Genomic DNA, 288,358 nt, shown 5'->3' on the forward strand with positions numbered 1-288,358 from the left:
AATGCAGCCTCAACAGTGCCCATCAAATGCAGCCTCTCCAGTGCCCATCAAATGCATCCTCTCCAGCGCCCATCAAATGCAACCTCACCAGCACTCAACAAATGTAGCCTCTCCAGCGCCCATCAAATGCAGCCTCACCAACGTCCATCAAATGCAGCCTCACCAGTGCCCATCAAATGCAGCCTCTCCAGCGCCCATCAAATGCAGCATCTCCAGCGCCCATCAAATGCAGCATCTCCAGCGCCCATCAAATGCAGCCTCACCAGTGCCCATCAAATGCAGCCTCACCAGTGCCCATCAAATGCAGCCTCTCCAGCGCCCATCAAATGCAGCCTCTCCAGCACCCATCAAATGCAGCCTCTCCAGCGCCCATCAAATGCAGCCTCACCAGCGCCCATCAAATGCAACCTACCAGTGCCCATTAATGCAGCCTACCAGCGCCCATCAATTAATGTTTGCTTGCTTCCATTTATTCGGGAGTCAGGACACAGACACAGTCCTCCATTGCGCTGCGCCTCTGACACCATGTGTGAACGGAGCGGTGGCTGCCTGCTGATGCTGAGACTTAGTTGTTTAATGCAGAGAGAAGAGAGTATGAAGACGAGTGGCCGGGCGCCCTAGGCAGCAGTGCACCCTAGGTGGCTGCCTAGTTTGCCTAGTGGTAGCACCAGCCCTGGCTCTCAGCACAGAAGCATTGCCCCCCCTCCCCAGTCATGTATATGTGTGTTGTGCAGGTGTTAAAGCTCACATTGGTGTTAGGCTCGCAGCAACCGGTTAATGAATATTTGCTTACCAGATCCTCCACTCCTCTAAGCTGCTAGACTTCTGCAGCATCTTCTCCCCTATGCTCCAGCAGTCTAAGGTCCTGACATGATCGAGACCAATGCAGGGTCTATAGCCAGGACACTGGTAATTCCAGAAGGAGATCCCAGCAATGGCAGCCTCCATATTTCTCTCTGTACAGTCTTCACTTATTACTGAATATGGATGTCACAGAATCTGTACAAATGGCGGTAGTAGATGTGTATGGGGAAGATCATGATAACGCAATGAATGTTATGATTACCTACAATACATTGTTATCAGCTGTGCCATTGTAGTGGGGACAGGGTCACTTTAGTAGACTCTATATATACTCTGATTATACTATATTTCTGTACCGCCCCAGAAAGTATATGTTTATAACTTTATTAGTCTACTTACACCGACAGTTTATGTTAATTCTACCTTTTATAAAAAAATATTGAACACACCCACACAGATGAAAAAAATGTGCATTTATTTATTTTTGCATTTGAGCCTGAAAAGCATTACAACCACGATCAGTGGATGGCGGGTGCAATGCTCAGGCTCCTGCAGACTATTCTTCCAGCTGCAGGTCTATACAGAGGTACGGACATTCAGTTATAGGGCAGGAGGAAGTGATCAGTGGACTATGGGTGCAGTGATGTACCAACTTCAAAATGCCTTGAAGCACCCCCATCCATTGGGCATCTGCCTGGGTTTTCAACAGCAGTACATTCACAGTGCAGTGCAGGCTATACCTGTGTTCAAGCACAGAGGAGGTGCAATTACAGCTGCTCCGCCTCCTTCCTCAGCCAATACCGTACTGTGGGTCGCTTTGGAAATGCCCCCTCTTCCCAAACTGTCACATTGGATAACAAGTTAGCCTAGGAGAAAACCCAAGGGACCCAGTTGTCTGCCACAGCTCCATATCCATATCCTGTAGGAGGAGGTGAGCCTGACACCAGCAAAGGAATGCGTCTATGACTAGTGCACAGGGATTTTGTCTTTGACCAGTTGGATCAGAAGGCCCCACCCCAGAAGTCATGGCATTAGAGGTTATGTGTGGGCTCAACTTTCCATTCCTACCCCAGTCATAGTTTGTCTTCTTCTGGGTGCCTCCTCCCCCCCCCCAATCTGTTCCTTTCTCTCCCCCCTCGGTTTATCACAGGGGTAGGCAACCTAGGGCCCTCCAGCGGTTGTGGAACTGCATTTTCCATGAGTCATTGCAAGGCTGGCAGTTACAGTTACTACCAGAGGCATGAGGGCAACGACCTAGTGCATTACTGATAAAAAAATTCTTTAATAAAAATATAAAAGCAATGGTTCTACTCACAAACATGCGTGAATACAGGCTTTTCATAGCAATCAAAACTGCATCCCTTGGCACCTGCAGACAGGACCTGATGATGGGAGGTACAAAATAGCACCCCAAATGGCTGAACGGCTGACGCGTTTCCGGGGCGTGTCCCCTTCTTCAGAGCCTAAGCAGTCTGTAGCTCCTCTGTCTTGTGCGCCCCAAGATATGCATCCACATGTCCATGCCCCAGGTGACCACTACCCTAATAGGCCACGCCCATCAACATGAGCTGGCTCCAACCAGAGGTACAGAACTTTTCCTTTTTGCAACAAACTGCACTAATGTCACCAAGTGCAAGGTGAATGGCAGACCAATCCATTAGCCATACAGAAATTACATCATTCTGACAAATTAGACAAAGTATAACCACATTAATTGCCTAGTATATATTACGCTGGCTGCAATCTGGCCAATATAGGTGATCCACAACATATATATGGCAGTGCATAGCCCAATCCCCTCAGAAAGGAAATATCAGACCAAAACCTACCCTCACCAGAATCTCTTCATGGCTACACCACTCGTATCTAGCAAAACACTGGAGCGCAGGAGACTATTGTTTTCTTGACTTGTAGTTCTGCAACAGCTGGAGGGCCCCAGGATGCCTACCCCTGGTTTATCACTTTCCACTCTTGTTCCCACCTCTGCTCTCTCTCCAATGATGGGACTTGTTTTATTCCCAGTGACACAACAATGGGACTTATCCCACTAATACCAATGATGGGACTTTTATTATTTTGCCTTTGACACCAATGATGGAGTTTACTTTATCCCACTGACATCAATTATTGAACTTATTTTATTCTCTTTGACACCAACGATGGGACGGTTTTCTTCTCACTGACACCAATGATGGGCTTTGTTTTGTGCTCATTGTCACCAATGTTAGGACTTATTTTCTTCTACTGACACCAGTGATAGGACTTATTTTCTTCTACTGACACCAGTGATAGGACTTATTTTCTTCTACTGACACCAGTGATAGGACTTATTTTATCCCACTGACATAAATGATGGGATTTATTTTATTTTCACTGACACCAATGATGTACCCCCCATGCCCTCTTGGCAGCACGCTTCGCACACCTCATTTTTCTTCTCAAAGGCTTTGAGGTGTCCTTCTTAATTATTTTCAATTGTTTGAAACTGTACTAAAGGATATATCTTTAATTAGAGCCTCACATTAAATCTGAATGAAATGGCATTGCTCCTAGTTAACAATGTAGCCAATATAAATAAAGATCACCTTCTCCCCTCTTCTGCCAAAAGCTTGATTCATCTTGTTCCAGAATTTTTCCAAAATCTGCACAACAGAATGTGCAGTGCACCAAAACAAGCGACTTTGCGTTGTGGTGCGCTGTGTTGGAAGAAAAGAATCTATTAATTAATGGTCTGCACATTGCTATACACCCTTTCCATTTCAAACAAACTGCATAAAAAAGAGGGATTTTTGGTTCACATATATCACATATATCGCAATACATGTTTATGCTGGCCAACTGCGTCAAAGTAATCCCTCTCTGGCCAGTTTTTTTTTTTGCTTCCTATACATACAGAGCAAAGCTTAGGGGTTCCAGTATAAAAACACCGCACCTACAGGGAAGAAATTATTGGTGGTGTCATCTTGTCTTTTGACATAGGGCACAAAGCTTGATGGTTTCTATCAAAAGGGAGACGCTGTAGGTGCAGGACAAAAGTTCTTGGTGGTTTCTTCTGTATGTATAGGAATTGATGATGGCATGTTTTGCAGGTGAATTCCATAACTCCCAGTTGATCCAGAGGAAGGCAAAAAAAATCTTGTGCAGCATGGTGTAATTTGTTCCAGTGGGGCACAAAATTCCTTTCTGACCCCCGAAGGTGATCGGATTATTCTCTGGATCAACCATCTGTGGTTATCTGTCAGTGGGCACATGGCCTGTGTAGTAGCTTTGAAATCCCCACTCTTCTACTCTCTATGGCACTTGCAGGATAAATCATTGACATTCTGACTGGTCATCGCCAGCACAGAACATTGAGTGCTGCAGATAGAAGACGGAGAAGAGCAAGGATTTCAAATCCCCGGACCACCACACAGGCTCTGTGGACACTAACAGTTCATCACCCTGGGAGGTAAGTACAGCTAATGGTACAATATGGAACTCACCTGTTGATCCAGAGGAAGGCGAAAAACCCTTATGAAGCATGGTATAATTTGCTCCAACAGGGAAAAAAATTCCTTCCTGACCCCCGAAGGTGATCGGATTATGCCTGGATCAACCATCTGTGGTGAGCTGTCAGTGGCTACATGGCCTGTGTAGTAGCTTTGAAATCCCCGCTCTTCTACTCTCTATGGCACTTGCAGGATAGATCAGTGACATTCTGATTGGTCATCGCCAACACAGAACATTAAGTGCTGCAGATAGAAGATGGAGAAGAGCAAGGATTTCAAATCCCCGGACCACCACACAGGCTCCGTGGGCACTAACAGTTCATCACCCTGGGAGGTAAGTACAGCTGATGGTACAATATGGAACTCACCTGTTGATCCAGAGGAAGGCAAAAAACCCTTATGAAGCATGGTATAATTTGCCCCAACAGGGAAAAAAATTCCTTCCTGACCCCCAAAGGCGATCGGATTACTCCCTGGATCAACCATCTGTGGTGTAAACAATGGTGGTACAAATGCTATGATCTTAAGATATTGTCAAAAATGCGTAGAATTGTTTTTTCTGAATCTTCGCAGGACGATGTCATTGTCTAATGCAGATTCACATGCGTGCCCACATGCTGTTGATGTATGTGAACCTGGGTAAATATATCTCCTCTCCTGGATTCTTTGATGGATTTGGCATTATAGCCGATGGAGATAGTTGGTCGTCCGTTTCCATGTCCATGGGCTGTAAAAAGAAAACACAATGCGTCATATTCAATGTTTATAGATCTCTGGACTTATTGTTTAATACTGACCAGCTCTCCCAATACAACTAAGAGCAGATCTCTTCTTCCTCAGTTCCATGTAGTGAGAGAACAGATAGAACATAAATCTAGAAGCAGACTATGTGTCTATGGCCACAACTTCCACCACATGGCGATGGGTGACGTCACATCGCATAGATCTCATAGAGATTGTATCATCTCACTTCCACTCACTCCCAACTGTGCACCATTGTGTCTGGTTCCTAGAAAGTTATCTACTTATCTTCTCCTCTCATGGAAAAGGGAACAATTGACTAGTTAGTCTGTAAGGTTTTCCTGCAGGCTGGATTACGTTTGTGTTCCCTACATTATCTGTAAGGACACAGCATTGCTCCAATCTGTCAGATATATAGTAATATCATCCCATTAGGATTTGGGTACTTACCATGTCCACTTGGAAAGGGGGCGATGCTTTCCCTTCCTCTAGTTCTTCCCAGTCAATGGATTCCATGAAGATGTGGGATCGGATGTCTTCACTGATCCCTAGTCTCTCCTCCGGATATTTGCAAAGCAGCTATAAAATAATGAACAGTTATCTATGAGGACTTGTATACATGAGTAATAAAAGTTATATCACTTGGCTCTGTATAGATTAGGAAAGAACTCTGACTACTGCGCGTCTCCTACTGGGCAGTCCTTTTCAACCAAATAGAGCATCTTAGCGTGTGAAGACACACATATAGACGAGTACAGGTGCTGGATGCAAACATAAATGAGTTGTTTGAGTTCTGCTTTGATAGAATTATGAAATGTGCATATCAGTGATTTACCCCATGTGGCATCTTCTGCCCCCTCAGTCCCATGATAAAGTGTTACCATGGTTGTTTAACTGAACCTTTACCGGGGGGGGGGGGACGACAAAGAAGCCAAACTACACAACAGTCAAGCCAATGACAAGATTTGTCAGCAAATTTACATTAAACCCCTAGAGCAGCATCAGTAGTAGGCCCAGAAATCTTTCCTATTGCTATTTAGAGTTTAAAAAGGTCTTCTCCTACTTACTCCTTTTATGAAGTCCGCCAGGTCCGGGTCCATGTCAGGGGGGTAATTGGGATGGCTGAAGTTCACCTCTCTCCTGTATTCATCAAAGGTCATGCTCCTAAATGGCATATGCTTTGTGGCCAAGATGTAGGTAATGACTCCTAGTGAAAACCAGTCCGGTTCAAACTGGTAAAAGTCATTGTTGACAACCTGCCAAACCAAAGAAAAGACATCAATAAGTACACTGGTCAGTACAGAAAACCAGAATACCTCAAAGAAGCCCACGAAGATTAGTTTATTTTAAAACGGGCTGCATAGGCTGACCCCATTATCTTATAGGAAGCACAAGCCCCCCCCCCCGTGCTGTGTCCTTTAAATGGCCATACTGCTGCTTTACAAAAATAAATCTATAAAGCAGAGTGGAGTGTGTTACAAAGGTATATGGCACTCCGCTGACTTCTCAAGGATTTCGAACATTAATAAAAGGAATGGGTTTAAAGAAAAATCAGAGTGGTATTTGATGAATTCTGATATACTGAATAGATAAGTTATGAGTATGGAGAAATATACAAACCTCTGGAGCCATGAATCCTCTGGTTCCAGCCACACCAGTGGTCCTTTTATCGTCCCATAAACCTCCTACTGCCAGTCCATAATCGGCAATGCGGACATGTCCTTCTTCATCCATTAGAATGTTATCAGGCTTGAGATCCCTGCAAAGAGAAAGACTGTAAGTGTCATTTTTTGGCACGGGTCATCTAAAACAGATTTTGAGGATCACTTTACCGCCAACTGATATTTCATTTATAAGTGGCTGCTAGTGACAGAGGTTTTCCATTCGTTTCTTATATCAGTTGGATGGAAAAGTGGGAAGACATTAGGTACCCATGTATATATGTGCCTCTCCTCAATCTCACCTATGCACACATTTTACACAGGCATCATATGGTCTACAATTGAATAGAATAGAATTAGTTACCTATAGGGGATGCCATTACTGTGAAGGAACTCCAGTCCACACAATATTTCCACCACAATGAATCTGTAAAAGAGCTGGTCCAGTGTGATTTACAGTGCCACCTGAGACAGGTGCAATTCCTGGTGCAGTTTTTACCAAGATCCCAAAAAAGTCTACTGGGTGATCCCACCTATAGGATACAATCTGCCCCATTTTAAAGAATAGGCACCTCCAACACTGCCCCTATGCTTGTGTCTCAATGCACATGTACACCGTGACTCATTACTATGTACTGTCTCCATCTCCTTTCACATGTGCAATCATTGACCACTATGGGAAAAGCTGTGTGTGAGAGCAGTGGTCAGGCTTTCCAGGGTGCTGCCAGCATGGGGTATTTAAACCACTGCTACAGCACTGAGTATGTAAAAAAAAAATAGAAAGAAGAGCATATATACATTACTCTATATACAACCTGACTGCATTACAGTAATAAATACAAAGGATTTAATAGGACTTAAATATCTCATAAGGCTTGCTTTCTTTTCTATTTTAAACTTAGTAATGAAGCTTACTTGATGTGTCACTGTCGACTGGAGAATAGTTCCAGATGAAGTCACTTAAATTTCCTCCGCAGACATATTCCATCACAAAACAGGCGGTGAAGGGGGTTTGGAAGGTGGCATATAGCTGAATTAGAAAGGGGCATCCTTCTGACTTCTCCATGGCGTAGCGTTCTATATCAAGGTCATAGGTATTTCTAGTCTTAATGACTGACTTGGCGTCATATGAAGTCCGCAGGATATTGAGCCACTGCGTGCCCCTGGGGGCGCACATCCCGGCGATCATTGTTGCGGGGTGTCAGTCTGACACTCTGCAACACCGATCTATTTAAAGAGTCTCTGACGGAGACTCTTTACCACGTGATCAGCCGTGTAGAATCACAGCTGATCACGATGTAAATAGGAAGAGCCGGTGATCGGCTTTTCCTCACTCGCGTCTGACAGATCAATCAATGCCCATTAGTGCTGCATATCAGTGCCACCCATCAGTGCCGCCTACCAGTGCCCATCAGTGCCGCCTTATCAGTGCCCATCAGTGAAAGAGAAAACTTACTTATTTACAACATTTTTTAACAGAAACAAAAGCAAAACTTTTATTTTTTCGAAATTTTCAGTCTTTTTTTATTTGTTTAGCAAAAAATAAAAACCACAGAGGTGATCAAATACCACCAAAAGAAAGCTCTATCTGTGGGAACAAAATGATAAAAATTTAGTTTGGGTACAGTGTTGGATGACCGCGCAATTGTCATTCAAACTGTGACTGCGCTGAAAGCTGAAAATTGGTCTGGGCAGGAAGGTGTATAAGTGCCCTGTATTGAAGTGGTTAAAAAAAAAACAAAAACAAAAAACCTTATGATTTGAGACTTGTAACCTTGCAATCTCATTACAAAAATGTCAGTATTTTTTAGCCCCTATATGACTGGGAGATCTTTTTTTTTATATTCAGCACTGTGCTACTTTTTTAAGTTGACTTATTTAATATGAAAAAAATAAATAAAAATAAAAAACTTTTGTGATTTGAGCATTCTAAAGGCCCGTACACACGATCGGACTTTTTGATAACAAACATGCAAATGAGCTGTTTTGGAGCAACATCCGACCGTGTGTACGCTCCATCGGACAAACTTTTTCTGTTTCCATCGGACTTTTGTTGGCTGTGCGAACGGACAAACTTTACAGCAACAAAAGTCCGATGGAGCAAAGTCCGATCATGTGTACACAAAAGCATCGGACTTTAGTACAAACTACAGTACGCGGCCGCGAGAATGTTTCCAGCGCGAACCCATTGCGCTGGTTCTCGGCGACAGGGTACTGTACATCTTGCGCTGGCTGCAATAGGAAAAGCACATTTTCCTAGTGCGGCGAGTGCGAGAGGGAATTCCCCTCTGGGGGCATACCAGGCCCTTAGGTCTGGTATGGATTTTAAGGGGAACCCTTAAAAACGGCGTAGGGGTCCCCCCCAAGTCCATACCAGACCCCTATCCAAGCACGCAGCCCGGCCGGTCAGGAAAGGGGGTGGGGACGAGCAAGCGCCCCTGCGGCCCCCCACCCCGAAGCACCTTGTCCCCATGTTGATGAGGACAAGGGCCTCTTCCCGACAACCCTGGCCGTTGGTTGTCGGGGTCTGCGGGCGGGGGGCTTATCGGAATCCGGGAGCCCCCTTTAATAAGGGGGCCCCCAGATCCCGGACCCTCACCCTATGTGAATGAGTATGGGGTACAGCGAACCCCTACCCATTCACCTAGGAAAAAAGTGTCAATTAAAAAAACACACTACACAGGTTTTAAAATTAATTTATTAGGCAGCTCCGGGGTCTTCTCCGTCTTCGGGGGTCTTCTTCCGACTTCGGGGGTCTCTCCGGCGTCTTCTCCCTCTCTACGGTGTCGTCTCTGCGCTCTCTGGTTCTTCTCCGGTGCCTTCTTCTTTCTGCCGGGCTCCTCTGCTATCTTCTGCTCTTTTGCTAGCAGAGGAGCCCGGACATCTGGATCGTCTTCTTCCCTCTTCTCTTCCAGAGATGTTGACACGACGCTCTCTCCGGCTGTAATGCTGTCTGTGCGCTCTGCTATGACTTTTATAGGCGGTGACTCCGCCCCCTATGACATCACATTCCCGGGGCATTCTGGGACTGTGAGGTCTTAAGGGGGTGTGGTCATGTCATCCTATGACCACGCCCCCTTATGACCTAGGTGAATGGGTAGGGGTACGCTGTACCCCATACTCATTCACATAAGGTGGGGGCCAGGATCTGGGGGCCCCCTTATTAAAGGGGGCTCCCGGATTCCGATAAGCCCCCCGCCCGCAGACCCTGACAACCAATGGCCAGGGTTGTCGGGAAGAGGCCCTTGTCCTCATCAACATGGGGACAGGGTGCTTTAGGGTGGGGGGCCGCATGTTGAGGGCATGCGGCCTGGTACGGCATGCGGCCCTTTCCTAACAGGCCAGGCTGCGTGCTCAGATAGGGGTCTGGTATGGATTTGGGGGGGACCCCCACGCCGTATTTTTTGGCATAGGGGGTTCCCCTTAAAATCCAAAAAACCTAAGGGCCTGGTATGCCCCTGGAGGGGAACCCATGATGTTTTTTTATTTAAAATTTGGGGTGGAGTTCCCCCTCAAGATTCATATCAAACACAGTGCCTGGCATTGGCGGGGATCCAAGTCGGATTCCCGCACCAGTGTGAACCCGGCTCACAAGGTGTCAATCTCGCCAGTAAAATTGGTGAGATTGACACAATATCAGATGACAATACAGAAGTTGACCAAAGGGTGGTGGTAAAGAGCTGAAAAACCATGTGATTTGGTGAAAGTCGGCTGGAAAAGTCCTGTCGTCTGTATGCAAGACAAACTTCTAGCCAACGCCCTTTGTACAAAAACCCAAGGGAAAGTTTGTACAAAGTCCTATCGTGTGTATGGGGCTTAACATGTAATCATTCTGTAATCACGGCACAGGCTGGAAGAGTTGGCTCTGTTAACTTGCACAGAACTTTCCTCTTAACACTAAATATTCTTACAGGAGGGGAAAACACAGGAATGACCAATCAGCAGGCTGGACGTGTGCCCTCCCCCGGCTGTGTCCTGTAACTGCCATGGACATCCGGGAGCTGATCGTGCCATCTATGGTGGTGTCTGGATAGAGAAAACTGGCTGAACCGAATTCCCCATCTTTTGGCATGCAAGATATTTCTGACAAATATATTTCAATGGGCTCTTTATTTCTTTGGAGTTCTGCTTTATATATTTGGTGCTGGTGGGGGAGGGGCAGTATGGTGTCTGGGGAACTGCTCGTCTTGATGGTTACATGAAATTACTTCAACCTCTTCCCTCAATAAAGCTCTGTTCTGCTCTATAATTAATCTGATGTCACTTAAATCTCATCTACTTGATGGGCTTGTCACCTAATTTGTGTTAATGGCACAATTTTGTGTTGCCCATAGCAACCACTGAACCTCCAGCTGTCTATTTTAAAGCCAGGATTTAAAAGATATAAGGAAGCTGATTGGTTTCCATAGTCAATAGGGCTCTTGTATCATCATCAGACATTTCATATTATCAGACCCTATGTTTTCTTCCAAGTGTAAAGGACAATTGTACAAACATGTCGCCAATAGCAACCAATCAGAGTGTCATTTTACTAAAATACAGCGTGAAAAAAATGGCGATGTTTGAATTATTCGACTTTATAGGCCTTTAATTGCCTGTTGCCCATAGTGACCATAGCCCTATAGATGAGATATCTGATAAAAGGGTAAACAACCTGGTTGCCATAGCAACCAGGTTGTTTACTTGTTTACAATCCTGAGCTGTAATATAGACAGTGGGAGGCTCTTTTTTGACAGCTCAGGTTTGTAAACAAGTAAACAAAATGGTTGCTATGGTTGATTACCTTTTTAGCTGACAATGTATAGGGCCATATGTTCTCTAGAACAAGTATACATATATGTTGCCAATAGCAACCAATCAGAGGTTCCGTTTTTTTTTCATGTGGAGTGTGAAAAAATGACAGTGTTTGTTTTCTATGAGGGTAGTGAGGGCATCTTGTAAAGTCCCTAGATTGTTTATTATGGGGAACCTGTACTGGGAGAATACAGAGACTGTGACTGCTGACGTCTCCTTCTGAATATACTAGTTGGCTGGCTTATATCCTGATCCATTGGTTTCTGTTCATTCTCCATCACTGATTGGGATCAAGAACAGACTTTCTGAATAAACATGCAGTGATGAAGAAAGCATGGAAGCCAGAGCCAGCCAGGAGTCTAGAATTTTCAGAGGACAGTCAGCAATGGACACCTTCATACAGTATTTCTCTCAGGATGGGTTCCCTTCTAACCATTTGGGGGAATCTTAGTAGTTCCATAAAGCATTCATCCCTGGAAAGAGACTCTGCAATTCACATTGGCCACCGTGTGTACAGTATATGTTCCTTATTCCCTTATTTATTGCTGTCTGGGTACCTATGGGAGAAATTATGCTCACTTCCTGTCCTTCTGACCCCAGAGGAAGTGAGGGGTAAATCTCCACTATGGGGACCCAGACAGTGATAAAGACTTGTCAGAGGGATCTAATCCGCTCCCACTCTACTATTGTGACCAATCAGATTATGGGATTACATGATGGAAACAGAAATGCATTTGATTGCATTTATTAACATTTACAATTGTATACATTTGATTGAAATCCACTTTCCCAAATGTGTTATATTATTTGAATGGGTTGTCCTCTATAGATCAGTTATTCCTATTAAAGGAAATCAATCAGAAAATAAATTGATCATTTATCAAAGCGTGTATGTCCACCATTAGGGTTTAAAGTGTATTTTTCCAATGCTATTGTGTTCGTAAGAAGAGATTTTTTGGATTTTTTTCAATGGCTGTGTTACACAATATATTCCACTAGATGGCATCCTTGTATAAATATGAAACCTCATATGCCCTGTACACACGGTCGGATTTTCCGACGGAAAATGTGTGATAGGACCCTGTTGTCGGAAATTCCGACCGTGTGTAGACTCCATCACACATTTTCCATCGGATTTTCCGACACACAAAGTTTGAGAGCAGGCTATAAAATTTTCCGACAACAAAATCCGTTGTTGGAATTTCTGATCGTGTGTACACAAATCCGACGCACAAAGTGCCACGCATGCTCAGAATAAATAAAGAGATGAAAGCTATTGGCTACTGCCCCGTTTATAGTCCCGACGTACGTGTTTTACGTCACCGCGTTGAATGATCGGATTTTCCGACAACTTTGTGTGACCGTGTGTATGCAAGACAAGTTTGAGCCAACATCCGTCAGAAAAAATCCTAGGATTTTGTTGTCGGAATGTCCGATAAATGTCCGACCGTAATATGAAAGGTTTGCTGTGACGGAGGGGGGGTGGGGCAGGGAGGGGTGGAGGGGAGGGTTGGAATAAAATGAAGGGAAAAGGAGGAACGAACTAGCAATAGAGATATGATTTTGTATGGAGGAAGGGCGGGAACACGAGAATAGGACTACATAAACTACACACTCTATACTATGTTTTGCTTTACAATATAATGTGAATGATTGAAATTATGCTTTTCCTTTTTTGCCAGACATAGCCCTTGTGTGGGTCGACCTGGCTTTTGCCTTATATTGTTATAATTTATTGGCATATGTGCAATAAAAATGATTGAGATAAAAAAAAAAAAATGTCCGACCGTGTGTACGGGGCATTAGAAGTCTGTTTTATGAATTGTATGGGAACCAAGAGTACTGGTGTCCTTATGAAAAATACTAGTTGCCTGGCTGTGTCTCGCTATAACACTTTTGGGTTACAGAACACTCATGCTATGAATGTGCATCAAAATTATTTTATAATTCGTTATCACAGCTCTGAAACTTTAGCATCAACTTGACAGTCAGAGAAGTGAGATTCCCAGAAGGAGAGGTCAGCAATGGCAGTCTCCATGAATCTCTAATGGTGTACAGTAAAGTAAAACATAAAAGAAGAGCGCACACCATACTAGTGCAACACAAGAACTTTAATTTGAAGCTGAATACATGTGATGCTGAAACCTCCATAACTGAAAGAACTAAAATGTAATTGCTTAATGGGGCAGGCCAGGGATAGTAAATCTCAGGGAAGAGCTAAAGGATGCTGGATGTCCTCCAGCCAGGAAATGAGGCAAGCTCTATCTGACTTGCTGCAGTTTCTAATGCACACCGTGAGCAGCTCACATTATACAGTGAAATCAGAGAAAGCTATTTCAGGACAGGAGAGGAGCCTGTACAACTATGCAAGACTTAAAGGGAGGCCCGGAGTTCCGCTTTAAGTCATAGGGGTTCACTAGAGGCTCATTTAGTTGTGTGGAAGCCAACACTCATATAATGCGAATGAAAATCCTGAAGTACTAAACATTCAGTTATATTATTCAAGATGCACTTTTGTAACATGCCATGATCATACACATAATTACTCTAATAGGAGTGTTAGGAAACAAGAAGAGAATACTAAATATATTATTATTCTATTCATAGAGGAGTATTATTACAACAGATCCACTTCTCATAGTGCCGGCCCTAATACAGGCTGCATTATAGATGCCCCATCTATCAATAGTGGTATCAAAGCAGAACTCTAGCTCAGTGTTTGTTAACCGGGGTGTCATCTGGGTTCCCCTGGGGTGTCCCTAGAATGGGACTCACTTTGCCTTGAATCTGCATCAGGAGTTGGCGCAGTGCAGGCGGGCCGGCTTCCAGCACCATAACACCAGTAACGGTCTAATTCTAGGACACATGGCATCATTCGTTTCTATGGTGATGGCGACCGGCTCACCTGCACCATGACAACGCATGATTCTGATATAGGGCAGGCGACATACACAGCTGCTCCTAGCATTCAGGGGATGATGGATGTCTGCCTCGTCCAGACCTCCTCCTCTCGCCCCCCGAAATGCTACTGCAGGCAAAAGATAGGGCTATGATGTGAAGAGGGGACTGTGTGAATGGGATGCTCTATGATGGGTGGAGGCTGTGGGATGGGGGCTCTTTGATTGGGGAGCTCTGTGATGGGAGGACTCATATATTGCCAGCCCATATTAAGGGTGACTGTGATGTAATGGGGGGCCTCTGATGTGATAAGTAACCTCTAATGTGATGGGGGAACTTCTGATGTGATGGGGGAATTTCTGATGTGATGGGGGGACCTCTGATTGTTAGGATGTAGGGACCTCTGATTGATGGGATGGAGAACCTCTGATTGATGGGATGGAGGACCTCTGATTGATGGGATGGAGGACCTTTGATTGATGGGATGATGGAACCTCTGATGTGATTGGAAGACTTATGTTTAGCCATGTATAAGGGTGACTGTGATGGTATGGGGACCTTTGATGTGATGACAAGACCTCTGTAGCGATGGGGGGGGGAACTCTGATGTGGTGGGAAGACCTCTGATGTGGTGGGGGACCTCTGATGTGGTGGGAGAACCTCTAATGTGAAGTGGAGTTTCTGATGTAATGGGAGGACCGCTGATGGGGTGGGGGAACCTGTCATGTGATGGGGAACCTCTGATGTAATAAGGGAACCTCTGATTTGAAGGGAGGACCACTGATTTTAATAGGAGGACCTCTGATTGTGAAGGGAGGGACCTCTGATGTGAAGGGAGGGACCTCTGATGTGAAGAGAGGGACCTCTGATGTGAAGGGTGGACCTCTGATGTGAAGGGTAGACCTCTGATGTGAAGGGGGGGACCTTTGATGTGAAGGGGGGACCTCTGATGTGAAGGGGGGCCTCTGATAAGAAGGGGGGACCTCTGATGTGAAGGGGGGGACCTCTAATGTGAGGTTAATTTCACAAAGGAGGTTGTGTGCATCATCCCAGGCTCGGGTTTCCCATAGATAAGTAACATTTACATATTTTACATTTTGGACTGGGGTGCCTCAAGGTTTTGCAAATTTTTAAAGGGCCCCAGGACTGATAAAAGGTTGAAAAACACTGCCCTAGGTAAATATTTTTTCAGTTCTTGATAGAGGGAGGGGTTTGATTCTCAGTTTTTTTGTTGCCTGTTTTTTAGATTCGGGAGATTGCCCCAACCTTTGTTCTGTGGCCACGAAAGTTCTATACAATTCCAAACTGTATGGTTGTCTATGGCATAGATGTAAAGGAGGTATCTTCTGACCAGGAAACCAAATTTGTATTTGTTCTTGATAGTTTATACAATTTCTTATTTAATATAACTCATATTTCACATCTAGTGGTATGTAAATAGAGTTCTTGATCAATAGTCCATATTACCAATAACCACTCTGCAGGAAGTAGTCACAGCTGCCATCTGCCTGCCAGTATCTACAGCAGTCTTTCTCAACCTTTGTTTTAACACACACTGTAGCTGCTGACTTTTAATAAGGACACTTATTAGGACAGCAAGGACAGCGCGCCCGCGATGTTGCCCCCCCCCGAGTCCGATCCGTCCATCCCATCAGCTGCTGGCACTGCCATCCTAACTAAGGGAAACAGGCAGTGGAGCCTTGCGGCTTCACTGCCAGTTTCCCACTGCACATGCGTGAGTCGCGCGGCGTTTTCTGAATGGCCCCATTGCTTTCTGGGACACACACATGTCCCAATGGGGCCGCTCGCCGAAGAGGAGGAAGCGCCGCGGAATAGGAAGAGGCAGATTAGGAAGACTGCCTAGCAACAGGGGTTTCAGGTAAGTTAAAAAAAAAATGTTTTCAATTTGTTTTTTTTTTTAATTTTATTAAGAATATTGATGCACTTTTTTATTTTAGGGTGGCCCTCCACTTTAAGAATAAGGTTCACAGTACATTTTTGTCACTCATGTACAGAATACTCTATACATTTGTGGTAGCTAAAAAGATCATTGTTCATAGTGGTTACTCATCTGAGAGGCAGAGGTGGCCCCTCGCAATGCTGCTGGAGGCAAAAGGTAGGGCTCTGATGTGAAGAGGGGACTGTGTGAATGGGTTGCTTTATGATGGGGGAGGCTGTGGGATGGGGGCTCTTTGAATGGGGAGCTCTGTGATGGGAGGACACTGATATGATTGGAGGAATGATATATAGCCAGCCCATGTAAAGGGTGACTGTGATGTAATGGGGGGCCTCTGATATGATGGGTAACCTCTGATTTGATGGGTGAACCTTTGCCGTGATGGGAGGACCTCTGATGTGATGGGGGAACTTCTGATGTGGTGGGGGACCTCTGATTGATGGGATGGGGGGACCTCGGATTGATGGAATAGAGGAACTACTGATGTGAATGGGAGCTTCCAATGTGATTGGTGATTCTCTAATGTGATTGGAGGACTCGTGTATAGCCATGTATAAGGGTGAATGTTATGTAATGGGGGCCTCTGATGTGATGGGTGAACCTTTGACGTGTAGCGAGATCCCTGTAGTGATGGGGAGACCTCTGATGTCTTGGGGAGACCTCTGATGTGATGGTGGACCTCTGGTGTGGTGGGAGGACTTCTGATGTGAATTGGAGCTTCTGATGTAATGGGAGGACTGCTGATGTGGTGGGGGAACCTGTCATGTGATGGGGAACCTCTGATGTAATAAGGGAACCTCTGATTTGAAGGGAGGACCACTGATTTTAATAGGAGGACCTCTGATTGTAAAGGGAGGGACCTCTGATGTGAAGGGAGGGACTTGTGATTTGAAGGGAGGACCACTGATTTTAATAGGAGGACCTCTGATGTGAAGGGGGGACGTCTGATGTGAAGGGAGGGTACCTCTGATGTGAAGGGGGGACCTCTAATGTGAGGTTAATTTCACAAAGGAGATTGTATGCATCATCCCAGGCTCATGTTTCCCATAGATAAGTAACATTTACATATTTTACATTTCAGACTGGGGTGCCTCAAGGTTTTGCAAACTTTTAAAGGGCCCCAAGACTCGAAAAAGGTTGAAAAACACTGCCCTAGGTAAATATTTTTTCAGTTCTTGATAGAGGGAGGGGTTTGATTCTCGTTTTTTTCGTTGCCTGTGTTCTGATTGGGGAGATTTCCCCAACCTTTGTTCCGGTGGCCACGAAAGTGATATACAATTCCAAACTGTATGGTTGTCTATAGGGATGCACCGAATGGGTTTTTTGGTGCCAAAACCGATACCGAAAATAAATCTTCCTTGATCCCGAAAACAGAAACCGATACCGAAACAACACCGATACCGAAAGTGACTGTTTTTAAAAATATTTTTATACAGGAGATGGTCAGCGACTGGGGACATGGTACAGGAGATGGTCAGAGACTGCAGAGATGGTACAGGAGATTGTCAGAGACTGAGGACATGGTACAGGAGATGGTCAGAGACTGAGGACATGGTACAGGAGATAGTCAGAGACTGGGGGCATGGTACAGGAGATGGTCAGAGACTGAGGACATGGTACAGGAGATGGTCAGAGACTGAGGACATGGTACAGGAGATGGTCAGAGACTGCAGACATGGTACAGGAGATGGTCAGAGACTGGGGACATGGTACAGGAGATGGTCAGAGACTGGGAACATGGTCAGAGAGTCAGAGACTGCGGACATGATACAAGAGATCAATGCAGCCTCAACAGTGCCCGTCAGATGCAGCCAGCCAGTGTCCCCAGTAGTGCAGCAAGTGTCCCCAGTAGGGCAGCCAGTGTCCGCAGTAGTGCAGCCAGTGTCATCAGTAGTGCAGCCAGTGTCAGCAGTAGGGCAGCCAGTGCCAGCAGTAGGGCAGCCAGTGTCCCCATTGTAGTGTAGCCAGTGTCCCCACTGCAGCCAGTGACGGGAGAGGAGAGCCGCCGCCTGTTTGATTACAGCGCGAAGAACATCACAGCTTTCATTTCAATAGCTTTGTGTTCCCCGCTGCGTGCCGTCACATACAGCCCCTCCCCCCTGTCCGGGGAACTTTGATAGACAGATCACCCGTCTGACCAGGAAACCTGTTATGCCCTGTACACACGATCGGACATTGATCAGACATTCCGACAACAAAATCCATGGATTTTTTCCAACGGATGTTGGCTAAAACTTGTCTTGCATACACACGGTCACACAAAGTTGTTGGAAAATCCAATCGTTCTGAACGCGAAGGGATGTATCACAATAACGGCAAAAGATAGAAATCATAGAAACTCCATAGCATAAAGCTGCATATACCATTTATTTATTATAGAGAAAAGGTACTCCCATTATGCAAAGTAATACAGAGCAGTATACAAACGGACCACCGGGGGGTCCGACGGCGTGATGAAGTCAGCACTAGCCCCGCCCTGACGTGTTTCATCATAGAAGACGTTCTCAATGGAATCAGCTGCAACCTGTCAGACAGAGTGCACCTCATTGTCTTTCTGGAGAATGTCCATCATCATTTAGCACTTTCCTCCCCAGTCCACCCATTTCACTCATTGGATTTTAGTTAGTGTTACCTGTGGTGGCCTGCATGCAAATGCACGCTCCCTAGGTAATCCTCCTCCTCCAGACTGACACTCGCCCATGTGGCATTTTAATATTTGCATAACTCGTCCCAAAAGCCAGCCCACTGCTTGCATCAGGGCTGAGGGCTCTTGAGAGGAGTACTGAGGCAGGGTGCTGTGATGTCTCAAGGAAGCTATGTATAGTACCCAGCTGGCCCCTCCCACCAGCCATGATCTGCCTGCATTCAATAGAGAAGCACAGAGATCCACTGATGATATCACTTGATCTGAAATGAGTATGCTGAGTATGGATGGATGAGTATGCTATGGATGATGGCTGAGCATGGATGGATAGATGAGTATGCTGAGTATAGATGGATGAGTATGCTGAGTATGGATGGCTGAGCATGGATGGATGAATGAGTATGCTGAGTATGGATGGATGGATGAGTATGCTGAGTATGGATGGCTGAGCATTGATGGATGCATGAGTGCTGGAATGGGCACATATCAGCACTGTTGGCACTACACATTCAGCCCACAGCGCTGCTGCCACCGATCCCTCCCCTCGCACTGTACAGATCGGTACAGAGAGGGGAGAGAGGAACCGGACGTGACGCCAGTTTGTTTACAAGTGATCGCTCCCTCGTTTGACGGAGCGATCACATGGTAAACGCCCGCTATCAGCTGCCATTTACCGTGATCCATCGCGGATATTCCCGGGTGCGTGCCCCAGGGGGCGCGCGTAGCGGGATTCTGGGAGGAAGTCAATGTACGCCCTCCCAGAGTTATCGAGCCGAGCTGTAGCCGTCATTCGGCTAGGTTGCGGTTGGCAAGCGGTTAATCATCACTTAAGGTCTGCCCTATAGGAGTTTTCGTGCTAAAGGGAAGCACCTCTGAACTAAAAAAACAGCTTTATTCAGAAAAAACAGAAAAGACAATGACAGACTTTGTCTTCATGGGCAGCTCAACACAACACAAGGTGCTCTGCTCATCAGTAGGGATGGGCCGAACGGACCCCTGTTCGGTTCGGACCAGAACTTCCGAACACCGCGAACGTTTGGACCTGAACAATGAACCACATTAAGGTCAATGGGACCCGAACGTCAAATATCAAAAGTGCCCATTTTGAAGGCTTAAATGCAAGTAATTAGGCATACAATGGTTATAGGGGTCCGGGTCCTGCCCTGGGGGACAAGGATCAATAAAAAAAAGTTTGTGAAAAACGTCATTTTTAAATGAGCAGTGATTTTTTGATTTTTAAAGTGAAAGCCTAAAAATGAAAAATTCCTTCCAATATAGTGCCAGGGGGGTCCCCTTAGTCTAACTGTAAAGTGGCAGATCTGTACCATGTGTAGAATCTGCTGCAGCAATAATTGAATTTATAAAGCCAAAAAAAAATTACATTTTTCCTGCAAGGTGCCTTTATTTTGCTCAGCAACAGCTGGGGAGCCAGTGTGTATGATGAGGCCACAATGTAGTGCACTGGGAACAAGATTAGAGATTTTTTGGATACATTCTGGTGTCACTTTGACTTTGGATAGAAGTAACAGGTGTGTTAAAATTGGTCTTTGGGTGTCGGTGGCGCCTTCCCACCGTAACCCTATAGAGGTACTCTTGATGTAAGCAAGAATTTGCCTTTCTGTAAAAAATTGCAATGATATACACCTGTCAAACAGGTGCAGAAAAATTGGTCTACAGTCTACAGCTGGTGGTGTGCTGCTTATGGATGAGCTGCTAGGACCTTGGACACCCTGTGCTATACCATCATCCCTGTCAGTGGAGGCTGCTGAAAGGTAATGACTCGGTATCGCAGGGGCAGACTGAAGTGGGTAAGGAGGAGGAGGAGAAGGGACAGATTTGTGTCCCTTTTGTGTGGCTTTTAGGTGTTCTTGCCAACGGGCTGAGTGGTTGGACGTTAAATGCCATGTTAGGCATGTGGTACCCAAATGGTTGGTGTTTTTGCCATGTTTGATGTGCCTGTGACACAGCTTGCAGATAGCAACAGTGCGATCTGCTGCAGATGTGCTGAAAAAGGCCCAGACAGCTGAGCTGTGGGGAGTGGGCCGGGAGATAACAGCTGCAGAATGTGATGGAATAGGGTGGCTGCTCTCTACTCTTTCTTGATGCCGACCTCCTTGGGGTTGTGCCGCCTCACATTCAGTTTCCTCCCCTGCTCTATCTGGCACCCAAGTCGCATCCGTGACCTCATCATCATCATCATCTCTATCTCCTCCATCTTCATCATTACCACTGGAGACAACTTGGCAATACGCTGTTGTTCCTATCATCCTCAACCTCAGAACCAGCATCTGAATCCAGTAATGGCTGGGCATCATCAAGGAGCAAGTGGCTGACGCTGTGGCCAAATAACTCAGCTGACTCCTCAATGGCTGATGTTAGGGCTATGGGCAGGAATAGATGTGGACAAGGAGGCAGGTTTATCCACTCTGGCAACTGCAGGGGACTGCACACTTGTCTCTGCTTGTGTGACAGATGAGGAGGATGAGGAATGTTTAGTAAGCCAGTCCACCACCTCCTCTGCATGCTGTGGCTGTATAGCACTGGCAAACTCACTAAACAGAGGAAATGATGCCCTGCCTGAGGACTGACCACCACGTCCACCTTTGCCTGTGGACACATTTGTTGCTGGCACCCTTACAGTGCCAAGGGAATGTCTGTCTCTCCTTGTTGTTCTCCCAGACATTATTGGGAGGGAGGGGGCGGTGCTTTTAAGCAAATGTAAAGGAGAAGTTGCAATCTGTACGTAGATGCACTTTAATCAATGTAAAGAGGTGTTTGGTGCCCTTTAATTTGAGTACTCACACTACACAGACACACTCCACGGATACAGTATAATATACTGCAATATAATGCGCCAAACGTACAGTGATGCACAGAACTATATGGCGTTAAACTGGCAGTAACGCACACAGACGTAAATGGCGTTAAACTGGCAGTAACGCACAAAACTATATGGCGTTAAACTTGTAGTAACGCACACAGAACTATATGGCGTTAAACTGGCAGTAACGTACGCAAAACGATATGGTGTTAAACTGGCAGTAACGCATGCAAAACTATATGGTGTTAAACTGGCAGTAACACACGCAATACGATATGGCGTTAAACTGGCAGTAACGCAATCAAATAGACGGTGTTCAACCGTCACTACACTGAAGCTATCTGAACTGTCCCTACTCTAGCTATACACTAATGTCAAGATTACTGACACTGTCTCACTAGCTGCACACTATGAAAAGCTGAATGATGGTCCTCCTCACTACACTCACACTATCCCTAAACTAATATTCTACACTGACAATTGAAGCAAAATAGCACAGTATAGCACATATAACTAATAGCACTGAACAGAGCCCTGTTCTATCTCTCTCCACACCAAATCACACTGAAAATGGCTGCCATTGAAAGAATACTTTTATACTGTAGGGCTGAAATGAGCCATGATTGGATAAAGTCATGATGACAGTGTCCAATCATGACTCTGACAGTGCTCTGGGCCCTGATTGGCTGAAGCTTTTCATTGCTTCAGCCAATCAGGGCTTGCAATGTACTGTTCAACACCACAATGCATTGTGGTCGGTTCGGGCGTCGAATGACCCGTTTGTTCGGCTGTTCTCCCAACAACAAAAGTTTGGCCCAAACTTATGCACGGGCCGAACCGTTCGCCCATCCCTACTCATCAGTATAACTTTTATAGTCTTTTATATCATGTTAGAATCCCAGCCAAACATTGTAAAGTCCCAGTTACAGGCCAGCTTTCCCAGCAGGTTCAAGACTTCCATCCAACATTCAAGTCTTCTCAGAACTGATAGCAAAACAGCCATCTCCCCCCCCAGCCTCTCTGACCAGCTGCCTAATAAGCAGGCCTGAAAGGGAAGTACTTGCCCTCTTCCATTAACCCTCTCTTAACCTAACCCAGGCTGACGCTTTAAATATACGTGATTCGGCTTTTCCGAGTAGCGGGCCTGAATGCGCAGCGCCAGCGGCTCTCTCCTGATGTGACTCGATGTTCGCCGGCACCCGACGATCATTCGGTACAGAGGCAGAACGGTGATCTGTCTATGTAAACAAGGCAGATCGCCATTCTGTCAGTAGGGAAGGCATGGATCCTGTGTTCCTGCAAAGCAGTGACATGGATCCCATGCCTTCACCTAGTAAAAGCACCTCTCCCACAGTACACAAAGTGGGTATGAGGGGGGTTTTGGGACTTTAAAGCGGGATTCCGGACAGCTAAAAAAAAAATTTAAAGTCAGCAGCTATAAACACTGTAGCTGCTGACTTTAAATAAGTAAACTTACCTGTCCTGGGTGACCACGATGTCGGCCGCCCGAGGCCGAACCGTCTCTCGGGTCCCGGCACCGCCATCCTAGGTACGGGAAACAGGCAGTGGAGCCTTGCGGCCTCACTGCCAGTTTCCTACTGCGCACGCGCGAGGGGCGCGACGATCTGTGAATGGCCCAGTGGTGTTCTGGGAACACACACAGTTCCCAGAAGACAACGGGGCCGCTCACTGAGGAGAAGAACACGCCGCGGAATAGGAAGAGGCAGATTAGGAAGACTGCCTAGCAACAAGGGTTTAGGTAAGTATAAAATTTTTTTTTTTTCCAAATGTTTTTTTTTTTTTATTTTTTTAGGAATTTTAGTGGCATTTTTTTTTCCAGGGTGGCCCTCCGCTTTAAATGAGGCCCATGACATTCTACATTCTATAGCCATACGTCTCCATCCCTGAATCTGAAATTTAAAAGGAAAAGTTTTGAGACTTTAATTGAAGCACGTGACACATAACTGGTAAAATGGTCAAATGCAAGATAGCACATTTATTTTTTCATATACATACAGAAATCATGATGGCATATTATCATTAGAATTCATATATATACAGTCAGGTCCATAAATATTGGGACATCAACACAATTCTATTCTTTTTGGGTCTTTACACCACCACAATGGATTTGAAATGAAACAAACAAGATGTGCTTTAACTGCAGACTTTCAGCTTTAATTTGAGGTTATTTACATCCAAATCAGGTGAACGGTGTAGGAATTACAACAGTTTGTATATGTGACTGCCACTTTTTAAGGGACCAAAAGTAATGTGACAATTGGCTGCTCAGCTGTTCCATGGCCAGGTGTGTGTTATTCCCTCATTATCCCATTTACAAGGAGCAGATAAAAGGTCCCGAGTTCATTTCAAGTGTGCTATTTGCATTTGGAATCTGTTGCTGTCAACTCTCAATATGAGATCCAGAGAGCTGTCACTATCAGTCAAGCAAGCCATCATTAGGCTGAAAAAACAAAACAAACCCATCAGAGAGATAGCAAAAACATTAACTGTGGCTAAATCAAGCTCAGCAGCACCAAAATACCCGGAAGACCATGGAAAACAACTGTGGTGGATGACCGAAGAATTCTTTCCCTGGTGAAGAAAACACCCTTCACAACAGTTGGCCAGATCAAGAACACTCTCCAGGAGGTAGGTGTATGTGTGTCAAAGTCAACAATCAAGAGAAGACTTCACCAGAGTGAATACAGAGGGTTCACCACAAGATGTAAACTATTGGTGTGTTTCAAAAACAGGAAGGCCAGATTAGAGTTTGCCAAACAACATCTAAAAAAGCCTTCACAGTTCTGGAACAACATCCTATGGACAGATGAGACCAAGATCAACTTGTTCCAGAGTGATGGGAAGAGAAGAGTATGGAGAAGGAAAGGAACTGCTCATGATCCAAAGCATACCACCTCATCAGTGAAGCATGGTGGTGGTAGTGTCATAGCTTGGGCATGTATGGCTGCCAATGGAACTGGTTCTCTTGTATTTATTGATGATGTGACTGCTGACAAAAGCAGCAGGATGAATTCTGAAGTGTTTTGTGCAATATTATCTTCTCATATTCAGCAAAATGCTTCAGAACTCATTGGACGGCGCTTCACAGTGCAGATGGACAATGACCTGAAGCATACTGCGAAAGCAACCAAAGAGTTTTTTAAGGGAAAGAAGTGGAATGTTATGCAATGGCCAAGTCAATCGTCTGACCTGAATACTGAGCATGCATTTCACTTGCTGAAGACAATACTGAAGGGAAAATGCCCCATGAACAAGCAGGAACTGCAAAGGATTTGCAACCAAGTATTAAAAAGTGAAAGTTTGATGGATGATTGTTAATCTGTCCCATTACTTTTGGTCCCTTAAAAAGTGTGAGGCACATATACAAACTGTTGTAATTCCTACACCTGATTTGGATGTAAATACCCTCAAATTAAAGCTGAAAGTCTGCAGTTAAAGCACATCTTGTTCATTTCATTTCAAATCCATTGTGGTGGTGTATAGAGCTAAAAAGAATAGAATTGTGTCAATGTCCCAATGTTTATGGACCTGACTGTACACAGATGTCATGTATAACACATTGCAGTATAAAGTATAATTGTTGTGGACTGGCTTGTAATCCATATCATAAAATAATATTAAAATCATTATTGATTGCAAAAAGTTCATAATAATCTAAGCTGTAAATGCATGATTATAAAGTACATGACCTGGAGCTGAGTGAAACTAGGCGGAGGGCCAGCATGACTGGGGACTGCAGAAGAAGCGGAGTATTAGTGGGTGATTTTGATGTGCTGCAGTCTGCTTAGCAAATTGAAGAGTTCAAGGCAGAGAGTGTGTCCTGTAGTGGGTAGAGAGGAGAGGGGTGTTGGAAAAGTACAACAGAAAAGTTGTTTATAAACTGACTATATACTGCATATGCATTATGCCTGTCTAAGCAGCAGGTGGCGCTGTAATATTATAGTGTATAGTTATGTTATCTATGATATAACAGAATGTGTGTCTATCCTCTCTCTATGTACTTGAATGCTCCTTGTTCCTGTGTTTATGTTTCTCCATTCTGTAAAGACATTGATATGAAGCTGAAGTTATCTTCTTATTCAGCCAGCTTCTTATTCGAATGCAGAAGCTGGCTCCTTAAAGCTGGCCGAATAAGAAGATAACTTCAGCTTCATTCTTCACTCTACCCGTCCTGACTGATCTGTAGTACTCCACTGACAACTCCTTACCCCTGGGGCACTTCATGGCTGTCTTATTGAGCGGGCACTCCTGGGCACTGTCAGAGCCAGTTCTCCTGCAATATATGATCTTGTGGGATGCGGCAGTGTGAAGATTAGCTGGAAGGAAGGAATGTGTCTGCAGTCTGGTCTCTGCACACTGGCACTGCTGATCTATATACTATCTGTGGTGCTGGCTGCTATATACTATCTGTGGTGCTGATCTATATACTATCGGTGGTGCTGATCTGTATACTATCGGTGGTGCTGATCTGTATACTATCTGTGGTGCTGATCTATATACTATCTGTGGTGCTGATCTGTATACTATCGGTGGTGCTGATCTGTATACTATCTGTGGTGCTGATCTGTATACTATCTGTGGTGCTGATCTGTATACTATCTGTGGTGCTGATCTGTATACTATCTGTGGTGCTGATCTGTATACTATTGGTGGTGCTGGCTGCTATATACTATCGGTGGTGCTTGCTGCTATATACTATCTGTGGTGCTGATCTATATACTATCTGTGGTGCTGATCTATATACTATCTGTGGTGCTGATCTGTATACTATCTGTGGTGCTGATCTATATACTACCCTGTTTCCCCGAAAATAAGACCTAGCGTGATTGTCGGTGATGGCTGTAATATAAGCCCTACCCCCCAAATAAGCCCTAGTTAAAGTCCTTGTAGGTCTTATTTTCAGGGTAGGGCTTATTTTTGGGGAAACAGAGTAGGGCTTATTTGGGGGGGGGTAGGGCTTATATTGCAGCCATCACTGACAATCACGCTAGGTCTTATTTTTGGGGAAACAGGGTATCTGTGGTGCTGATCTATATACTATCTGTGGTGCTGATCTGTATGCTATCTGTGGTGCTGATCTATATACTATCTGTGGTGCTTATCTGTATACTATCTGTGGTGCTGATCTATATACTATCTGTGGTGCTGATCTATATACTATCTGTGGTGCTGATCTGTATACTATCTGTGGTGCTGATCTATATACTATCTGTGGTGCTAATCTGTATACTATCTGCGGTGCTGATCTATAAACTATCTGTGGTGCTGATCTGTATACTATCTGTGGTCAGGATCTATATACTATCTGTGGTGCTAATCTGTATACTATCTGTGGTGCTGATCTGTATACTATCTGCGGTGCTGATCTGTATACTATCTGTGGTCAGGATCTATATACTATCTGTGGTGCTAATCTGTATACTATCTGCGGTGCTGATCTATATACTATATGTGGTGCTGATCTACATACCGTACAGTATCTGTGATGCTGAGCTGTATAATCTGTCCTGTAATTCTGAGCTGTATACTCCTGACAATATGCGTGGAAGCAAGTTCAATACAGAGGACGGAATGGGTGGATTATATAAGGGGTGGGGCTTATTAGAAGTGGGAGGAGTCAAAAAGGAAGGGCAGGGCCTGGCGCCCCCCCATCCTAACACGTCACCAGCAACCACTGGTTACAGCCTTATTCCAAAATGGATAAAATTCATTATTTTCCTCAAAATTCTACAAACAATACCCATAATGACAACATGAAAGAAATTTGTTTGAAATCTCTGCAAATTTATTAAAAATAAAAAATGAAAAAAATCCCATGTACATAAGTATTCACAGCCTTTGCTCAATACTTTGTTAAAGCACCTTTGGCACCAATTACAGCCTCAAGTCTTTTTGAGTATGATGCTACAAGCTTGGCACACCTATTTTTGGGCAGTTTCTCCTATTCTTCTTTGCAGGACCTCTCAAGCTCCACTAGGTTGGATAGGGAGTGTTGGTGCACAGCCATTTTCAGATCTCTCTAGAGATTTTTAATCAGGTTTAAGTCTGGGTTCTGGCTGGGCCGCTCAAGGACAGTCATATAATTGTCCCATAGCCACTCCTTTGTTATCTTGGCTGTGTGCTTCGGATCATTGTTCTGTTGGAAGATGAACCTTCACCCCAGTCTGAGGTCCAGAGCACTCTGGAGCAGGTTTTCATCAAGGATGTCTCTGTACATTGCTGCATTCACCTTTCCCTCGATCCCGACTAATCTCCCAGTTCCTGCCATTGAAAAACATCCCCTGCCACCACCATGCTTCACTGTAGGGATGGTATTGGCCTGGTGATGAGGGGTGCCTGGTTTCCTCCAGACATGACGCTTGCCATTCAAAGTTCAATCTTTGTTTTATCAGACCAGAGAATTTTGTTTCTCATGGTCTGAAAGTCCTCCAGGTGCCTTTTGGCAAACTCCAGGTGGGCTGTCATGTGCCTTTTACTGAGGAGTGGCTTCTGTCTGGCCACTCTACCATACAGACCTGATTGGTGGAATGCTGCAGAAATGGTTTTTCTTCTTAGGGGTTCTCCTCTTTCCACAGAGAAATGCTGGAGCTCTATCAAAGTGACCATTGGGTTCGTGGTCACCTCCCTGACTAAGGCTCTTCTTCCCCAATCGCTCAGTTTGGCCAGAAAGAGTCACGATGTTTCCAAACTTCTTTCATTTACAGATGATGGAGGCCACTGTGCTCTATTCTGTACCCTTTCCCCAGATCTGTGCCTCAATACAATCCTCTCTCGGAAGTCTACAGACAATTCCTTGGACTTCATGGCTTGGTTTGTGCTCTGACATGCACTGTTAACTGTGGGACCTTATATAGACAGGTGTGTGCCTTTCCAAATCATGTCCAATCAACTGAATTTACCACAGGTGGATTCTAATCAAGTTGTAGAAGCATGTCAAGGATGATTAGTGGAAACAGGATACACCTGAGCTCAATTTTGAGTGTCATGGCAAAGGCTGTGAATACTTATGTACATGTGATTTTTTTCATTTTTTATTTTTAATAAATTTGCAAAGATTTCAAACACATTTCTGTCATGTTGTCATTATGGGGTATTAGTCGGAGAATAGACTTTCGAATAGTATTGGAATTCGTAAAGTTTTTAAATTCAAATAGTTTTTTAATTTGAAAAGTTTTTAAATTCAAATAGTTTTCTAATTTCCAAAGAGAATAAAATAGAAAATAAAAGGAATGGAATACAAAAAAAATAGAATAGAATACAATTGAAAATAATATTACAGAAAATAAAAGAATAGAATATAATAGAGTAAAACAAAACAAAATAGAATAGTAAATAAAAGAACAGAAAAGAATGGAATAGAATAGAATAGAAACAAATAGAATATAACCATCTTCTGAAATTCGAATAGAAAAGAATAGAGTAGAAAAGAATGTGGTTTAAAAAAACAATAGAATAGAAATTTGAATTGAAATAGAATAGACATGAATAGATTAGAATAGAAAATAACAAAATAGTATAGAAAAAAAAAACAACAGAATAGAATATAACCATCTTCCTATTCTAATCTATTCTTTTCTATTCTATTCAAAATGAATTGATTCTATTTGAATTTTGGGAAATGGTTATACTCTTTCTATACTATTCTATTGTTTTTTTTTAATTCTATTGTTTTTCTATGTGTTTATTCTATTCTATTCTATTCTGTTTTATTTTCTATTCTATTCTATCCTTTTCTATTCTCTTCTTTTCTATTCAGTTTTCAAATTTATTCTATTTGAAATTCAAATTTCGGAAGATGGTTATATTCTTTGTATTCTATTTTATTCTGTTGTTTTTTTCTATACTTTTCTGTTATTTTCTATTCTATTCAAATTCAAATTGATTTTATTTGAATTTTGGGAAATGGTTATATTCTTTCTATGCTATTCTATTCTATTTTTCTAATTCTATTCTTTTCTATTCTATTATTTTCTATTCTAGTCTTTTTTTTCTATTCTATTCTTTTTTTTTTTTTTAATATGTATTAGACTTGGAATTTATTCTGTTTAAAATACGAATTTCAGAAGATGGTTATATTCTTTTTATTTAATTCAATCCTTTTTTATTCTATTCATTTCTATTCTATTCTATTCTGTTCTTTTATTTTCTATCTTGCCCTGTTTTACTCTATTATATTCTATTATTTTATTTTATGTTATATTCTTTTATAACTATTATATATTTTTCTATTCTTTTCCTTTATTTTCTATTCTATTGTATTCTCTTTGGAAATTCGAAAACTATTTGAATTTGAAAACAATTTGAATTTGAAAGCTATTCGAATTCGAAAACTATTCGAATACGATTCGAATTCCATTTGAATTTTTTCTCATTGTTTTGGATTAGTTGAAATTCGGTACTATTGTAATTTGGAAATTCAAATACATCTGAATTTCCGAAAAGTCGTCCGAATTTCGATTCGGGAACGAAACTAATTGCACATGTCTAGAAGCTTTTCACCCTTTTACCCAGACAGTAATATGAATAATTTAACGTAGCGCGCTGCCCTAGTTAGGCTAAATACATTTTTTGGATCTGCTGTACTCAGTGGAACAGCAATCTATTTTTTGGTCTGGTCAGGCGCCCCAATGCTTGGTGATTGATTACTCTGTCTCCTGTCTGTCTCTGAATGAAGCTTCAAGAAATAGAGTAGGAGGGTCAGCCGCTGAAGTTATAAATATTTATTTGATTTCAGCCAATTGCTGGGATGGAGTATCCAGAAGGTGGCTGGGGTGAAGATAAATGTAGGGCAGGCTTGCTCAGGGTGTCATTCTTCTGAGGCTGCTGCCCCTGGGAGGCAGCCTGTGTAATGAGAAGCAGTTGCTAGGCCTCAACATGTGCTTGGCTAAGACTGGAGGACATTTGCTGGAGCACACTACCTCAGATAGCTGGCCTGTGACAAGTGTCACATGGAAGCTAGGTGGTTGACGGCTGTCCTTGGACATTGTAAGTGGGGCCTTTGTCTAGGGCTCCAAGTGTGCATGTGCATCAGGGAATAATGTCAGAAGTTGCAAAGACTGGGACTGCTCATTAGTCTCAGATTAGCTGGCTATTCCTTCTCCCTCCAGCAACGTTGGCTGTTATAGGATTAGTGCATGAGAATCTATCCTCCTGTACCTGTTGTGCATTTTGAAGTATTCTGCACCCTCATCTCTTTCTCCAGTTTTAAATCCACATAAAGACATCCCCTAGACCAGTGGTCTCCAAACTGCAGCTCACAAGCCGCATGTGGCCCTTTGCTTACCTTTATCCGGCCCTCGGGGCACTGTTCCCCCCCGCTGATATCAGGCACTAATCCTTCCACTATCACCAATGATGAGGCACCATTTCTCCCTCTGACGCCCACATTGGGGCATTATTTCTTACTTGGACACCAATGATAGGGCAATATTTCTTCCACTGACACCAATGATGAGGCATAATTCCTCTCAATAATACCAATGATGGGACAATATTCCTCCTCCTAATGACTACAGGTGCTAGGTAATTTTTACTCCCACTGACCATCAAGCCTGAGACATGCTCTACTCCCACTGATGCTGAGGAATTTTCTACTCTCACTGGCTACAATCTGGCCTTTACTACAGTTTGAATGACAGTAAACTGGTCCTTTGTTTAGAAAGTTTGGAGACCCCTGCCCTAGACTAAACCTGCATTTGTCAGTGTGCTCTTAAACTGGTATCTGGGCCTGGCAACCTCTGAATAGGTAAGGGAGACCTGGGTCATTTCCAGAGGCCCCTTCAGGGGTGAGTGCTACAGTAGTGTTTATAAAGCTAAGATATGCTTTTGGGGTTCTAGACATATCTAACTACTGTAACACACGCAATTGGGAATGATCACTAAATGCTGGAAACATTCATTCTACTAGGGGGGAACTTGAATGTCGCCTTAGGGATGAACTTAGCAAAGACAGGTAACATACTGTTAAGTATAAGTTGACTGGGGAAACAGAGCACATAGGGTGAAAAATTGCATCCCAAAGCAAGCCATTCCAATACTTTGAGAGTTCCTACAAGGAGCAAAGTAACTGACCAAAGACTGGTGAGGACAAGTTACATATCCCATGGCAGAAATATATTTTTTCTAGATGGCTGGAATTCCATTATTACTTTTAGAAACTGTCACCAGAGGTTTGGTATCCCAGCAATCATCAGTAAGCATGTAAATAGATAGATATGGGATTCAAAAGCTTATATAAACATCACTGAACCTGCCTGGAGTTTGCATGTTCTCCCTGGTTCTACGTGGGTTTCCTTCAGGTACTCTGGTTTCCTCCCACACTGCAAAAGACATGCTGGTAGGTTAATTGGATTCTGTCTAAATTGGCCCTAGTATGTGTATGTATGAATGTGAGTTAGGGACCTCAGATTGTAAGCTCCTTGAGGGCAGGAACTGATGTAAATGTACAAAATAAATGTAAAGCGCTGCGAAAATTGATTGCGCTATATAATTACCTATAATAAATAAAATATGTACCTTGCCATGTTGACCCCAAGAAACACATTTTTGCACAATTTAGTTAAATCAGAGAGTTTCATTTATTAGGAAGGAGGGAAAATGCCACTCCTACAAGATTGAAAAGGTAAATAATATAGACATAGCCTTTCACATGCTCTGCAATACCAACCAAATCTAAAGTTTTAAAGCAGGTTTGAACCTAATTGGTCGATGTGCAACTTGTCAGCAGAGCCGGTGCTAGACGACTTTGTGCCCTAGGCAAGACAAGCTACTTGTAACCCCCCCCCCCCCCCAAAAAAAAAAAATTACAACTTCTACATTTTTAAAAACTAGAAAAGACTAAAACATCTAAACATAAACATGCTAAATTTATTTTAATTTGCAGAGATAAGTGCCATAAGATGCCAAAAAGACAGCCCAATCCAGAAAAAAAAAACAAAAAACAGCCCAATCTAGCAAAGAGACATCCCAATCCAAAGAGACAGCCCAATCCAAAGAGACAGCAAAGGTATATCTCCATATGGCAAAGGGACTGCCAAATCCAGTAAAGAGACATCCCTATCCAGCAAAGAGACAGCCCAGTCCAGAAAAAGAGACATCCCCAGATAGCAAAGAGACAGCCAAATCCAGCAAAGAGACATCCCAATCCAGCAAAGAAACAGCCCAGTCCAGAAAAAGAGACATCCCCATATAGCAAAAAGACATCACAATCCAGCAAAGAGATAGCCCAATTCAGCAAAGAGACAGCCGATTCAGCAAAGAGACATCCCCATCTAGCAAAGAGACAGCCCAATCCAGCAAGGAGACATCCTAATCCAGCAAAGAAACAGCCCAGTCCAGCAAAGAGACATCCCAATCTAGCAAAGACAGCCAAATCCAGCAGAGAGACATCCCAATCCAGTAAAGAGACATTCTAATACAGCAAAGAGACATCCAAATACAGTAAAGAGACAGCAAAATCCAGCAAAGAGACAGCCCAATGCAGCAAAGAGACAGCAAAATCCAGCAAAGAGACATCCCAATACAGCAAAGAGACATTCTAATACAGCAAAGAGACAGCTCAATCCAGCAAAGAGAAATCCTAATACAGCAAAGAGACATCCCCATCCAGCAGCCTTGTGCCACCGTTACAAAGCGAGACTGTTTGGCTGTGACACTTGATCAGTGTAGGGTTCAGTGCACTCACCTTCCTCCCAGTGTGCGACGGATGACCCCATTACAGCTGTCATGGTGTGTCGGTCGGTGTTATGAAGGAGAGAGTCCATCGTGTTCCTTCAGTGCAGCTGTGTCTCCAGTGGCCGGCCCAAGAGGTTTGTGTGTCTCCCTGCAGGCAGAGCTTCCTGTGTGTCACTGAAGCCGTCTCCTGCACCTCCTACTATGCTGACACCAGCCCTGCTTTAAGGCAAGTCTGTGGCGGCTGGCCCAGTCAGCCCCTGCCTGGTGGCCATGGCTGTGCCCTAGGCGGCTGCCTAGTTTGCCTAGTGGTAGCGCCGGCCTTGCTTGTCAGTACTGATATTTTGTTACACCATGATTTCTATATGTGAAAAGCAGCAAACAGATAAACAATAGGGGTTCCCAGATCACCAACAAAGAGGAATGGAGTGGACCAGTGCAGAACAACTTAATGACAAATTGAAGCTCTATGCAAAAAGGCTCTCTATGCACCTTAAAGCAATCCTTCAGCTGTTCAGCTAATAACAATGTCCATGGGAGAGAGGGTTAGATTTGCAGATGTTCAGGATTAAAGAAGAACTCCGGTACTTCATACATCATTGCACAGGAAAAGGACCTTTAGGTTGAGACTGACACTCCTGTGTTAGAATTCTTTAGCAGACATCACAGGTAGCTACAATATCCTTCATCTCCAGGAGAGTCAACCAGCCTCCATAGGACTCCATCCTGTGCCCAGAAAAGGACAGCTCCAAATCCATTGGCTTTATGGCTGAGACTCCAGGCTTGGTCACCTTCAAGTCCCTTTAAGCAGACAGGCCTAAAAAAAGCAGCTCCAGGACATGCACACTCCCCAGGCCAGAGCCTGGGGGGAAGAGAGCTTGCTTCAGCCAGCCCCAAATATTTACACCTTTTCCAATAATGCACCACTGGCACAGAAAATCCTAGTGGTGGGCTCGGAAAAGATTTGGGTTGTCCCAATACTGATACTAGTATTGGTATCGGGACCGATATGGAGCATTTGCGCGAGTACTTGTACTCGCACAAATGCTCCTGATGCTAGATCCGATACCTGGGAGAGATTAGGTGACCCGGCGAAACCGGAAGTCAGCAGGCGGAACAACGGAAGTGATGCTCCGTGTCGACGTCAGCGGTTGGACATCCCGACGCCCATCTTAGTACACCCTCACTCGGCCAGCAGTAAGCCAGCAGCAGACATCTTGTTACACCCAGCCCATATAGTTCGGGCTGGGTGTAACAAGATGGCCGCTGCTGCTTTTGGTGGGCGTCGCAGGCAGCCTTTCCTCATGACATTTCAGTGCCTGCCCATCAGTGCCCATAAATGCCCATAAGTGCCGCCTATTAGTGCCAGCCACCTGTCAGTGCCATCTATCAGTGCCAGCCACCTGTCAGTGCTACCTATCAATGCCATCTATCAGTGCCAGCCACCTGTCAGTGCCAGCCATCAGTGCCAGCCATCTGTCAGTGCCAGCCATCTGTCAGTGCCAGCCATCTGTCGGTGCCAGCCATCAGTCAGTGCTCATCCTTTAAGTGTGGCCTATTAGTGCCAGCCACCTGTCAGTGCCATCTATCAGTGCCAGCCACCTGTCAGTGTTACCTATCAATGCCATCTATCAGTGCCAGCCACCTGTCAGTGCCAGCCACCTGTCAGTGCCAGCCATCTGTCAGTGCCAGCCATCAGTGCCAGCCATCTGTCAGTGCCAGCCATCAGTCAGTGCTCATCAGTGCCACGTAATCCTATCAGTGCTCATCAGTGCTGCTTAATCGGTGCCACCTATCAGTGCCCATCAATGCTGCATATCAGTGTCACTTAATTTGTGTTGTGCTTTAAAAACTGTCACATGACATTAAAAAAAAGTATCAGTAATTGGTATTGGCGAGTTCTTGAAAATAAGTATTGGTACTTGTACTCGGTCTTAAAAAAGTGGTATCGGGACAACCCTGGAAAATATATGAATATTTATAATCCAGGCTTACTCTGTGATTTCACACTATTACCAGAGGTGACAATTCCACCTACTAACAGATGGAAAAATTGACAGCCCGGCTGGACTTAGGGGAAGTTGAACAAGGCACAAACTGCAAATTGGCATTGGCTGACTACAGCCATGCACAACAAAATTTAAAGACACTCCTGCTTAAAGGAGAAGTGTGGCCAAAGCTTTTTTGGCCATACTTCTCCTATGGATCACAGGAGTGCAGTTTGTTTTGCACTACTGTGACCCGCTGTCAGTTGACGTCACTCAACCGGTCCACGTTCAGGAAAGATCCCAACCATATAGTCGGTATCAGCCTAGTCTGGACGGGCACCTGACTCAGCGAGCCAATGAGAGCCTGAGCCAGCCACTCCCACCCCCTCCAGTGCCCAGCACTGAAGAGTGAACGCTGGGGTGGAGAGCAGAGAGCTGCTGACGGTAATGTACAAATATTTCAAACACCTCAGGACTGGCTTGACGGTCAGGTTAGAAGTTAGACCTTGGGATGATGGGCCCATTTTATTTTTCAGGAAATATATATAATGTGAACTGTTGGGTCATTGGCCCATTTTTTCACTGTCAGCCGGGCTGTCAGGGGCCTAATCAGCAACAGCCACTGAATGTTTTTTTTTTCCTCTTAAATCAGTGGCTTTTTCCCGTGAGGAACTGTTTTTTTTTTTTTTTTTGTCTTCTTGGAGTATTTATTATTATGTTTTATATTTGCATGTTATATTCTGTTTTGTATTTGATGCAGGTTGGTTTACTAGTAGTGATATTTTGCCATTGCACTTATGGTAAATCAATCAATTAGATTATTATCTTGGAATGTTAGGGATATGAACAATGCTTTAAAAAGACAATCTGTATTTGATTATAGTGCTTCTTTTCATCCTGCCCTCATCTGTCTGCAGGAGACCCATGGTACGCCTAATGTGACCAGATTTTTAAAGCACTGTTCGGTCAGAGCAGCATATTATTCGCTCTTTAGTTCCAATTCAAGGGGAGTCTCCATTCTGGTCTACACTGGTGTGGTAGTCTCCTGCAGTAGGACTATGGTAGACGAAATGGCAGATATATTTTTTTACATTGTAAGTTGGATGATCTCGACCTGATTCTGGCCGCTATATAAATACACCCTACCCCATATAATCCTGAAATACTTTGTCAGCTCATTTCCTTAGCAAGTGCTTCACCCCTGGTGCCAATATTGGTACTTGGAGATTTAAATAGCGTAGTTTATACAACGCGGGACAGATGCCCAGCACCAAGGTCAATGACCAATTGGCTTCTCTCCCCCTTAGGACAACTATGCAGGGAACTGGGACTGTACAATATGTGGAGGAAGCTACACTCTGAAGAATGCGCCTACACATGTTATTCTAAAATGCATAATACATTATCTAGAATTGATTTAGCTTTGTGTTCAGCAGATCTTATACCATATATTGTTGATGTAAATATTGAACCTCGAGGAATCTCAGATCACTCCCCTTTGTTAGTTACCCTAACAACCGAGCATCGGGCGTCTAATATGCCATGGTGGCTGAACCCTTTTTGGTTGGAATTATTTCCCAAAGAGGATGTCATTTCTACTCGTATTGTGGATTCCTGGTCCCTTAATTTGGGCTCTGCTTCCAAACGGGTTGTATTGGATACTCTTAAAGCGGATGTAAACCCCAATTTTTTTTTTTATATATATCATACTGTAGAGTATAAGATTTTCTATCATTTGAGCCCAGTCTTGCCACACAGAGTTTATCCATCTCTGAGCAATCCTCTTTTATTATTCAGTGAGAGAAATCTTGACAAACTGAGAAAAACTTTGTCAAATCCTCCCCCTTGCTGTGAGTGACAGGTGATTTACATATCTCGTGCACTAGCCTAAGACATGCATTATTTTTTAATTCCCTCCCCCACTCCTTTCTTCAGCAGCTCTGCAAGTATTGGCTGTTCCCCACCTCACCATGATTTGGCATGCTGAAGTCATGTGGTTACTTTCCTGTCTTTTCACTGGATGTTAGAGATCATAGCAGAAGTTCAGTGAAAGAAATACACAGGAGGAATGCATATTGACAAGGGGAGTGTAGAGGTGGGCGGGGAGTCTACTGACATCACGACTCCGCCCACCGAGCTCCAGACAACAGACCCACCCACAGAATCTGCAGTTTTTCGGGTCTAATAACAGACAGAGGGGAGACATTTGACAGGTAAAAATATATGCAGGAGGCATGTATATCCTTATAGATAACCACTATGGCAGTAGTTTAGAAAGGATGACATTGGGTTTACATCCACTTTAAGGCCTATATTTGGGGACTGTTCTAATCCAGAATATAAGTGTTATCAAAAGTGCTTCCCGTAGAGAGCTCGAACTTGCCAAGGCCGATACCTCCGTGGCGGAAGCCATGTACATTCAGAATTCCTCTCCTGATGCCCAACAAAAATGGCTCTCATCTCAAAATAAGCTGTATGAACTGTTGAAATCTAGGTATAGGAATAACTCTTCTTTCAGAAGAGACTTAGTTGGGCTGAGGGAGAGGCCAGTGGTAAATTATTGGCTCAGATAGTGAGGTCTCAATCTAACCCTATATACGTCTCAGCTCTAATGAATGAAAAGGGGGAGGTGCTTAACCAGACTTGCCCTATTATATCCATATTCAAATCTTATTATCAGGATCTATATACTTCTAGGGCTGACTATAATTCAGCAAGGCTATCTAGTTATTTGGCTAATATTAATCTTCCGGTTATACTAATAGAGGAGAGAGAGATTCTCAATGCTCCACTCACTCTATTGGAAGTGGAAAGCGCGGTGGCTAGCTTCCCTCTAGTTTCCCTATAAAAAAAAAAAATACAATAAAGAGATGCTTCCCGCCCTTCTTAGTACATTAAACAAGGCCTTTCATGTGGGTCGACTTCCTGATACTATGGGTCAATCTGTAATATTTAAAAAGGATAAAAACCTGTTATATCCTGCATCTTACAGACCAATTTCTCTACTCTCTACTCTCTACAGATGTTAAAATTCTCACTAAAATACTTGCTACTAGATTAAATAAGGTTATTAACCGCTTGACGACCAGCCGTCATCATTACACAATGGCAGGTCGGCACGATCCCACGAGCCATTGTAGCTATACGACGGTTCCTTTAAGCGGAATAGCAGGCACGCACGCGCCGCTGGAGGCACGCACACACGCCCGCTGCACTGCGGGGGTGCCGATGCTCGTGGCCGACAGTCGCGATGACTGCTGGCCACAAGCGATCGCGGGCTCGAGAGGCAGAACAGGGACGTGTGTGTGTAAACACACAAATCCCTGTTCTGTTCTGAGAGGAGAGACATATTGTGAGTTCCTAATAGCTAGGAACCACGATCTGTCATCACCTCTAGTCAGTCCCCTCCCCCTACAGTTAGAACACACAGTCAGGGAACACAGTTAACCCCTTGATCCCCCCTAGTGTTAATCCCTTCCCTGACAGTGATATTTATACAGTAATCAGTGCATTTTTATAGCACTGATCGCTGTATGTATTGTCAATCGTCCCAAAAATGTGTCAAAAGTGTCCAATGTGTCCGCCATAATGATATATACTCCAAGAGTAGGGGGGAGTTGTTGTGGTGGTGTGGCTTGGGTTTTTCTTTTTTTTTTTGGGGGGTTGTGTTTTGTTTAATGTGATTTTGTTTGAATAATCTGTTTTAACGTTGTTTGCTTGAAAAAAAAAATAAAAAAAGAATAAAAAAGGATCTGATTTAAAGAAAGAGAGCTGCTGAATGACAGTCATGGCTCTCTGCTCAGAGCAGAGGGGGGAGAACTGAGAGATTAGCGGTGTTTGATTACTCAGTTTTCACTGAAGAGACAGCAGGGGGCACAGATTGTTGCTGCATCCACCCAGGTGAGTATATAGATATATATATATTTTTTTTTTTTTTTTTAATCCCGAATATTTCTTTTAAGGCAGGATGGCTACACCTAAAATGCATGTTTTTGGAAAAGAAGGAATGTGTTTGAAATGGATGATAGAGCAAACTATAGAGGTTCTACTCTGCTTGGAGAAATGGAAATGTTCAATTTAAGCCTTGATTTTCAAGTTTGACTGGTGTGTTCCTTTAAATGCATAAAGGTTCTTAGATTTCTTTTCTGTAATGTTCTGAAGGCATTTGGGGAGTGCTACGGTTGTCCTGTAAATGATTGTGGAGATGAGTGAAAATCAACAAATTGTGTTGGATCATGCACCCCCTTCATTTCTATACTGCTATACTGTGGTTGTCTGCACTCATTGGAACCTCAAATGTAATCACATTGTTATTCTCTCAAAAATGGCCACTTTCAGTTGATTTGCTAAATTAACTCCTTTAAGTGAATCTGTGGCCAGAATATGAGCATTCCAAAATCTGTGCGTTATAAACAATTGGCATCTTTATTGCTTTTTCATCCCTTTTCCATCTCAGTGCTGCTGATTCCTTTTGCAGCTAATTGATGTCCATATGCAAGCAAACCACTGACTGCTGCATATCAGGGCAGGTATCCTGATAGTGTCAAAAATGGAACATACCTGTGCAATCTGCATTGCTTACATGGGAGCCCTACAAATTACTTAAAGATGGGAAACTACTTTTTCAACAAGTATTGGGTAACATTATCCCCCCTTCCACCTCCTCAAAGCTGAAGTCTGTAATACTCTCCTCCCCTTCAACGGTCCAAGGTCCCTCACCGGCGCTAGCATCTTCTTCCCAACTTTTTCTGGGTGCCAGTATGCAGGCTGACATAGGATGATGACACCCCACCACACAGTGACAAAGAGGGAGATTTACTAAAACTGGAGAGTGCAAAATCTGCTCTGCTCTGCATAGAAACCAATCAGCTTCCAGGTTTTATTGTCAAAGCTTAATTGAACAAGCTAGTTAGAAGCTGATTGGCTGCCATGTACAGCTGCTCCAGATTCTGAGTGCACCAGTTTTAGTAAATCTCCCTCAAAGTGTTGTAACCCTGAAATAATAAGTATCTTTCAAGGACTTTCATGGCAGGATCACTAGGTACTATTTTCAGAAAAGTTGGAGATTTAAAATATTGAAAATGACTTTTGAACTTGGAATAATGTATTAAACTTATCAGACAGTTTAGTGATTAGGATTACTTTTACCAGTGCAACTTTCCTGTTTTCAAATTTCTATATTTCCCACTCAGTGTTACTTGGGAAACATGGAATTGAAATAATTTGTAGTAAAAAGTTGCACTGTTTCTGGAATCCTGCAGATGGCACTCAGAGATGAGGAAATTCACACAGTATGCTGGAATGATAGAACACAATATAACAATTATAGACTTATAGATTGCACTGTTCCTGTTCAGAGTTTTCATGCAGTGATGATATAAAGAAAAGCAAGAAAGAAGTATTGTACCTTGAACACAATTTATGTGTTTGCTAAAAAAAAAAAAAAAAAGAAAAAAAAGAAAAGCAATGAAGTTAAGGTTTTGAATCTGGTTAAAAGCATTTAACTCCCATATCTTTTTGTGTCTTCTTTCTTATTTCGCTCCATCTTGCCGTGTCCTTGTACATCCTTAGAAACATTGTGTTCAGTGTTTTGTATTTCTGAGATTTCTGTAGGAACACTTCTAAGACGTTATAAAAGAAATGTGAACTCAAAAGCTTTTAAAGAAAAAAATCTATATCATCTTTTTTGTTGTTTGTATAAGTTCATGACAAAATTGGAACAAGGTCTTCTGGCACCCAAGGCTAAGATGTCATAGAACACCTTGTCAGATCACTATTTTTCTCCTTCATAAGTCCTAATGTTGGTAATGCCCCCCTCCCTCCACCTCCATCAATTGCTTAAAGGGTAACTCCACTTTCATGAGGGAAAAAAAAAAAACAGAAAAAAAACAATTGCAACACAAGTCATATTGTAATTGAATGTTATTAAAAATTACATTTCTTTTTCAATCTGCAGCAGCTGTCAATTTTTGTAAAGTGCAATGTGATATGGCTACTAGGGATGAGCCGAACACCCCCCGGTTTGGTTCGCACCAGAACCTGCGAACGGACCGAAAGTTCGCACGAACGTTAGAACCCCATTGACGTCTATGGGACTCGAACGTTCGAAATCAAAAGTGCTCATTTTAAAGGCTAATTTGCATGGTATTGTCCTAAAAAGGTTTTGGGGACCCGGGTCCTACCCCAGGGGACATGTATCAATGCAAAAAAAACTTTTAAAAACGGCCGTTTTTTCGGGAGCAGTGATTTTAATGATGCTTAAAGTAAAAAAAAAAAAGTGAAATATTCCTTTAAATATCGTACCTGGGGTGTGTCTATAGTAGGCCTGTAAAGTGGCTCGTGTTTCCCGTGTTTAGAACAGTCCCTGCACCAAATGTCATTTTTAAAGGAAAAAATCTCATTTAAAACTGCTTGCGGGTTTAATGTCATGTCGGGTCATGGCAATATGGATGAAAATCAGTGAGACAAACGGCATGGGTACCCCCCAGTCCATTACCAGGCCCTTTGGGTCTTGTATGGATATTAAGGGGAACCCCGCACCCAAATTAAAATAAGGAAAGGCCCTATATACTCTGAACAGCAGTATACAGGCGGTGCAAACAAGACAGGGACTGTAGGTTTGTTGTTAAGTAGAATCTCTTTGTAATTTTGAACAGGTAAATTTTTAAAGCGTTTAGCTCCAGCCAAAAAATCTTTTTTAAGCTTTTTGGAAAACATAGGGAAGGGTTATCACCCCTGTGACATTTGTTTTGCTGTCTTTCCTCCTCTTCAGAAGATTTCACCTCACTTTTTGTCCCAATGAAAAATGTTTTTTGAAAATTTGGGTTTTTTGTGGAACAAGGATTGGAAAGCATCAGTGGAAAGGAGAAATTGTTTTCCCATATTAACTCTTACAGGAGAGAATTTCCCTTCCTAGGGGTAGATTTCATCTCACTTCCTGTTGTCTCCTTCCGTTTGCAAGTAGGAGTCGTTTGTAAGTTAGATGTTTGAAAGTAGGGTCCTGCCCTATATACTCAGCAGAAATTTGGGCCTTAGGTGTTGCTGTGGCCACAACACTGTAAGCCCTCACAGGGCCCTGCTGTGAAATATTAGATCAAGAATTGTAATTACATGCCCCTGTTGAACAGGAGCTGAAAAATTAGGCCTTAGGCACTGGTGCTGGTGCCACAACACTGCAACCCCTTACAGACACTCTAGTTGGAACGCAGGAACGAGCCCTGCTGCAAAGTATTGCATCAAAAATTGTAATTACACGCCCCTGTTAGACAGGGGCAGAAAAATTGGGCCTTAGGCACTGGTGCTGGTGCCACAACACTGCAACCCCTCACAGACACTCTAGTTGGAACGCAGGAACGAGCCCTGCTGCAAAGTATTGCATCAAAAATTGTAATTACACGCCCCTGTTAGACAGGGGCAGAAAAATTGGGCCTTAGGCACTGGTGCTGGTGCCACAACACTGCAACCCCTCACAGACACTCTAGTTGGAACGCAGGAACGAGCCCTGCTGCAAAGTATTGCATCAAAAATTGTAATTACACGCCCCTGTTAGACAGGGGCAGAAAAATTGGGCCTTAGGCACTGGTGCTGGTGCCACAACACTGCAACCCCTCACAGACACTCTAGTTGGAATGCAGGAACGAGCCCTGCTGCAAAGTATTACATCAAAAATTGTAATTAACAGGCCCCTGTTAAACAGGGGCTGAAAAATTGTGCCTTAGGCACTGGTGGTGGCGCCCAGAACCAAAAATGTTCTTACAAGCTATCAGCGTGATGATTGAGGAGGAAGAGGATAATTACTCAGGGATAGTCACTCAGCATCAGCATAGGCAGTCTTTGAAGGGATCTGAGATTTCAAAAAAAATTATTCGGTTACATCAGCATCAGGTGCTTGGTAGCTGGTGGTGATCCAAGACTCATTCATTTTTATGAAGGTCAGCCGATCGACCGAGTCGGTGGACAGACGCACCCTGTGATCGGTTACCACGCCTCCAGCAGCACTGAATGTGCGTTCCGAAAGAACGCTGGATGCAGGACAGGCCAGTAGCTCAATTGCATACTGTGCAAGCTCTGGCCAGTGATCCATCCTCAAGACCCAGTAACCCAGAGGATTTTCGGTGGGAAAGGTGTCCAAGTCTGATCTTGCCCCTAGGTATTCCTGCACCATGTAAAACAGACGCTGGCGATGGTTGCTGGAACCGATCATACCTTGGGGCTGCGGACCAAAAAATTGTCTGAACGCATCGGTCAGACGGCCACCTTCTCCACCGCTCCTTCTTTGACTGACCGAAGCCTCAGCAACACGTTGTCCAGAAACAGGAGTTTGTAACCTCCCAGTCTCTGGGAACGCATTGCACAGACCTTTCTGCAAGGCCTCCCGAAGATGTTTCATCCTCTGCTCCCTCTGCGATGGCAAGATAAGGTCCGCAACCTTACCCTTGTAACGTGGATCAAGGAGGGTTGCCAGCCAGTATTGGTCCTTCTCCTTGATACCACGAATACGAGGATCCTTACGCAGGCTTTGCAGGATCAGGGAGGCCATGCAGCGTAGGTTTGCTGAGGCATTCGGTCCGGAGTCCTCTGGGTCACTAAGGACGACAACGTCCGCAGCCACCTCCTCCCAGCCACGTACAAGTCCATGTGTTTCTTGGGACTGATCCCTTAAAGACTGCTGCTGATGCTGAGTGCCAGGCTCCACCTCCATACTGACACAATCTTCCTCCTCCTCCTCCTCCTCCTCGTCCGGCGGGCACGCAGGAACACTGTCTGGATAAAGGGGGCCTTTAGAGCTAAGGAAGTCCTCCTCTTCCTGCCTCTGTTCTGCCTCAAGTGCCCTGTCCATTATTCCACGCAGCGTGTGCTCCAACAGGTGGACAAGGGGGACAGTGTCACTGATGCATGCACTGTCACTGCTCACCATCCTCGTGGCCTCCTCGAATGGTGACAGGACAGTGCATGCATCCCTGATCATGGCCCACTGGCGTGGGGAAAAAAAACCAAGCTCCCCTGACCCTGTCCTGGTGCCATAGTCACACAGGTACTCATTGATGGCCCTCTGCTGCGTGTGCAGCCGCTGCAGCATGGCCAACGTTGAGTTCCACCTGGTGGGCATGTCACAGATTAGGCGGTTCTTGGGCAGGTTAAACTCCTTTTGGAGGTCCGTCAGCCGAGCACTGGCATTATATGACCGGCGGAAATGCACACAGACTTTCCTGGCCTGCCTCAGGACATCCTGTAAGCCCGGGTACCTGCCCAAGAACCGCTGCACCACCAAGTTAAGGACGTGAGCCAAACAGGGCACATGGGTCATTTGTCCCTGTCGGAGGGCAGAGAGGAGGTTGGTGCCATTGTCGCAAACCACCATTCCTGCCTTAAGTTGGCGTGGCGTCAACCACCTCTGAACCTGCCCCTGCAGAGCTGACAGAACCTCTGCCCCAGTGTGGCTCCTGTCCCCCAAGCACACCAGCTCAAGCACCGCATGGCATCTTTTGGCCTGCGTACTTGCGTAGCCCCTTGAACGACTACGGAGCACCGCTGGTTCCGAGGAAGAGGCCATGGAGGAAGAAGAAGAGGAGGGGGTGGAGGAGAGAGGTGTGTCACAATCAGCATTTTGGAGGCGTGGTGGCGGAACAACCTCCAACACTACTGCACCTTGTCCTGCATCCTTCCCAGCTGCCAGCAGAGTCACCCAATGTGCCGTGAAACTTAGGTAACGTCCCTGTCCATGCCTGCTGGACCATGAGTCAGCGGTAATATGCACCTTACCGCTGACCGCCCTGTCCAGCGAGGCATGGACATTGCCTTCCACATGCCGGTAGAGAGCCGGAATCGCCTTCCGTGAGAAAAAGTGGCGTTTGGGTACCTGCCACTGAGGAACCGCACATTCCACAAACTCACGGAAGGGGGCAGAGTCTACCAACTGAAAAGGCAGCAGTTGAAGTGCTAGCAATTTTGCCAAGCTAGCATTCAACCGCTGGGCATGTGGATGGCTGGGAGCAAACTTCTTTTGGCGGTGCAGCAGCTGGGGCAGGGAAATTTGCCTGGTACAATCTGATGTCGGTGTACCAAAAGCAGATTGCCCACAAGTACTTGGCTGTGACACACCTAATTCTACACCTTCATTCCTCTCACTGCAGGTCTCAGAGAGGACTGGAGGTCTAGTGGGGTTGGAAATCTCAGCTGATGAGGAGCAAGGAGAGATCCTCTTTGTTCTTTGGTGTGGGTCTTTTAGATACGCTTGCCAACGAACTGCATGGCAGGTCAACATATGTCTGGTCAAGCATGTGGTACCCAAGCGGGAGATGTTTTGGCCACGTGAGATACGCTTGAGGCATATGTTGCAAATAGCAGCGGTGCGATCTGATGCACTCGTCTCAAAAAAGGCCCACACCAAAGAACTTTTTGAATAACGCGCAGAGACTGCAGCGCCCTGCACATGTGGAGCTTTGGGGTGTGATGCAGTCAATGTGCTGCCCTTAGGCTGGCCCCTGGAGGGCATCCTGCCTCGTTGGTGATGTGCCGCCTCCTCCTCCTCCTCCTCCTCCTCTCTCCTATCAGGCACCCACGTTGAGTCAGTGACCTCATCATCCCCTCCCTCCTCATCACTGGAGCAAACCTGGCAGTATGCTGCAGCAGGGGGAGCATGACTGCCAGATTGCTGTCCTTCTTGGGCACCCCCTCAGTCCGTGCTCATGTTACTGCCTTCATCGAGCTCAGTATCATCATCAGAGCCTTCCAAACGCTGGGCATCCTCCTGGAGCATGTACCCAACACTGTGGTCAAACAGTTCGAGGGAATCCTCATGAGGACATGGTGGAGCTAGGGAAGGAGTCACTGATGACATTGAGCTGAGGGAAGAGGCCGCTGCTTTGCCAGACAAACCACCCTGGGCATGGGTGAGAGAGGATGAGGAGGATGAGGACGGCTTGGTCATCCACTCGACCAAGTCTTCCGCATGTTGCGGCTCAACACGGCCAGCTGCCGAAAAAAAGGCCCAGCGTGTCCCATGGCCACGTGCTGATGAGGATGCACCGTCTCCACGACCAGCACTAGACACAGAGCCTGCTTGCCCTCTCTTATTGGCTTGTGACTGTCTGCCTCTCCTTCTTGGCCTTCCAGACATACTAATGGCCTGTAGCTGCACTAAGCTGGGATAGAACACCAGTAATTTTCTTCAGGTAGCTTTATATACTGTAACCAGACAAGCCTGCCTGTCAGTAGGAAGATAACAGGAACGGATCTAGCTGAACACTGTGAGCAGGACGCACTGTACTAAATGTAAATAGTCTAGCTGCCTGACCGTGGTACTAATAGGATCAAATAGAACACCAGTAATTTTCTTCAGGTAGCTTTATATACTGTAACCAGACAAGCCTGCCTGTTAGTAGGAAGATAACAGGAACGGATCTAGCTGAACACTGTGAGCAGGACGCACTGTACTAAATGTAAATAGTCTAGCTGCCTGACCGTGGTACTAATAGGATCAAATAGAACACCAGTAATTTTCTTCAGGTAGCTTTATATACTGTAACCAGACAAGCCTGCCTGTCAGCAGGAAGATAACAGGAACGGATCTAGCTGAACACTGTGAGCAGGACGCACTGTACTAAATGTAAATAGTCTAGCTGCCTGACCGTGGTACTAATAGGATCAAATAGAACACCAGTAATTTTCTTCAGGTAGCTTTATATACTGTAACCAGACAAGCCTGCCTGTCAGTAGGAAGATAACAGGAACGGATCTAGCTGAACACTGTGAGCAGGACGCACTGTACTAAATGTAAATAGTCTAGCTGCCTGACCGTGGTACTAATAGGATCAAATAGAACACCAGTAATTTTCTTCAGGTAGCTTTATATACTGTAACCAGACAAGCCTGCCTGTCAGTAGGAAGATAACAGGAACGGATCTAGCTGAACACTGTGAGCAGGACGCACTGTACTAAATGTAAATAGTCTAGCTGCCTGACCGTGGTACTAATATATCAAATAGAACACCAGTAATTTTCTTCAGGTAGCTTTATATACTGTAACCAGACAAGCCTGCCTGTCAGTAGGAAGATAACAGGAACGGATCTAGCTGAACACTGTGAGCAGGACGCACTGTACTAAATGTAAATAGTCTAGCTGCCTGACCGTGGTACTAATAGGATCAAATAGAACACCAGTAATTTTCTTCAGGTAGCTTTATATGCTGTAACCAGACAAGCCTGCCTGTCAGTAGGAAGATAACAGGAACGGATCTAGCTGAACACTGTGAGCAGGACGCACTGCACTAAATGTAAATAGTCTAGAAGATAACAGGAACGGATCTAGCTAAACTGAATACAGTGTATATATATATATGCAACACCTGGGATGCATATATATACACAATACACTGTAAGTGCAGCTAACTGACTGACTGTTCTGCCTAATCTATCTAACTCAAATCAAATGACACTGTCTGTCTCTCTCTCTCCCTCTCAATGAACGCCGGAACACACACTACACAGGGCCGCCGTGCAGGCGGCCTTATATAGTGTGGGGCGTGTACTAAATCCCCTGAGCCATAATTGGCCAAAGCCTCCTTGGCTTTGGCCAATTATGGCTCTTTGTTCAGGCGGCGCTGTGATTGGCCAAGCATGCGGGTCATAGTGCATGCTTGGCCAATCATCAGCAAGCAATGCACTGCCATGCCGCAGTGAATTATGGGCCGTGACGCGCCACACGAATTTGGCGCGAACGGCCCATATCGTTCGCAATTCGGCGAACGGGCGAACAGCCGATGTTCGAGTCGAACATGGGTTCGACTCGAACACGAAGCTCATCCCTAATGGCTACCTGGAGGTGTTCTGTACACAGAATGTATACAGAACGTCCCCCAGAAATATAATTTCCTGCTTGTGTGATTGGCTAACTGATTTTCCCAGAAGTCTGCCCTAAGATACAAGTAGATTTTTGGCATCCCCTCCAACAAAAATGTCATTTTTGTTGAGATACTTCCAATAGGAAATCACATCTAAAGGAATGCAGACCCTGCAATTTTCCTCATTAGAGCCCTACAGGTGCAGCAGCTGGTTGATAATTATGAAACCACTCTCATTAGACATAGTACAGAGATCACCCAGAGGTTTTCTCTCAACAAAAGTGAAGTTATGCTTTAAAGTTTTCCACATTTGCAGTATGAGAAACCCCACTATATGTTTGTTATTTGTTCCCGGTCACACACTATACTTAAAATATCTTTAAATGATTATTCTTACCTTTCTAGGTGTTTGTTTGGAGCAGGCTTTTTGGCAGACTGTACGCTATTCTAATAATTTGAAATGATAGGCAACTCCATCTGTCTCCATTAACAAAGAGGGGCACACTGAGTTTTCCCTCATTAATAAAGTATGCAGAATCCAAACACTGAGCTCTGTGACCTTTTGTTAGGCCAGAGAATGGTCAAATCTAGTTTACAACGGTTAATGATATCTGCAAGCCAAGTACAGACAGGATTATTTATGATAAACGTTAAGTCCCCAGCCCCCCCCCCCCCCCGTATAGCAGAGGAAAACTTTTGTTTTGAAGTTTGTAGGCTGGGTTCACACATATGCGATCGCGGTTTCAGTGCGGCAGTCCGGTGCGGTTCTGTTCACTGGTTCAGCTGAGATTCAGGGGCAAATTTTTACCTGAAATCGCAGCTGAACCTAGTGGATATTGGGGCTTAACCTCCCTGGCGGGGAGGTGACTCGGGGTTAAATTTCAGTACCATTAGCGGTAACCCCGAGCCACACTCGGGATTGCATTGCAGGATCCTGGTGCAGTGTACTTACCTTGTCCCCAGGATCCTGCAATGTCCCCCCCTCTGTGTCCGCAGGCTCTGTCCTCCTCCCGATGCCTCTGTGTGCCGGGCTCCGTTCCTTGCGAGCGTCGCGACGCACGGGGGGTGGAGCCCGGCGGCAAATTAAAAAAATTGAAAAATCATAACACATACAGTACACTGTAATCTTAAAGATTACATTACTGTATGAAATCATTTTACATCCCTTTTGTTCCCAATGCTTTGTCCAGTGCCCTGCATGCAGTTTTATATTATATATACTGTTCCTTCTGCCTGGAAACTGGAGATTGTCCATAACAACCAAAAAGTGTCCCTTTACGTCAAAAGTAGTTTTAGACCAGCTAGAAAACAGCGATAGTAAATTAGAACACTTGCAGAATTGAGCGATAGTGAATCGTGGGGAAATTCATTTTATCGTTATTATATTATTCTTTTTTTATAATTATTTATATTTATTTATTATATTATAATTTATGATTTTGTGTTTCAAACTGTATCATACCCGGGATATCTACTAGACTCTTGTTTGGACAGATTTAAGTGAGTTATTGCTAAGAATTACAGGCCAATATAAAACGCAAAATTTGTATGCAAAATAATTGTACCGCTTTGAGACGCAAAAATCTAAAATAATCATACCGCCAGGGAGGTTAATATGTGCTTTTTAACAATAACATTGTGAGTTGCCTATTTTTTAGTACATTAAGCTGCTGGTCTTCTTATGCTACACTTAGATGGCGTTGTGTTTCTTTCTCCCTTTTGTCATTGAGAAAATGCTAAATTTTCTCTGGCGCAATTGCTGAGTGGCTGACCTCCTGTATTCAGAATGCAGAAGGACAGCATCTTAGCATGGGACCCGGAAGCAAGTGTAGATCACTAGAGCAGCAGAGTCGAAGGTGCAAGTAGAGAGCACCGGAGTGGTGATGTCTACTAGAGTGATTTCCAGGTTCGAGGAGCATTGGCCTGGGTACAGAAATAACAAACATTAGCTAGTTAACACAGAGTTATCCCTTTTAGAATCCATGGAAAACAAACAAGGTTGGGGTAGCTTGTAGGAAGTGCTTAAGATATTCCCTAGCTATGGGCCCCTTCTTTACAGGATGTGACCTGTTGTTCCTGTCCTTCTGGCAGAACCCCAGGTATAGGGTGGTGAAGTCTAGGAGAATGGATAGAATTGTGTATCTAACCCCAGAGAGATGTAGCAAAGAATCAAGTGGAACCTTGTTCTGTTCCCCCCATATGGGCTTCCCTAGTTATGGGCGTTGAGATACCAGATATCCAGCACCAATTTAAAGGGAACATAGACTTAACACCGTACCAGAAGATATGGGTTTACTGGATTGAAATTAGAAGCGCCTTTGTTGCCTTGGCAATAATTGGAAGTTGTACTCTTTTATTGTTAAGTAAATACATTTTCTGCTGGCTGAAGTTGTGTTATTTAAAGAGGATGCTTGACTATCTGAGTGGAAGCATGTAGAGCAGTACACAATTAGGGCACAGGCGGCTAGACAGGTGTGACTCATAATGTGCTACATGGGTACTTGTGGACAGGATCTAGGATATAAGGTACACAGTGAAAACCTATTCAGGTTTGAATTGATGGTAGTTAAAGAAAGAATTCACAAAGTGGACTCCTCTATGGAACACGCATCAGGTGACCTGGGCCCCCCATGTTTCATGGGCCCCAGGTGTTCACCTGGACTGTCACAGTCCTAACCTGGAACCACGGATGAAATTCAAGTGGATCTTCTGAACTGTTAATGGGTCAATGTTGCTTAAGGAGCAGGAGGATGGTGTAGCGCTTCATTCATACCCTTGTTAGTTGGCAGCTTGGGTCTGTGTGGGCTATGGGGCATTTACAGAATGAAACAGAGGCCCCTGGACACCGCTGTAAATCTCTAGGTCCCTAGCAGAGTGAAGACTAGGTGAGACAGCTAGGGTTCTGCCTACAGGCTTTGTCAACGTTTATTCTGCCGTATCCAGAAAACAATACAGTATGTTAAAAAAAAATTGTAGAACTAGTCAGTGCTTTTTATTCTAAAATTACACATACAGAGATTTTGTATTCCACAAAATAACACACTGAATAATGTATAAAAAGTATTCAAAATTAGTATTGCCACATACAAACAATAAAAAATATTTACAAAATGCCAAATATGAAGCGGTATTTACAGCTCCAGCCCAACCCATCTTCCCAAATGAACACCACCATGAACTGGCAGAAGAGGATCCAAAACATTGTACCAAAATGTAGATGAAATAAAGTAATAAAAAATAAATAAAAAATTAGGAATGCTGAATTCATTTTCCTGTAGACATTAAAAAAAGGAAAAAATTGCACTTGCTTTAAGGCCTTTGATATTTTCAAATGCTGTTCCATGTTTGGAGATAAAAGACTTGTTCTTTACTATTTTGGGTTTACCTATGAAGTTATATATATATATATATATATATATATATATATATATATATATATACACACACACAGTAACTCACAAGAGTGAGTACACCCCTCACGTTTTTGTAAATATTTTATTATATCTTTTCATGTGACTCAAGAAATGACACTTTGCTACAATGTGAAGTACAGTAATACCTCAGATTGCGTGTAACACGGTTAATAAGCGTTTCGTAATACGAGTGTTTCCGAGCCTTTCTGAGGGTTTCCGAGTGCATCCGAGTCATCTCTGAGTATTTCCGTGTCTCTCCGGCACCCCCCAACCTCTGGCCACATGCGGTACTGCATACAATAGAAGTCAATGTGGAACGAATTATCTTCATTTCAATTGACTTCTATGGGGAAACTCGCTTTGATATGCAAGTGCTTTGGATTACAAGCCTTCTCCTGGAACGGATTATGCTCGTAATCTAAGGTCCCACTGTAGTGAGTGTACAGCTTGTATAACAGTGTAAATTTGCTGCCCCCTCAAAATAACTCAACACACAGCCATTAATGTCTAAACCGCTGGCAACAAAAATGAGTACACCCCTAAGTGAAAATTTCCAAATTGGGCCCAATTAGCCATTTTCCCTCTCTGGTGTCATGTGACTCATTAGTGTTACAAGGTCTCAGGTGTGAATGGGAAGCAGGTGTGTTAAATTTGGTGTTATCACTCTCACTCTCTCATACTGGTCACTGGAAGTTCAACATGGCACCTCATGACAAAGAAATCTCTGAGGAACTGAAAAAAAGAATTGTTGCTCTACATAAAGATGGCCTAAGCTATAAGAAGATTGCCACGACCCTGAAACTGAGCTTCAGCACATTAGCCAAGACCATACAGCGCTTTAACGGGACAGGTTCCACTCAGAACAGGCCTCGCCATGGTCGACCAAAGAAGTTGAGTGCACGTGCTCAGCGTCATATCCAGAGGTTGTCTTTGGGAAATAGGTGTATGAGTGCTGCCAGCCTTGCTGCAGAGGTTGAAGGGGTGGGGGTCAGCCTGTCAGTGCTCAGACCATACGCCCCACACTGCATCAAATTGCTCTGCATGGCTGTCATCCCAGAAGGAAGCCTCTCCTAAAGATGATGCACAAGAAAGCCTGCAAACAGTTTGCTGAAGACATGCAGGCTAAGGACATGGATTACTGGAACCATGTCCTGTGGTCTGATGAGACCAAGATAATTTTTTTTGGTTCAGATGGTGTCATGCTTGTGTGGCGGCAACCAGGTGAGGAGTACAAAGACAAGTGTGTCTTGCCTACAGTCAAACATGGTGGTGCGTGTCATGGTCTGGTTCTGCATGAGTGCTGCTGGCACTGGGGAGCTACAGTTCATTGAGGGAACCATGAATGCCAACATGTACTGTGACTTACTGAAGCAGATCCCCTCCCTTCGGAGACGGGGTCGCAGGGCAATATTCCTACATGATAACAACCCCAAACACACCTCCAAGACGACCAGTGCCTTGCTAAAGAAGCTGAGGGTGATGGACTGACCAAGCATGTCTACAGACCTAAACCCTATTGAGCATCTGTGGGGCTTTCTCAAACGGAAGATGGAAGAGCGCAAGGTCTCTAACATCCACCAGCTCAGTGATGTCGTCATGGAGGAGTGGAAGAGGACTCCAGTGGCAACCTTTGAAGCTCTGGTGAACTCCATGCCCAAGAGGGTTAAGGCAGTGCTGGAAAATAATGGTGGGCACACAAAATATTGACACTTTGGGCCCAATTTGGACATTTTCACTTAGGGGTGTACTCACTTTTGTTGCCAGCGGTTTAGACATTAATGGCTGTATGTTGAGTTATTTTGAGGGGACAGCAAATTTACACAGATATACAAGCTGTACACTCACTACTTTACATTGTAGCAAAGTGTCATTTCTTCAGTGTTGTCACATGAAAAGATATAATAAAATATTTACATAAATGTGAGGGGGTGTACTCACTTTTGTGAGATACTGTATATCTAATACAGCCATATGTTGACTTGCCTATATATAAGCCTGACAAATAGAGATCTATACTACCTATTGCTAGTACAAAATCCGACAGCCAGAATAAAGCCAATTCTCAGCTTTCTCTATTGACTCATTTTCATTGAGTCAGTTGAATCACTTTCAAGGTTGGGCTACTTTACAGCAGTAAACAACATAAGGTATAGCTACTTGAAAGTTCCGGTACAGCTTCACACTTTCTCACATTTATTATTGGCACAAAATTGCTGTCCACTTTTAAACCATGGGACCAGAGCTTTCTGTCATACAGCTTAAAAACCTTGTTTCTGTGTATATTCTGTATTTCTGTACATGGAGGCAGCCATATCTGCTCATTACACTTGCAAACTCTGCCTTTTGCTTAGGTTTGCTGCATGAAGATTGGACTTTTCGCTGCCTGTCTTCCAATGTAAGGAATACTTGAAATTGGCCCTTTGCAATCTTTATACACCTACCTGCTTAGTCACTAACCAGGAACAAGCATTTGTACATCAGATGTCAGGACGGAGACAACCGAAAAGTTTTGTCTATAGTTCTACTTTAAAACAACACGTAGCAAGGTCCTCACCTCATAGTCACTTAGCACTTTTGTGTACTATGATAACAATGAAACACTACTACAGGAAGGGAAACGTACAAGGATACAAAATTAGTATTCCAACCCCTATTCCTTAGTTGTTCTTAAAATGTAAAGTGCAAGGTCCTAACCCCCCCCCCCCCTTCCATTGTTCCCCAGGAATCACCCTGTAAGGATTGTGACATCCCTCCCAGAGATGCTTAAGTACGCTAAGTATATAATCAAATTTTTTATATTTACAGGTAGATTTTGCAGTGCTATGAACCAGCGACTTTTACAAGGGAAGGGAGCATCAGAGAATGTGTCCTAGCAGGGGTGAGTCTTGGAACTGTGCTTACAAAGTGACATTTAAATGAGGTACGGTGCTTTTGTATCCTGCAGTGATCAGGACAGACCTAATTCATGGGGTCATTTACAATGATTGCACAGGACAACATAAGGTGACAAACTCGACAAGCTCACACTGTGAATTGTTTCTGTTGGCATAAAAAGTAGCGCAATATAAAAAAATAAAAATACTTTCTTCAAATTGAACTAAAAATGTGGACTGCCAGTGTCAAAGCCTCTTCGTTGTTACATCATTAAGTTTGAATAAAGATACCGGTCCATCAAGTTCAACCAGACCAATTGTCTCAATCTTCTACTGAAATACCAAAGGTAAAGTTGTCTAAATTGTGGAATGTCCATGGATATTTCTACATTGTTAATAAATACTGTAATACACGAAGATCTTTTCCAAGTGATGTACACTTTGAAGGTTTGTGACACACTGAATGTTTCCTGTAGCAAGTTTGGGTGGTCTCCCTCTCAACTTGAGTTAGGGGCATTCTGTAATGGTGATTTTCTGTACATCTTCGCATAATTTCTCTGAGTCAATATCCTCTTTGTTGTTTTCTGAATTCTCCAACGTGATGTAGCATCCTGAATCTCGAGGACAATCGAGTTCACTTTTGTTTTTGGAAATGTCAGGGCTGAGTGTCAAGGGTGCTGCTTCTTTATCCGGTTCTTGTCCACCTGTCAAAACAGACAAATCAATGATCTGCTGATACATCTAGGAACATCTACTCTAGGAAGACTAGGGACAAACAGTACTCATCATGCCTGATATGTCAAAGCAAAAGCATAGTTTTACCAAATAAACTCCAAAAACCTATAAAGGAAAAGTAGTCTTTGATTGTCCAGACCAGGGTTTCTGAACCAGGGTTCCTCCAGAGCTTGCTAGGGGTTCCTTGATAAATAAAGTGTTTCTAACTCCCATTAATATCAATTACCTTTGTAGCAACCTCTGTGTTACAGTGTAGGAAAATGTATTTGGTCTCCTTTGTGGCCAGAGGAGCAGGGGATTAATTTGTTTAGTTAGCTGGCAGAGCCCTAAGTCTCTGTTACCTCCCCCTGGCTTTTGGGAACTGCTAGAGGGTTCTAGAATTTAGAGGGCAGAGGGGCATAGACTAGACCTGAATGTTTAAGGAGTCTCCTCCAGTCCCTGGGTGAGGATGGTCCAGAAGTTGGAGAGATGGACAATAAATATCCTGGAGCCTGGCCATGTGGCAGCAAAGTCCAGGATCCAGTTGCCTAGAGGGGACCCCTGGACTGGGGGGCTCTGCCCCTGGAAAGAAGGAAGGAGTCAGAGAGAGAGAGAAAGAGAGAGAGAGAGAGGAGCAGGAGCCTCACACCATTTCAGCCTTAGCTAGGCTTAGCTGAAGCCATCTTGGAAGCCAATGTCAGGACCTGTTCAGCAGGAGATCTGTGCAGCAGTTGCTTGAGCTTCAGGAATCACCTAATAGACTGAGTGAGTAGCTTCAATGACTACACCCGAGAGCCTGATAGAGGAGAGGCAGCAAGGTGCAATACCAAGCTTGCTTACTATCAAGAGACAGCTTATAGCCACTCAAAGCCAGTACAGCTACCCTACAGCTCATGCGTGGGGATCTAAGGAACAGACAGGTGCATCAGCATTTTCTACAGAAAGAGAGCATCTGCATTCAGTGTTTGGAACATTTTTGCTATTTGTTGAGCTGATCCATTTTTCCTACAGGAGGACAGCATGGTGAGCTTTAGTAGCCAAAAGATAGCTTTAAGTCCTCAGTTTGCATTCAAGTTACAGTTCTGGGCATCCCATACCTTCCCTTCCCTATCCAAGTTCATCCCCTAATAAACTAAAAATACCTTGGACTGGTTTTTGAAGTCTGAGAAAGTACTGAACCCGTGGCTTGGCTGTAAATGTGAGGGGAGGCCCAAAATCCAGCGTCTCCTAAGGGGGTAGTGCTATACCTTTTTAGCTGTCTCTAAGGGGACAATTTTGTAAGACAATGACCATTAACATAAGGAGTCCTTCTTCCATTGGCCACCAATGTTTCGGACTAATAAACCGACTACCAATATAAATGGGCACTGTTCCACTCACCTCCAGTGTAAGGAACACTACAATTTTCACTGTTGATGTTTCTTTTCTGGCCTTTATCATTTGTTCCATTTCATGATTGTTACTGAAAGAAGCAGCAGGGAGTCTGAGTGGTGTTATGTCACCTACTGGATGCCTGCTTTGGCCCTTGAAAGCCTGCAGTATTGCATGCAGTTTTAGGGCATTTGCAGCGTGGCTCTATTCACTTAAATGGGTCACATTTGGTGGCAGTACTGCCTCCTGAATGGGACATGGGGTATATTTTTTGCTGCAGCATGTGTACCATCCCATGCGATCGGCATGTAAGGTTAAGGTGGTCAGTCGAGAAGCAGTAAAATCACGGCTCAACCACCTTAGCCACAATTGTAAATGAGACCTTACAGACATTCTATAAATGAAGTTTTGGTTGGCAAAACCTCCACAGAGCCTGTATGAAGAACTCTTGTACTGAACTTTCCCCACTCTTTCCTTACCCTGACTGGTTTTAGAGATCTGCAGGACCCTCTAGATTTAAAGGTTAATCTTTCAACACAGCCACAGGCAAAGGCAGCACAAACAGTAAGGGAATAGATCAATAGGAGACTTTCAGTGTCAGGTCTTCACATTGTGCTTATGGAGGGAAGAAAATAGTGACTTTTGAGTTTTAAAAAAATCTCTTAAAGCTGGACTCCAAGCGGATTTAAAGAAACACCAATTAAAGCAGTTATGCATTCATTAAACAATAACGATATGCATTTTTAGAGGCAGCTAGTGTAAGTACCTGGTTTTAATTTTGTATCAGCTTCTTGTAATCCCCCATACCAGAGGTCCTCAAACTTTCTAAACAAAGGACCAGTTCACTGTCCTTCAGAATTTAGGGGGGGTGGGACTGTGGCCAGTGGGAGTAGAAAATGTCCTGGTGTCAGTGGGAGTAAACAATGTCTCATTATTGGGGTCAGTGGGAGGAATAGTGCCTTATCATTGATGTCATTAGTAGGAATAGTGCCCCATCATTGGTGTCAGTGAGAGTAATAGTGCCCCATCGTTGGTGTCAGTTGAGGGAAGTGTGCCTCATCCTTGGTATCATTGGTAACATTGGGTGAAATGTGAAGTGCCCCCAAAAGTGTTGGTGTCATTGGGAGGAATAGTGTCATCATTGGTGTCATTGGGAGGAATATTGCCCCATCCTTGGTGTCATTGGGAGGAATGGTGTCCCATTTTTAGTGTCATTGGGAAGAATAGTGTCCCATCGTTGGTGTCAATGGAAGGAATTGTATCCCATTGTTGGTGTCAATAGAATGAATTGTAACCCATTGTTGGTGTTATTGGGAGAAATAGTGTCCCATTGTTGGTGTCATTGAGAGGAACAGTGCCCCTTCTTTTATGTCAGTGGAAGGAATTGTGACCCATCATTGGTGTCACTGGAGGGAATAGTGCCCCATCAGTGTCAGTGGGGGGAATTATGCCCCTTTGTTGGTGTCAGAAGGAGGAAATGTGCCCCATTTTTGGTGTCAGAGGATGTAATAGTGCGCCAAGAGTCAGATAAAGGCAAGCAAGGAGCCGCATCCAGCCCCTTAGCCGCAGTTTGAAGACCACTGCCCTATACAGCAGAACTCGGTGTCCTGCATGCATGCATGGCTGACATGAAACTTGCTGATGGGAAAAAGCAGAATGAGTAGGGGGCTGAACTGCCTCTGCTCCTTCGCTCTCCAATCACAGACTGAGGTGACCTATCTTTTTTGCTTAACTGCTGGAGATAAAAATCAGGTCACCAGACAGGCTGTGCAATCTGGCAGGTATATATTTCAAGACTGCATAGACAAAAATATAAACCCTTTACAAGGTAAAACATCTCCTGTATATGTATTTCAACTGTGTATTTTATAATTTGCTTGGAGTTTGGCTTTAAAACAAAAACAGCATTACTCAGTGGCAGTCCTCTTCTACTTCTGTTACTGTGACACATCCGAGAAAACACACTTGGAAATCAGTTAAAAAGCTATTTATTTACTTTCTGTCTATGAGAGTGAGCAACCTATTTAAACACTAAAGCAATAAATGACTACTGTAAGAGGATATGGAAACGTAAAATTGTAGCTGCCTGTCCTTACATCCACTTCTACAGGATTACCAGTCAACCAGGCAGCACTGACCTATAAATTACTAATCCCAGTTTATATTTTCAATGTCAAGTGCCAGTTTGTTTTCCATATATTGCTGTAAAAGACTAAGGAGAGTTGCATACAGTATGTATATTTATAACATTCTTCCTTAAATGCATAACTAAACATTGTATGTCTGAACTCTGACTGCTCAGACTACTTACTTTATTACAGTAAGGTGGACGAGACTCAGAAAGGGAGCATTACAAGACCTCTACAGATTTGCCTCCTTTGAATGAAAGTTAAAAAAAAAAAAAATAGGCATTTACTATACTGGCAACGCTTTTTAATTTGCGCTGAAATTGTTACCTAAAGGGCTTGTTCACATTAGATTAAGGCCACGTACACACGATCGGAATTTCGGTCCGCAAAAGACCGATGAAAGTTTTTCGTCGGAAAATGCGACCTTGTGTATGCTCCATCGGACTTTTGCTGGCCGAATTCCAGCCAGCAAAAGATTGAGAGCATGTTCTTAATTTTTGGGTCGGAAAAAGTTCCTATCCGAAAATGCAATCGTCTGTGGCAATTCTGACACGCAAAATTCCTATGCATGCTCGGAAACAATTCGACGCATGCTCGGAAGCATTGAACATTTTCTCGGCTTGTCGTAGTGTTGTACGTCACCGCGTTCTTGACGGTCGTAAGTTCAGCGAACTTTTGCGTGACCGTGTGTATGCAAGGCAAACTTGAGCGGAATCCAGTCGGAAAAGCCTTCATATCTTTTTCTGACGAGAAGTCCGATTGTGTGTACGCGGCATTACACTCATGAGATTGCTTTAGAAGATGAGGAAGCACAGTAGCATGTGCCGAAAGCGACGGGATATAATTCCTGCTGCAGCCACAAACCCCCCCAACCACTAGTGTGAATGAGCCCAAAGGGTCCAACCAAAACAATCAGTGGGTGCGGGCGGACATCAGGTCTGCGAGACCTGCTGATCAGCTCCCATTGTGTAGATTCACACGCACACACTCGCACCCGATACCCGAAAGTGCAGGATCACTCATAGTATATATATATATATATATATATATATATATATATATATATATATATATATATATAATGTGATCCAGCACAGCGTGGCCTCCCTGTAGCAGTAAAAGTGCTATGGCAGGGGTAGGCATTGCATTCCAATCTCTCAATTCCCCATGCCGCACCTGCACTGGGGGGGAGGCACTGTGCCCCCACACATTGTAGACGATGGTAAACATTGATTGGTTATCTAACTTTGTTGTAGCTGCGATCGTCAGCTTTTATGATGGGGAAGAGATTGGGTGCAGTTCTGGTAGAGGGGCAGTCCCTGTTTCCAGGAGGAACAGTCCTGCTAGTCCCGCCCACTATCTGGAGGAAGACGACTCGCTTGGTTGCCAATCTCAAAGAAGGGATTTTACTGTGATTGAGAAAACCACAATCAGGTGACAGTTTGTGGAATTACTGTTGAGCTTCTGGGAACTATATATAAAACATTTTTATGTGTTTGTGTCACTTACTACTGACCCCCGGCACTCTGTGTCCCTTTTAACCTTTTAAGCCACAGCCAGTATTCTGCACAATGGAAATCACACCCAATTTTGCTGCGGCGCCACACTTTTTCTCAACTGCGGGGGCCCGATCTTGCACACAGGCACACTGCTTTCAGAAAATGCCCCTGACCTGAGCTCATCATTGCATATCCATCCCAGATGCTTGTATGTGACATCACATACATCATATACATCACATACATCATATACATCACATATAAGCACGTGGGCTGGATGTGAGAGGTGGATCAGCAGGATGAGTGTGCCAGGACAGGTAGATGTGTCTCATCTCTGTTTCCTTTTACCACTCTGCATATCACACATATCATAGATGAGAAGAGGGTACAGCAGTTGAGCAGATGAGGAGGGTACAGCAGTGGGGCAGATGACCAGGGGGGGGGGTTTAGCGGTGGGACAGAAGAGCATGAGGATTCGATGGTGGGGAAGATGTGCAGGGGGTACAGTAGTGGAAGAGATGAGAAGGGTAGTTACAGTGATAGCAGTGATAGGATGACATGACCACGCCCCCTTATGACCTCACAGTCCCAGCATGCCCCGGGATTGTGATGTCATAGGGGGGCGGGGTCACCGACTATATAAGTCCGTTGCGGAGCGCTCAGAGAGCATTCCAGCTGGAGAGAGCGTCGTGTCAACATCTCTGGAAGAGAAGAGGGAAGAAGACGATCCAGAAGTCTGGGCCACCGCTGGCAAAAGAGCGGCAGAAGATAGCGGTGGAGCCGGCAGAAGATGCGGACACCTGGAGAAGACGCCGGAGAGACCCCCAAAATTCACATAGGGTGGGGGGCCGGGATCTGGGGGCCCCCTTATTAAAGGGTGCTCCCGGATTCCGATAAGCCCCCCGCCCGCAGACCCCGACAACCAACGGCCAGGGTTGTCGGGAAGAGGCCCTTGTCCGCATCAACATGGGGCAAGGTGCTCCCCCAAAGCACCCACCCCCCAATGTTGAAGGCATGCGGCCTGGTACAGCTCAGGAGGGGGGGCGCTCGCTCGTCCCCACCCCCTTTCCTGACCGGCCAGGCTGCGTGCTCGTATAAGGGTCTGGTATGGATTTTGGGGGGACCCCCACGCCGTTTTTTCGGCGTAGGGAGTTACCCTTAAAATCCATACCAGACCGAAGGGCTTGGTATTCTCCAGAGGGGAATTCCCTCTCGCGCCCGCCGCAGTAGGAAAATGTGTTTTTCCTATTGCAGCTAGCACGAGATGTACAGTACCCTGCTGCCGAGAACCAGCGCGATCCGATCGCACTGGAAACATTCTCGCGGCTGCATACTGTAGTGTGTACAAAAGTCTGATGGCTTTGTGTACACACGATAGGACTTTGCTCCATCGGACTTTTGTTGCCGGAAAGTTTGTCCGTTCGCACAGCCAACAAAAGTCCGATGGAAACTGAAAAAGTTTGTCCGATGGAGCGTACACACGGTCGGATGTTGCTCCAAAACAGCTAATTTGAATGTTTGTTGTCAAAAAGTCCGATCGTGTATACGGCCACTGTACCCAAACACATTTTTTATAATTTTCTTCAAAACAATAGAGCTTTCTTTTGGTGGTATTTACTGGATTTTTTATTTTTTTACAAAAAAAAAAAAGAAGACCAAAAATTTTGAAAAAAAAAAAGTTTTTTAATTTTTTCTGTCAGTAAATTTTCTAACTAAGTAATTTTTCACCTTCACTGATGTGCACTGATGAGGCAGCACTGATGGGCACTGATAGGCTGAACTGGTGGGCATTGATGAGGTGGCACTCATGGGCACTGATGAGGTGGCACTGATGAGGGGGCACTAATATGCCGCACTTATGGGCACTGATATGTGGCACTGATGGGCACTAATAGGCGGCACTGGTGGGCACTGATAGTCGGCACCGATAGGCGGCACAGGTAGGTGGTACTGATGGGCACTGATGGGCATTGATGGGTGGCACTGATGGGCGACACTGATGGGCATTGATCGACAGCAGTTATGGTCATTGATGGGCAGCACTGATAGGTGGCACTGATTGCCAGCACAGACTGGCATCGCTAATGGGCACTGATTGGTTGCCCTTGTGGGCACTGATTACTGGCATTGGTGGGCAATGATTGGTGAAACTGTATTGCTATATTGTAATCAGGGCACTGATGATCAGTGCCCTGATTACATTCCTAGATGTCCCCCTGCGTGGAGATAGCGCTGATCAGTTCTCCTCGCCACATACTCTGTCAGTGTGAAGCAAGGAGAACCGATTAATGGCATCTCCGTGTTTACATGTGACCGGCTTTGATTGGACACAGCCGATCACATGGTTTAAGAGCCGCAGGCGCGGCTCTTTACAGAGATCGGGGTAACGCCGTGTCCTAGGAACATGGCGTGGCCGCGATCACAGCGTTGCGCGCCCCCGCGGGCGCGCGCGAGCGGCTGTTCTGGGACACCGTCATATGACATTGTCATTTGACGGTGGGTGGGCGGCATGCTGTTAAAAAGATAGGGTATACATGGACAGGGAAAAGAGGGTGGGGTCAGGGGTGGAGCCAGGATGGGTGGCAAAATGAGGTTTCGCCTAGGGTGGTAAAAATCTTTGCACCAGCCCTGGATAGATTTATAGGAGAAAGTAAAAAATATTGTTTTTTTTTTCAAAATTGGCGGTCTTTTTTTGTTTATAGCGTAAAAAAAAACAAAAAAAACGCACAGGTGATCAAATACCACCAAAAGAAATCTCTATTTGTGGGAAAAAAAGGACGTCAATTTTATTTAGGTATAGTGTCATATGACTGTGCAATTGTCAGTTAAAGTAACGCAGTGTCGTATTGCAAAAAATGGCCTGGTCAGGAAGGGAGGTAAATCTTCCAGAGGTCAAGTGGTTAAAGTGTACACCCAAATGCTACCCGTTCAACCTGTAATCATTATAGCTGTTTGATGTTGCAGTTCTTCTCTATGATTAAAAAAATAGTAATTTACCCTTTACCTTGGTACTTCCTTTTTCAGGATGACAACACACACCAACTACCTTCAAATGCAATGGTAGAGTTGTCACTTTTTCCATATGTGGTTATGTTATTGGCGCATGGCATGCATGCAAGCATGTTTAATACAAAGAAGTTCTGGGATTAATGATGTCAGTGGAAGTGAAACACTAGTAAAAGAAATCTTCCACTTCTCGCCCCAGCCAGGGCACATACAGACACTCATCAAGTGAGCACATGGCTGCTAAAAAAAATGCAAGCAAAAAAGAGTATTTTAATGGTTTAATGTAATAAAGACAAACATTTTAATATCATATTAAAATGTTTGTATATAATGCTTTATATTAATTTATTTAATGTTTTAAAAATTAGATTTATGTCTTGGCTTTAAGTTCCTAAAGATCATTTATATCTAAATCCTAACTGATGATGATGTTTAATTTGCTATTTTAAAAGCAGAAGTAAACCCACCAAACCCAGTAAACCCAGTTTCAAAAAACAGTTACATTCCCGACACGTGCCAGAAATCTAACTCTCTCATTGGTTGTACTCTCAACCAAACTGTCAAACCATCCAATGGCTGGTGTCATAACTGATCACATGTGCAGCATCATGGCAGTTGAAGATTAAACAAAGGCCAAGATGGCAGCTACCATGGCTGAAAATGATAGGAAGGTTTACTTCCACTTTAAACAATTACTATTTTTTTTCTTTTAATACCATTTTTTTTTTATTCCTTATTGCATTTCAGTGCTTCTGGTCTTTTCCTGCCTGTTTCAGTCACTTCCTGTCTGCATCCACTCTCTCCAGAATTGGCTGTACACCATTTCTCTGTGTTGGTTTCCTAAAGAGGAGTTCCGGGCCCCCACAAAAAAATTAAAAGTCAGCAGCTACAAATACTGTAGCTGCTGACTTTTAATATTAGGACACTTACCTGTCCAGTGTTCCCGCGATGTCGGCACCCCAGCCAATCTTCGGATCAGCAGTCGGGTGCTGCCGCCACCATCCGTAGTATGGGAACCCGGCCATTAAGCCTTTCGGCTTCATGCCCGGTTCTCTACTGCGCCCGGTTCTCTACTGCGCGCTGCGCTTTTTAATTGGCCTGGCGGCGGAAGAAGGAGGAGGGGGGCCAAACTTCCGAGGGACAGCGCTGTGGCGCTGTCTCCCAGAAATGGTGAGAGGTACCTGTCTAAAACAGGTACCTGTTCCCCCCTCCCCCTGAAAGGTGCCAAATGTGGCACGGGAGGGGGGAGGAGTCAGTTAAGTGGAGGTTCCACTTTTGGGTGGAACTATGCCTAATAATGACAGCAGCGGACCATGCCTGCACAATGCATGTTGGCATGCTTGTTGTCTCTACCAAAGGAACGTGTCACCAAGGTAAAGTACAGCTGGGAGACTGTTGTTCCCCCAAAATAGGAAGTGCCTGAACAAGGACCATGATAGTTGAATCACCAAATATTCTTTGGCAAAGAAGAATTTAGTTATGTTAGAAAATACACACTGGGACCACATGTATGTAAGTTGCAACTGTGAATACACACTATATGCCAGGCATCCAATAATGCAATTATGACCGGTTTGAATGATAAAGCTTTATGAAGTACAAAAAAATTAAAGCAGATGGCAATTCAAGATATTGAAAACCACTTTTGAAATTACAATAATATGGTAAAGATAGGATATTTTAGTGATTCGGTTCAGATTTGCTCTAAGTAGACACACACACACACACACACACACACACACACACACACACACACTAGCAAAAGAAGGAAAAATGTTCCCAGTGAAAGACTTAGGAGAGTATAATAAGCTCCATGCATGTGATGATATTGTCATTGTGTCCTTTACAAGCTCATATGATCATCTATTTATAAAGAGGGTTAGCAAAAGCTTTCATGTAGGTGTAGTTGTCTGATTCGGCTTTACTACAATGTGGTAATCCTAGGCCAAACCTAGCCTGATTGTGTGTCTGAATATAGCTGGTTTCATAATTTATACTGCCGTATTCAACAACTAAAATGTTTTAAGCAAAAATATGTTCTGCAATGACAGGGTAGGAAGTAACCCTCACCGTCAGGATCTTGTAGGTTATCTATGGCCATCAGAAACCTCATCCTTTCTTCAGGGTTTGTGATGTTCAGCTCACAGAGGTGGCTCTCATTTATGTCCTTCAGATCTTCTAGTGACTCATATCCATTTAGCAGCAGGCTGGACATGTATTCCTGCAAAACAGGGCAACAAGACAAACATCCATAAGTTCAAGACAATTATTTGCAGAGAGCTTTCATATTCTAAAGTGTTACTAAATCCACAACAGTAAAATCAGTCTGTATATGCAGTAAAGCATGCTTTTTATACTCTCTGTGGAACCTAAGGGGTTAATCTTCTGCATTGTGTAAAAAGGCTGTTTGATCCAGTCTTATCTGATCCTCCCCTTCTCCCACTGTCCCCAATCCAGCTGCTGATAGTAGCCTTGGGGCCAAGCTGCACATGCTCAGTTTGGTGTGTATTGCTAGAGATTTTTTTTTTATTGGGAGGGTGCATGAGATCATCACAGGGCCAATCAACACTGTCTAGACAGAGGGCCAGGAGTCATGCAGCCTCATAGGACAGTCAGAGGAGAATGAAAACTCCTCCTACAAACTTTAACCAGACACTGCTAGAAGTCATAAGACTGCTTTATACTGCTGATGAGAAAAGGTATTTAGCAGTTTATATTTATTAAAATAATTGCACTTCCCTGTTCTGTGTACTGTGAGAGACCAGATATAGTGAATGCAGAGTCCTGGGTTTAGTAGCACTTTAATGCCAATAATATAGAAAATGAGTCTGGCTGGTTGATGATTTGGATAGCTCAGTTATGTTCCACTTTAATTAAAGAAGGTTGTTTGTTCTGCCTTAATTTCATATTGAATTTAGAGGCTACCTTTTGCAAAAAAAAAAAAAAAAAAAGCACCCATATTATACAAAGCAAAAATGTGCATTTATATACTAATAGACATAAAGGTGAAATTGCGCTGAAAAACATAAAAGCAGCTGGCACAACAATTAATATAAATTGTGTACAGATAAAATATAAACGGAAAGTGCTGCGCTATAGAAAAAGAAAAAAATGCAATAAATACTATAAATGGCAATGCATAAAAATAAATCCATTGTAAATGCACGCTAAATGAAAATTGATTAGTCCCAAGGAAAAATAAGCAGTCCCAAAGAGAAATAGCTGTGATATACAGTAAACAGAGAATATATTCCTATTGTATGCAATCAGTTGATATTGTGGACACCACAACTTCTTAGTGTGGTATTGAGTGCACCATCACCTTTGTGTGCAATAGAAACTTTTACCAGAGTTGGTGGACTCTTTAACCACAGAAAGAGTCAAAAAAGCATGTAAGTTTTAATGGTCCCTGCTAAGATAAATAGATGTCCTCCATCACCACCATGTCCTCATGTGTACCCAGTGGCGGCCCATCCATAGGGGTGCACAGGCGCCGCCCCCCCACTATCCATGCGTCTGGCCCTCTAGTCTACATACAGGGCACTGGACGCATAGATTCCAATGGGGGAATTTTTCTTTTCTAAGCAGATGATTAGAGCCAGAGGCTCTAATAGGCTTCAACAAAAAGGTGGGCTCAGGGTGCAGAGCACTGCGCCCAAAGCCCACCCAGCTGTGTGACAATAGCGAATGAATATTCACTATTGTCACACTGCTTCTACCTCCCGGCCAATCAGGAAGCAGGTCCTAAAACCAGTTTCCCGATTGGCTGAAAGCAGAAGCTACCCTCGAGGGAGGCGGAGGGGGGAGACGCACGACGAGGACACCGCCATGATGCCAAGGAGGAAACGCATTAAGAGGACACCGCCGTGATGCTGAAGAGGAAAGCACTGCCCGGAGTAAGTGTTGCGGGTGACCAACCAACCGGGGGGGGGGGAGGGTGGCTGTGCGGGTGACCTGACCGGGGGGGGGTGTACTGTTTGCTGCCCCCCACAAAAATATACCACTGGCTGCCACTGTGTGCACCCTGTCAGCAAATGAAGATAATGAGTATGAACATAAAAAAGGAAGCTGGGAGACCCACCGAGTGTAAAACCATATGCAAGCGGTTATTTAAAAAAGTGCAAACTACTTACAGAGTAACAGATAATAAGCAGTTTTGTAAAATCAACCAGTCTTGTGAGTCGAACAGATCACTACCTACCACACTGCAACCCGCATTCCGAAACCAGGAAGTGGTTTGTTCGACTCCCAGGACTGGTTCAGAGGTTCAGTTACAGAGCTGGAGGAAGTATCAACTGAACTACAAGTGTGGTGATACCACCATACTTGTGCTCCATTGAGAACTATGAAATCCCTGCTCTTCTCCATCTTCTCTGTGCAGTGCTTCCTGGGTCAGATCAGAGCAATTCAGCACCAGCACAGAGCATTGGTTTAATCCATCCCCAGAAGCACTGCACAGAGAAGGAGCAGAAGAGCTGGGATTTCAAATCCCCGGACTGCTGCACTGGCTGTGAGGGCACTGACAGGACAGGAACCATGGCGGTAACTAAAGTAGGGCCCGTGGGGGGGGGGGGTTACAGTGTTCAGTTTTTGCATGCACAGCTCAGCTTACAGTGTCGGACTGGTCTCAAAGTACCAGGGTGATGGCCTCCCAGCCTGCCAATGAAGAGGCACTCAGAAGAAGAAGTAGATGCAGGACCGTTGAACAGGTAAGTATGGAGACTTTAGTTCTGCTTTACCTGATTTCAGTCTCTCACTATACAGCAGTGCTAGGACTGGGAAAAGGAGAAGTAGCACAAAGCTGATCAGTCTTGTGGCATTGCAACGCACATGCTGAAAGGAGGAGAGAGCCCAGTGACAGAGAGATGAGCACATTAATCTGCTATTTCACCTTTCACTGTCCAGTTACTGCTGGGGGGGAGGGCAAGTCCTGTGTTACTTGCCTGTAGCAGAGAAGGCTCAGGTCTGCCACCCCTTCATACAGCTTCCTAAATGTAATTTATGTGTGTATTTAGCTGTTTGCCTTAAATTCATGTTTAAACCCAAATTTGAAAAAAAGCCACAGAGGATATAAATAATCTTTGTGTGCAACAAATGCTTTTGTAATTTCATTTATTACAATGTAAAAGTAGTGGTGACATCATCAATGTGCTGTACATAGCCTGTGCAGAGAACAGAGCTGTGGGAGGGACCAAACAGGCACTACAGGCCACCTGCAGAAAACTACAGGAGAGGGCGTAGACAAGACCAGTCACCCTGCACAAGGAGAGCAGCAGTGACCGTTCTTTATTACAGGAAGCTCCTGCAAAGATATAAAGTGTCACACTGGATTACTACACAAACCTAAAAGAAATACACAAAGTACACCAAGATTCAAGTAAGAATACACATGCCTCCTGTATTTAGATAATACTTGCTTATCGCTAAGTTCAGCTTTAAGGCGTGGTTTAGGCTAGGCATGAAATGTAAGATGAGTAATGGATTTTAAAATAATCTCAAAAGGGAACTTTTCTTTCAATATGGTATTATAGTTGTAGCCCCCTGCAGGTAGTAGTGTCTGTATATAGTTATTTTTTTTACTTTTTGGTAGACAGGGCAGACCCAGGTGGACTGGCTATGCTGGGTCCCCCTCAGCAGCCTGGGTAGAAATCTACAGGGTATCCCCAGGGAGTGACTGACAGGGAAGAGAGCCACTGCTTGGCAGTATTGTTGGAGCTCTGGCCAATCCCAAGCTGAGAGCTTGATGGGGTGGGCACCACATAAATACTGATGGGGCCTGCCATGTGGGAGATGCAGAAGAAGTGATGGAGTGCTGAGCCAGGAGGGGGACCCAGAGTGGGGGGGGGGTTGCCTCTGGCTGAATGTGTGGTTGAGTTGACCACCGCTGTTCCTGCGCCACAGTCAGGAATAGCTGCTGGTATTCCTAAGGCTGGTGAAAAACAGGCACCTCAGCTAGCTGTACTGTGACTAACCATCCCCCTAAAGCCTCGTACACACGATCGTATTTTCCGATGGGAATTGTGTGATGACAGGCTGTTGGCGGAAAATCCGACCGTTTGTACGCTCCATCAGACAATTGTTGGCCAACTTTCCGTGGACAAATGTTGGATAGCAGGTTTATATATTTTCCGCGGACAAATGTCTGTTGTCGGATTTTCCGAGCGTGTGTACACAAGTCCGTCGGACAAAAGTCCGAAGTACAAGCACGCATGCTCGGAAGCAAGGATGAGCCAGAAGCGGTCGGTCTTGTAAACTAGCGTTCGTAATGGAGAATTAATATTATGAAATCTAGAAATGCAGCGCACAATTCTCTTCTTCTTTAATGTGATAATAATGAAGCTGCTTTGCTGGTGATACTGATGGAGTTTTGCCAGACGTATTTTCAAAGGCTTTTTTTTTCTAATGATATCAAGAATATTATTATGCTTGTTTTTTTTTTTTCTGGCAAGTTACCACAACACCATTATCCCGTAGTTTTTAAGATCAAAGATACAGCTATGTTGGTGTCCCTTGTTAATTTTTATATTGTATTTTTTAAAATGTAACTGTCTACTTCCAAACTGTCATTTGAAGTAAAACACATAGCCAAGTATTATTCTCCACAATTTTTTTTTGTGCATTAAAAAAAAGAAAACAAATAAAATTAGACATGCTATCTGCCAATAGAACTTAACCAAAAAGAGCATTCTATGCATCCAAAAATATAGAAAACATACCAAATCAAATCATTATTGAACCAAAAAATGAAATAAAAGCCTCATGCATGTGTCCTGCTTCTTAATATAGGGGGTCAACAATGCCAAGAGTAAAGAACAGAGAGAAGTACACCGCTCCAGGCAAACTCAGGTGCAGGATGGATCACAGGTGCAGACCTCGGCTCACCACCGTGGAAGACGAACAAGACAAGGAATTGGTCGCACACTGGAACTCCAAATTATCTTGATGTCATCTTTATTGTCAAAAAAGGGTCAAATAGATACAGGCAATGGTAGACGTTTCACAAGCGATAGCTTGCTTGTGAAACATCTACCATTGCCTGTATCTGTCTGATCCTTTTTTGACAATAAAGATGACATCGAGATAATTTGGAGTTCCAGTGTGCGACAAATTCCTTGTCTTGAATACCAAGAGTTGGCAGGGGTCCATCATCCGGAGATAATTCCGAAAATCATCCGGATTATTATCCTGGAGCTCCCGCAGCAAAGGCATATGACATAGTTAGTCACGATTAATAAAGCAACAAATTTTTGGTCCAAGAAATCCTCCTCCTGTTCCTGGACTGGACTTGGGTCAAATCAATAACTCCAAGGCCAATAATAAATAACACGTTATCTCCTCTGATTCCGCAACATGATTGACGAACAGCTGTTCAGAAACTAACTGAAAAGCGCAAAAAGAAAAGCACATAATGAAAAGCGCGAATCAACACTCAAACTTCTACTAACACGAAATTAGCAGAAGGAGCCCAAAGAGTGGCGCCTGACAATTGAACTTCCTCTTTGTAGCCTTGTAATGCGTCTAATATGTCACTACGTTCATGTTTGTTGGCCGACAATTCCTTGCCATTTGTATGCAATACAAGTTCCTGGCCAACGCACTTCGGACAAAAGTTTGATGTTTTGTCTGTGGAAAATCCGATCGTGTGTACAAGGCTTTAGAAACAAGGGTCAGGGGAAGTGGGGCATCTGTTCATTTGAACCTCTATAGCCAGAAGAGGGGATAGAAGCAGCCAGGTACAGAGCCCAGCTAGTTTCCAGAGATCCCAGGAGGGATCAAACCCGTTGCTATAGGCTAGCACAGCTCAGTCACGTGGAGAGAGCGGATCAGTCTATGATGGACAACGACGTGATGATCACTGACAGCGAGGCTGGGATTCACTCTCTGAATCAAGACAATAAAGCTTCCCTTTTGGAGTAGATGGAAAAGTGTAATATTAATCTTGTACAGGTTAATGGTCAGAGGAATTATGGCGGCCCTCCTGCAGGCTGGGTTGGAGAAGCTCCTCCACTTGGCACAGAAATTTTTATTAACAATCTCCCTCAAGAAATCTATGAAGATAAAATAATTCCACTTTTTCAGACTGCTGGAACATTGTATGAGTTTCGTCTTATGATGACATTTAGTGGACTTAATCAAGGGTTTGGATTTGCCCGCTATACCACCATGTACCATGCAGGGCTAGCGGTCTCCATGTTTCATGGTTATGAAATTCTACCTGGCTTCAAGATTGGAGTCTGCAAAAGCATTGAAAAATGTCATTTGGAGCTGGATGCCCTGCCATGTGCCCTGGACAAAGTCTTCCTTACCAGTTTCCTAAATGAAGTGACCGTTGACCTGGAGAAAGTGTCTCTCTTCGCTAGCCCTAACATGGAGATGAAAAATCTTGCAATCTTGAAATACAGTTCCCACCGAGTTGCCACCATGGCAAAAAGAATCCTATGTAAAGGTTCCCATTTACTCTTTGGTTGCTATATGCAGGTAAACTGGATGAAGAGCTCAATAAAGAAAAAACTGTATTTCAGGACCCTTTTAAAGCCCCATTCTAGTGTTTCTCAAATGAGCTTGAATGTGGAGCCTGCACCCAGTGGTGTGGAGTGCCTTTGCCTCATCTGTGACCAACTCTGCCAAGGTCAGCCAGTTTACCAAATCAAGTTCCTCAGTCTTGGCTCATGTGGATGGTTGCGATTTTGGTATTGGGTAGTCATACCAAACTATTGTGAGCCATTTACTGGATATGCCTGGTTGATTGGTGACAAACTCATTCCAACTGATAAGTATGAGCAAGCAAAAGAAATTGTGGCATTAAGGATACTGTCAAAACTAGGGTACATCGATGACTAGTGATATCACCCTTTCAGGTTCTGGATATTATGGTTTTTATAATGTTGCGTAAATATCTATTGAATCACAGAAAAGGTACTTGTATCTAAAATTGGACCTGTTGCACTTGAAGCACAAATGGCACATAACTACTAAAAAAAAAACTGGACTAATGTTTCAATTTATGACTTTACCCTTGGTAGGAGGTCATTGAGAATACTTTTTGAAAGCCATTTTTCTGTCTGCACTTTTTTCACTTTTGTTAAAACAGTGTTTTTATACCACTTTTTTGTTTTTGCACCTGACACGTGTTATTTTTCAGTTTAAGGTTTATCAGTTTGTTTTTGTGATCACTTTTTTTGCATCTTAATGTTTTAAGACGTTTGATATGTACATTTTGGAAAATCTGTAATACAAGATTAAACATGAAAAACAAAAACAAAAAAACGTTGCTATAGGAGGACTGTGTTGTGCTGCATGTGGAGACTGGGGTGAGAAGAGGAGCGGAGATTTAGCTGCAGCATATGTGAAGTTTGCTGTGGAAGAGACTGCACCACATAAGAGAGGTTTCTCTTGGACAGTCTGAAGATTACTTAAAGTGACAGAGCCCTCAATGTACAACGTTTATGGATTAATGGCATCCTGGACCATTCCCAAACCCTATCCAAGTTTAAAAAAAAAAAACAATTCCAGTGGCTCTTCTCTGACTGCGAGCGATTGAAAATACTGCTGGTTGCTTGGTTGTCGGGGAGCCAGAATGACTCCGGCCTGGCTGCACACACAGGGTGAACCTTGTTAATTCCAGTGGTACTCAAGGGGGTAGCGCTACATAGTGATTCTATGATATTACTCACCTGTAGATTGAACCTTTCCAGAAGTTCTTGTAATGTTTTGGGCCTTGGCCGCTTACTTTTCCTTCTCACTATCTTCCTTGGGGCAGGCGTTTCCTCTTCAGAAATGATGTCAACATATATGAATTTGAAATTCCCAATTTTGTTATTCAGCATGCCAGTCCAAATGCCCATGGGGGTTTTGTATATAATGTCTATAATGTCTCCTTTCTGGAAAACACATGTGAAAAATGGCCATTATGATATAATGAATGAACTGAGTGTATGTGTGCATAAAAACCAGCAAAGTACCTTACCTTGATTTTTAGGGAATCGGTGTCATATGGGCTAGGAGTAGAGTCAGTATGAACTCTTGCTCGACCACAAAATGGTCCGGTATAAGGAACATCATCATCAAGTCTGAAACTATCTCTGTTGCTAGTCCCATCAGAGCAACTTGTTACCCCACCTATAAATAAGCATTGATGTTTTAAGAAATGTATTATTTTACATTATATTAACGTTGAATGAGAGTTATCTTTTCTTTTTAAACATAAATGAGTTTAGCTTTATTACATCTACTTCATATTTCACTTATGGAGGGTTGCTGGGGATGCAGAAATTCATTGTAGTAGCTTGTGCTATGTAAAATCAGCGCTGGTCTCTTCCGGGTGCTGCTGGAAAGACTTGCCTTCTGTATACTGAACACCTACCAATCAGAGAACGCAGATGATGTCACAATCTCTGCCTCATCCAATCACAGAATCCCTTGTATTCATTGAACAAAATACAGGTTGGGATGCAGGTTGGGATGACTTGGTACAGAGGCAGGTTGGGATGGCATGGCACAGAGGCGGGTTGGGGTGACCTGGTACAGAGGTGGTTGGGGTGACCTGGTACAGAGGCAGGTTTGGGTGGCCTGGTACAGAGGCAGGTTGGGGTGGCCTGGTACAGGGGCAGGTTGGGGTGGCCTGGTACAGAGGCAGGTTGGGATGGCCTGGTACAGGGCAGGTTGGGATGGCCTGGTACAGAGGCAGATTGGGTGGCCTGGTACAGAGGCAGGTTGGGGTGGCCTGGTACAGAGGTAGGTTGGGGTGGCCTGGTACAGAGGTAGGTTGGGGTGGCCTGGTACAGGGGTAGGTTGGGGTGGCCTGGTACAGAAGCAGGTTGGGGTGGCCTGGTAAAGGGACAGGTTGGGGTGGCCTGGTACAGAGGCAGGTTGGGATGGCCTAGTACAGAAAGTCAGATTTCTGCATACTATGGATATAATATATTGGCTATTCTGTATTTGTTTTTAAATATTTGATGGTATTGAACCGTATGTTTTGATGCTGTTATTTATTTTTGGTGCACTTGTTGCCTTGTGAGGTAATTTGTTCTTTGTTTTTTCTGTTTTTCTTTCTGTATTTATTACAAAAAAAATGTTTTTCTATAAATAAAATCTGATAAAAAAAACAACATGGCACACCTAAATAGCCAGGAAGGGTTCTTCAGAATTATATTTATCTAGTGCTAGTTACCTAGTTCCCACTGAGAATACATGCAATAAACTCAAAAGCTTTTTTGTGTTAAAGGCTCACTCCACTCAAAAAGTTAAACTCTACTTAAACAAAATGTCAGCTCGGGGTGGGCATCAACATTGTGGTGTCATTTACCAGCAGTCCAAAGAGCAGGGAGGAGGGGCAGTGACACTGAGGTGTTGATTTATTGAAGGCACAGTGCAAAGAGCAGTTGCACACTGCAAGAGCAGTTGCTCTAGAGCTTAGTAAATGAGCAGAAACTCTGACTTCCATAATCCAACCATATACAAGAAAAAATGCTGTTTAAGTTTACTTCCATGTGATTTGGTATTCTTTACAAAGGGAAGCTTGACCTCACTTACTAAGCTCCGGAGCAACTGCACTTGGAAGAGTGCAACTGCACTTTGCAATGTGCACTGTCTATTTGACTTCAGTAAATCATCCCCTGAGACTGCAGAACTGCAGGAGGTGCCACTCTGTGCAGCCAAAGACCTGAGTGGGGGGATCACAAGACACATCTTTTTGGCAGGTAAAACTTTTATTATATTTTTTCAGTTGTATGTTTGGCTGGCGTTGTATGAGAAATTAGATATCAAAACAGTTTCTGCCAATTTTCAACTGAATTATGTTATTTGGACAGATATCAAGATATGCAATCTGTCATTGCTGGTATCTCACAAGACATTAGTAAGATGACACTGGTGGGACTGTACCTAAAGGTCATTTACTAGATGGCTCCCCATCTGAGGGTGTTTTTATGAATACTTACTCGATGAACTCTGACCGCTATTCAGACTGTAAAGACTTTCTACGGATTCACTGGCTTGCAGAGTGCACTTCTCAGCAGCGTGCCCACCTGTAGGGTCACTGTCTCGCACAGCAAAAGCCCCATCTCCATCTTCACTCTGAAGAGGAAAAAAAAAAAAACACCTCTGCTTAATTGAGGGTAATAAAATAACAGTTTATCAAGTGATTTATTTTGTAAGTCATTACAGAATTTAACCTTGATGAGAGCTATAAAGTTTATACATAGAGAGTGTTAAAAGTATTAATTGGTCAGATACTATAACACACCAGAGGAATATCTAAGCTGGGCTCTGACAGAGCAGGAAGATCAAACACTTTATAAATCATTGGATTACAGACCAATCACACTATGAACTCAATTTAAACAATTATAGAACAAGCTGCCATGGTGTAAAAGATTTTCTGCAAAAATAAATAAACAGAAAACAACCATTTTTATTATTTTACCTGACGTTGCTGATACTTTCATTCATAGTTCGTGTGATTAGCCTTTTAAAGTGATTGTAAACAGTCACCTTGTAAAACAACCCATTCAGTTTGAAATAGAAATGAAAGGCAAAACATTTGTGTATAGAGATAAAAAACCATTATAAATACCTTTTTTCTCATTTTTCTCAAGTGATCACATTCCTTCTGTTCTCAGCTGCATAAGAGTTGGGGGAGGAGAAGCAACAGCACACTGATCTTGCCACTGTTCGGGAGGGGCTGTCAGGACAAGTTTAATCATTGGAAGAGAACAGGCTGTGTTCTCAGCATAGCTAGAGAACTGACCACTGTGTGTTCTCCTGCTTAGTGTGGTCAGGTTTTTTTTTAGGAAATCAGAGGGACTAGCAGGAACACCCGAGATTTCACACAAAGGAAGCCAATCAAAGAGAACAGGATCTTTCATACAAGTACATGGTACAGGAGGCACCTACCAAGAATACGGAATGTTGGCGTAAACACATTAAGGCATTTAAATGCCACTTAAAGAATATGTTACCCCCAACCTCTCTTATTCCTGGTAGGTGCCTGCTGTATCATGTACTTGTATGAAAAAGTATCCTGCGCTCTTTGTATTGCTTCCTTTGTGTAAAATCCTTGGTGTTCCTGACAGTCCCTCTGCTTTCCTATTAAAAACTGACTACACTAGGCATGAGAGCACAGCATGATCAGTTGTCTGGTTATGCTGGGAACTCAGCCTGCTCTCCTTCAATGATTAGTGCTGACACGCCCCCCCCCCTCCCACAGCCATTTACTGGGAATATCAGTGAGCCGCTGTTTCTCCTCCCCTAGCTCTCTGAGCTCCTTATGCAGGAGAACAGAGTTTATGTGATTACTTGTAAAAAGGAAAAAAAAGTGCCAGCTGTAGTGTATTTAATTGCGAGGAAGTCTCTCTGCTATCAGCATGCAATAGCTCAGTGGGGAGGATTCCCCAATCCACCTCGAATACGTGGATGAAGAAATCGAGTCAGTTTCTTTCACTCAACCTGCTGGTTGAATGAAAAAAAACAAAAACAAACAGATTCATGTATGCGCTGCATTTGTGGTTTAGGTCCAGAGATTAGGCAGAGGTCAAGCATGTCAGAAACCATGAATCAGACTGAGACAGAAGTGCAGTAAAAATCAAACTATTTAATCAAATGGTAAAATGGTATAAACAGAGCAAACATAGTCAAAACATAGCCAGAGTTCGGTAACCAGGACGGGTAGTCAGAACAAGCCAGAGAAACACGAGTCCAGAGATCAGCGAAGTCAGGTGCAGCAAACAGGATCAGGAACCAGAAGGGAAGGCAGCCAAGCAAAAGTCTTTCACAGGAAAACACAGCAGAATATGTTGACCAAGGCAAAGGTACAGAAGATCGGATCCAAGGAGTTTATATAACCAGTAGCTCTAGCTGACGAGCAGGAAATAACGACCAGGTGAGTCACTTTGGAAGGAAGAGTCTTTGGCAATTAACGGACAGCTGAGCACAGAGCTCTGAGAAGGAAGGGCTGAAAGGCACGGAGGAGGATAGGAGCATGTACGTCCGAGGATGAGACACAAGAGCGTTCCTCCGGACCATACCTCTTCCAATGAACCAGGTACTGTATGCGCCCACGGAAGCTACGGGAATCAATGATAGATTGTATCTCATACTTCTCATGGTTCTCAACCCTTACCTGGGTAAGGACGTGGTACTGAAGTGGTGAAACGGTTGCATACCAAAGGTTTTAATAAGTAGACATGAAATACATTTGAAATACGCATATTAGAAGGAAGATCTAAAGCTTAAGCCACTGGGTTGATCCTACGGAGAATATGGAAAGGACCAATAAACCGTGGTGCCAGTTTTAATGAGGGAACATAGAGTCAGAGGTTACGAGATGACAGCCAGACCCTGTCTCCAACTTGGTAGGAAGGTGCAGGTAGGAGTCTGCGGTCCGAATGGAGTCTGTACCTATCATTGGCACGTTGCAATGACTCTTGGGCCTGTACCCAATTGGAACAAAGACCACTGAGATTCTCCTCCAAAGCAGGAATGCTCTAAGCTCAAATGAGTCAGGCAGCATGGATGGTTGGAAACCATAATTCGCCATGAATGGAGACAATTGGGAAGCCATATTGACAGCACTATTGGGAGAAAACTCCACCCAAGGTAAGAGGTCTGACCAGATATGGTGGTCAGAAATGTAGCAACGTAAAAACTGTTTCAAGGACTGGTTGGCTCGTTCTTTGGACTGCAGGTGATACGCAGGGGAAAAAAAATGAATTCCCAACTGTGCACAAAAGGCTCGCCAGAACCTGGACACAAACTGGCTACCCCTGTCTGAGACGATCACCTTGGGTAGCCCATGTAAGCAAAATATCTCCCAAGCAAAAATGGAAGCCAGTTCTTTCGATGTGGATAACTTCTTTTTTTTTTATATATTCTTTTATACAACCATATCAACAATACGTTATATACGTTTTCAACTTAAATGTTCAACAATAACATAGGTATCTATATCCTCGGTTTCATAACTACATAGTATTGTATATTAAATCCCTACGTCCTGGTCCACTCAACCAATTATTTCTTTCCCCCTTTTCACCCTTCCCCCAAAAAAAGAAAAAGAAAAAAGGAAACCCTCTCTCTCCCCTCTTTCCCTTTCCCACCCTCTATTCCTTCCTCCCGCGCGCCCCCCCCCCTTCCAGCCGGACGGACATGACACACTCTGGGGTATCAAATACTTTATCCTCCCTCTTAACTTCCCATGAGTGACTTCCCCTCCTCTGAATATATAAATCTTACCCAATGTGACCATGTATTCCTATATTTTTCTCTTTTTTCCTGAGCCACGAGCACAAAGTCTTCCATTGCTTCGATGTTCCTCACCTTGTTAAGCCACATTGCAATTGTGGGAGGGTTAGGGTTTTTCCAACATAGGGTAACACATGCTTTAGCAGCAATAACCAAGTGACACAAAACGGATTCCCTATATTCCTGATTTGGCAATTGTGAGAAGTGTAGTTGGAAAAGTGCGGGGTCTTTTCGTATTGGGCCTTCCGTAAATTTTTGTGCTATCCTCTGTACCTCCGACCAATATTTTTCAATCTTAGGACATGACCAAAAGATGTGGAATAGAGTACCTCGTTCTTCATGGCATCTCCAACAACTATCTGCTTCCTTTGGGAAGATCTTATTTAGAGCCGACGGTGTACAATACCACCGCATCAGTAGTTTATAATTCATCTCTTGGATACGTGTGCAAATTGATGTATTTAATGAGAGATAAATGATGTTATGATACTGATCAGGGGTAAATGTCCTGTTTAAGTCTTTTTCCCATCTACTGAGACTCGGCACCCGGAAGTCTTCTGGAGGGGCTACCAGCATGGAATATATCATAGAAAGAGTATTTCCCAGAGGTTCTCCTTTCTCACAGTATGTTTCATATTGTGTTTGCTGTCGTCTATAGTTTCCTGGCGGTCCTAATGTCCTAAAAAAGTGGTCCAACTGCAAAGCTTGCCATATTCTTAACCTCTATCGACCCTCCGGGTGCGTCAGCGTGGCAATCGTCGGCCAACTTTCTGTTTCTAAGAAGTGGGAGGCTTGGTCCCGTCTCTACACCTGGTGGGAACCCCGGGTTTCCCAGTATAGGATATAGTGGTGATTGTATGGACGTGAGTTTAGCAGTCTTGCAAACCATATATCCTATTCTAAGTGTAGGGACTATCGTAGGGTGTTTCTTAAGAGAAGTTGGTAATCCTACATAACACCACATTGCCCTCGATAGGGGGATTGGACTAAACTGTTGCTCCATGACTGTCCATAATTTAAAATCTCTACGTCTGCACCAGTCCACTATTCTACTAAGGTGTGCCGCATGGTAATATTTAAGCGCTTCCGGTACCGCTATCCCGCCTGAGTTTTTGGGCATTGTCAAAAGGCGTCTACAAAGCCTCAATTGTTTCATAGCCCATATTAATTTAGTGAAAAGCGTATTGATTTGCCAGAAGAAGTTTGCTGGGATTACTATAGGAAGTATCTGAAACAAATATAAAAATTTCGGTAATATGCTAATCTTTATGATATTACAACGGCCAAACCAGGAATTAAGTCCCCTGTGCCAATTATCTAACAGAACCCTAATCGAACTTAACAGGGGTACAAAATTCAACATAAAGATATTAGTCAGGTTTGGTGGGATATTTGTGCCAAGATATTTCAATGCAGATGTTGTCCATTTAAATTTAAAATTAGTTTGTAAAGTATGGCGCAAGGGTGGGGGTAAAGCAATCCCCATACCCTCTGACTTAACATAATTTATCTTGAAATTTGCTAAACTCCCATATTTCTCTATTTCCTTCATAAGGTTAGGTAAGGAGACCTGTGGCTTAGTCAGTGAAAAAAGTAGATCGTCTGCATATGCAGAAATTTTATATTCTGAATCTCCTATTTGTAACCCTGTGATATCCGGGTTTAACCGGATTTTATTTAGAACCGGCTCTAGCGAAAGAGCAAATAATAGGGGTGATAAAGGGCACCCTTGACGGGTACCATTAGAAATAGGAAAAGTATGTGAGAACACTCCGTTAACCTTTACCATTGCTTGTGGGGCTAAGTATACACTAGTGATCCATCGGAGCATCTGATCCCCAATATCCATTTGCGTCAACACCCCAAACATAAATTCCCAGTTCACCCTATCAAATGCTTTTTCAACATCAGTGTTTAGAAATGCACAGGGGATACCTAAACGGTTGGCATGGTGTATCAAATTAAGCGCTTTTATGGTACTGTCTCTTGCTTCTCGGGAGGCAATAAACCCCACCTGGTCCAAATGTACTAGCTGGGGGAGCACTGATTGTAGACGGGAGGCCAGTAGTTTAGTCAAAATTTTCAGGTCTACATTTAGTAGAGAAATTGGCCGATAACTGCCACATTCGGTTGGATCCCTTCCTTCTTTTGGAATGACAGATATGTGTGCCATTAATGTAGCTGGCGGGAATCTAGCAGATTGTCCTAGCTCATTGAACACTTTAATCAACTGTGGTCCTAATAATGATAAGAAAGTCTTGTAGTATTGAATGCTAAATCCATCCGGTCCCGGTGCTTTCCCCGATTTAACGCTGCTTACTATTTTTTGTAATTCTTCAATTGATATTGGTACTTCCAGCTCCTCCCTAGTCTGAACTGGGAGGTGCAGCAGCTGTGCCAAAATAAGGTACTCCTCTAAAGGGGGGGGAGTTATAGCGGCTATTGGTAAATTATATAAGGAGGTATGAAAGTCCCCAAATACCTGTGCAATATCCTTTGGCATCGTTATGAACTGTCCCTTATTCCCTTTTATTTGAGGTATATATGCTACTGTGTGTTGTTCCTTAAGGGATTTAGCCAGTAGTTTACCGCATTTCCCTCCTGATTCATATGAGATTTTCCTCCCAGCTTGTATTGATGCCTTAGCTTTAAAATGGAGGAGGTCTGATACTGTCTCTGAAGAGATGCTAAGTCCTTCCCCGTTTGTGTGTCCAATGTTCCTTTGTGTTGTGATTCTAAGGCTTGGATGTCGGCAAGGAGTTTTGTTAATTGCGCCTCCCGTGCTTTCTTAATACGAGATCCATGTTTGATTAGGACTCCTTTTATGACCGCTTTATGTGCCTCCCACACTATACCTGGATCCATTCCTGGTATATCATTTGTCTCAAAATAGGCCCTAAGTTCCTCTGATACATCAGCTAATACTTCGGAAGTTTGTAACAAGCTCTCGTTCAGGCGCCATCGCCGTTCCAAAACATAGGGTGAATTAGATAACGAGAATCTCATCCTGACCGGAGCATGGTCAGACCATGTTATATTCCCTATGGAGATGTCCAAGACCGAGGTTAACAGGTAGTGAGGTACCAAAAAAAAATCGATACACGAATATGACTGATGCGGGTTAGAGAAAAAAGTATAATCTCTTTCTCCCGCATGCATCACACGCCACGTGTCAATCAACTGCTGCTCATGGAATATTTGTACCACCCGTTTCCTCACTCACGTACTGCTGATGTACCTGATGAGGTATCTATTTTGGCCTCTAGGGGGAGATTGAAATCCCCCCCAAAGATCAATTTCCCTTCTATAAAATCTGTCAGCTTCCGAAAAACTTTAGTCAAAAAAGAGTCTTGGTGAGTATTGGGTGAGTAAATATTAGCTAGTGTCACTTTTTCCCCCCAATATAGCCTTTAATAAAGAGGTACTGGCCTTCTGTATCAGAATGGCTATCAGTGAGGGACCAAGGCACTCGGCCGGAGATCAAAATCAAAACCCCTTTCGACTTTGCTTCTTGATTAGAAGAGTGATATACCCAGGGGAAAAAACTATTTTAAAGAAAATGAGGTCCCCCCTTCCTGAAATGGGTCTCTTGTACAAACGCTATCTCTGTCTGAGTTTGTTTCAGGTCATTTAGGAGCATCTTGCGTTTCTCAGGGACGTTAAGTCTCTTAACATTTAAAGAAGTTACGTGTATCGCGTCCATCCTCACTGTGGGGGGGGGGGGGGCAAGTCCCCCCCTAAGCCCAGTGGGAACCCACATTAAAAAAAAAAAAACACCTCAAAAAAACAAAAAAAACAAAAAAACAAAAACAAAAGGGGGGTGTGGGAGATAGGGAAAAACCCCCTCTCCTCAGCTAATTACCCCAAAGGGAAAGCACTTACTACTGGACCTTCCGATCCACGTGAGCGCAGGCCTACGTGGGGGGGTGGTCAGAGGTAGTCGGGTAGTGGGGCCCCCCACTATTTACCCTCCAGCAGAGAGAAAATAAAAACAGAATGAAGAAAAAAAAAAAAAGGTATTTTATGCCTATATTATACAGAGGAAGTGGAAGAAAAATGGAAGAAAAGGTTAGGACAGGGTGGGGAAAAAGAAAATAGGAAAAGAAAAAAAAAAAAAAAGATATTTAATACACTTCAATACATAAAAATAAAATTAAAATTAGGGTGGGGAGGTGGAGGTCCCATGCAAGGACTCCAGACTTCCCATTTTACATTCCATAATACATTCCATAATACATTCCATAGTACCCTATAACCGGGAGGCTTCCCGTGTATCCCCATTTCTGCTTACCAGCCGTCTAATCCTATTTGTAAGTATCTTCCTTTACATATGTGCAACAGTCTAGAGGGGGAAAAAAAAAAAATTATAGACGTCCTATTGTTAACCCCTTGTATGTGACAATAATTGTGCTCTCTCTCATCCCTTCATCCCTCTCCCAAATTATTTCTGTTGTTATATAGTATATGTTACTTACAATACTTGGTTTGCCTAACGCGTCAGACAAAAAAAAAAACCCACGAAAAAACCACAATAAACCACACAGAACCAGTAACCAGTGGACAACTTCTTAAGTGGAATACAATGAGACATTTTCGAGAACCGGTCAACCACCATAAGGATCACTGTGTTGCCCTGAGGGTTGGGTAACTCCACAGTGAAATCCATTGACAGCTGGGTCCAAGGCCTCTCTCCATTGGGTATGGGTTGTAGGAGGCCCACTGGAGGGTGTCATGGGGTCTTACTCTGAGCACACATGGAACAAGCAGCTACGAAGGCGGTTACATTAGCACATAGACTAGGCCACCAGAATTGGTGGGAAATGGCCCAAAAGAGTTGATTCTTCCCTGGGTGGCCAGCAGCCTTGGGAGAATGGTAAGTCTGCAGCACGGGAGTACGGAGACTCTCAGTGACAAACCAGCGGTCACAAGGTTTCTCAGGAGGAGAATGGATCTGAGCGGCAAGAATTTTGTCACCCAAAGGAGAAGTGAGACTGGTGAGAACTGTAACCAGAATACGATTGGGAGGAATCACAGGAACTGACTCTTGGAAGTGGAGGAAAACTGTTGTGACAAAAATTAGCCCTTACATTCTTAATACCGGGTAAGAATGAGACGATGCAATTGAAATTTGACAAGAAAGGAGCTGATCGCATCCTTCTGGGAGAGAGGCGTTTAGACTCAGACAAGAATGTGAGATTCTTATGGTCAGTCAGAATAAGAACCGCCACAGTGGTACCTTCGAGGAGATGCCTCCATTCTTTAAGGGCTAAAATGATCGCTAACAACTCTCTGTCCCCAATGTCATAATTGCATTTCAGAGAAGATAATTTCTTGGAAAAGTAGCCACGAGGATGCATAGCTCTCTCAGAGGTAGGATCAGGATGTACCAACAAAAGAGCAGAAGCAAAGGCATCCTTGAGACTCTCAAAGGCATTAATGGATTCTGGAGACCAATTCTGTGGGTTACCGTCCTTTCTGGTCATATCAGTCAGGGGTTTGACCAGAGACGAGAAGTTACTAATAAACTTCCGATAATAATTGGTAAAGTCAACAAAACGCTGCAATGGTTGTATACCCACGGGTCGGGGCCATTTAAGTACTGCCGAAAGTTTCTCTGGGTCCATCAAAAAATCAGCAGTGGAAATGACATAAAGCAGAAATTTAACCTGTTCACAATGAAACTCGCACTTCTTCAATTTGCAATACAGGTTAATATCTCTCAACCTCTGCAGCACACAGCAGACTGTGTCAGGCCTCCCCTGACACAGTCCAGACGCCATATTTCTGGATGTCACATCTTGTCTCCACATCTTTCCCAGGACCCAAGGACGCCTTCTCCGGGTTATTACACACATTTACTCCTAGTATTGTCTGTCCGCCTGGATCAATTGCTTGTTGGTGGATAGACAATATGATATTATGATACCATCTTTATTATTTTTCTAGATTCTTCTTGGCTGCCCTCACTGTCCCACCATCTGGTCCCACCAAGAAGTTCAGTACCTTATGTCCTGTGTCTCTATTAACAGACCTTTTTTTTGGGGGGGGGCTTTGTATGTACACCCTGTTGGCGTGTGGCCCTAGGCCACCTCAGCTCCCATGATGGGCAAGTTATAGCTTTGGTTCCACACTCACCACATCTCATCGCAGCATTTCCATGTAAGTACGCAGGGTGGGCCTTTTTTGTCCCACCTCCAATATATTACATTACAATCAGACCCATTGATCATACTTCCTTATATTCTGTAGATATCCCAGAAGCACCTTCCCCTGATGAGTGTTCCCAATACACGAAACGCGTTGGTCAACAGGGATGCAGATATATGCACATTTCCGCCTCCTAACATCAATTTCATTCATCATGGTTCTAATGGTTTTATATATTGTCTCTATTTTGTCTCTGCTATGCTGTTCAGTTGATTCATGTACACGTATTTATTCATTTTATGTCATAACCTCTTTATTCAGACCACTATGTGGCGCTTGGTTGGTATGCACTGTTGTACCCTTGATACCTGTATTGAATGTGCGCATATTAATGTGCATGTCAATATTTATAGAATTACATTCACTACAATGTTTTTCTTGTATGTGGTTTCTGTCTTTTAGATGTATTATGAAATCATGATTAATAAACTTGTACCTTTATTCACAACCTTCACAATGTTTACTGCCTCAATCAAAGTCCCAAACTCCCTGTTTCTTACTTTTGCATTAGGGATGGAGGCACACCGCATATGTGCCTCATTTTAAAGTCCCAAATTCCCCCCTTTCTCTCTGCAGCACACAGCAGACATCTGTGTGATGGCTCTCTAGGGACTTGGAAAATATGAGGATATCGTCGAGATAAACCACCACACATAGCTGCAACATATCTCGGAGGACATTGTTGATGAATTCCTGGAAAACTGCCGAAGCGTTGCAAAGACCAAACTACATAACTAGGTATTCATAATGGCCATCTTTAGAAGGGGCTTCCTTCTGGGATGACAGCCATGCAGACCAATTTGATGCAGTGTGCGGCATATGGTCTGAGCACTGACAGGCTGACACCCCACCCCTTCCACCTCTGCAGCAATGCTGGTAGCACTCATACGTCTATTTCCCAAAAACAAAAACATATTTGGGGGGCACACCCTAAAATGCATTTAGATTCAAGATGGTGCTGCTATAAGACCAACAAACAGTACAAAACATATTACAGCACACACATTCAAGAATGACATTTCCTGCAAGGCTAGTTAAAAACACCTGAACATATTCAAAAAAATTCAGGGTACTTTGTCGCAGTAAGTGGGCTTAGCACTTCCAGTGACCAGTATGAGAGAGTGAGAGCGATAACACCAAATTTAACACACCTGGTCCCCATTCACACCTGAGACCTTGTAACACTAACGAGTCACATGGCCTTTGGCCAATTATGGTTCTCTTAGCAGAGGGCACTGGGATTGGCCAAAGCATGCAGGTCAGGTGCATGTTTTGGCCAATCATCATACAGCAATGCACTGCAATCTCGCAGTGCATTATGGGGCGTTCCGCGGTGCTCAAATTTGCCGTGAACGTATGTTCGACTCGAACATCAAACTCATCCCTAATAATGGTAAACAGGTCAAATAGAGAAGAAGAAACTTCCTAATGGGGGCATGTACAGCAATAAAAAAGGTGTCCTAATCCATCTCCAAAAAAGTTTTGCCTTTAGTTATACTATAAAAACCTTTTAAGTTTTGGGGTTAAGCTAAGATTCACAGTTACAGATTAGGCTGAGGTTAAGGCGTTTGTTACCCCAGCATTTCATATTTCTGATATGTGTCTGCTGTACCATGTATTTGTAAGAGAAAGTATCCTGTTCTCTTTGTATTGCTTCCTTTGTTTGAAATCCCTGGTTTTCCTGTTAGTCCCCTTGCTTTCCTATTTAAAACAACGCTAAGCAGGAGAATACGCAGTGGTCAATTCTCTAGTTATGCTATGAACTCCATGTCCTCTCCTCCAATGATCACACTTGTCCTGCCACGCCCCCACTGCACAGCCATTCACTGGGTAGCTCAGTGTGTGCTTTCCTCCCCCCAGATCTTATGCAGCTGAGAACAGAGGGAATGGCATCACTTATAAATAAAAGGTATTTCTCATGTTTTTTTATATCTATACAAAAATGTGTTCCCTTTCATTTCTATTTTAAATGGAATGGGTTTTATTACAAGGTGATAGTTTACAATCACTTTAAGGATAAATAATTTCAGAGTTAATAAATACGTACTCAAATATCATATGTGGTATAAGTGTCAGTAACAAAAATGTATAGCCGACACTGCAGATGTACAGTTGTTCAGAATATTCATGTAGCACAATTTTTCTTTTAATAAATACTTCTGTACTATGAAATAAAAATGCTAGATTTCAGGAGCCATACAACTATTTCAGTAAGCTATGCCAACTAACAGACAAGGGTTGTTGGGCTCTGTTCATGTTCTCTGCCCATTTAACCGCATAGCGGCCGCCCCAAGCACATATACTGTGGCAGGGAGACCGTTTTGTGCCAGATCACATACCTAGTACGTGATCTGACACTTCCAGGTCTGAGGCGCGCACGCGTGCACACCGCCAGCAACCCGCTCATGCTGTGATTGAACACAGCAGGAGCAAATTAACGAGTCTGGTGGACCCAATGTCCACCAGGACCCATCAATCATTCTCGAGAGAAACAGAACGGTGAACTGCTGATATAAACAAGGGAGATTGTCGTTCTGTTAGTAGGGAAAATAGAGATCCTGTGTTTCTGCTAAGCAGGAACACAGATCTCTGCCTTCCCACAGTAAAAGCACCTCCCACACACTTAGCAAGCACTCCCTAGGAACACATTTAACCCTATATTGCCCTGATGTTAACTCCTTCCCTGCCAGTACAGTGACAGTGCATTTTTTTTAGCACTGATCACTGTATTGGGGTCACTGGTCCCCAAAAAGTGTCAAAAGTGTCAGTTAGGTATCCGATTTTTCCGCCGCAATATCGCAGTCCCTCTATAAGTCACTGATCGCAGCTATTACTAGTGAAAAAAAAATAAATAAAAATATCCCATAGTTTGTAGACACTATAACTTTTTGCACAAACCAATCAATATATACGCCTATTGGGATTTTTTTTTTTACCAAAAACCTGTAGCAGAATACATATTGGCCTAAATTGATGAAGAAATTTGATTTTTTTTTTTTTTTTTATTTTTATTTTTTCAGAATTGTCTGTCTTTTTTTGTTTCTAGTGCAAAAAATAAAAACCGCAGAGGTGATTACGTACCACCAATAGAAAGCTCAATTTGTGGGAAAAAGAGGACAAACATTTTATTTGGGTACAGCGTCCCACGACTGCACAATTGTCAGTTAAAGTAACGCAGTATAATATCACGAAAAATGGCCTGGTCATGAAGGGGGGGGTAAACCTTCCGGAGCTGAAGTGGTTAATTGCCTTATGGGAAAAAAAAAAACAGGTGGGGGGGGGGTGTATTAATCTGAACTTGGCCCCTGCAAAATACAATATAGTTTATGCAAAATGTGTAGGACTCCCATGGAAAAATCAGCTTTGTCCAGAAGCCATTTCTCCTCTTGGAGAGGACAATTTACACAGTTGTAACTTCGAAATAGAATTTTTCTTAATATATATACTGTATATATACATATTTTTATTTCATAGTGTTGTGTATAAAGAACTGCTTAAGATTTTATTGTAATATTTAATCATGTTCACCTCAGACAGAGCCTTGATGTACTTTTTGCCCATCTTTTTCCTCATGGTCAGAGATATGGCTTTCATCTTTTTAGTCAGACTTCCCCCATGATTGGAGGCCTTGTCACCATCTGGAGGTCCTCCTCCTTCAAATATACTGTCGGAATCACCCACCTATTTATAGAACAAATGCACATTAGCCGGGAAAGTTTAGGGCATAATAAAATCACCACACATTTTCACTTATAGGAACTTTACGAGGCATGTCAAAAAATTCAAGGCAATCAATTAAATCAGCCAATGACCTACTAATGCTATCCGTTGCAACTATACTATACTAACTGCATTTTTTATTTCTTAAAAGGGTCACCCAGGAAGTGTCAAAACAAAAAATAAGCAGCTCTGGTTGCAATACTCACCTCCTTTAAGGCACTTGTGGGTAGGTGAAGCGTGATGCCATGGGCAGTGAGCACATGCAGGCCAAGTGCAGTAACAGGAATATGTTGTAAAAAAAGTTCAGCAGTTCACAACAAACCCAGCAGGGAGACAACCCGACAGGGACACTTAAAAAGTAGATAGTGATAGAACAGTAGACTGTACACCTGGAGATGCTGACGGTGTCCGCCATGAGGAGCAGAATGCGGCCTGGCCAGTCCGTACCCAAAGGGGAGGTTTTCCTGGAAACTGGCCAAACCGGGAGCCAGTGTCTTAAATAGACTCTGCCTGACCCAAGATAGCCACCAAAGTCACATGTGCCCCAGCATCCAATCGGATAGCTGCCTCCCTGTAACCAAGGAAACCATAGAGGAACTAGGTTCCTCTCGGCTTCCTCCCCATCTGCATTGTCGCTGTGGATGGGCGCCATCTGCGTTGGAGAATATAGACTGCACCTGCCTACACACTGTCTCTCCACAGCTATTCCTGTCTGCCACTAGATATCCTTATCCTTCTGAGTAAATGACACCCAGCATCATTCAACTTAGGAGACTAAGAACATCCCATGAGTGTAAGACATCATGGGCCCCTCTTATGGTGGGGCATAGGCATGGTGCCACCATGGTACCCTGCACTCACATACAATGATGCAGAGAACATCAATGATATTATTTTATCTGCACCTCGATCTGTATCTTTAAGGACCACCCACCGCCAGAAAAGATTTAAAGCCCAATGTAGAGGTTTTTTGGTTGGGACACCAGCCTTGTTATATAAAGTTCTGTTGTGCAACTTCCCTGTCGCATTCTAATGCAGCTTTTCTCAACCGTTTTACCTATGAGGAATGCTTCAAATATTGTTCAGGTTCTCAGCGAACCCCTGCTAAAAAAAAAAAAAAAATACACCTACGGCTCATGGTACGATAGCATGATCAATAATTTAAAGAAAGTTTAAAAAAAAAATGATTGTGGCGTACTAAGCGTATTTAACATTCAGGGTAGACAATTTTGTTATCACCCACTATACAAAAAAAAAAACCTAAAACTGCAGAAACGCAACCTAGACAGTAAAAATGGAAGTTAGTGGTCGGTATAGGAGTTAGTCTTTAGATTTAAATTACAGGTATTAATATAACGCCAACAATTTACACAGCACTTTACATATACGGTATATTGTACAATCATATCAGTCCCTGCACTCAAGGAGTTACAATCTAAGATCCCCTAACTCACATTCACATCCTAGGGCCAATTAACCTAGCAGCATGTTTTTGGAGTGTGGGAGGAAACCAGAATAAACTGACACAGGCACAGGGAGAACATGCAAAGTCCAGGCAGGTAATGCTATGGTTGGGATTCAAACCAACAACCCTAGTGCCGCCAGGCAGAAATTCTAACCACTTAGCCATTGTGCTGCCCATGGTAGCTAGTAGAAAACTGCTCCCTTGTATTAGTGTTTAGTGTAAGTGGGCGTTCAACCCACCATTGGTCAAGCAACCCCTAGCAACCTCAGGAGATACCCTAGGGTTAAAAAACACCACTCTAATTTGTAGGGATGAGGCTGCCATGTAAGAAAGGGAGCTGCATGAACCAGGGAACACACAAACCTGAATTTCCACAGGCTGAGATTCAGGGGTCCTTCAGACAAGGAAAATACTACTAACTATATTGATTTACTGTAGCTAGTAGTCCAATCAATTGCACCACCTAAATGCCAGGATATTATTTGTCTTCTAAATAAGTTCAAAGTCAAAGTTTCAAATTTGTTTAGAATGTACCTTAAAATTGAATTTATATTACCACCTTTATAAATAAATGTTTAAAATTCTAGTACAATGTCCTTTTTTCAGTGATTAAGAGATTAAATTATGATCTTCCAGTCTTTGCAATTTCTACAATCAGATAATGATAATGTTATCATCCCCTCCTATTGACCATAATGCAAACCACAAGGTAAAAATATACTTTACTTTAAGTCAGTAGGTCTCAAATCCTGTCCTCAGGACCAGGGATGAGCCAAACACCCCCCCCTGTTCGGTTCGCACCAGAACATGTGAACAGGCAAAAAATTTGTTCGAACACGCGAACACCGTTAAAGTCTATGGGACTCAAACATGAATAATCAAAAGTGCTAATATGCAAGTTATTGTCATAAAAAGTGTTTGGGGACCTGGGTCCTGCCCCAGGGGACATGGATCAATGCAAAAAAAAGTTTTAAAAACGGCTGTTTTTTCAGGAGCAGTGATTTTAATAATGCTTAAAGTGAAACAATAAAAGTGTAATATTCCTTTAAATTTCGTACCTGGGGGATGTCTATAGTATGCCTGTAAAGGGGCGCATGTTTCCCGTGTTTAGAATAGTCTGACAGCAAAATGACATTTCCAAGGAAAAAAAGTCATTTAAAAGTATTCGCGGCTATATGAATTGTCGGTCCGACAATACACATTTATTTATTTCAGTTAATTTATTTCAGTTACTTATATAGCGCCGTCAATTTATGCAGCGCTTTACATATACATTTAAAAGTTCATTGATAAAAACGGCATGGGATTTCCCCACAGGGGAACCCCAAACCAAAATTCTATAAAAAAAATGGTGTGGGGGTCCCCTTAAATTCCATACCAAGCCCTTCAGGTCTGGTATGGATATTAAGGGGAACCCTGCGCCAAAATTAAAAAAAAAAAGGTGTGGGGCTCCCCCTCAAAATCCATACTAGACTCTTCAGGTCTGGTATGGATATTAAGGGGAACCCCGCACCAAAATTTAAAAAAAAATGGAGTGGGGTCGCCCCAAAAATCCATACCAGACCCTTATCCGAGCACGCAGCCTAGCAGGCCGCAGGAAAAGAGGGGGTGATGAGAGAGCGCCCCCCCTCCTGAACTGTACCAGGCCACATGCCCTCAACACTAGGAGGGTGCTTTGGGGTCCCCCCAAAGCACCTTGTCCTCATGTTGATGAGGACAAGGGCCTCATCCCTACAACCCTTGCCCAGTGGTTGTGGGGGTCTGTGGGCGGGGGGCTTATCGGAATCTGGAAGTCCCCTTTAACAAGGGGACCCCCAGATCCCGGCCCCTCCTGTGTGAAATGGTAAGGGGGTACAAAAGTACCCCTACCATTTCACAAAACAAGTGTCAAAAATGTTAAAAATGACAAGAGACAGTTTTTGACAAGTCCTTTATTTAAATGCTTCTTCTTTCCATCTTCTTTCTTCTGCCTTCTTTCTTCTATCTTCTAGCTTCCTTCGGTTTCTTCCTCCATCTTCTTCTTCTTCCTCCGATCCTCTGCTTCTTGCTCCGGTTTTCTCGTCTGGCATCTTCCTCCGCGGTGTCTTCTTCCCTTCTTCATTCTCGGGCCGCTCCACATCCATGATGGGAGGCTCCCGCTGTGTGACGCTTCTCGTCTTCTGACGGTTCTCAAATAATGGAGGGCGGGGCCACCTGGTGACCCCGCCTCCTTTAAAGCACGGGGACTTGACAGGGACTTCCCTGTGGCTTTCCCCGCAACGTCATAGGGGGGCAGGGTGGGTGATTCTGCCCGATCCCGCCCCTCTGACGTCACGTGGAAAGCCTCCCGCCCGCAGACCCCCACAACCACTGGGCAAGGGTTGTGGGGATGAGGCCCTTGTCATGAGGACGGAGGGAGATGCCGGACGAGAACACCGGAGAAAGAAGCAGAGGATCAGAGGAAGAAGAAGATGGAGGAAAAAACCGAAGGAAGATAGAAAGAAAATAGAAGATGGAAAAAAGAAGACTTTAAATAAAGGAATTGTCAAAAACTGTCTTTTGTCATTTTTAACATTTTTGACAGTTTTTTTGTGAAATGGTAGGGGTACTTTTGTACCCCCTTACCATTTCACACCGGGGGGGCGGGATCTGGGGGTCCCCTTGTTAAAGGAGGCTTCCAGATTCCGATAAGCCCCCCGCCCGCAGACCCCCACAACCACCGGCCAAGGGTTGTGGGGATGAAGCCCTTGTCCTCATCAACATGGGGACAAGGTGCTTTGGTGGGCTACCCCAAAGCACCCTCCCAATGTTGAGGGCATGTGGCCTGGTACGGTTCAGGAGGGGGGGGCCGCTCTCTCGTCTCCCCCTCTTTTCCTGCGGCCTGCCAGGTTGCGTGCTCGGATAAGGGTCTGGTATGGATTTTTGGGGAGACCCCACACCAATTTTTTTTTCATTTTGGAGCGGGGTTCCCCTTAAAACCCATACCAGACCTGAAGGGTCTGGTATGAATTTTGAGGGGAACCCCTACGTCATTTTTTTTTTATTTTGGTGTGGGATTCCCCTTAATATCCATACCAGACCTGAAGGGCCTGGTATGGAATTTAGGGGGACCCCCATGCCAGTTTTTTTTTTAATTTTGTTTCGGGGTTCCCCTGTGGGGAAATCCCATGCAGTTTTTATCAGTGAACTTTTATGTGTATTGTCGGACCGACAATTTATTAATAGCCGCGAGTAGTTTTAAATGACTTTTTTTCCTTTGAAATGTCATTTTGCTGTCAGACTGAGACCTCGATGAGAACGAGTAGAACTTTCAGCGGGGCAAAAGCCCTTCAGGCTGGGAACTTCTCCTAGACAAGAACAGGGGAGCTCCAGGTTACAGACTATTTAACCACCATCTGGGCACCCTACCCCAGAGATTGGCTGAGACAACATAAATATTCAGCAGGTGATTTGCTTCCTCCAGCCTACTATGTTTTATCCATCCAGCCCAACTGCAGCCAGTAAGTCCATAACAGCCCAAAGTAATCACAGGCTGCTCAACTGAATACAGGAGAGCCACAAGAACTATATTTGCCTAACCTAACTAGCAGCCTATCTAGGGGGTGCTACACATATATACAATAAAATTAAAAATAATTAAAAAAAAACATTTACAACAATATTGTATTGATTTAATAACTGTTCATGGATAAATAAAAAGACAAATAATGTTACAGGGTAGTGTGGTGAAAACACCATAAGTCACCAACCTCGTTTAAGTCTTCTGGTTTGGAAATAGAAGGTTTCTTGAAGCGATCAAAAGTTCCAAAACTGCTGGTACGCTAGGTGGAGAAAAGTAATAAAAAAAATCAGTGCAAACTGATTACCATAATAAAAGAGGATTAGGGGCATTATTTTTTTCTAAATGGATTAACAAATCTTTGACAAAACTGGGACTGATTGTCCCAGCTCATTTCCTAAATACATCCTACTTCTGATCAATCAGTGACCTCCTGAACCAGACATGAACGTGAAAGTGAGTGGAAATTGCTGAAAGGGGAATCTTATCTTTGGCAATTGTCCCTGCAAGATTTCCTTCCCCCTACTTCTTTACTGGTGAAAATCACTAAAGATTTCCTTAATGGAGACATAAGAGCAATAAAATCCAGACTTTAGTAATAAAATCCAAAAATAAAATAAAATAAAATGGTAATTGGCAGTAAAAAACAGATATTTCCCCACTTTAGCTAAAACTAGAAGAAAAGTATTGACTGAAATTCCACTTCTGAACTCTATCTAAATAATATTTAGTCTCTCTGTAGCCACTTCCTATCTTCATGCACTCCAGCAAGGGCTGCATAGCCTTTCTAAGGGCAGGATTCCAGCTTATGACAACAGTGGACCAGCCTGTGTAATATGTGTTGAAATAGCCACTATTATTCTCATAGAGACACTCATGCAATGGGATGACAATGTAAAAACACAACAGAGAGACAGGGACAGAGTGTCGTCATCCCCGAACAGGAAAACCATTCACAGCAGGATGACTGTTGTATTGTTTTATTGAAATATGCAGATTTAAAAATATTGAGAATTACTGTTGAAAACACATTTATGTGATATATTTTTATACCTAGTCCTGTAGCCCTCTATCCTATAAATGATTACCGTATTTATTGGCGCATAACACGCACAGGCGTATAACACGCACATTCATTTTAAGAGGGAAGTTTCAGGAAAAAAACTTACATTTTAAAATAAGGAACTTTGAAGCAAAATAAGGGTCAGTGCCCATCTGCAGCCTCACCATTGCCATCAATGCAGCCTGGTCAATGCCCATCTGCAGCCTCACAAGTGCCAGCAATGCAGCCTCATCAGTCCACATCAATGCAGCCTCCCCATTGCCATCAATGCAGCAGCCTCACCATTGTCATCAATGCAGCAGCCTCACCATTGCCATAAGTGCAGCCTGATCAATGCCTATCTGCAGCCTAGAGGGGACAGGGAGGGGGGTGGGATAAGCGCCGACAGATTACATACAGTGAGAATCTCCTATGATAGACAGAACAGTGGTCCAATGGCGGCCCAGGAGATGGTACTTCCTATTACAGAGGCGGCCAAGTAAACAGGAGATTCTCACTGTATGTAATCTGACGGCGCTCGTCCCGCCCCCCCTCCCTGCCCCCACCGAGGTATAAATAGCTAAATAAGTTAAAATTGAATTGGCGTATAACACGCACACGCTATTTGCACCCGATTTTCATGGTGAAAAAGTGAGTGTTATACGCCAATAAATACAGTATTTTTTGCTTAGAAATACCTTAAAATATCCTTAACTTAATGTGAAAATATTGTTTCAAGCTCTGACATTGTAGTGCTCTATGCAAACAGAGCGGACTAACAGCCACACCTCTTGTCCACAGATTTGTATTGCAGACACGGGAAAGGGGAAGTGTCAAACCAGTTCTTTTACATTATAGAGAAGTGTTTCTCAACCTTTTTTTAGTCAAGGCACCCTTTAGAAGTATGCAAACTCTCAAGGCACCTAGATTAAATAACGCAAATGTTACTTATCAATGGGAAACCTAAGTTGGGGACGATGCACACTACCACCGATGAAATTAACTTCACATCAGAAACCCCCTTCCACATCAGAAACCCCCTTCCACATCAGAGAAACTACCATCACATCAGAGACCCCCCTTCCCACCAGAGTCCTCCCTTCGTGTCAGAGGTCCCACTACACCTCACAGTCCCCCCATCATGTCAAAGTCCCGCCTATACATCAGAGCCCCCCATCATCACATAGTTCCCCTATCACAGTGTCCAAGGCCCCATCACATCCAAGTAATTATACATGAGAGTCCCAAACACATCAGAGTACTCCCATGACAGAGCCCCCCCTCATCAGAGTCTTCCCATAACATTACAGTGCCCCACACCACATAGTCCTCCCTGGATCACAGAGTCATTTTGACCATGTCTGAAGCAGGGTCAATTGGGTCTCGTGCTTGCGACACCCCTTTGAAACACAAAAGGCACAGTAGAGTGCCACGGTACCCTGGCTGAGAAACACCATTATAGAGTGCACTCTGGTGCCTATTTCCTCCACCCCAAACTCGCTCATCCATGTCTTTATGGACCTTGCTTTGTGCACTGGTGCGCAGTCATGTTGGAAAAGGAAGGGGCCATCCCCAAACTGTTCCCACAAAGTTGGGAGCATGAAATTGTCCAAAATGTCTTGGAATGCTGACTCCTTATGAGTTCCCTTCACTGGAACTAAGGGGCTAAGCCCAACCCTTGAAAAACAACCCCACACCATAATCCCCCCTCCATCAAATGATTTAGGCCAGTGCACAAAGCAAGGTCCTTAAAGACATGGATGATAGAGTCTGGGGTGGAGGAACTTGACTGGCCTGCACTGACCTGACCTCAACCCCATAGAACACCTTTGGGATGAATTAGAGCGGAGACTGCAAGCCAGACCTTCTCATCCTACATCAGTGCCTGACCTCACAAATGCGCTTCTGTAAGAATGGTCAAAATTCCCATAGACACACTCCTAAACCTTGTGGACAGCCTTCCCAGAAGTGTTGAAGCTGTTATAGCTGAAAAGGGTGGGCCCTCAATATATATATATAAAACCGTATGGACTGAGACTGGGATGCCATTAAAGTTCATGTGCGTGTAAAGGCAGACATTCCAATATTTTTGACAATATAGTGTATGTTCTTCCTGTGCCTGTCTGGGTTTCCTCAGGGTACTCTGGTTTCCTCCCACACTCCAAAGACATGCTGGTAGGTTAATTGGCTCCTGTCAAAATTGTCCATAGTATTTGTACGTATGGATGTGAGTTAGGGACTTTAGATTGTAAGCTCCTTGAGGGCAGGAACTGATGTGAATGTACAATATATGTAAAGTGCTGCATACATTGTCGACTGTTTATAAGTTCTTGTAATAAATAAATAACTATATATCAATGTCTTTGACTTCAGTTGGGCTTTAAGTTGTACTTTAGCAGACTTGCTTTTACTGAGCTGTGCTATGCTACTGTCTCTTGAAGTGTGTCTCCGGTCATATTTTGAAATTGCTGTATGTCAGATTACCCACCCTGCCCATCCTTTATGCCGCCCACCCGTGTGCCAGCAATGCTTAGACATGACACACACAGGCAGAAGAGGCTAATCTGCCCTCATTATCTTTACCACTGTCAGACTCACTTCCATCTCTATTCCTGCTGGCCTCTAAAAAGACAGAAGTAGCTTTTGATGTGTCAGCAAGCTATCAAACTTGGCAAACATGGCAAGAAACAGGGTAGAGGAGGGGGAAGAAAAACTCCCTGCGAGTTCTGGGATTCGACTCGCGCCCTAGCCTTATTTTGCAACACTTTTGTGTTTTAAAATACCGAAAACAGTGCAGCTCCCTGTATCCGAGGTCCTACACAAAGTAAAAAGGCCAGCACCAGATTAGTTTATTTGATGTATCACTTTGATTCATCTAGTTAATGATCAGAGCAGAACACAGCCCTTGGCGCTGTTTTGTTTCTGCGAGCCTCCCTCCAGCGACGTCCTGCCATTAATTCACTGGCATGTGCCAACTCAGCATATCAAGGTCACTCTTGTCTTTCAAGGGGAACCTTTGGAGACATAATAAAACTGACAGAAAGTTCTTTTTTTTTTTGCATGCTTTATGTTTCTGGAGTTCAACGGTAGCAGTTAATATCAGTGAGCTTATAGAGTTTGTGATCTTTATGCTTCAAGATTGTTTTTTTTTTTTTTTTTTGGATGATACAGTTTTTGAAGATAAAATAGTGACAGATTTATACAATCTTCCTAGGAAATATGTAATCTGCAGCAGGTTTGAAATGCAAGATGTCTTTTCTTAAAAAAAAAATATAGCAGTTTGCTGCCCTTGCAGATTGAAGTTAGTAAATTGTTTACTTGTGTGTTCTGCTGTATCTTGCTTTTTTTTTCACTGCTAGGAAAGCCGCTGTTCGCTGTTATATGCATCGAAACCGTTCACATTACATGACCCTGTGCAGTTTTAGAAAAACAACCCTTCTAGGGCTTGTTCATATGTGCGGCTATATTGCCGTCTCTTTAAAAAGCCTGCTTTAACCCTCAAAATGCCTACCAACCATGTCGTAACTGCATGCATTTCATGCAGTTTCAGGGCAGCTGCAGCATGGCCCTATTCACTTGAATGGGTCACCACCTGACAAATGTAACATTTCATTGAATTTTTGCCACAGCCATGAAACAAAGCATTGTGGCTATAGCATGGGTACAGCCCTGAGCGGCTGCATTTCTGTGTGTAGCTGAGCAGTCAGGGGGTGTTAAAACTTCAGCTCAACCACCTGCTTTAACGTCTTCACGACCGCTCTATAGCCTAATGACAGCTACAGCGTGGTCGCACATTGCGCTTCTCACTCACTCCCTGTGGCACGCAGGCATCTGTGACCGCTGTGCACTTAAAACACAGCTGATCACAGATCGTGGCAAAGAGCCAATCACAGCGGCTCTTTACCACGTGATCAGCTGTGTCCAATTACAGCTGATCACAGTGTAAACAGGATTTGCCAGATATCAGCATCCCTCTCCTCACGCTGACAGCGCATGAGGAGAGGAGAGCTGATAACTGGCAAATCCACACAGGGACATCTACACTGATAATCAAGGCACTGATCATCAGTGTATCCCTAACAGTGATCACCAGTGTTGCCAATCAGTGCCCATCAGGGCTGCCTGTCAGTACCTATCAGTGATGCCTATCATTGCCGCCCATCAGTTCCACCCATCAGTGCAGCCTCATCAGTGCCCATCAGTGCAGCCTCATCAGTGCCGCCTCATCAGTGCCCATCACTGCAGCCTATCAGTGCCCATCAGTGCAGCCTCATCAATGCACATCAGTAAAGAAGAAAAATTACTTATTTACAAAATGTTATAAAAGGAACTAAGAAAAACTTTTTTTTTTCAAAGTTTTCGGTCTTTTTTCATTTGTTTAGCAAAAGCAACCCAGTGGCAATTAGATACCACCAAAAGAAAGCTCTATCTGTTTAAAAGTAATTAAAAAATGTTGTTTGGGTACAGTGTTACCTGACCGCGAAATTGTCATTCAGAGTGTGACAGCACTGAAAGCTGAAAATTGGCCTTGGCAGGAAGGGGGTAAAAGTGCCCAGTAGGCAGGTGGTTAACCACCACCCGTGTGAACGAACCCTTGTTCGAGGCCTCATGTATACTGCTGCTCCTAAACTGATGTTTTTGGGGCTTCAGGAGTTTTTTGCCTAAGCCCCTGAAGGCACCTCAATGTGTCCATGCACAAATAAGCTTTTAGAGGAGTTTAGAGGCAGTTAAAGCTCCTTCTCATGAATGCAGAAGAATTGCGTTCAGGAGAGGTTTTCGGCACAAAAATGGCAAAGGTTGCTAAACGCGCCTAAACGCGTCTAAACGCTAGGCGGGTTTAGAACTTTAGTGTTTATTAATTTCAATGGCCATAATAAATTAAAGTTCTGGCCAATAAAATAAACATCCAAACACCAAACGCTGCTAAAAAACTCCTAAACTGTTTTAAAAAGAGGCAGGTTAGGTGAGTTTTTAATGCTAATTTACAACAAACAAGTGTGCATGAGGCCTTAGAGAAGAAAATACTTTTTATTGAGCAATATGCATGTGGAAAAAATCAGAAAAAAACTATTTGTGGACAATCATCTTACTCAAAATGAGAAAATGAGTCCACTTGACGCAGATGCTTGTAGACTATAGGGGACAGGGATGTATCAGGGGCTGAAGCTGCCTGAGGCAGCCATTACCGAACACTTGCCTGGTGCCTGGCATGAATACTTCGGCCTCAGTGCTGCCTCCACTGTGCCTTCATGAGTACCGCCATAGGTGGCTGCCTCAATTGGCCTCATTAGCCGCACTCTGATAGATTTGTGTTACCTTTATTTGAATGTTGGCAGGCAACTCCATTATCTGTTTGATCCAGGATACAGCCCCCCTGCTGTCTGCAGAAGCCAATCAGCAGGGGTGAAGTAAATGAGCGTCTATCTAAAAACCCATCATACAGGAACAGGCTGGCCTTTCATTAGATGCGGAGAGGATAGTGGCTGCAGCAGGTATTGACTATGTGCAATTCCCATTAGGTACATTGCAAAAGAGTAGAAGACTGTTGAAGACTGTTGCAATCCTGCTGTGTTTAAATTTTAAGGTGCTTCTGTATTTAATATATATGAAAAAAATGAATGCAAAGTTCTAAAGTAAGAATAGCGCTAACCCCCTCATAAGGAGCTGCTGATTAGGATGGGTCCTATGTTCTTTGCTGCAACCTTGTCCAAAAAACCTCAGCCACTCTAACACACCAGGTTGAGTCTATAAGCCTATAATATCACAGGAAATCACTGAAAGTTAATACTTAGTACCCAGTAGTAGCACTATATCAAAGAAAACACACACCAAACAAGGTAGTAAAGGCAAACTTAATATATTACCACTAGGGCTGGGAAAAAAATCGATTTAAATCTTGAATCGAGTTGAGAGGTCAAATCGATTCAAAATTTAAGCAAATCGATTTTTTTCGATTTTTTTTTTTCACCGCGCCGGTCCCGAGGCGCTGTGGGCAAGGATTTTTTAGGTGAGGCCGCGGCTTCGGCCTAGTCCGCTAGGCCGGACGCCGCGGACTAGGCCGAAGCCGCGGACTCGTCTAAAAGCTCATGCCCGCAGCGCCTCGGGACCGGCGCGGTTTCCAAAAAAAAAACTGGATTCGAATCGCGAATCGAGTTTTTTTTAAGAGAATCGAAGATTTTATTTTTTAAGAAAATCTCCCAGCCCTAATTACCACCCACTCTGGTTGCCAACTAGGCAAGCATAAAGTGGATTAACAATGGTAATAATACAATTTAACAAGAATAGAATAGTAAGGACTAGGCATAAGATGAATTTGGCATCCAGATCAGCAATGCCAACTCGAGTGCAGCAGTGAGCAGTAGTAAAGTTGAATGTAACGAGTGCTGGAACTATATGGCCAAAGCGCATTTATAGTGGCAATACTAGTCCTAGACCGACTGAGCATGCACTGACCAAATACAAAGGAGGATGGCAGCAGAGCGGGTGAACTAAGGGGGCTTGCAGAATAATTATTACAGGAGGGGCAGTCCTTTGAGATGTTCTTTTGTTGGCTATCGTTGGGGCCCTTTAAGAGCGTTGGGGCAATTAGCAAAAGTCCCAGTTAACCTGAACGCAGTATAGGTACAGCATAGGTATGGTATAGTCTTGCACAGGTGCAAGCTAGATGTGGATTAGATGCGGTAAAGGTTTGGTATAATGTGGTGTAGGTTTTGTCTAGGAGCAGTCTAGGTTTGGAAAAAGTGTGGTATAAGGTGCTAGGTGGCCCAGCACCTGACTATATAGGTGCTTGCACATACCTTTCTGGCCGCTCAGTCTAGCGCTAATAAGCTTCAAAAAACACCTTCTGATTATGGGGTACCCTCCACTGCCTTCAATAATTAATTGCTTAATGCTAATTCAGTGCTCTGAGACTTGAGTACTTTAACATGAAGGCAGGGGGAGCGTGTTCAGTCCTGTACAAGTTTTGAACTTCAGAAAGAAGTGGTGGAAAATGCACAGAAAATGTGCGCATGGTATCGGTTCTGAAGAAGGTCACTCATGGATCAATATAAAGTCACTGTAATACTGCAAACAAAAACCATATGGGGTGTTGTATAACTCTGTGACACGTCAGTAGTAAACCTATTTATTTGCAAATTTGCTTACAAAAAATAATTTATTGTAGTTTGATTACTTATCAGCAAAACCTAACCCTTTTTTAACTCTTACAATAATTAGACATTTGCCAGCTTGGAATCAGACAGCACACATGTAGCTGTACCTGTCAGTGAAGCTGATCGTTACTTTGACTGGGCAATTCTAACACATGAATATGCTTTGATTTAAACCCTTCCATTGTAGCTCTGGCTGTATGTTTAGGGTCGTTCTCCTGCTGGAAGGTGAACCTTCACCCCAGTCTCAAGTCTTTTTCAGACTCTAACAGGTTTTCTTCTAAGATTCCCCTGTATTTGGCTCCATCCATCTTCCCATCAACTCTGACCAGCTTCCCTGTCCCTGCTGAAGAAAAGCATCCCCACAACATGATGCTGCCACCACCATGTTTCACGGTGGGGATGGTGTGTTCAGGGTGATGTGCATTGTTAGTAAAATACATTTACATTTTTGGTTGTAACATGACAAAATGTGGAAAATTTTAAGGGGTATGAATACTTTTTCAAGGCATTGTACCCCATTTATTACCAGGCCATTTTTCAGTTTTCAGTGCTGTTATTGTTTGACTGACAATTACCTCACCATGCAGCACTGTACCCCAATTAATTTCATGTTATTTTCCTTTTGCTGGTATTTAGTAACCACTGGATTTTATTTTTTACTATATAAAGGAAAAAAGTCCCCCAACATTGGGATTGCTTACATTTACCTTTCATTGTTTTAGCTTACAAAAAACAACCCCACAATTATTGGTGATCAGTGGCAGTTTAGTTGGGGGTCACCTTGATGGCTTTTTCTTTTTTTTTTTCTTTTTCGCTTTTATAGGTTTAACTAGATGGACTTTTGTCTTTTTTTCAACCTGACTAACTATGTAACTATGTGGACACGTCAGTAAAAAAAAATATTCTGACTGTTACACTATAAAATATTAACGTCTGGAGATGAATTTTAAACTTGACTACATACAAAAGCTTATGGTATATTTAATGGGCCCTCTTGACATTCGGGGCCCCCATGCTGCAGATAAGTGGTAGAACAATAGGTTTCCCTTGAACAGGAAACACCTCAGTCAATATATTTTACAAGAGAAAGGAGAGTGATGTGGCAATATACATACTATATTGCTTTTAAATATATTGTGCAGAATAAATGACACCTTAGTGAATTTTATTGGAAGTGAGGTGCGCCCTGTGCATTATTCTAAAGTGTAATGATCTAACCACACAGTATTTATGAAATACCATTAGTGCCATCCTATACCCTGTAATGGGAACACAGCGCTGAGAAGCCTCCGGAACAGAGAACGAGTCTCAGGAGATGTCAGTGAGAAAATTGATCTCCCGTCTCAGTGGATTTTCACTGTCTGGTTCCTTAACAAATTCCACAGTGACAGCTGTGCTGCAATATTAATGCTGTATAGGCCAGGAACGCTCATTCTGTCATGTTACATAACAGGAGAGACATTGAACACAAAGCAAAATAGGGAGCACAATGGCAGATCCATGGGTATGAAGAAGAGCTGTGAATAACGATTACTAGGACATTTCGTTTTCCACGTATTAAATTCATAAATGGAATGCATAGTCCTCCATGTTAGAATGTATATTTAAAAGAACAAAAATCTCTTCAATGCGTTTCCTATAATTCTGGTCTCTATGTATAATTTGTCATTTTATATGTACCTGGTAGAAGCTATAGGTGCTCATTACATATGCAGGTTCTGCTTCCTGCTTTGCAGTGCTACTGGTTGTCCTTTACTGGTGCTCCTCACAGTGCAGGTCTTTAGGATGGCATTGAAAATGGAGAAAAGACACTGACCATGGGTTGTTGCCCAATGTCCATGTGACCAGATGTGATCAGAATTTTTGTGTTAGTTTTCCATAATAGGAAAAGAAAACTTGGTTGAATGTTATTGGCAACAATTCAAATTCCATGCCCATTTTCTGTCTTTTTTAATGCATAAGACCAGGGGTCTCAAACTGTCAGCCCTCCAGCCAGGGTTTCCAACCTCCCGCAGCATTTTTTACTGACAAAACATGGAAAATTTGGGGCGTGGCCTGGCTGCTGATAAAGATGGGCGCTTGAACCTGCTGCTCCGCTCCTCCACAGAACAAACGGGCACATCCAGCCTCTCTCAAGCCAGCACACACCCTTCGGAACAGAGGGCCACATTCAGGGCACCCCTTGGATTATGTCCTGCAAAAGAACGCAGCTCAAGGCACCCCGTAGGCTGCTGGACTACTACATGCAGCCCACACAGCAAGGACACCAACATGGCGCCGGCCAGGAGCGTGTAAACCCGGAGCAGCCACCGGATCAGCACGCTGCGGCTACTTCTGCATCCCCTGACTTGGAGGACGACAGGGATCAGTCCTCAGAAGAATCCACCTCTCAAAGAGACAGAGGTAAGAGGCTAGCTGATTCATCTGTACAATCTCCTAACAAACAGCCTCCCACTAAGAAGCAATATAGCGCTGGGCCTGTAGTCCCACAGAAGATCAACATTCTTCACATATCCCACAACTGATAATCCAGCCACTGAACACTCTCTATAAGCCATGCTACAATCCCTGCAGGCTGATCTTCATAGGGAATTAAAAATCTCCATTAACCAAATACAGGACAAGGTTAACTTATTAGAACAACGCACAGACCAGATTGAGCAGCACCTCTCTGATGCCACAAGGACTCACAACGCCATTGTCGATAAACAGGATGATCAAGCTGCCACTATCCACATGCTCTGCTTAAAAGTTGCAGATCTGGAAGACTGCTCGCTACGGAATAATATCAAGATTAGGGGGGGTCTCTGAATCCTTGGCCACCCATGAAATAATACCATACCTACATCAGCTTTTTCGGAAGCTTGTTCCAGCGTTAACAATTAAGGATATGCTCATTGTCAGCGCGCATAGGATCCACAAACCACAGCATCTACCAGCCTCTGTCCCCAGAGATATCATCGCCAGAGTATACTTCTTTCATGTCAAGGAGGATATCATGCGCACAGCAAGGTCCATGCGCTCCTTACCCGACCCCTTTAATAAGATATCTCTATACAATGACATCTCTGCAGCTACATCTCAAGCACGCAAAGCCTTTGCTCCGGTTACTTCTGTACTGAGTGAACACAAGATAACTTACAAGTGGGGCTACCCCACAAAGCTTCTGATAACCTATCGCAACCTACAAGTCTCCATCCTGACACCTAAGGATGGCATCAAACAGCTCAACAATTGGGGTGTTATCTCACAAGCACCCCCACCAACCCCCAATGTGAGGTAACCCCCCAAAATTACCAGTCCCTGGGATTTACATGCTCCGAATTAATCTCGGAAAGCCCTCTCACACCGTGGCTAACGTCAGGAAATACATACCTAAGGCTAGATGATATTCTCTTTATTCAAGCTAACAAGTTAGTGGAGGAGTGGAAGCACTCATGTTATCCCTTCTACGCTCTATAGTTGTTCTTTGATGTGCTAAGCAAACCCCCTCATGATCCAGCCAATTACTGCCCCATAACTCTACTTAACATCAATTTCAAGCTCTATACAAAATTTTTAGCTACCCGCCTTGCGACCTACATGTCTAACCTGGTCCACACCCAGATCAAGTGGGCTTCATCCTCTCCCGACAAGCTTCATATGGCACCCGAAGGTTTATAGACCTTATCCACTGGGCTGAGCACCACAGAACGCCTTCTCTACTGATCACTCTTGACATAGAGAAGGCGTTCTACAGGGTTAATTGGTTATACTTAGATTCAGTGCTTCAGAAATTTGGCATCCATGGCCCATTTCGCCAAGCCATCCTGGGTCTCTACTCTACACCGAGAGCAAGAGTTCTGACTTCAGGCTAGTTATCCACCCCCTTCCCCATCACCAACGGGACTTGTCAGGGTTGCCCCTTGTCCCCCCTAATATTTGCACTGGTGATTGAACCACTGGCACAAGCAATTCAAGCACATCCAAATATTGCTGGCCTATCAGTTGACCATTTCCCCCACAAGATTGGCCAATGATATAATTATCTGGCTCACTGATCCTTTGCATTCCTTACCCCCACTGTGTGATCTCCAACAACAGTTTAGTAAGATGTCCATGTATAAATTAAATCACTCTAAATCAGCTATGCTAGCTGTCTCCCTGTCCCCACAGCTTAAAGAAGTTATTACAACCTCGTCCCTCTTTTCCTGGGCTCCCAGGTCTTTCATGACCTATTTAGGTATCCAGCTGACTTCCCCCTCTACCCTACTTCTCCGTACTAACATTTCTCTTCTGAGCCATAAATTACAAGATATTGTCAAATCACTTCTTTCTACCAATGCTTTTTGGGCAGACCGAATAGCCCTGTTAAAGATGTTTCTCCTGCCACACGTTCTGTATTTCTTTAGGACTTTGCCAATACCTATCCTACAATCAGACAAAGCCATACTTCAGCGGATCATTAATCACTTCATCTGGGCGGCACGCAAGCCACGCAACAAAGCCTCTCTACTTAACACACCCAAGGCCTATGCGGGCCTCGGTGTTCCTGACCTCCGTATGTACTACAAAGCAATAATTTTGGATCAAACCAAAAAGATATGGGACATGTCCTTATCGCAACCTTGGACCCTTATCGAAGCAAATGCCTTCGCCCAAACCCCTTCACTTTTATAGGCTACCATATGGCTGGGATACCATCCTCCACGCTCCTTCCTCCCAGCGGTTAATGCTACATTATCCACCTGGGGATTAGTTCTACAAACCGCGAGAGGACTACACGTGAAAGCCCTTCACCAACTCCCATTATCAGCCCTATTGTTCTTATTACCAGACCTTCCACTCCAGAACTGGTTCCTTCCTCCAAATTAAAACCTTAGTTACTATGTAAATTTTTTTTTTTTGAAAAATATTTATTGGGTTTTATGGCATACAAAAGTATAAGACTTAGTGTCACAAAAGTTACAGAGTATTAATCGTTACAATCTATAAAGTTGAATGACTTCTCATAGTAGTTGAAATACAATCTTGTCATATCAGTTAGATCAAAAGAGAAGTAACAGAAAGATAAAAAAAATTAAAAAGAAAAAGAAAAATTAGGGGAAAGGGAAGATGGGGGAGTTCATGTTTGCCATCTTATCAACTATGTATATTTTAAATGTATGTGTACATGGCGGTGGCCATATTTGTTCATTACGTATACAGGTTCTGCTTCCTCTTCAGTTGGTTTACACAATGACTGCGCTTCACAATTTTTTTCTTTCAGTGCAAGGCTATGGACAAACCTGGCTTGAATGAAAGCTATAGAATCTCTGTTAGGTCGACTAACTTCATCCCAACAATGCTAATCTCATTTACAATACAAATCTAAAATACAATACACAGTATTAAACAGCCAGTAAAGTACAAATATGACAATAATGTCAGAATAAAAGGTAAACTAATAAGTGCATATACACTAAGGCAACAACGGGGTGCAGGAAAGAAATTTGCACGATTCCACGATTGCACAAGAACCCTTCCTGCCAAGCAATTGTCTGCTTCCGATGGGGGGGGGGTGTGCAGGGAAAGCCGTCCCCGCCAGGAGAGGACAGTGATTATCCCTAGCGGCTATAGCAGGCGCTAGCAACAATCGCAAGAGATCATCATTTCGGATGTAGGTTGAAACAATCATTACCGGAAAAAAGAAACAGCTGTGTGGGTGGCTTAAAACTGGACGAGGAACAGCCAAACTCTGCTGCTAAAATTTGAATCAGCAGATTCGAATTGTGTAGGGCCGGCCTAAGAATACACAACACTTTTTAATTACTTAGTGGGCAAAAAGGGTATTTGCTCTGTGCATAATAGAGTCATGCAAACTGGGAACCTGAATGTGTCTTTAACAGTGATAAGTATTCTATTTTGTTTCAATTTATTCTGTTTTTTATTTATTTAAAATTTTTTTTTTTTTGTTATTTTTCTATTGTATTTTGTCTATCTTTCTAAAATATACTGTAAATAAAATAAAAATAATAAGTAACATTGCACTGGTGTGAGATGTGACCATATATCCTAGAGATACAATTTCTTTCTCCTAAAAGATGAAGGTTGTATGTCCTTCAGAGAAAAGCTTTTCAGGGTAGCATGCTGCAATTGAGAATGTCTTCAGTGTTTAGCAGAGCAACTTTGTTTCCAAGAGCTGAGAAGCAGAAAACTTCACAGATCATGATGTTGTATCTCAACCATTGTCATTAAAGGGTAACTACACTTTTGTGGGTAAACAATTAGCAAGATGCAGACCCTGCAACTTTCCCCATTAGAGCCCTGCAGATGCAGCAGCTGATTGATAATTATACAATCACTCCTATACAGATTCACTCAGAACGTGGACACAGACAAACAAACAGTTATTTCTTCAGAATAACAAAAAGGTATGAACCTGCAACAAACTTTTTTAAAATCCCTGCAATGTATATAGATCACCCAGAGGGGAATGTTTTTTCTCATCAAAAGTGGAATTACTCTTTAAATCAATATACTGCTCCTAACAGACCAATAGCTTTACAAAGACTTATGATTAAGCCCTGGTTCACATTGGTACGATTTGACATGTCAAATCGCATGTCAAATCAGCAGCAATTGCTGGCAATGGCACCGTCCTAATTGGTGCGACGCTGCATTTGCGGCGCTGCACCGATTTCAAAAAGTAGTTTCTGTACTACTTTTTGCCATTTACATTGACATCTGTGCAGAAACCTGCACAGATGTCTCTGAAATCGCGGCCGAAATCGGGACTGATATTCAGCTGATAACGCACGGCTTCATTCCCGTAGCTCAGTGTGAACCTGGGCTTAGTGTGGTATTCAAGGCCTCAGATAAAAATATATGGGTCCCAGATGTGCTAGTTATCTTATATCTCCAAAAAAATATATATATTTTAATGATACAAAATAGAATGATAGTTTTGGCATATCTATCTTGTTTGAGAACAAAAAAAACCCCCAAAAAACTAGAAACAGGATTTTATAGGTGCCTAATCATATACAATTAATTATATACAATGCTATTAAAATTATACAAATGTATTCACAAAGTATTAAAAGTACAGTGCATCAGTGCCATGCATAGCTTATATACAGTGTACAGACATTAAAAACACTTGATTCACAGTATAACAAATCTTTTACCACCCTACTCTGAGATTATATACATCCTTTGTTGTAGTCAGATAACATGACACCAAGATCCTAGATGACAGTTGCAGGAGGGATCTCAACAGTTATGTCACGGTGAGGTTTTTTTGGGGGGCAGGTGTGAAGAAATGCTGTAAAGCAAGAATGCTTTCAAAAATATATATGTTAATTGTTTATTTTTATCAATTTACTAAATGCAAAGTGAGCAAACAGAAGAAAAATCCTAGTCAAATTAAAAATAAGCGTAGCTACACTTTGGCTTCAAACCAGCATCAATTCTTACACTTGCACACTTTGTACACTTTCACAAAGTCAGGGATTTTGTAGGATTAGAGTCAGGGGTATGATTAACCAATTATACCAAGCATGTGCTAATGATCATAATTTCATATGCAGGTTGAAACAATCATTAACTAAAACAGAAACAGCTGTATGGGTGGCTTAAAACTGGGTGAGGAACAGCCAAACTCTGCTACTAAGGTGAGGTTGTGGAAGACAGTTTCATGTCACAGGTCATACACCATGGCAAGAATGAGCATAGCAACAAGGTAGTTATACTGCATCAGCAAGGTCTCTCCCAGGCAAAGATTTAAAAGCAGACTGGGGTTTCAAGATGTGCTGTTCAATCTCTTTTCAAAAAGCACAAAGAAATGGCAATGTTGAAAACCATAGACGCAGTGGTCGGCCAAGGAAGCTTCAACATCGGAAGGATTTCCAGCACTGCCATCAGCGCAGAACTGGTGGAAACCAGCGGGACCCAGGTACAGCCATCTACTGTCTGGAAATGTCTGGTCAGAAGTGGTCTTCATGGAAAAACCATACCTCTGATGTGGAAACAAGGCTAAGCATATTGAACTATGCACAAAAACATAGGAACTGAGGTGCAGAAAAATGGCAGCAGGTAGGCAGTTTGTTTGCAAAGGGCCAGAGAGCAGTACAATAATGAGTGTCTGCAGGCAACAGCGAAGCATGGTGGAGGTTCCTTGCAAGTTTCGGGCTGCATTTCTGCAAATGGAGTTTGAGATCCTCAAACTCCATCAAGTCCTCAATGCTGAGAAATACTGGCAGATACTCATGCTATACCATCAGGGAGGTGTGTGATTGGCCCCAAATTTATTCTGGAGCAGAACAATGACTCCAAACATACAGCCATCGTCATTAAGAACTATCTTCAAGAACAAGGAGTTCTGGAAGTGGTGGTTTGGTCCTCACAGAGCCCTGATCTCAACATCATAGAGTCTGTCTGGGATTACATGAAGAAACAGAAGGATGTGAGACAGCTACATCCACAGAAGATCTGTAGTTATTTCTTCAAGACGTTTGGAACAACCTTCCTGCCAAGTTCCTTCAAAAACTGTGTGCAAGTGTACCTAGAAGATTTGATGCTGTTTTGAAGGCAAAAGGTGGTCACATCAAATATTGACTTGATTTGGAGTTCCATTTTGTTCATTGATAAAAAATAAACTATTATCACTTCTATTTCTGAAAGCATTCTTAATTTACAGCATTTTTTTTATAACTGCCTAAAACTTTTGCACAGTAGTGTATATACATCTTTTCACCCACTTGCTGATAGGCCGCATATTTACATGCTGTCGGCACCAAGAGGTTCAGCTGAAAAAGGCAGCAGGAGGGGGTGTACACATGCAAGAGCTGCGGCTAGTGTAAACAAATGGTGTCTGTATTCCAATACAAGGCAATTTCATTTTTTTTCCTCATATAGGTTCTAATCCATCCTCACTCTACTAGAATGTGCATTATGATTGCAACCTCTGCTCTCATTAAAGCAGAAATCCAGCCTAAATTACCAAGATAAAAATGAATGGATCATTAACCACTTCAGCTCCGGAAGGTTCACCCCCCTTCCTGACCAGGTCATTTTTTTCGATACTGCACTGCATTGCTTTAACTGACAACTGCGCGGTCGTGCGACGCTGTACCCATATAAAATGTATGCCTTTTTTCCCCTCACAGATAGTGCTTTCTTTTGGTGGTATTTGATCACCTCTGCGGTTTTTTTTTGCATTATAAACAAAAAAAGACCGCCAATTTTGAAAAAAACCAATATTTTTTACTTTCTGCTATAAAACATTTTCAATAAAAAAAATTTAAAAATCTAATTTCTTCATTAATTTAGGCCAATATGTATTATGCTACATGGTTTTGGTAAAAAAAATCCCAATAAGCGTATATTAATTTGGTTTGCACAAAAGTTATAGTGTCTACAAACTATGGGCTATATTTATGGATTTTTATTTTATTTTTTATTTTTTTACTAGTAATGGCGGCGATCAGCGATTTTTAGTGGGATTGCGACATTGCGACGGACACATCTAACACTGAGTGACACTTTTTCGGGGACCAGTGACACCAATACAGTGATCAGTGCTAAAAAAACACACTGTTACTGTATTAATGACACTGGCAGTGAAAGGGTTAACATCAGGATTAAATGTGTTCCCTGGGACTGCTTTAACTGGGAGAAGACAGAGATGTGCTTAGCAGAAACACAAGATCTCCATCTTCTCCTCTGACAGAACGGCGATCTGCCTTGTTTACATAGGCAGACCTCTGTTCTGTCTGCCTCAGGAACGATCGGCGGGTCCCGGCAGACATCGGGTCCACCAGACCCGCCGATTGGCTCCTGCTGTTTCCAATCACAGCGTGAGCGGGTCGCCAGCAGCGCACAGGTACGTGATTTTGCGCTTAAGGGCCGCTCTGCCGCAGTATATGTACGTGGGGCGATCCTTAAGCGGTGAAAAGACAAAGTAACAAAACCACCTTGTGCTGCAATATTCACCTTCAATCCAGAGATTTCCTCCACAGTGTTTTTTTTAATCTGTCAAATGACCTTAGTCTAATGATCACCACCATTCAACCCTTTTCCTCTGAGCCCAGGTTGTCCTGAACCCGCCCCCAGTCTGTGACTTGTCAGTCAAAGTAGCAGCAGCACAGTGATGACCTCATCTCACTATTGGCTACTTGTCCTGCTTCTTCTTCTCACACTTCAGATCTGCTGTACAGGGGATTGCTGGGGGATGATAGCTAACAAATCCAGGTACTTACAGTTGAGTATACATATAACCATGTAATATGTCCCCATAGCTACATCAATTCGTTCGTATAGTTCAGCTTTAAGGGGATTTCCATACACAGCCTGTGTACAATAGCAAGGAAGCAAGAACATCTTCTATCATTTCCTTTTCAGTATGACACCCATTCAGTAAGAAGTAAGGGGACACAGATGAGATGGTGAAATAAAAAGGATTCTGACCCTTCTGCACTTCATCCAAAACTGAGTGGGATTTGGGCTTTTAAAGCATACCTGAAGACACCTTTTTAAATTATCGATAGAGTGGAAAGGGATTAGAACTACTGTAATGTTATATTGCTGTCCCCATTAGGGAGATTCCCCTCTCTATTTGTCGTGGTGACTGTTATCACTGAAAGTAAAAGAAAATTTAGAATTTTGGGTTGTCAACAGAACAGTAGAGTGGAAATCTTAAAATGGGGACACTAGTTCTGGTGCCCCTCATGACTACAAGGGGATTCCCTCACATCAGAGGGATTTCCTCTCACTTCCTGTTGTGGCTATAGGGCAAGAAGTGAACTAAAACAACAGCACAGATGGACAAATCTCCCTCTGTGGATATTGTATTCTGACAGATGGCACAGCCGGATGTCAAAATACCCAAACAGTGCAAAACAACCCAAAACAGCTTTTTTGCCATAATGTATTGGTATGCACCACTTATTAGCACATTATGGCAGACTTACCTGCCAAACGATCCCCTTCAGCCCTGAGGTTGCCAGTGCTCTCGGCTGTCACTGGTGCTTCCATTTTCTCACAATCTTCTTTCTGGGTTCAGACTTTTCAGGCGCTTGACTGGTCAGGCCGGAATTACATCACTCCCATGTATGTGCATGGAAGTTACATTATCACGGAGCAGAGTGGAGCTGTAAATGTGCGCTGCGCATGCACAGCTCAGTGTAAATTAATGCAGACAGGCAGGGAGAAGCAGCCATGACAGAAGAGACTACTGTAATGAATTTTTTTTTCTTTTTGTAGAGGTTAACCACTTGACCTCCAGAAGGTTTTATCCCCCTTCATGACCGGGTCATTTTTTTGCGATACAGCACAGAGTTACTTTAATTGACAGTTGCACGGCCAGGGGACACTGTACCCAAATTAAATTTATGTCCTCTTTTTTTCCACAAATAGAGCTTTCTTTTAGTGGTAATTGATTACCTCTATGGTTTTCATTTTTTGCGCTATAAACAAAAAAAGACTGACACTTTTAAAAAAAAAAAAATTTAGAAAATCAAATTTCTTCATCAGTTTAGGCCAATATGTATTCTGCTACATATTTTTGGTAAAAAAAAATCCCAATAAGTGTATATTGATTGGCTTGCGTAAAAGTTTTAGCATCTACAAACTATGGGATATTTTTTTACATTTTTCATTTTTTACTAGTAATGGCAGCGATCAGCGACTTATAGTTGGATTGCGATATTCCGGCAGACAAATCGGACACTAACTGACTTTTTTGACACTTTTTGGGGACCAGTGACCCTAATACAGTGATCAGTGCTAAAAAATATACACTTTCAAATACTATACCATTGTCTTTTGATATGTTATATTGTACCTTTTGTATATTTTATACTATATGATCGGGATTGTCCATAGATGCACATTTTGATGTACTAGCCTTTTCTTCAGCATGATGTTATTGCTTCTATTCACTTATATGTTAAACCTTGCAAAATTCAATAAAAACATTGAAAAAAATATATATATATACACCTGTCACTGTACTAATGACACTGGCTGGGAAGGGTTTAAACATCAGGGAAAACACAGGATCCATGCCTTCTGCACTTACAGAACAGCAATCTGCCTTGTTTACATAGCAGACTGCCGTTCCGCCTGTGTACTGAAGCATCAGTGGGTGCCGGTGGACTTCCAGTATGCCGCTCCCACCGATCAGCTACCGCTGTGTAGAATCACAACAGGAGTGGGCCGCAGGCAGCGCATGTGCGTCCCAGATCTGGAAGTTGACCAGCTGCATGATTGTCTGGTATGGGAACCGCAGTTCTGCTGACTGCAAGACCCTGCAGCGGCTAGTGAAGACAGCTGAAAAGATTATTGAAACCTCTTCTACAACCTATATATTGTGACCAGGAACGTCTCACTTCCCCTCCTTTTTACTCTTGAATATACACTAGACACTTTTATAAACACTTGCTGCTACAAAGACTCTTAGAAATACACAGTATATGTACAGTTACATAGTTCCCAGATGTGTATAGATTTATCTTTTTTTTTTTTATTTTAAGTTCTTCTCTGTGTGTTATTCTTTGTATATTTTTAATTATGTTTAATTAGTATGTAGCACCATGGCCCTGTGAGATATTACATTTCGTTCTACCGTATGTCCTCATGTGTAGTAGAATGACAATAAAGCTTGACTTGACTTGAAGTAAGTGCATTCTTGTGACCCAGAAGTGAAGTATGGCCAAAAAAAAGCTTTGGCCATACATTTCTTTAATACTGCTTAAAATAGATTACAGCGCTCTGCACTTCCCCCTATAGGATGTAGCTTTATCCAGATGTGTAAAGCAGTGTAGCAACATCTTGTAGACATTTGTTGCTTAATGAATTACACATACCGTATACGACAAGTACATTGGGGGGGGGGGGGGGGGGGGGATTGCTTAGGGTGCCACTATCCTTGCCCAAAATAACCAACTAAACGTCTTTATTTGTAGTATGACTGAAATTGAGACTGTGATTAATTGCTTTGGGGCGCCACAGACAATTCTTACCTTTCAATCCCTTTATAAAGAAACGCATAGAAGCTGGCCTTTTTAAGTAAACACAAGGCTGGGTCCCATAGACACCAAATTACGTTTTATTTTCCATTAAAATAAATAATAAAAAATCCCTGTGCTATTAAAGTGATTGTAAAAATAAAAAAAAATAAAAAATAACAAACATTTCTCCACTGTGCAGCTCGTTTTCGAGTGGCCCCGAACCTGCTCTTCTGGGGTCCCTCGCGGCTCCTCCCCACATCTGATAACCCCCTCAGGGAAGCGCTTCTCCGAGGGGGTTATCAGATGTGGGGAGGAGCTGCGAGAGCCGCCGAGGGACCCCAGAAGAGCAGGGCCATTCTGTGCAAAACGAGCTGCACAGTGGAGGTAAGTATGATATGTTTGTTATTTTTTTTAATTGTATTTTTTACCTTTACAATCACTTTAATAGAACAGGGATTTTTTAATTATTTATTTTAATGTAAAATAAAAAGTACCTTGCGGGCGCGCTCCCGAGTCCCGCATTCAGCGTCCATAAAGGCCGAATGCAGGACTCGGCCCCGCCCCCCGGCGCTCACGTGATTGGTTTTGATTGACAGCAACGGGAGCCAATGTCTGCTCTGATATCAATCTATCCAATCAACAGCAGAGCACTGGGCAGAGAGACAGCGCGTCCCTCTGGGTCAAGTTCGAGGGTTCAGGTAAGTAAAACGGGGGGGGGGGGCTGAAGGGTGGTCACTGACAGGTGATTTTTCACCTGAATACAAAGGATGCATTCAGGTGAAAAAACACAAACCTTTACAACCCCTTTAACCACTTGCTGCCCGCCCACCGTCAAATGACGGCTGGGCGGTGCCGCTCTCCTTCTGGGTGGACGTCATATGACGGCTTCCCAGAACTACCACTCGGGCTCCCCCGGGGGCGCACAGCGTGGCGATTGTGGCTGCGCCGTGTTGCTAGGACACGGCGCGACCCCGCTCTATGTAAAGAGCCGCGGCTCTTTAACCATGTGATCAATTGTGTTCAATCGCAGCCGGTCACATGTAAACACGGTGATGTTGGTAATCAGCGCTCCTCGCCTCAGACTGACAGAGTGTGAGGAGACGAGAGCCGATCAGCGGCATCTCCTCACAGGGGACAGCTAGTTATGTAATCAGATCAGTGTGATCATCAGTGCCCTGATTACAATTAAGTGCTCACAAGTGCCAGCAATCAGTGGCCTTAGTGATGCCAGTCAGTGCTGGCTATCAGTGCCACCTATCTGTGCCCACCAGTGCGGCATATTTGTGCTGCCTCATCAGCGCCCATAAGTGCCGCCTCATCAGCGCCCATCAGTGAAGGAGAAAAATTACTTATTTACAAATTTTACTGATAGAAACTAAACTTTTTTTTTTTTTTTTCAAAATTTTTGGTCTTTTTTTATTGTTTATTGTTTGGGGGGAAAAAAAAACAGGAGTGATTAAATACCGCCAAAAGAAAACTCTATTTGTGTGAAGAAAATGATAACAATTTCACATGGTTACGGTGTAGCATGATCGCGCAATTGTCATTCAAAGTTTGACAGCGCTGAAAGCTGAAAAATGGCCTGGGCAGGAGGGGGTTGTAAGTGCCCTGTACTGAGGTGGTTAAATAATACAAAAAGCAGAAAATATATCACACCATACCGAGGTAAGTAGAGCTGCTACTTGCAATCACTATACACATAAAAAACAACCAATCAGATAAGATCTCCATAATAACAGGGATGTCCATGACTTTTTATTTTCCATTAGGAAATAAGAATTGGTTCATTGCTATGGCCAGCTGTTTACTATTAATTTGGATTTTATGCCCCAGCCCAAAAACAAGGAGCAATGTCAGTGCAGGCCTAACCTGGCAAACAGAACAATATTTTCTTCTTACCTTTGGCTTCTGGCTTTTCTCCTTGTCGGAGACATTGGACGGCTTTCTTTTCAGCATTTTGTATCAGTAGGTGGCCCGAGCTATACGGAGCGCACTAGCTGCCTGACAGTCTATAGCTGCCTGTTTTACCTCAGGCTTCCTCAATGTCGGAGGATGTGACACCACATACACCAGCGAGTGTTTTGCAATACACGCTTTTCCTGTCAGTGTAATATTCCGTTCATGAAAACTCATTACCCCCCGAAGAATCTCACCATCTAAAACCACAAGGCAGAGCTGAAACTGGTGATGGTGGGTGATATTTTTTATAGCAGACTAGGACTAATGGCATGAATCACCAGACATACTTAGGGCCTATTCACACTTGTGTTGTTTTAATGCATGGTAAAACTTACAGTATCTCACAAAAGTGAGTACACCCCTCACATTTTTGCAAATATTTTATTATATCTTTTCATGTGACAACACTGAAGAAATGACACTTTGCTACAATGTAAAGTAGTGAGTGTACAGCTTGTATAACAGTGTAAATTTGCTGTCCCCTCATAATAACTCAACACACAGCCATTAATGTCTAAACCGCTGGCAACAAAAGTGAGTACACCCCTAAGTGAAAATGTCCAAATCAGGCCCAATTAGCCGTTATCCCTCCCCGATGTCATGTGACTCATTAGTGTTACAAGGTCTCAGGTGTGAATGGGGAGCAGGTGTGTTAAATTTGGTGTTATCGCTCTCACTCTCTCATACTAGTCACTGGAAGTTCAACATGGCACCTCATGGCAAAGAACTCTGAGGATCTGAAAAAAGAGTTGTTGCTCTACATAAAGATGGCCTAGGCTATAAGAAGATTGCCAAGACCCTGAAACTGAGCTGCAGCACGGTGGCAGTATTCCAACATGATAACAACCCCAAACACACCTCCAAGATGACCACTGCCTTGCTAAATAAGCTGAGGGTAAAGGAGATGGACTGGCCAAGCATGTTTCTAGACCTAAACCATATTGAACATCTATCTGTGGGGCATCCTCAAACAGAAGGTGGAGGAGCGCAAGGTCTCTAACATCCATCTGCTCAGTGATGTCATCATGGAGGGGTGGAAGAGGGCTCCAGTGGCAACCTGTTATACAAGCTGTACACTCACTACTTTACATTGTAGCAAAGTGTAATTTCTTCAGTGTTGTCACATGAAAAGATAGAATATTACAAAAATGTGAGGTGTGTACTAACTTTTGTGAGCTACTGTATACATTAACATATGTCAACACAAGGCATGGCAACAGGTGTACAGTGCATTGCAGTTCCATTCCTTGTAAATGGCACCCTAGCGCACTGTACATAGCATGCAACACGCAATGCACATCATCACCACGCACATAACTTTGCAGTTTGGTGTCTTACTTTGCAAAAAAAAAAGGGTCATGTGTTGTTTTATCCCATGTCCCCCTTTCATAATGAATGGACTGCCTTAAAGTGGTTGTAAACCGCTGGAGTTTTTTTTTTTTTACCCTGCAACGTAAAGACATAATGTGCTAGTATGCACCGCATACTAGCATATTGTTAAACTAACCTTAAAACGAAGCTCTCCCGCGCGAGAAGTCAGATCTGGAGGCTGCTTCCATCTTCACCCGTCTTGCTTTCGGGTTCGCAGACTCCGGTTCTGTGACTGGCCGGAGCTGCGATGTCGTCACTCCCACACATGCTGGTCCCGGCACGGGGCTCTGGGCTCTGAAGAAACAGCATGGTGGCCGTTTGTTCAGAATGCATGCACCAGTGATGTCACTGGCCGCATGTACACTAAATATCTCCTAAACAGTGCACGTTTAGGAGATATTTACATTACCTATAGGTAAGCCTTATTTTAGACTTACCATCAGGTATAAGTAATGCATGAAAGTTAACTTCCACTTTAATACATTCTCTAAATTAAAGTGGACCTTCAGTCATTTTTTCATCTTTCCATCTATTAAATCTTTTGCCCTTGTTGTTTTAACTTTGGATAGTAAAAAAATGTTTCTCTGCCAGTAAATACCCTATACAGCCCACTTCTTGTTTCTTGTCTGGTAAAAAGCCTATGCTTATGACATCATGCACAGCTCTCTCTAGTGGCATACCAACAGCGGGGGGGGGACAGGGGGGCGGCCCGCCCCGGGTGCCACACTTTGGGGGGGTGTCAGCAGAGGGCCAGGCACAGGCAGCAGTGGCGGCGCTGTGACAGTCAGGGCAGGGAGAGGTGAGCTGTGACAGCGTGACAGGGTGCGGGGGTGCCCGTGCGTGGACCGTACCTGGGTGACTGACACCCAGGGCCGGCCGCTGGATTCACTCTGCGCACAGTAGGGGAGAGAGACAGTGAGCAGAGCTGGAGAGAGGGAGGCAACTGCTGGCCAAAACTTTTCAAGTTAACCAGCAGGTGATTGGTTGCTAGGTCGTCCTAGCAATCAATCATTAGCATTGTTAATATGAAAAATTAAGCAGTTCCTGCCCTCTGTTCAGCACTGCTGTGTCTCCAGCTCTACATGCATGCCCCAGTTAGGTAAGAAGGGGCAATGTGCAGGGGTCCCGAGCTGGGGAGGGAATGTGTAATATGCAGGGGTCCTGAGCTGGGGGGGCTGTGTGTAATGTGCAAGGGTCCCGAGCTGGGGAGGGGCAATGTGTAATGTGCAGGGGTCCCGAGCTGGGGGGGCAATGTGTAATGTGCAGGGGTCCAGAGCTGGGGGGGCTGTGTAATGTACAGGGGTCCAGAGCTGGGGGGGCTGTGTAATGTACAGGGGTCCAGAGCTGGGGGGGCTGTGTAATGTACAGGGGTCCAGAGCTGGGGGGGATGTGTAATATGCAGGGGTCCAGAGCTGGGGGGGGCTGTGTAAAGTACAGGGGTCCAGAGCTGTGGGGGGCTCTGTAATGTGCAGGTGTCCATAGCTGGGATGGGGGGGCTGTGTAAGGTGCAGGGGTCCAGAGTAGGGTTGCCACCTCATCCCTTTAAACCCAAACACATATGAATTACACAGGTTCTGAGACTAATTTAGTGCAGTTAAGTCACCAAGTGCGTTTAATTACCACCTTAATCAGCCACAGAAATCAATATGTGTTCGGGTTTAAAGGGATGAGGTGGCAACTCTAATCCAGAGCTGTGGGGAGGCTGTGTAATGTGCAGGGGTCCAAAGCTGCGGTGGGGTGCTGTGTAATGTGAAGGGTCCAGAGCTGGGGGGGGCTGTGTAATGTGCAGGGGTCCAGAGCTGTGGGGGGCTGTGTAATATGCAGGGGTCCAAAGCTGGGGTGGGGGGGATTGTGTAATGTGCAAGGGTCCAGAGTTATAAGAGGGCTGTGTAATGTACAGGGATTCAGAGCTGGGGTGGGGGCTGTGTAATGTGCATGGGTTCATAGCTGTGGGAGGACTGTGTAATGTGCAGGGGTCCAAAGCTGGGGTGGGGGGCTGTGTTATGTGCAGGGGTCCAGAGCTGTGGGGGAGTGTAATGTGCAGGGGTCCAAATCTGGGGTGGGGGGCTGTGTAATGTGCAGGGGGTTCAGAGCTGTGGAGAGGCTGTGTAATGTGCAGGGGTTCAGAGCTGTGGGGGGCTGTGTAATGTGCAGGGGTCCAAAGCTGGGGTGGGGGCTGTGCAATGTGCAGGGGTCCAGAGCTGAGGGGGGCTGTGTAATGTGCAGGGGTTCAGAGCTGGGGTGGGGGGCTGTGTAATATACAGGGGTTCAGAGCTGTGGGGGGGCTGTGTAATATGCAGGGGTCCAGAGCTATGGGGGAGCTGTGTAATATGCAGGGGTCCAAAGCTGGGGTGAGGGGCTGTGTAATGTGCAGGGGTCCAGAGCTGTGGGGGAGCTGTGTAATATGCAGGGGTCCAAAGCTGGGGTGGGGGGGGGGCTGTGTAATGTGCAGGGGTCCAGAGCTGTGGGGGACTGTGTAATGTGCAGGGGTTCAAAGCTGGGGAGGGGGCTGTGTAATATGCAGGGGTCCAAAGCTGGGGTGGGGGGCTGTGTAATGTGCAGGGGTCCAGAGCTGTGGGGGAGCTGTGTAATATGCAGGGGTCCAAAGCTGGGGTGGGGGGGTTGTGTAATGTGCAGGGGTCCAAAGCTGTGGGGGGCTGTGTAATGTGCAGGGGTTCAGAGCTGTGGGGAGGCTGTGTAATGTGCAGGGGTTCAGAGCCAGGGGTCCAAAGCTGGGGTGGGGGGGCTGTGTAATGTGCAGGGGTCCAGAGCTGTGGGGGGCTGTGTAATATGCAGGGGTCCAAAGCTGGGGTGGGGGGGCTGTGTAACGTGCAGGGGTCCAGAGCTGTGGGGGACTGTGTAATGTGCAGGGGTTCAGAGCTGGGGAGGGGGCTGTGTAATGTGCAGGAGTCCAGAGCTGTGGGGGGGGGGGGCTGTGTAATGTGCTGGGGTTCGGAGCTGGGGTGGGGGGCTGTGTAAGGGGATCCAGAGATAGTGGAGGGGGTGTAATGTGCAGGGGTCCAGACCCGTAGGGGGCTGTGTAGTGTAAAGGGGTCCAGAGGTGCAGTTGTGGAAAGGGGGTTCACAGTAGTGAAAAGGAGATATTGGGGGATGCAGAGGTATGCAGGGGGCACAGTAGGGTGTTTTTACATTTTAAAGTTGGGGGTGCCAGTTATAGGATCTGCCCTGGGTGCCAAATGCTCTAGGCACGCCCCTGGCTCTCTCCCTCACTCTTGTGAGAGTTTGCCAGGAAGGGAGGAGGAATGAGTCATAAGAGGGCCAATGAGAGCTGGAGGTGTTTCTCTGTGTGTCTGTGTAAACCCAGGAAGTGAAAAGGCAGCAGCTTCAGCTGCCCACAGTAAAATGGATGCAGCCAGACTCAGTTGAGGAAGATTTCTGCAGCATATTTGGCAAGTACAGAATCACAGTATATATGAATTAATATGCAAAGTGGTTGGAGGGAAGCTTCAGAATAGCAAAGATGTTTTTATTACAAATTATGTGAGCAGACTGCAGTTCCTCTTTAAGGTAAGAAATCTTTCAAAAGTTGCCCCCCTCAAACACTTACCTGAGCCCAATTCAGCACTATGCCCGTCAACAGCACTTCTCTCTCTCTCTTCTCTCAGGAGACTCAGTAGCCATTGGCCCCTGCTGCTGTCAGTCAAATCCTGTGAGGAAGGGGGGCAGCCAAGCCATGCTTTTGGTATCTACAGACGCACACAGCCCAGCTCGGGATCGAGCCCACATGAGTGCCCACATAGCAAGAGGCTTGCTTTGTGGACAGTTGGAGAAGAGGAGGCAAGATCGTCTGTGGGTGACCGCAGAAAAGGAAGGGGCGGGGCCAAGCCACGCTGTGCGTGTGTGTCTATACACACGCTCAGCCTGTCTCCGGATCAAGCTCACATGAGTGCCCCATAGCAAGAAGTTTGCTTTGTGGGCACTTGGAGAAAAGGAGGAGACAAGATTGCCGGCAGGGGACCCCAGAAGAGGAAGGGGGTGGGGCCAAGCCACGCTGTGTGTGTCTACAGTTGGAGAAGAGGAGGAGACAAGATCACCAGCAGGGGACAGCATAAAAATCCCCTGCAGATGTACTCTCTGTTTATGTGTGTGTTTTCTGAGCTGCAGTATTAATTACAATATAGGAGGTGAGGGCAGTAAAAATAGGCAGTTGGGCCACACTTTTACCAGCCCCTAAACATCCAGCCACAAGTTAGCATATTACATATTGTCGCAGTGATGCAAAATGTATACAAAAGGCCGTGTTCACCAGTACAGCCGCTTGACCCATTCAAGTGAATGGACTGCGCCACAACTGCGAACCAAACGCTGCTCCAAAGTACCTGCCGCTACATAAGTAAGGCCCCTTTCACACTGGGGCGGTAGGGGGCGTCGGCGGTAAAACAGCGCTATTTTTAGCGCTGTTTTACCGCGGTATTTGGCCGCTAGCGGTGCGGTTTTAACCCCCCCGCTGGCGGCCGAAAAAGGGTTAAAACCCCTCGTATAGCGCGGCTATAGCCGCGGTATTACCGCGGTATAGCCGCGCTGTCCCATTGATTTCAATGGGCAGGAGCGGTTTAGGAGCGGTGAATACACCGCTCCTTTACCGCTCCAAAGATGCGGCTGACAGGAGATTTTTTCTTCTCCTGCCAGCGCACCGCTTCAGTGTGAAAGCCCTCGGGCTTTCACACTGAACAAACAGCGGAGGCTGTTTAGGGGCAGTTTGCAGGCGCTATTTTTAGCGCAATAACGCCTGCAAACCGCCCCAGTGTGAAAGGGGCCTAAAGGTGGACGTGCTTTAAACCTCATTTACTGCTTGTTATATATATGCAAATACTTGTATTTCCATAGCCTGGTCACAGTTTCACTTTAAGAATACTTTAGAAGCTTTAAAGCAGAACTTCACACTTTCAATCCTTATACTGTACTGCTAGTGTTAGTAGAAAGATATGAAAGGACATTATGTTTACTTGTTTGTAACTTTTTTGTTACATCTCTAAGCCTGAGAACTGAGCGATCACATGACTGCTGATTGCTCAGTTCTTGGTCCCCCCCAGAGCAGAAAGTGGTGATTGTCAGTCATCACTCTCTGCTCTGTCCCTCCAGCTCTCATTGGCGTGCCGGTCTGGAGAAGGGGCGGGAGCGGCTGGCTCAGGGTCTCAGAGGTGCACTTAGACCCTTTTCACACTGTGCCGCCACCGGCGCCAGCGTTATTTTTAGCGCTGCTTTACCGTCGTTTTAGCGGCGCTATTCGGCCGATAGCGGGGGCGGTTTTAACCCCCCTGCTAGTGGCCGAAAAGGGGTTAAATCCGCCTGCAAAACGCCACCGGAGCAGCGTTTTGCCAGCGGTATCGCAGCGCTGCCCCATTGATTTAAATGAGGAGCAGCGGTGGAGGAGCAGTGAGTTCAAAGAGTCTGAGCCAGCTGCCAATCAGGCTTCTGGGTGGATCCCAACAATATGGTTGGGATCCTTCCAGCGCCTGGAGTGGCTCTGTGATGTCAGTCGCCAGCCGGCCAGGAGATTCTGGGTCAAAGTAGAGCAAAAGTAAGTGCACGCCTTTGACCCATAAGAGAAGTACGGCCAAAAAAGCGTTCGCCATACATCTCTTTTAAAATGTTTGAACGGCAATAAGAAATGTTCTGGCCCTTATCCAAATGTTTTCTCTAGATGTGCTGAGAAGCATACAAAACTCATGACTTCTTTTTCACACACAATGTGAAGAAAACAAATAACTCTTCTGAAATGCAGAATGTACCAAGAGAAGATTAGATTTCTTATATAAAAAACCTTGCCGGTAATATTTTCATCACAGTGAACAAAGGGAAGGTGCACCTCTTTCATCTCATGATGTTCTTTGTTCATGAATGAGAAATGTATCCTCTATAGACGTTGTTCCTCTCCTGCTAAAACTGTTTTTTTTTTTCTCTCTCAGTCCCTCTGAATCTCTTAGATCTGTCTAACATAGGCAGATCTTACATCATGCTCCTCAGGAGACAAGTGATTGGTCTGCCCTTCTTGCTGTTGTTGTCACATCATGAAGCTCGCCACCATTTTTTTTTTTTTAGTTCAAGTGACATTTAAGTATGCCATATGCTCAGTGTAAGGATTCTTCCCTTTTTTGCAGGATCGAGACAACAGTCTCTAATAGGTCATTGTTGGAACATTTCTGTGACTACCAACACTTTTATGCCACGTACACACGGTCGGACTTTCAGGCAGGAAAAGTCTGAGGGAATCGTTTCATCGGACATTCCGATCGTGTGTGGGCCTCATCTGACTTTTTTTTTCAAAAATTCTGACGGACCTAGAAATAGAACATGTTTTAAATCTTTCTGACGGAATCAGTTCCTATCGGGAAAACCGCTCGTCTGTATGCTGTTCGGACCAAAAAACGACGCATGCTCTGAAGGAAGTACGAGACGGCAATTATTGGCTACTGGCTATTGAACTTCCTTTTTCTAGTCCCGTCGTACATGTTGTATGTCACTGCGTTCTAGACGGTCGGACTTTGGTGTGATCGTATGTAGGCAAGACAGTTTCAGTGGAACTCCGTCGGAACTCCGTCGGAAAGTCCTTCAGAGTTTATTCTGACGGAAAGACCGGTCCTGTGTATTACACTTTTATAACAGAATCTGTTCTGTTTTTATAAGCTCAGCACAAGATGTTTAAGCAACAAGTTTCTTGGTGCCAAAAACAGATGTGAATTTCACACTAAGCACCCATGCCACTTACCCCACCATCTAGCATCTAACACTCATACAAATAACCTAGAGCCCATATACATTGCTGCATTGCGGTAATGCACAACAATGCACATTCTGCTATGCATTGCGATAATACATAGCTCCCAACTGTCCCTGATTTCGAGGGACTGTCCCTGATTTGGAGCAATGTCCCTCTGTCCCTCATTCCTCCTCATTTGTCCCTCATTTTAGTCTGATCTATAAAGTTGTATATAAAATGCACTTTTTGTCCATCAGAAAGTGTTTCCCAGTGCTAAACCTTTCATCTGATTTCTAAATTGCTGCATTTGTAAATTCCAAAAGCCAATATAAAGGAATAGTAGTGGTAAAAAAAAAAAGCACTTGTGGGTTTAACCAATTTTGTTTTTCTGTACAGTTCTCCTTTAAGGGGACGTGGCAAGGGGTGTGTTCTATGCCTGCATACTTTTGCTGATAGGTGCCCCTCATTCCCATCTCAAAATGTTGGGAGGTATGGTCAGTGGCGTATCTAAGGTATGGCAGCCATGGCAAGTGCCATGGGCGCCATGGGGGGAAGGGGCGGCAAAAAAGCCACCCTCCGCATGAAAAAAACCCCACCCATCCTCCCGGATTAATATAGCCCCTGGCGCCGCGGCCAGCCTGCTGGATTGCGGCGCCGGTGTTCTATCAGATAGCCGGCTGTTGGGCTCGGCTTAGGCTGAGGGAGGCTCTGTTAGCAGGGAGGGGCGGGGCAGGGAGCCCCATGTACTCTGTATGTGCCTAGGAGTGCTGAGATCACCTCTCCTGGACCACAAATATTCCCGCCCCCTACCGCAAAAGCCCCGCCCCTACCACCGTAAGCCCCACCCCTACCGCAGAAAGCTCTGCCTCCGGACCTCTGAGAGTGGGAGGTGAGCCCGGCTGGCCAGGTAGGTCTTTCTGCCTTTAGACTCACAGTTACTAAATCCTCCCTGACAATGTTTTATACCCTCCCTCTATAGCTGTGCATTGCTGAAAGTTTAAATTTTAAAACTGGCTACTTGGTCATCTCCTGTAGTATGTCACATTCGCAGTTTCTGGTCATCTCCTGTAGTATGTCGCATTCACAGTCTCTGGTCATCTCCTGTAGTATGTCGCATTTGCAGTCTGGTCATCTCCTGTAGTATGTCGCATTCGCAGTCTGGTCATCTCCTGTAGTATGTCAAATTCGCAGTCTCTGATCATCTCCTGTAGTATGTCACATTCGCAGTCTAGTCATCTCCTGTAGTATGTCGCATTCGCAGTCTCTGATCATCTCCTGTAGTATGTCGCATTCGCAGTCTGGTCATCTCCTGTAGTATGTCGCATTCGCAGTCTGGTCATCTCCTGTAGTATGTCGCATTCGCAGTCTGGTCATCTCCTGTAGTATGTCACATTCGCAGTCTGGTCATCTCCTGTAGTATGTCGCATTCGCAGTCTGGTCATCTCCTGTAGTATGTCGCATTCGCAGTCTGGTCATCTCCTGTAGTATGTCACATTCGCAGTCTGGTCATCTCCTGTAGTATGTCGCATTCGCAGTCTGGTCATCTCCTGTAGTATGTCGCATTCGCAGTCTGGTCATCTCCTGTAGTATGTCTCATTCGCAGTCTGGTCATCTCCTGTAGTATGTCGCATTCGCAGTCTGGTCATCTCCTGTAGTATGTCGCATTCGCAGTCTGGTCATCTCCTGTAGTATGTCACATTCGCAGTCTGGTCATCTCCTGTAGTATGTCGCATTCGCAGTCTGGTCATCTCCTGTAGTATGTCGCATTCGCAGTCTGGTCATCTCCTGTAGTATGTCACATTCGCAGTCTAGTCATCTCCTGTAGTATGTCGCATTCGCAGTCTGGTCATCTCCTGTAGTATGTCGCATTCGCAGTCTGGTCATCTCCTGTAGTATGTCACATTCGCAGTCTAGTCATCTCCTGTAGTATGTCGCATTCGCAGTCTCTGGTCATCTCCTGTAGTATGTCGCATTCACAGTCTGGTCATCTCCTGTAGTCGCATCTACAGTCTATTTAAAAGTAGTACCTGCTGTTGCAAAAAATCACTTTATTACACTTTTGAGCACTATATATGTTCCAACAATGACCTATTAGAGACTGTTGTCTCTTTGCTTGGCACACACGCACAATCAAATAGTGCTCAATATGGATTAAATAAATAGATATCATAAAGTGTAATAAAGTCATTTGTGCAACAAGCTCCTTAAACAGTCCACATTCAGTGAAAGTTCATGTACTGCAAACTTTGCAGTAGGCTTGAATGGAGGAGAAGCCTGAGCGGTGGAAACACTTTCTTTGCTTGTCTGCATCTAGGGATGTAAACTTTGCAGTACATGAACTTTCACTGAATGTAGAATGTTTATTGACCAGGGGTGAACTGACCCATCCGGCAGTTTATGTAGTGCCAATCCATAATTTGTTAATTGAAAGATTAAAGAGCTTGACTTGCTGTTTTTTTTTTTGTTTTGTTTTGACAGGGGCGCAGTTTCAGTGCTAGCCATAGGCGCCATTTTCACTAGATACGCCTCTGGGTATGGTAATGCACAACAATGCACATACTGCTATGCATTGCGGTGCCTTGAATTTTGAAAGACACCCCAACACACTAATTTAATGCAACATAACATATGGTAACACTCTATCTTTTTTTATGATGCACTGTGTTGGAAAAAAGTCCAGGTCTGCTTTTTGCTGCATTGTGGTGTTAGAAGCCTGAACGTGATGCGCGTTAACAAGCGACATAATGTGCATTATCACACATTTCTTAATACACTGTAGTGCAGCGCTTATTAACCACTTCAGCCCCGGAAGGATTTACCCCCTTAATGACTAGGCCATTTTTTGCGATACAGCACTGCATTGCTTTAACTGACAATTGCGCGGTCGTGCAACACTGTACCCAAACAAAATTGAGGTCCTTTTTTTCCCACAAACAGAGCTTTCTTTTGGTTGTAATTGATCACCCCTGCATTTTTTATTTTTTGCGCTAGAAATGAAAAAAGACCGACAATTTTGAAAAAAAAACAATATTTTTTACTTTTTGCTATAATAAATATCCATAAAAAAAAAAGAATTTCTTCATCAGTTTATATATTAATGTATTCTTCTACATAATAAGCATATACTGATTGGTTTGTGCAAAAATTATAGCGTCTACAAAATAGGGGATATATTTATGGCATTTTTATTATAATTTTTTTATTTTACTAGTAATGGCGGTGATTAGCGTTTTTTTTAGCGGGACTGTGACATTGCAGCGGACAGATCGGACACTTTTGACACTTTTTTGGGACCAGTGACATTATTACAGTGATCACAGCTAAAAATAGCCACTGATCATTGTATAAATGACATTGGCAGGGAAGAGGTTAACACTAGGGGGCGATCGTGGGGTTAAGTGTTCCCTAGGAAGGTGTTTCTAACTGTGGGGGAGTGGACTGACTGGGAGTAGAGAGAGATCACTGTTCCTGATCACTAGTAACAGACAATCTCTCTCTACTCCCCTGACAGAACGGGGATCTATTTGTTTACATTGACAGATCCCCGTTCTGGCTCTCTGTGGAGCGATCACGGGTGGCCCATTGGACATTGTGGCCGCCGGCGATTTGCATCGGCTCCGGCGATGCGCCGTGGGCGTCTGCTATAGCCTTTAAATGGGCCGCAAAACCATTGCTCAGAGCAGGTAAGTACTGTATAACTTGTTTTTTTAAGTTTTTTTTTTTTTTACAATCACTTTAAAGTTTTAAGTTTAGGTATGCATATTTTTGCATGCCTACATTGGTCCAGCTTGGACAAGGTATGTATGCTTGTGTCATACCTGGAAGAGCTCAGTGGAAGCTTGAAATCTCTGTAGTAGGTACCACTATTGCAGTGATTACCACTAGCTTCTGGGCTTATAACAAATGTGTCTGGATAGTACCCTCCATAGTTATCTTGACATCTTGGTTGGGGTGAAGGTGGAGTGAGCCCCAGTGACAGGGAGTGGGCCCCCTTGTGGGTCCCTTCCCTCTCCTTGGTACACCCTGGTGATATTCTGAATGGTGCATACACATACAGTAGTGGGATGCTGACTGTTATGTTGCATTATGTTGGAATAATTGTATGATCATATCATTTTCTCTAGACCATCCGGTGTAAAACATTAATGGCTCCTAAAGAAGTGGACTAAGTCCAATAAACGTGTCGGACCACATGAATTAGCACTCATGGATATGATGCAATATGATATTGTAATGATTTTAGAATTCTGTAATCATGTAGATTATACATAGGTTTTACTGTTATGAGAATGTTTTGTAGAAAGTTTGTTTAAATATGTACTAAATAAAAGATGTTTTTATATAAAATGATGTGCCTCAAAAGTCCCATTTCTCTCCAAGATTAACATTTATTTTTGTAGAATGTATAGCTTCTGGGTCCCATGGTGAGAGGATGCCCAGCTGCTTAGTGAACACAGGAGGTTGCTTACTCAGTATGGGCGTCATTCAGAGAACACTTTGCATTTCCTCAATAGATGCCAAGTGTTTTCTGATTGGATGAGATGGAGAGGCAGAGCGGTGATGTCACAATCGAAAACCTCATCCAATCAGAAAATTAATTGAGAAAATGCAAAAGTGTTCTTCGAATGGCACCTGTGCCAAGTGAGCAACCTCCTGTGTTCACTAAGCAGCAGGTCAGCTTTCTAAGCCTGCTGCAAAGATTTTCAACTTCCAAGGGGATCTTCCAGTTATGACACATGCATACTTACATTGGTCCAAGCGAGACCAATTAAACTGTGCAAAAATATGCATACCTACACCTCAGGTTAAAATAGGACATGCCTTATAAAGTGTTACTAAACCCACAAACGTGAAATCAGTCTGTATATGCAGTAAAGCATGCTTGTTATACTCACTGTGGAACCTAAGGGGTTAATCCTCCACATGTGTAAATAGGCTGTTTGACCTGTCTTCTTTGATCCTCCCCTTCTTTTACTGTCCCCCATCCCTCTGCTGATAGTATAGAGCCTTGGAGGCACTCTGCATATGCTCAGTTTGGTGTGTATTTCTAGAGGTTTTTTTTCTTTTTTTCGGAGGGTGCATGTGATCAGCAGAGGGCCAATTAGCACTGTCCAGACAGAGGGTCAGGGGTCAAGTCCCATTTCTCTCCAAGAGTAACATTTATTTTTGTAGAATGTATAGCTTCTGGGTCCCATGGTGAGAGGATGCCCAGCTGCTTAGTGAACACAGGAGGTTGGATAAAGCGTCATAGGACAGTCAGAGGTGAATGAAAACTCCTCCTTCAAGCTTTAGCCAGTGCTTGGCCTGACACTGATAGACGTTACAAGACTGCTATATGCTGCTGATGAGAAAAGGTATTTAGCAGTTTATATTTACTAAAATAATTGCATTTCCATGTTCTGTGTACTGTGGAAGACCAGATATAGTGAATGCACTGGCTGGGTTTAGCAACATAAATAAATACATTTATAAAAGTTCTCCTTTAAATTAAAAGAAAAAAAAGAAGAGTTCAGATTCGGTCAGATGTTTCATTTTCCATAACTTATTAAAATAAACTTCTTCAAATAAAACCAGAAACATTTTAGCTAGTGCTAATCCAGTAAGAGAAAAAAAAAGCAGAACTCCGGGGAGAATTCATACATTTTCTTTCTACATCAGCAGTTCATCCAAAATAGAGAAATTCCCAACCCACACGTGTCTGAAATCACTCATCCCATTGCAAAGGGCCGCATCAATCTATCCAATGGAGCCTGAAGCAGGTAGCGGGAAATTTCCATATTCTTTATAAATAACAAACACTCCTATAATAAATGAATGTTTTACGCTGTGTTCCTTTCTGAAATATTATGACACAAATTAGCAGCGAAGCAGAAACCATTACTGGATACAGTTATCAAGTTAACTTCTCGTGATCGCCCTGCGAATGATTTAAAGCATAACGCCTCCTTTCTGACAATTTTAATATAGCGAGCCATGGAAGTGAAATAATCAAGTTTTGTAAATAATGTTTTATACGGCTTTTGCTTTTTCTGGTAACAACCTTTAAATAATGAATTATACCTGGGTGGAAAAGTTCAGTTTGTGCCCATTGCCTCCTGGCTTTGTCTACAGCAGCCTACAGCTATCAATAGCTACAGAGAATTCACATAAATACTACATTCCATTGTGGCAGCAAATATTATTTACATCGAGTTATGTTATGGTGTAACTGGAGGAGAATTGTTTATTTTCTGTTGGCCTTCCATCTGTAGAGTTTCATTAGAAAATGATTTTGTTCAGAACGTTTGTCCAAAGAGCTAAAGGGGATTCAACTATTGGTTTTGACCAAAGTGCGCAAAAAAATTGAAGGGTTGAAAATTTTTGTTGATGGAAGATGGTAGAAGCATGCCAGAGCCAGGGGTAAGGTAAGTACTACACCTTAACCACTTCAGCCCCGGAAGAATTTACCCCCTTCCTGACCAGGCCATTTTTTGTGATACGGCACTGAGTCAATTAACTGACAATTGCGCAGTCGTGCGACGTTGAACCCAAACAAAATTTATGTCCTTTTTTTTCCCCACAAATAGAGCTTTCTTTTGGTGGTATTTGATCAACTCTGCGGTTTTCATTTTTTGCGCTATAAACAAAAAAATAGCGACTATTTTGAAAAAAACACAATATTTTGTACTTTTTGCTATAATAAATATCCCCAAATTTAAAATAAATAAATACATTTCTTCATCAGTTTAGGCCGATATGTATTCTTCTACATATTTTTGGTAAAAAAAAAACACAATGGGGATTATTTACGAAAGGCAAATCCACTTTGCACTACAAGTGCAAACTACAAGTGCAAAGTGCACTTGAAATTGCACTGAAAGTGCACTTGGAAGTACAGTCGCTGTAAATCTGAGGGTTAGATCTGAAATGAGGGAAGCTCTGCTGATTTTATTATCTAATCATGTGCAATCTAAAATGATGTTTTTTATTTTCCTTGCATGTCCCCCTCAGATCTACAGCGACTGCACTTCCAAGTACTTTCAGTGCAATTTCAAGAGCACTTTGCACTTGTAGTTTAAAGTGGATTTGCCCTTAGTAAATAACCTCCAATAAGCGTATATTGATTGGTTTGCGCAAAAGTTATAGCGTCTACAAAATAGGGGATAGATTTATGGCATTTTTATTATTTAATTTTTTTTTTTACTAGTAATGGCAGTGATCTGCGATTTTATCGTGACTGCGACATTGCGGCGGACAGATCGGACACTTTTGACACTTTTTTGGGCCCAGGGACATTTATACAGCGATCAGAGCTAAAAATAGCCACTGATCACTGTATAAATGTCACTGGCAGGGAAGGGGTTAACTGTGGGGGGGTGGGACTGACTAGGGTAGGAGACCGATCAGTGTTCATACTTAGTATGAACACACAGTCGGTCTCCTCTCCCCTGAGAGAACCGGGATTTGTGTGTTTACACACTCAGATCCTGGTTCTCTCTGTCACAAGCAATTGCGGGTACCCGGCAGTCATCACGCCCGCCGGGCACGCGCATCGGCTCCGGGGACAGGCTGTGGGCGCGCCTGCTAAAGCGTCCTAAAGAGCCAATGTACAGCTACGACGGCTCATGCAGGGGAGCCATCCTGCCGCAGTGTAACTGCGGCGGCTGGTCGGGAACCAGTTAAACCTGCACCACCCAGACTAAATAAACATTTAAAGCTTGCCGTGAAAGGGGGGTAGATTTTATCTATTTACTGGCGTTCAGCTTTAAATCAACCCTGACTCCATTCTCAGCAAGTGACAAATGCATACTTCCCAACTTTCTGAGATGGAAATGAGGGACACCTATTACCAAACATATGTAGGCATAGGACACACCCCCTGCCATGCCACCCTTAAAAGAGAACTGTACAAAAAAAATGATTGGCTAAACCCACAAGTGCTTTTTTACCACTATTATTCCTTTATATGGGATTTTGAAATACAGCAATTTAGAGATGAAAGATTTAGCACTGTAAAACACTTTTTGACCGATAAATAGTGCTTTTTTTATACAACTATATAGATCAGACCAAAATGAGGGACAAGTGAGGAGGAAAGAGGGGCAGAGGGATTTTGTTCCAAATCAGGGACAGTCCCTTGAAACCAGGGACAGTTGGGAGCTATGCAAACGGCCGAAATTAGCTGGTGGTCTACATTGTATAGAGCATGTGCCGTACAGTGTACATAGAAAATAAAATAATTGCCAGGAGAAAGCGGAAGGCTTGCTTGCCAAAAATTCTGTCACCTAGCATTTTTTGGAGGTGGGGGGTGTGGTGGGGGGGGTTTCTTTCCACCATGTAAAGGCTTATATGAGATTTAGGTGATTGGGTTTAGGTCTACTTTAAAGCATGCTTAAGGTGGCCATACAGTAAAAATCTGATTTTACAGTCTCCTTTAGATTAACCAAAACTGTATAATAGGAGGACAAACCTAACAAATTAATTCAAATTGCCTGATTTGATACAAGATGTAATTGATGGTAGATCTAAAGGAGATTGTACAATCATATTGTATAGTGTATGGTGATCTTTAAGCTGGGTACACACGGATCGAAAATTGGCCGGATCAGCTGGGACCGGTCAAACTCTGAACTGTGTGTAGCCCTTCCAGTGCAACAGAAGATGATCATTAGATCGGCTACTGTCAAACAGTCTTGTTGGCTCTGGCCAGACCCATTCCCTGCCGCAACCAGAGTTTGGATGCCCAGTGATGTGCTGAAGTTGGAGTTCCCGCTACCCAGGAGGATTGCTGGGGCTTGCAGTCCCCCAAACACTCCATCCGTGGACTCTACCAAAGATGGACTCTTTCATATGCAGGTATGCTGGGGCAGCCACAAATCTGAGGTAAGGACTCAGAATGTTAGGGAAATTACTGCACCTTATTTCGGACTGTTGTCTGTATATGTCATCATGTTAATTTATTCAAGTAAAGCATTTGAAACCTTGCCTCTGTCTGGTCTGAAGTTACTCAAGGGGTGTAATTCAAGTAACTGTAACAAATAGTCTACAGCTTGGGTCACTAAGCAAATTGGGATATGAGGATAACGATACAAGAGTTAATACAGTGTGAAGATACAAGTGGTTACCAAGGGTAACAAAGATTTCTCTAGCAGCCTGTGGCTAAGCGTGTACTTGTGGCAGGTGAGATAGCCTTTTGCAGTGAGTGATATGTTGTCTGCACTCCTTCACTAGTGATCCCTCTTCCACAGAAATGGGAGCAGATCTGCACTGCCAGGGCCCTCATCCTGTACACAGGTATGAAAGAGTTAGATGAAGACCACGCATGGAGTCCACGCTAGGTGCAAGGTGGGACCCCATAACGTTACTGGAAGTGAGGTAGCAGTGATACCCTGGACAGGTGAGGAGGACAAGGGCTCTACTTGTCCCTCCTAATTGCACAAGTAACCCTAGTAGTATACAGTACATTGAGGGAGTTTAATGGAATTCATCTGTCTGTTCAGAGTAAAGGTACCCTATGTGTAAGGCAGTGACTCTAACCAAGGTGCCTAGCATAGCCCAGAAGAACCCACCCCTGAATAGGCCTCTCATGGGACCCTTGCTTGGTGACCAACGAGGAGGAAAACATGGAGGACGTGACGACCACCTTTTCACCCTACCCCCCCTTACAAGTGTATTCTGTCAGCGGAAGATTCCCCACTGTCAGAATACAATAGCACAGCTGGGAGGATTCCTGCATCCATCTCACTTGTGTGGATGCAGGAATCTGTTTGTTCAGCCCGCTGGTTAAAATAAATAAAACGAACTGTGTGTAACCAACTATAATTTTGAATGAAAAAAAAAACCTGATAGATTGGCTACATGTGCTGATTGAATGCTGGTATTCCAACATGACTGTTCAACAGAAGCTGATCGCTACACCGGATACTGTTGAACAGACAGCAGTACACACAGACCTAAAAAGTCAGCCGCTTCCTGCTGAGCCGGACGATTTTTGGCCTATGTGTATGGAGCTTTACTATCCCAGCATTCTGCATGAAATAATTACATCTACTAGTAGTGACAGGTTCACATTAAAAGCATGCACCATCTCAAAATAGGGTTGCCACATCATCCCTTTAATCCAGAACACACATCAATTACACAGGTTTTGTGGCTGATTAAGGTGGTAATTAAACTTACTTGGTGCCTTATCTGCATTAAATCAGCCTCAGAACCTGTGTAATTCATATGTGTCCTGGATTAAAGGAATGATGTGGCAACTCTATCTCAAAACCTAGCCAGAAATTATGTTTCAGCGGTATTGTTGCTTCGACTTTTCCATGACAGTGCGCAAATATTTTTAACCACATTGTCATTATAATTGACTTTACAATTACAGGTATGTCACATCATTCCAGTTTATAACTTTAACTAGTTATAGGAACAGCTGACTACATGGAAAACATTTGTAAAGGTTTGGTGTTTCTAAGCAGCTGTACGACATTTCCTGTCACTGAATTCTTATCGTTTCTTCTCAGGAAATAGAATTATCATGTGCGGCAATATCATACTAGGTTACAGTCATTTCTGTCTGTAAAGAAGCTGAATATTCATGTTTTCCTGCACTGACGACTGAACAAGATGTGTGAGATTACATAAGACAGCCAGCACCCGGCCACACCAATATTAATACTTTTCAAACTTTAGAACATATAACATTTTTTTTTAAGTCATATGTTTGTGCTTTTATATTAAGTACTTCCTACCACCGAATCCTCTAACCACTTTGCTTTTATCCCCCCTTTTAGATGAAGAAGACAGTATATACTATATATACAGTGTGTGTGTATATATATATATATATATATATATATATATATATATATATACAGTGGGGCAAAAAAGTATTTAGTCAGCCACCAACTGTGCAAGTTCTCCCTCTTAAAAAGATGAGAGAGGCCTGTAATTGTCATCATAGGTATAACTCAACTATGAGAGACAAAATGTGGAAACAAATCCAGACAATCACATTGTCTGATTTTTGAAAGAATTTATTTGCAAATTATGGTGGAAAATAAGTATTTTGTCAATATCAAAAGTTCATTTCAATACTTTGTTATACATCCTTTGTTGGCAATGACAGAGGTCAAATGTTTTCTGTAAGTCTTCACAAGGTTGTCACACACTGTTGCTGGTATGTTGGCCCATTCCTCCATGCAGATCTCCTCTAGAGCAGTGATGTTTTGGGGCTGTCGCTGGGCAACATGGACTTTCAACTCCCTCTAAAGGTTTTCAATGGGGTTGAGATCTGGAGACTGGCTAGGCCACTCCAGGACCTTGAAATGCTTCTTACGAAGCCACTCCTTTGTTGCCCGGGCGGTGTGTTTGGGATCATTGTTATGCTGAAAGACCCAGCTACGTTTCATCTTCAATGTCCTTGCTGATGGGAGGAGGTTTGCACTCAAAATGTCACGATACATGGCCCCATTCATTCTTTCATGTACACGGATCAGTCATCCTGTTCCCTTTGCAGAGAAACAGCCCCAAAGCATGATGTTGCCACCCCGATGCTTTACAGTAGGTATGGTGTTCTTTGGTTGCAACTCAGCATTCTCTCTCCTCCAAACACGATGAGTTGTGTTTCTACCAAACAGTTCTACTTTGGTTTCATCTGACCATATGACATTCTCCCAATCCTCTTCTGGATCATCCAAATGCTCTCTAGCAAACCTCAGACGGGCCCAGACATGTACTGGCTTAAGCAGGGGGACACGTCTGGCACTGCAGGATCTGAGTCCCTGGCGGTGTAGTGTGTTACTGATGGTAGCCTTTGTTACGTTGGTCCCAGCTCTCTGCAGGTCATTCACTAGGTCCCCCCGTGTGGTTCTGGGATTTTTGCTCACCGTTCTTGTGATCATTTTGACCCCACGGGGTTAGATCTTGTGTGGAGCCCCAGATCGAGGGAGATTATCAGTGGTCTTGTATGTCTTCCATTTTCTAATTATTGCTCCCACAGTTGATTTCTTCACACCAAGCTGCTTGCCTATTGCAGATTCAGTCTTCCCAGCCTGGTGCAGGTCTACAATTTTGTTTCTGGTGTCCTTCGACAGCTCTTTGGTCTTCACCATAGTGGAGTTTGGAGTGTGACTGGTTGAGTTTGTGGACAGGTGTCTTTTATACTGATAACAAGTTCAAACAGGTGCCATTAATACAGGTAATGAGTGGAGGACAGAGGAGCCTCTTAAAGAAGATACAGATCTGCGAGAGCCAGAAATCTTGCTTGTTTGTAGGTGACCAAATACTTATTTTCCACCATAATTTCAAATAAATTCTTTCAAAAATCAGACAATGTGATTGTCTGGATTTGTTTCCACATTTTGTCTCTCATAGTTGAGGTATACCTATGATGACAATTACAGGCCTCTCTCATCTTTTTAAGTGGGAGAACTTGCACAATTGGTGGCTGACTAAATACTTTTTTGGCCCACTGTATGTATATATATATATATATATATATATATATATATATATATATATATATATATATATATATATATATATATATATATATATATATATATATGAAGCGATATTGTGAGTAAATATGTATCTTGAATTACCATTGCTTTCTTTTTTTCCTTAACCTCCCTGGCGGTATGATTATTTCTGATTTTAGGTGCTGAAAGCGGTACAATTATTTTGCACAGAAATTTGGCGTTTTATATTGTAGGCCTGTAATTCTTAGGAATAGTTCACTTAAATCTGTCCAAACAAGAGTCTAGTAGACATCCCGGGTATGATAAAGTTTGAAAAACGAAATAAAAAATTATAATATAATAAATAACTATAAATAATTATAACAAATAATAATATAATAATAATAAAAATTATATAATAATGTAATCAAATCAAAAACACTGAAATTTGCTCAGTTGCAGAATTTTAGCTTTCGTTACTTTTAGTGTTTGATGACGGATCTCCCCACAAATCACTATCGCTCAATTCTGCAAGTGATTCTAATTTATTATCGCTTTTTTCTAGCTGCTCTAAAACCACTTTTGATGTAAAGAGACAGTTTTGGTTGCTATGGACAATCTCCAGTTTCCTGGCAGAAAGAACAGTTTTATATATATAAAACTGCATGCAGGACACTGGACAGACCACTAGGGACAAAGGGGATGTGTAATTATTTGATACAGTACTGTAATCTGTAAGATTACAGTATGCTGTATCTATACTGTGTGTTTCACTTTTGAATTTACCGCCGAACTCCGTCCCCGTGCGTCGCAACGCTGGCAGGGAACGGAGCTCGGCACTGTGAATCGAGCGAGACACAGCGGCTCGCCGATCACAGCGGGGAGACATCGCAGGATCCAGGGGACAAGGTAAGTATGCTCTTCCTGGATCCTGCGATGCAAGCCCGAGTCTGGCTCGGGGATACCGCTTTTGGTATAAAAAATCCAACCCGAGCCAGACTCGGGAATACCGCCAGGGAGGTTAAAGTGTCTTTGACGCTAAAAACAAGGTGACAATCCATGATGCGAAGATGACATCAAACATTGCCTTAAAGTAGTGCTGTGGGTTTAATACTACTCAAACTTGACAATAACTCTATGACAATTTTTTTTGATTGACATAAGGTCTGAGAACTAGGAACGCAAAAAAAGTTGCACATTCCTAGTTCACAAGAAGAAGAGGAGGAGCCAAGACCGCAACCAGGGACCCCAGAAGAGGAGGATCGGGGCCACTCTGTGCAATACCACTGCACAGAGCAGATAAGTATAACATGTTTGTTATTTTAATGAGAAAACATTTTTTGACTTTAGTAACACTTTAATGTTTTTAAACCAAGAGGCATTTTATGTATGGACTTAAAAAGTTGTATTGATGTCATAAAGGTTAAAAATCCAGTCTTTATATTCCATTCAACGTACAATCAATGGTACTTCATGAGGGAATCGGCGGGCTTCAGTAACCAAAACTGCAGTGTTTATCCTCATGACACAACACAGGAAGCACCTCCATGGTTAACAGAGGACAGAATTAAAATTAGACTTGGGAAACTTAACATTAATAAGTCACCAGGACTAGATGGCTTGCATCCGAGGGTACTTCAGGAACTCAATTAATGATAATTCTCCTGCTCTACAAGACTCTGGTCTGGCCGCATCTAGAGTATGCTGTCCAGTTCTGGGCACCAGTCCTCAGGAAGGATGTACTGGAAATGGAGCGAGTACAAAGAAGGGCAACAAAACTAATAAAGGGTCTGGAGGATGTTGGTTATGAGGAAAGGTTGCAAGCACTGAACTTATTCTCTCTGGAGAAGAGATGCTTCAGAGGGGATATGATTTCAATATACAAATATCATACTGGTGACCCCACAATAGGGATAACATTTTTTCGCAGAAGGTAAGACACGTGGCCACTTATTAAATTAGAAGAAAAGAGGTTTAACCTTAAACTGCGTAGAGGGTTTTTTACTGTAAGAGCGGCAAGGATGTGGAATTCCCATCCACAGGTGGTGGTATCAGCGGGGAGCATTATTAGTTTAAAAAAACTGTTAGACCCCTTTCACACCAAGCCGCCCATAGCGTCGGCGGTAAAACGTCGCTATTTTTAGCGGCGTTTTACCGTTGCATTTGCAGCGCATTTCGGCCGATAGCGGGGGGCTTTCACCCCCGCTAGCGGCCGAGAAAGGGTTAAAACTGCCTGTAATAGCAGCGTTTTGCCGGCGGTATCCCAGCTCTGCCCCATTGATTTCAATGGGGAGCAGCGGTGGAGGAGAGGTAAACACACCTCTCCTTCACCACTCCAAAGAAGCAGCTGGCAGGACTTTTCCTGACGTCCTGCCAGCGCACTGCTCTGGTGTGAAGGCCCTCGGGCTTTCACACTGGAAACAATGGAGCAGCTGTTTGAGGGCGGATTGCAGACGCTATTTTTAACGCTATAGTGCCTGCAAAACGCCCTCGGTGTGAAAGGGGTCTTAGATAAGCACCGGAACGACCACAACATACAGGGATATACAATGTAATACTGACATAGAATCGCACACATAGGTTGGACTTGATGGACTTGTGTCTATCTTCAACCTCGCCTACTATGTAACAGATTTCTGTAGAAAGTATAGGAATGTCAAAATCTGGCTTTCCTGAAATCCAGAAGATAAAAAAAAGAATACATTTATAACAAGTCAAAAAACCTTACCCAAGCATACGGGAGGGCCATGTCGGTGAAGGAAGGTGGGAGTTGTGAGTAATGGTTGCAGCATACGCAGTGTTCCCATCCTTCCATCTGTGATGCTGAGAATGGGTCAAAGCTGTCAGGAAAGGCTTTCCAGTTTGTCATGAACTGGGTGGGGTTATCCTGACATGTGACCATGCCTCGCGAAGTGTTCCGTTTTAGGTTTCCAGATCTGTCCAAGGAAGCACAGTTCACTTCCACAGAACGTTCTGCTTCTTGTCTTTTCCTGGCAATGTCCTTGGTGGTCTTTTTCTCCTGAGATTTACCCAATTTCATACACGTCACTAAGGTTTCTTCTTCTTCCTCTTCAATGTCTTGGGTGGGAGCTTAAAATGAAATTTTGTATTGATCAGTACTCTTTTATCTACAATCATAACAGTAGCTGATTCGTTTTGCTAAAAAATAGTGCTAAAATCTTGTGAGCCACAAATGGGTTAATGCCTCCAATGTGAATAAATGAACCTAATTCAGCTGCACACACTAACCACGTTCCATACTGTGTATATGCCAAAATAAAATAAATATATGTGCATGCGCTAAAGGCTATAAATACGTGAACAAAGAATATAATAAATCTATACAATATTGAAAATTACAAACAGTGTCAAACGCCTGTGAAGAAAGTGACTAAAATCCACAATTGAATATATGAATAAATGGTAACATGCAACATGCAAAAAAAAAAAAATGTGAGAAAGAAAAGAAAAAAATCCTTTAAATAATTAACAAAAATATATAAGTGCTACTTGATAAATAAAGTGTCCGAAACCAATTCATACAAATGAATATATCTCAGTCCAAACCATTCACAAGAGTATATAAATCAAAGTGCACAATAGTGTCCAAACAAATAGCAGGCATTCCTCATGCTTGTATTTATGAAAAAGTGCTAAATATTCCTCATGCTCTTCTTAAGAGATGTGCACGTTATGGCATGCTGCAGTGCTCTCCAGTGACCCCCAATGGATAATGCGCTCACCTTAGAGCGTGTGACACAGTGGCTAAACAGTGTCAAAACACGCATTAGAGTCACTCCAGGGCTCATACAGGGTCTGCTGGTGATGATCTGTACCACGCTCAAATGGTGACTATCTCTCTGATGAAAGAGCTGCGGTGTAGTGTCAGATGACTCCGCTAAAGGGCGCTGTTCTCTGTCACAGGAGCTCCGAGAAAACGCCTCCTTCCCGGTCGCTGGCTCGTCACTGGCTTTGATTGACAGCACTGAGAGCCAATGGATCCCAGTGCCCCATCAAAAGCCAGCGAGACCCGGAAGTGAAGGGAGAAAAGATCTGCAGACATCCATGGGCTTAGGGCTTAGGTAAGTAAAAGGGAGGTGAGGAGGGGATGCTGACACCTAAACATTTTTTACCTTAATGCAAGGAATGCATTAAGGTAAAAAATGTTTAGACTTTCCAACCACTTTAAGGCCTGCACTACTCTGGAGAGGTGATCAGGATTTTTTTACACTATGATTGCTTATAACAGTGATAATCACTGTATCAGCAATCTTTTTATTTTGAATGGCATCCATTCCTTGCCAGTGTGTATTATTGTGATAGCTGTGATTGGTCATAGCTATCACATGGTGCAGATTGTGTATTAGATCATATGATCACTGTGACCAATCACAGAGATCATCACAATAGTACACAATGAATGGCTATGAATGAAAGCCGTTCATTGATTACTACTGACATGTGATCACCATGATTGGTCACAGAGATCACTAGGCCCAGTACAACAATCTGTCATCTGCTGCAGGAGTGTGCAGGAAGCGTGCAATTGGGAGGACGTCATGTGACATCCACTTGGGATGGGAAAGCTCTCACTTGCCGCCATTTGATTATAGGCAGGACAGGAAGCAGATAAATACCTCCAAAACTAAGCTCCACCTCTCTCAAAACAATTATATAAAATTAAATTGGTTACATTGTTGCATGACCAAGTAATTGTCAGTCAAACAATCACAGCACTGAAAACTGAAAGACAAATTGGCCTGGTAAAGAAGGGGTATACGTATACAAGCTAGTACTCAAGTGAATAATAAAAACCCTTACTAAATACACAAATGCTTTACACGACATGCTTGTGATATTCTGGTGTGGCCAGGGGAGTTTTCTGTTGCAGTGTTCAAGCAAGTATCTTTATAGGAAGAGCTAAGAAATATCCAACTGATTATGGAGCAACAGAAATTTTAAAATGTCAATAAACTCAAAAATGCCCTAAGCCTGGATTCAAACCTATGCAGTTTGGTGCTTTTTGCATTTTGCAGATTTGCACTACAGTGCATTTAACATAGTTTCCTATGGAACACGTTCTGTAGTGCAAATCTGCAAAATGCAAAAAGCACTAAAAATGCATAGGTGTGAATCCAGCCTTATGCCGCGTACACATGGACTTTTCAACAGAGTTCCGAAGGAGTTCCGATGAAACGGACTTGCCTATACACGATCCCACCAAAGTCCGATCATTTCTACCGTGATGACGTATGACTAAACTAGAAAAGGAAGTTCAATGGCTAGTAGCCAATAGCTGCCCTTGCGTTGTTTTTGGTCCGTCGGACTAGCATATAGACAAACGTTTTTTTCGATAGGAATTGAGTCCATTGGAAAGATTGGAAACATGTTCTATTTCTAAGGTCCGTCAGATTTTTCAACAGAAAAGGTCCGATGAAGCCCACACACGATCGGAATGTCCGACAGATTCGTTCTGTTGGACCTTTTCTGCCAGAAAGTCTGCTCGTGTGTACGCGGCATTAGTGTCTATGTGTTTAAAAGTATTTTCTGGACCTTGACACATCTTGGCATTTTTAGTAAATACCCGGTTAAGCCTGCCATTTCCATACACACCCTTATTGTCTGTGGAAACACTATCACGGCCGATCTTCTGGCCATTCCCTTACCATTCTCATTGTCCATGCTCTGCTGTATCCTAAGAGGAAACCATTCACTTCCTCCTTTTTCCTCTGGAAGCTGCTCCAAGTTATCACTTTCATCAGCGTGAAGGGTGGTTCCAGAGGGTTGGATTCCAGCTTCTCCCTCTCCCCTGCTCTCTGCTCCACGTGTCAGCTTGCAAGGTGGCTCCATCACACATCATCCAGTTACTGCAACAGCGCAGTTGTGCAACCGAGGGAAACCTATGTTAGCTTCCTGAAGTAACATTGGCAGTTACGTCTGCAGCTTTCCTGCTTGCTCATTGTTGGATTGACAGATGACCAATATTATGTTCTGTTAATGGCAGTGACAGCCCGTCCATAGAGGGCGCACGGGCGTCCCCCCCCCGTGTCCATGCATCTGCCCCATGATCTACATACAGAGATGCTGGACCATGGATTTCAATAGGGGGGGGTGTTTTTTTTTTAAGCACATGATTAAAACCAGAGGCTCTAATAGGCTTCAAAAAGGGTGGGCTCGGGGGGCAGAGCACTGTTGTCCAAGCCCACCCAGTTGTGTGATGAGACCCTTTATGAGACCTGTTTCCTGACTGGCCAAAATGCCAGGCGATCCTATTGAATGCCTAGGAGGAGAAGGAGAGAGGAGGGTGGAGAGCACGGCCAGAGGAGAAGACCAGCTGACCCACCAGCTGCCAATGGTTATTGGGTTTATTTTGTAAGGCATGCAACAACAGATTTGGCAAAAAAGGGTGCAGGAGGAATATTCACACAACAGAAGATAGTTACTATTTATCTGGCTCACAAGCATAGTATTCCCTCCTTAGCAGCACCAACTTCTGCCAGAAATTCATTGAGCTACTAACATCCAGTTTGAACTGACAACACAGCGCCACTGCTGCACGGAAATTCCAAGTAGCGTTAGCCCATCTGAGTTTTTCCATTCTGAAATATAGAACTTCTTCCATTAAATTATGCAGATGAGGAGAGGGGCTGTGTTCTGACAACACTGCATGGGATTTCAGTGCAGCAGAGACAGAGTTGTCAGATCAATTTGTAATTGATGAGCTCACTGCATTTCTGGCAGGATCAGCATATGTTTTACTTTAACAGCTTCCGGACCGCCCACCGTACATATACTGCAGCAGGTCGGCCCAGCTACCTGTATATTTTGTGCATGTAGTTTTGTGCATGTAGTGTAGGGGGCGTGCACGTGTCGCCAGAGCGCTGCTCCCGCTGTGATTGGACACAGAGGGAGCCAATCAGCGGGTCCAGAAACCACGATGACCACCTCAACGCGCCGATCATTCACAGGAGACACGAAGCAGCGGTGTGCCTACAGTATGTGAACAAGGCACACCGACAATCTGTCAGTGAGGAAAAGAGAGCTCTTCTGTTTCAGCTAAGCTGAAACACAATCTCTGTTTTCCTCCAGTGTAACGCTCCCGTCCACAGTTAGAAAGCACCTCCCTAGGATACGCTTAACCCCTTGATCGCCTCCTAGTGTTAACCCCTTCCCTGCCAGTGTCATTTATACAGGGATCAGTGCATTTTTTTTAGCACTGATCACTGTATTGGTGTCACTGGTCCCCAAAAAGTGTCACTTAGGGTCAGAATTGTCCGCCACAATGTAACAGTCCCGCTAAAAATCACTGATCGCCGCCATTACTAGTAAAAAATAAAAAATAAAATAAAAATGCTATAAATCTAACCCATAGTTTTGCGCAAATCAATCAATAAACGCTTATTGGGATTTTTTTTACAGAAAATATGTAGCAGAATACATATTGACCTAAACTGATGAAGAAATTAAATTTTTTTTTATTGGAAATGTTTTATAGCAGAAAGTAAGGAATATTGTTTTTTGTTCAAAATTGCTGCTCTTTTTTTGTTTATAGCGCAAAAAATAAAAACTGCAGAGGTGGTCAAATACCACCAAAAGAAAGCTCTATTTGTGGGTAAAAAATGTTGCTGAAGCGTCGCACGACTGCGCAATTGTCAATTAAATCAACGCAGCGCCGTATCGCAAAAAATGGCCTGGTCAGGAAGTGGGTAAAACCTTCCGGGGCTGAAGTGGTTAAAGAGAGAACATATGAAAATATGCATGTATTAGATAGATGCACTGATTATGTTTGTTTTTCTCTTTTACCCAGAAATAAACTTTAACCCAGATGTCCTTTTGCTTCAGAGACATGTCAGATACTTACACTGCAACAAAGCATGTCTAACATCGTCATTGGTCTTCTTTGTTCTGACCATTTTTTGCAATCTTTTTAATGTTCCCATTGATTCTGATTTATTGTCATCCAGTTCCTGATAAAGAATAAACCAGACTGAGATAAGCTTTCTGATGATAAAACCTGTAACAAACTGAGTATCATAATAAAATATATAGAAGGCTCAATGACCCTGGAAGCTACATGTAAAGGCATAAACTACAGAGACCTGAATTGTTAAATTGTTAAATGTTAAAGTGTCTTTGTTGATTTTTAAAAATGAAATAGGTAAAAAAAAAAATTTTTACTTACCTGTCTAACTCCTCTGAATTGAAGAGAACCTTGCTGAATGATCCTAAGCAAACTTCCCTGTGTGTTGGATGCTTGGTCCCCTGTTGTACTTCATGGTTTCTCCTGCTGAGCCCTGTGTACTATAGTGATGTAGGGGTTGGTGGAAGGAACCACAGAGCACAGTGGGGGATGCCAACTTCCGGCTCCTGGGAAGTGTCAAATGCTGAAGTTTTTTTTAGCAAATTTTTCTTTTTACTACAGAGAGGGGTTTAGTAATGCAGCCAGCTGGACAGAATAGTATTAATTGCTTGCTTTACAGGGGGCTCATTTATTTTGATTTTAAAAAAAAGTTACGCACTTCAAAGGACTACCACATGGTTCAAAGCTGATTGGAAAGAAACAAGTTATGACAACACTAATATAACCAATTACAATATTACTGAGTTTTCTTGTAACTGGAAAGTAATTTGCAACGCACTACACAACAGCCTTAAAATCCCAACTTTCTGAGATGGGAATGAGGGACACATTAGAAAAAGTATGTAGGTATAGGACACACCCCCTGACACACCCCCTTAAAGGAGAATTGTACAAAAAATGATTGGTTAAACCTACAAGTGCTTTTTTTACTATTCCTTAATATTGGCTTTGGAATGTAGCAGTTTAGAAATTGGATAAAAGGTATAGCACTGCAAACACTTTTTGATAGCTAAATAATGTGTTTTATATTCAACTATATAGATCAGACCAAAATGAGGAGGAAAGAGGGACAGAGGAGACTTTGTTCTGAATGAGGGACAGTCCCTTGAAATCAGGAACAGTTGGGAGCTATGAAAACCATAGTAACCGAGCCCATTCCTCCATTACATCATACTGATTGACAGCAAGGCTTTGAAACTGTACTTTGTATATGTAGCAATAACTCTCGGTGGAGCTGCTGGTTTAAGTGGGTCTGTTACCTTCACTGTGCTTCCCTCTGTTTCACCGGCACCGGGTCTAGGGTTCCGTTGAGTTTACCTCTGGACGATACACGCACCAACACTGGAGTACGTTTTCAATGCTTTATTAAACACTTGACTTAGGAAATAGCAGGAAAGAGACGAAAGGGAAACTGCAGAAGAAACTCAAACATCTTCCTGTAGGGTTCTTTTAACAAATGTTCGGGTAGAATTCAGATATTGTCCCCTCGTGGGACACACTCCTTGCTCGTCTGGATAGGCCTCTCTCACCAGCCTAGCAGCCAGTACGCAGCACGAATCAAAGTCTCTGCCACAGACTTGCTTGGGAACAAAATCCGTACGATCCTCTGCTACAGGATGTGTCTGATTTTCTGTAATGAATGTCAGTCACAGTGCCTGAACCTTTAAGCCAATCCGGCAACACTATGCTGTATAGTTACTTTCGGATACGTCCTCCAACCGAGTCACCAGGTCCCTCTATAGACCAGCACGCTGCGTGATCTCTCCAAGACGGGTCCTCCCCTGGGATCTTCTCGGTTGTCCAGCTTCATCACACAGGACCGACAGCTCAGGACCATTCCTCGGCCGCGGTGGTAGGCCCAAGCAAGCCTCTGGACCCACCCCTGCGCCGTAGTATCGTGGGCCTCCGGAATGGAGGACCACGAGGTAGCTCCTTAACGCATACCTGTCGGCCAGGAGGGCCAGCAGGTGGCTGAAAAACGAACCCCAAAATATGGCGTCTGTCCCATAAATACCCTCGCCCAGAATGCAACTCGGAGGACCACCTCCACTGAGTTGTCTCCGGGACAGAGGAGCATCCATACGCTTCAACACGTTGCCTTTCCAACACTAACCAGTGATAACAGCGACACCCACCGGTCAGCACGGAAACACACACAACGTCAGCCAAGCTGGAACAGAGGCAAACGTAACCTTCCTAACGAACAATTTACTAAATTTACCCAACGTGCGGTAGATTGCAAATCTACCAGCGCTACATATATAGCTGCTGAATTTGTTTTTCTGCACTATGTCATGCTGCAAAGAAAGAGGTGCCACACATGGGGGCAAAAAATCCAAATCTCAAAATGTTTGCTATCTGCTTCTTTTATACCAGGTGGGCTGCTGGAGATCACTGTAGTAGTTGGTGCTACTACAGGGATAGCACTGATTGTCTGGGTCCTGCTTGGGTCCCGTGCACAGGACCTTCTCCTATGCACAATGATTAAGGAAGTCTATTACTCGGCACTGTGCCATTCATAATTTTTCAGTGTATACAAGACATTTTCTGATTGGACAAGGTGGAGAGGAGACGTCACAATTTTCCACTTCTTCTGTTTAGAAAATGCTTTATATTTATTGAACAAGAACCAAGATGTTCTATGAATGGTGACAAAGCCAAGCCAGCGACGCCTGTGGTCAGTAGGCAGAGGGGATGCTACATACACAGAAACTGAGTATTACTCAGGAGATTGTGGCTATCACTGTAGTAGCACCCACTACTACAGCAATTTCCAGCTTTCGTAGAAGCTCATCTGGTATAACATATACATTCTTATACTGTGCCAAGCTGGACCAGGGCAAGTATGCAATACAGATAATTCCTGGAGTTCAGCTTTAATATGTATACAACACAGCGTCATTCTATTCACCTGAGGCTGTACATCATGATTACTATTTGCTGTGGCTTCTAATACAATCATTTTTAACAAATGCTTAAAGCGGACCTTCAGTCATTTTTTCAACTTTCCATGTATTAAATCTTCTGTCCTTGTTGTTTTAACTTTGAGTAGTAAAACATTTTTTTCTGCCAGAACATACCTTTTACAGCCCACTTCCTGTTTCTTGTCTGGTAAAAAGCCTAGGCTTACGACATCATGCACAGCCCTCTCTCTCACTCTCGTGAGAGTTTGCCAGGAAGGGAGGGGGATGAGTCATAAGAGGACCAATGAGAGCTGCAGAGCTGGAGGTGTGTCTCTGTGTGTCTGTGTGAATCCAGCAAGTGAACAGGCAACAGCTTCAGCTGCCCACTGTTAAAATGGTTGCAGCCAGACTCAGTGGAGGGAGATTTCTGCAGCATATTGGCAAGTACAGAATCACAGTATATAAAATAATAAGTGGTTGGAGGGAAGCTTCAGAATGGCAAAGATGTTTACATTACAAATTATGTGAGCAGACTGCAGTTCCTCTTTAAATAGCATTTCTCTTGGTATATCTAATGCCTGTTAAATATTAAAGTGGATGTAAACCCTTACAAATACCCAGTGAAGTGAACATCCTCAGATGATACACAGGGGTGAAACAAATCTCCCTACATACGTTTTACTTGTTTATCTGCTGTCTTCAACTTGCTACATTCTTTAGAAAGTGCACATCGTGTTAGATGTGTTTTCTCTTCCTTTTCAGCACTGGGAGTGGATTCTTGGCATAGAGCCAAGACAGCTGATTGGAGGAAAGGCACACACTCCCGTTCCACATAGGCAAAGGAAGGAAGGAATGTGCAGAGCTGTGTTTTGACAAGACAAGCTTTCTGCTAATCTATTTATAACAACCTCCCACGACACAAATTCAGGCTGGTTTTATCATGCTGATAACAGAAGAACGGAGCAGCAGAAACACACAGGACTTAGTGTTTTGGAGAGAGATAAGAAAACACCACAGATATATGTGTCCAGGTCTAATTTCATGATTCAGGTTTAAATCCACTTAAAATCTATACAGATATAAAATACACAAATCAAAGTATAACTAAAGGCAAAACCTTTTTTGAGTTTTGGATAGAGGGGGAGATAGATTAGAACATCTGTCAGGTTTCTATTGCTGTCTGTGCCCCTGTTAGGGAGATTCACCCTCTCTATTTGTCCTTTTTACCATTACTATTTAATGTGAAAGTAAAAGAAAATCACATATTTTGGTTTGTCCCCAGAAAAGTAATAGAGTGGAAATCTTTCAATGGGGACACTAGTTCTGGTGACCTTGGGGGTCCCCAAGGAATTCTCTAAATTATCAGGAATTTCCTCTCACTTCCTGTTTGGCTATGGGACAGGGAGTGAAGGAAAATCTTCCAAATGGGACAAAGATGGCAAAAATAAACCTTATATGGATTATAAATCTCCGTTACTCTATCCAAAATGAAAAAAAAGTTTTGCACATACAGTATCTCGTAAAATTGAGTACACCCCTCACATTTTTGTAAATATTTTATTCTATCTTTTCATGTGACAACACTGAAGAAATTACACTTTGCTACAATGTAAAGTACTCACTACTGCACAGCTTGTATAACAGTGTAAATTTGCTGTCCCCTCAAAATAACTCAACACACAGCCATTAATGTCTAAACCGCTGGCAACAAAAGCGAGTACACCCCTAAGTGAAAATGTCTAAATTGGACATTTTCCCACCCCGGTGTCATGTGACTCGTTACAAGGTCTTAGGTGTGAATGGGGAGCAGGTGTGTTAAATTTGGTGTTATCACTCTCACTCTCTCATACTGGTCACTGGAAGTTCAACATAGCACCTCATGGCAAAAAACTCTCTAAGGTTCTGAAAAAAAGAATTGTTGCTCTACATAAAGATGGCCTAGGGTATAAGAAGATTGCCAAGACCCTGAAACTGAGCTGCAGCACGGTGGCCAAGAGCATACAGCGGTTTAACAGGACAGGTTCCACTCAGAAAAGGCCTCGCCATGGTCAACCAAAGAAGTTGAGTGCACAAGCTCAGCATTATATCCAGAGGTTGTCTTTGGGAAATAGACGTATAAGTGCTGCCAGCATTGCTGCAGAGGTTGAAGGGATGGGGGGTCAGCCAGTAAGTGCTCAGACCATACGCTGCACACGGCATCAAATTGGTCTGCATGGGTGTCGTCCCAGAAGGAAGCCTCTTCTAAAGATGATGCACAAGAAAGCCAGCAAACAGTTTGCTGAAGACAAGCAGATTAAGGACATGGATTACCGGAACCATATCCTGTGGTCTGATGAGACCAAGATAAACGTATAAATTTATTTTATCAGGTGGTGTCAAGCATGTGTGGCAGCAACCAGGTAAGGAGTGCAAAGACAAGTGTGTCTTGCCTACAGTCAAGCATGGTGGTGGAAGTGTCATTATCTGGGGCTGCATGAGTGCTGCCGGCACTGGGGAGATGCAGTTCATTGAGGGAACAATGAATGCCAACATGTACTGTGACATACTGAAGCAGAGCATGATCCTCTCCCTTCGGAGACTGGGCCGCAGGGCAGTATTCCAACATGATAAAGACCCCAAACACACCTCCAAGACGACCACTGCCTTGCTAAAGAAGCTGAGGGTAAAGGTGATGGACTGGCTAAGCATGTCTCCAGACCTAAACTCTATTGAGTATCTGTGGGGCATCCTCAAATGGAAGGTGGAGGAGCGCAAGGTCTCTAACATCCACCAACTCTGTGATGTCGTCATGGAGGAGTGGAAGAGAACTCCAGTGGCAACCTGTGAAGCTCTGGTGACGTCCATGCCCAAGAGGGTTAAGGCAGTGCTGGAAAATAATGGTGGCCACACAAAATATTGACACTTTGGGCCCAGTTTGGACATTTTGTTGCCAGCAGTTTAGACATTAATGGCTGTGTGTTGAGTTATTTTGAGGGGACAGCAAATTTACACTGTTATACAAGCTGCACATTCACTACTTTACATTGTAGCAAAGTGTCATTTCTTTAGTGTTGTCACATGAAAAGATATAATATAATATTTACAAAAATGTTAGGGGTGTACTCACTTTTGTGAGATACTGTAGATCTACTTTAATGTTGGTCAGATTGGGCAACACCCTCTCATGTCTATGGGTATCTGTATGATTCCTGTCAGCTGGCTATTTACTAAGAATAGTACATGTGTTCTGAATCTGTCCTACAATCATATTTGCCAGCACACCAGCCTACCAATTTTAGGATCAAATTGATCAATTTACTAAGTAATTATATGGTTAAATGGCCACATTATCATTCATGCAATTTACCTAATTTTATTTTGTACAGTTAGTAATTATTTATAGGATTTCAACATAGACTCACATATCTTTACAGCTATTCAAGAGAACAATTATTAATTTCCACTTTTACATTTGTGATACCAGTGCAGCCATCCTATGCCTTCCAAGTGTGCTCACCATCTCATTAGTGCATCCATTAGAATTTGAACACTGGTTATGTGCTGGGTTCCAGGACTCATATGGTGGGATCTAGAGTAAACAGCACAAATATGCATAATTTAATAAACAAGCACATGGTGGTTATTGTAGGAAAAATGTGTTGATGATAATATAACATGCTATAAGATAATATGGACCATTTTCCACTGGAACACCGTAATTTTAAAGCGATTCTATAAAGTGATTTTATCGTAGAATGAAGTTGCTATCAAATAAAAAAGTGAAGAAATCTAGAGAAACCTGCACATACCTGGAGCAACCTAAAAATCCCCATTGATATGTCTAAACCCCGAGGTCATTCTACATGGCAAAGCTCCAGCACTTACTAGTAGTGTTGAAGAGCGCACAACTCTTCCTGCTTCATGTACTTTCATATTGGTAAGCCCATCATTAAAAGGAACCAATAGAAACATGGGAGACAGGACAGAGCAGCAAGCTTCAACACCTCCTGAGATGTTACAGCTTTCCTATTTAGAAGTTTCTGGGGAATTTAGAAGTAGCGGATGGGACTTTGAAGCTGCTGCAGGTACAATATGTGCTGCTAGGTGTGTGCAGTTTACACTTGATAGATTCTTCTTTTGGACAAAAAAGTCTAACTGCGGCCCATATTAAAAAACTGCAAAATCAGCACAAGGGATAATTTACAGTCAGTAGGATGTTTCCATTGTGCTGATGCCTCTTGTGTTAGTAGAAATCTTACTCCATTATTGCCCTTCTGCCCCTGTAATCTTCTAATGTGTTGAGGTTTAATACAACTAAGGAGCTACCACAGAAGTGTCGTCAAGAGTACTCAACTATACCCACACTTTCCACCTGGATCCTCCATTCATAGAAGCTTGTACTACAGCTTCCATACATGAAACACAATCTATGAATGGAGGGGGCAAACCTTTCAATGATTGGCACATCCTCCATTCTTAGATCCTGTTTCATGAGGCTCTAGCCTTTAGATGCGGGTGGAAGGCTCAGGGGCCTACTAGAAACTGATGTACCTGGATTTTGCATGCCCAGGGCTAAATACCCAGTGTGTATAGGGCAAAAGGGTTCATTTATACGAACTTGCTCTCTGAAGAGCGATATAAACGCATTTGAAAGGTGGTGAGGAGGGATTTATCGCATCCTCACCTCCTGCTTTCACAAATTGAACCCCAGGCTAGCGTGCCACAACCATGTACATTGTACGTGGTTGCGGTACGTGCTCACTTGAAAGACTCCCAACAGGGTGTTTAATCTCCTGCCATGGCCATGAAGCAAAGGAGCCGCAGCATGCATGCACACCTGGTAACTGTCTCTGCAGCTAAAGGGGGTAGTGGATTGGGGGTGGTAAAATCATATCTCAACCAGTGGGTTTAACTGACCCCCCCCCCCCCCCAAAACACTAGTGTGAACGAGCCCTGAGACTTTGCCTTATGTGTAGATAGTTACCTGGGAAAGATTTTCTTCCTTTAATCTTGTCACCAAGTTCGTTCTATCTCCCATAATATATTCTTCTTCACTAAGGTCTGCAACACATAATATAAACATCCAGGCATATCTATCATGCACTTTAAAAGGTAAGAAGCAGAATCATGATGTATTCTAATAAAATACACATAAATAACTTTTGGGTGTGAGGATAAGCATGTCTAGTACAAACTTGTATTTCAATTGAAATTAGTTTGCAACATCAGATGCAGCCAATGCATTTTGGGAAATAAGGACTTCCCCTTCTTCAGGGCTTTAACAACAATTGTGATACAATCAGGATGAAATTATATAGGAAGCCTTAAATTGACACTTGATGAAGCTAGCATGTCCTAATGGCACTGTAAATGTACGGCAGCAAGGCAGATGGGCCCTAAATGCCCACTTTCTTAAAGTCACACCTACTTAACTTGTTATATTGTAGTTTACCCTTCTTTTCTATTTCAGTGACAAAAATGTTGCAAATTCACTCTTTAAATAATTTAAACCCCAAATTTCATTTGATCTCTTTGTAGTTCTAGTTCTACACTTCCACATATTATGATTATATTATGATTTGTAAAGTGTAATTGGTATGGTGCTACAATACACTTCCCTATTAAATCATTAGAATTGACTTAAAAAAGTAAAAAAATAAAAATAAAAAAAAATAAAGTATTTAACCATGCAATTGTGGTACCTCCTCAATGAAGAGTATGAGATTCCAAAAACCCAAATGTAAACCTACTGTGTGCTATAAAAACACCTCCATTAAACTCTATGAAACAAAATAGATTTTTGAATTAGAGACATTGCACCCAGGAGGTCATAATGTGAATAAAGAGTTCAATTGTTTTATTTACAATTATTATTTTATTATTCTTTAAAAGTTTTTTTCTAGTGAGGATTTAATGGTGTTTTGGGGTTTATTTAACACAATGAAGATTGCATACATATGAATGAAATGTATGAAATCCACATAGGGGTTTATTCCAGCATATAGTATGTAGGCATGTGGTAAGGGAGGACTTGGGAGACACATTGCCATTAGAAAGCAATTAACATGCCAGCGAGAGCGTTCTGAATAATAATGGATGAGCACAGCATTGTTTCAGTGTGTATAATGAAGGGTTAAGAGTAGTCATTACTATACAGGAGGGTATATATGGCTATAAGTGGAGTAAAATGGTGCCGCTTCTGATGATGTTACAATGACGAAACAAATTTGGGAGGAGCTTCTTACGTCATTTCCGGTTACCTCATTTCCAGTGGAATTCCTGGAGTGTCCCGGACACGTTTGAGCCTATTAGCTTGTATATTATAACTATCCATACATTGCTGTAAGTGCATTTTAGTGTCCTTTTGTGATTTTAACAAATAAAGCGGTATAACACTATTGGAGGCTACTCTCTGGTTCCCTTTCATATGACCTGGAGTGGAGGAGGAGAGGAAAAGGAGATATTCCACTGTCTGGAGAGGGATCTGTAAAGGGGAAAGTGCATACATCCAGGAGGAAGCATTACTTTGAAAAAGTGCATCAGACCCACTTATTAGCTTTTTTTACCCTGCTGTAGCAAATTGGATCATGCTTTTCGCCTTCCTCTGGATCAGCTGTGGGTTATTGCTTGAACTAGATGGACTTGAGTCTTTTTTCAACCTGACTAACTATGTAATATTGACTGACTGGCTAACTATTTTTGATATTATGATTTATGACTGATTTTAACTTAGAAACACTTTAAAACACTTTGTACTCTAAGTGAAAATACTGCTTGCTGCCCTCAGACTGCAGTGCCCTATGTAGGCATAGCTGAGTAATAGCCACACCCCTTAACATGTAACCTCAAACAGACTTGAATTGCTGAGTGCTGATTAATGGGTGCACTAGATCTAACACTGGTGCTTATTGGACTGCACAGTCATATGAAGACCCCGCACAACTGCTGTCACAGAATGGGGGCTGTTGATGCAATGTCTATCTGATGGCTTACAGTATCTATCTCTGTGACTTCAACTGGGCTTTAATAGTTGCAAAAAACTTTTATTACTATCATAAGAGAATAAAATATGTATTTTGTCATGGGAGTTCTATCATGTCTTCTTTGTATTCAGACTGCATGTCTTTCATTTTTATATACAAATCCAATTAATTCTTTATCTCAGCAGCATTACAAGACAAGAAACCCTTTTTTTATTTTATAATTAAATTTGTCTGGTTTGAGAAAAAGCATAAGAGTATAACTTTTTTTGATGCTTTAGGGCTTTCTCTTAGGGGCATATTTATAAATGGTTCACCAGCACATTTACAGCACGTTTAAAAGATAATGCACCAATTGTTAAAACACAGTTTCAGCACTATGCTAGCCTCACAATATTTTCTATAAAGAAGAAACTGGACTTTTAATTTCTGCTAGCTCTTATTTTACCAAGTGTATATTAGCTGCATTATATGATACATGTTGACGGCATCATACGATACACGCGTCACCCTAGTGCACATTGTAAAGACAGTTTTCTTCTCCCAGAGACCTGCTGTCTGTCCTTCAGGGACCTACTAATCCTCCCAACACATGCTATAAAGTATGTCATTATAAAGTCTTGGTGGGTGATGCCTAAATGACTGCTGGTCTTGAAATGTTGCTATATATTTAGCACAGCTCTCCAATACATGCACATTTCCCCACACTAAAGTCTCTTTAGAAATGGTGCAAGTCGGAAAAAATACTTGTCAATCTGCCAGAGGTGCTGTTAGCTCTTAAAGGCTAAAACTGGCCATAGATGGATCATACCGCGACCGGTTCAGTGGGAACCGACCAAAATTCAATCCATTTATAGGAAGGCTGGTTGTACTGAAGTCAATCCATCAATTGACTTTAGTACAACCAGCCTGTCTGATTTTTTGCATGCAATTACTGCCTGAAGTAATCATTGTGTTCTGCCGACAGCTAGCCCCCACCCCCCTTCATTCACAGCTTTCACTTTTTTTACACTTCTGAACCCAGCCATCTATAGTTTTTATCTCGGAACGTGGCCTTTACTTACCTCTACCTCCTGTGCCCAGCACTGTGACCACCCATCTGCATCTACCTTTAGTCACTCCGCACTCTAGCCTTTCTAAAGCTCACTGCCCCTCCTCCTCATAGCAGCCAACATGGCTTCGGTAGGCAGCGGCCAGCAAACTCTCCACTCTGCCTCTCTCAATCAGTCGCAGTGTGCAGGGATACACAGGCGGCTTTGGGCTAGCAGCAGTGGGGAGTGACAGGGGGGTGGTTGAGTGACAAGTCAGGCGGCGGTTATGAGTACCAGCTGTGGTGGAAGCAAGCTCACCCACCTTGCAGTCACTACATCAGGTGCCAGAGCGTAAGTCTTTCCTGCTGTCATGGGGCTCATAACAGTGGCGGAACACCAGGGCCCAATAACAAGTGTGACAGCTGCAATCCTGGTAGTTCCACCACTGCTCATAGTCCATTGACACTTTCTTCAGCTCTCCAATTTAAAGTCAGTACAGATAGAGAGTTGGAGGAACTACAAGCCTGGCATAGCACCTACCTTCTAATGGTCGTGGATGCAATGCTTTGCAGACTCCTATGCAAAAAAAGAAATGCATCTTTGTTTCTTGCAAAAATATGGCAATTATTTTTTTTTTAAAGGTGGACTAAGGCTGGCCATACATTATACAATTTTCTTGTACAGTTTTCCTTTAGATTTACCAAAACCAGACAATATGAGGTCAAACCTAAACACTTTCAATTTGTAAGCAATCAGACAGGCCCTTGCACTACATAATTGAAGGTAAATCTAAAGGAAATTGAACAAGAACATTTTATAATGTACAATGTATGGCCAGCTTTAGCCTTTAACTTGCTGTAGTCAGTTGACATCACCGCCTCTGCTGTGCTAAAATCCCAAGTAGTGTTTTCAGCCCTTTCTCAATTCTCCCCTGCTGCTGGACTACAGGAAATAACAAGCTGACTGCATTTAAACTGGCTGACAGGTTTGCTGTAAAATGTAGCAGAAATACAAACGAGGCATTTATAAGGCCTGAAGTTATTTATAAACTGTTCAAAGCTGTTAAAAAATAATCTTTTATGTTCGCTGTCTTATTATTATCATTATACTGGATTTATATAGTGCCAACACTTTCCAAACTTACATTAGACATAGCTGAGTATAGGAACTTTTTTTAAGGGTAATGTATCTTTAATACTTGGAAGTGCACAAATGAATGTCAAAGTGCCATTACTAAGTCTTTAGGGATCTTGTTGAAAAACCCTGAAACATATGATCGTATTACCTTCAATGTGACAGTGCCTTCGGAGGTAGGACTCGTTGTCAGGGCTCCTGGAGTTCTGCCAGTATGCTGTGTTCCAGACTCTCCTGTCTAACATCAAACATCGGAAAGATGGGTTACCAGCAGCAGATGGTCAACTCAGGAATCAAATTTGTTCTCCATTAGAGAGAATCCTTGAAGGCCTCGGCCATACGGAGATTACAAGGAGACTGTCAGGAATAGCTTTATATCAGGCAATAGATCTTTCTGTGTTTGAAACATGCAGAAAGAGTAGATTGCAAATGTTTTCAGCAGTTCAATTCCCCTTCAAAACTAATCTCATATAATCCTGAACAGCAGCAGTCTGATGGTCAATATTTAATTGTCGCTAAACCCTTTTTAGCTTGGAATTTAGGAATACGATACAAGTCATTGATTCACTCAGATTGTGACAAATACTAGACTATAGGCTCCTTGGTGATACACTCCCGGTTGTACATACAAGTATCTTGGAGCAGGTGGGAATAAAATATTTAACTGGCAAGTTGTTGGAGATCAATATTGGTAGGACTACAATAATTTTGGAAATCGTATGGATGCTTATTGTATTGTTTCTTTTATTCCATAAATAGAACACACAGGTCTAGTTATATAAAGTTTGCTATGCACATGTCTCAGCATTCATTCAATAGTTGTGAATAAACCCTTTTGAAGAAGTTTCTAATATGCAAAATTTTATTTTCTGAATTTTAGCCAGGTTCCAATAAAAACAGGCCGTTGAGTTGAGTTTTAAATCCCCCCAAACCACCAGGCCGCAAGTTAACATGACCAGCGACATTATAGTACATGCTACCGTGGTTTTCAAGGCGACAAAACTCAAACAACAGGTTTGGCAGGCCGGAGAGCCATGCAACGTGACCCATTCTAGTGATTAGGGCTGCACCATAGCTGTAAGGCTCGTGGCTGCAGTGCAGTATTTCATATGGAAACCACCCCTCCCTAGCTGACAAACAAAGAACAATTCCTGACAACCGCTGTTCTGCTGCCCTCTGAAAAGTGACCCGTCACAGATTATTGTTATCATTATAATAAAGGATTTTTATAGCGCCAACAGTTTGCACAGCATTTTACAATATATAAAAAAGCACAATTACAACACGGTTCAATACAGAAGGAATTGGATGGGTCTTCTCATGGAGCTTATAATCTAAGATTGGTTTTAAGAAGGGCAGTAGGTGCCGTTCATGTAAAGAAGCCCTATGAACATTTAATCCTAACATAAAATAGCCTAATTACATGTGACCAGAAGGGAAAATAGCCTAAAATAATGACCTAAGAACATTTCTAAAACAATAGCCTTAGAACAATCAGAAGAGAAAATACTTTAAAGTTATTGTAAAGCTTGTTTTTTTATTTATTTAAAAAAAAAAATGTCATACTTACCTGCTCTATGAAATGATTTTGCACAGAGCAGCCCCGATCCTCCTCTTCTGGGGTCCCCTACCAGAGCTCTGAGCTCCACTCCCTGCCAAGTGCCCTCATAGCAAGCCACTTGCTATGGGGGCACTCCTGCGTGCTCGCCCCCTGTGTGTCCATTAGATGCACAGAGCAGGGCTCGGCCCCACCCCTTGCTTCCTCGTCACTGACTCTGATTGACAGCAGGGGGAGGAGCCAAAGGCTCCTGCTGCTGTATCTGAGCCAAAGAGCAGCAAGAGAGCTGAGAGAGCCTCAGATTATGTGCACATCGCTGGATTGAGATCGAGCTCAGGTATGTAGTTTTTTTACCTTACTTCATATAATGCAATAACTGATGTATAAAAAAAAAACTTCTGCCTTTTTAACCACTTTAAGAACATTTCTTCATTTGATTTCCCCCATTTACTCAACAGGCACAGCTTTATGTATCAGGGTTGATTTACTAAAACTGGAGAGTGCAAAATTTGGTGCAGCTGTGTATGGTAGTGATGGTCAGCTTCTAACTTCAGCTTGTTCAATTAGGCTTTAACAAAAAAAATGGAAGCTGATCATATGCAGAGCTGCACCACATTTTACACCCTCCAGTTTTACTAAACCAACCTCAGTGTGCAACAACATCCCTTAGGCCCCTTTCACACTGGGGCGTCGGCACCGTCGGCAGTAAAGCACCGCTATTTTTAGCGGCACTTTACCGTAGTTTTTTTCGCTAGCGGCCGCTTTACAAGAGCTATTTTTAGCCCAAAAGTGCCCGAAAAAAGCCTCAGTGTGAAAGGGGTCTAAAACTAATGAGTGAATGCTGGTTAGTTTGCACTGACACAATAGCTATACACATTTTTTTATAAGTAGACCCCAAAATTATAAAGATCTGAATAATCATACAAATAATACAATTTAAACACACATATAAATTGCTTGAAATATACTTCTAAAATGCTGATATACACATGCAAAAATGCAAGAAGATGCTAAAAAAGATATGGCTGAAAGGATATGAAAATTGCTCTGCTCAGGTGTAAATGCAGCCTAAAACAGAATATTGTGCTTTATACAGCTAACTTCTTGTGAGTGATCCTAAAAAGAAAGAATATGATGTATTTTTAGTGAGTGCATATTGAAAATATTATAACACTTATCTGAGAGGGATGTTTGATGTGTCTTTGCCATTCCACATTTTCATGGTTGTGTGTCATCTAAATATTCACTCTAAAGACCATCTATATATATATCAAGGAATATGGTCAGTATGCCAGTTGAACAATTGCTTTAATAAATTAATATCTAATTTAGCCACGCAGAGTGTCTATTGTTTTCAGTCAGCCTGGACAGATGCTGGGCAGTTGTACTATGCACAAATTAGAATCTATAGCTAATGAACAAATTTGGCTGCCCCATGTACATATATGATGTAGCACCCTCCTAGTTAGGTTTGCTAGGATGTTAGGCAAACTTAGTTATTCTTTATTTTAATCCTCTGTAATATGTGGAGCAGTTGTTGATTGTTTTGGGCTGTTCTGTGTTTCACAGACTGCAGGTTTGATTATTTTCCCCTGCATTCTAAACTTTTCTAGAACATAGTGGGTTGGAAATTTAAAATAGCAGTCTGAATATTTATGGGACTTCAGCCAATCCCTAAGGAGGTGTGTCCAGTAGGTGGCAGAGCATATAAATAGTCTGAGGCTTGGAGCAGCCAATTTCTTGTACTACTGGAGGAGTTCCCAGTCTGAGGGGCTCTGCTCCTCTGGGCAGACTGCTGGAGTTTGCTGCATGTTCACTGAGGTCCCAGCTGTGGCAGAGCTTGGGGACCTACGTCTAAAATCCCTCTTTGAAGCAAATCGAGGGAATTTCACCCAAGGAACTGGTCTAGTCTTCGAAAGGGTCTGGCTGTCCTGTGGCATTGTGAGCATTAACCTCTCTCTCACTTAAGAGTGGATAGTGGAAGGAGGTATCAGGTGATCCAGTTACATTATGAGTACTGACCTGAGCTCAGGGTCCTAGTGACTGTGTTCTGTTTCCCTTGGGTGGAAGAGCCTGTGGCAGTTCTGACTAATATAGCTTTTAAAATGGACTCAGTTCTGCCATCTATACTTGCTCCTGCATAGAGACTATGCAGGGAGACTTAGCAAAGTCTCCCTGGAGTATCCCATATCACCCTACACCCCATCCAAATTCTTCAGCAATAAAAATCCTAAAAAGACATCCCCTAGACTGAATACTGAGCCAGAATGAGGGAACTGTTGCTGTTTGCCTGGCTGCCTCTGTACTAATCTTGGGAAAGAACCGGTTAAATTACAACAGCTCCTTCGAGGTTAGCGATATAATAAATACAAATTATACATAAAAGCAAGGTTTTAAAAAAAGTGTACACACATTAATAAGATTATTTATGATAAACTGATGACAATCACATACATATTTAAAAATAATTTGGTTCCCCCTTTGAAGCAGAACTAAATTCAAAAATTGCTAGGAGGGTTTTTTGCAGAAGAGATGTGCAAAGTGAGAAAATCACCAAAAATTGCTAGGAGGGCTTTTTGCAGAAGAGAAATGCATAGTGAGAAAATCGCCAGAAAACATCCTCCTCTCCCCTTGCAACTTTTTAATTCCCTGTGTACACTATACCATGCATAGGCAGTACGGTGTACACTCCTGGCTCCCAGCTCATTTATGGCACCTGTCAGATTCCAAGAATAGAGCAAGGTGACAGGAATAATGCAACTACCATGCGCATGTGCAAGAGTTACATCAACAGTGACCCCCCTGCTGGCCGAAGAGGGCAATGGGAGATCCAGAAGAAGTGGTAAGCCTAGATCACTCAGCGTTGGAGGAGGGCACTTCAGTATATATGTGTAACATAAGGTAAAAGCATGCTTTGAGTACTTGAACATCATAGCAGAGTCTCTTTCCTTTCCCTGGCTCCACCAGTGAGAGTGAGGGGGAAGACAAGAGGAAGAAAGGGAAGATTTTGGTGTTAGGGAACTCAATTATCAGAAGGAAAGCGAGGGCAATCTGTCACAAGGACTTGAATCGCCGAACTGTATGTTGTCTACCCGGTGCTCGGGTTCGGCACATCACAGATCTGGTGGACAGATTACTGGGGGGGCTGGGGAAGACATGCATGTTGGCACCCATGACAATGTCAGAGGAAGATGGAGTGTCCTAAAAAATTATTTTAGGGATTTAGGAGCTAAATTGAGGAATAGGACCTCCAAGGTAGTATTTTCAGAAATACTACCGGTACCTCAAGCCACACCAGAAAGGCAGCGGGAGATTAAGGAAGTAAACAAGTGGCTGAGGAGCTGGTGTAGAAAGGTGGGGTTTGGGTTCCTGGAGAACTTGGCCGACGTTTCAGTTGGTTACCAGCTCTATAGAAGGGACGGACTGCACCTAAATGAGGAGGGTGCAGATCTTCTGAGAGTGAAGATGGCTGAAAAGTTAGAGGGGCTTGTAACGAGCCCCTTGCTCGCTCGGTTCCACTCTCCCGACACTCCTCTGCAGCTATAGAATCAGACTGCAGATCGCAACATCTGATTGCTCGGTCATCCAACGCTCTGGGATTAGAACTACAGCTCTGTGGCGTTCTAGTCCAGTTGTGATAGCTCAGAACAAACACCAGGCAGGCTGTATGTAAGTTCAACCAGGAATCTCACTTTATTGCAAAATACAGGCTTTTATACACTAAAAGTGGAGGTGCAGACCTCCTGCTCATATTACTCTAACAATACAGCTGTAACCTAATTAACCTAATAAACATGAGCTAATTAACTAATTCCTTTAGACAGCCTAGATGGCTCAGACATGACTTTTAGGCCAGACTGGCCGTCTTGTAGTTCAGAAAATCCAATCAACATTATCACAATCAACATAGACTCTTCTTCATACAATAGCAGAGTTAATTAACACAAACAACAATGGGGATCTAATGACTCTTAGATCCCATACTATAGACTTATATACAATACACATTTTAGCAGACAACAGACAGACAGGTGCTGGAATTTACATCAGCATCTCCTAACAGTATCTGTCCCAGCATTATGAATCAGCCACTATTCCAATATGGCAAATCCAGTGTCCCCAGAGTCTGTGTAACCTGGGGGACCAGGACCGAATCCACAGTAATACCACCTCAAGGGTCCTCAGGCATGCAGCTCACAAAGAGCACCGTTCCCCCAAATGCAAGGGCCCCCGATCGATCGGCAAGAGGCTAGCATACAGTCCCCTCCAAAAGTCTCTCTCCCGGCTAGGTCTGTCACAGGGCTTTTAAACTAGGTGATGGGGGAGAGGGTCCAGACATAGAGATAGCCAGTGTGGAACTTATTTCAGATGGTAGTATTGGGGCATTAGTGGTAGGTTGACTAAAGCACCTAAACCCATGGTAAGTTTAGTAACAAGTCCTATTTGCCACCTCAGAACACCCAATAAGGAGTTAGTATGCACCTGGAGAAAACTACGAGGCATGTTCACTAATGCCAGGAGGAATTCGATTTTGTGGGAATTTCAGAGACCTGGTTCAATAGCTCTCATGATTGGCTGGCAAGCATTCAAAGGTATTCCCTATATTGCCGGGACAGGGAGGGTAAAAAAGGGGGAGGGGTGTCACGGGCATGGCCAGAGCGGAGGCTGTTGGAGAGGACTGTGTGCAAGCCTGTTGCCCACCGATTATGGGCCCTAGCATTTGAGGTGAATGAGAAATCCAGTCTGAACTGTATTAATCGGACTCAGTCATGTATATATTGTATGGGGACTCCTTACTGTATATTTGTGTCCCTGAAGAGGGAGGGGGGATTCCTCCAGCAGCCCCCTGCTGATAAGACTGATTCATTCTGCTGGGACACATCCTGTGAGGAGATGCTGGTGTTATCAACATGTGTTTATGTTAATTGAGAGAGCTGATCACATTAGCCACCAGCCCTGGCTAATAGACGAATGGTCTAGGCTGAGGAGGGGGGAGATTGTTGTTTGTATTGTTAATTGTATTAATGTGTGAAGCTCGGTGCCCACAAGACTGTCATCTGGTCTGGGTACATTTTGTAGTAAATTAGGTCATATTAATTAGGTTAGCTTTGAGTCATCCCTGCTGTATAAAGGTCTGTGAGATCTCAAAATAAAGGTAGTTCTGATGTACTCCAAGACTGGTGTTGTCTAGTTCTTGGGGTTCCTATAGCCAGATCCATTGGACTCGTGTTCCAGAACTTAGGAAGCGGTATATGACGGAAGCACTCAAGCGGAGTGTGGGGCGTTCCGTGACATTGGTGGCAAGCAGCGGGAAAGCTTCCTGAAGTCTGGGACATCCAAACTTCCATCTGGATCCAAGGTCCAGATAGCAGAAGAGGAGAGGTACAGATACCAGCCGCCATGGATGAGGAATTCAGAAGAATAGGTTGCGAGAGATGCAGATACAGCACAGAGGACCAGTATCGGAGCAGGTCCTGCTGGGATGGTGTGATTCTATTCGCTGCAAACTCTGGAAGGAAGCGCTAGCCCGTGAGCAGCGACACCAGGGAAAAGTTCTCCCCTCCATCGAGGAAAGGTACTGGTCGCAGTACGGACTGCGGGTGCGGTTTTTGGGAGAAAAACCACACAAGAAGCAGACAGCTGAATTAAGCAGGCTGGTCTGGGCAGAGATGAAGCTGGATGAGAGCTACAGAGCCCTCCGGTGGCATGTATCTCAAGCATGTCCCTGGATAGCGGATGACAGCCCAACGGAAGGCTTAAGCTACGGCGGCTTGGGACTGTTGTTTGTGAAGCTGACAGGGGACCCTAACTTTGGGAGTGATTTGGAGCGGCGGGTGGACGAAATCATGGATTTCAGAGAAGGGCTACTGAACATTTCGGAAGTGCACTGGGCACAGGAAGATTTGGAGTTTCTGGCCGTTCAGGAATGGGAGCTAGAGATCGCCTACAGACGGCTGCTAGACATTGCTCAGTGCCAGGGCTGGGCTCCCTTTGCCTGGGACTATCAGGAAATACCAGCTGACAACCCTGAAATCCTGGCTGAAGAGTCGGCAATGTGGCAGAGCGATAGTGTGCTTTGCCAACCTGCCCCCACAGCTATGGAGGCGGAGGTCTTATGGCGGATGCAGCAAGTGCTGACTGACCTTGATGATCCTGTTTCTGCATGGGATGATCTTGGATGGAGGAATGTGCCTGTCCAGCAGCATGCCAGAGAATCTGCAGTGGAAAATCTGGAGATTGCCATCCCCAAAACTGAAGTGCTGACAACAGGGCAGAGCTCTGCTAACCTCTGCCCAGCATTGATAACATCTTCTGGGTTCCATGGACAGGAGATGGTGAACCTCCATCCCCAGACACCAGTTGCAGAGACAGGGGATTTGATAGACTTTTCTGCTGAGGAAGAACCATCGGGTGAGCCCCCAGCAGAAGAGTTGGGATTAGGGCCAAACTTCATTGCGCTCTGCTCAGCACTGATGGCATCTTCTGAGTTCCACGGACAGGAGATGGTAAACCTCTATCCACAGACACCAGTTATAGAGGTAGAGGATTTAATAGACTTTTCTGCTGAGGAAGAACAACCTGATGAGCCTCCAGCAGAAGAGCTGCTATCAGGGCCAAAGTTCACTGTGTTCTGCCCAGCACCAACAGTGGCTTCAGCCTTCCTGAGAGAAGAGGTAGTCAGCCTTTCTCCCACAACACTGACAGGGACATGTGATTTTCTGCCAGCAGCATCTATGGAGTTAAAACAAACTTCTCCAGCTGAAGATCTGGTAACTGAACAGAGGGTCCAAGACCTCTGTCCCACACTTTTACCAATTCCAGAGACTGGGGATTTAATAGACGTTTCTGTAGAGGAGGAACCACCTGGCAAACCCCCAGCAGAAGTGCTGGCAACCGGACAGAGGGTCCAAGACCTCTGCCCCACACCTGCAGCAATTGTGGAGGCCCAAGGTGAGGAGGTGGCAGTCTATCGCGAGCTGCAGATCAGGATCCAAGGAGAGAATGCAGTCATCACCTCACAACTGCAGCTTGATCTGGTGTCGGTTGAGGGGGCTTCAGTCCCCACCTGTATACCCCAGGGATGCTGGGCAGTCGGCCCAGATCCCCAACAGCAGGATGGAGTGAGCCCAGTCCCCCTGTCTTCTCTCCAGCGGCAGAAAGGATTCCAGGGAGAAGCGCCAGTCCGGGCCTCTCCCCAGCGGCAGATATGTTCTCTGAGAGAGGCAGAGGATGGCTGGGTGAGTAATACACTGTTTGGAATAATTTGTTTGGGGTACTGTGTGGGTACAGGCAGTAGAGGACTGGAGCTGTGGACTAACTTCGGAGTCAACCCGTCTGGGGTCTCCTCCTGTGTTAGTCTCCTGCCGAAAGGGGAGAAATGTCACGGGCATGGCCAGAGCGGAGGCTGTTGGAGAGGACTGTGTGCAAGCCTGTTGCCCACCGATTATGGGCCCTAGCATTTGAGGTGAATGAGAAATCCAGTCTGAACTGTATTAATCGGACTCAGTCATGTATATATTGTATGGGGACTCCTTACTGTATATTTGTGTCCCTGAAGAGGGAGGGGGGATTCCTCCAGCAGCCCCCTGCTGATAAGACTGATTCATTCTGCTGGGACACATCCTGTGAGGAGATGCTGGTGTTATCAACATGTGTTTATGTTAATTGAGAGAGCTGATCACATTAGCCACCAGCCCTGGCTAATAGATGAATGGTCTAGGCTGAGGAGGGGGGAGATTGTTGTTTGTATTGTTAATTGTATTAATGTGTGAAGCTCGGTGCCCACAAGACTGTCATCTGGTCTGGGTACATTTTGTAGTAAATTAGGTCATGTTAATTAGGTTAGCTTTGAGTCATCCCTGCTGTATAAAGGTCTGTGAGATCTCAAAATAAAGGTAGTTCTGATGTACTCCAAGACTGGTGTTGTCTAGTTCTTGGGGTTCCTATAGCCAGATCCATTGGACTCGTGTTCCAGAACTTAGGAAGCGGTATATGACGGAAGCACTCAAGCGGAGTGTGGGGCGTTCCGTGACAAGGGGTATACCTGTATATCAAAAATTATATACAGGTGAATGTGAGGGATGACATCACTAATGGAGCAAGGGAAGAGGTGGAATCCTTATGGGTAAAGTTACAAAGGGAAGAAACCAAGGAGAAAGTAATACTGGGAGTATGCTATATGCTCCCCAGACTGAGGGGGGAGGGGGAGACGGACCTCCTATCACAGTTTGGATTCGGAATGGCGGCAAGCATGGGAAGTGTCATAATGGGGTGTTTTAATTATCCAGACTTAGACTTAGACTTTTTTGTCTAAAGCTCACCATTTCATAAATGTCTTACAGGACAATTTCATGGGTCAGATGGTAAATGCACCAACAAGAAACAATGCGTTACTAGACCTACTGATTATTAACAATACAGACTTGATCGTGGATGTAGAAATACGGGGCAACTTAGGAAATAGCGATCACAGGTCAATTAGTTTCAGCATAAATCACACAAATAGGAAGCATAAAGGGAACACAAATACACTGAATGTCAAAAGAGCCAACTTCCAGAAACTACGCTCCTTGTTAGAAGATACTAAATGGGAAAAAATCCTAGGAACAAAGAACACAGAGGAAAAATAGGTGTGCTTTAGGAGCATATTAAATAAGGGTATTAGCCAGTGCATCCCAAAGGGTAATCAATTTAAAAGAGCTAATAAAAGCCCTGGGTGGCTTAATGCCAAGGTAAAAATTCATATAAAAAGCAAAGGAGAAGGCCTTCGAAAAATTCAAGGCTGAGGGATCATCATCAGCATTTCAACTGTACAATTAATGAAATAAGAAATGTAAGGGTGTAATCAAGGCGGCTATGATAGAACACGAAAGGCACATAGCGGAGGAGAGTAAAAAAAAAAACACATAAATAGTAAAAGAGAGAGGACAGATCATATTGCCAGAGGTGGGGGACTCGAGTCACATGACTTGACTCGAGTCAGACTCGAGTCACCTGTTTGAGGACTTGCGACTTGCTTTACAAAATTAAATAAATGACTCGACTTGACTTTGACTTGTCACTAATGACTTGCGACTTGACTTTGACTTGGGCTATTTGACTTGCAATGACTTGCAATGACTTGGCACCACCAGTTCTGTGTCTTGGCCTAGGCAAAAAACGCCGCCAACCCCCCCCCCCCCACAATAGAAAGCTCCCCCCGAGTCCCGGCTTCGGGGTAGATCAGTATTTTGACTTAATTTGTGACTTGACCAAAATAAATGACTTGACTTGACTTGCTTGACTTCTGGCAGGGACTCGACTTGACTTGCTTGCTTTTCGCCACAGTAACTTGGGACTTGCTTATGACTTGAAGGTTAAGACTTGAGACTTGCTTATGACTTGCACATGTGTGACTTACTCCCATCACTGCATATTGCCCCATAAAGAATGATGAAGGGAATCTGGTTACAAAGGATGTGAGATGGCGAAGGTTTTGAATGTATTCTTCTCCTCAGTCTTCATGAGGGAAACGGGGGGCTTCAGTAACGAAAACTGCAAGGTTTATCCTCATGACACGACACAGGAAGCACCCTCATGGTTAACAGAGGATAAAATTAGAAGCAGACTTGAAAAACTTAACATAAATAAGTCACCGGGACCAGTTGGCTTGCACCCGAGGGTCCTTAAAGTGGGATTCCGGCCACTATAATTTTTTTTTTTAAGTCAGCAGCTACAAACAATGTAGCTGCTGACTTTAAATAAGGAGACTTACCTGTCCTGGGTGCCCACGATGTCGGCCGCCTGAGGCCGACCCGTTCCTCGGCTCTCGGGTCCCGGCACCGCCATCCTAAGTAAGGGAAACAGGCAGTGGAGCCTTGCGGCTTCACTGCCAGTTTCCTACTGCGCATGCACAAGCGGCACGGCGATTTGTGAATGGACCCGTGGTTGTCTGGGAACACACACAGTTCCCAGAAGGCAACGGGGCCGCTCATCTAGGAGCAGAACACGCCGCGGAATAGGAAGAGGCAGATTAGGAAGATTGCCTAGCAACAAGGGTTCAGGTAAGTTTAAATTTTTTTTTTTTTTGTAAAGATTTTTCATGCTATTTTCTATTTTAGGGTGGCCCTCCACTTTAATTAACTCAGTCAAGTAATTGCCAGACCGGTGTTCCTAATTTTACGAATAGTCTACTGACTGACATGGTACCAGCTGATTGGAGAAAAGCCAATGTAGCACCAATCTTTAAAAAAGGGCCAAGATATATCGTTCTTGCCAAACAAATCTATTAACCTTCTATGAGGAGGTTAGCTGCCATCTAGATGAAGGAAGGCCCATAGACTTAGTGTATCTGGATTTTGCAAAGGCATTTGATACAGTTCCCCACAAACGTTTACTGTAAGGTCTGTCGGCATGGACCAAAGGGTGAGTACCTGGGTTGAAAAATGGCTACAAGGGCGAATTCAGAGGGTAGTGATAAATAGGGAGTACTTGGAATGGTATAGTCCAGTGTGGAAAGTGGGGTCCCCCAGGGTTCTGTCCTGGGACCAATCCTATTTAATTTATTCATAAATGATCTGGAGGATGGGATAAACAGCTCAATCTCAGTATTTGCGGATGATACTAAGCTAAGCAGGGGAATATCTTCTCTGCAGGATGTGGAAACCTTGCAAGAAGATCTGAACAAATTAATGGGGTGGGCAACTACATGGCAAATGAGGTAGAAAAATGTAAAATAATGCATTTAGGTGGCAAAAACATGAATGCAATCTACTCACTAGGGGGAGAACCTCCGGGGGAATCTAGGATGGAAAAGAACCTGGGGGTCCTAGTAGATGACAGGCTAAGCAACGGCATGCAATAAAAAAAATAAAAAAATAAACATTTGGAGAAAATTTTTTTTTTTACTCACCTCTAAATGCCTGTTGCTAGGGAGTCCCTCGTAGTCTGCCTCCTTCGGTGCCTGGGCTCCCGACGTCTCTTCCCAGGAAGGGAGATCGCCTCTCTCGTGACCAGTCCCAGATGATTACGCGGCCAGTGACGGCGCGCGGCTCGCGCATGCGTGGTGGGTGCCTGGCTGTGAAGCCACAGCCGGGTGCCCACAGTTAAAATGCTGGCACCACTGAGCGGAGGGGGGGACAAGCTGGGCATCCCCCGCATCGCTACACCGTGGGACAGGTAAGTGCCCGAATATTAAAAGTCAGCATCTGCAGTATTTGTAGCTAGTGACTTTTAATTTTTTTATTTTTAAATGGGAACCCCGCTTTTAAAAGGGAATTAACACCAGAGATAAAATGATAATTCTCCCACTCTTCAAGACTCTGGTCCGGCCGCATCTGGAGTATGCTGTCCAGTTCTGGACACCAGTCCTCAGGAAGGATGTACTGGAAATGGAGCGAGTACAAAGAAGGGCAACAAAGCTAATAAAGGGTCTGGAGGATATTAGTTGTGAGGAAAGGTTGTGAGCACTGAACTTATTCTTTCTGGAGAAGAGAGGCTTGAGAGGGGATATGATTTCAATGTACAAATACCATATTGCTGAGCCCACAATAGGGATAAAAGTTTTCCGCGAAAGGGCATTTAAAAAGACTCATGGCCATTCACTAAAATTAGAAGAAAAGCGATTTAACCGGAAACTGCGTAGAGGGTTCTTTACGGTAAGAGCGGTAATAGAATGTGGAATTCTCTTCCGCAAGAAGTGGTTTCAGCAGGGAGCATAGATAATTTTAAAAAACTATTAGAAAGGCACCTAAACGACCACAACATACAGGGATATACAATGTAATATTGACATAAAAGCGTACACACACACACATAGGTTGAACTTGATGGACTTGTGTCTTTTTTCAACCTTACCAAATATGTAACCTTAGTTCTGCTTCAAGGAGAAACATATCCAATAAAAAAAAATCACCAGTATACTCAAATATTCAAATATTATTAAATTATGGGTACTTATTATCATTTCATTGTGAGCTGTATTAGTACTCAAAGTTAATTCTAGGTCAGTGCTTGTTTCTTATTACCATAGATTGTAAGGCTGGATTCACACCTATGCATTTTTAGTGCTTTTTGCATTTTGCAGATTTGCACTACAGAACGTGTTCCATAGGAAACTGTGTTAAATTAACTGTAGTGCAAATCTGAAAAATGCAAAAAGCACTAAAACTGCAGAGGTGTTAATCCAGCCTTAATGTTGGCACAGGTAAGGGAATGGGAACTGGTAAAATAATGTGTGTGATGACTATTCAATGTCTAGACCCTATGGATACAGTATGTATTGCAGCTGGTTTAACCTCCTATTACAGGCCCTGAACACTGTACTGATGCCGTAGTCACTTTGGTGTAATGCATCTTCAGAATTCACAGCAGTGGCACTGATGTCATTATAATCATTCTCACCACAGCTCAGTTTATCTGCCCCCCTCCTAGAGCTTCTGCTCTGTATTTACATTAGAGATTGGAAGGTTGTAAGGCTGCAAAGTCACTGCTGGGAAGGGGGAACAGTGTAAGCTATGCTACTAACAGAACAACATAAGTGACTTGCCACAGGTTCACCTTAACCACTTCTGGACCAGCTCACGCTATACGTCGGCACTTTAAAGAGGGATATCTTTGTTATGTACTCACCTTTGTTGTTAGAAGAGCTACCCTGGTATCTTCTTCTTTAGTGAGCGGTCCTGTTTCCGATAATAGTGGTCTCTGTGGCAGAATCGCTGCAAGACCACTTTTATTGGCGGCGGGAGAGGGCCCCCCCCCTCCTACCGCTCTCCAGTGCCCTCCACCGCTTACCGGAACCGTCGGTAGTGGCGGAGGCGATCAGGTCCTCTCCCTGGCTTGGTATGGAGATGGCATCTCCATACCATTGCAGGGCCGAAGTGGTGTCAAAACGTCACTTCCGCCCATAGCCCTTAAAGCTACAATTTTAATTTTTTTCCTTTTTTTTGCATTTTAATGTAAATATGAGATCTGAGGTCTTTTTGACCCCCGATCTCATATTTAAGAGGTCCTGTCACGCTTTTTTTCTATTACGAGGGATGTTTACATTCTTGTAATAGGAATAAAAGTGACACAATTTATTTTTTTAAAGAACAGTGTAAAAATAAAAAATAAAAGGTAAAAAAAATAAGAAAAAAAATTTTTTAAACGTGCCCCGTCCCGATGAGCTCGTGTGCAGAAGCGAACGCATACATGAGCAGCGCCCACATATGAAAACAATGTTCAAACCACACATGTGAGGTATCGCCGCGATCGGTAGAGCGAGAGCAATAATTCTAGCCCTAGACCTCCTCTGTAACTCAAAACATGCAGTAGAATTTTTTAAACGTCACCTATGGAGATTTTTAAGGATAAAAGTTTGTCGTCATTCCACGAGCAGGCAACAGCCGCCGCACTGATCATTCCCGGGAGATGGGGAGGCGCTTGCGGGTGTGCAGTCTCCCGCACCTTCTGGGAGACTTGAGATGTCTGAGTTTCTATCTTTTATTTTCAAACTTTGACTGAACAAGCTGAAGATAGAAGCTGATTTGTTGCTATTCACAGCTGCTCCAGATTTTGTGTGCTCTAGTTTTGATAAATCCCTCCCCTGGAAAGAAGAATGTTTTCTGTGTTTCTATTAGAGATGTGCACGATGGAAAAATGTGTTTAATTTTATTTCTTATTTGTTCGTTAGGTTAATCATTTTGTTTCGTCATATGCGTTATGTTAGTATGATGCATTTTCCAAGTTCGTTTTGTATATTCAAAATTGTATTAAATTAACGTTTGAATTTCGGAAGATGGCTATATTCATTCTGTTCTGTTCTATTCTACTCTTTTTTTTCTATTCTATGTTTTCTATTATATTCTTTTATATTCTATTCTATTACATTTTATTCTATTCTACTCTTTTGTATGCTATTCTGTTTTATTCTATTCTAATCTTTTCTTTTCTGTTCTATAAAGCAGACTAGGTAGGAATCATCATCTTAATTTATACCTTACTGTATTTATTCCACAATGTTTCCATTTCAAATTCAAATTCATTTTCAAATTTAAATTCATTTTCAAATTCAAATAATTTGTTTCATTATAATTTATTTTGGATTCATTGAAATTTGTTACTTATGTGATTTGGAGATTTGGATACGTCCGAATTTCAGAAAAACATTTTTAAATTTGAATTTTCGATTAGTAACAAAACAAATCGCACATGTCTAGTTTTCATAGAGCCACCTAAACCTGGATGCACATTTTTGGGAATCCTCTGACTTTTCCCTGACTTGGAATCTTGGCTCCTGGATGTTTGCAACACACTCTTGGGACGGCTCTTGGGACTGTTTATTTCTCATATTGGCCTTTGAGATGCACTTGGAACCTTTTACATATAAATACTAAAGTTGACACTCATTTTGAGTTGCCTGTTGGTAGACTGTTTGCCACAACATGTTAACTTTGATTAGGAGAGAACAGCAGCAGCTGGACCATAATTTCCTGACAAATCTAACAGCTTTTAGGCTGGCCATAGATAGCTTGACTTTTGTACCATTCCTGCTAAATAGTGTGGAATCTGAGCTGTGGCTGGCCCTGCAAACACAACCTGGCCGGTTTGTTCAACCAGTGAACGAAAGAAAATGACTCGATTTCCCCATCCACACACTCGATGTGGATGGAGGAATCCCTCCTGCTGAGTTATTGTATTCTGACAGTGGGGGGATTTCCCTGCCATCAGAATACACTTATAAACACCTGTCACTATTGTCGCAGGCGCTGATCGAGCAAAAGTTTTCCAACAGGCTGGTACTACACAAGCTGATTGATAGATTGAATTATGTACAAGTAAGGTGCCCACACATGGATTGAAATTCAGCCGGTACCTGCTGAAGCAGCTGGATTTCGATCCATGTATGGCCAGCTTAAGCCAGATGGAACATTACTGGCAGTGGCGGCTGGTGCTTACTATTTTTTGGGGGGGGGGCGGCGCAACCAACACTACTCCCCCCCACGGGAGACAAGGCAGCGGGAACAACACCTGCAGCAACAACAACCCCCTCTGGAGACACAGGCAGCGACTATAACCCCCGCAGCACCAACAACCCCCACCCCCCCACGGGAGACACAGGCAGTGGTGATCACCCACAGCACCAACAGCCCCCCTGCGGGAGACACAGGCAGTGGTGATTGCCCGCAGCATCAACAACCCCCCCCCCAGCGGGAGACACAGGCAGCGCAATCACCCGCAGCACCAACAACACCCCCCCACGGGAGACACAGGCAGTGGTGATCACCCGGAGCACCAACAACCCCCCCACGGGAGACACGGGCAGTGGCGATCACCCCCAGCACCAACAACCCCCCCGCGGGAGACACAGGCAGTGGTGATCACCCGCAGCACCAACAGCCCCCCTGCGGGAGACACAGGCAGTGGTGATCACCCGCAGCATCAACAAACCCCCCGCGGGAGACACAGACAGCACGGTCACCCGCAGCACCAACAACACCCCCCCGCGGGAGACACAGGCAGTGGTGATCACCCGCAGCTCCGACAACCCCCCATGGGAGACACAGGCAGCGGTGATCACCCGCAGCACCAACACCCCCCCATGGGAGACACAGGCAGTGGTGATCATTCGCAGCTCCAACAACCCCCCCGTGGGAGACACAGGCAGCGGCGATCACCCGCAGCACCAACAACCCCTCCCCCATGGGAGACACAGGCAGCAGCTATCACCCGCTGCACCAACAACTCTCCCCCCACGGGAGACACAGGCAGTGGTGATCACCCGCAGCACCAACAACCCCCGGTGGGAGACACAGGCAGTGGTGATCACCCGCAGCACGAACAACCCCCCCCCTTCCCCGCGCGGGATACACAGGCAGCGGAGATCACCCGCAGCACCAAAACCCCTCGCGGGAGACACAGGCAGCGGCGATCACCCGCAGCACCAACAACCCCCCACGGGAGACACAGGCAGCGGCGATCACCTGCAGCACCAACAACCCCCCCCCTCGGGAGACACAGGCAGCGGCCATCACCTTACTTAAGCCCCATACACACTATTAGATTTTCTGCAGATTTTTTTCTTCAGATTTACCAAAACCATATGATATGAGGTCAAACCTTAAGAGTTCAATTTGTATGCAATCAGGCAGGCCCTTGCACTACATGGTTTTGGTAAATCTGAAGACAAAAATCTTCAAAAAATCTAATAGTGTGTATGGGGCTTAAGTAAAGGCATGGAGGAGACACGGAAGCAGGGAGAAGGAAGAGTTTTATTGTCCAGCTTCAGGTTGAATCCTGCTCTGTACAGCAATGCAATCTAAATACATTAATAGTAACAAAAAAAAAACCTTACCAAACGCTTCATTTTCTGACACTGATTTCTGTATGAGTGACCTAAATTAAGAAAAAAATGCAGCTGTAAGTTTTTATGACACCCATAATTAATATAGTGATTAACTTCCTCTGTAGCAGCTCTTGGAATAATGCAAGGACTAATGACAGAGCAAAAATACAATTCTCTGAGCTCCTTCAACTCCCCAACAATCTATTTTTTGAATTACACTGTTTGCAGGTTTGTATAATACAAAGCAGAGTTCAGTGACCAATGGCAATCAGTTTAATCTGCACTGAATATATTCTGTGAACTTCTGATTAGAAGTGTCAGAATTAGAAGTGTTAAATTTACCCTCGAAGGTGTCAGATTTAGAAAAGAATTCAAGTGATGGTTTCTCTGCAGTACAGCAGTGATCGGTGGTGTGGGAAGTAGAAGAGACTGTTTTAGCTTTAGCTTTAGTAACCAAGACATTTTAATATGTGAGAGATGAAACATAGATGTTCATTTTGTATTTGCATAAACCTATTCATGACAGGTTCACTTTAAATGCCAACTCTGAGCTCTGCTCCCTCCACCCGCTGATTGCCATCCACCCTCTTAGGGGCATTTTTGCACCCTGTGAAAAAAATCATCCGATCATATACAAAATGCATTTTTTTAAATTTTCCTTGTATGTGAGTGGGCAGAATTTTACCGCATTTACTAAACTCTGGGGCAAATTTCTTTGCAAAGTACAACTTCCCTTGCCCAGTAAACTGCCTATTTGCCTTTAGTAAATCAACCGCAATGGTCCATACTGCTTATATTAATCTTGAAACTTGCTTCAAAAAAATATAACACAATTATTTTGAGAAAACTAGTTTAGAAACATGAAAAGTGACTGTCAATTAAAGTGGATCTTCACCCTCTAAAACATGATCCCTCTTCTTCATTCCTCATCTGGTCCTCTGAACAAATTCCGCTCTTTTTCTTTATTTACCTTCTTTGATTAATTGTCTGGTCCTGCCCCCTTGCAAATCATCAGTCTAGGCGAACAACGTGCACTGTCCTTCCTTTACCTCCTTGGATACGCACGTCACAAATCCCAGAATGCAAGCCTTTCATTCAGTAAAGATGGAGGTGCGGGCTTAGCAGGGTGTCATCAGGAGGCACTCAACCTAAACCCGGAACATCAGGCAGCCTCTCTATGACATCACACCAAAACATGGCGGTACAGGACTGAGCGCTGGCAGAAGAGAAGCTGGATAACACTGGATCTGCTGGGTGGGTGATCTAAAATGTGCACATAGGTGTCCGTTTATGAAGCAGTGATCAGCGGTGATCCCGAGGATCACCGCTGATCACAGTCCATAAACAGTTTATGAAACAGTGATAATCGGGGGAGAACATGTTTGAACTTGTTCTCCCTCCGATTATCTCTACACACGGAGAATCCTCATTGAATGACACAGAAAGGGCCAGTTTATGAAGCGGTGATCTCACCGCTTCACTGGTGATCTGAGTCAGAATTCACACTCCCAGGTTCACCAGCTCAGAGGTGGTGAATCTGGGAGTGAAGAGGAAATCTGGGGGGATCTGAGGGGGAAGGAGGAAGATTTTTAACTTCCTTATGCCTCGTTCAGACCCCCCAACACTGTAAGCATGTCCCCCTGTCATATTTATGTGTATACATATATATACATATATACATATAATGTGTATATGTATATATATATAATGTATGTGTATATACATGTATATATAATGTGTGTGTGTGTATACATATGTATATAATGTAGGGGGACTCATTATTTTATTAACAGTAATTCACGCCGTCTGTCCGTGTATTGAGCGGTGATAATTTATCACTGCTTAATAAACTGACATCTCTGTATTTCTGGTGCTGTAATCTCGTAAAGTCTCACGAGATTCCAGTATCAGGAGCCTTTCTCCACTGTTGAAAGCATTTGTAGATCTCTTCACTCCTCCAAAGGTGAAGCGATCTACAAAGCTTCATAAACTGGCACACAGAGGAGAAAAATCTTCACTGTGAATGCCGGAGAATGAAGCAGTGAATAGATTTCACTGCTTCATAAACGGACACCTTAAAGTGAACCTGTCACGACTAGGTTTATGCAAATACAAAATGAACATCTAAAAAAAAATGGGGGAGAGGGTGAAAATCCTTTTTAATAATAATTACAAATACATAAAGCTGTTAACATGTATAAAGTGTGAGCACCTAGGTATCCTGCACATGTTTATACCTGCATCAGCTTTCATTGTCTCTGCTGAGGCGGGGCCATTATGATCGGGCAAACCTCTGACACTTTCTATTAATGAATGAACTTGTTTGTCCCTTCCTGCCTCCCACACATTTATAATAATGCATCGGCAGGGAAGGCAGATAACAGGCAATCTCCAACACTACATGGAAATGTCAGAGCTTTGTCCTGCACTGGGATGGAGTAGGGGCTATGCAAGCTGTTGCAAGCAGGGCTTTTTTTCTCAGAGAATAAGTGCAGGTACTCCCCCCTTATGAGTCACCCCTTGTCTCCACCCCCTACCCACCTCTGAGCAACGTCCCTTTCTTCAAACCCCTAACTACCTCCTAGTTCTGCCCGAGACTACAGAACCAAGTATTGTTTTGTGGTGCTAAATAATTTGTATGGAATTTGTTAATAATAACAAGAAAAGCCGTAAAATAGACCCCCCACAGCCACCAACAATAGTCCCCCCAGCAACAATAGACCCCTGCTAGTAACACTAGATTTCCCAGCAGCCAGCATCAATAGACCCTCCAGCAGCCAGAAACAATAGAACCCTACTTTAACAGTAGATCCCTTCAAGCAACAATTAACCCCCAGCAACAATAGATTGCCCCCAGTGACAAAAGATCCCTCAACAGCCAGCATTAATAAACCCTCTTGCACACCCCAGCACCCCTTGTCATTACATACATTCAGTGCTGGAGGTGTCGGAACTGAGTTCCCCCACATTCCCGCTAAAAAAAAGCCCTGGTTGCAAGTATATACAGGCTCCTATGATACATGAAATACCACATTTTAACACATGTGCAACAGCTTGCCTCAGTGTGGTGGAAAGGGTTCTGATAAATCATGTGCAGAGGTACCTCCGTAAGGGCTGCTGAGTGTTGTGGTCCATCTCTCACCCTGCACAGCCAATCACACCGTTCTCATACACCCTCAGGCAGAAAACCAGTCCTCGAACTTTGTTTTGTATTTTTATTGAGGGACATGAACTTGGACGGGGATTGGGGAGATATGGGATGCCCACTTGATTGAAGAAATAAAGAATTGGGACAAACTATGTACAGTCTCTGTATATACACCTCTTCACTTCCAGCACATCAGCTAGCACTGAAATGCAGGCCTGAAACTGGCTCAGCAAGGCCAGAGCAAATGCCCTTTGCAGGCAGGGACTGCGGGCCCCTTTGGTATAGCAAAAATGTAAGTAGTCCTAGTGCTAACTGTCCACGTGGCTACTGATCCCAGTTCCAAATCTTTAGGTCCTGCCAGCCCTCCTGGCTGCGGCTGCCTCTCTCCACTGCCCGTGTCACCACAGTCCACTCCTCTGGCTCTGCACCCATCCCAGACTGCACTCTCCCAGACCTCTCAGGCATGCCTCCCCTGTCCTCCTGACTGTGTGTCATTCACCAGCCCTCCTGGCTGCGACCTGTTGTTCCTCCCTGGAGATTTGCCTGGCAGTGCTCTTCTGCTGTCCTCTCCTTGCTCCCGTGCCTCCTGACCAGGACACTTCCTTGGGTTGTGAGAAGGTCCTGTTGACACTCGAGCCCAGGCCCAGGGCTTGAGTCCTGTGGGAACGACGTTCCTGCACTTTTTTCACAGCAGGAACATTGTTCCTGTTAGCAGCCGCATCCTGAAGGACAGCGAGCTGTGGCAGACAGTGTGGGAGGGCAGGAAGGGAGGGCATCCATGCCAACGGGGGTCAGTCTGTTCGGGGTGTCACACATTGGTGAGGAGGGGTGTCATCCCAGCGCGCTCATCCTACCCTCCCTCAGTCCTCCTCCTCCTCCAGTGGCCCCTGTAACAAGGTCCCGCCTCCTAGAGTTCAGTGATAGGCGGAACAATGCCGGCGTGTATTATAGGAGGTGGGACCTTGTTACAGTGGCTGGTGAAGGAGGAGGACCGATGGAGGGGATTACGGACATGCTGGGATGACACCCCCTCCCCAATGTGTGGCACCCGGGGCGGACTGACCCCAGTTGGCACTGGTAAGACTGCAATGATGGGGAAACTGATCAGGCTGCACTGATGGGGACATTGATCATGCTGCACTGATGGGCACTGGTGAGGCTGCATTGCTGGGCACTGGTAAGGCCGCATTGCTGGGCACTGGTAAGGCCGCATTGCTGGGCACTGATCGGGCTGCATTTCAGGGCACTGTTAAGGCTGCATTGCTGGGCACTGGTGAGGGCGCATGGCTGGGCACTGGTAAGGCCGCATTGATGGGCACTGGTAAAGCTGCATTTGATGGGCACTGGTAAAGCTGCATTTGATGGGCACTGGTAAGGCTGCATTTGATGGGCACTGATCAGGATGCATTTTATGGGCACTGAGGAGTGAGCACTTTGCAGAATCAACACAGGAGGCCTAAGGACATTGTGTGTGTGTGTATATATATATATATATATATATATATATATATATATATATATATAAATACACACACACACTTTTTTATTTTAGAGGTGGGGTGGGAATCTTGGGTGAGTTCCTGCACTTTTTTTCCCAGGACTAAAGTCAACCCCCCCCCCAACTGAGGAGCTTCCTCCAAGGCCACAACAGCCTAGCACTCCATCTCCAGCTTCCGCCTGAACAACTCCCCAGCTGGGCTGACCCTTAGTATTTAAGGAAGCCTCCCCCCTGCAAATCCAGGTTGGGGAGTGGTCAGGGCCCCTCAGAATACTCCAGGCAGCTCCACCTCTCCTCTCCTCCTTCTTTTCCAGAAGATTCCAGCATGTTCTGGAAAGAGGTGGGATGTCTCAATGATGTTGCCTGTGAGTCACCAGCTTTGCCTGAGTCACTCCCAACCCAGATCAACCCATACAGGCTTGGCTGCCTGCCAAGCCTGCTTAAGATTTCCTAACCTAGCCACAAAACCTATCTGTAAACATCTAGCAACCTAGGGGGTGCTACACATGAATAATGTTATTTAGTTCAAATTTAAGGCATAAACCCCACAGCTCACTTTTTTCATCAGAGCTGCATGAAAAAAAAGTTACAATATGACAGGAACACAGCATTGTAAAATAATTGACACATTTTTTTAACAATAATACATAGCTTGTTGGTTGTGGTTGTGGTTTTATGTATATTATCCGCCCATGGTCAACAATTTCTAGTAATATAGTACAGCTGTAACACAATTTATTAGAAACATGAGTGCAAGGACTGTATTTACACTTACCTTTTTCTTTTCTTTTTTGCATCGGTAGTTTCCAAATCAGACAGCTCCTTTTAGATAAAATAATTAATTAATTAGAATAGTGCTATATGCAGCATAAATAAACAGACAAAAACAAAGAGTCTAATATAAATTTAGAAGAAATGGCTGTCTGTGACCTCTCTGCAGACTACAATGCAGTTTAACAATTCAGCCTGGTCCAGAACCCACCCCCAGTCTGTGATTGGACAATGAAGCAGCAGTGCATTGATGAAGTCATCTCCGTGCTTTCCCCTCTGGTAAGCATGTCTCCTGTAAGCAACAGAGTTTAGACATTCTCACTGTGTTGACCCTATCTCTCTCTGTACTGCTGTACAAAAGACTTCAGAAGAATGGATAGCATTTCGAGTCAGGTAATTATGCTAGCTGTATATAAAAATAAATTTTGTGATTTTTAAGGTATATGTAGCTGGCTTACATGGCTGTTTTCTTGAAAATTCAACTTTAAACACCAACAAGGTCAGAATTCTCCATAAACCTGAATAGGCTCCTGAGTGCAAGGTCAGCTCATGTTGCTTGTCTGCCCAATAAGCTTATAGAATAAAAATAAACGAATAAAGTGAGCCCGAAGGTGGCATGTGTGCAGGAGAATAGTTCAATTTTCTGTTGTCAGGCAATAACTACACTTTTCAGAAGTAGTGTTTTCAAGCTGTTCTGTAAAATCAAGGCATCTATTAGATTTGTCCTTGAGCTTTCTAATATCATTGTAAAATACAAGACCTTTACAAAGGCGGAAAGCTCTAGGTGAAGTGCAGAGTCAGGTTCATTTAAATGTATACAGTGACTTCTTAGCAACCAAGTCTCAAAGCGCTTTGCAGTTTGATGGCTTGTACATGTGCGCAGCCAGCTATGAAATGCAAAACCTCAACCAGGAGGCTAATGCTGCATATTAAATAACAAGAAAAATCTGTATCCCTATCATTGTTACTTGTGGTAGGGGAGATAGGACAGCTGCAGGTTTTGCTCAGTAAGTTCAGGACTGTGTGGGCAATTTTTAGTACCTCAATCATACTATTTAAATTTTCTAGTGATTAATCATTAAGAGTAGGGCTCCTTATGATGTAAGCTACACTAGAAACTTGCATTAGCAATTTATTTTGCATAATTGCATGATGCCTTAACCGTAAGTGACTAATGGCTATCACATGCTACTAGTATAGAAGGCAACAAGATCTTATTCTCACAACCGCCAATTCAGGGCAAAGTAAAAGTTTCTGCTGATAGCTACCCCCTATCCCCACACCTCCAGCAAGGTATACTCAATGGTCTGCTCTCCTTTGCTATCTCCTCACTCTTACACAACCCTTGTTCTTCTTCCTGTAATGCAGCTATTCTCAACCAGGATCCCATGGAATACTCAGGTTCCTAAAGAGGTTGCTAGGGGTTCCTTGAGCTGTAGCTGATTGACCTCCCATTTGATGCAACCATTCTTAACCAGGATTCTGAGGAACACTAGGGGTCCTTCAGGGGTTGCTAGGGGTTCCTTGAGCTGTAGTGGATTGACCTTCCACTTAATGTATCCATTTTCAACCAGGATTCCGTGGAACACTCAGGTTCCTAAAGAGGTTGCTAGGGCTTCCTTGAGCTGTAGCTGATTGACCTCCCACTTGATGCAGCCGTTCTTATCCAGGATTCTGTGGAACACCAGGAATCATCCAGGGGCTGCTATGGGTTCCTTGAGCTGTAGCTGATTGACCCCCACTTGATACAGCCATTGTCAACTAGGATTTTTTCCGACACATGTTGGCTCAAACTTGTCTTGCATACACACGGTCACACAAACTTGGTCAGAAATTCCGAACGTCAAGAACGCGGTGACGTACAACACGTACGACGAGCCGAGAAAAATGAAGTTCAATAGCCACTGCGGCTCTTCTGCTTGATTCCGAGCATGCGTGAAACTTTGTGCGTCGGCATTGTGTACACACGATCGGAATTTACAACGACGGATTTTGTTGTCGAAAAATTTGAGGACCAGCTCACAAATTTTGTGTGATGGAAATTCCGATGGAAAATGTCAGATGGAGCCTTCACACAGTTGGAATTTCCAACAACAAGCTCCCATAGAACATTTTTAGTCGGAAAATCCTATCGTGTGTACGGGGCATTAGGTTCCTACAGAAGTTATTAAGTGTTTCTTGAGTTGTAGCTGATTGACTTCCCACTTGATGCAGCCAATCTAAAGCCTTGTACACATGGTCAGATTATTGGACGAATTTTCAGCTGTTTTTTGATACTAGTCTCAAATCGAAAGTGAAGAGGGTACTCACCATCAAAAAATTTTCTGACGACAGAATTCAACATCTGAAGTGACATAATGTGTTGAATTGTTTTGTATGTGTTCTTTCATTTCTGAGCATGCCTAGTCTTGCTCTTCAGATTTTTTTTGTCAGAAAACCGTACTAATGAAAAGAAAATCGGACGTTGCTGTCACATCAGACAAAAAATTTCAAATCTGCACATCTAGTTTTTGTCTGCTGAAAATTTGTAATTGGCTGTCAAAAGCAGCATACTAATGATCAGAAAATCGGCAGATCGTTCATCGGCTGAAATTTATCTTCAGATTTTCTGACCCTGTGTATGGGCCTTTAGACCCCATACACACCATTCGATTTTCTGCAGATTTTTGTATTCAGATTTACCATAACCGTGTAGTTCAAGGGCCTGCCTGATTGCATACAAATTAAAACTCGGAGGCCGGGTTCACACTGGTGTGACACTACAGCCATCCTACTTTGGATCCGACTTTGCCATGCGACTTGAAGCCGACATACGTCCAACTTTCAATGAACAGGGATCCGACTTGGATCCCCGCCAATACCAGGCACTGTGTTTGGTATAAATCTTGAGGGGAAACTCCACGCCAAATTTTAAATAAAAAAACAGGCATAGGTTCCCCCTCCAAGGGCATACCAGGCCCCTCGTGCTGGTATGGATTTTAAGGGGAACCCCCTATGCCAAAAAGACGGCGTGGGGTCCCCCCAAAATCCATACCAGACCCTTATCCGAGCAGTCCAGCCGGTCAGGAAAGGGGGTGGGGACGAGCAAGCGCCCCCCCTCCTGAACCGTACCAGGCCGCATGCCCTCAACATGGGGGGTGGGTGCTTTGGGGCAGGGGGGCGCCCTGCAGCCCCCCCAACCCAAAGCACCTTGTCCCCATGTTGATGAGGACAAGGGCCTCTTCCCGACAACCCTGGCCATTGGTTGTCGGGGTGTGCGGGCGGGGGGCTTATCGGAATCCAGGAGCTCCCTTTAATAAGGGAGCCCCCAGATCCCAGATCATGCCTCCATGCTGCCAAACAAGCCTACTTTGTTTCTCTTATTAATTCCTTGTCATCCAGTCCCCGTCGGCTCTTCTCAACCTTTAACTCTCTGCTTCGTCCACCACCCCCTCTACCCACTAACTCACTCACTGCCCAAGAGATTGCCAATCACTTCAAAGACAAGATCGATGCAATTCGTGAGGACATCTCCACTGTGCGTACGTCTTCCCCACCCATCATACCTTGCCCAGCAGCACATTCAACACTCTCCTCTTTTGAATTGGCTACTACGGAAGAGGTTACAAAAATTTTCTCGGATGCCCACCTAACCAATTGTCCCTTGGATCCTGTTCCCTCACAACTACTACGGTCACCCTCTTCTTCTATCCTATGCTCCCTCACCCACATCTTCAATCTCTCCCTTTCTAGTGGCATTTTCCCCTCCCCTCTAAAACATGCGCAGATCACTCCCATTCTTAAAAAGCCCTCACTGGACCCTAACGACCTGAACAACTTAAGACCCATCTCATTACTCCCATTCACCTCTAAACTTCTAGAACGCTTAGTCTACAACCGCCTTAGCTCCTACCTCAATGAAAATAACCTTCTTGACCCCTTACAGTCTGGCTTTCGCTCGCAGCACTCCACGGAAACTACCTTACTAAAACTCACTAACGATTTACTAACTGCTAAAACCAACAGCCAGTACTCCATACTCCTACTACTTGACCTCTCTGTGGCCTTTGATACTGTTGACCACCCGCTCCTTCTCAATAAACTACATTCCCTTGGCCTCCGAGATTCTGCTCTATCCTGGTTCTCTGGCTATTTATCACAGCGCTCCTTCAGTGTCACCTACAACTCTGTCTCCTCCTCTCCATTGCCCCTTTCTGTGGGGGTCCCCCAAGGCTCGGTTCTTGGACCCCTTCTCTTCTCTATCTACACCTCCTCCCTTGGTCACTTAATAACTGCCCACGGCTTCCAATACCACTTATACGCTGATGACACCCAAATCTATCTGTCTACTCCTCACCTCACTCCTTCAGTCTCCTCTCGCATTACTAACTTACTAACTGACATATCAGCATGGATATCGCACCACTTCCTTAAACGAAATCTCTCTAAAACTGAGCTATTAATATTCCCCCCCGCCCGTGCCCCCCTCCATGACTTTTCCATCAAAATCAACAATGCAACCATCAGTCCCTCCCCTCACGCCAGGGTACTAGGTGTAATTCTAGACTCTGACTTGTCATTTCAGCCTCAAATCCAATCGCTGTCAAAAGTTTGTAGAATTCACCTCCGTAACATCTCTAAAATTCGCCCTTTTTTAACAAATGAAACCACCAAGCTCCTCATTCACTCCCTTGTTATCTCTCGCCTTGACTATTGCAGCCCCCTTCTCATTGGCCTACCTCTCCATAGGCTATCCCCTCTTCAGTCTATCATGAAGGCTGCTGCCAGACTTATCCACCTTACCAACCGCTCAGTGTCTGCCAACCCTCTACTTCAATCCCTACACTGGCTCCCAATCACCCAGCGAATTAAATTCAAAATTCTAACCACAACATACAAAGCCATTCACAACTCTGCCCCAAGCTACATCACTAATCTTGTCTCCAAATATCACCCAAATCGACCTCTCCACTCTTCTCAAGACCTCCTGCTTTCAAGCTCTCTCATCTCCTCCTCCCATGCTCGTCTCCAGGATTTCTCCAGAGCCTCTCCCATCCTCTGGAACTCGCTACCTCCATCTATCCGGCTATCCCCTACTCTTGCTACCTTCAGGCAATCCCTGAAAACTCATCTCTTCAGGAAAGCCTATCACGTCTCCAACTAATCTCCTACCACTTCCACCAGCTCATTCCTCACAGTTACAACCTTTTGTACCACCTGCCCCACCCTATTAGATTGTAAGCTCTTCTGAGCAGTATTGTATTGTCTCCCTTTTATATTGTAAAGCCCTGCGTAAACTGTTGGCGCTATATAAATCCTGAATAATAATAATAATCCCGGCCCCCGCCCTATGTGAATGAGTATGGGGTACATCATACCCCTACCCATTCACCTGAGGGAAAAAAGTGTCAATAAAATAAACACACTAGACTGGTTTTTAAACTAATTTATTAGGCAGCTCCAGGTGACCCCCATGCCGTTTTTTTATTTAAAATTTGGCGTGGAGTTCCCCCTCAAGATGATCAGAGCACAAGTCGCATGCCAAAGTTGGATCATGCAAGACGGCAATCCGTCTTTGATCCGACTTCAGTGATAGTCAATGGGCTGAAGTAGGATCAAAGTCGGACCAAAGTAGTACAGGGAGCATTTTCAAAGTCGGACTGACTTGTGTCGGACCAGTTAAGACTGCTCCCATAGGGAAACATTGATTTTCACACGTCATGTGACATGAGCTCCCAATGTCGGAGCGTTTGTCGCACCAGAGTAAACCCGGCCTATAGGTTTGACTTATTATATGGTTTTGGTAAATCTGAAGACAAAAATCTGCAGAAAATGTAATAGTGTGTATGGGGCCGTAGCCAGGACTCTGTGGAACACTAGGGGTCCTACAGGAGTTTAGAGGGGTTCCTTGAGCTATAGATGATTGACTCCCACATGATGGTGCCTGCATAGTTCATTGATCAATGCCACTTGACAGAGCCAACTGCATGATACCAATTAATTTTTTAGGTGGCATTCTGACCATAACTGTAAGGGAGGCACTCTTCCCACTAGCCTCCAATGTAAGGGGGCATTTTCACACTGACTGCCAATGAATTGGTATTTGGAAGGGTTCCTTGGGACCTAGAAATTGTTTCAAGGGTTCCTCTGAGGTAAAAACATTTTCCAGGCCCAAGCATTGTCACAATGGGGAGCTGTGGGAGTGATATCATATAGCGCAAAAGCTCCAACACCATCTGACACCAGAGTTTACCCTGCAGGAGGAAGGTGGGCAAAGGAACATGGATAGAATAATATACCTTACTGAGGCTTTGACCTATCAGAAGCCATGATCACTAAATGGACAATGCAACGGCATCATTTTAAAACTATGGCAAAAAATATGGAGGCTGCAGTGCTGACCTCTATTTCTGAAATTGTTGCTTCCTGGTTGTCATTCTGTTACAATGGCTTTGATACACTGGCACTGGCCTGGAACAAGTATGCAGAAAAAGAGTTATTATGATTTATGAAGCCAGAGACAGCCAGACAGCTAGTATACTTAGACGGCGGTCCACAATCGCAATCTCCATATTCCTCTCAGCATTGACAAAAGCCAAAAGGAAATATTTCTATTGAGTACCTGCATTATGTCATTTCGTAAACTAGTGACACCCTCACTTTCTCTATTCTTGTCCTGATGACACCTGTACCTTGTCATTTTTGTCCTGGTGACACCTGCACCTTGTCATTTCTTGTCCTTGTGACAACTGCACTTGCTCATTTCTTGTCCTGGTGACAACTGCACCTTTTTATTTCTTGTCCCAAAGACACCTACATCTTATCATTTCTTGTCCTGCTGACACCTACACCTTCCCATTTCTTGTCCTGTGACACTTGTACCTTGTAATTTCTTGTCCTGGTGGCACCTGAACCTTCTTGTTCTTGTCCTGGTAACACCTGCAACTTGTCATTTCTTGTTCTAGTGACATCTGCACCTACTCATTTCTTGTCCCAGTGACAACTGCATCTTGTCATTTCTGGTTCTGGTGACAACTGCATCTTGTCATTTCTCATCCTGAAGACACCTGCATATTCTTTTTTCTTGTCCTAGTGGCACCTACACCTTGTCATTTTTTGCCATTTTCTTGTCCTAATGACACCTGAACTTGTTCTTGTCCTGGTGACACTTGCAACATGTCATTTCTTGTCCTGGTTACACCTGCACATTTTCATTTATTTTCCTAGTGAAACCTGAACCTTCCCGTTCTTGTCCTGATTACACCTGCATCTTCTCATATCTTATCCTAGTGACACCTGTATTGCCTCATTTCTTGTCCTAATTTCACCTGCCCCTCCTCATTTGTTGTGCTGGTGACAGCTGCACCTTGTCATTTCTTGTCCTGGTGAGACCTGCACCAACTCATTTGTTGCCCTGGTGACACCTTCACCTTCTCGTGTCTTATACTGGTGATACCTGTGCCTTGTCATTTCTTGTCTTGGTGACGCCTGCACCTTCTTATTTCAAAGTTTTGTATGGAGTTAGACTTTAATGTTTTATTTTTTTTCACTAGGTCTTATGCTTTGTTTCCACTCATCATCATGACTGGAAAATAAAGCAAAAAAAGGTAAAGCTTCTAGTTTTTTACAGGAGCAGAGTATTTTAAGTTCGGATCCTGACCTACTCTTTATGACATGACCACAAACCTACATTTTTAATTCCTCCACAGGTATACATTTGTGACTTAGAGCTTAGACAGGGCCTCCTCTCTTCACTCCTGGCAGCTAAACGGAGTGGCTGGGAGCAAAGGGAAGGTGAGTATAAGCATACTTGGAGGGCAGCACTGCAGCAGTCAAGTGATGTTGCTGTTTTCCCCAGAATGGGTGAAGCCAGAGGTTCACTAAAATGTTCACCATAACTACAGTACAAACAAGCTCTAGTTTCATACTACCGAAACCAATGCGTGCATTTCTATATAGAGCTGCCACATACCACATCCTGTTGAGTGAGGTTGAAAACAGGACTTGCTGCTAGGTCATTTTCCTAGTGAACAGATAAAACATAAACAATGACCTATTTGGTTTTACCAGTGTTTGATACAGAAATTAAAAAAAAAAAGTAAATTCAGTATTAGAGAATGATTCCAATATATTTCTGGCAGAAGTTTCCTTATTTTCCATATATTTAATTATCACTATTTAAATCATATTTATGTAATTATGATTATTTTTCTTTAAAGAGACTCTGTGCTCATTCAGGGCAAGGAGACAGTGTCTGTGCAAAGACCACCTACCCAACCACTTTGTACCAGGGACGTGCGGTGAGGTTAGTGGCTAGTGAGGCACTGGCTGGTATCAGAGCCAGATACACACAGGTTACATACACTGCAAACGTTAGAGTGAGAATAATAATTCTAGCACTAGACCTCCTCTGTAAGCCTAAACATGTAACCTGTAAAAAAATGTAAAGCGTTGCCTATCGAGATTTTTAAGTACTGAAGTTTGGCACCATTCCACGAGTGTGTGCAATTTTAAAGCATGACATGTTAGGTATCTATTTACTCATGAAACAGTTTCTTTAAAAAAAAAAATGCGTATAAAACATTGCTGCACAAATACCGTGTAACATAAAAAGTTGCAATGACCACCATTTTATTCTCTAAAGTGTCTGCTAAAACATTATATATAATGTTTGGGGGTTCTGAGTAATTTTCCAGCAAAAAAATGATCATTTTTACATGTAGGAGAGAAGTCTCAGAATTGGCCTGGGTGGCAAGTAGTTAATTACCATAAGTAAATAATATACAATATATTATTATATATTTTTTTAAGGTAATTTACTATATTTTCAAAACTTGTACTCAAGCAGGTGGCTTATTACTGAAGTTTAAAGTTATAACTTTCAACCATTAATTTCACAGTAAATAGGTAAATAATAAATTATTATCCTATAATATATAGCATAATATTATATGATTTAGCTTTTACCTTTTCAGCAGCAGCAGATTCTCATTCTCCCTCTTAACTGTGTGAGAAAAACATGGGATTGTGGGTAAATCTTATACCCATAAACACATGTTTTTTCCTTGTAGTTAAGAGGGCTGGGCTGGAAGGGAGCATTTGCCTTTTAGACACATTCCCCCTTCTATTACACTGCAGTGAGAGGCGTTCCTCCACTGCAAAATTTTTATTGGACAGCTGGGGCTAATGGTACTTTACCATTGGCCCAAGACTCCAAGCTGTCCATTGAACTCAGTGCCTCTGACAAGAAGTGAGGAGAGGCACTGTGAACTCAGTCTGCTGCAAACAGTGTGCCAGCTTGTATTTAAAGCGGAGTTCCACCCAAAAGTGGAACTTCCGCTCATCAGATTCCTCCCCCCCTCAGGTGTCACAGTTGGCACCTTTCAGGGGGGAGGGGGGTGCAGATACCTGTCTAAGACAGGTATCTGCACCCACTTCCGGGAATAGACTCCCGCGGGAGTCACGCCCCCTCCCGCACTCCCCCGCTGTCTCCTGGGAAAGACACAGGTCCCAGGAGATAGCGGGGACCATTGAGAAAGCGCAGCGCGACTCGCGCATGCGCAGTAGGGAGTCGGGAAGTGAAGCCGCAACGCTTCACTTCCTGATTCCCTCACTGAGAATGGCGGCGGAAGCACCCGAGGATCGAGGGACTGTTCGGTCTCGGGTGCCGACATCACTGGACCCCAGGACAGGTGAGTGACCTTATTTTAAAAGTCAGAAGCTGCAGTATTTGCAGCTGCTGACATCTAAAAAAAAATTTTTTGCAGGGCTCCCGCTTTAAACTGGCCACTCTGTATGTAGCTTCTGACAAGCTGCTCAAGGAGCCCCATATCTCTGGAACTATAGGTCGTATGGGCCCCAATTTTTGACCAATGGTGGGGTAGGACTTCAGCTACCTACCCCCCAAATTTGGTCGCCAAGCTATGACCCTCGAAGTTGACTGTTTTTTTTTATTGACCATCGAAGTCGACTGTTTTTTTTTATTACTATTTTTTTTTTGTTAATTTTTTTATGTTCATGGCAGGTGAGGCTCTGCCTCCCCTGACTGCACATCCCTGCTTTGTACCTATCTCCTTAGCGCTTCCCCATCACACCTTCAAAATAATGGGCGTTAACTCTTGCCAAAGCTCAGAGGGAATCATGACCTCAACTCCTCTGTCATATGACAGTATTTAGGGTATTTGGCCCAAGCACTGCACCGTGGGTGGATGCCACATGCTCCGTCATACCCAAAAGCACCTGGTATTTTGCAATGGCAGCAGGCAGGCAGAAGAAGCAGCAGCAGCAGGCATGTACTGGAGAGTCGAGTATAAAGTGGCTGGGTTGTTTTACACAGATGACAGTGTCTTTGTAAAGAGATATTCCAACAACACTACTTAATTTTAGTGAATCACCCCAAACATGACTTTCTCCAAAACTGGAACATATTCCTGTGGGTACTTCCACAGCATGAACAAATATAACAGAACAAAACAGCTAGTACATATTTTTTTAATTTGTCACAATCATTAGAAAAGTAGAAGTGAATTTAAAAGGTATGTGTGTTCTTTTCAAAGGTTTTTGCTATACAGTACCATACATGGAAGGTCCAAATTACATGGGAGAAGCCATATTTATTCATTATATACTCAGGCTCTGCTTCATACTTTGCAGTGCTATACCATGGTTGTGCCTTACTACTCCTACTCACAATGCAAGTCTATGGGTTGTCTGACTCATTGAAAACAATACTCCTAGTCTTAATATGTGGACTGTTATATTATTTTGACAATTAGGCTGCTGCATAAGTCACTGAAGTAGTTTGTCCTGTGTCTAGTGGCGATTTTACAAATCTCTACAATTACTACAATAACAAACACATAAAAGACTGAAAATGCAAAACTATAAAAGTCACATAGAAAGATACTTTAATGTAAATGTAAACCTAATCACTAAAACCTTATACAAGCTTTAACATGTTAAGATAAATTCAAGAGTCATTTTTAATATTCCTATATCTGTAGCTTTCAATGAAAACATACCTAGTGATTCTGCCATAAAGGTCCTTATGCAGACACTTGTTATGCAGACCTGTTATAGGGTATCAACCCTTTGTTCCTGCCTCCCAGTTGTGCTCCTGTGTTGTCACACATTTCTTATCCTAATAAAACCTCCACCTTATCATTTCTTATCCTGGTGACACCTGTACCTTGTCATTTCTTGTCCTGGTAACACCTGCACCTACTCATTATTTGTCCTAGTAAAATCCTAAACTTCTTGTTCTTGTTCTGGTGACACTTGCACCTTTACTTTGACCTTGTCAATTCTTGACCTGATTGTAGGCAGGTGCAGTCTGCTTCTCCACTGCAAGTGGCGCCGAAGCGGCATTGCAGGGGAGAGAAAGTCAAGAGGAATATGGTTCCTCCATGGTTTCCTGGGTCACCAGGGGATCTATCCAGTTAGATGCTGTCACCCTATGTGACTTTGGTGGCCTGCTTGGGTCAGGCAGAGTCTATTTAGGACCCTGGCTCCCAGGCTTGGCGCACATTTCGCCTTTGGGTACCGTAGGGATAAGTCACCTGCCTGACAGGGACAGTGATTAGCAGCAGGGAGAGGTTCCAGATGAGTATGGAAAGGACAGGGGCATACTATCCTTCCTGGAAACCTTCTCATTTGGGTACAGACTGGCCAGGCCACATTCCGCTTTTCAAGACAGACGCTGTTGGCACATCTGAGACCTGCTTCACTACACATCGTTGTTATATGCTGTGAGTGTTCTCGGTTGGCAGCCGTCCCACTTTATTACACTTTATTCTGCTTTATTACAAGTTCTGTTCTCTGCAGCTGGACTCTGTGTGTTTACTGCCACCGCACTACACTGCACCTCCCTACATGGTGATACCTCTGTCACACTATTTCAATGGAGACTAAAAGCAACTGTCATTCAAGTAAATTATACAGTATCTCAAAAAGTGAGTACACTCCTCACATTTTTGTAAATATTTTATTATATCTTTTCCTGTGACAACACTGAAGAAATGACACTTTGCTACAATGCAAAGTAGAGAGTGTACAGCTTGTATAACAGTGTAAATTTGCTGTCCCCTCAAAATAACTCAACACACAGCCATTAATGTCTAAACCGCTGGCAACAAAAGTGAGTACACCCCTAAGTGAAAATGTCGAAATTGGGCCCAATTAGCCATTTTCCCTCCCCGTCATCATGTGGCTCGTTAGTGTTACAAGGTCTCAGATGTGAATGGGGAGCAGGTGTGTTAAATTTGGTGTTATATCTCTCACGTTCTCATACTGGTCACTGGAAGTTCAACATGGCACCTCATGGCAAAGAACTCTGTGAGGATCTGAAAAAAAGAAATTGTTGCTCTACAGAAAGATGGCCTAGGCTGTAAGAAGATTGCCAAGACTCTGAGTTTAGCAGGTTTATCAGGAGAGGTTCAACTCAGAACAGGCCTTGCCATGGTTGACCGAAGAAGTTGAGTGCACATGCTAAGCATCATATCCAGAGGTTGTCTTTGGGAAATAGACGTATGAGTGCTGCCAGCATTTCTGCAGAGGTTGAAGGGGTGGGGTTTCAGCCTGTCAGTGCTCAGACCATACGCCGCACACTGCATCAAATTGCTCTGCATGGCTGTCGTCCCTGAAGGAAGCCTCTTCTAAAGATGATGCACAAGAAAGCCTGCAAATAGTTTGCTGAAGACAAGCAGAATAAGGACATGGATTACTGTATTGTACTGGAGTACTGTATCCTTTGGTCTGATGAGACCAAGATAAACGTATTTGGTTCAGATGGTGTCAAGCGTGTGTGGCGGCAACCAGGTGAGGAGTACAAAGACAAGTGTGTCTTGCCTACAGTCAAGCATGGTGACGGGAGTGTCATGGTCTGGGGCTGCATGAGTGCTGCCGGCACTGGGAGCTATAGTTCATTGATCCCCTCCCTTCAGAGACTGGGCCGCAGGGCAGTATTCCAACATGATAACGACCCCAAACACACTTCCAAGACAACCACTGCCTTGCTAAAGAAGCTGAGGGTAAAGGTAATGGACTGGCCAAGCATGTCTCTAGACCTAAATCCTATTGAGCATCTGTGGGGCATCCTTAAATAGAAGGTGAAGGAGCGTGAGGTCTCTAACATCCACCAGCTCTATGATGTCGTCATGGAGGAGTGGAAGAGGACTCCAGTGGCAACCTGTGAAGCTCTGGTGAACTCCATGCCCAAGAAGGTTAAGGCAGTGCTGGAAAATAATGGTGGCCACACAAAATATTGACACTTTGGGCCCAATTTGGACATTTTCACTTAGGGGTGTACTCACTTTTGTTGCCAGCAGTTTAGACATTAATGGCTGTGTGTTGGGTTATTTTGAGGGGACAGCAAATTTACACTGTTATACAAGCTGTACACTCACTACTTTACATTGTAGCAAAGTGTCATTTTTTCAGTGTTTTCACATGAAAAGATATAATAAAATATTTACAAAAAATGTGAGGTGTGTACTCTCTTTTGTGAGATACTGTATATGTACTTAAAGTGGATCTTCACTCTCACCAATCCCCCATTTTTTAACACCTGCTTGCTGGATGGTGTATATTGCACAGTTCAGATACTGACCCACCCAACAGATCCAGTGTTGTCCTGCTGAGAGCCTCTTCTCTGCTGCCACTGATCAGGTTCTGCACCACCATGTTTTGTATGACATCATTGGGAGGCTACCGGCTTTTTTAGCTCAGCCAGCAGGCCTCCTGATGACAGTGACGCTAGGCTAATCCCCTTCCCCTTTGTGAATGAAAGACTATGCCTCCTGGCATATGTGACATGTATATCCCAGGAGACAAAGTGCATGTCATTCGCCTGGGCGAGTGCCATGTATTAGGGGGCCAGACCGAGCACTTTTCATAAAAAATGAAGGGTAAATTAAAGAAAAAATAAATAAATAAAGCAATACTGGTGTATCGGAGCAGAGGAGAGAGTTTTGATTGGGGGATGAAGATCCACTTCACAGGTATCACTTTAAAGTACAACACCTTACATTATTATTGTAAGGTGTTGTACATTATTAACAGATATTTTCATCTTGCAGTGTTGTATGTCAACACAGGGACTCTTTATTCTGACAAAATGATATAAATATGTCTAAAGCAATAGAAAAAGAACATCATTAACAAAACATGCCAATTGTTCCTTAGCAGAATATTTTACATATACTGTAGTCACATCTAGCCCTGATGAGTGCTCAGAGTCATTTGCAGTGCAGTGTATCGATTCATTGTGTAATTACAATGAACTGTGAGGACATGGCTTAATAAAGATTTCTTTATTTTACATTTGATTACTCACAGTTCCCGTTTATCTGTAATGTTTCCGCAGCTATACTTTTTTTTTTACTGCGGCTCATTAAAAGTCTTGCCATAAGAGCAGCACAGCTCAGTAAAAAACAAATTATGCTTGTCAAATGCTTTCATTTAATTACTCAGTAGGTTATTCATTATTTCACAGCATCCCGACTTTGCTTGTTTTTTCATGACTGTTTGTATTTCTTTATTGGATGTTACAGAGCCGAACAACAAAAAAAAAAGAAGAGGATTTAGGATTTTCATAGGTCAAGAAAACTTTGTGTAGCTAAGCCTAGGGCTTGCTGTGCATGCAGATAAAAAGATTTCCATGCAAATAAAAAGTTTGTTTTAAATATTAATAATCACTTTGCATATTACTTGTGCAACAACTGAGATTACAAATCAGACTGAAATTTCATCTGTGAGTGTCTCTCTTGGTGTTGGCTGAAGTGACATACAGAGTTGAGACACCAAAAGGCAGTGCTTCCCCTGGTGGTTCATGTCCTCCTTAGCTTGGGTTGGGACAGAGTGCTGCGTGTTTAATAGGAGAGTATAAAAACTCTAATGACATCAACCTGCACCTGTCAGGCACTTAAAGTGGTTATAAAGATATATTTATTTTTACCTTAAAAGGGTTGTAAAGTCTCATGGTTTTTCACCTTAATGCAATCTATGTATTAAGGTGAAAAACCTTCTGTGCTGCAGCTGCCCCCAGAGCCCCCCCCTCCTCCCCTTTTTCTTACCTGAACCTGATCGTTACAGCAGCGTGCATGAGCCCAGCAGCTAAAGCCGATGTTTAGGGTCCTCATTGGATAGATTGATAGCAGCAGGAGCCATTGGCTCCCGCTGCTGTTAATCAAATTCAGTGACACGGGAGCTGGGGGGCAGGGCCGATTCTTACTGGCTATGTCAATGGACGCAGCAGCAGTACTCGTGATTGTGTCCCTGCATGGGTGCCCCCAGGGAAAGCGGCTCTCTGTGGTGGCACCCGATGACAAGTAGAAGCCAAGAGTGCTCCCAGGAAAAGGAGGATCGGGGCTGCTCTGTGCAAAACCCTTGCACAGAGCAGGTAAGCATAACATGTTTGTTATTTAAAAAAAACGGACCTTTACAATGACTTTAATGCATTCCCTGCATTAAGGTAAAAAATGTCTCAGTATACAGCATCACCCCCTCGCCCCCTAAATACTTTCTCGAGTCCACATAGTCTCTCGATCCAGCGCTGTGCCCACCTGTAGCGTCTCTCTCCTCTCTCCCTGAATTCATAGGACAGAGAGGCAGCGTTGGGAGGGATAGGTTCCCACTGCTGTCAATCAAACCTTGTAAGCAGAGAGCGGGGGAGGTGGGCGTGCTGTGTGTGTCTATGGATTCACACAGCTCAGCTTGGCTTGCATGTCTACCCCTATAGAAAGCAGCTTGCTATGGTAGCAGACAGACAGAAGAGGAGGAGCCAAGATTGCCAGTGGGGGACCCGAGAAGTGAAGGTTCGGGGCCACTCTGTGCAATGCAATTGCACAGAGCAGGTAAGTATAACATGTTTGTTAATTTGGTTAAAAAAATAATCCTTTACAACCTCTTTAAAGTGAATCTGGCAGCCTGATTTAATCAATTTCCATGCCATTTACCACAAGGTGTCTTCCTTTATATTTATTAACAGGAAACCCTCTTTGGGTACCCCTCTGGCTTATTTTTACTTTCTTGAGCTGGCCATATACTGTTAGATTTTAGTTACAGAGGATGGCACATCGGCACTGTGTCTCCCCATGCACACCAATGGCCATGTGATCAGCATAGTTTACTGGTGTTAATTAGCCCTTAATGGCTTACCCCCAGTGGCATATACTGGCCTACCTTTAATTCCTTTGATGCTCTTTTCAGTCACTGGGAGTGAGAGTAAAGTTCTGCTCCAACTACAAATTGCTGAAGTAGAAGCTTACATAGGGCTATGGACTCCTTTTGTGACAGCTCTTATTGGCCCAGTCACATGCTCCTCTATTGCATTCGATGGGCACAAGTGGCTACATTTAATCGGCACAAATGGCTGCATATGATGGGCACAAGTGGCTGAATTTGATTGGCATAGTGGATGCATATGATGGGCACAGGTGGCTGCATTTGATGGGCACAAGTGGCTGCATTCGATGGGCACAAACGGCTGCATATGATGGGCACAGATGGCTGCATATGATGGGCACAAATTGCTGCATATGATGGGCACAAGTGGCTGCATATGATCGGCACAAGTGGCTGCAAATGATGGGGCACAGTGGCTACATTTGATGGGGCACAAGTGACTGCATTTGATGGGCACAAGTAGCTGCATATACTGGGCACAAGTGGCTGCATTTGATGGGCACAAGTGGCTGCATTTGATGGGCACAAGTGGCTGCATATACTGGGCACAAGTGGCTGCATATGATAGCCACAAGTGGCTGGATATACTGGGCACAAGTGGCTGCATAGTATGGGCACAAGTGGCTGCATTTGATGGGCAAAAATGGCTGCATATGATGGGCACAAGTAGTTGCATTTAATTGGCACAAGTGGCTGGCTGCATATGATGGACACAAGTGGCTGCATATGACGGGCACCAGTGGCTGCATATGATGGGGCACAGTGGCTGCATACAATGGGCACAAATGGCTGTATTTGATTGGCACAAATGGCTGCATACAATGGGCACAAATGGCTGTATTTGATTGGCACAAGTGGCTGCATATGATGGGCACAAGTGGCTGCATTTGATGGGCACAAGTGGCTGCATATACTGGTCACAAATGTCTGCATATGATGGGCACAAGTGGCTGCATTTGATTGGCACAAGTGGCTGCATTTGATGGGCACAAGTGGCTGCATATAATGGGGCACAAGTGGCTGCATTTGATGGGCACAAGTGGCTGCATATGATGAGCACAGTGGCTGCATATGATGGGGCACAGTGGTTGCATATGACAGGTAGAAGTGGCTGCATATGATGGGGCACAGTGGCTGCATATGACGGGCACAAGTGGCTGCATATGATGGGGCACAGTGGCTGCATATTGGCTGCATATGATTGGCCCAAGTGGCTGCATATGATGGGCACAAGTGGCTGCATATGATGGGCACAATGGCTGCATATGATGGGCACAGTGGCTGCATTTGATGGGCACAATGGCTGCATTTGATGGGCACAATGGCTGCATTTGATGGGCACAATGGCTGCATTTGATGGGCACAATGACTGCATTTGATGGGCACGGTGAGGCTGCAATTGATGGGGGGTTTCAGTATTTTTCAGTTTGTTTGCGTACCCCCAAAAATTTTGAGCACCAGCTGCCACTGGTACAGGGCCCTGGGCTCAGTAGGGCAGGGTACAGGGGTCAGAACGAAGCACCAGGGGTCAGTAGGACAGGGTACAGGGGTCAGGACAGAGGACCTGGGGTCAGTAGGGCAGGGTACAAAACCAAAATCCCCCCATGCCCTCCTAGCACAACCCCCCATTCTATCCCCCTTTACTCTCCCTTTACTCTCCCTAATGGACCCCCATTAAGTATCTTCAGGCTGGCAGCAGGCTGATAGCAGGCTAATTCTCCAGCGATCCAGCGATCAGTGGGCGGAGCTTTCCATCATGGACAAGCGGCCCTTCCTCTTCAAGCGTTACTTGCACAGTGACAGATCGCCGTTTTTCCAGAGTGGAGTGCATGCTCCCCGCCTCCTCCTCTGCACAGGAAAACAAAACATTGCAGCAGAAGGAGGAAGGGTCGAGTTCAGTGCGCTCCACTCTGCACTGTGCGTGCGTGTGTGACAGAGGCAGCCGGACCAGCAAGGAGAGATGCTGGCTGGTGGCTGCCATTCACAGTGTTGCCCGCGGTGTGCTGAAACCACAGGCGATCCGGGACTCAACCCTGACAGTCCCGGCGAATCAGGGATGGTTGGGAGGTATGCTATCAGTACAAATTATACTGTTATTATTATTATACAGGATTTATATAGCTCCAACAGTTTATGCAGTGGTTTACAATATAAAAGGGAGACAATACAGTTATAATACAATAAAATACAAGAGGATTAAGAGGGCCCTACTCAGAAGAGCTTACAATCAGTGGCGTTGCTATGGGGGTGTGGGGGGTGCGGTCCGCACCCGGGTGACACCCGCCAGAGGGGTGACACCAGGGGCCAGTATTAGGTGGGGGCGGGAGGGGCTCCAGTCTCGGGCGCAGTGTGCTAGCATCGAGGGGGGCGCCAGTGGGCTGCTACAGTGTCGGCGATCACTAGCACGGAGCATTTGCCAACATCTCCAGCGCAGTGATTGCCGACACTTTAGCAGCTGGTATCTGTCCAAGCCAGCTGCATGTTAGCAGTGTCAGAGCGCCAAAGGAAGTTTTCCTCCTCTGCTTTTGGCGTGTCTTCTGACAGGAGGAAGAGCCTGGGAAGGAGATCTCCCGCTACTGAGGTCCCAGTAACTGATAACCGGTAAGTCTGTGCTGGAGGCAGGGATCTGAGGATTTGTGTAATAAGAGGAAGAATTTATGCTGAGAGGGATTAAAAGTTTTTTTTTAATGGGAAAATCTGGAGTGCCTTTGTATTGGGGTGGGGGTTGTGCTTGTAGGGGGGATTGGCAGGGAGGGATTAAATAAGAGGATTTGTGCTGAGGGTGGCTTGGGTGGAGGAATAAGAGAATTTGTGCGAGAAGAGGGATTTAATACTGAAAGGGGTACATGAGGGTGGGGATTTGTGATCAGAGGGGAGATTTGGGGGGGGGGGGGTTCACAAGATCATTTGTGTAAGAAGGAGGGGTTTGGGAGGGATTTATGCTAAAAGGAGGGATTTGTGCTGAGAAGGGGGGGTCTGTGCAGGGAGGGGGGAGATGGGGGGATGATTTGTGTTGAGAGGGGGGATTTGGGAGGTAAAAAAATGTGTATAAGAAGGAGGGGTTTGGGGGGATTTATACTGGGAAGAGGGATATGGGGGGCATTTTGTGCTGAGAAGGGGGATTTGTGCTGAAAGGGGGTATATGGGGGTGAGGATTTTTGTTAAGGGGGAATATTGGGGTGGGGATTTGTGATAAGAGGGGGAATGAGGGAAGGAAAAAGAAGAATTATGCTAGGAGGGGGTATATGGGGGTGAGTGGCACTCTGCACATAGTTCTTTAGACGATGGGGGGGGGGTGACACTATGTTTTATCGCACCAGGTGACACCAACCCTAGTGACGCCACTGCTTACAATCTAATAGGGTGGGGCAGGTGGTACAAAAGGTTGTAACTGTGGGGAATGAGCAGTTGGAAGTAGTAGGAGATTAGCTGGAGACGTGATAGGCTTTCCTGAAGAGATGAGTTTTCAGGGATCGCCTGAAGGTAGCAAGAGTAGGGGATAGCCGGATAGATGGAGGTAGCGAGTTCTACAGGATGGGAAAGGCTCTGGAGAAATCCTGGAGACGAGCATGGGAGGAGATGAGAGAGCTTGAAAGCAGGAGGTCTTGAGAAGAGCGGAGAGGTCGATTTGGGTGATATTTGGAGACAAGATTAGTGATGTAGCTCGGGGCAGAGTTGTGAGTGGCTTTGTATGTTACGGTTAGTATTTTGAATTTTATTCGCTGGGTGATTGGGAGCCAGTGTAGGGATTGGAGTAGAGGGTTGGCAGACACTGAGCGGTTGGTAAGGTGGATAAGTCTGGCAGCAGCATTCATGATAGACTGAAGAGGGGATAGCCTATGGAGAGGTAGGCCAAGGTAGTTGCAATAGTCAAGGTGAGAGATAACAAGGGAGTGAATGAGGAGCTTGGTGGTTTCATTTGTTAAAAAGGGGCGAATTTTAGAGATGTTACGGAGGTGAATTCTACAAACTTTTGACATACTGTAAGTGTATCTGCAATTTTCTGTTTTCTCTTAGACAGCCAGGGCGCTGGATTAAGAGCATTATGGGCCTGATGCTAAGGATTTTGAAGTGCCTTAAGGGCTGTGCATCGGCATACGCCCTAAGGTAAAAGGGTGCAGCGGCACAGGCCCAATGCTTTGTAAGTCCCAGGCTTCCATAAGAGCCCTGTATCAGCATGAGTGGCGCACGCTGAGGTGAGGTTAAAGGGCACAGCTGTGCAGACCTAACACAACACTGAAGAAGCTGAATACCTGGCTTCCCTTAGGACTGCCCACGGTGCCCGCTATTAATCCCACCACCCAGCGCATTTGCGCATGCGGAATGCAAGACCGTTCAGGCCAGGGAAAGCCCATTGCTTTCTGTGTACGGCCTGTTCTTTTTGGGCAGCTGGGCCCAGGGCTTTTCTTCTCAGAGAATAGGTGCAGGAACCCCCTCCCCCCTTCCTGTGGGGGAGCACACCACATCATAGGGTGGGTGTGGCCAAATTGTACAGTGGGAGGGTCTTAAAGGGACATTGTTCAATAAAACCAGGAATGCATAACACAGGGTTCAGGAGAGCGTAATACACAGAGTTCTGGGTTCAGGAGAGCGTAATGCAGAGAGTGATGGGTTCAGGAGAGCTTAATACACAGAGTGCTGGGTTCAGGAGAGCGTAATACACAGAGTGCTGGGTTCAGGAGAGCGTAATACACAGAGTGCTGGGTTCAGGAGAGCTTAATACACAGAGCGCTGGGTTCAGGGGAGCGTAATACACAGAGCGCTAGGTTCAGGAGAGCGTAATACACAGAGTGCTGGGTTCAGGAGAGCTTAATACACAGAGCGCTAGGTTCAGGAGAGCGTAATACACAGAGCGCTGGGTTCAGGACAGCGTAATACACAAATCACTGGGTTCAGGAGACTGTAATACACACAGCGCTGGGTTTGGGAAACTGTAATACACAGATCGTTGGGTTCAGGAGAGTGTAATACACAAAGCGCTGGGTTCAGGAGACAATAATACACAGAGCGCTGGGTTTAGGAAAGTGTAATACACAGAGTGTTGGGTTCAGGAGCGCGTAATACACAGAGCGCTGGGTTCAGGACAGCGTAATACACAGAGCGCTGGGTTCAGGACAGCGTAATATACAGAGCGCTGGGTTCAGGACAGCGTAATACACAGAGCTCTGGGTTCAGGACAGCGTAATACACAGAGTGCTTGGTTCAGGACAGCATAATACACAGATTGCTGGGTTCAGGAGAGCGTAATACACACACCCTGCACTGTCCTACAAATACTCATTGAGGCTGTTCGTGAGGTCCACTTAATTCAGCTTCCTCTGATGGTATGGCAATGATGCTGCACTGCTCCTGAGTTTAGAGTAGAGTTGCCAATTGCACTGCAGTGGGATGGGAAGATGATGCAGGGGGCTTGATTATTAGGACTATCACTGCTGATTCATAAATCTGTAGCTTGTCAATCAGCACCTGGCCACACCCAGTCCTACCCACTGCTTTTTGGATTGGCATCCCTCCCACTCTGAGCTGCAGTGTCTGGGAGGGGGAGCACATGAGGCACAAATGGAGGATGTTTTGGCTATTTTGCTTATATTATGAGGCTTGTGCGTCACATAGTATTTGTATTTGGTATTTCTTTAGACTGTCATACAAAAACCTTTATTTGTACTTTAATGAATGCATGGCTGTATTGCTTTTGGAATCCAGCTGTAACCTTCACAAAGCTGCATTAGCCTCTAAGTGGTTATTAGAAACTCATGAAGATAAAAAATAATTCATCTCTAGTCATTTTGGAAGTGAAACAGTGGAAACCACATCAAATTGTCGGTGCTTACTTCTGTATCCCAGAAGTAATAATACAGAGACAGGCGCTAACTCTCCAAAACATAATATCGTTTCAAGGCTATGGGGAATATACTTCTGAGGAAATCATTTTAATTTGAGCTGGGTTAGCTGCTGCAGATGCAGAAAATAGAACTGAAGTGTGAGCTTGTCTATGTTCAGGCCATGGACTGCCGCTCAATAGTCAGGCCCAATCCCTATCCTTACCAGTGCTTGTTGGCAAAGGGCAATGGCCAAAAACTTATTAGTGCAGGCAGCATGAATAAAACGTCTGTACAGGGTCAGTGATGACCTCAGAAGTGAATTTGACATGATTTGGGTACCTTACATGGATACTCTAAACTTTCCCCTCAGGATTCAGATTCACTAATTATTGAGTGGATTAAACATGATTATTTTATCATTTAAAGCTGAATTCCAGATATGGCAATTGTTACATAGTTAGATTGATCCAGCTTGGACCAATGTAAGTAAGTATGTTCCATACCTGTGGGATCCTTGTGAAAGCTGGAAATCACTATAGTAGGCATTGTTACTACAGTGATCTCCACTAGCTTCTGGGTCCGTGATGTGCAGCTGGCCTACTGCATTGTGAAGACAGGAGGGCACTTGCTTGGCATGGGAGCCATTTAGGGAACACTTTTCATTTTCTCCCAGCACCAAACCAGGATTGCCAACGGCCCATAAATTTATGGACAGTTTGTAAAACTGTCCGTAAATGTCTGGGAATGGCAGCGGCTGCCCGTTAAAGAGATGGCTGCGCATGTGCTGTTCCGAAGCCAGCCAAACAGCTCTTGGGGCAGGCGCATGGCGCCTTTTCCAAAAATTGTAGAATGCAAGAAGAGGGAGGGGGAGTGGGAGCACCAGGAGGAGAAGAGGATGATGGATCAAAGTGAAGGCCTGTGTCTGACGGAGTCGGCACCTCAGTGTCTGCCCTGCACCTGAGCAATGGACAATGTGACATCTGCAGCCAGGTCATACAGTCTGTGGGTGGTCACTGTGGTCACCAGAGTCCCCCCACATCATAGTCCCTCTTTACATCAGAGTCTGCATGATTCACCCTTATATTGCGAGGGGGAACTCTGTGGACCCTGTTGCTGCAGGCCGTGATGTAAGGGGAAACTCTGATATAAAGGGGAGCTCTGAAGTCTGCAGCACTTACCCCTTACATCATGGCCCGTAGTGTTTCACTTTACTTCATAGTTTCCCTTTACATCAGGGTCTGCAGAGTTTCCCTTGCATTATAAGGGGGGGTCCTGCAGACTCTGATAAGGAGGAGCTCTGTGGACTCCTGTGTAATGGGGGGGCTCTGGTGACCAGAGACCCCCTTACATCAGAGTTCCCCATTACATCACAGTCTGCAGCCTTCCCCTTTACATCAGGGTACACAATGTTTCCCTTTACATCAGGGTCCACAGAATGAACCCTGTGGAGTCTAATCCACTGCACAGAATCATGTTCAACCCTGCAGCACTGTTAAAGCCCTTAATTTGGTTGAATGCAATTTTATAAAATTACTAAAGATACATTTAGCATATTTCCTGACATTGCCCTAAAGGCAGTTTTTATTCTTTTCATAAGCTTATGAAATTCTGTACGTCGGAAAAGTATAATTAGTATCTTAGACTATAAGACTGCTGCTAAAGTAAGAGAATTTAAGATATGTTTTTAGTCAGTCTGAGATTCAATAGACTTGCATTGTGAGTAGGAGACACATGGCACAACTATTGTGTAGCTATGCACAGCAGTTGAGTAAATATTCCTGCCACAGGTACATATAAAATTGCAAAAAAAAAACATTTTTTTTACATTTAAAGACACTAATAAGATTATTTTCATTAATGAAAATCAAATGTTTACCTTAAAGCAGTATTAAACCCCAAATCAATGTATTACATAACAGCTTACAAATGATTACATGCTGTGGCTGCAATATCTTTTTTGACTTTTTCCTTTGATTTTACCTGGGGATAACTCACTTACTGTCTAATAGGGCGTACACACGGTCGGACTTTGTTCGGACATTCCGACAACAAAATCCTAGGATTTTTTCCGACGGATGTTGGCTCAAACTTGTCTTGCATACACACGGTCACACAAAGTTGTGGGAAAATCCGATCGTTCTGAACGCGGTGACGTAAAACACGTACGTCGGGACTATAAATGGGGCAGTGGCCAATAGCTTTCATCTCTTTATTTATTCTGAGCATGCGTGGCACTTTGTCCGTTGGATTTGTGTACACACAACGGATTTTGTTGTCGGAAAATTTTATCTCCTGCTCTCCAACTTTGTGTGTCGGAAATCCGATGGAAAATGTCCGATGGAGCCCACACACGGTCGGAATTTCTGACAACATGCTCCGATCGGACATTTTCCATCGGAAAATCCGACCGTGTGTACGGGGCATTAGGGTGTCCCCACTCTGTATGGAGGGGCAAAACTGAAACAAGACAAACTTTTGGCCAGATCAGCAGGTGAAAAAAAAAGAAAACCAATGTGCCTACCATATCTAATGCCATGTAGACACAAGCGGAATGTCCGACAGAAAAGTCAGATGGGAACTTTTCATCGTATATTCCGATCGTGTGTATGCCCCATCAGACTTTTTACGTTGAAAATTTTGACAGACCTAGAAAGAGAACATGTTCTAAATTTTTTTCCGACGGAACCAAATCCTATCGGGAAAACCGCTCGTCTGTATGCTGTTCCGACGTACCAAAAACGACGCATGCTCTGAAGCAAGTACGAGACAGAAGCTATTGGCTACTGGCTATTGAACTTCCGTTTTCTAGTCCTGTCCTACGTGTTGTACGTCACCACATTCTGGACGGTCGAAATTTGGTGTGACCATGTGTATGCAAGACAGCTTGAGCGGAATTCTGTCGGAACTCCGTCGGAAAAACCTTCAGAGTTTATTCCGATGGGAAAACCGGTCGAGTGTACAGGGCATAAGAGTTTTTTATAGAAAGCAATATAATACATTTTTGTTTTTGGGTTTACTACCGCTTTAATTACAGCATTTTTACATAACTTGCTGTCCTATTCTGTAACATGATGTTTCAAGATGTCATATAGTCACCTGCATCATCTTCAGGCTTGGTCCAGCTGTGGGTCTGTAGAGCCACAGATGGAGGATCACATCACCAATGTCAGTAGGCAGAAGGTGTGATCAGGCTGAGCCATTATTTGGCTGCCAGCGACCCCCTCCTAGCCATGGCTTAGCTTTAGGACTGATCTGGCCTGAGCCTAGACTGGTGGCAAGCAAGCATATAAAAACTTTTTCAGCATCACTTCACTTTAAAAAAAAAAAGAAATATTCCCTTCTTTTAAAAAGAACTATCATTTTAATTTTTAGGAGTTCTGTTCCCTATGAAACAGAATACATGCAGTACTTTGTCCCATGTTGATAGGTGCATTCTAAACCTAGCAGTGAGGTTCAACCTGCCCCCTCCTCTCCTGCCATGGCCTATCCAACAACAGCCATGAAGGAGACAGCTGGTTCATAGCTGCGGCCTGTCTTGGCTGTAAGCACTTTTTCAAGACAAGCAACAGCACGAGAAATGCAGAGACTAACAGGTCCCTCTTCCCTCTGCATTCTCCCTTGTCGCTGCTTGTCTCGGGAAAATACTTACAGGTGAAACAAGCTTATGAAGAAGCCATCTCCTTTTGAGATGTCACTGGATCGGCCCCAGCAGGAGGGGAGGACAACAAGTCAGACCTCATACCTAGGATTAGAAAGCACTTAGCAACGTTGGTCAAAGTACTACATGTACTGTTCCCCATAGAGTATATACATTATATTATAATGATGGATCTTTTTTAAACATAACAATAAACACGAAACACAAATGTTACAAAATATATTAAAGGGGTTGTAAACCTTTGAGGTTTTTCACCTCAATGCATTGTATGCATTGAGGTGAAAAACCTCCTGTAATGCTGCAGCCCCCTCCCGAGCCAACATTTTACTTACCAGTACCCCCTCTATCTCCTCCCAGGGATGAGCACACCAACAAAAGCCAGTGTCTCAGGTCCTGATTGGATGGATTGATAGCAGCGCAGCCATTGGCTCCTGCTGCTGTCAATCAAACCCAATGACCCGGGCACCGGGAGGCGGGGCCGAGTCATACATTCGACGCCGAATGAATGACTCGGGAGCATGTTCGCAAGGTAACCCCCCAGGAGGGTGCTTCTCCTAGGGGGTTATCTAATGCTGGGAGGAGCCGTGAGAGCCGCCGAGGGACCCCAGAAGAGGATGTTCGGGGCCACTCTGTGCAAAACAAGCTGCACAGTGGAGGTAAGTATGACATGTTTGTTATTTAAAAAAAAAACAAAAAACGAAGCTTTAGTGTCACTTTAATTAAATCCCAACTCCAGTTACAACTTTTTTTTTCTGGTTTTGGGTGAAATCAGAAAGGGTCAGAACCTCTGTCAGGTTTTTATTGATGCCTGTGTCCCTTCTAGGGAGTTTTTTCATGTCCTATCCTGGTGACACCCTGTTATGCTGGCCATAATTGTAAGGATATGATTGTTCAATATCACAGTGTTTTCCATAAAACAATTATATTTTTTGAACACAGAAAAAAATTAAAAGATTTAAAGGATCACCAACTTTTACATCGTTGGATCTGGAACCAAATGAAACATTAAATAGATTGAAGAATGATATTACACACATTAAAAGGACAGAGTTTCTATAGTACATGACAAAGAGGACTTTGAAACATCTGGGGCTTACTTTTGGAAATCCAACCCCAAAAGAAGAGGAGTCAAAATAATTGAAAAAGTTTTATTCTGAGGAACAGTTCCACCTGTATTGATATCCAGAAGAAAGTGAGTTTCTCAGACACAAAGTTAGACAATACAGGCACTTCACTAACTTTGGACATCTTAAAGTGTACCTTCTTCTTTTAAATGATAACTGTTAAAGCTGAAGTTTAGTGAAAATGAAAACCAAAAAGCAGCACCAGGGACGGTACTTCCTTGGAATGAAGAGTGTTCCATGTGCTGGTGGCTGCTATGTTAGGTTGAAATCTGAAGTCCTCTGCCCCTGGATACCCCCACAGCACTGGAAGAGCACTGCTGCAGGGGTATCCAGTGGGCAGAGGACTTCAGATTTTATTGTAAACAGCTGCAACTGTGACAGGCACTCATCAAATGCTGACTATGCCTGCCCTTTCCGCCTTTATGCTCCATTTTTACAAGCCATACTCACAGTTCCCACCATGAAAGGTGCTAAATGGAGGAGGAGGACCTTTCTTTCATCCACCCGCCCTCCATTCATGGAGTGTTTTTTATGGTAGGAACTGATAGTATTGCTACAAAAAGAACATGGAGGTAGAAAGGTTGGGCATAGTCAGAACTTCAGATTTCAAAGATTTCAACCCAATGCAGCAGCCCCCAGTACATGGAACACTTTTCATTCATAGTAAGTACTGTCACTGGTGCTATAAAAAAATAAAATAAAAATAAAAATGAATCACTTAACAACAGCTTTAAACATACTGTCCTTCTCTCCCTCTCCCCCAGCCTGTTAGGAAATGGCAGCTTTCTTTTAAGGGGCTCTCTTTTTTTGGTCATACTGGCTCCAATTTCCTTATTATTCCTCCATTCCCCCTGCCTGCAGCCTCCTGGAATAACATCACACATTCCAGGTGGCTGCAGGACCAGTCTCCCTGCGCTCCTCTATCCCTTGCATGTGCAATACCCAGATAGCAAGGATAAGTTGACACAAATTTGTGGCAATGTTGAATTGTAAGCCTGCTAACTTGCTGCACATTTTCACTGGCAAGTTGTACACTTGCAGAGCACTTGAAGCACAGGTTCTAGTTGACACTTTTCCAATTTGTAGCAAATTTGCATAGCAAGTCTTTAGCAAGAGCAAAGTTGCAGTGGTGAGTCTATAGCAAGAGCTCTGCAAGTATACAGCATGAAAATTCAGCCACAGTGACCCCTGTGGTGGGATGACTATTGCACAACATAACTGAACTACAACTTGAAGACTTGCAGAATTTTTGCAAAGAAAGTTGATCTGGAGTAATGCAATGCGGACTTGCTGCAATTGTGCAACAAACTTGCAAGTCAAGCAATAGCTTAGCAAGTAATTTTCAAACTTTCAGCACAATTACTTGCTATCTGGGTAAGGAGCCAGCTGTGACTCATCAGGAAGTGACAGCTGACTCCAAAAACTAAGATGGGGTATGGAAGAACTGCAACCCTGCAAAGAGTCATCTTTGTGGAAGTCAGTGCTGCACTGCATGAACTGGTAAGGATCTGTTTCTTAAAAATCAGCAGCTGCAGTACACTGAGATTGTGTGACCCATTTTATGGCTCACTTTTTATTTTATAAGGGCTAAAAGAATCCTAATAAGGCTTTATCATTTTGTTCAATACGAATGTAGGCTTCTTGGAAATTCAGATTATAGAATGTATTGATAACTCTATAAGAGGTGGGGATGACTTTTCTTTTGTGAGCAAGAGGGACGTTTTTAAGATTTGTATTTTGAATACTTAGATTCCACATGGTAAACATATTGAATGGGGCATTTCCTATTATTATGGATCATTTTTAATCCCCCCTCCTTTTATCCTTTTACTTCTTTACCCCATTTTCATTTTCCCTTTTCTTTTTAATTTCTCTAAGCCCTTTCTCCATCTATCCCCTTTCCCTTCCCTCTTCCTTGGGTGGACCTCTCATGACTACCGCTACACGATTTACATGCTGTTTTCTTCTTCTAAAAATGTGAGTCTGTTTTTATTTATATTTTAATAAATCCAAGTTTAAAAACGTTATCACGCTATGTGAGTGTTTTTTTCCTCACATGCCACACATATTATTCGCTTGGCTTATGGTGTATCCATTGAAGAGGAAGCCCTGCTGATTCCCTTCCCCCCTTTTCTGTGTGACGATGACATCTGACCAGTAATAACATTCAGACCTGTCGGTCATCAAGCCTTTTTGACCTGTTTTGGCATATGCTATTTCAGGCCACTATCTCTGGTAAGCCTCTATGATTCCTGGTGACGGTCCTGGCACTGATTTCAGTCTTTTGTGCATGTTTGGTCTCCCTGTGGTCCATTCACCTACCAGGTTGCTTGGTCAAAAAAACCCTCTGCATGCTCAGGAGACACCTGTTCATCATCGTTTATGCACCATCATCACAGATTTTTTGCTTATATATATTTTTTTCTCACTCATTATGACATGGACTTTATATTTAATACTGTTTTGTGATGTTTTTTCACTTATCATTAGTGAATGTATTTAAGTTTTGTTTACTAATCACATTCTCTTCACGTAAGCACCTTTTGGTTCACACTGAAATGTTTGCTTTGTAATCACTCAATATTTTAAGAGTGTTCATTATTTAGATTCATTTTATTTATTTCTTATTTACGGAGTTTATAGCGCCACACTTTTTGAATTTTTGCTCTTCCTCGGAAGAGAATAGTAAAGAGACATTTACACCAGATGCTGTGAGACTGCGCTGGCCAATTATTCCAGTGCAGTCCCACCGCGTTGCAAGGCCTTGTCTCCGGTGTACCTGGTTCACACCACTGCGCACCGCACCATGGCCAATTGAACTTTATGAAATGTCTGTGTGACATTTTATTAAAGTTTATTTAAAAAAAAAAAAGAGGGGAGGGGAAACAGTGCGGTGAATCCACCAGACTGTACCACACACCAGTCTCTGCGTTATATGTGAACGGATCCTTAGACATATGTTTTCTCTTCTGTCTTAAAAATAAGTCTTCTGTTAGTATCTGACAAATAAGCAAAAAACAGAAAGCTTAGTCATATCCATCATACCTATATTTACATCTAATGCCACGTACACACGATCGCATTTTCCGACGGGAAATGTTCAATGTGAGCTTGTTGTCGGAAAGTCTGACCGTGTGTATGCTCCATCGGAAATTGGCTGTCGGAATTTCCGCCAACAAATGTTGCTTAGCAGGTTCTCAAATGTTCTGCCAACAAAACTTTCTTGTCGGAAAGTCCAATCGTGTGTAAGTGGCATAAGATTTATTTTAGTAGAACTCTATAATTTTAGTATAGGGTATAAAAGAGATTCAGATTGCTAAAGATTGTTGTTTTTATGAGGGTTATTTTTATAAAATACCTTGTATTTTTTTCAATGAATACAAAGCATTCTCTGATTAGAAGTGATGGGGAGGAGGGACGGTGACATCATCATCCAAACAGAGAATGCTTTGCATTCATTGAAAGAAGATACAAGGCTTATATGAATGGCGGATGTGCCGATCAAAGAAGAAGTTGCCCACAGAGAACCCTGAAAATCATGGCTCTCACTGTATGTGGTATGAGCTATTACAATGGTTTACAGCACTTTGAAATCAATGTCATGTTAATAATTGTTGACAAATAAATCTTGACGTAACAAAGAGATTTCATTGCTAGTGTATCACTAGGCTTAAACAAAACATTTTGGTGGGAGTCAGGTTTTAATTCACTTGCAACAGGGTTGATTTACTCCAGGTAAATAGGGTGTTTACTTTGCAAGGGAAGTGGCCCAGAGCTTAGTGAATGAGGTGAAGCCAATCATGCGCTGTTTTTTTATTTTCCTTGCACATGATTAAGTATTCTTTGCTAAGTAAAACTACACCACATTCACTAAGCTCTAGGGAAAATTCCCTTGCAAATTGAAGAGGCTGCTTTTAGTAAATCAACCCTAAAGACACTGCACCAATGCACTGTACTATGAATGTAGCTACATGTTTATGGTGAAGTGAACTGACAGGTTTAGGCAGCTATTAACAAAAAAAAAAAGTACATGATGTTTATGTCCTGCTTACCATTGAAAAAGATAGTTCATTGTACTCAGCCTTTACGAAAGTACAAGGAGGGCTGCATGCCCTGGAAATATAGTTCTCTGAGGTTTCTTGGATATTCTGTACTGGCTCATATAGATTGTCCATAGAACCTTCCTGAAAAATAACAATAAACAGGACATTTGTATAAACTACTACTTCACTTGGTAATTACCACTACTCCTTATGTTACCAATTTTGAAGAGATAAAGACACTAACACATGGGCCACAGTGTGTATTCTTAAGAAGATCATGGCAAGCTATGGTGGAAGGAGATATAAATACCCAAACCACACTAATGAACAACAGGTGCCTGTAAAACAGTGCATGCAGTATATCAGGTATGTCAAGCATTCAGGTAACCATCAACAATTTTTGACCCTTTTGTTATAATTTGTCTTTATTGGCTGGACTGTTTGTGGGTGGGGCCAGTTGGTTGGTACCCAGGATGGAGGAGACCAAGGAGAATGGAACAGTTATTATTTGGTGAAGTGAAAATAAAAATACCAGGTAGACAACAGCAGCAAAGTATTTGCTTAACAGTCTCAAAGCAATTTGGTATCAGCGTCTCATTGACACAAGCCTCGCAGAAACCCTTAGCGATGTTAGTGGTACATAGGAATAGTTTGAGCACTTAAAACGTAACCCTAATAAGGCTTACGTTACTGGAGCAGCATCTGGTTAGAGAGGGGAGGCTGTTAGGCTGACTAGCGGTGTAAGCAGTACATGGCAGACCGATGGCAAGATCCTTGTCACAGCTCTAGAGATGGTGGAACCAGCAGAGGTGTCCCTACCCTGTCCCTCCTCATCAAGAACTTTTCCCTAGGACTTGATGCACTGTTCCTAACCAGCATGGATCCTGTTCCTACTCTATCCACTTCACTAGTGTGCGCCAACTGCAGTGGGGCAGTGCTATTTTTTAGCATTGCCCTCACCAAAGATGGTCACTGAGGTCCTCCAGTGTTACAGTGTCCAATCAGACTACTGCTCCCCTGGTGACACCTACGGAGGCTTTAGAGGAACAAAATTGTATCATCCTCCATTCCCTCTGTACAGTGGACAGCAAAACAGCACCACCTACAGAGGGGAGGGTAAACTGTACCCTGCCTACATGTTTACCTGGTCCACCTAAGGGCTCTAAACAGAGAAGTGCTTGTGAGGCTCCGGGTGCAGAAACAAGACACACGGTAGTAGTATGATCCTTACTTTTATGGGCCCACTGATGCAGGGGGAAAAGAACAGCAATTACAATGCCCAATAACATTTCCAAAGAAAGATCATCTGTTGTTCAATTGCCTAGACATCTGTTTTTCAGCGTTGTCAGCTCTGTCCCCTAGCTGTGAAGTCTTTGTTTTCTTGTTGCAGCATAGAAGCCTAAACCCTTCTACTGTACCTTCTGCAATAAAAGAAGATTGAAAAATTGGACAGATGTAGGGCCTTTTAAATCTAGACTAGGAGAATAGATTTAGGAATTTGGGTTCAGAAACCTGACCAACAGTCCCTAAGGCCTCCTATAAATATTAGAGGACATTTGGACATGAAACATAATCCAACCATTCACACGATAGCAAATCTTCCAAATGCTGTGGAATGTACTTTGAACTTGCTAGGCTGGCTTTGTCCACCTAACAAGAATGTCAGTGCAGAACAGAGGAAGAAGAGCAGTACCAGTAGGAGTTTCCATGTACCATCTTCCAGTTCCGAAGCATCTACAACAGCATCTATCATTGAACCCCTTTAGTTGGTATAATTCCATAGCTAAAAGGTTCTGTTATGTCTGGGGGTTAACCTCTTTATAATTACAGATCTCCATTGGATTGCCCAGCATGTCCCCATACTCCCCTGGCCAGACTGTTAAAATAATCATCATCACCAGTCCTATTAGGTACCAATATGACTTCAAAAGATGTCAATAGCTTGCTGCTACTTTCCATATGAATAGATACAGAAAAACAAAAAAAATTATCAAATTTATTTTATCAAATATATTTATCAAACTAAAATTTTATCTAATTTTTTAAATAAAAATGGCAAAACACAAATACACAAGCTATCTACAAGCAGTGTTTGCTGTTGATCTTTGAGGTCCAGTTACTGGCAATGTTATTTGCATGTCATCTGACACATCACATAGATGTTTTTTCCTCTTTAATTTAATGTTCACTCATGCAGTAAATCCTGTTTTAACTTTTGTAATTATTCAGAGATCCAGTCCAATACCCCAATCAATTGGTTCCTATATCCAAAGGGTTCTAGATATAGGAACCCCCCCCCTCCCCGACTAAGAGCCCTATGTTATGTGGTACTGTTATACACTAGGCAGGGTTTGTTATGAGCATGAGGTCAGGCAACTGTCAGAGCAGCAACTCGACCTCTAGTCTCTGAATGCCATGGCCCTATTATCATCCTGAAATCATGTCAGATAAGCTAAGAAATAGGAACCTACACATTTCTTCCTAAATCAGTAAGCTTGCACATTTATGTAAGTAACTACTCCAGCACCTTGTATCGAAGCAATTCATACTTTTCAGCTTTGAGCCTATTGATTTAACAATTACTTAGAATAGTAAAGTAATATTTTACTTTCCACCCGATCTACAGAAAAAATCTTATCATACTAGCCTTGATCAGTGATAGTTAAAAAAAATCTGGGACAAAGTAAGGCAAAGTTAATTGCAACAAAAGTCTTTATTATTTGTGTTTTTTTTAATGGAAAACTACAAAAGTGGAAACAATTAAAACAAAAAAAAAAATATGAATGATAAAAATATATAAAAAAAAAAAAAAACAGCTAAATAATACTTACGAGAAGGGAAAGAAGAAAGTTAGGGAGAGGAAGGGCTGCTTTCAAATAACAGTTCTATAAAGGGTTAAATAGGAATATTTTTTATTAAATAGTAACTTTTTCCATTCTACTTACTGTATGTGGTTGCTTTACTGAGTCATGTGCAGATCAAATGAGACCCTTTATACATGTTTTTAGACAAGATTCACACAGCTTATACACAGGATTCACACACCCTGGGTAAAAGTTGTGTGAAAACAGTTGTAAGTAGAACCCCTTAGTGTATATGTTACAGGCAACGTGTGAAATCAGGAATTCTATAGAATGCCTAGGCAATGTATGAAGTGGCAGAGTAACGGACTGAACAAACTTAAGCAGCTCCTTCGGGGGTACCACTACATATACATATACTGTATATATTTATATATATATGTATATATATGTATATATATATATATATATATATATATACACATATACAGTATATTGTATACATTATATTACCAAGAGTATTTGGACACCTGCCTTTACACAAAGCAAGGTCCATAAAGACATGGATAAGCGAGTTTGGGGTGGAGGAACTTGACTGGCTGCACAAAGTCCTGACCTCAACCTGCTATAACACCTTTGGGATGTATTCATGACTGTGAGCCAGGCCTTCTCGTCCACATCAGTGCCTGACCTCACAAATGCGTTTCTGGAAGAATGGTCAAACATATATATATATATTAAAGGCAATGCATGAAATTTGCCAGTTCATACATTTCTTAGGCATTCTACAGTATACAATGCCTGATTTCACACATACGTATTATACTGTGACAAGATATTTATCAATGATGCCTGAAAACACAGTTTGCATACATATAAATTGGAGAGGCTATGGTAACTCCAGGGACACAGAGTGGGACCCGGCTGTCAAAATGACAGCCGAGTATCACCAATTATACCAACAGAACTGCTGTGTCAAGGGAACAGGATGGGATATTCAGATCTTAAGCCCAAGTGACTCTGGTTCTCTTTATGTTTGTGTTACCCCTGCCCCCTATATTCATGGGACACTATATTAATAAATTCTTTCTGGAGGAGTTCAGGCACTGAGCAGTGTCCAAGGCTTCCTGCCCCACCCAGCATTCAGCTTAGAGTCAGAATTAAATGGAAATTGGGCCAAATTGACGAATTCTCAACACTGATTGTTCCAAAAAGCACATTCAATAAAAAGCAAAGTCTATGTTGTTTCCATCTGCACTGTCTGCTCTACTTGCTTCTCGTCACTGGATAGTAGAGGTATAACTTAAATTACTGTACACCTGTCATGAGAGAAATATGGGGGCTGCCATAGCTGGCCTCTAGGGATTATAGGAATGATTTTGGCTAGGTTGACTTTGCTACTAAATAACAGATTTATCTCTGGGCAAAAATTTTGCTGAAACCTAAACTCTTAATTTTGGCTATTGAGCTGCTGTGGTTGAAAAAAAAAAAAGTTTTTTTCTTTATTTATTCGGTGTTCATTTTTTTGAGGGGTATTTGGGTTTGTGCACTGTGACTTTGGGTGTTTCATTTTCCTTCCTTTCACTGTTTAAACACTTCAGCCCCGGAAGGATTTATCCCCTTCCTTATCAGAGCACTTTTTGCGATACGGCACTGCGTCGATTTAACTGACGATTGCGCGGTCGTGCGACGTTGCACCCAAAAAAACTGACATCCTTTTTTGTGCTATAAATAAAAAAAAAACGACAATTTTGAAAAAAAAGCAATATTTTTTACTTTTTGCTATAATAAATTTCCCCTAAAAATATATAAAATAAAACAAATTTCTTTCTCAGCTTATGTATTCTTCTACATATTTTTGGTAAAAAAAAAATTGCGATTAGCGTATATTGATTGGTTTGCGTAAAAGTTATAGTGTCTACAAAATAAGGGATAGATTTATGGCATTTTTATTATTATTTTTTTTTTTTTTATTAGTAATGGCGGTGATCTGCAATTTTTATTGTGACTGCGACATTATGGCGGACACTTTTCATCTATACATTGTCATCTATACACCGATCAGTGCTATAAAAATGCACTGATTACTGTGTAAATGACACTGGTAGGGAAGGGGTTAAACACTAGGGGGCGATCAAGGGGTTAAGTGTGTCTTAGGGAGTGATTATAACTGTGGGGGGGATTGTCTCACTAGAACATGACAGAGATCACTGCTCCCGATGACAAGGAGCAGTAGATCTCTGTGTTGCTAGGCAGAACAGGGAAATGCCTTGTTTACATAGGCATCTCCCCGTTCTGCCCCTTCGTGACATGATCGCGGGCCCTCGGCGGACATCAAGTCCGCGGGCCCCGTGGGCATGGTCACGGAGTACACAGCGGGCGTGCACGCTCCCACAATGGCACGATTTAAAGGGGACGTACAGGTATGCCCATTTGCCCAGCCGTGCCATTGTGCCGACGTACATCGTCGTGCGCTGGTCGGCATGTGGTTAAACATTTATATATATACATATATATATATATATATATATATATATATATATACTCACAGACACACACACACACATATATATATATATATATATATATATATATATATATATATATTGAGGGACCCTTTTGGTACAAAAACTATTAACTCCAAAACAATTAGCGAAAATTTCACCAAAATTTCTGGTAAATAAAAACTCCTAATTTCAGTAAAGGACCGGAATGAACAGGCAGGCAGCTAGCACATTCAGAGAGATCACTAGTAGAATTACACATTTCTGTCCTGATAGGTTTCCTTTAAACAAAAATTCCATGCATAATTTCACACCGATCCGGTCACTTTACATATAAAAATACTTGACTGTCTTATCACACCCCTGTAGTGTTTATCAGCCCACTAAAGGCTCAATCAACAGGTAAGAGAAGAAAAACAGAAACTATGATTTATTGTGTACAAAATAAAAGAAAATAAAACAATATAGCTATAATGCTTTGCTCCTGGGGCCCAGAAAGAATTGCACTGCCAGCACCATCTTTTGTTTTACTATGGACAGTTAGGATAACTTGGTAAATAGGTACAACGGTATGTGATTAAAAAAAAAAATGCACAGATCTTACAAGTAGCAATTCATCAATTTTATACCATACCAAATATATATTTTTTGTATCTAGGAGTTGAGGATTTTTTTTTTTTGTCTTTTGAAAGTATAAAAATAATTGTGCCACTTACCAGCGAGAAGCAGAACAGGTTCATTTTGAAATGTAGGTTAAACTCCGTTCTTTAAAGTTGAATTGTGCTGTGTTCCAATGGAAGAATGCTGATCTGTCGTGTCCTCCCAGCTGTTTGTAGATTTCTTTCTAGAGATTACAGCAAGACAAAATCCCTGCAGTAATCCATGGGACTCAGAGCCCATTATTAAATGAGACAAGCTTTCAGAGTGAACATTAGAGACTATACCCAGCAACAGAATCATTCAGAGACAAAACAAATAAAACAACATAATTCGCCAATAACTGTGTTCTAGGGATGCAACTACAAACGAAACTCCAGAAATAATTATTAAATAACAATTAGTACGAATAGCAGTATCATTGAAATTAAGCTTCTGTTATACATAAATTGCTTGTGGGCTTTTCAAAACTAATGAAACTCTATTGCTGTTGAGTGAGCAGCCATGACATATTGATGATTGAGGTAGAGAGAGAGGGACTCCATACGAACAAGAAGTGTCACAATTAGTGATAGAAAATGCAAGGGTTAAAGTGACTAGTCAAGAGTGACATAATCACCCACATAATATATGTATAGCACCCTGATGTTTAGGCAGGGCTGCTATCAAATTTAGTTGCCAGGCGATAGTTGCCTTGGCCAATTGTTAGGAGATCAATTGATTTCACCCTAATTCTGAAATTGCTGCACTTCTCTCTTCTGTCACTAGGTGGCATTGTAGCTGGTGACATTAGATAAGACAAGGGCATGACAAGGACAGATTAGGAATGAATGGGGTGTCTCAGCCAATGGGCAGGGATTTTCTTGGGTCCCTTGGCCTGCTGGGAGAGCCTATTTATTTGGGTGGAGTCAGGTGATTGGGGTTCTGTGCCACCTGGAAGGCTGTCTGTGTTGTATTGCCCCGGGCTGCTAGGCCAGAAACCTGAGGCCTATTCTGGGGACATCTGGCTGCTAGGCTGTCTGAGGGCCTATCCAGAAGCAGGAAAAGCAGCGTAGGGTTGGCACTGTAGTCCAACCAGAAGTAAAGTAATGGTTCCACTGGCCAGGGAACCAGTTGTGGTCGGAGGTAGAGGGGAAGCTGTCGCCACTAAGTGACCATCCACTTTGCTACCGAAGAACACAGTGAGTGAGCTGAGGCCAGTACCAGAGCAGACTTCTCACCAACCGGGGACGGTGAAGAAGTGGGAAAACTTCAGCAAGTGCCAAGTCAGGGACCCAGCGGGACAGCAGAGGTGACGCTTGTGGGTGCTAAGCCAGGTACCTAACGTGTCAGTGGGGTCGAAGCTTGAAAAGTATCTGTGAGTGCCAAGCCAGGGACCCAGCAGGGAAGCGGGGGTGATTACTTAAGGAAGATACTGAGTGTTGACAGTGAAAGAGCTCAGGGGATCCAGTGGCTAGTGGATCTGACCTCTAGTGAGAGAGACTGGGAGCTCATTGAGTGTAGACCCACAGTGAGTGATGGTGGGGAAACTAAGAACTGTTCGTGTTGCAAATAGTTGAATTGAATTGCTGTAAGTAACAGCTACAAGATTGTTGCCATAGGAGACAGCGAACCTACCTATACAGAAGTGGTGTCTGGCTGGAGGCCTTCACCTGTATAGCTGCCTGCCTATAGAAGTCTCAGAGTCTGCCAATTATCTTTGCAGCTACCTAAAGGTGTCCTGGCCCTAACCCTCTCTCCCACAGTTCTGTTTAAGAGACAATAAATCTCTTTGCATTCAAAAAGTGTCTGGCGCCCACCTGTTCATCTTGCATTACACCCACCATGCCTTGTAACCCACTCTACACAGAAGGATGTCAGCTCTCCCTAACTCTGGAGGTCATCATTAGGTCTAAAGAGGCCCGGGACTTTGCTACATATCCACTACACTGATTTTAAAGCTTACATGGGCATTTACATTATTGTTATTATCTAAGAATGCCTTGCTGAAGTAGGTTTGTTTTCTAATAACAACATATCAGATAGATGGGGAGATTAGAGAGATTTTGCAGTACATTGTGTTAATCCGCATGTCTAATGATAATGTTTTAAACTGGGTTCTTTGTTTGATAGGAACCTATTGTAGACAGTAGCAATCAGCATATTTGTCTACTTGGAAAATCACTCACTTTCTGTCTCAGTGACAACTCAGGTGTGTATTCCTTTGTTTGAGAATATACTGTGTATTTCCCATTCATTATAGCATTAAAGTAGAACTATAGCCAAGCTTTTGTTTTTCATTTTGGATAGAGTAAGGAAGGGTTATAACCCCTGTTTTTTTTTTTTTGCCATCTATGTCCAATTGTGGAGATTTCTCTTCACTTCCTGTCCCATAGCCGAACAGGAAGTGAGAGGAAATCCCTGCAAAATAAAGGAATGTTTTGGGGACCCCAGATCACCAGAACTAGTGTCCCCATTGGAAGAGTTCCCCTCTATTAGAGATGAGCTTCAAGTTTGAGTCGAACGTAAGTAAGTTCGCCCGTTCGCCAAACAGCAAATTTTATGGGGTGCTCGCGCCAAATTTGAGCGCCCCATAATGCATTGCAAGACTGCAGTGCTTTTCAGTATGATGATTGGCCAAAGCATACACCTGACCTGCATGCTTTGGCCAATCACAGCACGCTCCTCAGCGAGAGCCATAATTGGCCAAAGGCAGGGTGCCTTTGGGAAATCATGGCTCAGGGGGACTAAGATCACGCCCCACACTTTATAAGGCTGCTTACACAGCTCCCGTATAGCGTGTTATAGTGGATGGAGATAGAAAGATTGAGCTAGATTAGGCAGGCAGGTTAGTTAGTGGCAGTGTATTTGATATATATATATATATATATATATATATATATACAGTCAGACTGGTATATATATATATATATATATATATATATATATATATATACTGTGCATTCAGCGTAGCCTATATATACAGTGATAACTCTATATTCAATTAGTACAGGCAGTGTATTTGATATATATATATATAGATATATATATATATATATCTATATATATATATATATAGAGTGAGACTAGTATATAACTGGATACACTCCTTACACCCCAGACTCTTTTAGTTTGAATAACTCTTCTGCAGACTATTACTTCCACTTTCTTTGTGCAAATCCTCACTGCAAAAAACACACTGATATCCTATTTCTTCACTTCCATTTGAACAAAGAAGAATCACTCCGAATAATTCCTCATTTGTAGACCATGATGGGATTGTCCGTGTAAATCAAAAGAGCCAGAAGCACACACCACTTCTTCACGATGCCCCAGAGAATCAGACCTCCGCACAGTCTTTGGAAGGCACTACTATTGTGCTAACCAGGCCGGTGATGACTTGGTACCTCCGCACGACGACCTGACACATGGCAGTGAACGGACTACTGCTTTCAGCCAGTGCATGACTATTAATGCTGTGTTCCCCGGCCACAGCATTCTACACTGACCTTTCTCTAGGAGGATAATAGTTCTGTGTCCCCGGTCACAGAACGCTGCTCTCTCTCCTCCGCTTGACTGCTACTTCTTTCCTTCCAGATCTCCTCCAGCATGCAAGTCCTGTGTTCCATGGTCACAGCAGCTTGATACTTCTTTAAGGATGAAGATCTTTATCTTAAGCTCCCTCCTGACGGTTCCTCCATCCCTCCTCCACGCACGGCGCATCCCCACGTGGGGACGCCTGGAACAGCAACTCAGTACTCCATTGTCTGTTCCTACTTTCCAGAACTCCTCCCTGGAAGCATGTGACCCCAGCTTGTATGGGAGGCCTTCCCCCTGCCAATACCCAGAGATAATTGGTCGGGGCTGTTCACATGAGCTGCCTGTCACTCATACATCAGCTCCAACCCCCTTTCCAGAACAATCCTTCTGAAAGCAGGGAAGGCACCACTGAGTCCAAGTACAGGTGGCCACACTCAACACTACACTGAACACTCCCAGTCCCAGAATCACAACATCCAGGACTAACCCACAGCAAAGGCCTGGCTAAATGTATCTGCATCTGAGCCCTAAAATTCTACTCTAGCACCTACCTTTATATACAGTATCTCACAAAAGTGAGTACACCACTCACATTTTTGTAAATATTTTATTCTATCTTTTCATGTGACAACACTTAAGAAATTACACTTTGCTACAATGTAAAGTAGTGAGTGTACAGCTTGTATAACAGTGTACATTTGCTGTCCCCTCAAAAGTGAGTACACCCCTAAGTGAAAATGTCCAAATTGGTCCCAAAGTGTAAATATTTTGTGTGGCCACCATTATTTTCCAGCACTGCCTTTGCCCTCTTGGACATGGAGTTCACCAGAGCTTCACAGGTTGCCACTGGAGTCCTCTTCCACTCCTCCATGACGACATCATGGAGCTGGTGGATGTAAGAGACCTTGCGCACCTCCACCTTCCATTTGAGGATGCCCCACAGATGCTCAATAGGGTTTGGGTCTGGAGACATGCTTGGCCAGTCCACCACCTTTATCCTCAGCTTCTTTAGGAAGCCAGTGGTAATCTTGGAGGTGTGTTTGGGGTCGTTATGTTGGAATACTGCCCTGCGGCCCAGTCAACAAAGGGAAGGGGATCAAGCTGTGCTTCAGTATGTCACAGTACATGTTGGCATTCATGGTTCTCTCAATGAACTTTAGTCCCCCCATTGCCGACAGCACTCATGCAGCCCCAGACCATGAAACTCCCACCACCATGCTTGACTGTAGGCAAGACACACTTGTCTTTGTACTCCTCACCTGGTTGCTGCCACACACGCTTGACACCATCTGAACCAAATAAGTTTATCTTGGTCTCATCAGACCACAGGACATGGTTCCAGTAATCCATGTCCTTAGTCTGCTTGTCTTCAGAAAACTGTTTGCGGGCTTTCATGTGCATCATCTTTAGAAGAGGCTTCCTTCTGGGATGACAGCCATGCAGAGTAATTTGATGCAGTGTGCGGCGTATGGTCTGAGAACTGACAGGCTGACCCTCCACCCCTTCAACCTCCGCAGCAATGCTGGCAGCACTCATACATCTATTTCCCAAAGACAACCTCTGGATATGACACTGAGCATGTGCACTCAACTTCTTTGGTCGACCATGGCGAGGCCTGTTCTGAGTGGAACCTGTCCTGTTAAACTGCTGTATGGTCTTGGCCACCATGGTGCTGCAGCTCAGTTTCAGGGTCTTGGCAATCTTGTTATAGCTTAGGCCATCTTTATATAGAGCAACAATTCTTTTTTTCAGATCCTCAGAGAGTTCTTTGCCGTGAGGTGCCATGTTGAACTTCCAGTGACCAGTATGAGAGAGTGAGAGCGATAACACCAAATTTAACACACCTGATCCCCATTGACACCTGAGACCTTGTAACACTAACGAGTCACATGACACCAGGGAGGGAAAATGGCTAACTGGTCCCAATTTGGACATTATCACTTAGGAGTGTACTCACTTTTGTTGCCAGTGGTTTAGACATTGATGGCTGTGTGTTGAGTTATTTTGATGGGACAGCAAATTTACATTGTTATACAAGCTATACACTCACTACTTTACATTGTAGTGTCATTTCTTTAGTGTTGTCACATGAAAAGATATAATAAAATATTTACACAAATGTGAGGGGTGTACTCACCTTTGTGAGATACTGTATATATGTATATACTCTGCATCCAGTGTAGCCTATATCTACAGTGCATTCCATGGTGTACTGTTTCTAATACACTTCAGGGGGTGTCTTAAAAAAATATATATACGTATACCCCAAAGCAACCTCCCCATGTTGAGGGCATGTGGCCTGGTAAGGTTCAGGAGGGGGGGGGGGTGCGCTCTCTCGTCCACCCCTCTTTTCCTGCAGCTTGCCAGGTTGCTTGCTTGGATAAGGGTCTGGTATGGATTTTGGGGGGGGCCTATGCCATTTTTTAAAAAATTTTGCGCACATTTCTCCTTAATTTCCATTCCAGACCTGAAGGGCCTGGTATGGATTTTGGGGGGACCCCCACGCATTTTTTTTATTACATTTTTGGTTCGGGGTTCCCCTTAATATTCATTCTAGACCCAAAGGGCCTGATAATAGACTGGGGGGGACCCATGCTCTTTATTTTCAATGAGTTTTATCTATTTTGCTGAGACTCGACAATTTATTACAGCCGCGATCAGTTTTAAATTACAATTTTTCCTTTAGAAATGTCATTTTGCTGCGGTACTGTTCTAAACATGGGAAAAATGCGCCACTTTACAGGCATACTATAGACACCCCCCAGGCACGATATTTAAAGGAATATTTCATTTTTATTGTTCACTTTAAGCATTAAAAAAATGTTTTTGCATTGGTACATGACCCCTGGGGCAGGACAAGGCCCCCAAACACTTTTTATGACAATAACTTGCATATAAGCCTTTAAAATGAGCACTTTTGATTTTTCATGTTAGTGTCCCATAGACTTTAACGGTGTTCGGCGGCTTGCCCCGAACACCGCATATTGTTCGGTGTTCGCAGAACATCCGAACAACCAAAGTTCGGTCCGAACTTATGCTCCGGCCGATCCGTTCACCCATCCCTACTCAGCTGTAGAATGGTTGTGAACCACAGCATCCTTGGCCAAAACGGTATTACTGCTATTACCGTGGAAGTCGATCTGTGTCTGGCCAGAAATCTTGCTATTGAGGGAAATTTATATCCCAGTTGGAAATCCCAGGGTTGGTGTAGGCCATCTATTCCAGAAATTTGGGACACTTGGTGTTCAATGGGGTTGCTGCCATATCGATATCGGGAACAACCTATTTCTGTGTCAGGAGAGAGAAGGCTTGACGACTCAAAGACCATTCATTGTTTGAGGCGAGGATTCTGCTTAGATCATCTGCGAGTTGGTTCTGTACTGCTGGAACATATACCGCCTTCAGGTCTGCCAAATGTACCTGAGCCCAGTTGAGGATAGGGCATACTTCCTTCAAGAGTGTGTGGCTCTTGGTGCCACCTTGTCTCTGTATGTAGGCTACTGACACTTTGTTCATACATATCAGGACACTTTTTCCCCTGAGGAATGGACTGAACGCTAGGAGGGCTTGAAAGGTGGCTCTAAACTCCAGAATGTTTGAGACTATGCCTTGTCTTTGGAAGTGCCAATGTCCCTGGGCCGCTTGGTCCCGATAGTGGGCTCCCCATCTTTGCAGACTGGCATCCGAAGTGATTATTTCCGGTCGGGGAGGAACAATATGCCGATGACGCTTGAGGTTGCCGACCTGGGTCCACCACTATACAGACTGTTTCACCGTTTTGTTGATAAGGATCGGTTGAAGCATTGATGCTCTATCCCACTGCGTCAAAAACAAATTTTCAAATGTTCTCATGTGCCATTGGGCCCACTGGACTCTGTTGGAGTTGGTATTCAGTTCTGCTCCCAAAAAGGTCATTCTCTGAGTCGGTTTCAAATTGCTTTTCTTCCAGTTTACTATCCACCCGAATTGCTGTAGTGTGGATATCAGTATTTCCCGATGGTGGAGGAGAGACTGCTGGCTGTCGGCTAGAAGGAGGATATAATCGAGATAATGATGAACTTTTAATCCTCTTTCTCTCAGGTATGCTATCACTGGTAATAGAATTTTCGTCAAAGTTCTAAGGTATTTTTGAAAGGTCTGGTGTATACGGATGTGCAGCTAGGCATCTGACAAATCGATTGACAGCATCCAATCTTTGCGTTTATTGCCAGCAAAATCATCTGGAGGCTCTCCATCTTAAAGGATTCGACTAGAATTTTCCTGTTGAGGCTCTTCAGATCTAATACCGGCCTCAGGTCTCCTGTCTTCTTTTTCACAAGAAAAAGTGGAGAGTAAAAACCTCTTGCTCTCTGATCGAGTAGGATTTCTACAATCACGCGTTTTTGTAGCAACTGTAGCACATATTTTGTTAAAAGCCTTCGCTTTTGAAGACATGATGGAAGTTTGGTAGATTGAAAATGGTCTCTGTGAATTTTGGCTTTGAATTTCCACTTGTGGCTCGATTGGACGGTGCATATTTTCCATGGATCTTTTATATGGTCTGTCCAAACCTGCGTGAATAGCCTGAGCCTGGCTCCCACTATCGCAGGCCAGACGGGGGCACCTTCAAAAAGACTTCTGTTGATCCTCTGCGATGGGGGTTTTGATTTTTGTATCCTCAAAAAAGACAATTGGGTATTTCTCCATTCCGCTTAAATTCTTTCCTTGGTCTATAAGATCTTGCTTCTATATATCTTTCGGGAAGATGGCGTCTAAATGGTGGATTTTTTTGCTGCTTTGGTCTTCTGTCGTAAAGGATGAGGCCTGACTTACCACCTGTCACCTTTGAGATGGCTGTGTCCAGCTATGAACCGAATAAATTAGTTCCTTCTTGCAAGCCGCGTCTGCAACCCATGGTTTCAACCACAGTGCTCTTCTTGACATGACTGATGCCAGCATGGCTGTTGCTGATGATCTGATTATATCAACTGATGCTTCTGCCACAAAGTCTCCGGCTAGGCTGAGCTCCTTATGAGCGGACACTATTTTCTCTTGGTCGGCCCTTTACAAAAGCAGTTTTTCGACATTGGAAGTCCAGCTGGCAATTGCTCTTCCCATCGCCGTGAGGGTGATCGCTGGTCTGCAGGCACCTCCTGCCGCAATGTAGGCTTTTTCAATTGGCACGGTCACATGCCTAGCCAGGCACATTAGGGATGCGTCCACAGATGGTCCTGAGATGAGTGGGTTTACATTTGGTTCTTTTAATGGGTATAATTTTTGCTAGCCTATTATTAAGGCTAGACTTCTTGTCTGGTTTTAGCCACTCGTCTTTTTCAAATCTTCTAGCTTGTCAATGAATGGGAAGGTCTCTGGTTCCTTCTTTAAATTCGGAAAGTATTTTCTGAGCTTACAAAGGTCTTCCTTTGATTCTTCCCAAATGATCGCTTCTTTCACTGATTTTGGGTCTATTAGAGCAAGGTCAAACTCTGTGGATGTGTCAGGGCTGGGCTCAGCCCTTCCTTCTCTGAGATGGCTGCTCAGCTATCGGCTAATTGCCAGCTTCTATCTCTCCACAGTTACTCAGCTGTTGATGATATCCTGCTTGTCAGTCCTGCCTACTTAAGCCGTCCAGTTCAGAGGATCTCTGCCTTCGCCTTGGTCAACATCACAGAAACTATCTCCTGCGATCCTGTTCAAGACTTGCTTTGCTGACATCCCTTCTGGCTCCAGATCCTGCTTGCTGTTCCACTACATTGATCCCTGACTTCTGGCTTGGCTTACTATCCATTCCGGTTATGTTTTGACTACGTTTGTTCTTTTATTATTGAACAAGTGTGATTTAACTGTACTTCTGTTTCGGCCTGATTTCATGGTTTCTGACAGGGTGCCTGCAACTCTTCCTCTTCCGACGACTTGAGGAATACATGAAACAGCAGATGAAGTGCTTTGGGCTGGTCTATTCTGTTCTGTAGCTGATACTTGTAGTGTAGTATTGATTCTTTTACGGATTGTCTGAGGATATCGGATACCTCCCTTGCATCTGTCTCTTTTTCTCTGGTTGCCTCCTCAAAGCAGGCCAGCTTGTTAGGGAGAGCTTGAGCCCCGCATACCCAGCAAGCATTAGCTGTAGGGCGGGTACCATGACTGTCATGTGATTGATGAGTTGATGATGATTTCCTATAGGAATGACAGTGATGGGAGGAGGCTCTTGACCGACTTCTTCTAGACGGTGTGTGTCTTGATGGTGAACATTCTCTGCATTTGGAGAGAGAAGACCTTGATGACCTGCCAGGGATATCAGGATAAGATGATATCAGTGGCTCTCATTTTCTCCTCTTCATTACTTACCAAAAAATGACACCTCTTACCTTACCTTACAGGCTGTGGATGGTCTGCTGGGGCAGCGGCCTCCATGAGTAAAGGACAGTGGTCACCTTAAAGAGAGGGATGAATCTGAAAGGCGTGCAGTCGGAAGAAAAAATAAGGATAACAAAGAAGAGTGTATGAGAAGGTAGGCAAAAAGGGGAGGTCACTGCAGTTATTTTAAGCCTGTTTAAGGCTTGTATGGCACCAGATCATATAAACCCCTAAGACCATCAGAGTGGGGTTCCCTGCATATAGCTCATTTAGAGACTGTACAGACAGGGACTTCCATCCAGGAGAGGCTGAACCTGGCTGGGGTGGATGCGGTAAGGGGTCCGGAGCTTATCCATTCAGTCCTGACAGGTGAAGGAAAAAAAGGAGAATGCTGTGATGGACTCCTCTTTAAAACGTATAGCTAACTGAGCCTATCAGGTTGTGGGGGAGTCACAACCCAGTGTGTGCTGCCATGAAGATGCGACAGGAAAGAGAGGGTGAATCTCCCTAACAGGAACACAGACAACAAAAAAACTGACATGCATTCTAATCACTCTCCACTCTATCCAAAACTAAAAAAAAGTTTTGCATTTAGTTATACTTTAAAGATGAATTCAAGGTATAGATATTTTATACTGTACATAGTTACACTGGTCCAGCTTGGCTATATATACACCATACCTGGCTGATGCCCCTGGAAGCTGGAAATCACTGAAGTAGACATCACTACTCCATTGCTCTCTAAACACAGAGGGCTCAGCTGTTCAACATGGGTGCCATTAAGAGAATTTTTTTAACCTCTTCAGCCCTGGAAGGTTTACCCCCCTTCATGACCAGTCCATTTTTTGCAATATGGCACTTTGTTATTTTAACTGACAATTGCATTGTCGTGCGATGCTTTACCCAAATAATATTGATGTCCTCTTTTCCCACAAATAGAGTTTTCTTTTGGTGGTATTTGATCCCCTCTGCGGTTTTAATTTTTTTGCGCTATCAGAAAAAAAAGACTGCCAATTTTGAAAAAAAAACAAACAACATTTTTTGCTTTATGCTATAAAACAGTGGTTCTCAAGGGCAGGGGGTACGCCGCCCAGAGCCAGGGCCACCAAATGCGTCAGAAGAGAGGGGCTGATGGGGCTGACTACCCGGTGTGTTCTTCTGAGAACTCCAACTCACCCTCGGCAGAACACCGGCACAGCCCAGTGACATAGAAGTCCTGCCTCCGCTCCTATGATGGACGTCACACTGGTCCAATACCGGGACATGAAACGTCCATCATAGGAGCAGCGGGTCTGGGAGGTGGGACTTAGTGGACATCGCAGCGTAAGATCCCCGCTCTGTACCGATGGGTGGCGGCTCTCCTCTCCCCATGGCGGAGCTGATGGGCAATGGCGACTGGCGAGGCTGCACTGATGGGCACTGGCAAGGCTGCAGTAATGGGCACTGCCAAGGCTGCATTGATGGGCACTGGCGAGGCTGCATTAATGGGCACTGGTGAGGCTGAACTAATGGGCACAGGTAAGGCTGAGCTGATGGGCACAGGTCAGGCTGTATTGGTGGGCACAGGTAAAGCTGCACTGATCAGGCTGCATTGATGGGCACTGATCAGGCTACATTGATGGGCACTGATCAGGCTGAGCTGATGGGCATAGGTAAGTTTGCATTTATGGGCACTGACCAGGCTGCATTGATGGGCACTGCTCAGGCTGCATTGATGGGCAAGGTGGCCCTGATGGGCGCTGGTGACTGGCAAGGCTGCGCTAATGGGCACTGGCAACTGGAAAGGCTGTGCTAATCGGCACTGGCGAGGCTGTGCTGATGGGCACAGGTAAGGCTGAGCTGATGGACACTGGTGAAACTGCATTGATGGGCACTGGTGAGGCTGCATTGATGGGCATTGGTGAGGATGAGCTCATGGGCACAGGTAAGGCTAAGCTGATGGGCACTGATCAGGCTGCATTGATGGGCAATGATCAGGCTGCACTGATGGGCACAGGTAAGGCTGCACTGATCAGGCTGCATTGATGGGCACTGGTGAGGCTGAGCTGATGGGCACTGATCAGGTTGCATTGATGGGCACTGGTAAGGCTTCATTGATGGGCACTGGTAAGGTGCATTGATGGGCACTAATCAGGCTGCATTGATGGGCACAGATATGGCTGCATTGATGGGCACTGATCAGGCTGCATTGATGGGCACTGATCAGGCTGCATTGAAAGGCACAGGTATGGCTGCATTGATGGGCACTGATCAGGCTACATTGAAGGGCACAGGTAAGGCTTCATTGATGGGCACTGATCAGGCTGCATTGATGGGCACTGGTGAGGCTGCATTGATGGGCACTGATCAGGCTGCATTGATGGGCACTGATCAGGTTGCATTGATGGGCACTGATCAGACTGTATTGATGATCACTGGTGAAGCTGCATTGGTGAGGCTGAGCTGATGGGTACAGATAAGGCTGAGCTGATGGTCACTGATCAGTTTGCATTGATGGGCACAGGTAGGGCTGCATTGATCAGGCTGCATTGATGGGCACTGCTGAGGCTGCATTGATGGGCACTTCTGAGGCTGCATTGATGGGCATTGATGAGGCTGCATTGATGGGCATTGTTGAGGCTGAGCTGGTGGGCACTGATCAGGCTGCATTGATGGGCACAGGTAAGGCTGCACTGATCAGGCTGCATTGATGGGCACTGCTAAGGCTGCATTGATGGACATTAGTGAGGCTGAGCCGATGGGCACTGGTGAGGCTGCATTAAAGGGCACTGATGAGGCTGCATTGATAGGCACAGATCTGGCTGCATTGATGGTCACTGATCAGGCTGCATTGATTGGCACTAATTAGGCTGCACTGATGGGCATTGGTGAGGCTGAGCTGATGGGCACAGGTAAGGCTGAGCTGATGGGCACTGATCAGGCTGCATTGATGGGCACTGCTGAGGCTGAGCTGATGGGCACTGATCAGGCTGCACTGATGGGCACTGATCAGGCTGCACTGATGGGCACTAATCAGGCTGCAGTGATGGGCACTGCTGAGGCTGCATTAATAGGCATTGGTGAGGCTGAGCTGATGGGCAAAGGTAAGGCTGCATTGATGGGCACTGGTGAGGCTGCATTGATGGGCACTGATCAGGCTGCATTGATGAGCACTGGTGATGCTGCATTGGTGAGGCTGAGCTGATGGACACATACTGACATTACACACACAGAGAAACTATGACACCCAAACAATAGAAATTAATTTCTCGAGGCAGGGGCACTTTGGAATTTTTTTTTAGACCTGCAGGGGTACTTAACCATAAAAGGTTGAGAAACACTGCTATAAAACATATCCAATAAAAAATGTAACAAATCAAATGTATTCATCAATTTAGGCCAATATGTATTCTGCTACATGTTTTTGGTAAAAAAAAATCCCAATAAGCGTATATTGATTGGTTTGCACAAAAGTTATAGTGACCACAAACTATGTAAAAGATTTATGGAACTTTATTTTTTTTAGTTTTTACTAGTAATGGCGGCAATCAGTGATTTTTAGCGGAGCTGCAATATTGTGGTGGACAAATCTGACATTAAGTCACACATTTTGGTGAGGTGACCAGTGACACAAATACAGTGATTAGTGCTAAAAAATGCACTGTCACTGTACTAATGACACTGGCAAGGAAGGGGCGATCAAAGGGTTAAATGTGCTCCTAGGGAGTGCTTTCTAAATGTGTGTGTGGGGGATGCTTTGACTGGGGGAAGACAGAGATCCGTGTTCCTGCTTTGCAGAAACACAAGATTTTCATCTTACCCTCTCACAGAACGGCGGCCTTCCTGTAGACACGTTTAGAACATTGGTCAAATGTTCTTTCGAAAATTTTTACATGCTAGTCTTATATTGCATACGGCGAGCGCTACTATTAGTACTAAAATTCTTATATGATCCCATACAACTCCCCATGTACGTAGCCACATAGCAGCGTGGAGTCGGAAGTGATGTAATATATATATGACCCCTCTGATCGCCTTTATCCATAACGGTTCAGAGTGTAGCGACATTTTCGTAGATCCTTTTGTCTCCACACGTAGCTTCTTTGGTATCTGTCCATCAAATCTTCAAAATGGAGTCCTAAGGACAGAATGAGCTCCCTCTCATTAGCATACAATGCAAGAAGCCTAGCTTCACTGTGTTTTGCGGTGAAACACATCAATGGGGGGGGGGGGCACAGACTGGCTGTAGTCAGGCTGAAGCCACATTTACATGTCCGACACTTTGGAGTGCCGCATTTGGTCTTTCTTCATTTCAATGTGTGCACTTTGATCCGGGATGGGCTCTTTCTGTGCCAACACCTTTTCAGTGTTAGTCACTGGAGTTAATTGGGATGGGGACCTGGAGAGGCACCCCATGTTTTTCAATGTGTTTGTTATGTTATGTGAAGGAAAACATGTAACAAATATGAAGTAGGTGTTAACCCAAAAATGAAAATATACCCTAAAAAGCCAAAACCATAGATGGTAACCTCTAGGACAGTACCATCTTCAAAGGAGGCTAATGGAAGTCACGTGTTTAGTTAATTAGTCAAGTGCTGACATCTGTTTAGATAAAGCAGCGTACACACGGGCGGACTTTTCGACCAGACTGGTCCGACGGACTTTCCGATGGACTTTCAACTGACTTTTGACGGACTTTTTAACGAATGGACTTGCCTACACACGATCACACCAAAGTCCGACGGATTCGTACGTGATGACGTACACCGGACTAAGATAAGGAAGTTGATAGCCAGTAGCCAATAGCTGCCCTAGCGTTGGTTTTTGTCTGTCGGACTAGCATGCAGACGAGCGGACTTCTGGGTCCGGCGGAGTTACGACGTAACGTCCAGTGGAAAGCAGATAGAGGTGTCCATTCTCAGATATAATTGTGCCCTCATTCTTCTTAGTTTTGGAATTATAAATCAAAAGAAATCAAAGGAAAATTGTCCAGTTTACACTTGCTAATATACATAAAGTCAAAGTACAACATCAGGACATGTTTGTAAAGAATAGCTTTCCTTAATTTAGTGCAGAATTTTGAGTTCAAGAGAAAGGGGGAGGGGGTGCAGTAGATGATAACTTTACTTGGCACATTTCTCTTTCAATAAATGTTGCAAGTAAGGCCATATAATAGCAGCACCTGTTAAAAATACATACTTTATAAAAACAAGTTATAAGCCACCTCTCTAGACTGTAAAGCAGCACAGCCCAACTGTTCACTCCACCAGTCTTCACAGTTGAGATGATATGTTTGCGTGCAGTTTTTTGTCATCCAAATATAACACTGTCACATAAACCTAGAATAAAATGTATATCTGTTTGTTCAGTGTTTTCATTATACACATAAAGACAAGATTGGCGAGGGTCCTCTGTAGTTTCTCTAATGTTTGTTTCTTTTCTTCTTTCATCATTGCATGCTCTAATACTGCTGGGATCTCTTGGGATAGTTGCTACTCTAAAGAGAGTAGCAACTATACTGTATTATTTAGCATTTTTCTTCCGGTAAATTATTGAATACCTAGGCCTTCAAAATGCTCTTTGTAGCCTTTTCAGCTTTACATAGCTCTACAATTCTTTTGATTTCTTTAGTTCAGAGCAAGGTCATGTGAAGAGATCTTTTTTGACAAGAGGAGGCTCTGCCAGTAACCAAACTGTGCCTTATTTCTAGAGCAAGACACCTTCAAACCACATCACCAATCTCATCTTATTGACTGGGTTACCTGAACTATGCTCTTTCTTGATTATTTTCTAGAAGTTCACATTTTTTTTTCACTGGTCATCTATTAAATCTTCTGCACTTGTTGTTTTAACTTTGGATAGTAAAACATTTTTTTCTGCCAGTAAATACCCTATACGGCCCACTTCCTGTTTCTTGTCTGGTAAAAAAGCCTAGGCTTATGACATCATGCACAGCTCTCTCTCTCTCACTCTCATGAGAGTTTGCCAAGAAGAGAGGGGGGATGAGTCATAAGAGGGCCAATGAGAGCTGCAGAGCTGGAGGTGTGCCTCTGTGTCTGTGTAAATCCAGGAAGTGAACAGGCAGCAGCTTCAGCTGCCCACAGTTAAAATGGCTGCAGCCAGACTCAGTAGAGGGAGATTTCTGCAGCATATTTGGCAAGTACAGAATCACAGTATATATAAAATAATATGCAAAGTGGTTGGAGGGAAGCTTCAGAATGGAAAAGATTTTTTTTTGTTACAAATTATGTGAGCAGACTACAGTTCCTCTTTAAATGGGGTTTCTTGTTGTTTCCTAAATATAGCTGTCTTTATTAGTATGACTCAATCTGGCCATATATGTTGCAATATGATTCTACAATATGAGAGTTACCAAAACAATGTAATATAAGGGCCTACCTAAGCAACCCTTTCAATTTGTATCCAATCATGCGATGCATGTTCTTGCAATAAAGTCCTCATGCACACGGACGTTTTTACAGCTGCTTTTTTGAGCTTTTTTTGCAGCTTAAAAAGGCCTGTCTATGTTAGTCTATGGCTTCATGCCCACCTAGGCGTTTTTGAGCTGCAAGTGGCATAGGCGTTTTTAAGCTGTAAAAAAAACCCAGGACCAGTGGGTTCTGAAAGACGTTTTTCAGCTGTAAAAACGCTCAAAAACGCTCAAAAACGTCATTCACCAACGTTTTTTAGCGTTTTTGATCCATTGAAAAAAAAAAAAAAAATTTGAAAAAAAAAAAAACGCTCAAAAACGCTAACGCGGAAAAACGCTCAAAAACGCTCAAAAACGCTATTGCAAAAACGCTGAAAAAAGCTGAAAAAAGTTAAAAAAAAATCACTGCAAAGATACTGGCGTTTTCATAACGTTTTTTTAACAGCCTGTGTGCATGAGGGCATATAGTTGGTGGATGTAAATTAGACTGAAAATCAGATTGGAATGTATATGGTCAGCTTTAGGTCCCATTCACATCTACATTCTACAGCAGGTGTACATTGGAAAAAAAACTGCATGTCGCATAGCGTATGACTATAAAACATGACCAAAACACATAACATATAGAGTGCACTGCAACTGAAATGTGTCGATTCTAACAGGGTGTTAAGTGATAATCAGACAACCAATCATGGCAAAAAAATCCTGAAATTCCTAAGGGTTCATTGACTTTTACTTGCAATATATATATATATATATATATATATATATATATATATATATATATATATACTGAAAATGCAATATATTAACTTCCCCAAGCTGAGTTTTCCCACAATTTAAATCCCTTACTTTTAGCCTTACTTTGGTTATATACAAACACACACACACATCCTAAAAAAATGTACTTATTGGTATGGCAAATTGCATTCTTGTCTATAATTTAAAGTGTTTCCTTTTTCACAGCCACCGCTTCAACTACTCCTACACAACACACATTAATACATTGGTTTGCTAAATAGCATTCTATGTTATTTAAAAAAAAAATACTTTGAACATTATAGACCTAAGCCCGCTAAAGCTATCGTTTTAAACTTTTCTTTCCTGCAGCTCTAATGAATATTGCCACAGAGTAAACATGGTGTTAATGAGTGTTAATGCTCATTATAAATGTCATGATTAATTTTATCCACCATCCAATTCAGTGATCATCCGGTAATACTTACCAGCGCCTTGCAATCCTGGATGTGCTTTTGGCATTAGACCCTGTATGAGTGTTTAATTCCATAAGCCTCAACTCAGGAGACTACCGTGCACAGTGACTTCAGCTCCCAGCATCTCTGCAACACTCGCATTCAACCCAGATGGAGATTCCAAGCAGATATTATTTCTGTTGGCTCAGTAGAATGGTGACCTTGTTAAGGACAATACCATGGACTGCAAGATGTGTTTAATTGCAGCACAGCTGGAGATGCCCTTGGGGTCTTGGCAAAGTGATAGGGCGTCGTGTGGTAACTACTTGTAAGAGAAATCTTGCTAAGCCCTTCATTTACGGATGTTGCTTCAAATAGATTAGAAACCCCAGATTAAAGTTGACAAATTAATACGGATGTCGAAAAAGCCCTGGAGTGTTGCTTTATCGTCATGTGTCAGCCTGGAGGCAGACATGTTGTGGGCAGCATGTGGATTCTTCTGATTTCTATCTGTCATTGGAAGCATAACTCCATTTTTCTGGGGAAAAAAAATGGGCCTTAGGCTTAATTTACTAAGCTACAATGCCTGTTATTTGTCATAGCAATCATTATTTTCTGCCATGTGACTGGTATTTTCAACTCTCAGTGGCTATCATTGCTGAAAATAATGCTTCTTATAATGTAATGCCCTGAGCCTATTGTTTATAAGGACATTAAAATCATTAGCTTTTCAAATTTTATTCACTATCGCCAATTTGCCCGTATGTTTGTTGTATTCACTGCGCAAAATAAAGTATTTTATATATATTGCTCCGAGGCAGTAAAATATTCAGTGAGTACATTTACTGCTTTTAGTGAGAATATAGTTTACAGACTCCCATCCCTTTCAAAAATGGTCTTGGAGTACCATCAAAAACTTTAATGAAATATAGTTTTAAACTTTACAAATCATTCTCTTAGGACCAGTTCACATCTGCGCCGCAGCACATGGATTTTTGTGCATTAAAATGTGTTGTGTTGTGCAGTCCATTCAAAATAAATGGGCTGTAATGCACATCAATGAATGAAATTACTGTATAGGTCCTGCTGTACTGTCTGTGCTTTGCATAGCTCCCAACTGTCCCTAATTTTGAGGGACTGTCCCTCATTCAGAACAAAGTCCTTCTGTCCCTCTTTCCTGCTCATTTGTCCCTCATTTTGGTCTGAGCTATACAGCTGTATATAAATTGCACTACTTAGCTTTTAAAAGGTGTTTTACAGTGCTAAACCTTTCATCCAATTTCTAAATTGCTGCATTTGTAAATTCCAAAAGCCAGTATAAAAGAATAGTAGTGGTAAAAAGGGTTTAACCAATCATTTTTTTGTGTGTGTATCCCATGCCTACATATTTTTGTTAATAGGTGTCCCTCATTCTCATCTCAGAAAGTTAGGAGGTATGGCTTTGTAGTGTGCTCATGTGCTGCATTCTGGATGTGTACTGCCTTGCCATTCAAAGTGACGGTGTGCCATTGCGGAAACAAGTGCACATTACCAAAATGCAGTAGTGTGTACAATGCCTTAACTTAGATCTGAACCCTCAATATTATTTTCATTTAGATACTAGTTGCCTAGCTGTCTGGCTTCACTAATTTAAGAACTTATTCAGAAAAGGTATACAAATAAAGAGCTCTGATTGCTCTGATTTTCATTATCTGCATACATGTTTTTGGATCAGTGACTAAAAATATATTGAAGCTGTTCTAAAGCCACATTTACTTACATCTCCTGTCGCAGTGTGACATCTGCAAACTCCCTTGCTGGTGTCAACTTCTTCATCTGAGCAAACTTCTTCTAGATTTTTCATCTTTAGCCATCTTGATTGGCTGGGCCGGAACAACACACATGCACAAGGGAGTTACAGTGTATCATCACAGTACTGAGGTATGCTAAGCATTAAGGCCCAGTGGGAGAGGAAGCCCTGATGGCTGTAAACATGGCCACTGAAATTACAATATTGGGTATCTTCCCCTCCCCTGGGTGGCCTTAAGCCCCCAAGGATTGGTTAGGTACAGAAGAGGGGAAAAAAGGTGGAAGCAGCATAAAGTGCATGAAGAGTGGGCTTACTTCCCTTTTGGAGCCTGACCACAAGCAAGAACGTGCCCACACGCCACCCCTATTAAAAGTTGGTTACAGCTTTATTGGCAGTTTTACTTTGCCAGCTGTCACACTTACTCCTAGTGCAGGTGGTCAGACATTATAGCTAGCTTCTGTGTTCTTCACCTATAGCAGCCCCCTTTCCCATAGGGCAAGCAGGCCTACCAGTATTCAGGTGCCCACCAAGACTTATATCCAGTGCTATAGTGCCTGGCCACCATGCTGGGACAGGCGTGAACTGAACACAGCAAACAGGTACTTGGGGTTGGCAGACAGGCAAAATGGTTCAATAGCAGTCCAAATGCAAGGCAGGCAAGGTTCAGAATAGTCAGGGTCAATTCGTAGTCAAAAAGCAAGCAGAGTTCAGAGAGTAGTCGATATCCGAACCAAGGTCATCAATGGGGGAATGCAGACAGCAGAGCAGGACAGACAAACAGGGAGCTTGACAGGTGCGGCCCGTCCACTGGGGTGCCCGGGTGCCGCCCCCCCATCCCCTCCACCCCCTATATGCAGTGGATAGATTCGTGCATAGCATAGAGCGCTAATAGGCTTCAAAATAGGGTGGACTCAGGACACAGAGCATTGCGTCTGGAGCCCACCCAGGTGTGTTGCAACAGCAAATGAAAATTTGCTGTTGCAACACTGATCCTCCTCACGGCCAATTGGGAAGCAGGTATGAAACCTGTTTCCCAATTAGCCAAAATGTCAGGCGATTCTATTGGACGCCTAGCGCCGGGAGAAGGAGAGAGGACACCGTGGAAGCTGCTCTTGGAGAGGACACCGGTCACTGGAGCAGCTGTCCATGAGCCTGCAACGCTCTCACCGCCCGCATCCTAGGTATGGACAGTGGGTGGTGGTGGGGGGAGAGGCTGTGTTAGTGCTGCTGGAGAGGGTAGTGCTGCTCCACTGGGGAGGGTTGTTTGCCGCCTCCCAAAAAAAGGAAAAAAAAACAAGAGCCGCCATTGGAGTTTGAGCATGTCTAACCAGCGCTATCACAAGCATGAAACTGCAGGCTTGGCTGGCTTAAATCAGGTTTTTTCTCCACTCAGAGACTGGCCACATCAGGACAGACAGACAGGGAGAAGGTATCACAACCAAAACCAGGATGCTGGAGTGAAACCAGCAGCTGTGAAGTAGCAGGAGCGATACACGCTTTGAATGCTTCCGACTTTGTGCTGTCTCAGAGACCTGGTTTGTTGGATGCCCATCTAGAACTTATGGTGAGGATGTGAATTTAGACAATGTTATAACCTTATAATTATATTGGGTGCTCACAGTTTATCTGTGACTGACACTGATTTATGTTAGTTTAATACAGTTGGCTATAAGAGCTATTTATAAATTGCCTTACATCTCCAAGTGTCAGAAGGATCTTTGCATCACTTTCTCTATAAAAAAATAGAAAAAATACTCAAAAATTGAAAAAATACTAATTTTCACATATAAAACATCCATTTGCTCCAGATACCAAGAGTTGGGATTTAAACTCATGACAAGATGGTATTATACTCCTAGACGGATCCACAAATGATATTCCCACACTGTTCGGAGATATTTTGTAGAAGCCGGGAGACCTGCTCCATGATTTGTGGACTTGTAGGAAGCTTCATGGTTTCTGGTTGCAAGTACAATGCATAACCCGAATACCACAGATTATGTGCTACCCTGGGATCCTGCCTTCTTCCAACTACACCACTAGAAAATCCCTGGTAAGATCTACAGATGATCTATTGTGCCACACCTGGTAAGTGCTGCAAAAGTTGCATCCTTATTCTCTGGAAACCACGTCAGGCCCAAAAGATTGCCATATGATTAGCAAAAATCACACAAATTAACAAGATGGAGGACCCAATTTCTACAGAGAGGGGCACAAGAGAGAAATATTTGAAAAAATTGTTTTACTGGAACGACAATAGTATTTCTGCAATAAAAAAACCTGCCTGCCATATTTTGTAAATTGGATTCAATTTCCACTTTAAGATCAGCATAATAATGAAATTGTTAGCATTTTTAAAAGGAGGTCATAATAGATGCCTCCATGTTGCTTACAGTGCAGTGACTCTTTTACAAAAAGGTGCCCACACACCCCCTGTAGCTTTCAGTGCCTCCGCTGTGCTTAATTCCTAGGCCATTCTGATTGGGCAAATCTCTGGAACTTTCTGGTAGTATAGAAGCTTGCTTGCCCCCTCCTACATTCCTATTGGCAAGTGAAACAGCATGGTGATAGGCTTGTGGAAAATGTGGACACTTACACTACCTGAAATTGTCAAAGTTTTGCCTCACCAAAATGGCTCATCATTTGTGCACAGCAAAGGCTCTACAATTTGCTGCAGGGATGTGTAGTCATCCCTATAGTCACTTTTAGTCCCATAATGCATTGCTTTCTAAATATCAAATGTACACAGACTTACAGAAAAGATACTAAACTAGCCCTTTTCAACCTTTTTATCATGGAAAAACCCTCAAATAACCTTTTGATCTCTGAGAATCTCTGCTGATAGTTGCTATATAGACAGAACATTAGTGTGATGGTCAGTACATTTGTGGCTAAGAGAAAGATCCCCCTAGCTAAAAAAGAGAGACAAAAATTACTCATTGCTCAAAAAACCACTAGAAACTTGCAAAGGAAGCCTAGTTGAGAAAGGCTGTACAAGACATGCCTGACTGAAAGTTAATATTTTTTGTATGCTTTAATGGGAGAACTGTCAGAGATAGATGGGAAATAAGTACAAAAATGGAGAAAAAATTATTTTGGTGAAAAGTTAAACTAGTAAATTTATCAAATCTTCATGATTGAAGAGTTACACTCTGTATCAGCCATCAAAGGTTGAATACTTCGAGCCACTCAATGTTCAGTCGATAAGAACCCAATAATTACAGAACAGAAAAATAATCCTGATCCTGATGTGAAACCTGCCCCATGAGGGTTAATCGACCATCACACCAAAATTATCCAAACTAATATACACATTAATACAAATACAGAAAAGCAAGCGTAGTTGTAGAGTAGAGTAACTTAATTTCCCTGTGTAAGAGTATTTCCTCCAAGCAGGTAGTTTTATCTCCCATAGAGTACTCATCATCAAGAATTTATAACCTTAAGTCTCCATTCTAAGCCACACTTCTGCATTTTTACTATCAGAGTGGAGGCTGTTTATTTGCACCATAAAGTTTGCATAAAACTAATTTTGCACAGAAAATGACCTACGCGAAAATCTCTCCACTTAATTTCAGATGAAACGACTTCAGCAGCGAAGGAGTGCCATAGTTGTCACATTTCAGTCAGTCAATCAAAATTTTCTATCAAAGGTTTACTAGTTATTTAATTGGGCTTTCCCTTTTCCATTTTACTTATTTGAGATGGTCAATTGAGCCGAAAAATTAAACGGCGATGTTCTGGAAAACAGATGACGGCTGAGTTTGTGTAGCACAGATGGGAGATTACGGCAAGAGGATAAAGTGGATGTTTCCACATTAGGGATAACACAAGGAAACACAGCCACTGATTGCTTAACACAGGCGCGGGTGACAAGCAGCAGAGGAACTACTAGTGCCAGGATGCCAATGGCCCAATGGCACGCCAAAGAATGCCATAACACAACATTTATAAATATGTAAAATTATTTTTAGTGTGCCTGCACCTGTTGGTTTTGGATGTGTGTTTTGGAAGAAAATATATTTTTTGTTCAAAATAATTTTCCAACGTTTTTATGCTGATTGGAGGAAATGGGGCCTGGCTTAGGAAGCTTCTGTGGGTTTAGGGCACAAATTAGCCATTACACATTTTTTGGCTCCAACTAACAGTAAACTCTGCTCCAATAAGCAATCAGAAAATGTCAGCTGTGGGGAGCTGGTTGCTGATTTGTAAATCAAAATGTTTGGTGTGCAATAACTGCTGCTGCACATAAAGTAAAACAGGAAGAGGACACATGGTCCAAGCTAGGTTAGAATATTGTGCAATGTATTTGTTTGAAAGTGGACTTTTAAGGTACCTGGAGATTGCACACACGTAAATATTAAAAATTATGTGTAAAATATGTAAAAGTGTATTAATAGAACACATACAGTGCCTTGCAAAAGTATTCACCCCCTTGGATTTTTTTGTGTTTTGTTGCCTCACAACCTGGAATTAACATGGGTTGTTTGAGGATTTGCATCATTTACCGTATTTATCGGCGTATAACACGCACCGGCGTATAACACGCACCCCAATTTAGGAGGGAATTTTAAGGAAAAAAAAACTTTTAGGAGGGAAGTTGAAGGGAAAAAAAACTTACATTTAAACGCCCATCTTTGCAGCCTTCTCAGTGCAGCCATGTCAGTGCAGCCTTGTCAGTGCAGCCTTGTCAGTGCAGCCTTCCCCAGTGCAGCATTGTCAGTGCAGCCTTGTCAGTGCAGACTTCCCCAGTGCAGCCTTGTCAGTGCAGACTTCCCCAGTGCAGCCTTGTCAGTGCAGCCTTCCCCACTGCAGCCTTGTCAGTACAGCCTTGTCAGTGCAGACTTCCCCAGTGCAGCCTTGTCAGTGCAGCCTTCCCCAGTGCAGACTTCCCCAGTGCAGCCTTGTCAGTGCAGCCTTCCCCAGTGCAGACTTCCCCAGTGCAGACTTCCCCAGTGCAGCCTTGTCAGTGCAGACTTCCCCAGTGCAGCCTTCCCCAGTGCAGCCTTCCCCAGTGCAGCCTTCCCCAGTGCAGCCTTGCCCCAGTGATCCCAGCCATTCTGGGCTTCAAAATCGCCGATCGCGATTTGAAAATGGCGCCGCCGGCGCCGAAATACACAGAGCCGGTCCTCGGCTCTTTCCGGCGGCTCTCGTTCACTTTCGGCTCCACTCGTAGTCCCGAGCGGAGCTATCCGAACCTAGCCGAGTAGGTTCGGATAGCTCCGCTCGGGACTACGAGTGGAGCCAAAAATGAACGAGAGCCGCCGGGAAGAGCCGAGGACCGGCTCTGTGTATTTCGGCGCCGGCGGCGCCATTTTCAAATCGCGGTCGGCGATTTTGAAAATGTGACAGGTCGGGATCGCAGGGGATCGGCGTATAACACGCACCTGCGATTTTCCCCTGGTTTTAAGGGGAAAAAAGTGCGTGTTATACGCCGATAAATACGGTAATTTACAGAACATGCCCACAACTTTGAAGATTTTTTTTTTTTATTGTGACGCAAACAACAAATAGGACAAAATAACAGAAAAAGCCAATGTGCATAACTATTCACCCCTGTAAAGTCAATACTACAGAGCCACCTTTTGCGGCTATCACAGCTCCAAGTCGCTTTGGATAAGTCTCTATGAGCTTGCCACATCATACCACTGGGATTTTTGCCCATTCCTCCTTGCAAAACTGTTCCAGCTCCTTCAAGTTGGCTGGTTTGCGCTTTTGAAGAGCAATCTTTAAGTCTGACCACAGACTTTCTATTGAACTGAGGTCTGGGCTTTGACTAGGCCATTCCAACACATTTACATGTTTCTCCTTAAACCACTCAAGTGTTGCTTTAGCAGTGTGTTTGAGGTCATTGTCCTGCTGGAAGGTGAACCTCCATCCTAGCCTTAAATCACACACAGTGGTACAGGTTTTGCTCAATAATATTCCTGTATTTAGCACCATCCATCTTTCCCTCAACTCTGACCAGTTTCCCAGTCCCTACTGCTGAAAAACGTCCCCACAGCATGATGCTGCCACCACCATGTTTCACTGTGGGGATGGTGTTCTTTGGGTGATGTGATGTGTTGGGTTTTCTTTGATGGTCAAAAAGTTAAATTTTAGTCTCATCAGACCAGAGCACTTTCCTCCATACATTTTGGGAGTCTCCCACATGCCTTTTCGCAAACTGAAAAAGTGCCATTTTCTTTTTTGCCGAAGGTAATGGCTTTCTTCTGGCCACTCTGCCATAAAGCCCAACTCTATGGAGCGTACGGCTTAATGTCGTCCTATGTACTGATACTCCAGTCTCTGCTGTGGAACTCTGCAGCTCCTCCAGGGTTACCTTAGGTCTCCGTACTGCCTCTCTGATTAATGCCCTCCTTGCCCAGTCTGTGAGTTTTGATGTGTGGCCGTCTCTTGGCAGGTTTGCTGTTGTGCCATGTTCTTTCCATTTGGTTATGATAGATTTGATAGTGCTCCTAGGGATCATCAAAGATTTGGATATTTTATCAATCTAACCCTGACTTGTACTTCTCAACAACATTGTCCCTTACTTGTTTGGAGAGTTCCTTGGTCTTCATGGCAGTGTTTGGTTAGTGGTGCCTCTTACTTAGGTGTTGCAGCCTGTGGGGCCTTTCCAAAAGGTGTGTATATGTAATGACAGATCATGTGACACTTAGATTGCACACAGGTGGACATCATTTCACTAATTATGTGACTTCTGAAGGTAATTGGTTGCACCAGAGCTTTTTATGGGCTTCATAAGAAAGGGGTGAATACATACGCACATGCCAATTATCAGTTTTTATTTCTGAAAAATAGTTTTTCTAATTTTACTTCACCAACTTAGACTATTGTGTTCTGATCCATCAAATATAATTCAGATTAAAAAAAAAACATTGAACTAAAGGCCGTAATGTAACAAAATAGGTAAAAAGCCAAGGGGGGTGAATACTTTTGCAAGGCACTGTACAAAAACTACACAAAATAAATTGTTATAAAAGGCCTCTGTGTATATATTTTTATTACAGGGGCATAGCTCCCAACTGTCCCTGATTTCAAGGGACTGTCCCTATTGTGGAATAATGTCCCTCATTTTGGTCTGATCTATACAGTTGTAAATAAATGTACTTTTTATCTTTCAAAAAGTGTTTCCAAGTGCTAAACCTTTTAATTTAAATTTTACAATTTCTGTATTTGTAAATTTCAAAAGCTAGTATAAAGGAATAGTAGTGGTAAAAAAAGCACTTGTGGGTTTAGCTAATCATTTTTTTTTTACATAAGTCTCCTTTAACCACTTGCTATAAAAATGCACTGATTACTGTGTAAATGTCACTGGCAGGGAAGGGGTTAACACTAGGGGGCGATCAAGGGGTTAAATGTGTTCCCTGGGAGGTGTTTCTAAGACCCCTTTCACACTGGGGCGTTTTTCAGGCGCTTTAGCGTTAAAAAAAGCACCTGTAAAGTGCCTGAAAGAAGCCTCATCTGCAATCCCAATGTAAAAACCCGAGCCCTTTCACACTGCCAGCGCCCAAAAAATGCTGGTAAAGCGCCGCTTAAGACCTCTTTAACACTGGGGCGTTTTTCAGGCGTTTTTCGGGCGCTGGCAGTGTAAAAGGGCTCGGGCCATCTGCGCACCCAGCCCCGGGGCAAAAACACGAAAGGGCTGCAAAGAAGCTGCCTGTAGGACTTTTTTTGACGCCCTGCCAGTGCAGCGCCCCAGTGTGAAAGCACTCGGGCTTTCACATTGAGATTGCAGATGAGGCTTCTTTCAGGAGCTTTTTTTAACACTAAAGCACCTGAAAAGCGCCCCAGTGTGAAAGGGGTCTCAGTGTGAAAGCACTCAGGCTTTCACATTGGGATTGCAGATGAGGCTTCTTTCAGGCGCTTTACAGCCTTTTTTTTAACGCTAAAGCGCCTGAAAAACGCCCCAGTTTGAAAGGGGTCTAACTGTGGGGGGTGAGACCGACTGGAGGAGGAGAGAGATCGCTGTTCCTAATCACTAGGAACAGCAGTGTCAGAATCCTGGATGTGAGACCGGATTGCAGAGGGGGCACCCCTTGCGGCTAAGTGCAGCGTAACCCTGGGAGTGAGACAGGGAGTACGGGGCCCAAAGGTGCACGGGTTGCCAGAGCGCTGTTGCTGAGTAGCAGATAGCAGGGAGCTGCTGGGGTGCGCTGGTAAGGTTGAAGGGCAACCGTGCAAGGAGGGATTCCAGGTATGGAGCCGTGGAGCAACCAGGAGCGGAGTCAGAGCCAGGCCAATGGTCATTCAGCACAGGAATCAGTCCAAGGTGAGGTACAGCAGGATAATCAGGAACAGAGAAGGTAGCCGAGCCGGGAGTCAAACACAGGAGGACGATCAAGGTACAGATGCGGAGCCGAAGAATAGTCAGGTCCAAGCCGGGGTCAATGCAGGCGGAATACTGGAGCAGTCAGGCAAGCCGAATAGTAACAGGAAGCAGATATCACAACAGGAACAAGGAACACAGGAAGCTGATGCTAATCCAGCAACCAGCATGCACCAGCAGCAGGCTTAAATAGGCAGAAGGGCGCCACCATGAGGAATACTGGCAGAATTACCCGTCCTATGGTTATCACCCTGACAAGCAGATCTGTCTCTCCTCCCCTGTCAGAAGGGGAATCTGTCTGTTTACATTGACAGATCCCCGTTCCGGCTCTCTGTGGAACGAACGTGGGTGGACGGCGGTCATTGCGGCTGCTGGCCATGCGCATCAGCTCTGGCGTCACGGCGCGAGTGCTTGTGCGCCCCCTAGAGCTCCTAAACATAGAACCACACACATACATATGTAATTGTACACAAAAAAAAAATTGTCAACCTCTAATAGAGGTCTTGATAGAGATAAGATATCTAAGGGTTACCAATATATTATTACCTATGATCAACCTTTATTACATATTTGCAGAACCGCTGTTTCTCCCATCCTCCTGAGGAAGCAGGTTAACCTGCAAAATGCGTCAAGGGATTCCTGGATGTCCCATCTACAACATACACCTCAATTCGAGGTTGACAATTTTTGTATGTTGTATACAACCACATATGCATGTGTGTGTGGTTCTGTGTTTAAAAACATAGGATATCAAGGGGGCATTGGCATAGAAGGGAGCTTTACACCCCTGTAAAAAAATATGTGCACATGGGGACTTTTATTTATTATTTAAAGTGTGTAGGATTTTTCATATTATTACATTTTGTATAATTTTTGATATTTATGTTTGTGTAATCCTTGGGCACCTAAAAAGCCCACTTCCAAACAAATACAATGCACAATATAAACTCACGTTATCCACTTAGCAACTGGCCCTTTGTAGCTTTACTGCTACAGGGTGGGTGCTCTGCGCAGAATCATGTATACATATGTATACACACCAGCGTGCTGCTTTTGCTGTGATTAGTCAGCCATCACCCGTTGATCGATGAGGAGACAGGCTTGTCAGAGCTTTGCCTATGTAAACAAGGCAGAGCTCTGTCCTGTCATTGAAGATGTGCTGAATTTTGTTTTCCTGCAAAGCAGTGAATAAGATCCACCACATCCCTTAGTGAAAGCACCACACATGTACACACATAAACACTGGTTAGGCACACACAACCCTTTCATCGTAATATGGGAAGGTTCCCCCAAGGTGCTTTAAAGCAGCAATACAGGCGGATTCAAAAGGAATTGTATAAAAGTACTTTATTTGGAAAAATATAAAGGTCAATGGCAAAATATAGACTTTGGTTAGGGGATAACAAAAACATTCCACCTTACAGAAATGCAAACACAAAATTACAGCATCACATATCATTAGTCTGTTGTGATAATGCACTGATGCGATTCGACCCATGTGGTTTTCTTCAGGGGGTTGGTTTTCTATAAAGAGATATATTTGGTATCTCAAATATCAAAGAGGATATTCAAACATATATTCAATTTCATATATACAAGGTATAGTTACCACTGGAAGGTGACAAAAGAGGTCTCCAGACCAGAATTTTTAAAACCATTGGATGATCCCTGAGGGTCCATAACCATCTATTTCCCAAAGGTGGAAAAGGTTTGATCCGATAAGGCTTGCAAGCAGTCACACTTGGAATGCCCTCAGAGGGTAAGGGAAGCCAACACCTGCAGTAGATTCCCAATGATCTCATTATATTAAGAGGATATTCTAAAATGGTCCTAACATATTACAAGATATCAAATAGATTCCAAATGTTTGTTATCAATTTGTGTCTCCTTTATGAAGATCTTATCTAAGTGTTCATCATTGATACCGATCAGGTTCCAAATGTGTATTTATTATTAGTACATTAATATATTATTGTAATTATTTGTTTATGTTATTTATTGTTAATATGTATGTATGTTGTTGTAATGATGGTATAGTATTGTGTGGAAGGGAAAACTGATAAAATAAATATTTGTTTAGTGGTTGTTGTATGAGGGTGTGATAATAGGAAAGTGTAGGTGGGTAAAAAAGTGAAATTAAATGAATATAATATGAAAGTGTAGGGTGTGAATTGTGCTATGCAAGGTGAAAGGGTGCTGGGGCATACGAATTAATTAGAAGGAGTGTGTGAAATTAAAATTAATGTAAAATTAAAACAAATTAAAAAGGGTGTAAGATAAAGTCGACTGGGAATCGGATGCTAGTTGAGAAGTGTATGTAGAAAATAATAAGGACTGTCAGACAGAACAGTCAAAATGTGCTGTAATCATGATGATATATGGTGACAAGCAGTGCAAACCCTCAAACCATATGTAGATTATAACGTCATGTACCTTAGTATAAATGTGAGTACTGTAAACCATCAATTGCATATAACTGGATACCTGGCTGCAACTATGCAAGAGGCCAAAGGCTCTATAAACAAAGGCAAAAATGCAGTGTTGAATCTAAAGTGTGTTCTAATGGTAATCTAAATCGGCAATCTCAGCGATCCACCATAATTGTATAGAATACTTACATGGAACCATTTGTGTGGAGTGACCATCAATTCAGAGATGCATTGGATCCTGTCTTGATCCTCATGCAACTTAATGGTATTAATTATAGGGCTTCCTGAAAATAGGGAAAAGCAAATAATAGGCTGCAGGCGCCGCCCCTTCCCCCACCTCCTGGAAGCGGCCATGGTGTGACTGCCTCGGCATCCCGGAAGGCGGAAATCCCCGATCACCATCATCACTTCTGCCGTAATTACGTGACATCCCAGCGCCGCGCGCATGCATGAGGATCCCACGCATGCGCACCCTAGATCGCCCTAGATGTTAAACCCCTTCCCAGCCAGCGTCATTAGTACAGTAGCAGTGCATATTTTTAGCACTGATTACTACATTAGTGTCACTGGTTCCCACAAGGTGCCAGTTAGTGTCAGATTGTCTGCCACAATATCGAAGTCCTGCTGATTGCCACCATTACCAGTAAAAATTTTTTAAAAATTCCAGTATATATCCCATAGTTTGTAGATGCTATAACTTTTGTGCACCAATCAATATACTCTTAAAATATATAGCAGAATACATATTGGTCTAAATTCATGAAAAAATTCGTTTTTTTTTACAGTTTTTATTGGATATGTTTTATAGCAAAAAGTAAAAAATATTGTTTTTTTTTTGTTGTTTTTTTTTCAAAATTGTGGGTATTTTTTTGTTTATAGCACAAAGAAATAAAAAACACAGTGGTGATCAAATACCACCTAAAGAAAGCTCTTTTCCTTTTATAGGAAAAAAATGACATCAATTTCAATTAAGTACAGCGTTGCATGACCGCACAATTGTCAGTTAAAGTAACGCAGTGCCATATAGCAAAAAATGGCCTGGTCATGAAGGGGGGTAAATCTTCCGTGGGTCAAGTGGCTAAAGTAATAAACAATACAGCGCTCAGATATGATCCTATATTTATAACATCAGCTGGAAATCCTTGCCCCCCCCCCTACTATTCTGTTTTATGCCCCGTACACACGTAAATCCATCGGACATTTTCCATCGGATTTTCCGACACACAAAGTTTGAGAGCAGGAGATAAAATTTTCCGACAACAAAATCCGATCGCATCAATTCTGACCGTGTGTGGCCATTCCGACGCACAAAGTGCCACGCATGCTCAGAAGAAATTTCGACACGGAAAAGCTCGGTCTGGTAAAATTAGCGTTCGCAATGGATACAGCACTTTCGTCACGGTGCAATGTTAAAAATGGTTTAATACAGCGCACTCTCTTCTTCTTTATAATGTGACAAGAATTAAGTAGTTTTGCTGCTCATATTCACACACACTTCTCACAAACTTATTTTTTTGTTTTTTTCTTGGGATTCCTTAATATATTGTTATTTGTCACATCATTTTTTTTTGGTTTTTTTTTGGCTTTAAAGCCATTTTTGGTTTAGATTTTATGTTTGTATTTTTTCCAAGGCTGATCTTTGTTTAATGTTATTTTTTTTTTTACTCCAGACTATTTTTGTGTGTGTTTTGTGTGTCAAGTTACCACAACACCATTGATATCTTTTATTATTTAATCTCAAGGAGATTGTTTGTTGTTGGTGTCCCTTGTTAATTTCACATTGTATTTTTGATATGTACCTGAATCCTCACAAACAAACTGTCCTTTTTGAAGTAAAACACACATAGGCAAGTATAATTCAAACCAAAAATCCTTTATTAAGGGCTCAGAACCAAACAAAGAGGGAGGCAACACTGGATAAACATGAGAAATTAGCGAAGCCTGGGACCCCCAGGGCAGACATCAATTCTTGAACATCAAAATTGGTGGCCTGAGGAGTCCATATGTAAGGGAGGGCAGTCTGGTCCAGAAGTCACAGAGATCCGGAAAGCAGCAGATGACATCTGTGTCCCCAGGCTGTGGTACCACAAGAAGCTGCATCTTTTGGCCGACCAGACTGGATCCAGGGTCCTCACTTTCTGGTCTTCCTTCCATGCTTCATTCTGGGCTGTGGCTGTGCTGTTGGAGATGTGGCAGGAGGAGGAGTAGGACCTGGAAGAGGAGGAGGACTGGGAGGACCTGGAGGAGAAAGAGGAGGAGGACCTGCAGGAGGAGGAGGAGGACCATCTGTGAGTTCGCAAAGGTGTGTCTGAGATGTAATTTGGCCCCTCATACCTTTATTAAGAGCCTCCAATATGAGCGACTCACACAAGAGTTGTTGTCCCTCCTCCATCCTCTGCATTTTTGAGGCAATGATGGCAGCAATGTCCTCCTCCACAGTGTGTGGTGCTCCCAGGGCCTCTGTAGCCCTCCAAAAGAGGCCTATGGCAGCCTCCTCTAGGGCACTCCTCCTCCTGCCACTTTCTCTTTCCAGGGGGAGTGGAGGGACCGGCATATCAGGCAGCCGGCTCGGCCCGGCCACCTCCTGGCTGCGACTTCCCTGTGTATGAAAAAGGGACATGGTTTTAGTTTTTGCATCATCAATCACAATCATAAATTAGTACTCCAAACTTACATCTAGTTAACATCATTGATTGGACAACCTGAACTATTTAGAGGAATGCTTTACCTGGCTCAAGCTGGGCTCCTCCACATGTTGTTGCCTGGAAGGCCCAGGTTGGGCATCAGAAGCCTCAGCTGGGGGGAAGGAAGCGTGGAAGGAAGACTGGAGAGTGGAGAGTGATGACCTGGGTTCAGTCTGGCCTGCCAGAAAATGCAGCCTGTCATAGTACCACATCCTGGGGACATAGATGTCATCTGCTGCTCCGGATCTCTGCGAATCCTGGACTTTCTGGCGCTCCCTTACATAAGTGCTCCTCAGGCCACCAATTAAGATCTTCAAAAAAGTGATGTCTGCCGTGGGGATCACCTGCTTCACAATTTCCAACAATTTATCCAGTGCTGCCTTCCTCTTTGTTTGGTTCTTGTAATGTGGGTTGTTGATCTCCCACAGACATGGCAGCTCCCTTAACATATCAATGAATAGTGACATGAAGTCATTATCTTTTAATAAGATATCCATGTTCACTGCAAGACACAACACAAGACAAAGCCTAATGTCAGACAAAACTCTCCTAATCTTGTTACAATATAGGCCTCAATCTAGAAGCAGTATAGGCACAAGTTTGGCTCTTACCTTCGTTCTTACGATCGGCGCGTCCAATGCTCCTTCGTCTGCTCACAGATCGCACGTACTACGCGCGCGTGTTACGCTTTATACACACTGCGCATGCGTGTAACTCCACCCGCCCCTGACGTTCTTTCTAGTCTATTCCCCGCCTCTTTTCGTTCGGCGCAGTGGATGAAGAGCACATGGCGGAGTCAGAGCAGGTGTGTGCTAATTATAGCAACGAGGAGGAGGAAAGCCCGGATCCGGACACGTCCCGATCCAATCCAGAAGGAGACGATTTAAGGCCACAAATATGTCCTTTGGGGAAATGTTGGAGATGGTGGACATCCTGAAGAAGGCCGACTATGACGGGAAGTATGGGCCTTACCCCAACCCCAATATCAGAAAGGCCAAGATCAGCAGTACCGAAAGATCCGGAGAGTGCTGCAAAAAAAGTAAGTAGTTGTGCTGTGTTCCTATTCTTTTTGTGTTTATTACGTTCGTGCTGCTCCATATGCTTATCTTAATTGTACAGTTTAAAATGTCAATTTTAATGTTCATGGGCCCATTATTCGTTCGTATCCAACATTTTTTTTTCGCTCTCTAAAACACCATTGTTTAGGCCATATGCATTTGCCAACATTTTTTAGGGCCTACTTGGATGCAAAATATTTGGTTGTGTAGATGGGTTTGTTACTAGAATGAAATGCAAACTAGATTCTGTGTAAGGAGAGGACACTGAGCAGCTGTTTTCACATCTGGACACTGGAGCACTAGTGTGGGACACAAGAACACCATTTTTATTAGGGGGGCACAGAGGTGCTCCAGTGTATACTATAGGGGGGTCTCCATCTGTGAAGCTTGTACTAAACAGGTAAGTATTGCAGGTTGACAAAGGACAATAAAAAAGCGACATCTTGGAACTCTGCTAAAATTGACAATTGTACCCCACTTCCAAGCAATGTTTCCTATTTATAGTTCTGCCATCAAATCACTGTGTGCTAATTATACCATTTTTGTTTTACATAGGGGAGAAAAGACTCGGAGGACACCCCTCATCCGAGGAGACCAGAGACCCCCCACCTGTGGAAGAAGGTGAAATACCCCCAACCCAAGTGGAGCAGGAGAAGGAAGAAGATGTGGTTGAAATTGGCACCACAACAGGTGAGTGTCTGCGACCACAGGCTCAGGTAAGAGATGGATGGTGGCAGATTTTTGATACCTGTTTTTGTTTGGTTTCTCTCTTTTTAGGTGATCGTGATGTTAGGGATCGAGATCCTTTCACATCAGAAAGTGCCCAGATGCTGATCGGGGAGATCATGGGGTGTAATTTAGAATTGGAAAACATCAAGACAAAAATCAATGATGTGATTAAAAAAAAAATAACATCATTGATGTTTTGGGGCGAATTTAATACCCCACAAAATCACTTTTGTTTTTGTGTGGTACAATGTTTAAATTTTTTTTGCAATGTTTCGAAAAGCCAAATTTGGAGGATACACACAGTGTGCCAACATGTGCTATCTGCCATCACAGGAGATCAATGGACGCGTTTTGGGGGTGCAAACTCTTCCTCAATAATAAAGTAGCTGTGAGGAAGGGGTTGCACCACCAAAACACGTCCCTTGATCCCCCGTGATGGCAGCTAGCACATGTTGACATTCGTAAATTGGTGTGCATCTTCCAAATTTGGCTTTTCAAGGGGTGATTTGACCCCATCTGAACGCAATATCAAACACAGTTCCTAAATACTGATGTCTGATATTGCCTTCAAGTTTTACCATATGTGAACTTTGTAAGTTCAAGTTTTTTGTCTTTCTTGTTGGTTTTACACAGGCCTGTTTCATCGTAAATGGACATTTCTATTTTTGATAATGCCACCCCAAAAATTGTTATACAACAAACATGTTGGTTTGTTTTAAAAACCTTTTCTAAATGCACATGTGATTATGCAGGTATTAAAAAGTTTGTTAATCAAGAATGTGTGGTTTATTGTCTCAATTCTACAACACTTTTGTCATGATGTAATAGCTGTTTTCGGATAAAATGGTGTTTATTTCCTAATGGCAAATCCTCTTTGCACTACAAGAGCATTTTCATTGCAGTTTCAAGAGCACTTGTAATATAAAAAGTGTATACGCCTTTAGTAAATAACAGCCAACAGTGCTTTGTATAAGGTTACACAATCACACCATTTTCCAGACTCCCCACATTGCTGTCAGGCTCAGCTAAAACAAACACAAGCAGTAAATGTCCACAACAAATTTTTTTTTGCTTTTATATTTGAAAAAGGCTTCACAAATTTGCAGGCATATTGATGGCCCCCCTACCCGCAAAGAACTCCAGGTATCGTAACCGGACATCACGGGCACTCAGGGAGGGCAAGCCAGGACGGCCGCTTTCAAGCGCCGTCAGTGTTGTTTCAGGGAGCACTCTGGCCTCAGGCCCAACTGAGCCAGCATAGTTGGCCGAATGTTTCCGTAAAAAGTTATGGAGAATACAGCACGCCATGATTATATGATTAAGTTTATACTCCGCCATATGGATGGGTGTCAGAAATAGGCGGAACTGGCTGGCCAGGATTCCAAATGTGTTCTCCACCACTCTTCGGGCTCTGGCCAGCCGGTAATTAAAAATCCTCTGTTCCGGGGTGAGGGTCCTCATCGGGAATGGCCGCATAAGATGGTCCCCCAGCGCAAATGCTTCATCAGCAACGAACACAAATGGGAGTCCTTCCACATTGTCCTCTGGAGCTGGCAAGTCCAAGCTGCCATTCTGGAGATGCCTGTAGAACTCCGTCTGGGCGATGACTTCACCATCGGACATCCGGCCATTATTCCCCACGTCCACATACAAGAAGTCGTAATTAGCCGACACTACCGCCAACATCACAATACTATTGAACCTCTTATAGTTGAAATAGTACGATAGTTGAAATAGTACGACCCCGAGTTGGGTGGTGGGATGTTGGACGTGTTTCCCATCATTTGCCCCTCCGCAGTTAGGAAAGTCCCACCGCTGGGCAAAGTGGGAGGCCACAGTCTGCCATTCCTGTGGCGTGGAAGGAAACTGTTGAGGAAAAAAAATAAATATTAATATTTTTGCTCAGAAACATGGCAAGCAGATTAGGCACAAACATTCTGGGGCAACCTCCAGATAGCATTTATTAAGAGGAATTTAACAACACCAAAGTATAAGGTACACCTATCATATCCCCCCCCCCCCCCCTCTCATGGGCCATTTCTAACATTATAGGGGGGGGGAATCGTGGACAGGTAACCCTCTTCACTTCATTGAGAGATGAATGCCTAAATACAGGGTATTGCTTGGAACAGCCCCCCCTTAGTTACACTATTGGCAGCCCACTGGACAGGTAAGAAGTGTCATAATACAAAGATATAAATACACACTGTACACATTTGAGCACATTTGGACATTCTGCTATTACCTATCAAGATAATAATAGGATCTAAAAAGTTTAAACACTACCATTGGAAAGTATACAGGCAGGCCCTTGCACTACATGCTTTGGGGAATTCATCCATAAATCAGAGCACAAAAGAGATGGGTATAGTGTGTATGGGTTTGGCAAAGTCAGCAGATAGATGATTGAGGATAGATAGAGAATTGGGATCAGCTGACTTAGCAGTTGGGGGAGGGAGGGTTACTAAAAATGATTTGGGGACACCACAAAAAAAAAGCCTCTGCCACTCTGCCTGAATTTAAAGCACAAATCACATTTCAGAACAGTTTAGGGGGTGTTTGGGGTAAAGCACTACTATGGAGCTGATAAAATACATTGTTTTAAGTGACTACATTAGGTGAATATAGGGCCCGTAGAGCATGCTGGGGAGGTTATTGAAGGCCAATCTGTATGAAGGACCTAAAAAAATAATTACACAAAAATCCAGCATGCATGAGGACAAAGGGGACATTCACAGCATATTCCAATCATGGTAATTAGGGAATGAGGAAAGAAATACAAGATATTAGCAAACATTAAATACAATAAAATGTGATATTAAAGGAGAAAAATCTTACCTTCATATACTCCTTCTGTAGGACCTGTATGATGGCAGAACAGGTCTCTGGGATAATGATCCCCAGAGCCTGGGGGGAGATGCCTGTCGAGAACTTCAAGTCCTGCAGACTTCTCCCTGTCGCCAAATACCACCGGGTAGTGACGAGCCTCTGCTCCGGAGTGATGGCTTGCCTCATGCAGGTATCCTGCCTGCTAATATAAAGGGTCAGCGAAGCCAACAGACGGTGAAATACGGGGTCCGTCATCCTGAGAAAGTTCCTGAAATCATCAGGATTATTCTCATGGATCTCATGGAGCAAAGGCATATGAGAGAACTGGTCACGCTGAAGCAACCAATTCTTGGTCCATGAACTCCTCCCCACCCTGTTCATGGACTGGACTTGTGTCAAGGTCAGGACCCCAACACCAAGCCCCTGCAAAGCACGAACTCTACGAGGAGTACGCATACGCAACATGGCTAGAAAACGGTCGGCTGCTCAGAACGAAGTAACAGAACGCACTGAAGAACAGCAAGGCCTGTGAAGAGCGACCTGAAAAACAGTAACGAACGCACAAGAACACAATGACTAAGTCACGCGGAACTTGCTTGCACGCACTGAAGAGCAGATACAAACCCACAAGCACAAACTGAACGGCAGAAAACGATCTGAAAACCACGAGTCTGAAAAAGCGCGAATCGTCTCTCACCAAACTTTTACTAACACGAGATTAGCAAAAGGAGCCCAAAGGATGCCGCGCTTGGTTCTGAACTGGTCTTTTCTAGTCTCGTTGTACGTGCTTGACGTCACCGCGTTGTTGGCGATCGGAAATTCCGCCAACTTTGTGCGACCGTGTGTACGCAAAACAAGTTTGAGCCAACATCCGTAGGAAAAAATCCTAGGATTTTGTTGTCGGAATGTCCAAACAAAGTCCGACCGTGTGTACGGGGCATAAGAGTATATAAATTCCAGCATTTGAATGTCCAGCTCATCAATGTATCCTTTGAAAAAGTCAATTAAAATGCGTCAGCAAGTGACATCAGACACACGTCTGGAACTGGAAGTCCTTGATTCGCCATCTTGGATACTGGTATTCATATATGGTTTGCAGCTTGTTTTATGTGAGAAATGTTTCACTTTAAATAAATGTAATCTGGTTGAATTTTATTGCACTACAGTCTTTGCCTTTTTTAATTTTATGCTAACACTGCAAACAATCTGTGAGGAAGAAACACCCTGATTGCAAAGAAGAGTGGGAGAAAGATTTTTTTTTTAAATGGTTTATGTATAAGCCCTGAGATGAATTTTCGGGCACTGTGGATCACGATTACTTATGAGCACAATTATATATAGTTATATTTATAGGGAAAATTCTGCGCTATCTGGATGTTAGCATAAGTGCCTTGATGCAATGACACTAAATACAAAATGTGTTGACGTGCAAAGTCTTTTTACCATAGAGTGTGTGATCAAAGCATCACAAACCTTATAATCCACATATGTGTTGAAATGTATAAAGTGCCTCCATGCTGGTAAAATTAATATGTAAAGTGTTTTCGTTCAAACTCCAAAAAATTCATACAAAATAAAATCAAAAACATCATGTATCAAATATAGTGATCCAAATACATGCAAAAAATATATATATTTAAAGTGATCCAGTGATCAAAAGTGCTAAGTGCACACACAATACATGTCAAAATTTCATATAAGTAGTAACATCATTAAATATTAATGTCCAATTAAAAGCCCATGTACAGTTGAACACAATACAGTGGGGCAAAAAAGTATTTAGTCAGCCACCAACTGTGCAAGTTCTCCCACTTAAAAAGATGAGAGAGGCCTGTAATTGTCATCATAGGTATACCTCAACTATGAGAGACAAAATGTGCAAACAAATCCAGACAATCACATTGTCTGATTTTTGAAAGAATTTATTTGCAAATTATGGTGGAAAATAAGTATTTGGTCAATATCAAAAGTTCATCTCAATACTTTGTTATATATCCTTTGTTGGCAATGACAGAGGTCAAACGTTTTCTTTAAGTCTTCACAAGGTTGTCACACACTGTTGCTGGTATGTTGGCCCATTCCTCCATGCAGATCTCCTCTAGAGCAGTGATGTTTTGGGGCTGTCACTGGGCAACACGGACTTTCAACTCCCTCCAAAAGTTTTCTATAGGGTTGAGATCTGGAGACTGGCTAGGCCACTCCAGGACCTTGAAATGCTTCTTACGAAGCCACTCCTTCGTTGCCCGGGTGGTGTGTTTGGGATCATTGTTATGCTGAAAGACCCAGCCACATTTCATCTTCAATGCCCTTGCTGATGGGAGGAGGTTTGCACTCAAAATCTCACGATACATGGCCCCATTCATTCTTTCATGTACACGGATCAGTCGTCCTGTTCCCTTTGCAGAGAAACAGCCCCAAAGCATGATGTTGCCACCACTATGCTTCACAGTAGGTATGGTGTTCTTTGGATGCAACTCAGCATTCTCTCTCCTCCAAACACGACGAGTTGTGTTTCTACCAAACAGTTCTACTTTGGTTTCATCTGACCATATGACATTCTCCCAATCCTCTTCTGGATCATCCAAATGCTCTCTAGCAAACCTCAGATGGGCCCGGACATGTACTGGCTTAAGCAGGGGGACATATCTGGCACTGCAGGATCTGAGTCCCTGGCGGCGTAGTGTGTTACTGATGGTAGCCTTTGTTACGTTGGTCCCAGCTCTCTGCAGGTCATTTACTAGGTCCCCCATGTGGTTCTGGGGTTTTTGCTCACCGTTCTTGTGATCATTTTGACCCCACGGGGTGAGATCTTGCGTGGAGCCCCAGATCGAGGGAGATTATCAGTGGTCTTGTATGTCTTCTATTTTCTAATTATTGCTCCCACAGTTGATTTCTTCACACCAAGTTGCATGCCTATTGCAGATTCAGTCTTCCCAGCCTGGTGCAGGTCTACAATTCTGTTTCTTCTGTCCTTCGACGGCTCTTTGGTCTTCACCATAGTGGAGTTTGGAGTGTGACTGTTTGAGTTTGTGGACAGGTGTCTTTTATACTGATAACAAGTTCAAACAGGTGCCATTAATACAGGTAATGAGTGGAAGACAGAGGAGCCTCTTAAATAAGAAGATACAGGTCTGTGAGAGGCAGAAATCTTGCTTGTTTGTAGGTGACCAAATACTTATTTTCCACCATAATTTGCAAATAAATTCTTTCAAAAATCAGACAATGTGATTGTCTAGATTTTACATAGTTACATAGTAGGTGAGGTTGAAAAAAGACACCAGTCCATCAAGTCCAACCTATGTGTGTGATTATGTGTCAGTATTGCATTGTATATCCCTGTATGTTGTGGTCATTCAGGTGCTAATCTAATAGTTTCTTGAAGCTATCAATGCTCCCCGCTGAGACCACCGCCTGTGGAAGGGAATTCCACTTTCTTGCCGCTCTTACAGTAAAGAACCCTCTACGTAGTTTAAGATTAAACCTCTTTTCTTCTAATTTTAATGAGTGGCCACGAGTCTTGGTACACTCTCTTCTGCGAAAAAGTTTTATCCCTATTGAGGGGTCACCAGTCCGGTATTTGTAAATTGAAATCATATCCCCTCTCAAGCGTCTCTTCTCCAGAGAGAATAAGTTCAGTGCTCGCAACCTTTCCTCATAACTAATATCCTCCAGACCCTTTATTAGCTTTGTTGCCCTTCTTTGTACTCGCTCCATTTCCAGTACATCCTTCCTGAGGACTGGTGCCCAGAACTGGACCGCATACTCTAGGTGCGGTCGGACCAGAGTCTTGTAGAGCGGGAGAATTATCGTTTTATCTCTGGAGTTGATCCCCCTTTTAATGCATGCCAATATTCTGTTTGCTTTGTTAGCAGCAGCTTGGCATTGCCTGCCATTGCTGAGCCTATCATCTACTAGGACCCCCAGGTCCTTTTCCATCCTAGATTCCCCCAGAGGTTCTCCCCCCAGTGTATAGATTGCATTCATATTTTTGCCACCCAAATGCATTATTTTACATTTTTCTACATTGAACCTCATTTGCCATGTAGTCGCCCACCCCATTAATTTGTTCAGGTCTTTTTGCAAGGTTTCCACGTCCTGCGGAGAAGTTATTGCCCTGCTTAGCTTAGTATCGTCTGCAAATACACAGATTGAACTGTTTATCCCATCCTCCAGATCGTTTATGAACAAATTAAATAGGATTGGTCCCAGCACAGAACCTTGGGGAACCCCACTACCCACCCCTGACCATTCTGAGTACTCCCCATTTATCACCACCCTCTGAACTCGCCCTTGTAGCCAGTTTTCAATCCATGTACTCACCCTATGGTCCATGCCAACAGACCTTATTTTGTACAGTAAACGTTTATGGGGAACTGTGTCAAATGCTTTTGCAAAATCCAGATACACCACGTCTACAGGCCTTCCTTTATCTAGATGGCAACTCACCTCCTCATAGAAGGTTAATAGATTGGTTTGGCAAGAACGATTCTTCATGAATCCATGCTGATTACTGCTAATGATATCGTTCGTATTACTAAAATCCTGTATATAGTCCCTTATCATCCCCTCCAAGAGTTTACATACTATCGATGTTAGGCTAACTGGTCTGTAATTCCCAGGGATGTATTTTGGGCCCTTTTTAAATATAGGAGCTACATTGGCTTTTCTCCAATCAGCTGGTACCATTCCAGTCAGTAGACTATCTGTAAAAATTAGGAACAACGGTCTGACAATCACTTGACTGAGTTCCCTAAGTACCCTCGGATGCAAGCCATCTGGTCCCGGTGATTTATTAATGTTAAGTTTCTCAAGTCTAATTTTAATTCCGTCCTCTGTTAACCATGGAGGTGCTTCCTGTGTTGTGTCATGAGGATAAACACTGCAGTTTTGGTTACTGAAGCCCCCCGATTCACTCGTGAAGACTGAGGAGAAGAATAAATTCAATACCTTCGCCATCTCCCCATCCTTTGTAACCAGATGTCCTTCCTCATTCTTTATGGGGCCAATATGGTCTGTCCTCCCTTTTTTACTGTTTACATACTTAAAGAATTTCTTGGGATTTATTTGTTTCCACATTTTGTCTCTCATAGTTGAGGTATACCTATGATGACAATTACAGGCCTCTCTCATCTTTTTAAGTGGGAGAACTTGCACAATTGGTGGCTAACTAAATACTTTTTTGCCCCACTGTATGTTTGTATAAACATATATTACATCATAGTAGTTTTGCTTTTGTTCACATTTTAATGAGCTAAAAACATTCATCCAATCTGTGGGGGGTCATTCGATCAAAAGGAGGATTGGGAAGGAGGAGATTCAAAGTTTGTTTGGCACGATGGTAAAAGGGCAATAATTGTTGGTAAGCGCTCATCTGTATGCGAGATAGGGTACACGAGCGAGATAGTGTATGGTGATGAGATTCACATTTTTTTTTTTTTATTTCTTTTTATTAGAGACTCACATTTTTGGTTATGGTTTTATGTAAGTGCAATGATGATTTAATATATCAAGTGTATTGCGTGGCATACTACACTATATAGTTTTCTTTCTGTTACACTCTTCGGAGCCTGAGCATGGAAAGTAGAGAAGCACAGATCGCGAGGAGGAATCTGATGCTGCGTACACACGACCGGACTTTTTGGCATCAAAGGTCCAACGGAACGAATCCGTCGGACAATTCGTTCGTGTGTGGGCTTCATTGGACCTTTTCTGTCTAAAAATCTGACGGATCTTAGAAATAGAACAAGTTTCAAATCTTTCCAACGGACTCGATTCCTATCGAAAAATCTGTTCGTCTGTATGCTATTCCGACGGACCAAAAACGACGCAAGGGCAGCTATTAGCTACTGGCTATGAACTTCCTTATTCTAGTCCGGTCGTACGTCGTCATGTTCGAAATGATCGGACTTTGGTGGGATCGTGTGTAGGCAAGTCCGTTTCGTCCGAACTCCATCGAAAAGTCATTCGGAGTTCAGTCCGACGAGAAGTCCGTTCGTGTGTACGCGGCATAAGACATCTGGAGTTGTTTATTGAGCCTTGTATGACCCATTTACGTGCTTAGGGTCATGGAAATCTGGGGAGAGTCTATGATTTGTATGAGAAGAAGGAAGATAGTAGTACACTGAAGCACTTTATGTTTTAAATATAAAATACTTTTCCACGGACATTCAAGTACTGGAATGTATATACTCATAAACCCACAGGTTGCAAGGGTCGGGAGTAGGTAACATTTTTTTACAATTCTAGTCCTAAATACCTTCTCTCACAGCACCTATGTGAGGTCACATGACATTCCTCTGCTCTCCTTCCCTGATCTAAGGAATGCGGAGGGAGGGGCTGAGATAACCCCCGGTGCTGTGAGAAAAGTTATTTAGGATTAGAACTGTAAAAAGACGGACACACAGGGGGATATTTACTAAAGGAAAATCCACTTTGCAAATCCACTACAAGTGCAAACTACAAGTGCAAAGTGCACTTGAAATTACACTGAAATTACACTTGGAAGCGCAGTCGCTGTAGATCCGAGGGAGACTAGGCATGTGCATTTCGTTTCGTTCCGAATCGAAATTCGGACGAATTTTTCATTATTCGGAAATTCGGATGCATGAGTCCTGTATACATTGTACTTCAATCAAGTGGGCATCCCATACTCCCTTACCCTATCCAAGTTTAATACCCCTCAAAATAAAAAACAAAGTTCAAGGCCCAGTTTTCTGCCTGAGGGTGAATGAGAACTGTGTGCCTGGTTAAGCAGGGTGAGAGACGGACCACAACGCTCAGCAGTCCTTACGGAGGTACCGCTACAGTTACAAACACTTTAAGTACCATACAGAGTGCAAATGTCACTAGTGTGCAGAGGTCAGGGGTATGTTATGCCAGTGGTCATCAACCCTGTCCTCAGGGCCCACTAACAGGCCAGGTTTGCAAGATAACTGAAATACATCATAGGTGATATCATTTGCTGCTCAGTGATTGCAGTATTCTAGTCTGCATCTTCCCAAGGTAATACATAAAATCTGGCCTGTTAGTGGGCCATGAGGACAGGGTTGATGACCACTGTGTTATGCACAAAGTGCAGAGGTCAGGAGTAAGTAACTCACAAAGTGCAGGGGTCAGAAATAAGTATCCCACAAAGTGCAGAGGTCAGGAGTAAGTAACTCACAGAGTGTAGGGGTTAGAAATAAGTACCCCACAAAGTGCAGAGGTCAGGAGTAAGTAACTCACAGAGTGCAGGGGTCAGAAATAAGTACCCCACAGAGTGAAAAGGTCAAAAGTAAGTACCCCACAGATTGCAGAAGTCTCAGGAATAGGTAACACACAGAATGCAGGAGTCACGAGTGTGTAACACACATAGTGCAGGAGTAAGGGGTTAAGAGTGGGAAAGGCACCGAGTGCAAAGGTCTGGAGAATCTAATGCACAAACTGCTGAGTTCAGCAGTAAGAGGTTGGACGTAAGTGATGTACAGAATGCAGACATCAAATGTAAGTTAAGCAAAAAGTGCCTTCAAAGAAAAGTTCCCCCCTCCTTCCAGTAAAGCCCTCCCCCCACCCCGACATGACAAAACTATCATCCAATGGTGTTGGAATATAGTATGAATCAGATGGACACTGTATACACTATATCTCTCTCAGGATCATATAACATTTGTGCCTTTCTTTGCAAAGAAATTACCCTCTCCCTGTGTATGAACAGTGAACCAGCACCACCCAGGGGGATGCTGACTGTAGTGGCACATGCAAGCAGTCCCAACAATTCAGCTGGCTGCAGCACAGCTCTGGTCCCAGCTACACCGCAGGTTGGCTCGACTCCACCCCCATGCAAGCAGTATTTATAGGAATGATGAGTGTCAATAATTGGGAGAGGACCCAGGTATCAGTGTGACAGATGAATGTGGCCTATATAGCTCTGCCCCACTGCTGGTGATAGCTTGCAGCACTCCCCGCTTCTATAAGTGAGTCGTCGCAAATAAGTTGCCAAGTAGACTGCAGGGCCTAGAACTCCATTTATTAACTGGGGACGCATCCGGGGACAATTTTTTTCCAGGGATAGCCTCCTGAACACGGACACTGTTCCCAGAAATAAGGGGACATCTGGTCTGCCTAATTTAAACCTCAAGTCTAAACTGGGCATTCGTGAAAGGTGACACATTTGATAAAGCACAGCCCAGACTCTTAATGTAGCCCTGTCAAAAATGGCTCTGTTGTAGGCGGTCTAGTGCGCAATGCACATTTGTGAGTCTGATCTTTGACCTAGTGCTGAACTCTCATACATCTCATGCTCTCAACTTATTTCCCATAGCTTCTACTGTGTTGGAGTTATCTTCATAAAAATTGGTAAATCTGATGTATAAGAAGATGTAAAATCAGTTAGTCATCATAAACATATATATTATGGATACATTAAGGACACACAGGGTCATCTTTAATATTGTTTGGACCCTTGGGCCCCCATGCAATTTTGTCCCCCCTATCACTACACAGGACTCCCTCCCCCATACTACCCCCATTGTTATTCAGGTTGTTGTTGGGGGTGGAGAGGTGGGAGGGGGGCTGTTGTTGGGGGTGGAGAGGCAGGAAGAGGGTTGTTGTTTAGGGTGAAGGGGCAGGAGGGGGTTGTTGCTGGGGTTGGAGAGGTGATGGGGTGGGGGAAGGGTTGTGTAAACAGCCGAGTTGATCAGCACTCAATGATGGGGGTTTATGGAAGGCAGGGGGTGTCAGTACTGAGGGAGAGGAGAAGACACACTCTCCACTCACGCTTATTTACTGTACTTAGGGCTTGCTCTGATTGGCTTCATTGGCGGTTGGTCAACCCTGGCCAAGCAGCAATGGCTGGGAAATACAGAGGGGTAGGGGAAGGGGGGATATTTGGGGGTTCGTAACCCCACAGCTGCCAATCACTGCCCTGCACTACCCAGCATCCCTGTCCTCCCCCCTCCAAGAAGTTATGCAGCAGCTGAGACTCCCTGGGAAAGTTATTAGACACTGCAGGGATGTGACTTAACCCATGTCGTGCTGGATACAAAAATACCAGGAGGAGAAAACAAATTAACTTGACTTATCAATGCGGGCTCAAGGGGCAGCTGCTTTGGGCCCCACAACAATGAATGGAGAAGTATGTATAAGATCTGTACTATAATTTGTATATAACAAATCATAGTTTAAATTTGTCAAATAATACGCAGTTTGTCAGATCGTGAAATCTTGTTATATGGAAATAAAGTTGTATTTAGGATAGTTGGCATTAAGGGTGTGTCTGCTGAGCATTATAAAATAATTTCCATTGAGAAAAAAAAAAAACTTTCCAACACATCTCCACCATACCCCTAGCTCCCTTTGGTTAGTTCTGTGATAACACTCCAGGAACAAGGAAAGCTGATGCTTTTGGCAGCTCTGGGTTCTCATTTTTATCATTGAAACTACCAATAAGATTACTGAGAGTCACGTAACAGTGCCTTGAAAAAGTATTCATACCCCTTGGAATTTTCCACATTTTGTCATGTTACAACCAAAAACATAAATGTATTTTATTTGGATTTTATGTGATAGACCAACACAAAGTGGCACATAATTGTGAAGTGGAAGGAAAATGATAAATGGTTTTCAACATTTTTTTACAAACAAATATCTGACACGTGGGGCGTGCATTTGTATTCAGCCCTTTTACTCTGATAGCCTTAATTAAAATCTAGTGGAACCAATTGTCTTCAGAAGTCACCTAATTAGTAAACAGAGTCCACCTGTGTGTAATTTAATCTCAGTATAAATTCAGCTGTTCTGTGAAGCCCTCAAAGGTTTGTTAGAGAACCTTAATAAACAAACAGCGTCATGAAGGCCAAGGGACACACCAGACAGGTCAGGGATAAAGTTATGGAGAAATGTAAAGCAGGATTAGGTTATAAAAAAAATATCCCAAGCTTTGGACATCTCACAGAGCACTGTTCAATCCATCATCCAAAAATGGAAGAGTATGGCACAACTGCAAACCTACCAAGACATGGCCACCCACCTAAACTGACAGGCTGGGCAAGCAGAGCATTAATCAGAGAAGCAGCCAAGAGGCCCATGGTAACTCTGGAGGAGCTGCAGAGATCCACAGCTCAGGCGGGAGAATCTGTCCACAGGACAACTATTAGTCGTGCACTTCACAAATCTGGCCTTTATAGAAGAGTGGCAAGAAGAAAGCCATTGTTGAAAGAAAGCCATAAGAAGTCCAGTTTTCGGTTTGCGAGAAGCCATGTGGGGGACACAGCAAACATGTGGAGGAAGGTGCTTTGGTCAGATGAGACCAAAATTTAAGTTTTTGGCCTAAAGCAAAACGCTATGTGTGGCGGAAAACTAATACTGCACAACACCCTGAACACACCATCCCCACCGTGAAACATGGTGGTGGCAGCATCATGTTGTGGAGATGCTTTTCTTCAGCAGGGACAGAGAAGCTGGTCAGAGTTGATGGGAAGATGGATGGAGCCAAATACAGGGCAAAACCTGCAAAAGACTTGAGACTGGGGTGGAGGTTCACCTTACAGCAGGTCAACAACCCTAACAGCCAGAGCTACAATGGAATGGTTTAGATCAAAGCATATTCATGTGTTAGAATGGCCCAGTCAAAGTTTAGACCTAAATCCAATTGAGAATCTGTGGCAAAACTTGAAAACTGCTGTTCACAGACACTCTCTATCCATACTGACAGACCTTGAGCTATTTTGCAAAGAAGAATGGGCAAAAATGTCACTCTCTAGCCACTTCAGCCCCGGACCATTTGGCTGGCCAAAGACCAGAGCACTTTTTGCGATTCGGCACTGCGTCACTTTAACTGACAATTGCGCGGTCATGCAATATGGCTCCCTAACAAAAGCAACGTCCTTATTTTCCCACAAATAGAGCTTTCTTTTGGTGGTATTTGATCACATCTGCGGTTTTTATTTTTGAAAGAGCGACAATTTTGAAAAAAAAAACGCATTATTTTTTACTTTTTGCTATAATAAATATCCCCAAAAAATATATAAAAAAACATTTTTTTCTTCAGTTTAGGCCGATACATATTCTTTTTTGGTAAAAAAAATTGAAGTAAGTGTTTATTGATTGGTTTGCGCAAAAGTTATAGCGTCTACAAAATAGGGGATAGTTATATGGCATTTTTATTAATAATTTTTATTTTTACTTTTTATTAGTAATGTCGGCGATCAGCGATTTTTATCGTGACTGCAACATTATGGCGGACAGATCGGACACTTTTGGCGCTATTTTGGGACCATTCACATTTATACAGCAATCAGTGCAATTAAAAATGCATTGCTTACTGTGTAAATGTGACTGGCAATGAATGGGTTAACCAGGAGGGGGCGCTGTAGGGATTAAGTGTGTCCTAGGGAGTGATTCTAACTGTGGGGGGGATGGTGTGACACGACACTGATCACCGCTCCTGATTACAGAGAGCTGTGATCAGTGTGCTGTCACTAGGCAGAACAGGGAAATGCTTGTTTACATCAGCATTTCCCCGTTCTTCCTCTTCGTGAGACGATCGCGGATATCAGTCTGCGGGACACGCGATCACACTCACGGAGCTCGCGGCGGGCGTGTGCCACCGCCGACCCACGCGCACCCACAAGCCATGTCTTAAAGGGCAACGTACAGGTACGTTAGTTTGCCTGTACGTGCCCTTCTGCCGACGTATATTGACGTGAGCCGGTCGGCAAGCGGTTAAACTTTCTATGGCTCACCGCTGCACGTGAGGTGGCTTTGTTACTGTTTATGGTGATCTGGATGTCAAATGTCATCTTATGCCTAGTCTTTACTGTTAATCACTTTGTACGCTAAATTGTGTTATTACCATTAGTAATCCATTTTATGCTTGCTTTGTTACCAAACATGTTGGATGGCAATATATTAAGTTTGCCTTGACTTCGTGATCTGGTGCCTGTTTCTTTGTTATAGCACTACACTTGGCTACTAAGTATTGCTTTCAGTGATCTCCTGTGATATTGTTTGTTTGTATACTCACTCTGGTGTGTCCGAGGGGCTGAGATTCTTGAGAAGGTTGAGGCAAAGAACAGAGGAACCATCCTATCTAGTGCCTCCTATGGGGGTAGCGCTACATATGTTTTCTTTAAATATTTCTTGTACTGTTAGGCTTAATCTCTGAATGATGTAACTAGGATAGAAACAATGTTGCCTCTGTGAAGATCTACTGTAGTGTAACTTCTGTTACATTCCTGTCTGAGTGATGCAGACAAGTTTTAAATGTCATAATAGCAACAGTGGATGCTGTAAATGGTGTTGGTAAGCGTTGGTTTCCGGACCAGATTTTGCATTCTACTAGTGACCACCAGCAGGTGGTATAAATAAGGAAAGTCTGGAGCAAGATGAGGGTAGATTGCTTTGCGAGAAAAAAAAAAAAAGGTTTGCATTGTGTGTGTTTTGTTGGTGACTGCTCTTTATTTGAGAGTTAGACCCCTTTCACACTGGGGCGGTTTGCAGGCGGTATTGCGCTAAAAATACCGCCTGCAAACCGCCCCTAAACAGCCTCCGCTGTTTGTTCAGTGTGAAAGCCTGAGGGCTTTCACACTGAAGCGGTGCGCTGGCAGGACGGTGAAAAAAGTCCTGCAAACCGCTTCTTTGAAGCGGTGAAGGAGCGGTGTATTCACCGCTCCTAAACCGCTCCTGCCCATTGAAATCAATGGGACAGCGCGGCTATACCGCGGCAATACCGCGGCTAAAGCCGCGCTGTACGAGGGATTTTAACCCTTTTTCGGCCGCCAGCGGGGGTTAAAACCGTACCGCTAGCGGCCGAATACCGCTGCAAGAACGACGCTACAGCAAAATAGCGCTGTTGTACCGCCGACGCCCCCACCGCCCCAGTGTGAAAGGGGCCTTAGTGTCTGGATGGCAAGGATGTATTTTCTGTTTTGTTTTATTTGATTTTCAAGCAACCTTTTAAATAAAACTGGCTACAAGTCAGATTTTAAGAAAGACCTGCTGTCTGGACTACCTTTTTCCCAGGGAGAGTGATCTCCATTTGAGCTAACCCCCCACAAGGGTTAACTGTTCAGATAATCTGTCCCAGTGATGATCACTCTCTATATATGCTGCCACTGGTTTATTGTCCTACAAGCTGGAAAATCATTGTGCAGGGTGAAGCTGAGAGTGTAAACATCACAAATAACTATACAAATAAAGCTGCCCCTTTGCCTCTTCTTTGAAGAGGTCATAAATTCTTCCAAAGAACTCTCATTTCCTCTCCATAAAAATAGAATGTCATCAATAAAATGTTTGTAAAATAATAAATGACTCCATAGGTGTGCGCAGCCTCTTGCATTAGGGTGTGCACCCCAAAGCTCAAATACATATGCATGTGTATATGTACTGATGGTGTCAGTAGGGCAGTGGACAGTGTAATTTTGTTAATTTTCTTTTCCCAAAATTTTTGGGCTTGTGTAACATTTTTTTGGGGGGAATGAAATATCAGTGGTCTAAACAGGGGGGAATATGCAGCACACAAGGCAAATAGGGTGTGCCCAGGCACACCTGGCACACCCTGTGCGCACGCCTATGAATGACTCCACCTTTTATTGTAAATAACATGTAATTCCCATTTTGACAAGCCTACTGTGCCTAATGGTAAATCCGGCCCTGCATATGCTACTGCCATGTGCCCAGAGACTGCTTGGAGGTTTCTGAAGACAGGGACATGATTGCACTGCTCACAGCTGACTACAGAGAAGCATCCCGGTGTGCTTTTTGCATTGTAATAGGATCAGTGATGTCATTTCCAGAGCCATATACATGGGAATATATATTTGAAGTAAGCCCTGGGCTGGGAACAGGATCATTTTCTTACCTGTGCGCCACATTGAAACATGACATGTGATTGCCTGTGATACACTAAACCCCAATCACAGGAAAAAAAAATTTAAGGTTCATAATGAATGTGTACACGTAAGAACCTCTGCTTTTTTTTTTCCCCAGTCTGTGTCCCTTTTGAGGAGATTTCCTTCACTACCTGTCTAGTAACACACTGGCGCACATGTAATGAGGGAAGATCTCCGCTAATGGCGACACAGATGACAATGAAAACAGCAGTCCAATCCACCCACACCATACCCTCTCCGCCCTCTTAAGGGATGCATAAGTAGAGGTGATACCGTATTAGAGCTCATACCCCAAGATTAATGTATACACACCCAAATAGCTACCTCCTCCAATTTTATTTTACCATCAGAATGATATTGAACAGCATCAGTACAAAGATAATGCAAAATAAACAATCCTAGCTAATCTGACCCCCCCCCCCCAACCTGTGGAAATAGACAGAGTGTCTATACTATCAAAACTAAAAAGTCTTGGTTGAAGTTGGGTTTCACACAAAAGAACAAAAGAAGAACACTACAAATAAAAGTTTTTTCTCAATTTTCTCCAAGAAACTAAATACATATCTGTAGATAAGTCAGTGTTCAGCTTAATGTTCAGGGGAAGTTTATAATGCAGTATTGCTGAGAGGCTCTGCAGGGTGAAAAAGGACAGAGAGCCACAATTGTCTCATAAGCTGCTGTGGTCAGTGGGCCTGCTCACAGCATATTAATATTTAGTGACCTTTATGTTTTACAGGCCAGACACAAACTGTATACTCACCAGGTGATGTGGTTAATGCTTAGTTTACATGAATACGGTTATGCTTTTGGCAGTGTGTGGGCAGGGTCATTTTCGCCCGTGCACGCAGGGGTACCTTTCCCAGAGAGCGCTCATCAATGCCCGGGACCAGGCAGGGACTGCGGTCATGTGAAGAATCTAACATCAATGCAGTTGCTTGGCTTAGAGATGAGCTTTCACTGTGCGCAGTAGTAAACTACAGAGTTCCTCTAAAAAGTGATGTCCCGTGTCACTACACACAGTAACTTGTATGTTGCATTAGGAGGGACGTGCTGAGCCTGCGTCCACTCCACCAGTCCAGCGTACCTCTGTTACCTCACTCCCAGTAACAGAATGGGGTCCCGCCAAGCACCTAATGTGGACCTCATGCGTGCATTTATTAACTTCCCATACCTCATGACCAGACCATAGAGCTCTGTAACGCAGGTTCAGATCCGGTTGCTATTGGATACCAACTGATATGGAGGGAGCCAGGCAACGACCCCCATGCTACCGGAGTACCTGCCACCTTACCAAGTACCACGCCTAATGACTGGTTGCTTGGTGCCTTAAACTTGTGGTTGGTTACTCTTATCAACTACACTACTCTTCCTGTCTTGCTAAATTAACCCTTAGTTGTGGTGTTGCTATACCACTTTGTGCTTAACAGACCCTGGTTCTTTAAATACGCCAGAACCAACATGTACCCCTTTGAATAACTTTAGACCAGGCTTGGAACAGGTAATGTAACTTTATTGAACAAGTTACAGCATAACAGTTTAATATGAACAAGTCCAATCTCTAATCTAACTACAGTTGAGTTTAGTGGCTGCCTAGGCATACCTCTATGAGGTGATAGTCCAAGCTGGTATTCCCCATGACTTGGACGTCTTCTGAAAATCCTGGTGCTGAGGCTCAGCAGTCCCAATACTACAAGCCATGAGTGGTAACAGAACCAAATAAAGGCTTTTATAGCACAGGTGGGCTGGCTGGGACCAAAAAGCCTGGGAACTGAGCACACATACCTTAACCCCTTTCCCCAGCCTGGGCCAAACGCTAACTTGCTGTACAACCTGCTAACAAGCGAACTTTTTTAAAATTGGCCCATCAATAAAGCCTAATTGAAGTTTACCCCTATAGGCTCTTTGGGAGTGTCTTGTACACCCAGGTATTGAAGTGGTTAAAACAAAGTCATAGCAACTGCAGGCTGAGGGCGATTTAGTAAGGGTCCATTCACACCAAGTGCATTGGGACTGCAGTGGAGAACCTTGCCTCCTAGACCAGTCTTTACATACAGTATGACCACTTGCTGACTTGGCACAATCCACAGACAGTGTAACACTTCAATACAACACAGAAGCTGAATCCACATTAGTTTTACTTCAGATAAATAAAATACAATTTTTCAATTCCAGTTTTTTGAAGGTTAAGAGGACAATGACTTTCCTAAGCCATGTGTCTGCAATGAACTGAAACTAGCTGAGGAAATATGAGAAATGCAAGGAGTGTCCTGCTGGGACTGTACTAGGTAACTCTAAAACAGGAAAGGTGGAACAGAGGAACATACCAAATACAACAAACAAAGCAAATGATTCCCCCAGAGGTTCCCCCCCAGCGAGTGACTTACGTTCGTATTTTTGGCACCCAAATGCATTACCTTACATTTTTCAATTTTAAACCTCATTTGCCATGTAGTTTCCCACCCCATTATTTTGTTCAGGTCTTCTTGTAAGGTTTCCACATCCTGAGTAGAAGTTATTGCGCTGCTTAGCTTTGTATCATCCATATATAGAGTTGTGCTTAAAAGTTTGCATACCCTGACAGAAATTGTGAAATTTCGGCATTGAAATTGAAAATAAGTTTAAGTTTACATACCACTCACATTTATATACTAAGGCCAATTTTTGGACAGAAGCCTAAAGTGCTACCCACTACACCACTGTGCCGCCTGTTAAACCATGCAGCTCTTTTTTGTTCAAGTGTCAACTTATTGTGCTCCTTAAAAATAACCACACCATCTTTTTCCAGAGCACTCTGTATTTCTCCTGAGGTTACCTGTGGGTTTTTCTTTGTATCCCGAATAATGCCTGGAGCAGTTGTGGCTAAAATCTTTCGTGATCTACCTGACCTTGGATTGGTATCAAGAGATCCCCAAATTTCCCACTTCTTATTAAATTATTGAACAGTACTGACTAGCATATTCACGGCTTTAAATATCTTTTTATATCCTTTTCCATTTTTGTAAAGTTTTATTACCTTGTTACACAGGTCTTTTGATTGTTCTTTTCTACCTCCTCATGGCTCAGTGTCTAGTCTGCTTAGGGCATCCAAGTGATAGCTAACAAACTCATTGGCTATTCACACACAGACACTAATTGTGATTTAAAAAGCCTCAAATGTGAGAAATGAACCTTTAATTGCCATTTTAACCCGTGTGTGCCACTTTCTGTGTCTGTACCAAGGCCAACCATTCCAGGGTATGTAAACTTTTTATCAGGGCCATTTAACTGATTTCTGCTATCATTATGATTTAAAAAGGATCCCAAAAACTATGTGATAATAAATGGCTTTTTGTAATCACTATCCTTAAATAAAAGACAGTTTTTTGGCATTATCAGTCATATTTTCAATATAAATGCCAAAATTTCACAATTTCTGCCAGGGTGTGCAAACTTTTGAGCACAACTGTATAATGAGTCATGGACTTGACACAGCCAAAGTCTGATAATTGAGGACCTAGCCATCTGATTAGCAAGTTCTTGCATTGTGCTTGTGTTTTCAGAATACCGACTTTAACATGAACCTGTAGCTGCTGTTGTTCCTTGGGTGATCACCAAACTTAAGGCTAGTGGTAATAAATTCTCTGCAGGTCATATACTTACCAAGGTCTAAGGCATCAGTTTCAGTTTTTGTGTGACAGGTGCTCTTTTACCATTGCTGGAAGTGGTGGCATCACTTCAGGTTGGGCTGCTACTTCTGCCAGTGCTCATGAACTAAGCAGTTTTCACCTCTACTTGGGCCCATTCTTGGGAAGTTTGCTCTTCTTCTTGGGCAGCTTCTACTTTGCCATGTGCTCCTGCCTGGTAGCTTGCGCCTCTGCTTGGGCACGTGCGTCAATGACTGCTTCCTTCTCAACGGAATAAGCTTCTGCTTCAGCACGTGCTGTGGTAAGTTCACTACTTAGTGATGACCGCTGTAAACAGGATCTTAGAGATGATTACTGTAGTAGAGTAGGAAATTATCGATCTATAAGATATCTCAGAGTACTTTAAAAAGGCAGAGTGTCAGGAGGCAGTTTCATGTACCTGTGATATCTTGGCCTCTAAAATTGACTGTCCCCAAAAAATGCAAGGAGCCTTACGATGTTAAAGGCAACAATGCTATGCAACTCCTATATAAACTCTCCAGAATTATTATAATCATCATACTTCCTAACTACAGGGGATGGCAGTGCTGCAATTTAAAATATGATATTGTAGATCACTTTCATGGGTATCTTAGGAGGAGTTAGAAAACACAGTAGATAAATTCATGGGCTGAGAGGTGTGGGGTAAGTAGGGGAGTGAAGAGAGGTAAAAACAAAAGGGAAGGACATGATAAGGAATTGTGGAGAGGGAAAAGACTGGGGAGGTAAAAGTAAAACGATGAGTAGCATGGCAAATGTCAGGTAGTAAGGAACGCGGAAAATAAAAAAAAAATAAAAATAGGGGATGATGTTATAAAGGAGGGGGAGGGGTAGAAGGTGTAATTTATATTTCTAAACACATTTTAATGTAATATATTTATATCTGCATGGCTATGAATACTGAAATAAAATAAAACCGCTACTTGTGTTTTTTTCAGATTTTTAGAGATCATTGTGCTGAAATGTAAAATATAAATAAATGCACATAATTATGTAACAAAAATATATGAAACTGGAATTTAGAATTTAAATGGTATTTTAATGAACACAGTTGTAACAATCCTAAATGTCCACAGTGGGGCAGTATTGCACATTGCTGGAAAACAAACAGTTAGCAACATCAGGTTCACATAGGGTTATTGTATGGGTTAAGCATGCTGATCACGGCAATGTCTTTTTCCACCATATTAATTATAAGTACAGAGTTTGCTGTTGTATTGTATACTAAAATACCAAAGGGAAAAGAATGCTGAAAACCTAAAGACTGGTGTGTCCATTTGTGGCCTTCAGAATTTGACATTTCATTACAATGACACAGTTTAATACACGTTGTAAATTAATGACAATTAAAAAATAAATAAGTGACATTGCAAGAATACTTAACCTTCAAGTTTGTGTTTTGTAGATGCACCTTTGGCAGGAATTACTGCCTCAAGTCTGTATGGATAAGTCTCTATTAACTTTACACATCTGGTGAATGCAATACAATCTTTCCCCATTCTACTTTGCATAACTGCTTTTTCTGTCAGGTTCTATGTGGATCATGAATAAACAGTCTTTTTCAAGTCCAGACACATTTTTTATTGAATTGAGAGCTTAACTCTGACTTGACTTTTCCTTTTTTCAGCCATTCTTGTATAGTTTTGGCTTTGTGCTTGGGGTCATTGTCTTGCTGGAAGACAAATCTTCTCCCAAGGCTCTGGTTTCTGGCAGACCTCCAGGGTTTCCCTGTATTTTGCTGTAATCATTATACCTCTGCAAGCCTTCAAGGGTCTGCTGCAGAGAAGCATCCCCACAACGTAACACTACCACCACCATTATTCAAGCACAATGTGCATGAGGTGTTTATGATGAGCTGACTTTTTTGTCTTACACTGAACAAAAGAGTTTAGTCAAATAGTCAAAAATCTAAATTTTGGTCTCCTTAAGTGTCGGAAACCATGAAATCAGTCCAAGACAGAAGTACAGTTAAATCATCCTTGTTTAATAACAAAAGTAAATAGAACAAACGTAGTCAAAAACATAGCCAATAGTTCGGTAACCGGAATGGATAGTCAGCCAAGCCAGTAGGTCAGGAATCAGTGTAGTGAAACAGCAAGCAGGATCTGGAGCCAGAAAGGATGTCAACCAAGCAAATCTTTAAACAGGAACGCAGGAAATAGTCTCTGTGATGTTGACCAAGGTGAAGGCAGAGATCCTCTGGGCTGGACGGCTTAAGTAGGCAGAACTGACAAGCAGGATATCATCAACAGCTGAGTAACTGTGGAGAGATAGAAGCTGGCAATTAGCTGACAGCTGAGCAGCCAGCTCAGAGAAGGAAGGGCTGAGCCCAGCGCTGACATTAAGGCCCCTTTCAGACTGGGGCGGGGGCGGCATCAGCAGTAAAACGACGCTGTTTTTAGCACCACTTTACTGTCGTTTTAGTGGCGGTATTCGGCCACTAGCGGGGAAGTTTTACCCCCTGCTAGCGGCCAAGAAAGGGTTAAAACCACTGCAAAGCGCTGCTGGCGGTATAGCCGCGCTGCCCCATTGATTTCAATGGGCAGGAGCGGTGAAGGAGCGGTGAAGGAGCGGTGTATACGCCGCCCCTTCACCGCTCCAAAGATGCTGCTAGAAGGACTTTTTTACCGTCCTGCCAGAGCACCGCTCAAGGGCTTTCACACTGAAGAAACAGGAGTGGCTCTTTCAGGGCACTTTGCAGGCGCTATTTTTAGCGCTGTAGCGCCTGCAAAGCGCCCCAGTGTGAAAAGGGGTCTCAGTAAGCTTTTTCATCTTCTTTACCCTTAAAATAATTTTTAGTTCTCAGGGGACCCCTGCTAAAAAGTAATATATATGTACAGCTCAGAGTAGATTAGTGTGATTGATAAGTTGTAGAAAGTTCTAAATAAAAGAATGAAGAATGTGGCATGCCCAGGGTATTTTACCACCAGATTTGGTCAAGAATATAAAACAATAACATTCAATGTAATATGAATAATAATAATAATACCCATAAAAGAAACAAAAACTGTGAAAATTGTAGTTCCCTATTACACTTGTGGTCAATAGAAAACTGTCCCCCACACTGGCAGTAAGTACAGAAGTGACTCTCCAAAGACATGCTGGTAGGTTAATTGGATCCTGTTTAAATTGTCCCTAGTATGTATGAATGTGAGTTAGGGACCTTAGATTGTAAGCTCCTTGAGGGTGTAGGGACTGATGTGAATGTACAATGTATATGTAAAGCGCTGCGTAAATTGACGGCGCTATATAAGTACCTGAAATAAATAAATAATAAAATAATAAATAAATAAGTGACTCCTTACATAGTATGTCAGTGGAAAATTACCTCCCATATTGGAGTTCATTGTAAGTGGGAGAAAAATCTGCCACTCTTTCAGGAACATCCTGTAACCTCTGCAGGAACCCAACATTTCACGGAACACTGCTCAAGAAAGCTTGCCCTAGAGCCTAGACCATAGAACCTTCTTCCAGAAGAATTCAAAGTCTCTTACGTTGTCAGAAACCATGAGTCAGACCGAGACAGAAGTACAGTTAAATCACACTTGTTTAATAATAAAAGTAAATAGAACAAACGTAGTCAAAACATAGCCAAAGTTCGGTAACCGGAACGGATAGTCAGCCAAGCCAGAAAGTCAGGGATCAGTGTAGTGCAGCAGCAAGCAGGATCTGGAGCCAGAAGGGATGTCAGCCAAGCATGTCTTTAACAGGAACGCAGGAGATAGTCTCTGTGATGTTGACCAAGACGAAGGCAGAGATCATCTGGGCTGGACGGCTTAAGTAGGCAGGACTGATGAGCAGGACATCATCAGCAGGTGCGCAACTGTGGAGAGATAAGAGCTGGCAATTAGCAGACAGCTGAGCGGCCAGCTCAGAGAAGGTAAAAGTTTACAGTGCATTTGTTTTTGCCACTCTCCCAGAGACTGAGACATAAGAGTCATCATAGGTCTCTGTTGGGCTTCCTCACTAGTCTCCTTTTTGCACAGTCACTAAATTTGGTGAACGACCTGTTCTTGGCAGATTTACAACTACGCTGTACTCTTTTTTTAACTGTCCTCTAAGGGATATTCAGTGATTTATAAATGTTCTTATATCCATCCCGACTGACGTTCTTTTCTGTCGTGTATTTACTTAGCTGCTTGGAGTGCTCTTTTGTACCTTTCAGATATACAGGCTCGTGTAGCCCTCTTTTGGGGGGGGTATTAATGAAAAATGGCCCTCCCCAAACAGGATATTGTGCTAAACCTGTAGGTAAATAAGAGAACCAGAACCTTCGCAAAGTGGAAGAGTGGGTTTGATAATAAAGTTGGCAGTGCTTCTACCCAGGACAGGGCCTGTGTGAACAGAGCGGAAATTAATTTGTAATATAAACAAAGTAATTGGGAGCAGAAGAACTACTGCAATCAGCATATAACATTAACCATAAAAATATAGATGCACACACGTATGTAGAAATAAGTGTAGCGCCACCTCCGAAGCTGCCGCTTGATAATTTCAGGTTCTATGTTCTACCCCTCAACCCTAAGAACAGTCTCAGCCCCTTTCGCACACCTGGTAAACAAATATTACTGCAAACACAATGGTAAAAGGACACCAGACTATAGCAGGTCAAAGAGTACTTTGCTGAAAGACTTTGCAGTAAACAGGACAATAATAATGTGAAATAGGTAGTTACCTATAGTAAACTCTGATATAAGGCAACGGAGCACAGAGGAATATGCAATGTCATTAAAACACACTTTAACCGACCCACAGGTCCTCAGCTGACCTATGTGCTCGGGTATTAAAGGGAGAAAAAAAATGACGTCTCATATGTCAATCTAGAAAAAATAAAGGCTCCCATCATATCATATAGAGCATGGTGGTCCCATCCCCTTTAGTAGAAACAGAAGTAGTAACCCCCTCAATTGGGACTTTAAATGGACCACCCACTCAAAAATGTATAAAAAGTATTCTTTATTAATATAGAATAAAATGCATATAAAAAACACATATGACAAAGGTGCACAACATGTGCTACATGAAAAATCAACCAATTGCTGTATATGTAGTTAGCGTACAAAGTGAATGCCCAAATGCCCGACGCGTTTCCGGTATGAGGTGTTCCAATACCTTCCTCAGGGGCCAAGGGTTCAAAGAGTTTTTTAACATTCAAATAAATTCTAAAATTACAAAGAGATATGTCAGATAACACATACAGTCAGAGCGTAAATATGTCAGATGATACATATAATGAGAACAAAAAGAGGGTCATGGTGAAAACAAGGGACTATATTTGGATGAAAGATATGCAATCACAGAAAATAATCAGGAATGCAAAGGCAAATTACCAACGTACCCGGTGTGATGATTCCATGTAAAAATAGGCACTAGGGACCAAAGAGTCCATATTGGTACTACACAACTCACCACCTGTGAGTGTTGTAAGTATTGGGTACGTTCTCATGGTGCACAATATCTGCAATGTCTGCATAGTGAAAAGAAAACAATTATCATGAGTTCCTTATAGGGAGCTAAGAATCTGGGCGGGTGAATAAGTGATAATAACCAGCCTAAAAAAGCCCGACAACCAGTGGCGGAACTACCGCCATAGCAACCCACGCAGTTGCTATGGGGCCTGCGATCGCTATGGGGCCCCGGCCCGCTGCCGAGTGGGGCCCTCCAGCCGGGCCCTCCAGCTGGGCCCTCGGCATTGGCAAGCTCCTGTGCAGGGACAGAATAACCGGCGCCATCCCCGTCCCAGCAGCGTGACGTCACTCGGCCGGAGCCGTGATGGGAGGAGAGGCGAGAACTACTGCAGCCTGCAAGTACAGGCAGCGCCGCCGAGGAGGAACCTCATACACGGGTCCGTGACCCACTATTGCAGAGAGCCAGACAATCAGCGAAGCCATCACTCACATTTCCAGGTAGGGAAGCAGCACAACTAAATTAAGCTGATGCAGCCACCCAGTGATGCCATGCAGTCTGAAGAATACGAACTGTCTTTAGACTGTGACTTTGATTTTTGTAATATGCAGCATGGCAGAGGGGGGAGGGGGGTAAATGTCCTGCACTGTAACTGACTGCTGTATTAATGTCCTGCAGGCTGCACTGGTCACAGTCACTAATGAATGATTTTACTGGTCACTGATGAATGAATTTACTGGTCACTGAGGAATGAATTTACTGGTCACAGTAACTGATGAATGAATTTACTGGTCACTGATGAATGAATTTACTGGTCATGGTCACTGATGAATGAATTTACTGGTCACTGATGAATGAATTTACTGGTCACGGTCACTGATGAATGAATTTACTGGTCACTGATGAATGAATTTACTGGTTACGGTCACTGATGAATGAATTTACTGGTCACTGATGAATGAATTTACTGGTCACTGATGAATGAATTTACTGGTTACGGACACTGATGAATGAATTTACTGGTCACTGATGAATGAATTTACTGGTTACGGTCACTGATGAATGAATTTACTGGTCACTGATGAATGATCTTACTGGTCACGGTCACTGATGAATGAATTTACTGGTCACAAACACTGATGAATTAGAAGTACTGTGCCACATGAGTGTGATAATCTTTTGTTCAATGGAATTATTTTTTTTTTTTTTGGGGGGGGCCCCATACAACATTTTGCTATGGGGCCCTGTGATTTCTAGTTACGCCCCTGCCGACAACAGAACAGGATAGAAGAGATGAAATGAAAATATAAAATGGATAGATAAGATGTGATGGGGGTCACCTGAGAACCATAGATAAAAACAGGGGAAAAGGGAACCCCGTAATAAAGAAAGGGGGATCCTAGAGATAAATACCCCTACTGAAAAAATAGACATAATGTGGACCATCTTTTACCTGTGGGCCCTGTTTAGGTCTATTTTTTCAGTAGGGGTTCTGTATTTAACTCTAGAATCCCCCTTTCTTTATTACAGGCTTCCCTTTTCCCCTGTTTTTATCTATGGTTCTCAGATACCCTGAGAACGTACCCAATACTTACAACACTCACAGGTGGTGAGTTGTGTAGTTGTCAGGGTATCTAATTGACCAGACTGTGTGGACTGCACAGAGGAGACCAGAAACACATGTAAGTGAAATAATGGTGTTTAATAACAAGTGATAAGTAAAAGGAATATAAACAGTGTAAAACCAACACAACAACCCACTACAAACAACAATATATATAAACAGTGCAAAACCAACACAACAACCCACTACAAACAACAATATATACAAGTAAATGGAGATACCGTAATCGTAAACAAAGCCAAGCCAAGGTCATACACAGGGAAGTCAGCAGAAGGGTAAGGACGGGAAACTGAACAGGACAGGGAGAGGATGGATGGATGGGGTACAGGGCAGGGCTTCAAGGTAACCAGGAACAGAAGGGACAGGACTAGGAAGGCCTCAGGATAGGGATTGGATCAGATCAGGTCAGGACAAGGTAGATGCAGGCTCAAGGTCAAAATAACAGGCAGCAAGGTCAGAATACAGGGAGAGAGATACCAAGGCAAGCCTATGAGGGCTTGCCGGGTATTTATAAGGCTGTGGTAATTGACCTCATGTCACAGCTGAGCGCAGTGTGTGTTGTTTGCTCCACACTGCCAGAGTGCACCCGCTGGTTGACACCGGTACTACGGCCCAAGGATGCAACAGTGCCACCAGCAGGAAAGACCTCTTACTGCAGGTCCTAGGTGTTGAAAGACACCTGCTGATGGACACTGGTACTGCGATCCAAGAGACCGATAGCGCCACCAACGGGTAAACCCTCTCATGACAGTACCCCCCCCTAAAGGAGCGGCCTCCGGACGCTCCAACAAGGTGCATCTGTCCAAAGTTCATGGCCTCCAACCGAACAGATGAGGGCACATCAGGCCGGGCATCGGGTACATCAAACTGGATGGTGGGTACGTCTGAGATGACAGTGGGCACATCCGAGCAGACGGCTGGCATGTCAGAGTCATTGGGCTGGGCAGCAGACAGGAACCACTTGAGCTGGGCAGCAGACAGGAACCACTTGAGCTGGGCAGCAGACAGGAACCACTTGAGCTGGGCAGCAGACAGGAACCACTTGAGCTGGGCAGCAGACAGGAACAACTTGAGCTGGGCAGCAGACAGGAACAACTTGAGCTGGGCAGCAGACAGGAACAACTTGAGCTGGGCAGCAGACAGGAACAACTTGAGCTGGGCAGCCGACAGGAACAACTTGAGCTGGGCAGCCGACAGGAACAACTTGAGCTGGGCAGCAGACAGGAACAACTTGAGCTGGGCAGCCGACAGGAACAACTTGAGCTGGGCAGCCGACAGGAACAACTTGAGCTGGGCAGCCGACAGGAACAACTTGAGCTGGGCAGCCGACAGGAACAACTTGAGCTGGGCAGCCGACAGGAACAACTTGAGCTGGGCAGCAGACAGGAACAACTTGAGCTGGGCAGCAGACAGGAACAACTTGAGCTGGGCAGCAGACTCCGGGTCATCGAGCTGGGCAGCAGGCACGAGCACTTTGAGCTTGGCAGCAGGCACGTCGAGCTGGGCAGCAGGCACATCAGGCTGTGCAGCGGGCATGGGCACTTCGAGCTGGGCAGCAGGCACATCCGGCTGGGCAGCGGGCATGGGCACTTCGAGCTGGGCAGCAGGCACATCAGGCTGGGCAGCGGGCATGGGCACTTCGAGCTGGGCAGCAGGCACATCAGGCTGGGCAGCGGGCATGGGCACTTCGAGCTGGGCAGCAGGCACAACAGTCTGGGAAGCTGGCACGTCAGTCTGGGAAGCTGGCCCATCAGACTGGGAAGCTGGCACATCAGACTGGGAAGCTGGCACATCAGACTGGGAAGCAAGCTTCGAGACATCAGGCTGGAGGGCAGGCACTGAGACAACAGACTGGGGAACTGGCACATCACACTGGAAGGCAGGCATCGAGGCATCAGGCTGGAAGGCAAACTTCGAGACATCAGACTGGGAAGCTGGCACATCAGACTGGGAAGCTGGCACATCAGACTGAGAAGCTGGCACATCAAACTGGGAAGCTGGCACATCAGACTGGGAAGCTGGCACATCAAACTGGGAAGCTGGCACATCAGATTGGGAAGCTGGCACATTCGTCTGGGAAGCTGGCACATCCGTCTGGGAAGCTGGCACATCCGTCTGGGAGGCAAGCTGCAAGACATCAGGCTGGGAAGCTGGTACAGCAAACTGGGAAGCTGGCACATCAATCTGGGAAGCTGGCACATCAATCTGGGAAGCTGGCACATCAGACTGGGAAGCTGGCACATCAGACTGGTAGGTAGGCATCAAGACATCACGCTGGAAGGCAAGCTGCAAGACATCAGGCTGGGAAGCTGGTACAGCAAACTGGGAAGCTGGCACATCAATCTGGGAAGCTGGCACATCAATCTGGGAAGCTGGCACATCAATCTGGGAAGCTGGCACATCAGACTGGGAAGCTGGCACATCAGACTGGGAGGTAGGCATCAAGACATCAGGCTGGAGGGCAGACACCCGGACATCAGGCTGGAGGGCAGACACCCGGACATCAGGCTGGAGGGCAGACACCCGGACATCAGGCTGGAGGGCAGACACCCGGACATCAGGCTGGAGGGCAGACACCCGGACATCAGGCTGGAGGGCAGACACCCGGACATCAGGCTGGGAGGTAGGGATTGAGACATCAGGTGGAAATGCAGAAACCAAGACATCAGGCTGAAAGGCAAGCTTCGGGACATCAGGCTGGGAGGCAGGCATGAAGACATCAGACTGGGGAGCGGGCACAGACTGAAAAGCGGGCACCGGGACTTCAGGCTGGAAGGCAAGCTTCAAGACATCCGGCTGGAAGGCAGGCATATCAGACTGGATAGCAGGTGCATTAGACTGGAGAGCTGGTGCATCAGACTGGAAGGTGGGCACATCAGACTGAAAGGCAGGGACATCGAGCTGGAAAGCAGGGACATCGAGCTGGAAGGCAGGGACATCAAGCTGGAAGGCAGGGACATCAAGCTGGAAGGCAGGGACATCAAGCTGGAAGGCAGGCATCGGGACAACAGACTGGGAGGCAGGCATGAAGACATCAGACTGGGGAGCGGGCACAGACTGAAAAGCGGGCACCGGGACTTCAGGCTGGAAGGCAAGCTTCAAGACATCCGGCTGGAAGGCAGGCATATCAGACTGGATAGCAGGTGCATTAGACTGGAGAGCGGGTGCATCAGACTGGAAGGTGGGCACATCAGACTGGAAAGTGGGAGCAGGTTGGGTTACTGGCAAGATGGTGTGGGTCGGGAAGAATTTTTGTTTCTTTTTTGGTTTAGCCCGTGCAGTCTTGTATGTAGGTGCAGGGCTGTAAGAAAAGAAAGTAGCTGGGCAGAAGGAAGACCAAGGAACTGTAGCTAGAGAAGGGTTTTGTGGGACTGTTACAGGTGGAGGAGAAGAGACAGGTGGATTGAAGGCAGGATAGGTGCGACACTTGGAGACTGGGTGGTAGTATTTGGTAGGGAACTGATTAAACTGGGTTGTAGCTGAGGTTGCCATAGGTGACGGGGGGATAGATCTTTTGGAAGGCAGATGATTAATGGCAGGGCTGGAATATTGTGGCTTAGCTAAAGACAGGAGATCTGACCATGCCTGCAGCAAAGGTTGAACAAACGCTGATTTACACAGCCTGACTAACCAGAGATTGTACTGAATGAATGCAATCGGATAACACCTGCTGGGAACAAGCGGAATAATGTTCATCAAAGAAAGCCGGATCATCCTCTAACAACCATACCAGGGATTCAACCTGGTCACAACTGAAAGGAGGGGAGAAATCGTCACTACCTTCAGGAGTGCATGACAAGGCTGACTTTGTACATAATTGGATCAAAGGCTGAACATCCTCAAATAACGCATGACCTTGATCTACAAATAAATGGGCTGTTTGTATCGTTTCCAGCAGTTGGTCACGGGTCCAATCTTTAAGAGTCTGACAACAATATTCATTATCCTCTGCCGCCAGCAGAGAATAATAGACAATTTCATCAAAGTCCATTTTGCGCGCCCACCGTAACAGGACGGTTTCTCAGTGCAGCCACGTCTGGTCAGGGATGGCCTTGGTATACTGTCAGGGTATCTAATTGACCAGACTGTGTGGACTGCACAGAGGAGACCAGAAACACATGTAAGTGAAATAATGGTGTTTAATAACAAGTGATAAGTAAAAGGAATATAAACAGTGTAAAACCAACACAACAACCCACTACAAACAACAATATATACAAGTAAATGGAGATACCGTAATCGTAAACAAAGCCAAGCCAAGGTCATACACAGGGAAGTCAGCAGAAGGGTAAGGACGGGAAACTGAACAGGACAGGGAGAGGATGGATGGATGGGGTACAGGGCAGGGCTCCAAGGTAACCAGGAACAGAAGGGACAGGACTAGGAAGGCCTCAGGATAGGGATTGGATCAGATCAGGTCAGGACAAGGTAGATGCAGGCTCAAGGTCAAAATAACAGGCAGCAAGGTCAGAATACAGGGAGAGAGATACCAAGGCAAGCCTATGAGGGCTTGCCGGGTATTTATAAGGCTGTGGTAATTGACCTCATGTCACAGCTGAGCGCAGTGTGTGTTGTTTGCTCCACACTGCCAGAGTGCACCCGCTGGTTGACACCGGTACTACGGCCCAAGGATGCAACAGTGCCACCAGCAGGAAAGACCTCTTACTGCAGGTCCTAGGTGTTGAAAGACACCTGCTGATGGACACTGGTACTTCGATCCAAGAGACCGATAGCGCCACCAACAGGTAAACCCTCTCATGACAGTAGTACCAATATGGACTCTTTGGTCCATCATCACACTGGGTACGTTGGTAATTTGCCTTTGCATTCCTGATTATTTTCCTGTGATTGCATATCTTTCATCCAAATATAGTCCCTTGTTTTCACCATGACCCTCTTTTTGTTCTGATCATATGTATCATCTGACATATTTACGCTCTGACTGTATGTGTTATCTGACATATCTCTTTGTAATTTTAGAATTTATTTGAATGTTAAAAAACTCTTTGAACCCTCGGCCCCTGAGGAAGGTATTGGAACGCCTCATACCGGAAACGCGTCGGGCATTCACTTTGTATGCTAACTACATATACAGCAATTGGTTGATTTTTCATGTAGCACATGTTGTGCACCTTTGTCATATGTGTTTTTTATATGCATTTTATTCTATATTATTAAAGAATACTTTTTATACATTTTTGAGTGGGTGGTCCATTTAAAGTCCCAATTGAGGGGGTTACTACTTCTGTTTCATATGTGAATCTACTTCCTTAAAATCCTGATATTACGGGCTCAAAACTTAAATGTACAATGCAATAAACAGTAAGGTACAATGTTAAACTTTTCACTTCTTTCCTTAAGTGAGAGTTCCCAATAATGTGTACCAGTGTTTTACATTGAGTCCTTTGAATTGTAAAAGAAGAAATGCAGGAGTCCTTGCAGTGGAGAAATCCGGTATCTTCAGCTGGCTCATCTCTATACAACAACACACAGTGACTAGGGATAACTTGTGTACACTGTCTTCTGTGAATACTCTGATGAGAGAAGAAGATAAAGGTGTCTACATGCAGTGTCCCCTTCGTGTATACTCAAGGTGGGCTTCTGCCCGCTCACCAATCCTGGCGATACCAAAGCCCAAAGGAAGGGATGTCCTGGAAAAGGCTCTTTAAGGGTCCCTGACTGGCAACCTGGTGATCAAAAGACCCAGCGATGTCTGCACAGGTACCCACACAGCTGATAAGGTGCCCATGACGGTAGATCAGCATCCTACCATGGAGCTGCTGCTGAAAGAAGCTGTCACACTGTTCCGGACGTTGTGTTCCCATTTTGATAACCATCTAGCTCACACCGAGTGCCTCTCTTGCCTCCAGTTTCTCCCTCTGCCTCCCGAGCTCCTCGTGGTCTCTCTCTCAATCTCCCTCCCCCTCAGCATGCTGGGGGTTGTAGTTTCCTTGCTGGGGTATCCAGTAGGGCCGCCTGTCTTTGGAACTACATGCCCCAAGATGCTCTGCTCCTCCTTAGTGGCCAATTGGGAACCAGCAGGCAGCTGTACATACAGCGCCACTTTTCTGTGTAGCAGCATGAAGAGCAGACGGAGGGAGGGAGGGAGGGGGGAACTCACCCCTCACACTTAGTAGATCAACTGATTTCTCTCTAGTTCTGGACTTGCTGCACCTTCTCTCTTCTGTCGCTAGGTGGCGTTATGCTGGTGACATTAGATAGACAAGGGCTTACCAAGGTAAGGTTATGAATGGATGTCTGAGCCAATTGGCGGGGGTTTCTTTAGTCCTTTGGCTTGCTGGAAAAGCTTATTTATTTGGGTGGATTCAGGTGAACGGGGTTCTGTGCCACCTGGACGACTGTCTGAGTGGACTTGTGTTATGCTTCCCAGGGCTGCTAGGCCGGAAGCCTGAGGCCTATCCCAGGAACATCTGGCTGCTAGGCCATCTGAGGGCCTATCCAGAAGCAGGATAAACAGCGCAGGGTTGGGACTGCAGGATTGGAGTCCAACCCAGAGTAATGGTTCAGCAGGATGGGAACCAGTTGAGGTCCGGGGTAGAGGGGAAGCTGTCGCCACTAAGGGACCATCCACCTTGTTACCGGAGACCATTGTGAGTAAGCTGGAGCCAGTATCAGAGCAGTCTTCTCACCAGCCGGGGGCGGTGAAGAAGTGGGAAACTTCAGCAAATGCCAAGCCAGGAACGCAGCGGGACAGCAAAGGTGACGCTTGAGGAGCATCAGTGAGTGCCTAGCAGGTCAGCGGGGGTGATACTTGAGGAGTATCTGTGAGTGCCATGCCAGGGACCTAGCAGGGAAGTGGGGGTGATGCTCGAGGAAGATACTGATTAATGGAAGTGGAAGAGCTCAGGGGATCCAGTGGTGATTGGGTCTGAGAGTCTAATGAGAGACTGGGAGCTCAGTGAGTGAAGACCTGAGCGACTGTAACGTGCAAGAAGAACTATTCTGTGTTACCAATAGTTAAGTACAAGTACCGTTAGTGACTGTTACAAGATTTGTTGCCATAGGAGATAGCGGTCCTACCTATCTAGAAGTGGTGTCCGGCTGGAGGCCTTCCACTGTATAGCTGTCTATCTATAGAAGTCTCGGAGTCTGCCAGTTATCATTGCATCTACTCAAGGGTTTCCTGGCCCTAACCCTCTCTCCCACAGTTCTTGTTCAAAAGACAATAAATCTCTTTGCATTCAAAAAGTGTCTGGCTCCCATCACTTCAGCTTGTATTACACCCACCATGCCTTGTTAACCCACTCTACCAAGAAGGATGTCAGCTCTCCCTGACTCTGGAGGTCACCATTAGGCCTCTAGAAAACTGGGAACTCGCCACATCAACAAAGGCGTCCTGGTGGAATTGTACACATATACATAGAAACATAGAAAAGTGACGGCAGAAAAAGACTTAATTGTCCATCGAGTATGCCCATACCCGAGTATATATATTGTTTTTAATAGAGATACCTACAGATTAATGTTGCAGCAAAGTTATCCAGTTGCAGAGGCCACTGAGGATGATGTAATGTCTGTCAAGATCAACGGTCATGAGGGTATCCTCCAACTGTTGTCCAACCAGCCTGGAATGGGACTTTTCACCAGCAGGAACTGTGGTGTGACACTGGAACTCAGAGTCAGCCTATCTACACCGCGTTTTAGTCCCTCCCTAGTAGGTCATAATAGTCTTGTCTGCTCTGGGCGAAAGTACAACAGCAGAAACTCCATGAATAGGACACGTGGCTCAGTTCTCTCTCTGCATGCTTCCTGGAAACTCAGTTTTATAAAGATATCAAAGTCCTCAAATTTGGGGTTTCTGACCCAGCTGGTAGGGACAGGAAGTCATAGCTCCCAACTGTCCCTGATTTTTGGGGACTGTCCCTGATTTGGAGCAATGTCCCTCTGTCCCTCTTTCCTCCTCATTTGTCCCTCATTTTCGTCTGTTCTATATAGTTGTATATAAAATACACTTTTCATCTTTCAAAAAGTGTTTGCCAGTGATAATCCTTTCATCCAAATTCTAAATTGCTGCATTTGTCAATTTTAAAAAGTCAATATAAAGGAATATTAGTGGTAAAAAAAGCACTTGTGGATTTGATTAACCTTTTTGTTTTGTTATGTCCCCTTTAAGGAGCATGGCAGGGGTGTGTCCTATGCCTACATCTGTTTGCTAGTAATCCCTCATTCCCATTTCAAAATGTTGGGAGGTATGGGAAGTAACGTACATAAGTAACTCTTTGACAATAAGAAGCACAGCCTCTTACAATTACAGATAGTAGAGGGCAGCAGATCCCTAGAAATGTATACTAAAAGCAGTAGCAAAGTCAGCTTTTTTATTTATACCTACAGATATGCCTATAATAAGGCTTACCTGTAGGTACAGTAACTATCTCCTAGACATGCAGCGTTTAGGAAATATTTACTTTAGTAGCAGCCGATGATGTTACCAGTGCTCCATTGAAAGAGCCCTGCCTTGGCCGGGACTCTGGTTCAAATCGCTGGAGCCCGGAAGGAAGACCGGGTGAAGATTGAAGCCCCGGTGACAGCATGTCACTGGAGGCCTTTGTGTTAAGGCAAGTCTGTAATAATGTGCTAGTATGCGATGCAATGCAATTTTTTTTTGGCGATTTTCCACTGCTTTAAAAACCTTTTGACTAAACACTAGTGATTTTCAACACGAGAAACAAACTCGGTAACGCATATACAAAAACACGGGCATTATGTCAATGCGTGGGGGTGCCATTAACAACTATGGCTCTCCTGCGGATCTACTAAAGAGCAGTGTGTTTTGCCTGCAGGTCGGGATTTTGTGGGCGTTCCCGACCCAGCCTTAGTCAGTGGAGGTGTAGTGGCTGTGCATACATCCAAGTTTCCAAGGCATGCAGCCAGGATGGGTGCTTGACCCTGAATGCACACTATCTGTGCTCAGGGCCTTGCACCAACCCTACGTATCTGTCAAACTCAGATGTCTGTGCAGCTGCTGCCCTCTATTGCCCAACATAGACTGCCTGCACGCGACTTAAACAAATGATTCTTGCACACTGTATGGGCCTCTGCATCCATGTGAATGAGCCTGAATGTATTTAAATTACTTTGCAGAGATTTATTTTTACTTTGACACTGAAAGTATTCATATGATAATATAAAGCTATACATCAGATTTAAGGTTACTGCTGATGTTAAAATACTTGCCAACTTTTTCCAAATGTCATCCCTGTGCACACATATGGTGTCCTCCTTCTAGGTGGTCCACTTTCCAGGTGGTCCCAACAAGATCATGACCACATCCTGGGCAACCCTGCCCCTAATTGCAACGGAATTGGTCATTCATGGTCGCAATCCCCTTTTTGAGTTACTGCACATTCATGCTGTGAACGTGGGATGCAACATCATTGG

The 288,358-nt window shown here is 43.7% G+C and overlaps 2 protein-coding genes across 5 annotated transcripts; one reads left to right on the plus strand and one right to left on the minus strand.

The window, feature by feature from the left end:
- Positions 1–51,302: 51,302 nt before the first annotated feature.
- Positions 51,303–217,273, minus strand: SAMSN1 (SAM domain, SH3 domain and nuclear localization signals 1). 4 transcript variants are annotated; one of them, XM_073617053.1, is made up of 16 exons: positions 217,155–217,273; positions 211,143–211,274; positions 180,330–180,376; positions 174,918–174,958; positions 157,199–157,285; positions 152,887–152,963; positions 151,420–151,491; positions 145,021–145,126; positions 139,888–140,249; positions 93,698–93,769; positions 88,313–88,465; positions 75,277–75,412; positions 73,305–73,456; positions 73,012–73,218; positions 65,408–65,558; positions 51,303–55,322 (listed from the first exon to the last, which is right to left on the minus strand). In XM_073617053.1, the coding sequence occupies exons 1-16, from the start codon at positions 217,176–217,178 to the stop codon at positions 55,126–55,128; spliced, it is 2,016 nt and encodes a 671-aa protein (XP_073473154.1). In that variant the 5' UTR covers positions 217,179–217,273; the 3' UTR covers positions 51,303–55,125. The 4 variants fall into 4 exon arrangements, with proteins under 4 accessions (XP_073473154.1, XP_073473156.1, XP_073473157.1 ...); XM_073617055.1 differs by lacking the exons at positions 139,888–140,249; positions 145,021–145,126; positions 151,420–151,491; ... (4 more) ...; positions 211,143–211,274; positions 217,155–217,273 and adding an exon at positions 116,574–116,747; XM_073617056.1 differs by lacking the exons at positions 93,698–93,769; positions 139,888–140,249; positions 145,021–145,126; ... (5 more) ...; positions 211,143–211,274; positions 217,155–217,273 and adding an exon at positions 116,574–116,747.
- Positions 71,171–73,093, plus strand: LOC141129189 (dead end protein homolog 1-like). The gene is given in 1 exon segment (XM_073617058.1): positions 71,171–73,093. A coding segment is annotated over 1 exon segment (1,008 nt). The 3' UTR covers positions 72,179–73,093.
- Positions 217,274–288,358: the final 71,085 nt, after the last annotated feature.

This window comes from Aquarana catesbeiana, linkage group LG02, assembly GCF_042186555.1.
Source record: "Aquarana catesbeiana isolate 2022-GZ linkage group LG02, ASM4218655v1, whole genome shotgun sequence".
NCBI lineage: Eukaryota > Metazoa > Chordata > Amphibia > Anura > Ranidae > Aquarana > Aquarana catesbeiana.

Coding starts and splice junctions, on each gene's coding strand:
- SAMSN1 (XM_073617053.1), bottom strand. CDS start 217,178: ATGAACCTGTTCTGCTTCTCGCTG. Junction 174,959..180,329: donor GCAAAAAAGAAAAGAAAAAG/GTAAGTGTAAAT, acceptor TTCTTAATTTAG/GTCACTCATACAGAAATCAG. Junction 140,250..145,020: donor TAGACATGCTTTGTTGCAGT/GTAAGTATCTGA, acceptor TTTCATTTTAAG/CTCCCACCCAAGACATTGAA.